Source organism: Microtus pennsylvanicus, chromosome 16, assembly GCF_037038515.1.
Source record: "Microtus pennsylvanicus isolate mMicPen1 chromosome 16, mMicPen1.hap1, whole genome shotgun sequence".
Classification (NCBI taxonomy): Eukaryota; Metazoa; Chordata; class Mammalia; order Rodentia; family Cricetidae; genus Microtus; species Microtus pennsylvanicus.
Window position 1 is genome coordinate 13,285,454 of NC_134594.1, and position 288,358 is coordinate 13,573,811.

At 38.1% G+C, this 288,358-nt stretch overlaps 3 protein-coding genes across 13 annotated transcripts; 2 read left to right on the plus strand and 1 right to left on the minus strand.

The window, feature by feature from the left end:
- The first annotated feature begins 7,316 nt into the window (after window positions 1-7,316).
- Window positions 7,317-181,251, plus strand: Bltp1 (bridge-like lipid transfer protein family member 1). Of its 10 annotated transcripts, XM_075950555.1 has the most exons (88): window positions 7,317-7,490; window positions 8,566-8,643; window positions 14,452-14,578; window positions 17,555-17,671; window positions 18,630-18,708; window positions 19,781-19,845; window positions 28,587-28,773; window positions 30,996-31,077; window positions 31,458-31,651; window positions 32,972-33,051; window positions 34,738-34,888; window positions 40,957-41,113; window positions 41,486-41,564; window positions 45,798-45,889; window positions 48,217-48,334; window positions 54,797-54,952; window positions 55,628-55,725; window positions 56,978-57,156; window positions 57,313-57,419; window positions 58,520-58,728; window positions 62,728-62,955; window positions 64,232-64,369; window positions 67,625-67,804; window positions 68,834-68,962; window positions 70,532-70,651; window positions 71,992-72,272; window positions 72,942-73,192; window positions 73,682-73,940; window positions 75,263-76,100; window positions 78,146-78,216; window positions 78,755-78,928; window positions 80,972-81,092; window positions 82,127-82,273; window positions 84,887-85,014; window positions 85,222-85,421; window positions 87,503-87,700; window positions 88,301-88,512; window positions 91,299-91,450; window positions 91,888-92,038; window positions 92,203-92,355; window positions 94,403-94,643; window positions 95,677-95,819; window positions 98,097-98,316; window positions 98,986-99,144; window positions 100,453-100,628; window positions 104,526-104,701; window positions 106,742-107,448; window positions 107,908-108,153; window positions 110,173-110,266; window positions 112,676-112,726; window positions 115,286-115,492; window positions 116,671-116,909; window positions 119,264-119,508; window positions 121,585-121,690; window positions 126,861-126,958; window positions 128,166-128,351; window positions 129,294-129,462; window positions 131,619-131,830; window positions 133,011-133,209; window positions 139,377-139,436; window positions 141,824-142,050; window positions 142,723-142,923; window positions 143,114-143,244; window positions 144,816-144,939; window positions 146,272-146,381; window positions 147,235-147,325; window positions 147,819-147,881; window positions 150,483-150,736; window positions 153,155-153,370; window positions 154,703-154,883; window positions 155,388-155,589; window positions 157,199-157,360; window positions 157,798-157,937; window positions 159,155-159,356; window positions 160,616-160,816; window positions 161,719-161,898; window positions 162,655-162,792; window positions 163,652-163,909; window positions 164,656-164,806; window positions 165,339-165,496; window positions 165,619-165,811; window positions 166,028-166,245; window positions 169,501-169,752; window positions 172,418-172,621; window positions 173,261-173,455; window positions 173,861-173,995; window positions 176,118-176,283; window positions 180,564-181,251. In XM_075950555.1, exons 3-88 carry the CDS (start codon window positions 14,482-14,484, stop codon window positions 180,778-180,780), a joined length of 15,282 nt encoding a protein of 5,093 aa, XP_075806670.1. In that variant the 5' UTR covers window positions 7,317-7,490; window positions 8,566-8,643; window positions 14,452-14,481; the 3' UTR covers window positions 180,781-181,251. The 10 variants fall into 10 exon arrangements, with proteins under 10 accessions (XP_075806670.1, XP_075806660.1, XP_075806662.1 ...); XM_075950545.1 differs by lacking the exon at window positions 142,723-142,923; XM_075950547.1 differs by lacking the exon at window positions 142,723-142,923 and having other exon boundaries at window positions 157,801-157,937.
- A 5,941-nt stretch (window positions 181,252-187,192) lies between these two features.
- Window positions 187,193-221,774, plus strand: Adad1 (adenosine deaminase domain containing 1). 2 transcript variants are annotated; one of them, XM_075950635.1, is made up of 12 exons: window positions 187,193-187,310; window positions 187,619-187,798; window positions 188,545-188,733; window positions 190,794-190,961; window positions 192,764-192,832; window positions 197,307-197,432; window positions 201,193-201,316; window positions 204,188-204,358; window positions 205,530-205,759; window positions 210,624-210,861; window positions 215,915-216,047; window positions 221,458-221,774. In XM_075950635.1, the coding sequence occupies exons 1-12, from the start codon at window positions 187,193-187,195 to the stop codon at window positions 221,569-221,571; spliced, it is 1,860 nt and encodes a 619-aa protein (XP_075806750.1). In that variant the 3' UTR covers window positions 221,572-221,774. The 2 variants fall into 2 exon arrangements, with proteins under 2 accessions (XP_075806750.1, XP_075806751.1); XM_075950636.1 differs by lacking the exon at window positions 187,193-187,310 and having other exon boundaries at window positions 187,642-187,798; window positions 204,221-204,358.
- A 5,721-nt stretch (window positions 221,775-227,495) lies between these two features.
- Window positions 227,496-231,909, minus strand: Il2 (interleukin 2). Its single transcript, XM_075950987.1, has 4 exons — window positions 231,763-231,909; window positions 231,613-231,672; window positions 229,143-229,289; window positions 227,496-227,620 (listed from the first exon to the last, which is right to left on the minus strand). Exons 1-4 carry the CDS (start codon window positions 231,907-231,909, stop codon window positions 227,507-227,509), a joined length of 468 nt encoding a protein of 155 aa, XP_075807102.1. The 3' UTR covers window positions 227,496-227,506.
- Window positions 231,910-288,358: the final 56,449 nt, after the last annotated feature.

Genomic DNA, 288,358 nt, shown 5'->3' on the forward strand with positions numbered 1-288,358 from the left:
TCTTGTCTGTGTCAGGCACATAGCTTGGTACCTTTTGTCAGTGAGGCATTCTCATATTGCTTCCTCTGAGTCTATGACTGCAAATTGAGTCTTTCCTCTTCCCAGAGTTCTCCTGGTCTTGTAGCCCCCGCCTCTACTTCCTGCCTGGTTGCTCTGCCTATACTTCCTGCCTGGCTACTGGCCAATCAGCATTTTATTAAAACAGTACAAGTGACAGGGCACAAGACAATTGTGCCACAGCACACACCCAAGACCAAAACATTCTGTAGGCAAACCACTCCCTGGGTGGAATCTATAGTTATCTCTCTAAAGGAATAGGAACCTAGTTGAATTCTTAGACTTTTGTTTGAGGTAGAAACAGCTCTGCTTATTAATACCTGAAATGCCAGGTCTGGATGTTAACCTCACCTGTTGACAATAACCTTGAAACAGAGCAGAACTCTCTGATCTGTTATTTGAACTGTTGACAATAACCTTGAAGGAAGAGAAGTAAGTTCCAACTCTCTGACTTTTAGTCAAGACAGAATGGACCCATTCCTATGGACCCTGTCAGACTGACTTCTTCCATCCCTTTATAAATACTAGGGCATGGTAAGCTCCATCTTGAGCTATCTTTAAAATCATGCTTCATTTCCTGACCAGGTAATTCAACCCACTCTTTTATTTTTACTTATCAGTAAAATGTGTGCCCACCAAAATGAAATGGCATCAAATAAGTGAAAAGTATGTTTTAATTTAAATACACAAAAGACTGTGAATAAATTAAATTCAGGGAGAAAAAACCTCATACGCATGAGTGGAACCCTGAATCTTTTCCCACGTGAGAACAATTTGTTACACAGCAGAGGAGCAAACGACACACTGCAGACAAAATTTTTCTGAGATAAGAAGTCATAACCATGTGAGATATAAACCATATCAATTTCTATCCAAAACATACATTTTTAGTATACAAAAAGTGCCATGCAACAATCAGTGTATTCTCATTTTAGAACATATTTGCCTCCTGTAAAAGAAATCCACAGGTCTTCAGTGAATCCCCAGCTGTCTTACTTTTCTACAGCTGTGAATAGACACAGTGACCAAGGCGACTTGTAGAAGAAAGAGTTTAATGGGGCTTGCTGTTTCAGAGGGTGATTCCATGACCATTATGTTAGGAGCTTGGTAGTAGGCATCATGGTACCAGAGCAGTAGAAGAGATCTTATATTCTTGTCCACAAATAGGGGACAGTAGGAGAGGGGGGGGGAAAGAGGGGGGGGGAGAGAGAGAGAGAAATAGCTAACTGGGAGTAGTCTGAGATTTTGAAACCTCAAAGCCTATTCCCAGTGACACACCTCCTCCAACAAGGCCATGCCTCCCAATCCTCTCCTAACAGTTCCACCAACTGGGGACCAAGCATTCAAACCTATGAGTTTATGGAGGTCCTTTTATTCAAACCTCCACACAGACTCCTAAACCCAGCTCTCTTCCCTGAGACCTGGCAATTTGCTAATTTGCTTTCTTTATCACTGGATTTTCTTATTCTAAATATTTCATGTAAGTGGAATTATGAAATATAAAGTCTTAAGATCAGCTCATTTCACTTATAATATTTTCAAGATTCACCCATGCAACAAGTATTGGTTCCATCTTTTGTTTTTCGTGTGTGTGTGTGTGTGTGTGTGTGTGTGTAGACCAGAGGTCAACTTTAGGGGGTCTTATTCAATTGCTCTCCCCCTTATTTTTTGAGACTGAACCCAGAGCTCATGAATTTTTCCAGACTGGCCAGCTAGCAAGCCCTAAAATTGTTTTTAAGATTATTTTCTGTGTGTTGACTGTGTTGGTATGTTCAGGTCTTGCTGTGGTAAAGACAGCTGGACTTTGGTTGTGCCACACTGCTCTGATGTTGTTGATTGTTATCTTACACTGGCATTTAGGCATCTGGGCTTTGGCTGATTAGGACTAGGTCCCAATTTCTGACTTTTTCTTTGTTGGATGTGTGTTTTGTTCCTTGGTTTCTGTTTCCTCTTCTAGTCTTTGTGGCCTGAATTGCTGATGACCAGTGTGGTCTCTGATCTAGTAGGAGTCTCTGTCTGAGATGTGAGCTGGCCTTCTGGTGCTTAGCTTGGCCTTTGGTGCAGCATTGAGAGTAAGGGATGGGCTCTGTTCTTCTGACTGGTGCACCTGGTCAGAGACTAGCTTCAACAAGGATATCACTTACCAGAGTAGGTGTAATGGATTATTAAAAATTGCTTCCGGAATCCCGGCAGCAGCAGGCAGTGGGCAGGGATTCTGGAGAGCAGCCAGTCCTAGGCAGGGACTGCGCATGAGACCACGCCGCAAGTCTCTGAAGGTGGCTGGTCCCTGACAGCGAGCCATGTGGCTGCGGCAGGTGAGAGACAGCCGGATAGGCACACCATGTAGAGTGAGGTTATATATTTATTAGGTGGGTTATGGAGGGGAAGGGAAAGGGGAGAAGAGCAGAGAGAGAGAGAAGAAAGAGAGAGAGAGGAGAGAGGAAGAAGCGGGGGAAGGGAAGAAGTGGAGAAACGCAGAAGCTGCCTCTTCAAGAGAAAGATGGAAAAGAGAAAGAACTCAGGCTGGAAGCTGAAGATCAGCCTGTCTCAGCAGACAGGGAGGGAGTGGGCGTGGCTTGTCTCTTAAAGAGACAGAATAGATAATTACAGTAGGGGCATGGGGATTAGAAAAATAAGTAAAGAGAATGGAGACGAGAGTGAAAATACTAAAACAGAAACATAGGACAGTACTGACGGCCAATGAATACTGAAATGCAATCGCCCATGTTTAATTTTCTGAACACTTTTATATCCCAAAATAAAAAGGGGAAGAAGACAAAAGACTGTTTTCACATGATACAAAGGACAACCAGAACAATTACTTGCTTCAATACTTAAGACATCGAGTCATTAAATCTTGAGAAAAACTTTCTGCTGTTTAGGCAGTGAACCCACTCTAGTCCAAGTACCCTGAAGGCAGCCACTCCCTAGGTCAAACCTCCTAATTCAAAAAAAGAAGCAGAAGTATACTAGAATTCCGACCTTTGGTCAGGGTGGAGCGGATCTACCTGTAAGGGCCATCTTAATGTCCAAAATACCACGTAACCACACCCTAGGTCAGGGCGTATAGCCACACTTGTTAACAACTTTGAGCAAGCTAAAACTCTCTGACCTTCAGACAAGGTGGAAATAGGCTCACACTTTTTGGCCTCCACACATCTAAGCAGTGGAAGTCTGTTGGGATTGGGGAAAGGGCCCAGCAGTGGCTGGGGTGATGAGGTGGGAGGGCAAAGGCTGTGGGATGGGTCTTGGGGAACAGAATCTTGGGAGTGAGGCAGTTCAGTGGCCAGGCAGGTTCTTCACCTCTTCTTCTGACTGTGGAGCTGGGGGGACAGGCTGGCCACAGGGAGGATGATGAGGTTGTTTGACTTCTTAGGCTAGTGTGAGCAAGTAATGCTACAGTGAATATTCCTTTTATGAGAATAGAGTGTTCCTGGTTTTCTTGGACATACACAGAACAGTTGAATTGCTGGGTCACTAGACAGCTCTATGTTCAACATTGTGAAGAAGTGTCAAACTGTTTTCCATGGTGGTTACATGGCTTTGAATTCCTATCAGCAACATAAGAAGGTTCCAGTTTCTCCATATCCTCTCCAATATATGTATTTTTCATAACCTTTTAAACCTATTGATTTGTTGTTTCTGGAAATGGAGTTTTGCCACGTTTCCCAGACCAGACTAAGTAATACCCTTGTTTGCAGGCCTATGCCACTATTCCCAGCTTGTTTTTTTTTTTCCCTTGTGGTCACTAGAGTGGGTATGAAAAGACATTTAATTGACATACTGATTTGTATTTCCCCGTTAATGAAAGATTTTGAACATCTTTTCATTTACTTACTAATTTTTGTAGACTTTTGACTAGTTTATTTAGTTTTCATATGTCATGTCAGACTTATTATTAGGTAGAAATTTCCCACCCCCATTCCCATCCCTTATCTCTTCCTTTTTCTCTCCTTCCTTCCTTTAAACAAATCTATGTAGTTTACAAACTAGCAGGTTACTCTAAAGCATTTTCACCTGTGCATAATTTTGGCTGCTCCTGCTCCTGCACAGCGCCAGTGCTTCTTTGTCTGGGTGGAGTGAAGAGATGGACTCCACCCTCAAGCACAAGCTCCTTTGAAGTTCTCTTTGTAGCCCAGACTCACCTCGATCTCCCCAAAGTCCTCTGACCTCAAGCGTCCTGAGGCAGCCAAATCTATTTCTGGGGGCCTCTTTAGCATCTGTGCTATTTAGTTTCTCCCCGAAGAGTGTGAGAACACGGTGAAACTGATAGGGCACGGAGCTTCACTCATCCTGCCGCCTGCGTTCATCACTTGGCTTTGTCTCCAGAGAGGTCAATTGTAGGCCTTCCCCGCAGTGTTGAAAGCCCTTTGTGGCTGACCAGATGTAGTAAGTGCTGAGCATGCTTGTGATCTTAGTCTTTTCCTTTTTGATCGGCACGATGGTGGTCAGATTCTCCTGCATAGCCACAAGAACCCAGATTGGTGGTTGCCAGGTGTCTTAGTTTGGGTTTCTATTGCTGCAGCCAAACACTGTGAACAAAAGAACTTGGGGAGGAAAGGCTTAATTTCACTCATAGCTCCACATCACAGTTCATCATCAGAAGTAGTGGGGGCAGGAACCTGGAGGCGGAGCTGATGCAGAGGCCATGGAGGAGTGCTGCTTACTGTCTTACTCACCATGGCTTGCTCAGTATGCTTTATCATAGAACCCTGGACCACCAGCCCAGGAATGGCACCACCCACAATGGGCTGGACCCTCCCACGTCAATCATTATTAAGGAAATACCACAGGATTGCCTGCAGCCAGATCATATAGAAGCATTTTCTTAATTGCAGTTTCCCCCCTCTCAGAAGACTGGCTTGTGTCAAGTTCACATAAGCTATCCATGACACCAGGGTTTAGAGATAGGTGCTGGTTTGAATGAAAATGGCTTTTATAGACGTACAGGGAGTGGCGTTATTGGAAGTGTGGCCTTGTTGGAGTAGATGTGGTCTTGTTGGAGGAAGTGTATCACAGTTTTCGGAAGCTCAAGCCAGGTCCAGTGTCACTCTCTCTTCCTGCTTCCTGCAGATCCAGGTGCAGAACTCTCAGCTTCCTCTCCAGCACCACGCTTGCCTGCGTGCTGCTGCCATCCTTCCGGCGTGCTTCCCTCTGTGACGATTACAGACGAAACCTGAAACTGTAAGCCGGCCCCAGTGAAATGCTTTCATTTGTAAGAGTTTCTGGCTCCTGGTGTCTCTTCACAGCAATAAAACCCTAAGACTGGAGTTGAGTGGGGAGTGACCATAAAAAATAGCAGGAAGGTAATCTCTGTGGTGATATGCAGTGATGGGTACATGAGTTTACAGGTGACAAAGTGGCACATAGCTACACACACATCGTACCTGTGTAGAATATGGTTTTCATGTTGTACAGTGCTTATATAGGTTAGAGCAGCCAGAGGGCAGTGTACAAGTGCCCAAGATTATCTTTGCAACTTCTTGTGAACTAGTCATAATTTCTAAGTAAACTGTTATAACATAAACATCATTAGATGGCTTTCGTCATAAAATTCTTTTAGTTGTTGATTTTTAAAAACATGGTCTTTTGATGTAACCCGAACTGGCCCAGAACTTTCTCCTTTGGTCTCAAACCCAAGATTCTCCTGCCTCGGCTTCCAATGATACTGTGCTATGCCCAGCTCACATTATATTTTCTGGAGGCAGTTCTTTTGGTAGCTCCTTCTTGGAGACATGTTGGGGAAAAGTGAAGGTAGGATAAAGGTCAGGGAATCCAAGAGGCATTGCTATGTAAGTGTTGTGAGCCACATGGACTGCCTGTGTGTCTTCTCAGGGTTAGAGGCCTTTCAAATAGGAAGGCTCGAAAATAAATAATCCATCTTGATGTTTTTTCACAAATAGCTGTAGTCACCGTGAGGCTCTTAGTCATAGGGGTGGGAAGAAAGAAGAGGCAGAAGTGTCCAGATTCTCCCAGTTCCTCCCTCACTGTAGAGGAAATCTGCAGTGAATTTTACCCCCCTCTCTCTCCTTGCCATTCTAAAATCTTCCTATTATCTCTGGAGCAATTTGGTTTGTTTAGTTTTGTTTCGGGGGGATGTGGATCATATCTAGGTCGTGTTTTGCTCCAAGAACTTGCGGTGGGATACTTTTCTGTTTGCACCTTGATTTCTTTATATTCAATAACAATTTAGTTGCAGTACCTCGTTTTGTTTTTGTTTTCTTTTTCTTGCAGCCTTATATCTGGCTTCATATCTGTTTAAGAGCAGACACTACCACCCCCTTGTAGAAATGTTGAAATGACCTGAGCACTCAGAACCAGAGCTAGTGTAAAGAAGGAACTGGAGACTGTGGTTCAGATCCTAGCTCTCTAGACTGGAAATGTATTTCTAATCTCTAAGCCTTACGTTTTTAGTTTGTGAAGTGGAGAAAAAGGAGGATAAGAATGTTCTTTGCAGATCTTAGGGAGGACAAACAAGTGTCCACATCCTGCTCAACAGTTTGCTCTTGCTGTTCCCATTTCAAGTTGTACGAGCACTTTCCACTCCGCTCCCAGCATTCTGCAATCTTTCATTATAACGTTTTGCTTTACGCTGTTTGTGCATAAGAAACACACAGGTTAAGTAGCTGCCCTAACAGCAAGTGTTAGCCTTGAAGCACTTGCTAAATCATATCCAGGGTGGCGAGCGCAAACCACTGCCATTATTAGGATAATAATGTATTTGGTTGCCTTACTGTGTCAGCGTTTTACACAATTAAGTACATCTTCTGTGAGCACTCATTTCACACCACACGGCTATCTGACTCCTTTTTTTTTGTCCTCTTTTTCCTATGTTGACTGTACTATCCACGTTATCAGGACGGTGTTTATCTCCCACTTTGAATCTTGAACAAGGTAGTTTTAAATTCTCGGTGACTTGTGCTCCTCAGACCAGGTATCACTCTATGGTCACGGACCGGTGACAAAGCTCAGGCTTCGTCCCTCTTCGAGTCCCTCTTCCAGGTTCCTTTGCTCCAGGACCCGCCCCTAGGTTTCGCCTGGAGTCCTTGCTTAGGTCTCGCATCTCAGGCCCCGCCCCTCGGGCCAGGCCTTACCCAGGAGCCAGGACTCTGCCCCAGACCTAGCTCCGCCCCTCCGCCCAGGCCCCGCCCTTACGCCGGGCCGGGTTTCCCTCGGCTCCTCCCCCGGTCAGCGAGGGGTGGGGCCCACTCGGTTCTTGGGCGGGGCCAGAGTGGCGTGCCCTGAGGCGCCGACGCCCTGACGTGAGACGCCGCCGGTTGACGTCGCCGCAGTGCCTCTGGCCTCCGCTGCTGCCCCGGCTCTGCTCCTCCGCCCCATGGGCATCCGAGGCTGTCGGCGGCGGAGCTGGAGCTGCGCAGGCTGAGGGTGCAGGCATCGACGGAGGTCCCGGCTCGGGCCTGCCGCGCTGTCAGGTGAGAGGAGCTCGCGAGGCTGCGTGCGGCGAGGGCCTGGCGGTCATGAGGTGGGCAGCGCCTTCCCGGTCGAGTCCCTCCGGGGAGGTTGGCGGGGTCGCGGCCGTGGAGCGGGGCTGGAGACGCGGGGTCGGAGGTTGCGGTCGAGGCCTAGCAGGCCCTGACAGCCGGGCGGGCACGCGCGGAGCTGGCGGAGCGAGCAGGGCAGGGCCGAAGCCCCCGGGATGGCCCGCCTGCCCTGATGCGGGAAGGCTCGTCCAGTAGGGCACCCACCTCAGTGGACAGCTCTCCGGCCAGAAGCAGATCCGGAACGGTTGTCTTCCTTCCGGGGTGTCTTAGTTACCGTCCTTCCTCGCCCCATTGGTTCCCTTGTAGACAGCGGGGTGTCTGGTAAAGGGAACGAATTCTTGTAAATTTCCTCTGAGGAAGTCACAGGTTCTGGAACTGAGAGAGTAGGTTTCAGCTGGTCTCGTGGTGCTGTTTTCATCCCATGCATGACAGTGAAGCAGATGTAGTCCGACAGGTGTAAAAATGGGGTGAATTCGTGAGACTATCGGACATATCAGCATTTAACTGGTGTGGTGTCATATAATAGTGCCAGCACTATTAGGAGCCGTCCCCACACTTTGTGGCTGAGAACCTTGAAGCACAACTGTGTCAAACCCGGCATTCTCGCTTCTTTATAGCCCCCTCCGTCAGCATGCAACCCAATCCCCCAAATGTCTTAGAGTTTGCAAGGCAACTGTCATTTGGTAAACAGTGTGCCCGGTGTCCAGAGTAGAAGGGAAGCTAAGTCACGCTTCTTTCCAGGGAAGACTCGGTGTCAACAGGAAAACTCTTTCAAGGACACACTTTCAAATGTGTCCTGACTCCTACCTCAGTGACTCCTAGGTCACATCCTTTTCATATGTAGAGTGGTTTTGAAAAGTTCAGTTTTATTTGAGGTCTAGGAGTTCTTAATGTAGTTATTGGACCAATATCGAAGTTTTCTTGCGTGTTAAATAATTTAATTTGAAAGCGTCACTAACAAAGTTAGGATACCCTTTATATTTGGTTAATATGCTGTGCTTTTCAGACTTAAGATGAAACGCTACAGAAGGGCCTTCAGAAGTGGAAAGATAAACAACATTGAAGATTAAAAAAAATATGTTGTGTAAGTATTTTTGCCTAAGATTAAAGAAAAATCAAATATCTTATTAAAGCCCAGATAGAAAAATGTTGGATTTTTGCTTCTTTTGTGTTCGGTACATCTGTGACCACCAAATCATGTTGTCTGAATTTTGGACTGTTGATACATGATTAATAGTAAGTCAAGTGCTTAGCTTTTGTGTTGGCAGAGGTAAGCCCAGAGAAACCCATGCTTCATTACCAAGTTCCAGTATTCTTGTCTTTTGCTTGTTTTTATTAGCTGCTCATGTTTATAAAAGGTTTAAAAAAGAATATTTATATGTATCTCTGTTTGACATTGTTTGTTTTTTGAGCCCATATCACCAAAGTCAAGGCTTGTCTGGAACTAGAGATCTTCCTGCTTCAGCTTCTCGGTATCAACTTGTAGTATTACTGAACTTAAAGCCTTTTCTTTTTTTTTTCTTTTCTTTCTTTCCTTTAATTTTGGGTTCTATAGAGATAGTAAAAGACATGATTAAACATGATTGCAAGTAGTTTAATTCATTTAATAGATATTTATAGAGTGCTATATATATGTATATATATATATATAGTTAGGATTAGGGTTAAGGGTTAGGGATGTGTGTGTGTGTATATATATATATAATTTGAGCTTCTGGTAAGAGATTAAACTGTTCAGGATGGTAGAAGAAGAGGAAAGAACCCCTTTTGTTTCTCCCCAATCATTTACTGTATGAAGATCATGCAGTAGATTTTTATATTAGAGGAACTTCTTATAGTAGAGGAGCTTCCAGCTCCTCTTCATTAAGCAGTTGTTGTACTATGAGATGTGTCTGCACTGTGTAGCCCTAGTTCCTGTGGATACCCTCTTGCCTTGATCCTTATGCTAGAATACCATACTGTTCTTACTCAAAGGCTGAATTAGTTTCTTTTCTATTGCTGTGATAAGACACCATGACCGAGGCAACTCAATTTGGTTTGTGATTCAGAGGATTCGAGTCTATGGAGGTGGAGCAAAGGCATGGTGCCGGACAGCTGCAGCAGCAGCTAAGAGCTTACGTCTTGATATAAAACAGGCATCATAGGCAGGAGACAGAGAGCACTAAGAATGACACTAGTCTTTGAAATCTTAAAGCCTGTCAGCAGTGACAGTCCTTCCCAAACAGTTTTACCAACTGGGAATAAATATTTAAACATATAGCCAGTGAAGTTCATATTCTCATTCAAACCACTGCATTTCACTCCTGGGCACCCATTGACTCATAGCCATATCATAATTCAAAATTTAGTCGAAATTCAAAAATTTCCTTAGTTTTTCGGTCTCAACACTTTTGAAAAAATCCAAAGTTTAAAGACTCTCCTGAGACTTAAGGCAGTCTTTTTATTGTAAACCCTTATAAAATGAAACAGCAATTTAAATACTTTAAATATACAATGGTTTAGAATATTGATTACCATTCTAAAGGGGAAGAATTTGGTACAGAGTAATGAAATACGGGCCCAAAAGAAAGACAGAAACTCAACAGGAGAAACCCCTGAGCTCCATGTCTGATGTCAAAGGGTTTAGATGACTTCTCTTCCAGTTTTTCTGCCTGCAACATACATCTCCTGGGCTTATTCCACTCCCCATACTCAGCTCTCCCTGCAGATATCCTATGGCTCTGACATCTCTTAACAACTTGGGGTATCCCACACAACTCAGGCTTCATTTTCGCTGCTATCCTTAGGCACTGAGGGAGTTTCTATAACTTCTTTAGTCTTTTATCCTTCATGATTCTAAAGCCAGAACAGTGTGAAAAACCCTGCTAAATTCTGCTGCTCACTTGGGATGGAGCCTGGCCTCACATTTACTGCAGCTTTATTTGTTGTTGCTTTTAAATTCCTTAGGCCTTTTCAAGTTGGAGGCTTAGTTGGCTGGGGTCTTTCCCTTAGTGTGCCCCTCCCTTTATTCCAGTGCAGATCAGGCCTAGCCTTGATCTTACCTCCTTCAGTAGAAGCCTTGCTTCCAACACTAAATTTCCAGCTGTTCTTTTTCTCTTCAAGCTGTACATTTTGTATTTTTATTTACCCTACTTGCTCTTATTCTTTGTAGATGTGCGTACATTAACAACTGTGTGACAGTCAATATTAGGCTAGGCTGTCTTGAGATCTCCACTGCCAAAGAAATTAGTTCATTACTGTTCAATTTAGCCTCAGGCAAAGTTTTAGGACAAGGGTAGAAGGCAGCTTCTTTGCCAAAATATCACAAAAATGGTGTGTAGTACAGCTGAAACTTCTTCAGCTGGGTCTCCATGGTCAACATTGTTCTTAGTAAGTCTGTCTTCCAAGCTCCTACTAGGATGGCCTATTAATCTCAGTTTACAGCACTCAGCTGCTTTTCTAGTCCAAAGTCTCAAAGTCTTCCATATTTTCCCCAAACAACAACAAAAACAGCATGGTCAGGACTGTCACAGCAATAACCCACTTCCTAGTATCAACTTAGTTTCTATTACTATGATAAAGACACGATGACCAAGGCAACTTATAAAAGAAAGTTTTATTTGGCTTATGGTTCTAGATGGTTGTTTATGATGGCAGAGCAAAGACATGGTAGCAGATGGCTGGATGGGTCCACAAGTGGGAGGCAGAGAGGGGAGTCCTGGCAAGGAGAAGTTTTTTTTTTTTTTTTTTTGCTTCTTTTCAAGACAGGGTTTCTCTGTAGCTTTGGAGCCTGTCCTGGAACTCGCTCTTATAGACCAGGCTGGCCTTGAACTCACAGAGATCCACTTGCCGCTGCCTCCCGAGTGCTGGGATTAAAGTGTGCTACCACTACTACATTTTTTAAAACCATAAAGCCTTTCCCCAGTAACATATTTCCTCAACAAAGTCACACCTCCTAATCTTTCCCAAAGAATTCTACCAACCGGGAACCAAATATTTAAACATGTGCGCCTATGGAAGTCATTCTTGTTCAAAGTATCATCATAAAGTAGTTTCTTTATTCTTTATTTGCTTGAGATATGTTTTTAACATTGGGTTTTTGTCTGATGATTTTTCTTAAATGTTTTGCATTCATCTTATACTGGGGAGAATGTTGGTAGATACTTATGGCTTTCCAGCCTCAACACCCTCTTTCTCCATTCCTTTCATAAGAATGATGAGCTGTTATATCACATGGTGGTGATTTTGTTTGAGGATTCTAGGTTTTTTTGTGGATGGGTTGCACTTTTTGGACTTGATTAGAAACATATTTTTGTGTAGAGGCTCAAATGCGGAACATATATACCTCACCTAACCTTGTTTCCTTCAGTAAATACTCATTTTACATCTCTAAATGATAAAAAATAAGCATAAATAGGTACATACAATTTTATCACATGTAATTCATTATAAAATGTGTGGATATTTACTTAATATGCTTTTTGATATAAATTTTACTGGATTTAAATTTGTGATTCTCTAGGTTTAGCCACCTGAGGAACTGAGATTATAGGAGTAATTACATTACTATCAATTATGTTAATATACTAATTACAGAAGTTACTAGATCTGGCTAGGTATGCTCTTGGCCTTCTTTTTTTCCTTTTTTTTCTTTCAGTATTAGGTATCAAATGTGTGTTCTCATATTTGTTTTTATATCTGTGGGTCTTTCAAAGTATTTCACCCATTTAAATAGTGTTGAACAAAAGACAAAAGAGAATTCATGGGTTATAAAGTGATCGCTTCCTTCTAAAGTTTAGGCTGGTGATTGACAAGTCTTTCAGTGCTTTCAAAAATATGAGAATCTGTTTTATTCAGTTTGTAAACAGTGGGAGAAAAATTTAAAAGTAGAAACATTTCTCCATTTTTTCTCTAGCTTTTTTGCTGTTTCATGGTATTGTCACTGTCTACTGTTGCATGTGTCTCCTTTTACTTTTCAGACACGTTTTGTTTTCATCTTTATGCTATACTAAGATTTCAGCTATATATATGTGTGTGTGTGTGTATATGTTTTTATATACATACATATATGAAAATTATATCTATTGTGATCTCCAAAGTGAGAGTCATGGCAAACAAACAAAAAATATGTTTAGAAAGTTGACAAGTCATATTCATTGAATTTCAGTGAAAAACTTGTCCTCATACATTCTTTGTATGTCCTGAAAATTTACCTATTATTATTTTTATTCCCTCAAAACTTACCTGTGCTACTTGGTCTAAAGGAATATTAATGATACAGTTTTCCTTATGATTCCTTATCCCCATTTTCTTTGAGTTTTTTAAATTTGTATTATAATTGGAGACTGTTTGTTGTTAGTGGATTGGGTTAATTGTATTATATTATACTAAAAGGAAAATGCCTCTTGTTTTTTATTATAATGTAAGAACTTTCTTATTTTTAGTTCATTCTTGGTTTTTTTTTTTTTTTTTTGGTTTTTCGAGACAGGGTTTCTCTGTGGTTTTGGAGCCTGTCCTGGAACTAGCTCTGTAGACCAGGCTGGTCTCGAACTCACAGAGATCCGCCTGCCTCTGCCTCCCGAGTGCTGGGATTAAAGGCGTGCGCCACCACCGCCCGGCCTTAGTTCATTCTTTATAAAATAATCATAATTATGCTACTTGCCTGTCTATGTATGTGGACTGTCTTAATCACTGTTCTATTGCTGTGAAGAGACACTGTGAGCAAGGCAGCTCTTATAAAAGAAAGCATTTAACTGGGGGCTTTCTTACAGTTTCAGAGGGTTAGTTCATTATTATGGTGGGGAGCATGGCGGCAGGCGTGGTGCTGGAAAAGTAGTTGAGAACTACATCTTGATCAACAGGCGCAGAGAGGAAGTTATGGAGGGAGGGTGGGTGTGTGCGAGGGAGACCAAGCTTGGCATGGGTTTTTGACACCTTAGAGTCCACTCTCAGTGACTTATTTCTTCAGTAAGGCTACATACACCTTTTAATCTTTCTGATCTTATCAAAGAGTTCCACTCCCTGGTGACTAACCATTTAAATATCTGCACTTAGGGGTTCATCTTACTCAAACTAGGACAAATACATATCTCTATGCATATTTATCTACACAATTGACCATGTCTGTTCATTGCTTGACAATTTATTATAATTTTTCCCGAACATGTGATGGCAAGAGATCATTTAACTTTTCACATGCTATCCAGAGGAAGCATGTGACTAGGAAGATTATTATCCTGTTGAATATTGTGAGTACACAGAGGTGATGGAAATTATGAAGATTTATTTAATATATAATTATAATATTAAGCACTAACTTTGAGGAAAAATCTAGATGAATATTAATAATATATTCATTATCCATTATATTATTTGCAATAACATACCATTAATTACACATTAATACAATTGATTAAAATTTAATTAAAACATAATTATTAGGAATTATATTGTTTATGCAATATATGTGTCTATATAATAATTAATGATTATTATTAATGATGACTAGTAAGTATATAGATGATTAATACTCCTTATTAAAGTAGATTTTTTTTTACTATGATCTTTAATAGCAATCATGCCTCTCTCAGTACTACTCTTTTAATTTGTTTTTGAAAGAGGTTATGTAACCCTGGCCATTCTGTAACTTGCTATGTAGACCATAAGTAGACCTCAAACTCACAGAGATTTGCTTATCTTGATTGTAAAATCAAGGCATTGCTAATGTGAACCATGGTCTTCTATTTAGATAGAAATATGTACAAACATTTCATTTGTTATTTACTTGCAATCCCAGTGAAAGACATAAAAAGTAACTTTAAAACCTTATTAATTCACCTTTTACTGTTTTATGTGATTTCTGTTGGAGTTTTATGAATCTTTGATTCTAAGTTTAACTGTTGATCTCTTTTAGGCCTTTAGATGTTCTGAAAAAATATCAGTAATGGATCAAAGGAAGAATGACAGCATCGTCCCCAGTATCACTCAATTAGAAGATTTTCTTACAGAACACAATTCCAATGTTGTTTGGCTTCTTGTTGGTAAGTAGAATATATTTTAAAAAGTTATTTTGTTGTGTTTTCTTCCAAGTATTAACAACTGTCAGATTTTAGGCAGTGGTGGCTCAACCTGAAATGCTAGAGTAGCATTCATTTATCTTTAGGAAGGGGGATTTTATATATGTCTTTTGATTATTTCCTCTGGAAACTACTCTGTATTGTTTTTGTTTTTCTTAGGCTGCTAAGTTATCTGACTTATGAGAGCTGGGGGAGAGAAAAGGCATTGATTATGCTGAGCTTATTTTTCCTGTTTTAAATGACTTTCCCCACCCCTATTCCAACACATACACAAACATTTTTAATATAAGCTTAATAAACGTTCATTGTAAATAATATTTTGTAGTGAAATAACATATATTTAATACTTTATTTTAATTTCTTTTTTTTCTCCATTCGGAAAAATGGTTGTGGTTTATTCTATTTATTACTTTTTTGTGTAATGGTCTAGAAGTTTTCTCGGTATATGCAGATAGTTCAAAACAGTGCTAATTAAATGGAAGAGAAGGGAGAGAGAGGGAAGAAATGAAGGAATGAATATGAAGGAAAAGGAAGATGTATAAAATAATATTAATGAATAAAGAGATTATTGAAGGCTGTTATTCCTGCACAAGTTGACGTGAAATCGTGCTGTTTGAGTTGGATTTTGGTGTAGAAGGGAAATTAGGAAGGGTAGAAAGGAAAAGGAGACATACTGATATTTTTCAACGTATTTGGTATACTGAATATAATAGGAAGTTTGTATGTGTTGTTTCAGTGCTTAAAGTTTTGTGAAGATAGGTTTTAATTTTCTCATTTTAATAATAGCATGGATTACATGCTATGGCTTACATAGCAGTGTTTACTAAATGCATTTTTTTGCGTCTATATGACTTGATGCCATATGCTATGAGGCAGGAATATGGGCAGAGGTGATGAATATCCTGAAGGAATAATGATGCTTCATAACATGTAGGTAGGACTGAATTACAACTTAGACTTAGAGTTCTAAAGTTTCTATTTGACAAAAGAAAACTACTGTAACAAATCTTTGGGACTTGAAAAGGAGGAGATAGCACCATGAGTGACTGCCTGGAGGAAGACCAGGCATGTAGGAAGCCACATACAGACTTTGTGACCCACCTATTACTCTTTCCTTCTTATTTATATATCGTCTAATTCAATTGAATGGACCAGTTTTGTTCTGCTCTGCTCTCCTTTTCCCTCTTTTTTTTTTTTTTTTTTTTTTTTTTTTTTTGGCTTTTCTTAAAAACATAGATTGGCCAGGATTTCTGGGTCTTCTTGCTTCAGTTTCCCAAATGCTGGGGTGGCTTTAGGTTGTTTGATTACATTTCTTTATATTTTTCTCTTTTCATTTTGCTATCCAATGGAGCTGCTTTATCTCTTCCCCTTATCTTAACTGTTACATCCTTTTATTCATTTTTCCTTCTTTTATTTTCTGTGTGCTGCTCTAATACTAATGACTAGTTTTACTTTCTTTCCATACTGTTCTTAGTCTCTAATACCTTGTTACATACTGTGCTTGTTACATACTGTACTCATCCAAAATTTAGGGTTGGGCAGTTATTTTAATTGAAGATAATTCTGTTTTCATAATAGACTTGTCCTGAAATTAGTGGTTTGCTCTCAGAGATGAATCAAGTCCAGTGGGGGAAAATGACACCTTCACCATATTATAACATAGTTCCACTTGAACACCGCAGATATTTGCACTGAAGAAAATATGGTGGTTAAAAAAATATTCCAGCCAGTGAGTCATTCCAGATGCTTAAATCCCAACACAGAAATGCAAAAACAAAACAACAAAAACATTTAAAAAAAGCAAGGCTATAACTATGCGCTTGAAAATTCCCAATTATGTAGTAGTAGACTTCAATGAGAGCAAATTGGATGAAATCTCATGGAAGTCAAAAGAATATAAGGGCTGGGCTGTGGTGACATATGCCTTTAATCCCAGCATTTGGGAGGCAGAGGCAGGCGGATCTCTGAGAGTTTGACGCCAGCCTGATTTACAGAGAGAGTGCCAGGACAGGCCCAAAGCTACACAGAGAAACTCCTCTGTCTCGAAAGTAATAATGATGATGATGATGATGATGTGCAGTGAAAGAAAAGAAGACATGAGTAAACTGAATGAATTCAAGGAGCACAAACAATTGAACGAAATAAGGAAGGTAATACAGAGAGATAAGATAGAGGAATTCAGTAGAGACATAGGAGTGCTGAAAATGAATCAATTTGAAATTTTGAAAATGAAAATGTCAATAGGTCAAAATAAAAAACTTAGGGAAAACCTCACTAATAAAATAGATCAAATGGAAATGGAATTCCAGGTCTTGAAGACATGATAGACAAATTGGAATATTCAGAGGATAATCAAGGTGAAATAGTAAGAAAAAAAACAACATACACGATTTATGGAATACATTTGGGAATCATGGGCAGAGAAGAGGAGCAGAGCATATACAGAACAAAGAAGAATGTTGACGCTGTAAGAGGCACCAGTTTACATGGAAAGGCAAAAAACTTAGAATAATTGCTAATTTAGTTTTCTTTTTCTTTTTTTTTTTTTTTTGATTTTTCGAGACAGGGTTTCTCTGTGGCTTTGGAGCCTGTCCTGGAACTAGCTCTTGTAGACCAGGCTGGTCTCGAACTCACAGAGATCCGCCTGCCTCTGCCTCCCGAGTACTGGGATTAAAGGCGTGCGCCACCACCGCCCGGCTAATTTAGTTTTCTTAACCAAAACTTAAAGCAGAGGCATGGAACAATACCTTTCAAGTTCTTTAAGCATTGCACTTTAATCTGATTAGAATCTACATTTAAAATATTTATTTAGGCAAATAACTGAAGAAAAAAGGTTATGTAAGAAAGAACCCATGATTTTACAATTCCAAGTATTAAATTGTTAAAATACAGATTACTATATGAAAGTAAATCTTCGCTGATTGTTTTCCCTCTGAACAGCTACCATTTTGTCTTGTGGATGGATTATTTATCTCACCTACTATAATTCTCGGAATGTTGGTCTTATTTTAACACTGGTCCTTAATAGATTGTATAAACATGGCTATATCCATATTGGTAAGTGTGTTTAACACTATATTTTTTCTTTTACATTATAATGAGATAATATGTTATAAATTTATATTTTGTAAACAAATAATAGTTTTAGAACATCATTTGGTTCAGTAGTTTGAAGTAATTCATCTGTTTGGCCTTTCTGGTAACATTCCTTAGATAGTAATAAACTGCCATTTGGTTACTTTTATGTACCATATTGTCTTTGCTTAAAGTGTTTCTATAGTAACTTTTTGGCTTTTTTTTTCCTTGAAAAATATGCTTATAAAAATATTTGAAAAACAAAATATTTAAATTGAGTTTCCTTAAAGTTTGTCTTGAATTTGAATATTAATATAGATTTCCCCCTTTTATAAAGTTGCTATTTTAAAAATTTATAAGTTGAGATAATTTTGTGTATTTCATTTGTGGCTACTTTTAGTCGACTTCTTGTTGTCAGAAGAAATTTTGCATGAGGGTGGGCATTTGCATTACGAAAGCATGTTCCTTGGGAAGAAGCCCAGTAGTTAATTGGGTGGGATGGGACGAGGGTGGCTGGATAGAGCCACTCCAGCATGCCTCATATGAAAAAACTTATTAATGAGCACAAGTAAACCTTCTCTGAAGCATAAATTGTCTTTTGTTAATTAGGAAAAATGACTGATGCAGACAGATTAATGAGAAAAATGATGAGTTAGGTATTGTTTGTTTATGTGTAGTGGCTGTTTTTAATGAAAGGATCTACCTATATGGAACAGTTATAAAAATGTTTATTTAGTAGTTCAGTCCATATTAATTTTAGCCCTTTTTGTTTCAATGGGGAAGGAAAAATGAGAGATTTGTAAGACTTGTGAGTATATGGAGAAGGGAATGGAATAAGATGAATTATTTATTTAAAGGTTTAAGATTAGTCTAAGCTCTAAATGCTCTACTGTGCATTAAAAGAATTACTGTAGTTACCATTGTTTTTTCTCTGTAACAGGTTCCTTCTCTTTCTCTGTTCTCTCTGGCAAAGTCATGGTTCGTGAAATATATTACATTACAGAAGATATGTCTATTAGGTAACAAGAAATGAAAAGAGATCCAAACAAATGTGAACTATTATAAAAATGTTCTTAATATGGTTTTATTTAATATGATTTGTTTATTCAAATAAATCATAAATCAAAAGTTGTTTATTCAGCAATGTTTAAAATTATTTAGACCAACAAAATACTTCCTACCTAGCAGTTCATAGAAATGAATATTTTCATTTGATTTGTAGCTGGAAAATTGAACCATTGTGTTAGTTGACTATTCCAATTGTTGTTACATGGCATGCGCGTTAGGGCTATTGGTATGGCTCATCAGTTTTCTCAAGGTCAGCATGCAAGTATTGAGTACATATTAGCAACTATAATTTTGCTGTGAGAATATAAAACTAATCTAGTATAATAGGAAATAATAACACGATTAAATTGTTTTCTGTAAGCTTTGAAGAAAAGCTTACTCTATTTTTGTGTTTTTTCAAAATTTGTGACTTAAAAAAAAGTTTAGATTGAGAGATACTATGATTGGCATTGCTTATATGTCATTTAAAACTGGTAAGCAACTTTTGTGGTAGCCTATAATATTTCTAAATCAAAGTAAAAGCTCAGAGAGGATCTTTTTAAGGTATGAAATCATAGGTAATTGATAGATAGGAAGGAGTATTTTAGAAATTTTTCCCTGAGTTTATTAACACCTTCTTTAAGATTTGACTTTTTAAATATGTTTTATGCATTAAAATGTTATTTAAAATATATTTTTTTCTACACTTCATTTTCCTGTAAATATATTAGCATTATGTTTTATGTAGTTAGAAGAGCCCAGTAATTTTTATGTGTTATACATGATAAATCTGTACAGTTTTTATCAATTAAATGAACATTCTTTCTTAATTTGGAGTTAGGCAGTTCTTTATTTTTTTTTTTGAAAGATGATGAAACAAGGATGAGCTAAGGAATGCTGGGTGTGGTGGGGAAGGTGGAGACAGAATGACCTGAAAGAAGTTCAAGGTCATCTTTGGCTTCACAGCAATTTTGAGGTCTAAAAAATGAGTTCAGTAAATTGTTTTCTTGCTTTTGTAATCTGGTATAATTTGACTTCCCTCAGGATTCAAGATGGATTCATCATTTTTCGGTGGTGGAAAATGTATAACCCAAAGCAGAAACAACATGGTAAATTCTCTTTTTTATATGTTTCAAAGGTATTTAATCATATAATCATAATTTTCCTTTGTATGTATCAAATACTTTACATAATAGATAATTTTTAATAACTTGGCATTAACAAAGCTCTTACTTTATCTGTTGCTTAAATTAATCATTCATTTTGCTGTATTATCCAGTCATGTCCTCAGTATGCTCTGTCCATGTTTCTAGTATCTGTTGAATATGTGGACTTAACCTATTAGTATCTGAATAAAATGGCCCGCATCACTCTAATGTTTGTAAGACATCCACATTCTTGAGCTTCTCTTCACTAATACGTGCTGTGTCACCCAGTTTGGTCTTGACCTCATGGATACAAGAGATGTGTGAGCTCCTGCTTTTCTATTAGCTGGGTCCTTAAGTGTGTGCCGCCACCTCATGTGATTGGTGGTGCTAACTGCTTGTCTGTTCACACTCATTACGTCTCTTGTTTGTTTTCTAACCAGTTGTTTTCTTCCTGTAGAGTACTTTAAGTTCCTTATATATTTTGTGTACAGTTTTTATCAGAGGACTTCTTTATCATTTAATATGGTTTGAAAATATTTGCTCCCAATGATTAGTTTGTACCTTCTGTTAATTATTCCCTTTATTATGAATATACTTTTATTTGGACATAATACAGTTGGTCTTTTTTACCTTTGTTTTTTGGGGTCAAGTTTAAATATCAGTACCTGGACCAGGGTGGTATGTAGTTTATTACTCTGTTATTGTTATTATTTTTTCCTAGTAGTTTTATGATTTGGGGTTTTAAAGTCTTCAGACCATTTTTGGTTGATTTTTGTGTATGTGGTTTTGAGATGAGGTCCTGTATGTGGATTTATAGTTGTCAGCACCATTTATTAAAGAGATTTGTTTTCCATTGTATGTTTTTGTTGCTTTTGTTGAAAATCAATTTACTGTAGGTTCTTGGGTTCATTGGTAGACTCTTGTGTTTTGTTACTGTTCTAGGTGTCTGTCTTATGCCAGTTTTGTGCTGTTCTAGTGGTAATCACTTTGTATATAGTTAAACATGGAATATGTGAGCTATTGCTAGCATTGTTTTTGTGCTGTGGTTTCCTTGACAGTTTGAATTCTTCTGTAATTCCACATGACCTTTAGGATTATTTTTTTCTTTAGCTGTTATCTTGATCAGTGTTCTTTTGCTGTGAACACACACCATGACCATGACAACTCTTAAAAAGGAAAACATTTAATTGGGGCTGGTTTGCAGTACAGTTTCAAGTTTCACCATTATCATCATGGTGACACGCAGGCAGACATGATGCTAGAGTAGTAGCCAAGAGTCTACATCCAGATATACAGGCATCAGGAAGAGAGGGACCGTGGACTTGGAATGATCTTTTTGAAACCTCAAAGCTAGAGACATACTTTCTCCAACAAGGCCCACCACCTACTAATGCTTTCAAATAGTGCTATTCACATTTATGAGCCTGTGGGGGGCTATTCTCATGTACAACACCACAGCTGTGAAAAGTGATACTGAATTTTGAGGGAATATTATATCGACTCTGTAGATGGCTTTCATTAGTAAAATTTTAACAGTATTGTTTCTTCTAACCCATGAATATGGAATGTGTTTTCTCTTGGGTCTAGGACTTTAACTCCTTTAGTTAATTTAATCTTAAGTAATATATATATATATATATATATATTTTTTTTTTTTTTTTTCTGGTAACTTGTTGAGATTGTTTGCCTGAAAAATTGCTGTTAGTATGGAGAAATGTTAATGATTTCCATATGTTGATTATCTTCAGTCTTGTAACTTTGCTGAATTCTATTTTTTTTTCAGTTTTAAGAGTTTTTGGTGAAATATTGCGGATTTTCTAACAAGACCATGTTGTCAGCAAACAACAATTTAATGACTTTCTTTCCTATTGATACCTAATTTATTTCTTTTGGCTTAATTGCTTAGACAAGGAACTACAACAATTTTGAAAAGACATGAGGGTAGGTAGGTGTTCATTGAGTCTTAGAGGAAAGAGTTCTACTTTTCACTATTAGTTAATGTTAGCTGTGAGCTTCTTATATATTCCATGTACTTTTTAAGGGAATTCTCTATTATGAAAGTTGATGTTCTTAGTAATGTGCTCACAGTCATATCTGTCAAAAGTCAAGTCATATGAAATAGCAAGGTAGAATGCACTGTTGAATCTATATATTTATTATTAGTCTTTCATGATTTGGGAATCAGAGTTTTAGAATAAAGTGCGTAGAATAGTAAATAGGTTAGAATTTAGCACTGACAAAATCCAAGCACTATTAGTAGATTATGTAATTATTTTTAACATATAATAAGAGTGGACTATATTCTCTAGTAAGACTTTATAGCAAATATATGATTTCTTGCTGATTTATGGGCAGATTGATGTATGTACTTTGACAATTATCCAGACAGTATAGGTGGTTGACATTTCTTCATGAAAATCTTAGAAGTCTAGCTAGAGTGTGGGCCTGAAAATAGTAGAAGCTACACAGACTTCCAAGGAGGTGAATTAAAGACTGCAACTTGGAGCTGGGCTGTGGTTGTGTGCGTGCCTTTAATCCTCAGCTCTCAGGGAGGCAGAGGTAGTTGGTTCTCTGTGAGTTCAAGGCCAGCCTGACCTACAGAGTGAGTTCCAAGACAGCCAGAGATACACAGAGAAACCCTGTCTCGAGAGGAAAAAAAAAAAAACAAAGAAAAAAAGAAAGTGCCTCTTGGTAGGGCTAAGATTTCCATTAGAAATTAGAGTTGTTTGATTGGAAGAAAAGAGTGATGTTCACAAATCTTTTTTTTAACTTTCTTTTTATTTATTCTTTGTGTCTTTCACATCATGTGTCTTGATTCCATTCATTTCCCCCATTCCTTTGTATGTGCCCTCTGCTCTTGCAACTCCCACCCCCAAGATAAAATAAAATTTAAGAGAAAAAAAAGGATAATAAAAAAAGGAGAGACCAATCTCATCATGAAAGCTACAGTATGGCACAGTGAGTCATGCAGTAAATCCTTTTATCCATATATTTACTTGGTTTGAGGCCTCTGGTTTCTGCTACACTATTGATGCTGGACCCTTTCTGGGACTTCTCTTGGCTATCCTGTTGTTGCTCTGTGTTGTGGAGATCCTGCATCTTTGGGTCTGCAGGACTGTTCCCTTTACTTGCTCCAGCAGATCATGGATGGGGTACTTGTTGGGGTGGGCCAACTTATAACCCTCCTTCTGGGCCTGGGTAGTTGCAGGGTTAAGCAACTGGCTAGTTAGCTCTCCCCTGTCCTCACCACCAGAGTGCGCTCTCCAGCATTGCCCTAATTAGTTCACTACTGGCAGAAATGAGCAAGGGGCAGGGCCAGTTCTCCAGCTTTCATGCCCTCAGGGTTGGCTCTCCACACCTACACCATTTCAGTCCACTCTACTGTGTTGCCCAGGTGAGGTGCAGGGGCCCCTCTGCTGGGTGCTGCAGCTGGTGAGGGGCAGGAACAGCTCTCCTACTCTTATGACCTCAGGGCCTGTTTTCTCCCTGGCACAGGTGGGGAGGAAGGGGGCATCTCTTCCCCCATCCACACTACCATAGGATCCATAAATCCTTTGTTATAGACGTTGGTTGGAATAATTTTTATCCAGGAATACATTGAAATTTGTTGGTTGTTCAGGATTGTCTTAAAAAAACAAAAGAAAAAAAAAGAGAAAAGAGACATTTAATGAATTTGGTTTAAAATATTCTCTGTTATGAAATGAGTTATTTGCAATAAATAGAGTCTGCAATAAATAAAGTCTCTGCTTTAGGATAATTGATTTTAAGTCATTCTTCTAGAAAATAATTAGCTAGCAGTACCAGTTGCATCTTAATGTGTTATATTGTTTAGATGAATATGGACCTGAATAATTAGTTAGGCATTTTTCTTGCCCAGAAGGGATTCTTATATTAAGAAGTGGACAGGATAATAGAGTATGCCCTTTTCTGTCATTTTGATGATTACATGTTTTAGTGTTATATCATTTAGTACTTTTAAAATTTTTTACAGCTAAATATTTGCTTTCATACATTAATATAACTGGATAGGTAATTTAAGTTTCAATATTTAGAAACTTAGTTTCCAGTCTTCTTGAGGTTTCTATAATGAGCTTCAACTGTTAACTGTTTCAACTTGTATGAGAAGATGTGAGTAAAAGTGCCTAGACTAAAGCCAAAAATATAGTCACTGTTGAACACAGGCATACTGCTTTTATTACTACCGTACTATATTACATTATATCACATCACAGAATAAAACTGCTTCAAAAGCATAACTCAAAAGATAATACTATTCACCCTCAGTGTGAGTAGAAGATTGGCTTCAGGACACCCCTCTTTCTTGTATGGGTAGTGAGGTTAAAGAATATTCAAGTATTTTACATAAAAACATATATGTACTTCATTTCTGGCTTATTCAAAATACTTGATTCAGTTTGCATGCTGTGTAAATAATCATTGTATTGTTCAAGGAATAAAGAGAAAAATCAGTATATGTTTAGTACAGGCACATGTATTAATTTTTAGTATAGGCACATGTACAAATATTTGCAGTCATGGTTGGTTGAATCTACAGATGCATAGTTCATGAATACAGAGGTAATTGTATGTAACTTATATGACTAATAAAATGTTGATTTGCTAAGGAAGCTAATATTTATTGTGTATAACAATCCATAGGTTGGTAGTATAGTTCTCATTTTATATGTGAATCAAACAAGACATGTATAATTAAAATAGTATAATACTTGTCTCTGGTCACCACATTAATAAAAAATATTATGTGGGGATCCATACCTTTATCTTTCTTACTGCTTATCTCCTTGTATAGTTCTTGGAGACTCCACGACAAGTATCCCAGTTTAATTTTTAATTTTATTATTATTAATTTTTATAAAAGAAGCTGTTGTTTGTGAATATGTATATGTTTGTGGAGATTGATGCTTTTGAAGGACTGCCTGTGTTTTGGAGGAGTGCTTGTGCTTTGTCTGTCTTTGAGTGGACATACCCCTCTTGGGAATATTCACCTTCTGATCTGTGTGGACTACTTTTGCAAGTGAGCTCTGTGTAGTTATCTCTGTGAAGGTCATACTGTCATTGTGCTGTTAGTTGTAGGTATGCGTGTATGACTCTGTAAGAGTATGTACATGTGCGTGCTTGTATCGAAATATTTCTAAGTCTCTATGTGAGTGCCCCAATGTGTGGTGTACATCTTTGTATGTATTTGTCTCTTTAATAGGTATATTGTTTCTCTGTCTCTAAGGATATGCTTTTAAATCACTTGCTGTAGCACGATTATTAAAAACCTAGAGACAAATATTGAGGTTCAACCTGAAGGTCAGAAAAGCAAAATAGCCAGCCACACTGGCTCTTACCTCTACCTCAGTCTGAAATGACATTCCTGCCTCCTGGAATCTCAGAATGACACTATGTCTGAGTGCTAGCTCCTCCTGTTTTAAAGTCTTCTCTAGGGCTGGGATTAAAGGTGAGCACCACTACTGCCTGGTTTCTATGGCAAACTAGTGTGGCTACTGGGATTAAAGGTGTGTGTTACACTGCCTGGTCTGTAAAGCTGACCAGTGGGGCTGTTTTACTCTCTGATGTTCAGGCAAACTTGATTGATTAAATACAAATGAAATATCACTACAACTGTGTCCATATGTGTGTCTGAGTAGGGATGAAGGATGGAGTGAGTGACTGTATAGAAGTTATAGAGTTATAGAAGGCTGGTGACATTGATAGAAAGGATCATGGACAGAGACCCTGAAGACCTGCAGGTTGTGTAAGTGTGAATATCAACCAGGAATTTGATTTAGTGTTAGAACGCTGACTGAAATATTGTCAGTGCAGTCAAAATAAGTAGAAACAATAGGACACAGAAAAGTATAGAATGTGAACTCTGATAAATGTTTCTCTTTTCTAAAACTGAGGTCAAAATGTGTTTTTAAAACTAAAAACTTGCTATTTAATACTTTTCAAAAGTGATTTTTAGAAGGAAAAGATGATCTTTAGACTAATAATGGTTTAATGTGGCCTAAATTTTGTCTTATTTAAAATTTAGATCCATTACTATTTTTGATCAGTGATTTAAATATGAATTGAGTTCCTGCCTATATTACAGGCATGTGGTAGATGTTCAGGGATAAAATAAGTGAATGTAATGAGCTAACATTTCTTCTAATAGAGATCACCTTCTAGTAGGAGAAGTAATAAACATTGTAAAAAACCGGGGTATGAAAGAAGGAATCGGGATCTTGCAGTGTCGTATTGTATACTTAGTACTTATGAGGGTTGTCAAATGTATTTAGAAATTAATAATTATCTTTATACCTTGGCATCCTTAATACATTAATGAAGCTGTGTTCTCATCAGTTGTATTGAAAGGAGATGATTTTTGCAGATTCTACAAGGTGGAGATGAAGTGAGAGCAGTTCTGCTTTATTTTATATAGTATTCATTTGTTTATTTATCACTGTTGATCCCATTAGGAATAAATCAGGTTCTGTAACTAATCCATTGGCCTTTGTAGCATAAACCTGATTGATGCTTAGGGCATTTGTGCTAAGGGATCATTACTAAACTGTTGGATAACTAAACCTGAAACCATGTGCTTTAGTGAGTTTAAAGGTGAATTGTTTATGACCTTGAAGAATTGTGTAATAATTTCTACGTGTACAACTCTGTGTGAATGTAAAAATATTCTATATATATTTATTATGTTTTACTTATTAAGTATTCAAACAGAATAAGATCTCACTATTAACGTAGGATTTTTGCTTTTCTAGAAGTACGACTTGTAGGAAGATGCTCTGGTTTTTTGTTTTGTTTTGTTTTGTTTTGTTTTGTACAAATGAACTCTTCTATACATTTAGCATTCTTCTAGATACTAGGAATTTATCAGTGAGTAAAATGGTCCCACTGTTCAATGAACTTCCTATATTCACGTTGGGAAGATTCAGATAATCAGCAAGTAATGTGGAAAATACAGAAATGAAAAAAAATAATATAAAACCAGGGCAAGTTGAATGTGGAGTACTTTTTGGTGAAGTTCCTCCTGGGAAATCAGGAACCTCCATTGGCAGAGGAGAGTTAAAAGAGAACAGTTCAGCAAGTAAGGGAGTATGTAACTTACTGTCTCAGGGAGAGCTTTCTTTACTTGGAGTTGGGGTAGAAAGCAGGATTACCATGTGAGAGTGTAGATTGTTTAGAACTTAGATATTTGAAAGGCCATATTGTTTTTCTGGGTCAGATAGGAAGATTAGAAAGTTTATGAATAGAGGATGAGATGTCTTGAGTTTTAAATAGCCTGGTCAATGTGCTGAGCACAAGCATGAGAAGAGCAGAACAAAAGCACAGACTAGTTGGGAGACTATTATAAGAAGTGCACAGAGATGGTGACTTGAGTCTGAGCATTAAAAAGTGGTTATTCTGGATGTTTAAGAAAAGCTGTCAGGATTGTCTGGTTATCTATGGGACATGAATGAACAGTCAAAACTTTTGACTTTTTCGTAATGGAAAAGACAGATTTGCTATTGATGAGGAATATTGGATTTGGATAGGGAAATCAGGTGTTGGTTAAGTCTTATTTCAGGAAAGTTGGAGACATTGAGGACTGCCCACTTACTCTGTGACCTTGGAGTGTGGGGTGCACCATTGTTGATTACTAAGCAAAGGTTTAAACCTAATGCAAAATAGAGTTTGATTTACTTGTTTATTTAAAATGGGTAATTATGGTTTCTGGTTTCAAGAATTATACTTCATGTATATTAATAAAATTCCTTTTACTGTCAGTTTTAAGGATTTGATATGCAGCAAGGAAAAATGATGGAGTGGTTGATGTAATGAGCACTGTCTTAGCTCTTAGTTATGTGGTAAAACTGAAGAAAGAGCAGAGAATAAATGACAGGAAATATCAGAGAACTACATAAATGACAACTCATAGCTATCAAGTATCTGGAGTTAATATTACTTTATTTTTACTATCATTGATTTTTTTAAAAGACTGAATTTATTCTGCTTTCCCCAGTTGCCCTAGAAAATGATGAGAAAATACCTTAATTGAAGTAACATGATTACTATGTGAAAAATAAATATTAATGATTTGTTTTTCTTAGTTTTCTTTTAAAAATGTGAATGGCACTGTATTTTGTTAGTTACAAATTTATATTTGCTTACACTTTTGAACATTATAATTTTGCAAGAAACATGAAAAAGTAGTTTTGATGAAATTTGGTATCTTCAGAAAGGTTAGACACTTCTTATTTTAATTTGGCATAGCAACTTCATCTACTACTAAGATGAAAGTTAGTAAGTTTTTCACTCATTTTTAAAAATTAAGGGTATTTTTGAACTGACTATCCAATTTTAAAGAATATTCAGTAGAATCTGTTAGATAGAAGTAGAAAATAGACTAAGATTACAAAAGATGTTACAAAAATGTAACATTTTATTTTAGAACAAAAGAAATCCTAGGTAAATTTCTCCTGCTATGGTTAACATGAGATTGATGACTTGAAACTTCCTCTGTAGAAGCAAATGTCCTCTCTCTTATAAGTAAGTTTGTTTTACTTTGTGAGAAAAGATTTGACAAAAATATTTTGATTAAAATTCTTGAAAAGTTGATTGAAACCTTTGTTTTCATTATTTTCTTTCTTGCACTTATTTATCTATCTATCTATCTATTTATTTATTTATTTATTTATTTTGCTGGCATGCGTCTTTAGATCCAAAGGCAGAAACCAGATTATATATCACAGTTAATGACTTTGAATTTCATGTCTACAATCGTTCGGATCTTTATGGACGTCTTCAAGAGCTGTTTGGTTTGGAACCAACTATAATTCCACCCAAGAAGGATGATGATAAGACAAGGGAAAATGGAAGAGCAAGAACTCAATCCAAAATCGAAAGGTTGTAAAATAAAAACTTGTATTTTATTAATTTACACTATTTAAATTCTTTTTAGTAGAATATCATCAACAATGTTCACCTTAACAGAATCTTATCCCTTTGTGTTTTTTTTTTATATTTATTTATTTAACCTGCATGCTTGCGTGCGCGCGTGCACACACACACCAGAAGAGGGCACCAGATCTCATTATAGATGGTTATGAGCTACCATGTGGTTGCTGGGAATTGAACTCAGGACCTCTTTAAAGAGCAGCCAGTGCTCCTAACCTCTGAGCCATCTCTCCAGCCCTTATCCCTTTGTTTTTATAGCTATATAATCTTTTAAAAATTAAACTAATGCAAGATTAGTTTTTATGAAAAGTTCAATCTCTTAACATGTTAGTCCATTTTCATAGACTGTTATATAATTTGCCTTTTATCCTTTTAATATGTGTACATAAACACACACCATATTTATATGTTCAAAGTACACATGTAAGTATTGTGTTCTTTGTGTTTCTTAAAATTACATGTGGCCTCTTGTGTAACTTCTTTCTTCTGTTCTGTTCTGTTTTGTTCTTTCTTCTCGGTGGTGCTAGGGATTGAACCCAGGCCTTGCCCATTCTAAGTGAGCAATCTATCACTGAGCTAATTCCCTGTAATCTGCTCGTTATCTGTAAATATATATTTAAATCTTTCTGTATCTGTATACTTTAAATATATAACAATTTTACAAAGGAAAATAGAATAATCTGTATTTGCCATAAAATATGTATCATTATCACTTATCTTTGTGTATATATATATATATATATATATATATATATATATATATGTTGTTGAAAGGGCAAGAGACAGAACAGGAACACATCAATAAAAGGAAATCTATTAATAGAAAAAGAAATATCTTTAAGAAGGCACTTATAAAATAATAGAGTCAACACAGTGTTCAATGCGTAGTAATTTATTATGAGTCTTGGAAAATAAGCCACAATTAGAAAATGATTGGGAAATGAAATGGCTTGTGTACCCTTTCTAGAGATATTAAAGTTACTTAAATTAAAAGTTTTATTCAGGAGTTCTTTTTAAAATCAAACTATTATTTTCAAATGAAGCTCATTATATTTTTAACTTACTGTTATGTTTTAGACACAGATTCTCCTTTTATTTATTTTTTAATTTGAAAATTGATCCATTGTATGAAATATTAATCCCTTTTTTTAAAAAAGGAAATCTTATTATTTGCAACAAAATAGATATTATGAAATAAGCCAAGCCTAGAAAGGCAATCCAGCATAATCTTGTTTATATGTGGAGTTTAAAATAATTGAGCCCACCTGGGCTTAAGGGACAAAAGTGAATGTGAGATCAGCTACATAGTAAGAATGAAATGAAATCTATGCCCTGGCAATGCTGAAGCAGGCATGGTCAGCCCGTATATGGCGGTTCTGTTGAACTCGTCCTTATTGGGTTTCATGATCTAAGTTGATGAGAATGACTGACCTGGTCTCTTCCTCAAGAGGACACCAGATCTCATTACAGATTGTTTGAACCACCAAGTGGTTGCTGGAAATTGAACTCAGGACCCTTGGAAGAGCAGGCAGCGCTCTTAACCTTAAATCTTTGAGAAGTTCCTTTTTTTTCCCCACCAAAAATACATAGTAAGACCCTTTCTCAAAACAAACAAACAAAAAAACGGAACTTGTCAAAGAATTAATAAAAATACTCTTAAAAACATGTTTGAAAAAAAAAAAGAAAACCAACAACATAGATCTCTTCTCCCCCAATCTTAAACTCAAAGAAATAGAGTAGAATTGTGGTTACCAGGGGCCAGAGGTGATGAGAATTAATACTGACTTTATACCTTGATTACATAAATCACATGGCTGATTAACTTTGTTGTGTTGCAAAGTGGGGTGATAAAATGAGTATCACAGTACAATAATTGTGTCATATTCTACTCTAGAGTGTTATTATAGAAAGATGGTTTTTCATTATAGCTTGTAAAAAAGTATGAAAAACTACATGCCAAAAGATACTTTTAGGCATGTTACTTAATATCCCTAATAAATACCTAATAATATAGCTAATAAACATGTCTCCACATGTTTATTGTTTTGTTTACTTGAATACTCATTAGATAGTTTTGGAAAATGCAGTTGGCATGATGTGTGTATGTTATGAGGAAGTTTAATTTTATACCCTTAAGTTTTTCTTCATGTAAGTTTTATTTTTCTCATCAGAGTTAAAGTAAAAACAGAGTCTCAAGACCCCACATCTTCGTGGAGATCACTTATCCCAGTTATTAAGGTCAATGTGAGCACAGTAAGTAAATTATGTTTAAGTCAATGTTTGACACATTAATCCATAGAACTTAATATTATTTGCAAATACAAAGTCCATATAAGAAAATAAAAGTTTTTTGCATATTTTAGTTCCAGGGTATGAATGAACTGTTTTAACACCAGCTGTGTATTTAGGTGCTTATTAAACCTGAAGGACTGTTTACAAGTGGTTAAGTTGCTCTAACCTTATCTTTATTTTCTTTGAATATTGATTTAAATAAATGATAATTATTTTAAATAATGATTTAAATAGCATATACAGCTAAAATGGAATCAGTTATTGCTTGAGAATGTTGGTTATTAGGTCAGCTAAGGAAAAACAATGACTATGCTGGTATAGTATCTCTTTTATGTTTTTAGGGACGTTTGGCGTTTGGGAACCATTACCAACCTCAGACTCTGTGCATCAACTTTGATGATGCTTTCTTAACTTACACTACAAAACCACCTTCAAGTCATCTTGACCAGTTCATGCACATTGTGAAAGGAAAGCTTGAAAATGTTCGAGTAATGCTTGTTCCTAGTCCAAGATATGTTGGTCTTCAAAACGATGAGTAAGAAAACATCATAAAAATAGTAACTTCTTTGTAGCTAATATAAGGAGCCTGTAGTATTCTTCTCATTTCTGTAGTAGAAGTTGTACAGCAATCACATATATTTTCAGTCTGTTAGAGCTTTTGTGTGAAAAGTAATAGGTATACTTTTCAATGTGTTTCTGTATGATTATAATGATAATTTTTTTACTTTCTTATTTATTTTGGATTAAATTAACCTCTGATATTTATGTTAGGACATGCTCATTAAAGGTGTATTTTTGTATCTAGAAGGCTAGGATAAGTAATAAATTGAAGGGATTAATTACAACTCTCTCTTGGGAAAATTGGTTAAGGTAGAGTGGTCCAATTTTGAGATAGCCACTTGACTTTTCCTATCTAGCTTTTCAACTTCTTCCTGTGCTCAAATAGCTGTTTTATTTAGAAGAACATTACATTATACTCATCAGTATGGTGAGACATTTATGCAGGAATAGACTAGACCCTGAGGAAACGGCCCTTTATTAACTCCTGCCAGACACCAAGTCACCTGTTTTTAGAATAACAGTCCCCAATCTTTCTCAGTCTCTTTTATTTTTATGATAAGAACTCTTGCTGAAGTCATATATTTGAAGTTGTATAATTTTAAGTATATACATAGAAAATTTATATTGTAATATTTCAGCTTTTTCTTATATCAGCAATGTAAGTTTTTTATGAAATTATGAAAGGCAAATTTTAATTCTTGGCTGACATTCAACTAAAATTTCCAGGATTGGCTAGCATGGTAGAAAGGGTTTCCTCTGTATGATTTCCAAGTGGCTATGTGTCCATTTGGTTTTACTCTTAATTATTGTTGTATTTAGCCTCTGTTTTAAATAGATTTATCTCATTCAAAACCCAAAGTGAGGACTATAAGCCAATTTTTCATTTTCCTGAACTAATTTATCAATAGATTTCAGGGTCATTTTTTATCACTTAACCTGATATAGTATACAACTAGACAATAAGAGTAACTTGTTACATTTGTTACGGTGTTTGTGTGAAATTTTTTTTTTTTTTAAATATACAATCTCTTGCACCCTTGCACCCAGGAGAGTTGGAGGCCAGCCTGGCCTACAAGAGCTAGTTCCAGGACAGAGGGACAGACTCCAAAGTTACAGAGAAACCCTGTTTCAAAAAACCAAACCAAACCAAAAAGATACAATCTGTCATGTACTTCGTAGTTTATCCCCCCCCCCTTTTTCTCTTCACTCTTAACTGTTGTTCACTAGAGTGCTGAGCATTTTATAGTCTAAGATGTATTTATTAATTTGTTGTGTGTCACACTTGTTCTCGTAGACCACCGAGACTCATGGGAGAGGGTTTTGTGGTGATGCAGTCAAATGATGTTGACATCTACTATTACATGGATGAGCCAGGTGTGTCCTCTTTGAAAGTGTGTCTCAGAGGACTGCTTCTGCTTCTTCTGGGAAATGCGCTTGTATGCATATTTCAAAATTCTGAAAGTTAGCATCAGTAAATGTTAAACACGACAGAGTGTCAAATTCCAAAAAAAGGTATCATGTCTTAAGAGTTGAGTATTGCATTACTGTTTTGTAGACTAATCTTTCCTACAAATGCATTTCATAGATGTACTCAAAAATTGTAAACAAGTAACCCCAAGAAAAACCTCGGGATATGTGTTAACAGGGTAGTTTGTCTTAACTTAGAGGGAAAAAAATTTACAATTTATTACATTTTAATTTCACAACATAAAAATTGAGACTTAACTACTCTCATTGTTTGATAGATGGCTTCCATTTGAGAAAAGTTCCTAATGTTGGATTGTTTGAGCTCTTTTATCATGCTTCTGTTCTTTTTGCCTCCCAGTGGTTTGTGTGGTCAATGTTTTCAGTACAGGACCAGGATCCTTGTCCCTTTGTCATGACATTGTAGAAGCAATAGTATTCAGAAGTTACTGCCACACATTTGTGGTCCAACAGAAAATGTCAATTCTCAAAAGAATTCCTTGTTGAAACCATAAAAAATATCAATTTTATTACCTTTTTAGCCTTAATAGTCTTTGCACTTGGTATGATGAACTGGGAAGGAAGTGTCATGGAGCACTTGTGCTATAAGAGTTCAGAAAAAGTACCCACTTGATTAAGTCATAAGCCTGCTTGCTTTTCTTCATGGAACACTGATTTTACTTGAAAGAATAATTCAAGACAAACCGTATAGTTTTTCATGTGAAAATAAGAATTTTGGAAACTTTGGTGCTGTATGACAGCATCCCAGTATTCACAGCTTTTCTAATGAAACTGTGAGTGATAATAACATGTGGTTTTAGGAAAAGTTTAAGAATTAATTTGCCAATTTTTATAAAAATGAACATAATGAACCACTGTTTTCCAAATAATCAGTACATAATTTTACAGAAACATGCATGGACAAAAGATTCACTCAGAATACAAGAGAGAGCAGTAGATTTTAACATGAGACAGTTTAAAAATTTTAAAAATGTGTTTCATACTACACTGTAATCTTTTGAAGTGTCATTTGTTGAATTTTGCTCTAGTACACACTCACACACACACACACACACACACACACACACACATATGGGCTGTTGAAATGTTTCTTCCTTTTCTATCTACACTGAAGGCAAGATTGCTTCAGACTCTTTTAACAATATTATCTTGTGTAGAGTGGCTATGAGAATCTGTTTTCTGTTTGTCTGGACACTGATTCTTGCTGATGTGAAGAGCAATACAAAAAGTTCTCACTAAATTGTTTTGGAAGTTACAGTTTTTTTTTCCTTGAGGTGAAAACTTAAGTTTAATTAGTTAGTTTTTATTTATTTATACTTTTAAAAAGTTATTCTTTATGTAAATAAACAGTAAGTTTATTGTTTAAATAAAACCTTAAAATCATGGAATTTTAATTTTGAATATAATAAATTTGATATATAATATACAAAAAACAAAACCTACCAACCTCTCTGGAACTTTTAAATTTTTAGTTGTAAGGTTATGTGAGATTAAAATATTTGAACTGCTAATTAAATGTAAGGAAACTTCTTAAAGGTGGTTTTAACTAATTGCTTTCTATATTTTGGAACGTAGGACTTGTTCCAGAAGAAACAGAAGAGAATCTAGAAGGAGAAATAAGCAGTGAAGATTGCAAATTACAAGACTTACCTCCATGTTGGGGACTAGATATTGTCTGTGGTAAAGGAACAGATTTTAATTATGGACCTTGGGCTGACAGACAGAGGTATTTGAGTAAATTATATTTCTAATATTTTTTTTAAGTATATTGATATTTTATTTTAGTTTTTATTGAATACTAGCTTAATGTTTGAAAACATCTTTATTATTTTTTAATTATGTGTATTCATGTGTGTCTGTATGCTTATGTATCCATATGCATTCAGGTATGTGCACCTGAGCTCAGGTACCCATGGAGGCCAGAGGATCTCCTGGAGCAGGAGTTACAGTCATTTGTAAGATGCTTGGTATAGGTGCCAAGAACCAAACTCAGGTCCTCTGGAAGAGCATCAAGTGCTCTTAACAGCTGAATCATCACTCTAGCTCCCATTACTTAATTTTTGAAAACTATTATGTTGTAGCAAAGTAAGTTTTTACTAAACACTTGATCCAGTTAATAATTTGTTTGTGGAGAAACCACAAACTCTAGTGAGCAAGCCTACTTACTGGTTTCTTTGTTTTATTTTTATATTTAATTTACGATTTATTTACTGACCTTCCGTGAGTCAGGGATTTTGGGAATATAGATTAAGAAATGAAAGACTGCAATAGCTTTAGTGAAGCCATGATAAGTGAGGAAGGCTTATCATGACAGGCTCGAAAAGACAGTAGCAGTTTCTGAGGATTAAATAGCAAAGCATTGCTGGGATATTGCCTCAGCAGCAGAAACTTGTTTAATCAAGTTCTGGAGTTCAAGAGTCACACTTGGAGGTATTAGCAATATTGGTCCTTTTTGAGCATCATGAGAGGTGGATGTGTCCCAGCCCCTTCTTGGAGCTAAGGCAACGTATGTTGGCTCCTTTTTTGACATGCCCTGTCCCAGAGTCTGTTGATCTCTTTTTTTGAGAAGCACACCAGCCATACAGGATTGGGTATTTTCTGATGACCCTTCACAAACTCATCTTTAAAGTCCCTGTCACCAAATACAGCCATGTGTTAAAGGATTTAAACATGAAATTTTAGGGTACAGTTTGGCTTGTAACAAGCTGTTAGCATTAAAGATTAGCACAGTGAATAAAGAAGGCCTTACTAGAGGGAATGTGAGTATGGTTTATGAAAGATAAGCAGAAGTTTGCGAGGTGAAAGAAGGGGGTATGACTAATCAAGGAAAGATGAATAAGGACAGTAAAGAAATTTCCCTGAAGGTCTTGTAGGTAGTTCAGAGTTCTGTACTAAAGAGACATGGCAGGTACAGTGATTCATGCCTGTCATTTCAGCATGCCAGAGGGGTCTGTGTAGGAGAATTGTGAGGTAGAGGCCAACCTGAGTTATGAAGTGAGACCCCTCCCTCAACCTAGAAAGCCAGGGGCTGAGGCTTTAAATAAATGTTAGAATGCTTGCCTACCTAATGTGCAAGGCCTTAGGGAAAGAATAAATGAATAGATAAATGCAGGTATGGGTTTTATAGTAATGAGGAGTACCAGAAAGGCTTTGTTTGCTATGTGTTCGTTTTGAGGTGGGGCTGTTGTTCAACCTGGTCTTAAACTCTGGGTTCAACTGATCCTTTTGCTTTAGTGTCCTAGGTATCTGGAACTATATATACTCTTCACTATCATACTTGCTTACCTGGAAGATTATTTAAACTAAACTAGTCTTCCATTTTAAAATAACTTATTTATAATATATTATGACCAATTTCCTACTGCTGAAGAATTTAGGAGACATTTAGCACTGATTATTAGGGGACATTGAGAAATTAGAATAGACACTGGGTGGTGGTGGCTCACACCTTTAATCTCAGCACTTGGGAGACAGAGGCAGGTGGATCTTAGTGAGTTTGAGGCCAGCCTGGTCTACAGAGCAAATTCCAGGACTGTTAGATAGAGAAACCTTATTTCTGTGGGGGGTGGTGGTGAGTGAGAGAGAGAAATTGGAGTAAACATTACTTAGAATTAGGCTAGTTTTGTACTTATGATCTAGTTTTCTTGAAAAAAGAGAGATAAGCTAAGTCCCTCAGTGAATCAGGTATTTTTAACCTGTTGATGGAGTGCTGAAATTAATTCTTGATACATTGGCTTTTTTTAACTTTTTACTTTAAAATGAGTTCCCTACCTAGTACTGTTGGAAAAATTACACACTGTCAAGTAATATGGTCTTTCTTCTTTTTAAAAAATGGTATTAGAGATAAAACCAGGATCCAACATATTCTAGGCAAGTATTCTCAGCATATTTTTTTGTTATTTTTTTACTTTTATCATTTTCCCATCTGCTCACATCCTTTCTCTGCTCTTGCAGCCTCCCCTCGAAAGAAAACCAAATTTTTTTTTAATTGAGAAAAGGAGAAAAAAAAAAACAAAAACAAGGGGCTGGAGAGATGGCTCAGTGGTTAAGAGCACTGCCTGCTCTTCCAAAGGTCCTGAGTTCAATTCCCGGCAATCACATGGTGGCTCACAACCATCTGTAATAAGGTCTGGTGCCCTCTTCTGGCCTGCAGACATACAGACAGAATATTGTATACATAATGAATAAATAAATAAATATTTAAAAAAAAACAAGTTTCCACCTCCTCCCAGCCTCCCATTTCCCTCCCCCTCCTCCCAGCCTTCTCCCCCTCCCCCCACTCCTTTCCCCCTCCCTCTCCAGTCCAAAGAGCAGTCAGGGAAGAAAACCAAATTTAAAAGAAAACCCAAACCAGACAAAACAAAAAAGCAAAACAAAATAAAAACAACAATAACAAAAAAGTAGAAGAATCTTGTTGTGGAAGCCGTAGTGTGACCTGTTGAGTCACACAGTTTACCCTTTAGTCCATTCAACTTTACTTACGAGTGTTCTTGCCAAGCGCTATCTATCTGGCTTGAGGCCTCTGGCTTCTGCTGTGCCACAGATAATGGGCTCTCGCTGGAGCTCCTCTTGGATGTCCTGTTGTTATCCTGTGTTGTGGAGATCCTGCAGTTTTGGATCAGTAGATTTGTCCCCTTCACATGCTCACACAGTTCACAGACAAGGTGAATGTTGGGGTGGGCCAACTCAACCCTGGTTCTGGGCCTGGGTGGTAGCTCCTCCCTAGCTTTTCCTCATCAACACTGCCTGGGTGAGTGCTCCAGCACTGTCTCAGCTAGCTCACCCAGTGCAGCCTGCAGCAAGAAGCAGGACTAGTTCTGCTCTCAGGTTCCTCATATTTGTCTCACCTACACTCACACCACCAGGGCCAGCTCTATTGTTTTAGCCAGGCTAGGTGCAGGGTCCTTTCTCTCAATTGCTGTAGGGGACGCACAAGGGGCGGGGTCAGTTTTCCTACTCTGGCACCCTTCCCCCAACAACAGGGTTAGCTTTAGTGTGCTACCCTGGCAGGGTTCAGGGCCAGCTCTCCTGTGTGCTACAGCTGGTGAGGGGCAGGGCTAGTTCTCTCACTCATGTACCCTGGAACAACTCTCATCTCCAGGCCTCTTCATGGTTCTCAGTGGCCACAGGAGTCACATCAACACAGGCCCCCTTCATGGCTACTTCAGGGCCTCAGACCCAGAACTGGCCTTTGGCAATAGCCCAGGCTCAATCATCACCTTAGACTTGGGTGACTAACAGGCTATTCACGTCAGCCTGTTCCTTACCATGCTCACCTCTTCAGATCCACCTCTAAACATGGCCCCTTGAACCATTCTGCCTTTTCCATTTTCCCACCATGTACTCATTATAATAGTGCCCATTCACTCTGTGCCAGGGCTCTTGATTGGGTTACAGGTGGCACTTGGTTGAGTCTTGCCTGCTCTAGCCACAAGGCTTGGCTGGCACGGAGCTGTTGCTTTTCTTTTCTCACATGGCTGGGCCTAGGAACCCTCAGGTAGTGCTTGGTGTGATGGTGCCTGACTAAGAAATCTGGGAGGAGCCATTAGCTCAGGCCTGGAATGGGCCGAACACTTCTGCTTGATTGTTCATTATATACTTTTCATGTTAATATTTCAGGTATATTGAAATAACATGCCTCAGTATGTCATTGTTGAACAGTTGTTCAAAATCTGGAATAAATTTTTTGAAAACCTTGGAAATATGTTAGTATATTTACTATGCTAGATTATTAAATTTGAGCATCAATGGAGCCTAAAATTTCAGGTTTGAAAACAAAGACTTTATGTTACTAGATTTTAATCTTCCTCTTGTAGTATTTTTTTAGTTTAATGATGCTGTAGTCACTGTGGCATCAGTTGATAATGAGAGGTTTCTATGAAGTAATAACTGACACTATTTGAACTGTATTCAGAAATCTTAGGAGAAATTAGTCTTTGGGGGGGGGTCCTGGTGAACAGTTAGTTATATTAGGAAAATAACTATGAAATGTTTTTGTATTTTTTAACTTGAATAAACCATGATTCCTCTTAAATTATATTTAATCTTGCTATGCTTAAAAATTTCAGCACATATTTACTCAAAAGCCCGAGTTAAATTTTCATAATAAGTTTTTTTTTTTAAATTTTGTTTTGAGACAGGGTCTCTACATAGCCTTAAATACAAAAAGATTCATCAGCCTCTTCCTAAGTGCTGGAATTAAAGGCATGTGCCTCCATGCCAGACACAAATCTCACGTTAGAGACTAACCAATCATAGTATTATTTAGAGAAATGGTACTGTATTTATATGTACTTTCACAACCCTCTCTAGCATGTTTTCCCCTGCTGAGAGAGAACACCAGTGTTTTTAAAAATTAGACTCAGAACACATTAAATCTCAAGGTTTACTCATGCTCTTTAAATCAAAAGGTTTGTTTTTCAGTGTGCTTTGTTCATATGGTACCTCCCTCATGGAAAGACGGCTGTGTGATGTGGGGAAGGTATTGAAGCAGTAGTAAGGGCCATGGTTCAGATCAGCCCTTCTACCCAGTGTTCTTTCCATTACAGCCTAATGCCTGTAGTTCTGGGTGTGCTGTATTTTTTGGATTAGTGTGTTGTGAGTCTCAGAACATTTGCAGAATTTTTGTGCATTTTTACATAATGATGACAAGTCTAACTCTGTGAATTTCAGTTTTCAGATTTTGTTCTGTTCATCTACTTTTTCCAAGTCTCTTATTTTAAGTAGTCTTTACTGTCACTACTGACTCCTTCAACCCTATTATTGAAAAGACATGCACTGCTACCTTCTGTGAACATATACTAAGCTGATGTTGGCCCACATAGAAGACTCTGAGTTGAACATTTGTTAAGTTCTTTCATCCTTGTCAAATGATATAGGGAGACATATATTAGGCTCAGCGACTAAATACTTGTTTACTTTTTAGAATATATTGCTCTTTGTCCTTTCAATGATATTATGTTGATTAAAAGACATGTTCTCAGCCGGGCGGTGGTGGTGCACACCTTTAATCCCAGCACTCAGGAGGCAGAGGCAGGTGGATCTCTGTGAGTTCGAGGCCAGCCTGGTCTACAAGAGCTAGTTCCAGGACAGGAACCAAAAAAGCTACGGAGAAACCCTGTCTCGAAAGTCCAAAAAAAAAAAAAAAAAAAAGACATGGTCTGGTGGTTCAGAGCACTGGTTAGTCTTGCAGAGGACTTGGGGTTACCGGCACCCACATAGTGACTTACAACTGTTTATAATTGTTGTCTCAGGGGATCTTATGTTTTTCTTTTTTTTATCCTTCACACACTGCATCCATGAAATGCACAATATATGTGCAAGCAAAATACCCATAGACATAAAATAAAAATAAATTTTTTAAATGATTGTGACAGTAATACAAAATTCTTCCGTGTGTCACACACTGTTAAGTATTTTTTAATCCTCAGTGCCACTCTCTGAGATAAGTTATTTTTATACACAAGGAAACTGATCAGGTTTTCTCAGAAAGATTAATTCACTTGCTTAGGGAGAAATGATGAATTAAGCTATCTTTCTTCAGTTCTTGATCATTTACATAACTGATAGGCTTATAGTCTGTTTTTACAACTCATATACACTTAGATTGGGGCCTGCCCATGTTTCACTCAGTAATAGTGTATTAGGTGTTCAAAGTTTATTGTTATCTATATGATATGGAAAAATAGTTTGTCAAATGAGATAGCAATGATAGGTTAAAATAAGATTTTAGTTACTTATCAAAGATGATTGTGTTTGACTAACATGCCATTACTCCTTTTTCTTGATATGTAGAGATTGTTTATGGAAGTTTTTCTTTCCACCTGACTATCAAGTTCTGAAAGTTTCTGAGATCGCACAGCCTGGGAGACCAAGACAGATCCTTGCATTTGAACTACGAATGAATATTATTGCAGATGCTACCATTGACTTGCTGTTTACTAAAAACAGGGTATTTATTATAAGATAATAGAAAATAGTGTTTAAAATTTGAAAATTATTTTTTAGAGTATTTTTTGGGTCATAATTCTATGCTTAGCTTCATTTCTATTTTATGTTTACAATACTTTGTTAAATGCCAAATAATGAAAAGAAATTAATAATGATTAATAGTAATAACAGTGAACTTTTAAGTTATCTTCTAATTTTTCCTTTGTATTTTGTTAAATTGTTTTAGTATAATTTTGGTGTAAATCTGAACCTTTGTTTTTCCAAATTTTTAATACTTCATATTATTAATTATATTTCTTTGATAATTTAGAAGTAAAATGATAGGAATATAAATACAATAAATCTCATGTAATTAATCTTGTTCTTTTGGTAGGAAACAAATGCTGTACATGTAAATGTAGGGGCTGGCTCATATTTAGAAATTAATATTCCAATGACAGTTGAAGAAAATGGTAAGTTATCATTATTTTGCCTGAAATAATCAGTGACATGATTAATATGGTAATGTAGTTTGTTAGTCCTTCCAGATTAATAATAGTAATGTTTTATTTTAATTTTTTTGTCTATTATAAATTTAAGTATAGTTTAGGTTTTTACTGATACATAAAAGTGTATCTATTTATGAGGTGCCATGTGATGTTTGAACCCATGTATATAGACTTACAATGTTCAAGTCAAAGTAAACGTGTTTCTACATTTATAACTTTTGTGTGGTAAAAGAATTTAAAATCCTTTTGTTTCGCACTTATTTTTTTGAGACAGCATTTCGTTATGTAGACCATGCTGAGCAAGGACTTGCTATGTAGCTTAGGCTTGTCCCCAACTTGAGATGCTCCTTCCTCAGACTCTCAAGTGCTGTGATTGCAGATTGGAACTACCATACTGACCAGCTTTCCTTGAGCTTTTTGAAGTGTATAACATTCTCATTATCTGTGGATCAGCCTACAATTTGTGTCTATAACTTAGTAGTCATTTTTACCCACTCCTAACCCTTCCTTTCTCAGTACCAGCCTTGAGTAACTACCATTCTGCTCTCAACTTCTATAAGCTCAGTGTTTATTTTTTTCTTGTTTTAGGTTGCATGCGCTAATGAGATCATTAATAAGATCACATCCTTTTTTGTGTGTCTTATTTCACTTGACATAATGACTTTCATTTGGAGCCATTTTGTCTTATCATTTGATAAGAATTCAACCTTTTTTTTGTGGCTAGATTCCCATTTCACATATGTACCATATTTTATTCTGTTCATTCATCAGTTGATGGATACCGCACCTAGTTTGTTTTCATGTCATGACTTTTGTGCATGGTGCTACCATGAACATGGGCATGCAGATGGCTCTTCAGCCCACTTATTCATTGCCTTTGGAGATAGACTCAATAATGGGGTTGCTGGATCATGTGATAGTCCTATTTGTAAGTTTTTGAAATATCCTTGAGCAGATGAGGGCATAGTTTTACATTTCAATGTACCTGTACTTTAAGTGATTACATAATATTTGAGTATCTAGCAAGAACAATTTTTGACTTGTTAGAAATAGTAATTCTATGTTTTTCTTATATTGTACACATCTCTTGTAGGTCTGATAATTTTTCTAGTTAAGCTTTGGTACTGTGAGAGTGGATACTGTATCAATCACAGGTCTCATACTTACTTCAGATCCTGGAATTTGAACAGTAATTGTTTGATAAATAGGCTTAAATTTTTGCTTTGTTTTTGTTTTTTGAGATAGAGTTTCTCTGTGTAACAGCTCTGACTGTCCTGGAACTCATTCTGTAGACCACGCTGGCCTCGGACTCACAGTGATCAACCTACCTCTGTCTCTCAGGTGCTGGGGATAAAGGTGTGCACCACCCCTGCCTGGCACAAATTTTTTTAGGGTGTGACATTAATAGATATTTTTTTCATAGACTAAGCTGGGTACTTAGAACAGTGTAACTGTGAGAAAGAAAAAAAGCGCATATTAAAATATTAAATAATTCTCTTACAGCTACAATTTCATCTGAGCTACTATAATTCATTGCATATTTGAAATTTGGGCACTTAATCAGTAACATGAATAAATAGTGCTTTAGGTTAAGTTTTGCTTTTTTTTACTCCCACTTTAGTATATTTGTTACTGAGGAGAGTTAAGATGAAATTGTGTACATAGTCACTTTCTTGATGTAAAGAGAATAGTGATAGACTCTATTTTAAGGTCATTAAATGGCAATGATAGTATGGATATCTGTCATTAATTTTTTTAGACATATTTTATTTTATTTAGCTCTCCTATCTTGTTTCTGTCATCTATATCCATGCTCCTATATAAAGCGAGAAAGAGAGGTTGATTCATTTCTTATATTTACATAAAATTTACAGCATTTGGGCTTTTCTGTTTAAATAATCCATTGAAACAGTGACTGAGGATGGCATAATATATACTCCCACCCAACTCCAGGTTCTTTTTCTTGTAAAGAACTAGAGCTCATGTGAGCTCTTGAAGGAGAGATCTGAGATCCTCTAGCGCTGCCTGATTCATAGGAGTTATTTGGTAAGAAAAGTCTGTTAGAAATACTTTAGTTACAGTGTATCACAGGGGAGAAGGAAAATCGGAAGTTGTATAAAATTAATAATGGTTCAAATATGGGAGTGTTCTGACCTTTTAGTTCCTAGCACCAACCACATGGTGGTTTACAACCCACTGTAACATTCTCTCTGGCATGAACACACGTGGTGCACATCCACAAAGGCAGGCAAAATACTTACTTACAAAATAAAATTTTTAAGTTGATCAATCAATCATTTTCTTAGTTATGTGTTTTTATTTTATTTATTTATTTACTTGGTTTTTCAAGACAGGGTTTTTGTGGCTATGGAGCCTGTCCAAACTAGCTCTGGTAGACCAGGCTGGCCTTGAACTCTCAGAGATCCTCCTGCCTCTGCTCCCCCCTCCCCCAGTGCCCTACTAGTTACGGTTTCTGTTGCTGCAATGAAACACCATGACCTGAAAGCAAGTTGGGGAGGAAAGGGTTTTTTGGCTTACCTTTCACATTGTTAAGGAAGTCAGGATAGGAACTCAAACAGAGCAGGAACTTGGAGGCAGGAGCTGATGCAGAGACCATGGAGGGGTGCTGCTTACTGGCTTGCTTCCTGCATCTTGCTCAGTTTGCTTTCTATAAAGAACCCAGGATGACCAGCCCAGGGATGGCGCCACCACAGGCTGAGCCCTCCCACATCAATCACTAATTAAGAGAACACCTTACAGTTGGATCTTATTTCTCTCACTTGTGGTTCTCCTCTTCCAGATAACTCTAGCTTGTGTCAAGTTGACTTAAGGCTAGCCTGCACAATAATGCACATAGTAAATATCCTTGTGTAATTTCACAGTGCATAGCTATTGTACAAATGTTGGCACACTGAGATAAATGTGGGCCAGCTGAGGATTGAGGAATCAGTATTCCAAACACCCATATGCTAGAAAAAAAGGACCAGTTTTCACAGGGTACCCTCTGACCTCCACACAGACATATACCCAAATGCATAAAATGTAACAAAAGTTGTCAAAAGGATTTGGCGGATTTTTAAGATGACTTTGTGGAGCTTAGGAATGACACATGGACTTAGGAATCATGGAAAGGACAACACATGGCTCCAAGCACACAGAAACCTAAAGTATTTTTCAAATTCAAATATTTAGGATGGAAAAGAAAGCCTATAGCGGAGTGTGTTGTAGATATGCTATAAAACTCTTAGTATAATAACATACAGCTAGTTAGAAAAGGAGGCTCATTAGGGAAGGAAATGGCATTTTAAACTTTCCTGCTTGTGCCGAGAATGGCATTTATTGATGTGAAAGTGTCATTATAAGAGAAATAGATGATATTTGGCAACTGTAGTTATATAGGGAGTAGTTGAAAAAAGTGATGAAAAAATAATATACGTGAGTCAGTGAATAAAGTAAAAGTATGGAGCTTGTGTTAATATTTGAAAAGTATTCCTTGGGCCGGAGAGATGGCTCAGTGGTTAAGAGCTCTGCCTGCTCTTCCAAAGGTCCTGAGTTCAATTCCCAGCAACCACATGGTAGCTCACAACCATCTGTAATGAGATTTGGTGCCCTCTTCTGGCCTGCAGGGATACATGGAGGCTGAACACTGTATACATAATAAGTAAATAAAGTTTTTTTTTAAAAAAAGAAAAGTATTCCTTAGAGAGTAAACATGCAGTAAGTCTTCATATCTGTAGGCTTCAATATGAAAATATTTAAGTAAAGTTGAGTTTGTACTGTATACTTTTTCCTTGTCATTCCCTAAACAGTACTGTTTAGTGGTTATTATGTAGTGTTTACATTGCATTAAAGATTAAGTATAAGTAATGTGGGATAATTTGGCATATGTGGAAGATGTATGAAATAATGTGAAATACTTTGACATTTCACATAAAGGTCTTGAACATTATAGATTTTGGTTTAATTATGGGATCCTGGAACCATCCTGAATGGATACTGAGAGAGCATTGTAGGTTCATACTCCAAAGCAAACTAGAGTAGATATCAATGGTGATGATGATTCCTTATTATATTAGCAAGCTCTTTTACTGAAGAATACTTAAGCTGTTTCTCAGGGATTATTTTTTTTGAGTTGGTTTTACTACAAAAATTATAATTTTTATTCTAGTCCTTACGTTTTATATTTCTATTTATTAGGTTACACTCCTGCAATTAAAGGACAACTATTACATGTTGATGCTACTACCAGCATGCAGTATCGAACCCTGTTAGAAGCAGAAATGTTAGCAGTAAGTCTAAATATATGAATGTATTCTTTTAGTAGTTATAATTTGGTTTCAAATTTTCAGTGTAAAATTAAAAATTAACTGTTTTCTTATTTAAGAACTGCCAAGTAGGTACTTTAGTTATACCATACTAGGGAAGAGAAGTTGATTGCAGATACTGTGTACTGCCTTTGCATTCCTTTATTGCCCTGCTTCTTTCCTTGCTTCCTTCCCTCCCTCACTTGCTCCTTCCTTCCTTCCCTCTCTCCCTCTCTGTCTCTCTCTTTCCTTCCCTTGCTCCCTCTTTTCTTCCTTCCTTTTTTCTTTTCTTTTTTCCTCAAATTTTTGGAGACAGGGTTCTTCTGTATTACCCAGGATGTCCTGGAACTTGCTTTGTAGACCAGGCTAGTCTCGAACTCACAAATCTACCTGCCCCTGCCTCCTGAGTGCTGGGATTAAAGGCGTGTGCTACCTCCCCATCCCGCCACCAGGCTTATTGCTCTGCTTCTAATATATAGGAAGTGAGTAGAAGGCCTCAAAAGTTGTTTGAATGCTAATTTTCAACTTCATGTGTTTTTCCTAAATTATAAGTAAAATAATTTTTGAGCATGTATGGCTTGCTTGGATTTTCTCTCAGAGCTTAACATTTTATTCTTCGTCAAGTCAGTGACTAAGTTTAAAGGAAGAAAATTTTGATGGTACTTTGGGTTGTCTGACAGTACATGTAGTTTAAATTTCAGATTAAGATACTCATTAATCTGGGACTTAAAAAGAAAAGTCAGTAACAACAACAACAACAACAACAACAAAAACCCACTGTTTAGAATGGTTGGTATGCACTGAAGATTCATTTATATAAGATGATGTCATAAGGTTCTTAATTACTTGCCTTAAGCTAACATTTTACACATAACCTACAAGTAAATAGAAGAAAATTTCACAATTACTAAGAAAAACCCATATATATTTATATAATTATCTACAGCAGCATTCACAAATAGTCAGGTTTGTTGGCTTAGCCTGAGAGTCAGTATGTAGTCTTTTCTGTTGACGTGAATTAAGTTGATGCCAACATTGTTGAAATAAAACCTTAATTTTTGGAGCATTCATATTTCATAAGTATAAAAACGTGCCTTAGTATATGAATAATATAAAATTACTACAGAAATCTATTATTACGTAAAATCTAGCATTAAAATCTATCAAAATCAGTATTCCTTACAGTTCAGCACTTGTTAGAATTCTCAAGCTATTGCTGATAAAACATTGCTGCTACTCTTAAGCAGGCAGCTTTTTCCTTTGCAGAAATGCCAGGATCAGGTTGTATGATGGTGTGCATGGTATTCCACCTTCCTTCTATTAACAGAGGAGGAATTAGGGGCATGGTTTATTACCTGCTACATTAGTTAGCTGGTTTAAAGTAGAGCATGAGTCCTTGTTCTCAGAAAATTTTGACTACACCAAAGCTTAATATTTCAAAGATGTGAGTATTGACCAGGAATACTGACCTTTTGCTACAGCAAGTTGTTTTTTTAAATTTACTTTTAATTTATTTTTCTCTCATATATTACATTCAAATCGATGTTTCCACTCCCTCCTCTTTTTCCAGTCCCTTCCCCCAATCTACTTTTCTTCATTTCCCTTCAGAAAAGGGCAAGCCTCCCAGGGATATAAGACAAACATGGCATAACAAGTCACAACAAGAGTAGGTGCATCCCCTCATATTAAGGCAATCCAACAGGAGGAAGAGTCCCTAAAGCAGGAAAAAAAAAACAGAAAAGTCAGAGACAGTCCCCATTCTCACTTTTAGGAGTCTCACAAGAACACTGGCTACACAACCATAATGTATACAGAGGACAGTCCCATAGAGGCTCTCTGACTGTCACTTCAGTCTCTGTGAGCCCCTATAAGCCCTGTTTAGTTGATTCTGTGGGATGTTTTGTGTGTGTGTGTGTGTGTGTGTGTGTGTGTGTGTGTGTGTGTGTGTGTGTGTGTGTGTGTATTGAATCCTTTGGCTCCCACAGTCCTTCTTTGCAGCCTTCATCAGAATTCGCCTAATGTTTGGATGTGGGTCTCTGCATCTGTTCCCATCAGTTGCTGGATGAAGCCTCTCTGATGACAATTTTGCTAGGCTGTGGTATAGAAGTATAGCAGAGTATCATTAGAATCATTTCATTTACTTTTTTTCTTGTTTTTATTTTACTGGTTGTGTTACAACAGTTTTAAAAGTCTCAGACACCTTCTGTTCAGCTCAGTGGGAAAATAAATTTTAATTACTCACTAGTGTGTGTGCCTTCATTTCCAATGCTGTTAGCATTGTCACATTTTAAGCTCTAACATTTGTTTTGCAGTTTCACATCAATGCCAGCTACCCCAGGATTTGGAACATGCCACAGACCTGGCAGTGTGAATTAGAGGTTTATAAAGCCACCTACCACTTCATCTTTGCACAGAAGAACTTCTTTACAGGTATTTTTTGGTAAACATAGAGTGATTTATTGTGATGAGCTTATTTCTATTCTGTAGGATTACTTTTATATTCAATATAGGGATTTGGTGATATTATTTATGCTATCTTAATTTGTTTTAGGCTGAGAATACCAAAGGAACTATTTTAATACAAATTTTTTGTTTTCGTCAATTCCAAACAATGGCAGTGAAAATATTAAACCAATTTTGAGCTTAGAAACAAATGGAAGAGCTTAGTTTAGCCTATGGCTTTGGATCAGGTTAGTAAAACATAAAGCACTGATGAGCCAGTTGCTGGCTTTTCCAGCTTTATAGCATGATCTATGACAGTATACTCAAATAGTAAAATATATTATTTTAGCTCAAACTTTTCTGTTAGTGTGGATTATGTCAATGCCATTATAGTTGGAAATAAAAAAAAACAACTTCTTGGTGCATTCATATTTCATAAAAAACAGGTAGTCTGCCGGGCGATGGTGGCGCATTTGATCCTAGCACTCGGGAGGCAGAGGCAGGCAGATCTCTGTGTGTTCGAGACCAGCCTGGTCTACAAGAGCTAGTGCCAGGACAGGCTCCAAAGCCACAGAGAAACCCTGTCTCGAAAAAACAAAAACAACAACAACAACAAAAAAAAAACAAAAAAAAAAAGAGGTAGTCTGGGTCTATGAATGTTATAAATATTACTACATCAAATCTAGTAGCTTTTATGATTGTGGCTCTAGAAGTTCATCCCACAGAGTTGATCTGATTTATTAGGATCAACAGCTGCTTTATGGAGACACAACATTTGCTTCATTGCTTCTTACTATTTAAATCTTTTTAAGACTTTTCCTAGTTTCAGATACTTTCTTTCAGGCATTTCATTTTTGCATCAGCAGTATTAAAAATAGAGTTGAGTTAAAAACCTTCATGATTTAAAAAAATGTACTTTAAAGTTGCTCTTTAAACTAGATGTTTTGTTACTTTTAAATACTTGATTACACATTTCTTTAATTAGAACAGATTTTCTGTACTTTTTTGTCACTCTAATTCTTATGCTTTTCCTGTTTAATTCATTCTTTTTTATAGTGTGTCTGTACCATTTAAGTTCTCATTTCTTAGATAACTGTCACATTTGACCGCTTTATATTGATTCTGAAAGACATGATAGCATAGTAACTTCAGGAGTACCTTTTAAATTTACTAATTTTACTGAAAGGCTACCTCTTAGATATTAATAGTGGTTCATCCCTGAGTGAATATCCTTGGTCACGGTGCTTGAATTGTTTTCTCTGTTGACAGAATCTACAAGAAATAAGTTCTCTAGCTGGTATGAGGGAATGCCCTTTGTTCAACAGCAATTCTCTTTTTCTTTTGGTGTTTCTGTTAATTAATTTCTTTTATTAATTAAAATTTTCTACGTATTTCATATCCTGATCACAGTTTACCCTTTCTCTTCTCCTCCCCTCTGTCCTCCAAAATCCATTACTCCATTTCTGTTTAGAAAAGGGCAGGCCTCCCATGGCTATCAACAAAGCATGGCAAGACAAGATTTCTTGAGTAAATTGGGAGCATGGGGACCTTGAGGGAGGGTTGAAGTGCGGAGTGCAGAGGCAGGGAGGGGAGCAGAGAAAAATGTAAAGCTCAATAAAAATCAATTAAAAAAAAAGCATGGCATATCAAGTTGCTGTAGTACTAAGCACTTCTTGTATTAAGGATGGGCAAGGCACCCAGTACAAGGACTAGATTCCCCAAAGCCAGGCAGTGTTAGGGACAGCCCCTGCTCCCATTGTTGGGAGTCCTGCAAGTAGACCAAGCTATATAACTGTCACATATTATCTAGAGGGCTTAGATTGGTTCCTGTAGGCTCGCTGGTTCAGTTCAGACTCTCTGAGGTCCTATGAGTCCAGCAGTGATTCTTACGCCTTTTATAATAAGGTAAAATAGTTCTTTAGAAATTTGGATGTGGGGCAGAGCTTTATCATAAATACAATGCCCCAGGAGTTGAAGCTGTCAAAGAAAGGTGGAAACTGAAGCCTCTTGTGAAAATAGATTGATTTAAGAATATTATGATGGGGGGGGGGCAATTATGGACCAATACAAAGCTCTAATACCAACTGGTTGACATTTTATGGGGTATTACTTATAACAATTTAGTTCTCTTTTCTTTTTTTTTCCTTTTTCTTTTTTTCTGATATTTTGAGACAAGGTTCTGTGTAACAGCCCTAGCTGTCCTGGACCTAGCTTTTGTGGACCAAGCTGGCCTCAAACTCCCAGAGATCCACCTGCCTCTGCCTCCTGAGTGCTGGGATTATAGACGTGCACTACACCACCCAATTAACAATTTAGTTCTAAAGTAAGTTGTTAGTGTGTTTTTCAGATTAATTTTTAACTTACTGTCTTTATAATTTTTAAATTTCTTGCACAAATGAATTAGGTCATAAAGAAAGTGCTTCATTTTTCTAATCACATTATTTGATAAGACCATCTGGTAATGTGAGCAGCTTTTGATCTGAAGAAAAAAGTGCTATTAAAGTGCAACAAGTGCTTATTACAGATATTAATAAAAATGGTTTTGGCAATCACTTCTTAGACTCTGGTTATTGTACCGTAGTCTTCTGTAAGACAGAGTTACTTCTTGCTGTGTGACTGCTAATATTCGCAGTAGGTTACTTGCTATAGCAGTCTTCCTTGGCTTACTACCACTGTGGTGTTAGGTGGTAGGTGATGTTATAGGGCCTTTGATTAAGTATTTAATTTTCATCTTTCTTGGACCCATTTGGCCTCTCAGTTGAACAGGGATTTCTGTTAAACAGTTTGAAGTTATTGTCTCTTGTAGCAGAAACTTAATAAAGTTTCTGTTATGTGTGTGAAAAATATTTTTCACCCCAATTCTTAATATTTATCAGTAAAAATATAGAAGCTTGTGTGAAGATAATATTGTATGATGATATTATAAACTTTCAAATAAGGTTTTAAAATCTAAGATTTATTAAAGTGGAAATTAGTGATTTATACCATTTCAATTACTACTGAAGAAAAACATTAAGATTTGTTAAAATCGAAGGTGGCGAATAAATTTATTTAGAAACTACATTCATTTCCTGAGCTATTAAATGATTCGAATTTCTGTTTTTTACTAAATTCATGTTGTGCTTTTAACCAATGTAAGTATATGATAGATAGATGCTTCTACTAGACATTCCAAGTCTCATAATAATTTAAAACAATTACTGAATATGATTTCTGCCCACAGAGAACTTATGGGCATATCACTTAGGTTTTTTCTTGTTTTAATTAGTAATCTCAAGTACATCGATAGACATACTAGATATAAAATGAAACAGTGCAAAACATTATGTTGAGCTAGAGTAAACTATGGTCCTTCCACTGCATCTGAGATGGAAGGACATCAGAAATTAATGCCATCTGAAGGCATAAATAAAGAAGGTTTATTAATGATGGAAATGGACTTTATAAAGTGAACCTTGATATAATAGGAATGATTTATGTAACATTTTGGCATTTACAAAGCTCATTAATTTATATTTTTTTCATATAACTCTAAAAAGAAACAATATTATTGTCTCTAAGTTAACAGTTAGAAACTTGAAGAAAAGCTGGGTGGTGATGGTGCACACTTTTAGTCCCAGCACTCGGGAGGCAGAGGCAGGCGGATCTCTGTGAGTTTGAGGCCAGCCTGGTCTACAAGAGCTAGTTCCAGGACAGGTTCCAAAGCTACAGAGAAACCCTGCCTCGAAAAAACAAAACAAAACAACAAAACAAACAAAAAACCAAAATCTTGAAGAAAATAGAATTAATTATTGAAGCAGATATTTGTATAGTACCTGCCATTAGAAATGGTTGTTTTCCTTCCACATAAAGGATATGAATGACAGGGTAGTCATTACTTCATATCCATAGATTATTGGTTCCTTGTATAGACAAAATCTGTAGATGCTCAGTACCTTCTATGAAATGGTATGGTTCTGGAATATAGATTATATATCTTCCTGTATACCTTTAATCTGCAAGTTACTTAAAATACTTATCACAGTGTTGATATTTCATAAAAAATCACTTGTAGTATCTAAGGAATAATGACAGGCAAATGTTTAGTTCATATGCAAAGAAAAACATTTTCAACCCATGGTAGATCGTATCTATGGTTATGGAAAGATGACTATATTAGTTTCAGACAGGTTAAATAGTGTGTGTGTTTGTGTGTATGTGTGTGTGTGTATAGTATATATATATATAGTGCATATGCTGAACTATAAGAGTTTACTAAGGAGAAAAATGAAGAAGTCAGTCTGGAAAATGTTGAATTTTATTATGAAATTGATTATTTCCAGGGATGAATTTTGAAGGAATAAATCTTGAAAGAAAGAAACAGAGTCAGACTTCTTCAAGAGGCTGGGATGTAGAACTGAAGTTTAAGTGTCTCCTTGAATGTTTTCCCTTTTATTTTTCTTTCTGTTTTTGAGGCGAATGTCTACCTTTGTAAAACAGGGAAGAAGATAACTTTGGGAGTGGATGGAAGTGGAGATGTATTGCATGTGTGCCAGTCCCAATGAAGCTTGTATGCAGGATGTTTGCCCCTGTAGTTTTGGTATAAACACTTCCTTTGTTAGAAAATAAAACAATGAGTGTGTGTATATGTTTCCAAGGTAAGCATAGGTGCAATAGGAGTGGCTACCCTCTGTAATTTTTAAATGAAATAAAGATATATTTAAAGTAAATTTGACATACTAAGATTTCCCTTTTCTATTAATAGTAAAGGTTAATAGTTACATACCTTTTATTTGATTTATTTTTAATATTAATGAGATTAATTATAGTTAAGATTGCTATTTATTAAGTCAGGATTAGGCAGCTAATTTTTACATAAAATCATATGATACATTTATGACTTTTATGACTGCTTTCTGTCATGATTCTAACTCATTTTTTCAGTTTAAAGATCCTCTTTAAAAACAAAGTGACATTAAATATTTAGGTTTTATTTGTAAATTCCCTTCAAGTAGTCTCAATGATAAGTGTACTTTATGGAGTGCTTACTTGATGACATTTAGTTGTTCAAATGTCACATAAATCACTTCAATTCTTCCAGTAAGTTAGGGAAATTGTCTTTATTCTTATTGTCTTTATTTAGGAGAAAGTAGTAATACTTAAGTTATATTCTCAAAATTATGTTGCTAATAAAGCCAGAACTTAAAGTTATTATGGTCTGCTATCAGAACCAAAAATGCACACCTAATTTCATGTACATGGCATGAGGCTTCTATGTATTATAAGTGTACAAAGCTGAATTTGACATCTCTAAGAATAGAGCTATTTCTCAAGAAATGTTGATCTTGATGATTATATACAATCCATACAAATGACAGGAAAACAGAAGAAAAAGTTGTGGAAACTACTGTACTTCCAAAGCTAGTATTACCATATACAGAACCTTTACTTCTTTCTTTTTTCCTTTTTTTTTTTTTTTTTTTTTTTTTAGTTTTTTGAAACAGGATTCTTCTGGGTAACAGCTCTGGCTGTCCTGAAACTCATTTTGTAGACCAGGCTGGCCTCAAACTCACAAAGATCCACCTGTCTCCTCAGTGCTGGGATTAAAAGCGTGTACCACCAACAGCCTAATGAGAGCCTTTACTTCCTAAATTTAAAAGAAAATTAATTTAACAAAGAAACAGACTAGATATATAAAGACAAATTTAAAAGACGCAACTAGGAACCGGTACAATAATCCACATGTAAAAATGCTTGCTGCTGCATAAGTCTGGTAATCTAAATTTGACCCCTATAGCCTGTGTAAAGGTGAAAGGAGAAAACTGACCCCACACACTTATTCTCATATGTACACTATGGCATGGTTATGGCCTGACACCTACATCACACTCAATAGTAATAATAAATAAAAATTATAAAACACTTTTAAAAAGCAGCAATTCAAGCTTAACACATAAGCACTAATGGTTGTTTTAAACTTTCAGATGACTGTATCTGTTTATTTCATTGCAGTCCCAGAGTTTAGAACAGAAGTTCCCATATAATAGGTACTCAGTGGATACTTATTTCATGAACAGATATGAAAATTTTATCTGTATTTAAGAAAAGGTCTTACTGTGCACCTCGGCTGGCCTGGAACTCACAGATTATCTGCCTTGGCCTCCTGAGTGGTAGGATTAAAGGGGTTCACTGCCATGCTTAGCTATAGTTGTTATTTAAAAAGTTGATTAAAATAAGATATTTTTCACTCATAGCAAACCCCTTATGCCCCCCAATTAACAGATAGGTAGAAATAAGCACAATAAAAAGAGGATTCAAAGAAGTAAGTGTGCAGGTATATAAAGTTTTTTTTTAATTTACAAAAGAATTCATTTTTGATGAACTAGGGTGTGTATGTGTGTGTGAATGTGTAAACAAACATACATGCGTGTTCATGTTTAATCAGTTTTACTTTTTGTTCTTTGTTTTAAGATCTGATTCAAGATTGGTCTAGTGATAATGCTCCAGATATATTTTCATTTGTTCCATACACATGGAATTTTAAAATCATGTTCCATCAATTTGAAATGATTTGGGCTGCCAATCAACATAACTGGATTGACTGTTCCACTAAACAACAGGAAAATGGTAAGAGTGCTACAAGTTTGTTAATCTACTCATTAAGATGTGCCAACAAAAATGAGGTTAAAATACATAGATTTCCTCCCCCCTTTCTTTTCTGTCTCCTAAAAATCAGGCAGTGTGCTTTTGCAGTCTGTCCCTTAAGACAAAAATTTGATAGGTGCCTATGGTGATCAAGGTTTTGCAGAAAAAGTAAGCTCCTTCTACCTACAAGATAAATTTATCCTGTTAGTGCCTCTCTTCCCAGCACGTAGGTCAGGCCAAATTATATAAATGCTGCAAAGAATTCCTACCCGGTAAAATTTAGGAGTCAGCAATCCCCTTTGTTCTCAGTATTGAAAGCTCTTCTCTTCACCCTGTTATACCCATCCCTATCCTAGTGCTACACATGGTGAATATTTTCTCTAAGGCAGTTCCTTCTTCAGGGCCACAATTCCTATTAAAGTCCTTCTAAAGGCTTATCTCATGACAACCCTTTATCCATGAATCTGCTTCTCTTTTCTTTCACTTACAACAGTTGTGGAGTTGATTTTCCTATATTATCTTCTGAGACTATTTCATAATTGTTTTTAGATTTTTATGCTTTCATACAGTTCATTTTATTTAATTGTACATTTAATGTAGTTTTGCCCTTTAAATTTTGTTGACATTAAACTATATTTACTTTACTTTTTTTTATAGTATATCTGGCAGCCTGTGGGGAAACATTGAACATTGATTTTTCTTTGCCTTTTACGGACTTTGTTCCAGCTACGTGTAATACCAGATTCTCCTTAAGAGTACGTATAATTGGATGCATTGTTTATTCCAGAGGTTTGTTAGTAGACTTGATTTCCCAGAGTTTGTGTGCTCTTGTTCATCCCATTGCTACCGTGAGAGTGTGGCCACCTTCAGTTACTATAGCTTCAGTGTCAGTGTTACTCCTCTGTCCTCTAACAGCCTCTAGACATTGATCTGAGAAAATACAAGTTATTTTCTTAGAAATCATTTGTAATTGTTAGAGCTTCTTCCACCTATACTGTACTATAAACAAATTTTATGTTTCTTTATTATTCTTGATTCCTAGATAAACCACAAATTCAGAGATTAAGTACTTCTCTCTATATCTAAGAGGTAGCAATTATGTACTTCTGAGCTCAAAATTTTATGATGTATCTAATGTTAAGGTACGGGTAATAATTACCAATAATATTATTTGAATCAAAGTAGTAAGAATAAAATAATAAGCAATAATAAAAGGACCAACTAATACCTATTAACCCCTTTTAAATGTACCATTTTCAGAGTGCTATATGCATAGTAACTCATTTGGTTCTCAAAAAACCTTGGCGTAGTTGCTTATATTTGTATCTTAGAAAACTGAGATGTATTTGGGTATGATGCCTGTAATTCTAGTATTCAGGACCCAGAGGCGGGATGATCACAAATTGAGGAGAATCTGAGCTATTTGGGAAGTTAGGAGGGAATATGCATAATAATTGGGAGACAGCTTATGTAAATTTTCATGCAGCTAGTGAGTTGCCATGTTGGATTTTGAACCCTGGCAATGTAGCTTTTAACCACCCTATTCTACTATGTTACCGGCTGAGAAACTAGGCATTGAGATAAACGAAGAATAGAGGGTCCATAAGAAAAACATGAAATCCAACCAAGGTCTAGTGGCTAAGTTATTTTAAAAGTTAAGAAATGATAGAAGATATTCTACCTGATCCCATATTAGAGTTTTGATTCTCTTAAATTGTGTATCTTGTAAAACCCAGTAACAACTATTGAAGATAGTCATTTTATTGTTACTTGGAAACTATGCACTACTTTCTGTAATACCTGTTTTATACTTTTCAATAAGGATTTAATTTTAGTCATTGTATAATCTTATTCCAGATATCTATCTGACTTTTCAGTGTTAAATATGCTATTTAAAATTTATCATTTAATTTTGTTTGTTTTCAAGATTTTAGAAATAGATTTAAGTATAGAGACTGTGCTATCATATTTATGTACTGATTTTTTTTATTATAAATTATTTTTTAGGGAGAAGATGTTGATCTTCATTTATTTCTACCAGATTGCCACCCTAGTAAATATTCATTATTTATGCTGGTAAAGAATTGTCACCCAAATAAAATGGTTCCTGAAACTGGTATTCCTGCTGAGTGTCAGAGTGGCCAGAAAACAGTTAAACCAAAATGGCGCAACGTTACTCAGGAAAAGTAAGGGCATAAAAATAGTGGTCTGAGAATTTTGTAAGCTTATAGGTAGAGAAATTTCTTTCAAATAATAAGCTTTATCTGTAAAAAAAAAAGTGCTTTTATACAACTAAAGATTAAGTGTCTGAATAGATTTTTGTTTTTGTTTATATTTGGAAGGGCTGGTTGGGTTGAATGCTGGACTGTCCCAAGTGTCATGCTTACCATTGATTATACCTGGCATCCAATTTATCCACAAAAAGCAGATGAACAGCTAAAACAGTCATGTAAGTGTTTTGAATATCATTTGTGTTTTGAAACAGCTGCTGTTTTAATAGATACCTAATAAAATATAGAAAAGATAAAATTAATTTACAGGTATGTAGTCTCAAATACATATGATTTTGTATTCTTTTACCTATTTTGAAATAATTAAAAATAATTTTTATTGAGCATTTACTCTGTATCAAAAACTAAATCAGGTAGTTTTTTTACTTAATTTCCCATTTAATCCTTATTAGCACTCTGTGATACAGGTAATATACTTGTGCTTATTTTAGAGATAAAGAGATACATTTTCTCCAAGGCCTACCAAAGTAAAAATAGCAAAGCTGGACTACAAAGTACAGTGTCTTAAATAGTATATTTATAACACTAATTGAAAAGAAAGTTGGTTTTTTTTTTTTTTTTTTTTTTTTTTTTAGTTTTTCGAGACAGGGTTTCTCTGTAGCTTTGGAGCCTGTCCTGGCACTAGCTCTTGTAGACCAGGCTGGCCTCGAACTCACAGAGATCCGCCTGCCTCTGCCTCCCGAGTGCTGGGATTAAAGGCGTGCGCCACCATCGCCTGGCAAGAAAGTTAGTTTTTAATGCAGTTTTACAACTATCATGTATTTCTGGATTATCAAAGCTAACTTTTTACATTTCTGAGTATAGAAAAAGAATTCAAGAGTTAAGTGGTTTTGTTTTTGTATTTTCCAATTAGTTATGATCAAAGAACAGTTTTCATTTTTATTCATACTTATAGTATTTAATAATGTCACACATTTAAATAACTATTTATGTGAAAACTCTAATGCCTATAGATATAATTGATGCCTAATTGTGACCTGAATTTCTATTTTAGGGACTTGTAATATTATATGTAATAGAAGCTTTTCATTTATTCTGTTCATAAATTCTAATTTATGCATATCTCTCCTTATGTTAGTGAAATTTTTTGTTTTCTTTATTATTGGTCTTTCAGTTTTTTTGTTAAATATTACAGATACAATATTTAATTTTTATGTAAGTATAGTGAAATTTCTTATAATTATCTTGAAGAACTTCTAAAAAGCCATTTACTTTTTTCTGACATACTAATCTTTCCACCTCCATCAATTTATTCTAGTGTCAGAAATGGAAGAAACAATGCTATCTGTATTAAGGCCAGCCCAGAAAACATCAGAGAGAGTTGTTTCTTCTCCATCTACTTCACCACGCCCTCCTGTTGATCCCTCAGAACTACCACCTGATAAACTTCATGTGGAAATGGAACTGTCCCCAGATTCTCAGATAACTCTCTATGGACCGCTCTTAAATGCCTTTTTGTGTATAAAGGTATTAAGAATTTTTTTCTTTTGGTTTTTCGAGACAAGGTTTCTCTGTGTAACAACCCTGGCTGTCCTGAAACTCACTTGGTAGCCTCAAACTCACTAACATCCATCTGCCTCTGCCTCCCAAGCGCTGGGATTAAAGGTGAGCACCACCATGGTCCAGCTAAGAAAAAGTTTTAAGCATGTGCTATAAACAGTAATAATAGAAAATTAGGGCCATAAGAAATACTAGTTGGATGATTTAAATTGTTGTTGAGGTATTATGTGTGTTACTGGACTTTTTTTTTTCTCCCTAAAGACCAAGTTTTTTTTTTATTAAATTTTTTTTTCATGTTTTGCCCTCCTTGAGCTCCTCCTAGATCCTCCCTACCTCTCTACAAACCTAACTTTCTTTCTCTCTGTCTCTTTCAAAAAACAAAGAACAAAACTAGAAATGAAAAGAAAAACTAAAAATACAAGAAACACAGGTGAATACTCTTCTGTTGTGTAAATATATCACATTTTATTATCCTTTCAACATTTTCTTATTGAGGTTTATTTTGAGATTAAACCCATTAACTCTTTCAGTCCAGAAAGATTTGCCAGGGCAGATGAAAACTGGCTGGGGAAAGGAATCCTGCATGTTTATTCCTTGGGGGAAGGAAAGGAAGAAGAAGGGGGAAAAGGGACTGTTCTCTTCAAAGCTTTCAGTTTATATAGGCATACAGACAAGTTAGCAATTTCATAGGCTGTAACAATAGTATCAAGCATGCATTTTCAGAGTCACAAACAAACAAACAAAACCTGTGGGGTGGATCAGACAAGGAGGCACCTTATGTCTCAGAGGGGTTATGACTGTAAAGCTCTCAGAAGGCTTGGAACACAGCATTGGTAACCATAGTGACCTAATGGCTTGATTTGCATTAGCCTTTTACTGGTTGAGTTAAAAGGAATCTCTTTTGGGTACTTTGCTTTTGACTCCAGCTGAATGCCCAAATGAGAATTTTTCTCTCTGAACCACAAGTATTAGAGACTCAGTACTTTTTTCTGTATAAACAGTTAATTTCCTGGACTATGTTAACTGAAACTGAAGGATAAACACAGAATATTCATAGTTTGTTAAGAGCTGAAGACCAGTAGATTACACCTTTCTGAGTTTCTGTTAGAGCAGACATACTGCCTCCTGTTTAGGGCTCCTTTCTTATCAGTGAGTGCTGTCAGTAAAGTAAGTTGAGGGGACTAGTTTTATGTAAATTTTGGCTATGAGAACAAGGTTTGACTGAGTGAATGCTTTCACTCCAGGGCTTCATGGTGTGAGGGAAGGCATCCAGTTGTCCTACAGGAAAGTCAGGTTTACACTGCTGGGATAATACAGAAAGGAGAAATGTAGTGATTCCACAAGATTTATATAGAATTAACAGTGACTTATCCAAAATATAGATGTTCCCACAGCTCTGCAAAATGGATTTTTCACTATATTATATTATTTGTGAATTTTTCTAGTGGTCTATCAACTGTACTTTTACTAAGTATAATACTTGTGGGCTCACCACACATTTTTTGTTTTGTTTGTTTTTCTTTTTTTTATTGATTTTTATTGAGCTCTACATTTTTTTCTGCTCCCCTCCCTGCCTCTTCCCTCCCCTTCAACCCTCCCCCAAAGTTCCCATGCTCCCAATTTACTCACACATTTTTATGGATACCTATGCTTTTATTAATAGAGCAGCAGTGGACATTATTGAACAAGTGTCTCTCTAGAAGGATTTTGAGCTCTTTGGGTGTATGCTCAAGAGTAGTATAGCTGAATCTTGAGGTAGATCTATTCTCAGCTTCGTTGATAACCACCATGCTAATTTCCATAGTGGTTGTACAAATTAGCACTCCCACCAATAATGGATTGTTGGTCCCTTATCCCACATCCTCACTAGCATGAACTGTTATTTGTTTTGTTCATTTTGGTCATTCTGACTGCTGTAAGATAAAATCTCAAATAGCTTTAATTTCCATTTCCCTGATGGCTAAAGGATGTTGAACATGTTCAAAGTGTTTCTCAGCCATTTATGTTTCATACATGAGAACTGTTTAGCTTTGTACCCATTTTTAAATTGAGTTGTTTTCTTGATTTTCAGCTTTTATAGTTCTTTATAATACTAAGCCTCTATCATATTTGTAATTGGTAAAGACCTTTTCCCATTCTATAGCTTTCCGGTTGGTCTAACTGATGGTTTCTTTTTCTATACATAAACTTTGCAATTTCATGAGGTTCCATTAATTAATTATTTGTCTTAGTGCTTGTACTACCAGTGTCCTGTTCAGAAAATCTTTTCCTATGCAAATGAGTACCCTACATTCGCTACATTCTCTTCTATTAGATTCAGGGTATCTGACCTTATGTTGAGGTTCTTGAATTATTTGGAGTTGAGTTTTATACAGATTGAAAGATACGGATCTATTTCCATTCTTTTACATGCAGCCATCCAGTTAGTACTAGTTGCTAGTGGGATAGAAACTAAAGGAGTAAGGGAAGGAGAGACAGCTTTAATATATTGTAACTTTAATATATTGTAACTAATAAAACAGAAGTATCACTCAATATTTGAGCATAATTAGCTATGATTTCTTTTGAGCTATATTCTACAAACAGAAACTAATTTATCTCAGAATAAACCAAATTAATAAGTTTTAAGTAAATATTCATTGTATTCTAGAATGAAGATTGAATCTAGAACTGCTTCCTTTTGGTGTAACTTTTCTGCTGATGTTGTTCTTTTGGTTTTTTGAGACAGGGTTTCTCTGTAGCTTTGGAGCCTATCCTGGAACTAACTCTTATAGACCAGGCTGTCCTTGAACTTCTCTTGTAGCCTAAGCTGGATTTGAACTCACAGCAGTCTTCTTGTCTCTATCTCCTAAGTACTTAAGATTACTGGATGAGCCAACATAATTGGCTATCTCTCTCTCTCCAGGATTATAATAAATACACACATGTAGTACACATGCATATATGTGAATTTAATGTTGGAATTAAGATATAACAGTGTTATATAAATATAACTTTTTGCTTCAGTTTGTTTCTATTTCTGATTTATGAGGAAAATTATCAAGATTTTAGTTGCATCTGTATTATTTAGAAGTGGACAGCACTAGATACCAGTAGGATTTTAATTTTAGTGTTTCCGTTTTGTATAAGCTTAAAAAATATCCTTTCTTAGGAAAAGGTGCTGCGGCCTGATGTTTATAACCTAGTCATAAAATAAAGTTGTCAGTAATCGTAGTACATATGCCAAAATGCCGACTCGGTTCTCATATTTAACAATATAACAGTGATAATACTTAACAGCTTTTCTTTCATGCTCACAGATCAAATAAGTAAAATGGAAATTTATTCAGTGGAAAAAAGAACTTCAATCAAAACTGAATTTGTTTCTTAAGACAAAAAATGTTATTTGCAAATTTGAGGAAATCAGAATAATAACACTTGTGTATAAAATAAAAATCAGTGAACTATCTGAAAAGAAATTTGATAATTGCTGGTAAAGCATGTTTGCATTTCATTAACAATACAAGCTGGATGTTCTTAAGAGCTTTTGAATATCTGATAAAAATTTCAACTGGAAAATCTATAATTATATATTTATCTAATTGAACTTAGCCAAATTAATTTTCAGTAAATGGATCTGTTTTGCTCATTGTCTCATGACTCTGAGAAGCAAAGATGGAAAGCAATTGAGCTCTTCCACCTTCAGTTGTCTCTTTGAGGATTTAAGTTTGTGTAAGTTGTCAAAGAGCTTTACTGTATTGCATATTTCTATGCAGGATGTTTATTTACTAAGAGAAATATATTTTTTCATATGATGTAAGTAGATCTAATGTTTTTAATTAAATACAGCAGTTTAGAAAGATGAATATTGTGTAAATGTAGGGCTTATAGTCATATCTCTTATTAATGATTTCTTATTTAATAATAACTGTAGAAAATTTATTATATACCTTTTTTAGTGGCAGCTTACTTTTAAAATATTTACAGGAAAACTACTTTGGAGAAGATGACATGTACATGGATTTTGAAGAGGCTGTCTCAAGCCCTGTCCTGTCACTGTCAACATCCTCCAGTTCTGGCTGGACCGGTGTTGGAGTGGACAGTGACAAAAAGGAAAATGAAAGTTCCACCAGATCGATCCATCCACTTGCCTTGCGTCCCTGGGATATTACGGTGCTTGTTAATTTGTATAAAGTTCATGGGCGTCTTCCTGTGGTAAGTGTTCAAGATAAAAATGATATTGGGGTGTATTATGCTATCTGTCTGCCATAGGACACTGTATATTTGTGCCTTGTTATACCCACATTAAAAAAACTTAAATTCAAAAGCTTCTGAAATTATCTCTTTATGTTTTTCTTCATTATATAATTATTTGATCATCAATGATTTTACTTGTGTTTTTTGTTTGTTTTCAATTAAGCTCCTCTTTCCTTGTGCTGTGTAACTTTAGAACATTTTGCTTTGATGTTGCAGTAACCTAGTGGCTATTCTGGAACTTTATATTTTCTTTTTTTTTTTTGTCATTTTTTTTTTATTGAGAAATGGAAAAAAAACAAGTTTCTGCCTCCTCCCAGCCTCCCATTTCCCTCCCCCTCCTCCCACCCTTCTTCCCCTCCTCCCGCCCTTCTCCCCCTCCCCCCACTCCTCTCCCCCTCCCTCTCCAGTCCAAAGAGCAGTCAGGGTTCCCTGCCCTGTGGTAAGTCCAAGGTCCTCCCCCCTCCGTCCATATCTAGGAAGGTGAACATCCAAACTGGCTAGGCTCCCACAAAGCCAGAACATGAAGTAGGATCAAACCCCCCTGCCATTGTCCTTGGCTTCTCATCAGCCCTCATTGTTCGCCATGTTCAGAGAGTCCGGTTTTATCCCATGCTTTTTCAGTCACAGTCCAGCTGGCCTTGGTGAGCTCCCAATAGATCAGCCCCCTTGTCTCCGTGGGTGGGTGCACCCCTCGTGTCCCGACTTCTTTGCTCATGTTCTCCCTCCTTCTGTTCTTCATTGGGACCTTGGGAGCTCAGTCCAGTGCTCCAGTGTGGGTCTCTGTCTCTATCTCCATCCATCACCAGATGAAGGTTCTTAGATTCTTGTCATGTGACCACAACCAGTTTGGGGCATTCTAGCTGCATAGGAACCCCACTCCCACCCCATCCCCACCCACAAGAAAGGTTCAGGCTTGACTCTGGAGGTTGAATTGTGTTAAGGTTTTGGTTCTGCTCCACAAAGCTTGTTCTTGAACTTGTTGAAGCTGACTGTTCCTGACATATTTCCCTAAGAAGCCAGGGGCTTCAGGCCAGGGCCATTCAAGGAAGAGGGGACTCTGGAGCATCTTCTATACTGCAGGTCGTATAGTTCTTATGTTGTTAAATAGGGGACAGGACAATTAGTTTGGTTAGTATGTACTGTTATTCCTTTTGAGGAATCAAATTCTCTAAATCATGGTAAATTTTATTTTTGAAGTTTATGTTTTGATAGTGATTTTTTTTTTAAACTGTAGCATGGAACTACTGATGGTCCTGAATGCCCAACAGCATTCTTGGAAAGACTGTGTTTTGAAATGAAAAAAGGATTCAGGGAGACCATGCTGCAACTTGTCCTGTCACCCTTGAATGTGTTTGTCAGTGATAACTATCAGGTAATGTCAACATGATATATAATGTAAATACTTCAGCGATTTATTATTAATACTTATGGGGTCAAAACAATTTTAGCTTCCATATGTAGTTCCTTTTAGGTTATGTTTTTATTTTCACTGTAGTAGTTTTGTATGAATGTGGACATAAAAGAATTGTTTGAAGAGTCCATCTTTTTTCTTTTGTGTGATTCCCTATTTATGTGATCCTAATTATGTTTTACTTTTTTTGCCGTTAGAAATGGATTGAAATAGTTCATGACTTTCTGATGTGTTTATAGAAGGGAAATAAATTCTATTAGACAGTACCATACAAATTTAAAACACACATGTATATCCTCCTCTACCCACATTGTTTTATATTATAAGACTTTTATGCAATTATAGTTTAGTCTCACGCATTACATTGATATGTGCTCCAAAGTTTGGCATTATTTTATCATGTGTATATTCATGTGAACACCATCAAAAGGAAAAGACAGAACTGTCATCACAGAGATCTCATTTGCACAAAGCTTTACTTGTTGTAGAATTTGAGAAAAATCTTGCCCCTCTTTTCTGTGATGAGTGAGTGACTATAGCTGGCTTATTTCTGGGTATGCTTGTGGAGAGGAAAGGAAAGCCATCTCAGTTTCTTCTTACCCTTGATGAAATTAATACAGGGGAAAAAATCTCTTATGAGGAATTCTGAGAATCTTAGATGAATTTTTAGTTTTTTCAAATTACAGAATCATGCTTCAGTTTTTAATTTCCCGGTTTGTTGAGTTCATTATGAAGGTTCACAATAACCCATATTATTGAGGTACAACAAGTTTAGAGAGATGAAATTATAAAATGTAATTTGAGAATTAGAAAAATAGTTCATGGGAAGGAGATGTGAAAGCAGTTATATAAATCCTGTTGATGTTTTGTTTTCTACATTATTTGGACTTCATATTTCTTCCCAAAGGCAAGGGAGCTGTGTATATCCTTTTGAGATTTGTTTGCCTTTTACTTTGCTCACATTCTGTTAGAGTAAGAAAGCTCTTCTTTATTTGTCTAGACTGTTTAATGTGCTTTTGTGATAGAAAGCTTCACAACGTGACCCCCAAGGCTCACTGATGAACCACTCAAACTTTGATTATTTACTCCTCGTAGCATTAATCCCAGCACTCGGGAGGCAGAGGCAGGCGGATCTCTGTGAGTTCGAGACCAGCCTGGTCTACAGAGCTAGTTCCAGGACAGGCTCCAAGGCCACAGAGAAACCCTGTCTCGAAAAACCAAAAAAAAAAAAAAAATAAGTTCTGAAGTGAATATTGATTGCTAGTACGATAAATAAAGCAACACACCTTTTTACTTTATGGTCGTTTCTGGTCTGTTTTGGTTGCTAAAGCTATACAATAAAGTTAGTAGGGCTGTTAGCACCGAAGACTGTGGACCACTTCCTGACTTTTCTTCGGTGCTGGGAGTTCTCAGCAGTCCTTGGTATTTCTGAGTTTGCAGATGCGTTGCTCATATTACTGTCTCAGTTTTCAGTGACACCCTCCCTGTGCACTGTGCATCTAGTTGTCCTAATTTTTCTTTTCCTGTACGAACACTGGTCATGTTAGGTTCCATTCATAACCTCATCTTAAAGTTATTGGTACCAGGTGGGACAGAAACCCCAACTAGCAGGACCCCTACATGATTGTACCTGCAAAAATTGTGTTTTCAAAATAATGTCATATTCTCAGGCTTCAGGACTGTGAGCCTATATTTTTAAGAATTATGATTCAACTTGATGGAATATAATGCAAAGCATAACTTTTAAAATATAATACTTACTTTGATGAATCAGAAAAGTCAAAAATCCTGAGGATTTTTCCAGTAGAAACTTTTATTAACTATTCTCTTGCATTCTTTCTGATAAGAGGAGTTAAAGGCATAGAGAATAGATTTAATTTTATATAAAGTCATACAGTTCATATAAAATTAAAATTGTACAAAAAGAGCTAGCTAATTGCAGTCATAATTTGAAATTTCCTTTAGAAAATTTCTTACAAGATTTAGCACTTATCTTTTATAAATGTATTAAAAAATACATTTTCAGAAATGTAGTGTAAGGCAGGAACACTAACTTCATGATAAGACCTCCACACTAACACAAAAGAAAAACCATAGTTGTAATAGTTTTCTAAATATCTGTAAATTATTTTAATGTATTTTCGTTGTTGAAGACCCCAACAAAAGAGCTCTGTCTAGCTATTTAGTAGCTTCTACTTTTCGTGTAACATTGTTAGATAAAGTGAGATTCTTGGTGAGCAAAACAGTAATGGTCATTACTCAAGTGATTTTGGGGGAGAGATAAAATTGAGAAAATTGAAATTAAAATAAATAATTTCAGGTATAAAAAGTACACAAGAAGATGTATGTAGTGCTTTGATGTCATGTTATAGGGTTGGAGGCAAGAATTGATCATATCTGCATTTTTGAAAGATCTGTTTGGTTGTTGGTAGAGTGTGAACAAAAAGATAAAAGGTACATGTTAGAACACTGTGCAAGGTTCTTACAGGAGGTGATACTAAATGAAAAAAGATGATAGATAAGATTGGAAACATATCCAGTATAGACATTTTTCAACGTGTGTGTGTGTCTTGGTAGCAATCAAACTCAGGGTTTGTATGCTAGGCAAAATTCTATCATTGGGCTAGAATACACCCACGCCTGTATATATTCTTAATGTTTTCTGAAGCCAGTGTATCAAAAAACAGTTTTTTTAAAAAAAATATTTTCTTTGTTTCTCTAAGTTTGTCTTAGATAATCTTAGCTAAAAAGCTTAGAGTTCTGAATGTCTTAGATTTCTCTCTGAAATACATGCTTTTTGATTGTAAGTATATAAAGTCCTCAAAATCTGTATGAACCTTGGTCCCCCTTTTAGTTCCCATATTCTTGATTATATAGTCTTTTCTCACTTTTCTTCTTCATTTGAGCATTTTAATATCATGATTCCTAGCCTCACCATAAGATTGACCTTTTATCTTTCCTGTCAGATACTAAATTTTTTTCATTAATGTACAGCTACTTGCCTGAGAGCTGCATACTTTCAGGATTTAGTACTTTTCCTTGTGGTGGGCTCCATAGATACTGTATCAGCTAAACACAAAATGCCTAAGGTTAATTATGAAGTCTTACTTTCCAGACAGCATAATTTTATAAATTTTTATAAAATTAATATCTGGGGGGGGGGGTAAAGCAACTAGAAATTGCAGTGTGTTTTCTTGGACTTCTTATTGTTTTCAGCAACGACCACCTGTGGATGAAGTACTCAGGGAAGGCCACATCAATTTGTCAGGTCTCCAGCTGAGAGCACATGCAATGTTTTCAGCAGAAGGTCTTCCCTTAGGAAGTGATTCTTTAGAATACGCATGGCTGATTGATGTGCAGGCTGGAAACCTTACAGCTAAAGTCACAGCACCACAGGTAGGTTCTCCCACTGCTGTCTCCATAGGTTCATTCTCACAGTACTGTCTCATGCCATCTTCTTTGTTTCCTTACTCACCTTCCTAAGAATTGCTGTATGCCATGTTCATTGCATTCCAGTAGTGCCATGCTAATGGGAGCCATTCTTGACTCTCGGAACGTAGCAATAGGCAAGTCGTTGGCAAGTTTTACTTTTCTGAGCCATATATAATTGACTAATATGTAATTCTACTTAGCACATGAATTTTAGACTTTATGTGAGGTAAAACGATGCTCTACTATTGGAAGCTAAATATGCTGTAATATTAAAGCTAAAGCTAATTTAGCTTTAAAATATATTACTTATAGAACAGTGCTTATCACTTGGGCTTTTCTTATATGGAGCCACATTATTTTAATCCATAGGTAATTTTATGTTTATTGTATTCTTTGTTTTAAATGTAAAGTCCATATTAGCCTAATTTCTGAAATTATGTATTTTAGAATGACATGATGTGTACCCATCGCTCAATGTGTTTATTGTTAACAACTCTAATAAATTATACAATCTGAAGAATTATTCTATTCACTGAAGCTATTAAATAGACAGAAATGCTTTAATCATCAAAGTACCTAGTTTTTTAAAATTGAAAATAAATGTTATCATAGACAATTATATTTTTCAAAATTAAATCTTTATTATTATGAGGTTTTAGGTGCCCTTTTCTGCAATTACTTATGCAGTGGATCGAGTTAGCTTTAGACAATTAGAAGTATAATCCTTGATTTAAAAAGTATTTACTTTAGAAGTCGCTGAAGTGGAAATTTTAGTTGAAATTGATTTTCATTTAACAATGTATTGACATTCACAAATGAAAAACAGCAAGTTTATAAATGGTCTCAACATAGAAAATCATTGGATAGCCAGTATTTATTAAGTAGCAGTTATACAATTTTGAGTTATTTCAGGTCATTTTAGACTTCATAAGCTTTTGATACTGAACACTTGTTTAGGATGCTAATACTATTAACACCTGTTATTATCTGTAGCTGGCATGTCTCTTAGAATGGGGGCAGACGTTTGTTTTTCATGTGGTATGTCGGGAATATGAACTGGAAAGACCAAAGTCAGTAATAATATGTCAGCATGGAATTGATCGTCGGGTCTGTGAATCCAAGGTAAGTTAACAAGCTTGCTGGTGATGTTATAACCATTTATGCGTTTTAGGCTTAGCTTTAAATCAAATGAACATAGCCTTGAAGTTAATAAATAGCTCACTAATTTGAATAAGTGATTTTGTAAATTTATAGCTATTTAGTTGTATCTAGAATGAGGTCACATGAAAACAGAATTTTTTATTACTTTGCATTTTTACTCTTAAGATTTCTATCCCATTGCACTATGATACTATCCATCTGTAGGTTAGCTGTGCATATATATATATATATATATATATATATATATATATATATATATATATATTGAAATTGAAGCAATAAGACCAAGTAAATGCCTTAACTTGATTCACACAGTATCCCAAAACATACTTTTAGTATGGGCATTTGTCAATATCTAACACCCCAGATTGCATGTTCTCTTCAGAATACTGTGTTGCCTTCAGTTAAGGTTATATTAGTATCTCCACAAGGGTTATAGGGTGTAGATAGGAGCCTCTACAGACTGTTTATGGTGACAGTAAAATGCACACTTTTCTTATGTCACTACATGCCCTGTGTGAGTTTGAGAGAGCCATGTGCTCCTGGTTTTGGAAATATAAACACTTCAGAAAACTGAGAAATCATGGCAGTTTCAAACAAGGAAAATAACCATAGTTTTGTGGCAGATAAGATGTTAATAACTAAATATTTCTTTTTCTAATAGTGCTTCTCTTTATGTTCTTTTACCATGTAAATTGTATTTATGAATCACTAAAATTTTATGTTAAAAAAGCAGCAATGCCCCACAAAAATCAAACAGCAAAGTGTTTGTGTTATTAAAGTTTTTATTAACCAGGTTTATTGAGCCATAATTTACGTGTGTTATATTCACTCTTTAAGTTGTACAATGTAAGTTTTACAAATGTTGTATATATGTGTGTAGTTTTTACCACCTGTGCAGATACAGAACATTTTATACCTTAGAAAATTTGTTTTTTATTTCAGTCAGCTCTTGCCCTTATACAACTACTGATATGCCTCTTTTGGCTGTGCTATCAGTATGCCTCACATGCTTTTTGGTTTGTGTGTATTATCTTAAGTATGAAAATATTCAAAGTTTATTTTTTCATGCATGGTAAGAAAATATGGATATGTGACATGTGTGCCTGTGCATGTGATTTTTATATGGAAATCTTATACCAGAAATCTTATACTAGTAAAGTGTTGTGCGGCTTTATATGACCTTGTGATGTGTTTATTTCATCAGTTTACTCTGATACATTTTGAGTTTCAATAGTAAGTACTATATATACAATATAGTATATACTGTGTATAATATATACATACATATAATGTAGTCAGAGAAAAAGCGAGATTGAGAAATTTGCCACTTTTGAAATTTGTACATGGTTACATAAGGCTGGATTTTTACTTGGTTAATTTGATATCTTACCATTTCAGTTATCCTTATAAAAGAATGAAACTTAATTAAGAAATTAACATGTAACAAGAATTTTACTTAAATAATGAGATTTACCTGCTGTCAAAATAATGAATTAATAGTTGGACTACCTTTTTTTAAAATTTTAGTTGAGTTGTATTCCTGGGCCTTGTCCAACATCAGATGATTTAAAATACACCATGACTCGTTTAGCAGTAGATGGAGCTGATATTTATATTGTGGAACATGGTTGTGCTACAAATATAAAGGTAACCATTTTTTTCTTAGCCAGGGTAATTATTTTTCTTTTTCTTTTTACTAAACCAAGTTTCCATCTCTTGAAATATTAGGACTGTGTCATCTCATAGGCTATTCATACTTTTTTCTTTATGTTCTCTTGAAGTATTGTTTCTGTTAGTGTGCTTACCACTTTCTGCCTATGAATTACTGTAACATTGGTTCAAGTAGCGGGTTGTATTTATACCCATGGTATGTATTTTTTAGAAAGACAATACTTTGAATCACTTAAAAAGCTGAATGCTATGGCACACGACTGTGCTCTCAGTACGCCTATGGTAAAGTAGGAGGCAGAGATAGGACTGCCCAGAAGCTTGCAGGCCAGTTAGAATTGCAGAGTAGTAGCAGAAATAAGAGAGATCTTGCCTTAGCATGGTAGGAGGAGAGAACCAACGTCCATGAAGTTGTCTTCAGACTTCCATGTGTATTCCACAACATGCGGTATAGTGTGTCCTCCCTCCTTCCTTCACTCTCACCCTCTCCCTTTCCCACTCACTCAGTAAATAATTATAAAACGTTTTTGTTTTGAATACCTGTTGTTTTTAGCCTTTTATATTTCCTCTTTGGCTTCTAAAAGCATTTGCTTATCCCCTCTTCTTTATGAATTGCTTTTACTTTTTAAAATAAAGTCCTGCTATGTTCCTGGGGTTTCATTATTATTTAATACTCTCAATACTTAGTCTTATTCCTTCGTAGTTATGCTTCTCTATGTGCATCTGCTCTTTAGAAACCATTTACCTATTTAGATGTGTATAGGTAGGTCAGAGGAAAACTCTTAGAGTTAGTTCTCTCCTTTGACCATACGGGTTCTGGGACCCAACTCCAGGCCTGCCAGCCTGTGTTCCTTCCCCACTTTGCCGTTCTTGCCAGCCCTGCTTTAAATAGATTTTTTTTCTTACATTTTAAAAATCTGTTTAGTGTTCGTTCTGGGGTGTATATACCTGCTCAATGCCTAGGTGCTTGTGTTGAAAATTGGAGGACAGTTTATAGGTTTTAGTTCTTTCTATTATTTGGTTGTGGGGTTTCAGCTCAGGTGGTCATAATTGGTGGTAAACTCCCTTACCCACTAAGCCACCTCACCAACCCTTCCTGCTAATTTTTTATTGCATGTCTACTTTTCATATATTATTGAATTGTACCCTTATTTCCTTCATTTCTTTCCTTTGCTAATTTCCCCCTTTCTCCCTTATTCTTTCAGTTTTTCCACCTGCCTTTTACTTTTTTTCAAGTAGTCACCAGTTCTGTAGTTTATGCTAAGATACTTAAAAATACTGAAATTACAGCTTTGTTTCATTTTCTAATTAAACTTTAGATGGGTGCAATTCGGGTTGCAAATTGTAACCTCCACAACCAGTCAGTTGGGGAAGGAATAAGTGCTGCAATTCAGGACTTTCAAGTGAGACAGTATATTGAACAATTAAATAACTGCAGAATTGGACTTCAGCCAGCAGTGCTACGGAGAGCCTACTGGCTGGAAGCTGGGTCAGCCAACTTAGGTCTTATAACAGTTGATATTGCACTAGCTGCTGATCACCATTCTAAACATGAGGCACAAAGACATTTCTTGGAAACTCACGATGCCAGAACTAAAAGGTGGGTGAAAGTCTTTTTAAAGAGTGGTGGTATTAGCTTCCATTGAAAATTACTTGATAATTTTAAAGAAAATCGTACAGTTTGAGTGGATTAAAATATTTTAAATAAACACTTACTGGGATTTTGCTCCTATACCTTGGTTAATGCACAAAGACCTGATAAATAATTTGAGGTTCTGTAGTGATGGTGTGGTTTTGGAAATCTATACTATGTATTTTAACATGGGTACACTTTAAATTATGGTTTCCAGATAATATTTTATGAGACACTCTTCTTTTTTTTTCACTCTTTTTTATCATCTCTAGAAGCCATCACACCATTATGTACTGCAGAAAAATCTTTTGGCAGTTCTTCAAAATTTCAGGGCTGAGTAAGAACACTTACTTTCATTAACTTTTAAGGTTTCATTAGCTTTTAAGGAATGATTATACCTTTTAAAACAATTGCCAGAGCCTCTTGTTATTCTTATTTTCATTTTTCTTGCTGTTATACAGCTGTGTTCTGTTTTGAAAGGTAGATTGATTAAAAAGATATACTGCATTACTAAGTGATTACTTGTATTTACTTTGACTTTCATATATATTAACAGTTAATATGCCATTTTTATTTTATCTTTTTTATTTGTTAATGAGGTTTCTTCTATGTTGTTTTATTTTGGGTTCTGTTTAGGTTGTGGTTTTTGTGGCCAGATGACACCTTAAAGAATAAGAAGTACAGAAACAAGTGTGGCTGTCTTGGTGGTTGCAGATTCTTTGGTGGCACAGTAACTGGCCTAGATTTCTTCAAACTTGAAGAGCTGACACCTTCCAGTAGCTCTGCATTTTCAAACATAACTGCGGAATCTGATATGTATTACGGCCAGTCTTTGCTGCACCCTGGAGAGTGGATCATTACTAAAGAAATCCCTAAAACTGTAGATGGTAATAAAAATGTATTGTTTATCTGGAGCTGACCTTCTCTGTCACTGTGCCATTCTGAGAGAGTGCTGCTACTTTATTCAATATAATTGATTCTTTTGAGTACTGTTACAGATAGGAGTTAAAATAATCTATATTCATTTTGCAAGTAATTCAAAGCCAGAAAAATGTAGTATTTCTTTTATTGAGGGTGTTGACGTAGAGTCAAAGTAGGTGTACTATTCAGACTTCTACAGTTGAAAATGATAATGGGCAGCTTTTCCTGTGAAGATTAAAAAAGAAAAAACTAAAATTTACGTATTATAGACTGTGGATCCAGAATTTTGTAGACAACTTTTTGTAATGTGTAACATGTTGCTATGTGAAGTTAGACACTTGTTCTTTTTAAAAACAGAACAATATTTTAAAATGTAATTATAGTAAATTGCTATATTTTTCATATATTCCTTCAAAAATATTTGCAGTCATTTGGTCCACATTTTATTTGTTTAGGAAATGTGAATGGTACGAAGAGGAAGGAATGGGAAAACAAATCAGTGGGAATAGAAGTCGAGAGGAAAGCTCAGCACCTTAGTCTTCAGGTGCCCTTACGGTCCCACAGTTCATCCTCTTCCTCAGAGGAGAATAGCAGCTCAAGTGCTGTGCAGCCCTTACTGGCTGGTGAGAAGGAAAGCCCCTCTTCTGTTGCTGATGACCACTTGGTTCAGAAAGATTTCTTACATGGTACCAAAAGAGATGATGGCCAAGCAAGGTTAGTATTCAGATAGACTTAGAAATTTGATGATGACTGGATTATAATTACTTAAAAATACTAACACAAGAAACTTCTTTCCTCGCCACGCACTCATTTTATATTTTATTTCATGAACATATATTTATGTCAGTTTGTCTTTCCAAATAAAATTAATATTTTCTTTGCAACTCTTAGAAAATGCAACGATGTATTTATAATGAAAATATTTCTTATTCTACCACTCAGTGAATTTTTGTTATTATTCATATACTGTCCTTCTTATTTGTTGAACATTTTTTGATCTTATCAAATTAATTTATCAAATTTTTGATCTTCTTATCATATTAACAGTTGAACACTCCTTCTTTTGAATTATCCTTGCTTGACATCTTTCAAATGTAAAAACTATAATAAAAATCTTTGTCCCTCCAGCCTAGGTACCTTGATATTTCTGTTTGGAGGCTTCATAGAGACCTTCAGTTCAGAGTCATTAAAATGATTGTTTTAGTACAGCTTTTTAGAGCAGTGGTTCTCAATCTTCTTGATGCTGTGACCCTTTAATATAGTTCCTCATGCTGTGGTGACCCTCAACCATAAAATTATTTTTATTTCTACTTAACTATAATTTTGCTACTGTTATGAATCATAATGTAAATATTTTGGAGATAGAGGCTTTCCAATGGTTTGCAACCCACAGGTTGAGAACCACTACTCTAGAGGACTACAGCTGATAAAGTTGGGTAAGTGTGTGTGTGTGTGTGTGTGTGTGTGTGTGTGTGTGTGTGTGTGTAAATATATGTATGTATATATGTGTATATGTTTGCCTGTGTGAGTCTGTTTGTACCCATCTGTGTAGTAGCCTCTGGAGTTCAGAAAAGGGTACAGAGTCCTCCGAAACTTGAGTCACAGGCAGTTGTTAGCTCTCAAGGGGGTGCCAGTTCTTCTGCAAGAGCAGAAAGCACTCTTAAACCCTGACCCATCTCTCTAGTCCTCAGTCTTTCCCTTGACTTTAACAACACTGTTAAGTGTATATTGCTGGATAAGCTTTTAGAAGATGTGGAAAGAAAAAAAAAACCCTATAAATGTGCTATTTTCCTTGTCTTCTTTAAATTTTTAAGATGCTTTGTTTTGGTTTTATGGTTCTATTTTTTTCTTTTTAGCTTTATGGGGAATATGAACTCACGTATTGTTTTGCTGTTTTAAATCAATATTTTAATGTATAATTCTAGATTTTCTTTTATTTGTAACTTTTTACTAAATTACTAAATTGATTTTATAAATACTTTATGTTTAAATTGTTTGTGGGCTGAAAATCAAAACAGTTTTCCTCTCTGTTTTAGTATTCCTACAGAAATTTCAGGAACCAGTCCTGTATCTCCTAACACCCAAGACAAGTCAGTGGGACAGTCTCCTCTTAGATCCCCTTTGAAGCGGCAAGCCTCTGTGTGTTCCACCCGACTGGGCAGTACCAAGAGCCTCACTGCTGCTTTCTATGGAGACAAACAGCCTGCTGCCGTTGGAGTCCAGTTTAGTAGTGATGTCTCTCGAAGTGATGAGAATGTGCTAGACTCACCAAAACAGAGGAGGAGTTTTGGTTCATTCCCATACACACCATCAGCTGACTCTAATTCATTTCATCAGTATCGGTCAATGGATTCCAGTATGTCAATGGCTGATAGTGAAGCCTACTTCTCTGCAGCTGAAGAGTTTGAGCCCATTAGCAGTGATGAAGGTCCTGGAACTTACCCTGGTAGAAAAAAGAAGAAAAAGCAGATGCAACAGATTGACTACAGTAGGGGTTCTATATATCACAGTGTAGAAGGACCACTTACTGTCCATGGAGAAAGCATTGCAGATCCTCGAACTCTTCCATTCAAAACTCACCCTTCCCAGGCTTCCTTTGTTTCTGCATTAGGGGGTGAAGATGAAGTCATAGAACATCTGTACATTGTGGAAGGTGAGAAAACAGGAGAGACTGAGCAGATCACGTCTCAACAGCCTGTGATGAGTTGCTATCAGACTTACCTTACTCAGTTTCAGGTAATTAACTGGTCTGTTAAACATCCTACCAACAAAAGAACCTCCAAGTCCTCATTGCATCGTCCCCTTGACCTAGATACTCCAACCAGTGAAGAAAGCTCATCATCATTTGAACAACTTTCTGTTCCGACATTTAAGGTACAAATCAAATCATTATTTCCTATTAACATACTTAAATAGTAAAGTTTTCAGAACTACTGAGTCATTTTAGCTATCTTTCTAAAATACAGACTTTCTGTTGCAAATGTTAACTCTGTTTAACAGTTAGGTTACAGGGTTTTTTTATGAGTATTATAAATTTAAACGAATTGAATTGAAGATGGCTTAAGATTTCATATTGTTAATGTAGTAAATTAACATGTAGGCTAATCTACATTTCCAGTACTCCTAAGATTAGGATCAAATCTCCTCTGTGAGTTCATACATTTCCTGTGTTTTAAAAATAAGAATTTGGGCTGGGTGATGGTGACACATACCTTTAATTTCAGCACTCAGGAGATAGAGGCAGGCAGATCTTTGAGTTTGAGGCCAGCCTGGTCTACAAGAGCTAGTTCCAGGATAGGCTCCAAAGCTACAAAGAAACCCTGTCTCAAAAAACCAAAATAACAAAAGATTTTGGAGACTAGAGAGCTGGTTTAGTGGTTAAGAGTGCATAATATTCTTCTAGAGGACTAGATTTCTATTTTCAGCACCCATGGTTGACTCGCAACCACCTGTAACTCCAGCTCTTGGGGATTCAGGTCTCTTTTGTCCTTCACAGTCACCTTACTCATGCATACATACACACAGTCATAGATATACACATAATTAAAAAGATATTTAAAAAATAAGATTTTGAAATTATTTGAATAATGATTTGGAATAATTTTCTATTGGTCCATAGCTTTTTCTGGTATTTCCAGTTCAACTCAGTTAATGATTGAACTATTATAATTTAGTGTGAATGTGGTTTCTTAAATGATTTTAGAAAAGTCAGAAACATTTCAAAATATATTTAGTCATAATAGTCAGTATGAAAATTCTTATCTTTAAACAATGTACTATAAGACAAAGCTTTATGATGTTAAAGGTATATAAAAGTCTGTGGACCTAATGAACAGTGTTTGCTAATCTTTTTTTTGTGTGTATGTGTGTATTGCATTTTTCTCCATTTTATTTTTGAGGGTAGATGTCTCACTGAACTTGGAGATTGCCTTTTTGGATAGACTAGTTGGCCATTGAACTCCCAGGATCTGCCTGTCTTCCACTACACTCATCATTAGGGCTATGTAGGCACAAGCTTCCATGCCCATCTTATTACATGGGTGCTAGGGACACAAACTCAGATCATGCAGCAAGTATTTTTCCATTGAACCATTTTCCCCAGCCCAGGGCGTAGTATTTTAACTGAAAATTGAAGAAGGAGGAATCATTGAGGATGAGAATCAAACTTAGGGCCTCTGGATTACAGGCAAAGACAGTGGCCATCTAGACTTTCATGTTTGTGGTTGATGTTTCATTGTGTCTTGTAGTTATACTAGGAGAAAACTGAAATCAGCTTCAGAAAGAACTAACTCAGTTTAAAAAAGAACTCACGGAGGAAAGACATTTGAAATTCCTGTTTCAGTTATCTGTCATTCTCATTCCACCCTCACAACTCTGTCACTTACTTGAATAAAGTACATAGTTACCTGCTGTTGTACCCTATAAAGATTTGTCACTCCTATTGGTTTAATAAAACATTGATTGGCCAGTAGCCAGGCAGGAAGTATAGGTGGGGCGACCAGACTAGGAGACTTCTGGGAAGAGGAAAAGCTCAGTTTGCAGATGCCACCCAGATGCAGAGGAAGCAAGATGGAAATGCTGCACTGAGAAATGGTACCAAGCCACATGGCTAAACATAAATAAGATTTATGAATTAATTTAAGTTGTAAGAGCTAGTTAATAATAAGCCTAAGCTAAAAGGACAAACAGTTTCTAATTAATATAAGTGTCTTTGTATTTTGTTGGAACTGAACGGCTGTGGTAACAGGCAGGACAGAAACTTCCGTCTACAGTTACCCATTAAATATTTTCTGTAAATATTTATATTGAATATGTTAAGATTACAGTAGCAGGTTACTTTGAATATTCACAAATATTGCTTATCATAAGAAGAAATAATTAAAATTTTAGATTATAAACAATATTTTATTCTATTCTAGGTCATCAAACAGGGACTCACTGCTAATTCCTTGCTAGACAGAGGGATGCAACTTTCAGGATCAACTTCAAAGTAAGATTTTTTTGTCTTATTTTAATTTTTAGACACAGCATCTTACTATGTTATCCAGCATGACCTTGAATTCAGGGACTAAAGGAATCTTCCTGCCTTAGTCTTCAAGCAGCTAGGAGTAGAGGTGCCTTAAAATTGCATTTTTAAAGCTCAGAGTCATAGTCCTTCTTGATTATGAGATTAGTAGAGTTTATTCTGAGTTATAGCCATTTTGTCCTTGATTTTAAGCCTACTTTAAGAATAAATTACCCCAATATTTTTTTTGTGTAGGAGTAGATAAATATGTTTGCACATTTTAGGACAGGACTATCAAGTAAATAAATATATAAAAATATTTTTTGTCATGTGATATAATTGGCATCTTTGGCCATTTTGCATTTTAGTACCTCATTTGGCCTGCTTTTGAGATGTGAAATATTAGTCTGTGAGATTTTTTTCATTGAAATAAATGTATTTTAAATGTTTATGTACTTTAAAGAAGTTCCAACTTGTTGTTTATATTCTTTTAAATATTTGCTTTTCTGGTTAAACTGTATAGCACACCATATACTCCATTAGACAAGAAAATTGTTGATAATACAGATGATGAAACATTAACAGAAGAGTGGACCCTGGACCAGCCTGTTGCTCAGACCAAGACAACAGCCATTGTTGAAGTAAAAGGAACTGTTGATGTTGTTCTGACTCCACTGGTGGCTGAAGCCTTAGACAGGTATTTGTCTAAAAATAGAACTACTGCTTTATAAAGTGACATATTTTACACGATATGTGAAAATGTGGTAGTGTTCATTTAAGAGTTTATTAACTAGTTGTTTTCAGTAAAAATACAAGGTAAATATATTGGCATTGTTATAATAGCTACAATATATTTTGTCTTTTAAATTTGGACTAACAAACATAAAACGATCAAATGCTTGTGAAGTAATCATTTCATATTCTTCCTAGTTAATTGAAGAGCTAAAAGGAAAATAATAATTATTGTGTGCTGCAAGGTGTGTGTAGTCTATTTAAGGAGATAAAATTGACACAAGTAAAAGCCAAAGTGAAACAAAATAGAATGCAAATTGTGTGGAAAATAAAGAAGTTCAGAAGAGACTCAGGACCAGTTCTCATGAAAATACTCCTTTTACTGGAGTACATAGTATTCTCTGATAAATTGTCAAGATTCTTGTAAAGTATCATACTAATGAAGAATATAGGAAATTGTCTAGGAGATTCTAAAAGACTTACTGGTTTAAAAATAACTCAAAGACATGGTGGCACATGTCTTTGTGCACAGCACTTGGGAGGCTGAAGAAGAATCATGAGCTCGATGCCAATATGGGTAACTGCAAACCAAGATCCTGTCTCAGAAAACAAAAGTACTGACTCAGAATGTATTAACAACCTAAGTAGAATACCAGTAATATTAAACTACCCCTCCCCACACACAAAATGGACAGTGGAGAGACTTTAGGACATTAAAATGTACAAGAATTCTTCACTTGTGGGGGTTGTGTGGAGGTGGGGGTGAAATTATAGCAGCAAAATAAATAAATAAAATAGATAAATGGTATTATAACAAATTAAAAGTTTTAGCAGACACGAGACAGTTCACAGAATTGGAGAAGATATTTATAAATCAAACATCTGACAAAGGGTGGATATTTAGAATATATTAGGAATACCAAAAATCTATTAGCAATATTTTAAAAAATTAAATAAAAAATTAAACATAGATAGTAGACCTAAGTAGACATTTCTCAGCATTGATGTATAAATGCCAACAGGTATATGAAAAAATTACTAATCCCTGAGAAAATGCCAATTAAAACTGTAGTGAGATATTGCCTCACCCCAGCAAGAATGACCATTATAAAAAGGAAAAGGGACTGTTGTACATTGTTTATGGAAATGTAGGTTAATACAGCTCTATATTGAGGTTCCTCACAAGTAAAAGACAACACTGCTATGATTCAGCAACCCGATTAGTGGGTATATATGCAAAGAAAACGAAAGTAGTATGTTGAAGAAACATCTTCCCTCCGTGTGCACCAACACTCTTTACGGTAACTAAGAATGGAAATGACCCTTACCCACTAACTGACAGCATTTGTTCCATTTGCATTATGGAATGGTGTTTAGCCATAAGACAACTGAATTCTGTAATTTGTGACAATGTAAATGGAACTGAATGTCAATAGGTTAAATCAAATAAGCCAGGCAGAGACAAATTTTACATGAATTACTTCATATGAATCTGAAACAGTTTAGTCTTTTAATGGTAGAATAGTGATTACGAGATTCCAGTTGGAGAAAGGGCAGAGGAATGTTGATTGACTGGTACTGAGTTACAGTTAGAAGCTCTGATGTGCACAGAAGAAGGGATTTTTTAAAGTTTTCTCCTTTAATAAATGAGACTCATAGTATCTAGACAGTAACTTGTTAGTATGTATAATCCTAATGTTTTTTAAATATCAGGCAAGAATAAATTAAAAAACCAAGTTTCAGATATTAGTGTAAGGTGGAAGTCCGTAGAAAATGTTGAACGTTGTTGTGGTGGGGGCAGATGTTCCTGCCCAATCTCAGGGTTTGGGATTGATGGTAGGTCTAAAAATTTCAGTAACATTTTCCCTGTAAAATTTCTGAAGATATAATTGAGGATTTTGCATTTCTGTATTGAAGAACTGTAAATATTCAGATGGTGGTAAGTTTCACTGCCTGGTATAATAGTAAATGAAATTTTAATTTTTCATTGTTCTTTTTCTTTCATCAGATATATTGAAGCTATGGTTCACTGTGCTAGTACCCGGCACCCAGCTGCAATTGTAGATGATCTTCACACCAAAGTCCTTAGAGAAGCTGTCCAAAATAGTAAGACTACCTTCTCAGAAAATGTAAGAAGTTTTTGATTCAATGGGCATAACAAGTTGAATATTCACCATGTGTCAGAATATGCCAACTTGAAAAACTTGAATGTTTCAAATTTTATCAATAAGTTCAATTGAAATGTACCACAAATAACTACTGTGGATTAAGTAGTACTACTTAAAAATCATAGCTTTATTTTTTTCTTTTATTTTGAAAGAAGCTTAGTTCTGAATATTTTTAAGCAAGCCTCGTCCTTAAGTGGTGAAAACATTTTTAATATTTATTTTGTTTTAAATTTGTGATACTCAGAAAAATCAGTATATGTCCATAAATGCTAAACATTTCCCCATCCCTGTGGTAAACATTCTTTAGCATTAATATTTTAGTGTTTTAAGAACCAAAAGTACACATGTTTCTAACTTCCTTTTATTTTTATGTTGTTTCTTGTTCATCTCAGTGAATTGAGTAACACTCTCTCCTGTGACACTTTTGCTGTTATTCTGGCTCTGACACCAGTTGCTTAGCAGTCACAGTGTGGTGCTCTTTGATGATTCTATATCACATGTGGATTAGTACCAAGTAGATGTGAAAGTGAGCCTGAGTATTTCTGGTGAACTCATTATTACTCATGCTATGTTGGCCTTCATGTGCTACATTTAGTTGGTTAGGGTAGAGCAGTAAGAACAGTATTAAAAAAGGAAATTTGAATTATTCCCTGTCAATAAGGAGCCAGTTGGCAGAAATAAAGTCAGCCTTCAAGACTGTAGAGTTTAGTTTGTCTAAAATTAATAATAATAATAATAATAATAGTAATAACATTACAAATATATACATTGCCATCTTTGTTTCTCCATAGGTGGATTTAATTTATTGTATAGTATTTTTTCAGAACGACAAGCTGGTCTATTTGCCAGCCTTGCTTGAATTTCAAGATTGTGTTTTCGGATAGTTGATGTCATGTAGACTGGGGAAGTGTAACAATATATGAATGCACATGGTGGTGCGGGTGCTGTATAACCTACGAAATGTCTGGAGAGTAATGTCTGCTCAATCCTTTCAGTTGTCCCCTAAGCAAGATGTTCGAGGAACAAAAACTGAGCAACCTGTGATAGGAACAACTAACCAGGGACAAATTCAGACAAATGTTACAACAAAGCAAGATAATGTGACAATTAAAGGTCTGCAGGCTAATGTGAGCATACCAAAGGTAATATTAAGCTTTTCAGAAACATTTCCTTGATATAGGAGAGCATATTTGATGTTTTATCTTTTACTTTCAAAGGGAATATTAGTCAAATACTTTGCAGTATCAAATAATATATTCCTTTTCCTTGATGATCTAATGTAAATTTACTATATTATAAGTAGCTTACTATAGCAGACTCTTAGTAAATATTTCATAAAATGTTTCATATCCATCCAATAAAAATTAAATTGTGGATTTTTTTTGTTTGAGAATTTCATGCATGCATGCATATACTGTGTTTTAATCAAGTCTTCCTCAATTCCTTCTCCTTGAACTCCTCTCCATCCTGCACTACTACTTTCCTTCCAGATTTCATGTGTGTGCCCTTTTTTAAACCCACTGAGCCAACAGTTAGTTCTGTCAGTGTGTTCACAACTATCAGGGGCTGTATTCTTGAAAGCTGACACTTCCATGGCAGCTTGTCATGTTAACTAGAACCTGTCAGATTAGGGCTAGGATTTTGTTGAATCCCTATTTACGCTGGGATTTTGGCTAGTTTGATTTCTTTGTTGTTGTTGTTTTAGTGTTATTTTTTATTGGAAAAATCTTTTTTATTTGTTTATTTCGATCATATTTTTTTGCTTCCCTAATTTATCCCAGATTGCTCCCCACAACCCTATCTACTCAATTCATGTTCTTTTTTCCTTTTTCTTTTTAAGATATATATATATATATATATATATATATATATATATATATATATTAAACATTTAAAAACTAAATGGATGTCAAAATGAACAAGCAAAATACAAAAAGTCAAAAAATGCCTAACCAAATCAAAATGAGACAGAAAGTCCATAAACACACCATTAAGCTCATTTTTTGTTTGGTCAACTACTGGGCATGGAGCCTGACCTAATGTATGGTTAATATACCCAGTAAAGCTTCATTTGAGAAAGCAGGTTTTTGCTTTGCCAATGGATGTCAGTTGTAGACAGCTTTTGGTTATGGGTAGGGGCTCATGTCCCCTTCCTCTTCTTAGTGTTAGTCACATCTGGCTCTTATTTGTATGGGTGGTCTTACGCTTGCTGCCACTGTGAGTTCATATATCCATCAGTCCTGCTGTGTCTGGAAGACCATGTTTCCTCGGAGTCAGTCATCAACTCTGACTCTTGTAATCTTCCCGCTTCCTCTTTTGCATAGATCCTTGAGAGGAAGGGTTTATTGAAGATATCCCATTTAGGACCTTGTGCTCCAAAATCTCTTGACTCTTTACACATTGTCCAGTTGTAGGTTTCTATGTTACTCACCATCAAGAAGAAGCTTCTCTGAGAGGGGTTAAGTGAACCACTGATCTATGGGTATAACAATTTGTCATTAGGAGTCATTTTTCCTTTTGAAGCTCTAATTTATGGACATAGCAGTATGCTATTAAGAGGTATTTTATTGCTATGTTCCTTTAGCAGAAAATAGGGTTTTCTCATAGTTCCGTGACTAGTCTTTATCTAGTAGTCTGTCTGTCTAGTAGTCCTTATCTAGATCAGGTTCTTGGTCTTGTTAACATTATTTGGTATGGGTTCAGTCTCATAGAGTAGGCTTTAAATTCAATGAGAAAGTGATTGGTTACTCCCATAACATTTGTACTACCATTGCAACAATGCATCTTGCAGGCATATCATTGTTGTAAGTTGCCTAGAAATATTGATGATTGCCTTTCTCCAGTAGTGTGCAGAGTACCTGCCAGTATCATAAATGCTAGGGTTAGCTTGTCTTGTGCATAAAGTCATATCCTTTGTTAGTTTTGTGCAATGTCTGCTCATATCTAAAATAAAGTTTCACAGAAGTTATCCACCACTTTTGGCTCTTAACATCTCTCCTCTTTTACTCACTGATTCCTGAGACTTGAGGATGAGGGAGAGACATAAATGTTCTATTTCTGAATGAGTACTCTAACTCCCTACATGTTGACAAATTGTGAGTTTCTTTATTGCCATATACTACAAAAAGAAACGTATCTGTATTTTCCTTTAAAAGCGTAGTCAACCACACTCCAGTGGGAAAATACTCACCCACAAATATTTGGGCAGCATAGACTGGTCTTGAAGGATCTTAAAAAAAAAAAAAGATACAAAATCGGGTTGGTAGAGAAGGAAATAAGAAGAATACAATCAAAACTCGATACTAATAAAAGAGAGAGAAATAGCTTCTTTAATGAGTGTTGAGGGATGCACTAATGTATGTATGAGTATAGACATTCTTGGGAAAAAAGTTATTAATAATGTGTCCATTTAGCAGAACAATATTCGTAGATTTTCCCCAGATTCTATGACCTACTTAGCCACTGGTTCTTGGACCAGTTAATAATTCCAGACATGAATTCTATCAAGATCAGGCCTTAAATTCAATCAGAAAGTGTTGATTACTTGCATAACGTTTTTGCCACTATTGTTTGCACTAGTGAACATATCTTAGCAGGAATTATGGCTGTTTTGAGAACTTAGAAGTTTTTTCTTCATTACCCTCAGATATGTCTATATATTATTATTAGGTTCTTTTTTATTTTTATTTGTAATTTAGGTATAAAGTATGCTTTGTAACTTTTCAATTCTGAAATCTATGACATTTGTGTGTTAGGTTAACTTATGCTTGTTACAAGCCTCAGTGGAAGAATCTCCAGCCTCAGTTCCTAGTAGAAGTGTGACTCATGTTTCCCTGGTGGCTTTGTGTTTTGACAGAATTGCTACACAAGTTCGTATGAACAGGTAAAAAGATTTTAATAATGTAAGCCATGATTGTTTGTTGGATGTTAAAAACATTAATTTTCTTAATTGTTCATAATTATTTTTAAGAAACACTTAGGTTTATTGGTTTAATTTAGACAGTGTTCTTTTTAAACAACTTAGTTAAATGTTTTTATTGGATTATATTATCTAAATGTTAACCATTGTGTTTTTTCTGTTTTCATTAAGAGGTGTGGTTGAAGAGACTTCAAATAATGTAGACCCTAGTAAAACATCAAATTTTGATAGATATGTTCATGCCAGCAAGATGCAGCCACAGTCATCTGGGTCACTTAGATCAAATGCTGGAGCAGAGAAAGGCAAGGAAATTGCTGCCAAGTTGAATATCCATCGAGTCCATGGGCAACTTAGAGGTCTTGATACTACAGGTAGGCTTCAAAATATTTGTGTTTCTTTGGCATTTGTAAATGTGTCATTTTCCAAAATAGAATATTTTCCTATGAATACTGCAACAATTGGATTTTGTAAGGAAGAGAAAGGTGCTTCTACATATGACGTATTTAAATACTTACATTGTGTGCAGAGTGGAAAGCAAAGTAAGTTTTAGGACTTCAATTAGAAATTTTTTCTTTTAATTTCTATTTCTTGCTTATAGAACAGAGAACATCATACATAGGGCTTTTTAAAAATTAAAATTGTGAGGATTATTAAAAGGAACTAATCATAATATTAATCTAGAGTGAGTTTTTTCTTAATATCCCTAGAAAACTGAAAGAGAAAAGTAGAGCTTTTACATACCATTTTGGTGGGTTTTATGTGATTTTTTTTTTTAATTTTAGAAATTTTAAAAAATCTCAGACTATCAGATTGAATTTCAAAAATTTTGTTTGTTAGTCTCCCAAAATTTGTATGTTGGTCATACAACCAATCCCAAATGAACAAATGGTTTTATCAATCTGTTCCCTTTCTTGTGGGTTCTGTAGGTGTCATGATTCCTGGCTGTGTTCTAGGTCAGTGTAACTGTTCTTCCTGTCTCAGGGTTTGTCTTAGTTAGGGTTTCTGTGACCGCAATGAAATACTTTAATGAATCCGGGCAGTGGTGGCGCACACCTTTAATCCCAGCACTCCGGTGGCAGAGGCAGGCGGATCTCTGTGAGTTCGAGGCCAGCCTGGTCTACAAGAGCTAGTTCCAGGACAGGAACCAAAAGCTATGGAGAAACCCTGTCTCGAAAATCCAAAAAAAGAGAAAAGAAAAAAAATACTTTAATGAAAAAGAAGGCATGGGAAGGAAGGGTTTATTTAGTTTACTCTTTGATATCCCTGTCCATCATCATAGGAAGCCAGAACGGGACACTCAACAGGGCTGGAACCTGGAGGCGAGAGCTGATTAGAAGCTGTGGAGGAGTGATGCTTACTGGCTTGTTCTTCATGGCTTGTAGAGACATTTTCTTAATCGAGGTTCCCTCCTCTCAGATAACTTTAGCTTGTATCAAGCTGGCATAAAAGTATTCAGCAAAGAGTTTATTTCATCATTCTGTGTATAAAGTTACAGCATCCGACCTGAGACTTTCAAGAGATTTTTTTTTTTATAACTACCTGCTAACGATAGTTCAAAATTGGGGAAAAATAGTAGTTTGAGTTTTAAAATTTCTGTAGATTGTAGTGGTGATTAATTTGCACTTATGTATTATGCCAGGACATAAGCATTACATTATATAACTTGAAACCCACCATTCGGAATAAAAACTCATTGCAAACAAAACTTGTCATGAATTTCCATAAAAATGCTGAACAAATGTAAATGTTTATACATATGCTAGCAACTCTCAGTTTCATGGCATTTGATAGCCACAGAGAGATGAGGTAGGTTTCTGACTGCAGTGCTTTCTGTTAGGTATGCTTTCATATCTACAGCAGTAGATTACTCAGGAAATTAAATAAGTTTCTCACCTTATACCCACACTTAAAAGTAAGTTCAAGAGATTTAAATAGAAATGCAAGTAATTAAGTAATCATAAAAATTTGGGAAATGAGGGTACATTTTACTTCATTGCATCTGTAAGCAATAGATTCATAGCAATTACAATTAATAAATTACAATTATTTAAAATGTTAGTGTAAAGCAGTCTTTTAGTAAAAGTTACACTTTTCCTAGAAAATAATAGGAAATAATACTTTTCCTCAGGCCACATAATTGAAATAATTTTGTTGTAAATGATGGAGCTTTTTAAAGTACTTTACCACAAAGTTGGATTATGTAGGAATTTGTTACCTTTGTTGACAGGATACTCTGATTTTTTTTTTAAATAAATTGATAAATTAATTGTTAATCTGGAATTTCTTTACATCATTGTAGATGGCATTTTTTAAAAAGTGTTTTCTTTTTCTGTCTTTGTAGAATACTAATACAACTTTTTAGGATAACAATTGTGAGTGATTTATCTTCTCAAATATTAATATCTGTATTTTTTCTTTAAAAAAATAGTTCATTGTGCTCTCTCAATAATAGACATCGGGACCTGTGCCATCACTGCCATTCCCTTTGAGAAGTCCAAAGTTTTATTTACTCTTGAAGAGTTGGATGAATTTACTTTTGTAGATGAGACAGATCAGCATGCTGTCCCAGATGTAACACGGATAGGTCCCAGTCAAGAAAAATGGGGCTGGATAATGTTTGAATGTGGACTTGAAAATTTAACTATAAAAGGTAAGGGTTTTTTTTTGTTTTGTTTTTTTTAAATCCTGAGTTCTGCTGAAGTGGGTGCAGTTCAGTGCCACATTGCTGAAATGTATTTAACGTTGTTACTTTAACAACCTGAATAACATAATACAGCAAAAATTGTGATGCCTGATATTCCTTACAAGAAGTGGATTGCTCCCAGTTATACCAGTGATATTTCCTTACACAGCTAGAGAGACAGTTCCTCTTTTTAAACCTTGGGACCTCACAGAACAGCAGGATTTAGAGCTTTGTCATATAAGAAGTAAATATTTTATGTAAATTCTTCATTTACTGAAAACTACTTATTTATACTTGTTTCTTATGTAAGATAAGAGGGGAGGAAAGGAAGAGAGTAAGTCATGTGGTTATGAATAATGCTTTAAAGTAGGAAAGTTGAGTTGTAATAAGACTTTCAGGTTTAGTCTCACGTTACACAATAACTTGAAATACTGGTGAGGTAGTCATACATAGCCCTCTTAGATAAGAGCAAAGGCTTAGTGAGGAAAAACATAGTCTTGATGAAGTTATAGCAGTAAAACACATATCCACTCTTTTTCTAACAGATAACTCCCTTCATTTTTATAGGAGGAAGACAGTCTGGGGCAGTTTTATATAACAGTTTTGGAATTATGGGTAAGACTAATGTCACAGAAAGGGGTGGAGTGCTGACATCCAATAATTCTTCTGATTCTCCTACGGGCAGCGGCTACAATACTGATGTCTCTGATGATAACCTTCCGTGTGACCGAACCAGTCCTTCCTCTGACATAAATGGAAACTCAGTCTCAGATGAACAAGTTGGTGAATTTCTAATGATACTAGTAGTTTGGAATTAGGGAACTACGCAATCAATTCAGAATCAATTTCTAGAACATATCTCCTCGTCTTTTCCTTTTTGGGAGTTGTTACATTTTGTTGAATATACCATGACTAGAGTACAGTTAGGTATAGGAATATATACCTATGGTGCATATTCCTGACCATTATAGTATTATTTAGCATAATACTCAGTTTATGTTATGCATTTAATAAAATTTTGTTAAATAAATGAATTTATAGAATTTAAGTAAAGTAAGTTTGATTAATTAATTAGGTTTTGATTATTTTAAAAGTCATTTTAATACTTGTTATTGGTGATATTTTATGTGGATAATAAATATTTCTATTATCTGCTTTTTTATATAGCATTTTAAGTAATGCCTTATATTCAATTTATTATTTTTAATGTAGTAGAATTTAATTGTTATGCATATGATAACAAAAAAAGTATTTAAAATTCTGTATTTTGGAGGTTGGATCATTAACTGCTTGATGATCTTGGACAAGCAAGTTTTTTAGCTTTTTTTTTTTTAGTTGTAATAGTATAGTAAGTAATGCCATTGGCTTTATAGAATTTTCAACATTGAAACAGTACCATATATGAAAAACTTTATTCAAGTGTCTAGTTCAAGCAAGACTTTAGTAAATGTATATGCAAATATACATACACTTCTGAGAGTATACAAAAAAAAGCTTAAGAAAACACCCTTTCATTGAGAAATAGGTTGTGGGCATCTAGTAGTCTTGGTTATACTCACCTCTGAACCCCATTTTTTGAGGATTCTTTGTGTTTCTCTGTGTATGAGAAACAGATGTGAGTGTGTGGGTATAGGCATGTCATAGCCTACATGTGGAGATCAGAGACACCTTCTACCAGAGACAGGTTTCTTCAGTGCTGTGGAAACCAGGTTGGCTGGTCTTGGAGCACCCTGAGATTCTCCTGTCACCACCACCTCCATTCCCCTGTAGGAACACTGACATGTGGTACTGCCTGGAGGGTGTGTGTTTTTTGTTTTAATGTTCTGATGATCCGAACTCAGGTTGTCAGGCTTGCTGGGCAAATGCTGTCACTCACCAAGCCATTTACCCAGCTCCTGATTTGTTTGGTCCATAGTTGTAGAGTTTCCAGAACAGCCTGATGGCTCAATGGGTAGAGCCAATTGCTAGGTGGCATGATTGGCAACCAAAATTTGATTTCCTGAATCCTCATAAAATCAGGAGGAGAAAACTGACTCCACAGAGTTGTCCTGTGATCTCCATATTTGCACCATGGTACTCTTATACCCACACTTACACTTCATACTCACACCCCCACACAATAATAATAAATTAAAATTTAAATTAATTAGTTATCTTATTCTTCAGAACTGTGTGGTAGATTGAGTTATAGTTTTAATGAAGGGAATGAGACATATGTGGCTGTGCACTAAACAAGAGTTATTTCAGTGTTCTTTCCCTCTCACCTATTGCAAAACTTCCCATAATATTTTTTTAAAGATTTATCTATTTTTATTTTACGTGGGAGAGTGTTGTGTGCATTTGTATCGGTGCATCACTTGTGTACCTGGTGCCCACTAAGACCAGAAGAGGGTTAGGATCCCTATAAACAGGAGCAAGGACAGCTGTGAACCACCTTGTAGGGACTGGAAACAGAGCCCACCTCCAGCTGGTGCTTTTAACTGCTCTTCAGCCTCCCTTCACAGAATTTTAAGGACCTTTCTCCCAGGTCCTGTACTATGTGGATTCCCCCCCCCCCCCCCCCCCCCCCCGCACAGGGTTTCTCTGTAGCTTTGGAGCCTGTCATGGAACTAGCTCTTGTAGACCAGGCTGACCTCGAACTCACAGAGATCTGCTTGCCGCTGCCTCCCAAGTGCTGGGATTAAAGGCATGTGCCACCACAGCCCCACCTATGTGGATTTTCTAACAATTTATTCAAGTTTTGTGTTTTCTTTTCCTGTTTCTCTTCATATGTGGGTGTTCCCTGGAAGTTGTATTTGTGGCACAAATTTCCTCTTGTGTTTGTTCCCTGACTCATTGCTAGTTCTATTATGTGGTAACACTTTCCCATGTTTCTTTCACTGAACTCCTAAGCCATGTCATGACATTTATGCATGACTCCAGAGACAGTTCAGTCTACTTGACCACGCACTTTGCTGCAGTAATAATGCACAAGTCTCCCTACTTTGTTCAAATGTCAGGTTCTATATTTTTATACACCCAAGTGCCTGGCTCATAGCTCCTTGAGAAAATCAGTGTTTCAAATTTATTTATTATGTTTTGTGATGCTGAGGATTAAGTTCAGGATATTGTAACATGCTTTGTAAGAGTTAACTATACCACTTAGCTGCCTCCCCCAGCCATGGAGGTTTCTTTTTGTTGTTGCTGTTGTGTTTCTGTTTTTCAGTATAGTCTATGTTGCCTAGACTAGTATTAATATCCTGGGCTTTTAAAAGATTCTCTTGTTTCAGCCTCCTGAATATCTAGGACCCTAGGTTTAGATTTCTTTCGCAAAGAAAAGTATATGGGGTCCAGCAAGCAAAGGCATTTGCTATCTTGCTGCAAGCCTGATGGATGACCTGGGCTGAGATCCTAAGCAGAAGGCTACTTTGAGCAGTAGCCACAGATCAAGGGTTTATGTAAAAGTGTAGCCTGTTAAGCCTGATGAATGAAAAAGTTTTGTGTTTAAAGTTCTAGTAAGCCTATATTGTGGTTCCACAGAATCAATACATATTTAAGTTGTTGTCTTTTTTTTTTTTTGATATAGGATGAAGGAGTTGAATCTGATGATTTGAAAAAAGATCTACCTCTAATGCCACCACCTCCAGATTCATGTAGCATGAAATTAACTATTAAAGAAATTTGGTTTAGTTTTGCAGCTCCCACCAATGTGAGATCTCTTACACATGCATTTTCTAGGTAAAAAATTTCAAAATGTAGTTTTGTCCATTGACAGTTTGTCCTTATTTTAGACAGCATGATATTCTGTTTCATGTACTTACTGAAATAATTTCTGACATGTCTGATACTCTGTGGGTGCCAAAATGGCTACTGTTCCTATCTTTCTCCTTGGATACTTTCTTTAGACATTGTATGTTCTCTACTTAGCCCAATTTCTTTCCTAGTATTTTAGCTGTATTTACTTGTCTTGCTGTCTGAAAACTTTTCTTTTATTCTTCATTTCAGACATGTTTGCCCTTTCCAAGTGTCCATTTCTTACTTATAAATTCATAACTTGTTATTGACTAAAAAGAAAAATATTGCCTGAGTAAAATAATAGTAAATGCATAAGATATATATGATTGTTTGAAAATTTGTTAAAGTTTGATCTTATAATTTTTTTTTTATTTTAAAAGGCAGCTGAATCTTTTAAGTACTGCAACCCCAGCTGTTGGTGCATGGCTTGTTCCCATTGATCAACTCAAGTCATCTTTAAACAAATTAGAGACTGAGGGAACCTTGAGAATTTGTGCTGTTATGGGATGCATAATGACAGAAGCATTAGAGGTGTGTCTTTTAGTCATATAAGGTATCAGACATGCTTGATTACTGAAAATGATTCACTTCCATAATAGTGGAAGGTACCAGGTCTACCGGTTATTATTTACTAGATATCTTTGATTTTAGGATCTCTTATAATTCTAAGTCTTTTGTTTTTGTTTGGTTTTCAGAATAAAAGTGTGCATTTCCCTTTAAGAAGTAAATACAATAGACTTACAAAAGTTGCTCGCTTTCTCCAAGAAAATCCTTCATGTTTACTATGTAATATTTTACACCACTACCTCCACCAAGCAAATTACTCCATCATTGATGATGCCACAATGGTTAGTATTTTAAATTTTTTGTTTGTTGACATAGGGTTTCTTTGTGTAGATCCTGAAACTTGCTTTATAGACCAGGCTGGCTGCAAACTCTCAGAGATCCACCTCTCTCTGCCTCCTGAGTGTTGGGATTAAAGGCATGTGCCACCGCACCTGATTGGTAAGTACTAGCTTTAAGGAAACTGTTATTCTGTAGCAATAGTACTGATGGACAGGTTGAGACATTTGGTTAGAAATGCAATCTGTGCTCTGATTGACCCTCTCAGAGTGACCTATATAAAGGTGTTAGTAGAAGCTGTCAAGATGGATAAGATTTCTCAGCTTGATAGATTATGAGAAATGGTCAAAATTGGAATTCTGAAAAACTTTAAGAAGGTTAGAGGGGTTGGATGAGCTAGGCGGAGTATAAGAAGGGATAGAAGATAGAAGAACTGAGACAAGTGTATCTTGAAAGCTGAAAGCATAAGTTTCAAGCCAGGAAATAATCCGTAGAGTCATAATGGTTTAATAAAGTAAAGGGTGCTTAATCATAGAGGGGAGACTATATAATTGAACAACTCATCCTCACCCTTAGAAAAGCAAATGGCAAATTGGGATTGGGATTTTAGAAGTTTGAGAGCATTGCTTGTCTCCTCTAGGCTTCTGGGTAGTAGAGCATGTGCAACAATATTTAGCCAAATTAGACACCTATGTATCAGTACTGTTCATGGCCAGCCATACCTTTCACAAGGCTTGTAAAGAATCTATGGTAAGTGATAGGTTTTAAAAAGATGTTTATATCTAAGCCTGAAATAGCACTTTCTCCTTTCTAGGAATTAAAGACAAAGTTGTACATTGTAAGCCTGGCATGCCTAGCCTAATTGTGGTCAGAGAAACTAGAACTGAGAGTCTTGAGGCATTAACTCGGAAGGGATGCTTTACAAAATGGGAAAGGAAGAGGTGCAGATGGCACTGTACCTGGACAGGAAGGAGAAGGCCTGATGTTCTCAGAAAGTGGGTGTGAGGTTCTTTGGCCATCTATGTCAGTATGAGAAATTGCAGAAAATTAGAGTTGAGAAGAATTTACAGTTTTCTTTTTAGGCTACAGCAAAAATAGGAAAGAAGCTGAAGTTTCTTGTAGCCATCTTTGTTGTTAACTTTCAAGATAGTTACAAATCCATTTAATTTGTAGCAATTCATTTTAACATTTAAATAGTAGAGATACCTGATAGATTGTAATCTTGCAGTGAATAATTTTATTTCTTTTTATCTTAGTGAATCATCTAAATAGTTGAGAATAAATTTTGAGTCTTCATTTGGGCCAAAATAATAAAGTCTATTAAATGGTTCTTTAAACAAAACAACAACTTTGTCTCCAGTGTTTAGTGTCATATTCACCTGAAGCAGTCATAGTGCCTTATATATATGCAATGCTGTGTTTAGAGTTTGGGTTCTGTATCAGTCTATTTTTTATTACTTTAATCAGATACATGAGACTGGTAATTTATGAACAAAGGATCAATGTGGCTCTGGTGAGGATGATAGTCCCTTAACATTGGCTTCATGGTGTGTGTGTGTGTGTGTGTGTGTGTGTGTGTGTGTGTGTATGTATGTGTGAGTGTGAGAGAGAGGGGGAGGAGAGAGAGAGAGAGAGAGAGAGAGAGAGAGAGAGAGAGAGAGAGAGAGAGAGAGATCATCAGGATATCAAGACCGTCTGCCAAGTCAGGAAGCCAGAAGCTGATGAAATGGTGGCCTTGCTCTTTAATAACAGCCTGTGTACAGACTTTCCAGGTCTCACCAAAACTGCTGTAATGAATTCTGATGCCACTGTCATCAGCGATGCCACTAGATACCCTCTTAAAGATTTTGCACCTTTCCAAATACATTGCTACACTGAAACCCAAACTTTTGAACCCCATAAACACTCAAGGGACATTCTCAATGTATGCGTAGCTGTAGAAGGTTTTATTATCAACTTGAAATACTGAGTATTGTTGAACAAATTATCTAAATTCTAAATTTTAGTTTCTTCTCTAAGTGGGTATTTTGAGATTTTTCTTTGTTATTGCAGAGTGATGGGCTTCCTGCATTGGTAACCTTAAAGAAAGGATTAGTTGCTTTGGCACGGCAGTGGATGAAGTTCATTGTGGTGACACCTGCCTTTAAAGTAGTTAACTTACACCGACCAGCTCAGCCACTGAAACCTCCAGCTGCTATGGACCAGGAACATGAAGATGGACTTGGCCTGGATAATGGAGGTGGTCTTCAAAGTGATACCAGTGCTGATGGTGCAGAATTTGAGTTTGATGCAGGTAAATTTAGAAGTCGGTTTTTGGGGGAAGTGGGGCATATTGGGTATGTGCATCTTAGAGGAATAGCTTCATATGGATAATGTGCCTCTTTAAAGATACCAATCAAGACCTTTTTCCTATAGCTATTAGCAAATTATTAATAGAAGCAAATCCTAGCTGTACATAGTTGGTCACATGGTATTAATTTTAATAATTTTTGTCTCAAATTTGAAAATGCTGTGGGTTTAACTAGGCAGTTTTATAAACCCACATTCACAATAACTTTGGAATCTTTTCATTGAACAAGTTTTATGATTTGGGCTTGTGAGATACAGTATACTGATGATCCATACAGTAGAGACAGCTTTTATAGCAAACTCATAAAGACCTGTCTTTTAACATTGTATCTGTCCCCTCTGATTTTAACCAAGTTGTATCTACTACCTGTTACATATAATTGCTCTTTAAGTAAATTTGGAAGCCTGAGCTGAGCATGCAGTTATGTAAATAAAATGTGTTGCATCTGAACAAGGTGGATGCTTTTGAAATGTATGTTTGTATTTTAACTTTTTGCCAAAGGTTAATTTTTTATTATGATGATAGATTGTCTTACACTGTTTTGACAAAGAATTAAAAGTAGGGGAAAGGGTAGTCCCAAAATTAGCGCTTTAATATAGCTTAATTTAGAAAAATTTACTTTTAATAAATCCATTATTAAAAGTAGCCTAAATTTTATTGCTTATTACCCAGAATTTATTAAGCACAGAACTTGAATTAGGCTTTCCCTCTCTAGTTACTCCTGGTACCTATATTCATTTGTGCCGCTCTGGATATTCTTGAGAGTAGTTGAGTTGGGTATTGGTCAACTAAATCAGTGGATAGCGTAAACTCAGATTAAAGTTGGAGAGTAAGGAAACAAGAATAAACAAATTTAAAAATTTATATTTTTCAGCTTATAAATATGGATCGTAATTATACAGATCAGGATGTTGGTTGATTTTTTTTTCAAAAGTGTGTGGTCACATATATATATACTCTTATTTAATCATTTTAGCCACAATTAGTGAACACACAATGCTTCTAGAAGGAACAGCTAACCGGCCACCACCTGGGAGCTCTGGACCTGTCACTGGAGCAGAAATAATGAGGAAACTTTCTAAAACTCATACCCATAGTGACTCTGCATTAAAAATAAAGGTACAGTATTGCTGGTTTTGATATTAGTTTAAAACTTACATCAAAAACTTGATTTTTTGATTTCAATATTAAATATATTAGATGCCTACTCTAAATATTCCATTAGTGTATGTTGGAATTAATTTGGCTAATAACTTTTTTTTAAATGCATATACTGCTTCTCCTGCATGTATACTTCTGTGCCAAAAGAGGGTACCAGATCTCATGACAGATGTTGTGAGCCATTACATGGTTGCTGGGAATTGAACTCAGGACCTCTGGAAGAGCTGCCAGTGTTCTTAGGCTCCGAGCCCTATCTCCAGCCCCGTTGGATAATAACTTTTAATGTATATATTTTTATGAAAATTGTATCATCAATATTTAATACTTAAAGACTACTATACCTTTGTGTTCTTTTATCTTATTGAATATTATATGCAATAAAATTCAATATTAAAAATGTTGATAATCTAGTCATTTCAGTTTTAGTGAGAAGCCTTTTAGGCTGTATATTATTGATTGCAAACCTTACGTTGGGTTTTTACAAATTATGATCTTAATGTACACTCCATTGTTTTAGCAAGTTTAAAGAATGTTTGATAAAAGGAACAATATAACCAGGTGAGTAGACCAGCATATGGAGCAATACCTTTATTTTAATCCTGCTCTGCAATTTGAAAAATTACTGACTGAATTGTGCATCTTTATTTGTAAGGTAGGGATTTTGACAGCGACCTCCTTTGAAGCATTATGGTGAAAAATAACTGAGTTAAGACATGATAAGTGTATCTGATATTTTATATTGTTATGGTTTTTTTGGTTGTTAGTGTGCTTTTCTAAGAACTGAAAATGCTAGTTAATAAGTTTACTTTTACTCAAAGTCTGCACATAGATTTATAATGACAAAATAGTTTTGACATTAAAATATTAAATTTCTAAATAAAAATTATAAAAATACGTATAAAAAGGGCTTTCAAATAAACAACAGCAGAAGTTTTTCCTAATCACTAAGAAAAAGACAAGATACTAAAATGAAAAGTTAAAAAATGGGTAAAGGCATAAAATATGTCACAAATATATATATATATATACATATGAAGATATATTTTCTTATAAAAAGTATAAAACAAAATGACATTTTGTTTATAAGATTATAATACTAAAACTTTTAATTTATATGTGAAAATATAAGAATACAGTCATTCTCATGCAATATTAGAATATTATTTATATGACAAACCTTGTTCTGGGGACAGTATGGCAGTTATATGTGAAAAGTTAACATCTTTCCATGTCAATGACTATTCATTTTAAAAGTGACCATAATTGATCAGACAGATCCTACAGCTTTCTCTTGGCAACACTAAATGGGAATATAATAGATATGACATAAAAGAATTCAACATAAGAGGGCTAATAAAATTTGCCTACCACAAAGCCTTTCCATAAAGGGGGTAGGTCTTTGTGCAGCTGTAGATGTCACTGAAGTTAAATGGATTGATAACAATATAGTTGTGAGTATATGTGTGTGTGTGTGTGTGTGTGTGTGTGTGTGTGTGAGAGAGAGAGAGAGAGAGAGAGAGAGAGAGAGAGAGAGAGAGAGAGACTTTTCTATTGCTGTAGATGTAGAAACATCAAGGTAACTTTTAAAATAAAGCATTTGAATGGGAACTTAACAGTTTCAAAGGATTAGAATTCATGACCATCATTGTGGGATGCATGGGAGCAGGCAGGTAAGCAGGCATGGCAATGGGGCAGTAGCTGAGAGCTTACACGTTAAGACAGCCATGAGGCAGAAAGAAAGAGAGAGCTTACTGGGAAAACCACCCCCAACACACCTTCTCCAACAAGGCCACATCTGCTAGTCCTTCCCAAACAGTCACACAAGCTCTAGAACAAGCATTAAAAAATGTGAGCCTATGGGGGCTATTCTTATTCAAACCACCACAGTGTGTGTTTTTTATAACACATCAATAATATATTATTGGCTTACATATTTACCAGCATTTTATTTCCTGTATTCTGTTTGAGATGCTGTTCTTTGGCTCTTGTTCAGCTGTAGAAACTGATTAATAATTCATTGTTAAAATGCTTAAAGGGATAAACTTGAATATGATTTGTAGTCCTTAATATTGTACTACAGTTATAAAAAATGCGTTTGTACATTTGAGACTCAATAATTGTAGTAAATACAACCACTGTATTAAAGGGTAGGATAGCAGTAGCAACAGTCATAGATGTTGTAATTATCAGGAGTCATTTTACATATGCAAAAAAAATCATGTGTTTATTTTGTAGGGAATTCATCCATATCATTCTCTGAGTTACACCAGTGGAGACACTGCGACGGATTCTCCAGTGCATGTTGGACGTGCTGGGATGCCAGTAAAGGAGAGTCCAAGGAAGGAGAGCCTTCTCAGCTATCTGACTGGAAGCTTCCCAAGCCTGCACAACCTTCTGGAAGGCACTCCTCAGAGAAGTAGTGCAGCTGTGAAAAGTAGCTCCCTAACAAGAACAGGTATCTAGCTCCTGTGGATCCAGGTCATTCCTCTGCACTTTACACACAGGTGTACTCACATGTGTGCACACACACACACAATTAAAAATAAAATAATTCTTTCCAGTTTTTTGGTTGCATCACTAATACTTTTACTATACTTTCTTTTTGAGAAAATATTTTAGAAGAAAATTGTAACTTTATCTTCATACCTTTCATTTTTTTGTTTTCAAATAAGTACTGACTAATGCTAACCTACACATGCTGAGACTACGGAATATAGAATCATCTCCCTATTAGAGTAAAAATGAGTTCTGTACTAATGTCTTAGAATCCACCTCCTGAAGTGAGAATTGAAAAATACTGGGAAGAGATGCTCAGTAGTTAAGAGCACTAGCTGCTCCTGCTAAGACCTGGGTTTAGTTCCCAGCATCCACATGGCTGCTGACAACTGTCTTAACTCCAGCTCCAGTGAATCCTGATGCCCTCCCTCTTCTGGTTCCCACAGGCACTGCATACACTTTGTATACAGAAACAAGCAAAGCACCTATATACATAAATAAAAGTAAAGGAAATCTTTAAAAAAAAATTGGTAAAGGCATTTTCATCTGACTTTCGGAAAGTATATAAGTAACATTTTTCTGTGTTACAGTATATAGTAATTTTATTCCCAGTAAACTTTGTTTTTAGGAAATACAGTGGCCACTGACATGTTGTCTGAACATCCTTTGTTATCTGAGCCATCATCTGTGAGTTTTTATAATTGGATGTCAAATGCTGTGGGTAATCGTGGAAGCGTGGTACAAGAATCTCCCATTACAAAGTCAGGACATAACAGTCTTCCAACAGGTATTAAAATTGTCTTTTTAAAAAAATCTTAACTGTCTTAAGTAGCACAAACAGTTATAGCAAATTCTTGTTTCCCAGAGTATAATTAAGTTGTCAGATGTTTAAGTAATATTTGTTTGAAATTGTACTCATTAAGAAAATGATCAATCAAACTATCACTTATTGATCTTGCTGTATCTAATACAAGATTTAAAGAGTTTAAAACTTACATTTAGTGTGGTTGGTTAAACATTCATAACACCAAAGGAGGCAGGATAAAAAACATAAAGTGTAGTTACAACATGATGTACCTACAGTAGAAAATACTTTGAATTTGTTTAGCTCTCTCTGAGATATCGTGACTATTAATTTATGTACTCTTTATAGTTACTTAACAAATATGTAATCAGATCTATGGGAACAGTAAAGTAAGATTTCTTTGCCCAACGAGAGAGATAAATGAAGGCCATTTTTTAATTTTAAAATAATATGCATGTATAGGAAGAAAACAGGCAGGATGTTCCCCCAAGTAAGTGGTGGCTATATCCAGTGTAAGAATATTAGCCTTCCTTTTTCAATATTCAAAGGTTTTCCAAGTTAGTAAATACTGAAGAATATTGGTATTGATTACTCAAGGCTGCTAAAATGAATTTTTCAAACAGCTATCTGAACCATGTGAATTCTTTCCATATAGAAATTACTAAAATGTGAGTGCCTACTCAGCTCTTTCTTGTTGGTGTGGCTCACCTCCATCTTGAAGTGATATGATAGCCACATCCTAGGTCTCTGCATTGACTCTTGGCTGAAGAAGATAGAAAGATGGCACCCTGCAGTTCTTGGCATTTCTTTTGGTTCTCATTTCACCATTGTTCTAAGTGGCTATAGTTTAAATTACAGGAGAACTAGGATGGAACAGATTCTCTTTCTTAAGGGTCCTTTGTCTTAGAAATGATACAGAAAGTGCCCAGAGAAGCCATAGCTTATTTGTTTTTTTACATCCCCCGGAAAACTGGATGTGAGACTATTAACAATGCTTTTTGCCTGCTGCATCAGCTTTTCAGAGATTTTTCCAGTTGTAAAATCCTACATTTTGGACTGACTGGCTTGAGTACCTGTATAAAGATCACTAGTATTTTCTGAATATTTGTTTTAAATTTTTAAGATAAATTACATCTATAAGATTTTACTATTACATATTATCATTTTTTCTTTATCAAGTAGTCTGATAAGGGCACTACAACATAGGTTGTCTTTAAATTTGACTTGTTATGCCCTTTTATGGTTTACAAATGAGTTGCATTTTACTTACTCTTGAAATATTACTGTTAGGAGTTGCACCCAATCTTCCTACGATACCATCAGCCTCAGATTTCAACACCGTCCTGTCTAGTGATCAGAATACTCTGGATGGGACACATTCTCAGCACAGTACTAGTCAAGATGATGTGGCAGGCGTGGAAGAAGCAAACCAAGGCTTTCCTGCTGTTCAACTTGCTGATGCACAGGTGAGCTTGCTTGCTTGTTGTACTTGATACTGATATCTCCTTCAGCAGGGCTTACAGGAGGAACCATTAAGTAGTAGGTACTTGAAGTTCAAATGAACTCTATTCTGTTCCTGTAGTAAAAGCGTTCTTGCAGGGGAGGAACAGCCTTTAAAAAGTACATTGATTAGTTATGAATGCAAATTAACCAATAGTTTATCAAATTGAAAGTCTGATTATAATGTTTTATTATGTGTAAAAATTTTACAGTAACATGACTAGAAAGTTAAATTTTATCATATCCCACAGTTTTTCATATAAATCTCAGACTTTATTAAGTGAGCAATTTTGAGACAGTGGATTTAGAATAGAGAAATAAAGTAATTAAACACATGGAGATATATGAGTAACAAGTAGTATAAATCAATAAGGGTCAAAAGTAGAGGTGAAAGGTAAACTGTTAAAGTCATTCATACCAGTGATGATGAAACACTAGAAAATTTGTGGCTTTGCAAAAGTATAGACTGAATTAAAAATACACAAAGTGAACAGACAAAAAGGAAAGGACATGACTGCTAAGCATGGTGGAGGAACAAGTTTATAAAATGGAGAGCAGAGACAGTCAGGAATGTCTGGTTGTGTTCAAAGTGGACATGACCAAGCTGAGCTGGTCTATGTGGGGAGAAGAGCAGGGGGAGGAAGAGGAGAGAGAAGGGAGCCAGGTGCAGAGTCAAGAGGGCAAAAGAATAAAAAGCCAGTAACCAAAATGGCTGGTTATATAGGGAGGAGCCTCTGGAGGAAGGGAAGACCAGTCCCCTGAGCTGGAGAGTTGGGATGGGCATAGAGAAAGGGGTATGCCCATCTCCCCTTACCCCCATCCCACCCCACCCCCCAGTTCCCAATTTTTTGCCCAGCAATCTTGTCTACTTCCCATACCGGAGATAGAGACAGAGACCCACACTGGAGCATCGGACTGAGCTCCCAAGGTCCCAATGAAGAGCAGAAGGAGGGAGAACATGAGCAAGGAAGTCGGGACCACGAGGGGTGCACCCACCCACTGAGACAGTGGGGCTGATCTATTGGGAGCTGGACTGTGACTGAAAAAGCATGGGATAAAACCGGACTCTTTGAACATGGCGGACAATGATGGCTGATGAGAAGCCAAAGACAATGGCACTGGGTTTTGATCCTACTTCATGTTCTGGCTTTGTGGGAGCCTAGCCAGTATGGATGTTCACCTTCCTAGACCTGGATGGAGGGGGAAGACCTTGGACTTTCCACAGGGCAGGGAACCCTGACTGCTCTTTGGACTGGAGAGGGAGGGGAAGAGGAGTTGGGGGAGGAGGAGAAGAGAGGGAGGAGGGGGAGGGAAATGGGAGGCTGGGAGGAGGCGGGAATTTCTTTTTTTTTTCTTTCAAAAAAAATAATATTGAAATTTAAAAAAAAAGCAGAGAAAGGGGTATGCCAATTCTACCCTGTAACAGTTGGGGTGCTGGGAGATATTGGGAGAAACTGGCTGCCATATACACTTTGATATATTAAAGAGGCATCTCAGCCATTTGTCACATGGCTGACACTTAACATAGATAAATAGTGTGAACTTGTTTGGAATATCTTTAAGTTTGAGTAGAAGGCAGATTGGAGAGTGGGACATAACGTTTAAGAACTGTCCAACTGAAAGAGGCTTGAATATAAATATGTACTTAAAAGAAGTTCAGGACACACACAAAAGAAAGAAGGGCTGGGGCATAATGACATTTGTACAGAATTGAGAAATAGTTGATGTTTAAAGCCAATTGCAGAGATCTTTTAAACATACGGATTTTTATTCTAAAATTTTTGGGAAAGCTGGAAGTTTGTAAATTATTAGCTTCCCCCTTTTTTCTATGTCACATATACCAGATTTACTTATTTTATGTGTTGGAGTAGTTTTTAGGACTTCTCTTTCTTGCTCTCTTTTTAATGAGAGTGTAGGAAAATCTTTTTGGCTTCTGTTTCAAGTTCGTTGTGCTTATTAGTATTTGAATCCACTGAGAAACACAAAGACGTATACTCAGTTCAAATTTAGATTCAGTGAATTTATTCTTACTGCTAACAGAAAGACTGTAGCCTTAAAGACAAAGGGCGTGATTAAGGTGGTTTTAGAGGCAAACATCAGAAAGGCATGTATGACAAGTATTCATGGAATTGAATCCACCGATGGGCAGTTAATATAGAGTATTATGGTACTCTACTATTAGAGAAATGTATTTGCTTCTGTGACATTACGTTAGCTGGAGATTGGACCAGAGTAGTACACTTCTGTACGCATTTAGAGAAGGAATCTTTAAAATATAAAATACTGTATTTGATAAAATACATTAAGTGTCTTACTTTCCATCCATTATTTCTTTCTTTCCTGGTATATAGTAATAAAAGACCATTTCATCCCTTTCCCATAGCAATCAGCAGATTTTACAGAAGTAAAAGCAGCTGTAAAATCTCACAGTTCCATTCCTCTCTCACCTGCAGGCCCCTAGGATTTCCCAGGTATTCTAGAGTCGAAGGTCAAAGGCCCTTAAGGAATTTCTGGCTCCCTATTAAGCTTCTTTGGCCATTACAGGGAACCTATATAAATTATTATTCAGGTCTAAGCACTCTAATAAATGGGATAGAGCAGTTCATTTCTGAGCAAGCAAAAAAAAAAAACCATTACCATTAGATTAGGACAAGTTGTCAGACTCAACAAGAGATCAATAGGTTATAGATGAGGTTAAGAAATCAGGATATAACAAATAGTGTGAAGTTAATTAGTACGGCCTTGTGGAAACAATGGTGGATCCTCAAACAACCCCAAAATGCTGTATGCTTCAGCACTCCCACTGCTGACATACATTAAAAATTTCTCCCCATGTGCCAGACTAAAGTAAAATTGTTTGAATATTTTTCATACTAGGCTTTCACATCTTCACAAGAATGGCATGTAGTCTTAAGTACAAAGAACCTAGGACATCTGGAGATCTCAACTTGAGTCTCACAGCATAAACTTGCCTTCTTTAGTTTGTTTTGATAGAACATTTTAAGCTTCGAGACAAAAATCACTAAAGGATAAGGTGCCATGAATTACAAGGAGCTGGGAAACCACTGTATAGCATTCAGACATAGGATATGGAGAAGGAAAAAGAAATAAACACCAGAGAGTTGATAATTAAAGTATTATGGTACTCTTGTTAGACACATTTGCTTCTGTGACATTAAGTTAGCTGGAAATTTCATGTGAGTTATGCACTTCTGTAAGCATTTAGAGAAGGAATCTTTAAAATATGTGTTCTAAAACATGCTAAGTGGCTGATATAGCCAAGTGATAGCATTTAAAAATGGGATAAGTGTTCATAATACAACATGTAAACTGTTTTTATATTATTGCAAGAAGTGGTGAACTATTAGTGAACCGTATATATTGGTTTTTAGTTGTTTTGGTTTTGTTTCCACTCCTGGAACTTGAACTCATCTAGGCAAGTGCTCTATTACTGAGCTGTAGCCCCATCCCCTTTTAAAATGTTATTTTGAGATAAGGTCTCATTAAGTTGCCCAGGCTGGCCTTGAACTCACTCCATAGCCCAGCAGGCTTTGAATTCACATTCCTTTTGACTGTCTTCTCTATTAGCTGTGCTAATGGACTCGAGCCACAAGGCCTGGTACTAGTTTTGTTTTGTTTTAATAGAAGTACACTGGGTATTCATAGACTTTTTAAAAAGCGTGAATGACTGTAAATTATTTAAATCTTAGGGAAGATATAGCTAATCTTTGCTTTCATCAAAGCAATTATGATGTCTTTGGTTTCATTTCATTCTGTGGTAATAGATACTATGTGCTGGACTAAGAACAGAAGTAAACAATGAACAATTAATTATGTTAATATGGTTGTTTGATTTCTTCTAGGTTGTTTTTAAACCTCTTCTGAGTCATATTGGGATCCAGTCACAGGACACAATGCCACTCTGTTACCGGATGTACTTTGGAGAACATCTTTCATTTTCAGGAACTTTGGACTGCCTCAGAGCAGATATTGTAGATTCAGACACAGCTAAAGACAGGAAAGGCAAAAGAACAAGAAGGTGACATGATAGTGTATAAAAATTTAACCAAGAGTTATAATTAATTTTAATAACAATGATAAGATAATTTCTAATTAATAAATGTAATAACCATATTTTGTTATAATTTGTTGATTTTATTAATGGATCAAGCAGCCTATTTTAGGCATATTTTGAAGCATATACATGAGGTATTCTAAGGTATATCTATTGATAAATGCACTCAGCGTTTATATGCTTAGCTTCAATAGTGGAGTTCTTATGGCTCTTTGGTTTTAATCTTTGCACTTAACAGTTTATTTCTAACTTACCTTTTGAGTCAACTTTTAGCAGATTTGTGTAGTCATGGATATATTTATGTATGTATGCATGTGTCTGTATGATTGTGTGCACATGTGTATGTATGAAGGTGGAGTATACACATGCAGAGAGACCAGAAGAAGTGTCAGGTAGTCTCTAACATTTTCTACCTGTTCATTTGAGACAGAGTCTCTCCCTCACCTGAGATTAATATTTGTTAGTTAGACTGGAAGTTAGCAAGTGTGAGAAATTGTCCTACTTCCTTAACCCTTAGATCTGGGCTTACAGGTTTTCATGGGATACTTGGCTTGTTGAATGAGTGCTGAGGCCAATGCCAGTCCTCATGATTGCAGAGCAGACACTCTTAGTCACTGAGCCACCTCTCCAGCCCCTCAGACAGTATTAGGGCTAGAGTAAAATTCATATTGATAGCATGGCCATCGGAAACAAATGCACATATGTGCACTGAAGATAGGAGCTGTTACTGCCGTTCTGTGTTTTCATGAGTAGTTCTTCCGGTTCCTTACTGCTTGAGTAGGCAGTTTTGTATCTATTAATAGGTTTGATTGTTCTTTTCAGAAGTTGGAATTTTACTTTAGGTATATTCTTATACCTTGTTAAACTACAAAGAGCACCTTAATATGTTACAAAAACATTATCAGAAATGCCACCTTTGACCATATTTCTATTCCTTATCTCACCTTACTGCTTTTGTTCTAAATGACTGCTTCAGCATGTACCCAGAATTCTTTTCTCCTTTTCTCAACTCTTCTTCCTTTTTGTTATCATTATTTTTCAGGTTTTATTGGTTTGTTTATTTTTTCTCAGAGATTTGTTATTGTCCCCACTCCAGTCTTGGATTATTTCATATCTTTTTAGTCTTCTGTTTGTTCTAGTTCTCAATATAATGTTTCCTTCTATAGCCACATGTAGAACATTGATAGTCAGCAACTTGTGAGTGCCTGTATTTGTACATATTATACTATAGTGTGCCATACATTTTATTAATAAATGCTATTACTCAGTAAGGAATTACATGTTCTAGTTATAAACTTAAATTAGTTTCTGATTTTTTAAAATATGAATATAGTCTCTCTTTAATTTGCTCTGTGTGGCAGTATACTCACAGTGCATATGAAAAAGAGAGGAAATGATGCTTTACTTGAGACTTGTTATTGTTGATAGAAGTTGAGTAGTTTTTAAAAATAAAATGTTTAAAGTGATCACAATTCTTTCATAGAAGTTTTTAGTTAAGTGAAGGGTTTAAAATAATTTTTGTGTCAGATTTTAGGAATTTTTAGTGTGGTTTTGTTTTTAATTTTCATTTCCATTTGAAACTTGTCAGACCAAGCTATGAGGACCTTCTAATAGCAAATAAAATTATAATGAGTTGAAAATTTAGTTAATCATTTAATATGAGGGCCTGCTTCTGATCTCTTATTAACTCTAAGTTTCTATAGTGTTGGGTATACTGTTGGATTATTATTTTATTGAAACTTTTTAAATTGAAAATGAATGATATTGACTTCTTAGTCAATATCATTTTCTTGTTACTTTTAATGTAAAAGTAACAAGAAAAACTAAAGTTCGTCTGCTAATTCCTGAAAAGACTAGACTAGCGCAAACACAAATGTATTGAATCTCTTACTTAATGGTACGTTTCGCCTTCTAGGTTATTATGTTTATAAAATCATAAGAATATGCTTTACTGTTCTTGAAAAAAGGAAGCAACAGCTTTTTTTTTTCTTTTGAACATTTTAGGCAAGGCCATGTGAATCTTCCTCCGCTTGAGTTCAAACCAGCATTAATGTTGGAAACCTTCAGCATCAGTGCTGTTGTGATGGAAAAGTCAGTGTGTACTCCTCAGAACCCTACCAGTGCTCTTTCCTTTCATGATCTCAATAAGCGCTATTACAACACCTTCCACTGCAACTTTACTATTTCCTGCCAGTCAATAAGTCAACATGTGGATATGGCTCTGGTTCGTCTTATCCATCAGTTCAGTACAATGATAGATGACATCAAAGCAACTCAGACCGACATTAAACTTAGTAGATACACAGCTGGATCAGCTTCTCCTACACCTACCTTCAAAACCAGAAAACACCGGGATTTCCGTTCATCTGACTTCAGCCGTAGTTCTAGAGGAAGTCTCAATGGTGGGAACAGAGTAAATAATGCTAAGAACAAACGGGTTAACAATGAGAACAACAAAAAAGAATCCCGAAACAAAAATTCACTAGGAAGGTCTGAAAGAAGAACTTCAAAAGTATCTAGGAAAGGTTCGAAAGATGTAGTGGATCACATGACCATCCATATGGATGACTCAGATTCTATTACAGTGTCAGAACAAAGTGAGCCTTCAGCTGAGTGCTGGCAGAATATGTATAAATTGCTTAACTTCTACTCACTTATCTCAGATCCAACAGGAATATTGGAAAAATCATCAGAAACATTTGGACCAGCAGGTAATAGGCATTTTTATGATTTTTAAAATTTCTGTTTAGGAATGCTAAAGAGATGGTAGGTTGCTCACCATATTAATGGTAATAAATTATTGAAATATAGAGAAATTGGTAGTTACCAAGGAGAGATAATAGTGCTAATATTTAGATATTCTATCACCAAAGTCCCCATCTTCCCTGAACTTTTTTTTATGTTTTATAAATAAAGTTTGCCTGAAGACCAGAAGGTAAAACTAAGCCACTAGATTGTCACACACCCTTAGACTACTCTTTACAGATTTAATTTCAAATATCTACTAGTAGATACTAGGGAAGATGTTGGGAAAATAGTTATATTGTTTAGAAAAGGAAAAGGTCTAATTTGGAATTTGAAACCAAGAAAGTTAATGCAGTATTTAGATCATTCTTTATGTTGGCTGCATTTTTCAAATCTCAAGCCATATACTTCTGTTTGCTAAAAAGGTGTTCGGAGTCCTACAGAGCCAACATGTAGAGTTGTGTTTGAGAATGAACAAGACAACAACAGTTTGACTAAAACACAGAGAAAACGTAGTCTGGTAACCTCTGAGCCTCAGCATGTTACTTTAATTGTGTTTGGGATTGGCATGGTGAACCGCACACACCTAGAGGCAGATATTGGTGGACTGACAATGGAGTCAGAGCTGAAAAGGATCCATGGCAGTTTCACTCTTAAGGAAAAAATGAAAGGTATGATGCTTTTCTGGTACTGCGATGTTGCTTTTGTGAAAGAAGTGAATGCCAGTTGTTGCAGAAATTCCTACCTAGCAGGCTTCTTCAGAAAATGAGACTTGACAAAATTCTGCAAGTTAGTCAAGATCTGTGAATAGAGAGAGCTTTGATACCTAGCAGAAGTCCTTGGGCATGGACTCATTAATGTGTGATGCTGAGTACCTATTCACTAGCTTGTCTTTGAATGCCAGTAACAGGTTTCTGATGTCTAAAAATTGAATAAAAAGTAAAATTTGTAAAATATTTGCTTTTCCTTACTACTTCTATAGAAATCTTATAACCTAATACTCATTTTAATATTTAGAAAAGCTAAGAGCTTTATAAAAATTTTATTAGTGGATGGAAACGTTCACTTCTATTAATGAAAATGTGCCATTCATCTAAAAAATCATAATAGTATAATAATTAAATCTAGGAGAACATCTGCTTGAATATAGTCCATAACTTTGTGGTGCAGGAGAATTGTCTGTATTGTGTCAGTCATGTTTTAAAAAAACACTGATTGGCCAGTAGCCAGGCAGGAAGTATAGGGACAACCAGACAAGAAGTAGAGGCAGGGCAATGAGAACAGGAGTATTCTGGGAAGAAGGAAGCTCTTCCACAGTCCTGCCCAGACACCAAAGAAGCAGGATGTGACCTGCCCCGCTGAAAAAGGTACCAAGCCATGTGACTAACATATTTAAGAATAATGGGTTATTATAAGTTATAAGAGCTAATACGAAGCCTGAGCTAATGGGCCAATCAGTTTATAACTTATGGAGACCTCTGTGTGATTTTCTTTGGGGCTTACCGGCTGTGGGAACTGGGAAGGACAGAAACCCCAACAAGCAGGCCCCTCCTGTTACAGCTTTGTGTATCACAAAAAAATAATTCCACCAGATATAGTCAGTTTTAAAATATCCCCCCCAGTTTCAGAAATTTTTGTATTGCAGAAGAAAAGAAAATTATGAATGACTATGTGTTTTTGTTAATTTTATGGTTACCCAACAAATAAATCTAAACTTTTCATTAAATACCCATCTTTGACTGTTTTATTTCATGCCCTGACTATGAAACAAAAGTCAATCAAACACCGATTTTGCATGAAAATTTATGTGAGATTAAAGAAAATTGTTGCAGAAATGAAAGATTATAAATTGCTGAGAGACATACAAACATATTAATTCTCAAATACAAGGCAATGGATGTGTGGTGCACATACTTCAGATGGCTACATTGAAGTAAAATTTTCTTTAACTTAAGTGGTTTTAAAATTAACCAGTTTTTTTGTTATGTTTTAATAAAATATAAGAGTTATATTGGTTCTTTTGGTTAGAATCTGGGAAATGGACAGTCTCTTCTAAATCAATTGGTTTAACATTCCCCAAGTTTTATCAATAGTCTTTACACTGAATTTAATCTTTGGCCTAGCAATTCTAGTTCTTACAAACATAGGGAAAAAAAAACATAATTTTGTGAAAATGACTGATGTTAAAGAGCTAATTGTTATTTTTATAGCCCCAAGACAGTTTAAAATTTATTCATTTCAAATTGTATCATAGGATTTAAATGAAAAAAAATGGTAAAAGAGAGAATCAGGCAAAATGACATGTTTATTTTATTTAGTTTTGTAAGTAATAAGTATATTAAAATCATAGCAACTATATGGACCAAGAGTAATAGTTTATTTGATTTCTTTTTTTATGTTCACAGTATATCTGTGGTATAGACCATTTAACGCCAGTAAATTACTTAATTCATGAAAGCTTGTTAAAGTGCATTTTTGTCTAATTCCAGTTTTCGTATAGACTCTGTATGCGTATATGAACACAAAAAAGTAAGCTGAGGAAGTTTTCTTAAGGCAGTTTAACATTGAGTGCATTTCCTCATGACTTACAGTCATCATGTGTCGCCAAATATATTGTGAATAAAGTAATTTTACTATAAGATACAATGATATTATTTCGACAACTCAGATTATTTTTTCTCATATTTAAGATGTTTTACATCAAAAGATGACTGAGACATGTGCTACTGCTCACATTGGTGGGGTTAATATTGTGCTACTTGAAGGGATCACACCAAATATACAGTAAGTGTGTTTACTTTTACTATTTTCTTATACTTCTTTGTTACAGCATATAGAACACTTGGAATTCCTTGAATGAACTGGTACTTGTTAATTTTGAGATTTACACAGTGTTTCTAGATACTGTCACTTAGAATATCACCTAATAGGATATGAGGGTGATCTGGCTGCAACATCTGTCACCCAATTGATCTCCAGGGTTGATTTGGTTGATCTGGCTGGCTAGGCAGGTATCTCCTTCCTTCTTCACTGCCAATAGAGGATAACCGGTTTTTGGTCAAGGGTATAAAACAAGCTGCGTTCCTCTGCTAGAACCGCCAAACAAGCTCCCAAGAATATCACCTAGTAAAATATTTTTTGGAAAAAATAACTGATTTTGCTCTCTCTTCTTACCCTAAATTCACCTCTGTTTAAAATAAGAAAGAAAGAAAGAAAGAAAGAAAGAAAGAAAGAAAGAAAGAAAGAAAGAGAAAAGCCCAAATTTTAGGACTTTGTGAGGCTGTCTTATAGGAAAAAGATCACAGTACAAATTTCTGTTTAGCATGTAGGTTGTAAGTTTTCCTATCATTTAAATCGTTAATTAAAACTACAAACTCTTAACTTTATATTAAGGATTAAGTAACTCACTTAATTTAATAAATTACTTATTTTATTAGATAAGTAATCATTACTCATATTCACCTAGACTTCAAATTTGTCATTTTGCACTTAACAAACTTAACAGTAAAGCCTTTGAAATCTGTGTTACAGTATAAATTAAGCCTTTTTAAAAGAGCATATCAAGCCGGTGTGGCAGCTCACAACTGTAATTCCAGTACTTGGGAGGTTGAGGCAGGACAGTACCACAAATTAGAGGCCAACTTTGGCTATATATTGTGTGCCAGGCTACCCTGGATTATTCTTTTTCTTAAAGAAAAAAAAATCAATGGCAACAAAAATCCAAGTAAACAAAAACCCATATATTATATTTCAACTCTTCTTTGTTTTCTTCTTTTTTAAATATAAGTTCTATTCTTGGATCTGTTCAGAATTATTTTGATATTGATAACATTTGCTCCTGGTATTCCAACACTGTCTATCAAGATTGCATTTAACCATATGGCATTGTTTATATCTTTGGCAGTATTTGCCTTAATTTCTACTTTGTTTTTAGTGAATCAGTTTTGCATTATAACTAAAATTGTTTAAATAGTTAAGGTCATATTTTGAGAATTTGTTCCTCTTTGATGGGATAACTAATATTATGCTAATGTTGTCCTGCAATATAGCCCTCAAACTAGCTAATCACTAAAATAGAAGATTTGGCTACTACTGTAAAACTTACTAATAGATCAGCTAGTAAACATGATTAGTTACAGTTCTAGTCACAGTGTTCTGGAAATCTGGGTAATGCATATCTACCTTGGGCAACATTTTAAGTAGGTATCTACAAACAGGCCAGAGCCTGGTAGAGGAGGTCTCTTGCCCAAGTAGCTTAAACCTGGAATCATTGCCAGTTTATTTTTAGGAGCTTTCCAGGACCCAGATTCCATTTACTAAGCAGTCGTTGTCGTCTTCATTCTTTTCTTCCTCCTCCTCCTCTTCATCTTCTTCCTCATCTTCCTCTTCTTTCCTCCCCCCCTCCTTCTCCTTCTTTTTTTAAAAAGGGATTAGGAGACCAGGAAATCCCCATGGTTAAAACATTATAGAATAATATTTAGTTGTATTATGAAGCCCCTACTGTGGGTTAGGAACTGATTATCGGTTCCTTTACTTAATCTCAATGCAGTTCTGTGAGCTGAGGTGATTTTAGCTCCACTTTATAGCATAACAAGAAGTTGAGATTTAGAAAGATCAAAGTATCAGCATAAACTGTTTAAAGTAGTCCAGTCAGAAGAGCCCAGAGCTGCACTGCTTCCATCTTCCTCCCTCATCTGCAGAAAGTCATCACAGAAAGCACACTTCATGATTGTTCCATTGACTCTAGGCCTCTTCCCAAAGCAAGCCAGATTAGGTGTCCCCAGTGCTAGCTTTATCTTGTGTCTCATTGTCTGTACTCTCTCAAGAGAATGCCTTCAGTCTCTTCAGCTTGTAAAAGTTAACATGCATTTAATGAGATTTTAAAAATGTAAAATTGATATTTCTTATCAGTTTTACTTGAAATGTAAAAGTTACTCATTTGTTACTGCCAACCTCTTAGAATTAAGACTTTTTGTTAACATTTTTTGAATTTATTCTTCAGCATTTTATTTCTAACTGCAGTTGAAAGGAAATAGAATGGGGAAAGATAGTTTCAAAAGTAATTTGAAAAAATTTTAAGAACTGGACATTAGTAAAGTTTCCTGATGTGCAGTCCTGTTGTAATTAACTTACATATGAACGCTGATTGCTTCCTTTTTGTTTTCCTGCTTTCTCTTGAATCTGCATCTGTAGATTGGAGGATTTTCCTACATCTCCTACAAGTACAGCCAAACAAGAGTTTCTGTATGTCATACTATTTTTCATGACTTGCGATTAATATCATATTGTATAATGTTTATATTGTCTTCATGGTATGTGTATAGCTAGCTACCATTTCAAAGCTTTACCATAAACACAAGTAGTTTAATACATATTAGTAGTCAATCACAGCCTAAGTGAGGCTGTCTCTTAGGTAAGACAGACTTTTAGTGTGTTTAGTGTGTGTTACTTGTGTTTCTGTAGACATGTTACTGTTTGGTACTATAACAAAACCAAAAAAATTCACTTGGTGAGTTTTTGTTAGTTACGAAGTAATTTTTAAAAACTAACAATGCAACTGCATGTTTCAGCTTTCTGATTTTTTTAATGGGAATATTTTAATTTCTGGTTGTCAAGTTTTATCTATGGCTTTTGCTACATGAGCATTTATGTTTTGAGTATCTTAATTTAAGCCATTGTGCATATGATATTTAGTTTGCAGTCGGCTGCACTTGAGGTGTAGTGTAAATGTTGACCACATGAGTCTATCCCATGTCACATCAACATTTTACTTAGCACATTTACGTCTTTGTACATTTTTTATAAAATTTAAATATGTTGACTAGGTAGGTGACCTATGTTTCCTGTTGGTATGATTATCATATCTTATGAAATTTGTTTCATTATTGATAATAAGCCATAGACAAAACATCATTTGTTAAAAGTCTATTGTTGATATTAGCATGTTCTGTTTCATTTTATGAGCTAACTAAAAGTATTAAAAATTGAATTTTATTTCTGGAAAATATCTTGTGTAATATTAGTGGGTTTTTTTATGCCTTTTGCTTTTATAGAAAAACATAAACAGAACCACATTTAGTTCCACTCAGACAGTACCTAGATTTTTTCTTTTTATTCATTTTCTCTGGATATATCAATATTGACTTTATAGAGAATGCTTTTAGAGGCCAAAGGTCACGTCTATTTCACACAAAGAAAATATTTATGGACGTAGATATTATGTACTAGAAAGGCTCCAGGAAGGCAGTAATGGAAAAGTAAAAGATGGTCTTTGTTGTCATACCATCATGTTAGGCTACCCTAGTCTATTCTCAGGCTTTCTGCTGAGAGAGACAGTTACCTAGAATACAGTTGCTAAGTAGGAAAGATTTCCTGGCTTTAAGCATTGATCATGTCACACATTCCATGTCGCTATTGTAGAAAAAAGCAAACTGATTTGAGGTAGTCAGCACAGGCCAAGTTATGTAAATTAATATCCTCCACCTTCTTTCCTTTTTTATGTTGGAAGCCAATTCAAAGAGGCAAGGCCTGGAGGGAGTGTAGAGATTGATACAGAGCTACTAGATTGGTGTAAAGCTGATAAAATTATAGTGTAAGTTAGGCTCTCTACTGCTGAACGGGACAATTCTTCAATCTTTGAAATCAGAATTTCTACTGAACCACCTTGGTAGAGGCCTGTGAGCTTTCTATTTTAAATTTTGGTTTAAATTGAGAATTAAATTTTGCACGTTTTCTTTTAAAACCTTAAGTGATTTTTAGACAGGCTAACAGGTTATAAAAGTAGATGTGAAAAATAATGAAGATATATTGATTTTTTTCAACTTACACTTTTACTATATGTAAAGAACTAATAAAAGTTCAATGCACATTGAGCAAAACTATTGCTATTGAACAAACAACAGCAAGATTTGTGATGCAGATAACGGCTTTCCAGAGCTAAACAGCATGGTGATTCTGCACTGATGAAATTCAACTAGAAGTTGTAAAGGATGCTCTTGTCAGCCTTGAAAGAGATGTGGAGAGACCTGGGATATAAATTAGTTTGTAGGTTGTTAGTATGAGTCCTCTGTTTGCAGTTTCGTTATTTTTGAAGAGAGTTAACCACTTAGTTTAAGGTACACATGTATATTTTATTCAAGGAAGAAATAGTCATGATCTCACTTTAAAAAATGATTAAAAGTTTGAACCATGCTTGTTATTCCCACTGTATATACAAAAAGTTCATGACAGATGTCCACAGAGACTGACTAAAGATTCATGGAAAGTGCAGTTTACAGAGTTCTGCCAGATCTACTGTTAAGTCTTGGCCTCATCACACCAGGGTCTATTCTCACTTCCTTTTCCTGAGTTCAAGCAACAGGCTGCCTGGCTTCTATTTCTTTTAACAGAGTAGATGATTGTTAGAATGCGTGTGCTTTGATTATATTTTAGAAGTATAATAAGTGTATTTTTCTTTTTGTATTGTGTCTGTTGCTTTAGATCCCAAAAATAAATTGGAGGAAAAAAGAGGATTTTGAGTGGGAAAAAAAAAAACAAAATGGGATTTTTTTTGTGTGTGTACACATATAACGATGTGTTAATGATTGTGCTTTTACTCACATTAGTATTTACTAAAGATATAATAGACTTTTCTCTGCAGTGTAAATTTAGTATCTTTTTAAGATCTTTTAAACTAGCTTTTCATACTCTTGACATATGGATGATTTCATTCTAACTCATTGAGTAAGAATATATTATATTCTTGATATTCTTCCAAAATTTTCATTTGGCTATGTTTTAATAGTCTTCCTCCTCTGTTGCTAGAACTGTGGTGAAATGTAGTATTGCCAAGTCCCAAGCCCTCTACAGTGCCCAGAGAGGGCTGAAGACAAACAATGCTGCAGTATTCAAAGTAGGAGCGATCAGTATCAACATCCCTCAGCATCCTGCCACCTTACACAGCATGATGGTTCGAAGCTCTCACCAATTATCCAAGCAAATCTCAGACCTTATTAGACAGCCTTCCACAGCGTGAGTTATTTCATGTTTTATATATTCTGTGACTATACAATAAAATATACCTTTTATTTTTGCTGTGATAGCAGAGGTTTGCAGGAAAATGAGCAGTTACTATAAGCATCGACTCTCACAGTAATGGGACTGGTAGAGAGTATCCCAATGACATCATGGGAGAATCACAGTGCATATCATTAAAGTATTACATCATCATGGCCCTGTCATTGTCTCATGCTAAATAGGGAGCATAAACATAAAGTTTGAGAGATCCCTGATTTTTATTGGCATCATAAGAAATACCAATTAGCTGGACGGTGGTGGTGCACACTTTTAATCCCAACACTTGGAAGGCAGAAGCAAGCAGATCTCTGTGAGTTCGAGGCCAGCCTGGTCTACAGAGCAAGTTTCAGGACATGTTCCAAAACTTCACAGAGAAACCCTCTCCTAAAATAGAAAAAAAAGCTGGGCAATAGTGGCACACGCCTTTAATCTCAGCATTCAGAAGGGAAAGGCAGGCAGATCTCTGTGAGTTCAAATCCAGCCTGGTCTGCAAGAGCTAGTTTTTTAAGGACAGGCTCCAAAGCTACAGAGAAACCCTGTTCTGAAAAAATAATAAATAAATAAACAAACAAACAAGCAAACCAATTTTTAAAAAAGAAAATTAATGAATTCTAGAACTGTCAGTCCTTGTTTAATTTTAAGAAATTGCAGTGGTCATTTATAGCATGCATGGTTTTGTATGTTCTTTTATTGTGAAATTACTGTTTATGATTGAAGATGAACTACAGTGCCATGTAGCATTTTAAAAGGCAGTTAAATCAGACCTTTTCACTGTAACTTTCTCTCTCTCTGTGTGTGTGTGTGTGTGTGTACATGCATGCTTACCTTTCCCCATCCTATAGCTTCTCCATGTGTATGTGTGTGCACACATATGAGTGTCTGCACATGCATGATTGCTTTTTCCTATCCTATAAAGTGACGAAATAGCATGCATTTTGATAGTCTTGATGGTTTTTTTGCTACAATTTTTTAATCTAGGTTCTCATGTTAATAAGTTATGACATAAGATATTACTCTGTCCGTTTTTCTAGATCATCATTATTTATTAGCTGTTTTTCCACTGAGAAATTCAGTAATTTTATTCAATAAAGTAGTATTTGCAAATAGTTTTAATGTTATATTTTGGTTTATAGCCCTCAGCCTATGAAAGAAGATATTGCAACCCCACTGCCTTCTGAAAAAACTCCAACAAGTGTTAATCAAACTCCTATTGAAACAAATGAATTTCCTCAACTACCAGAAGGTTTAGAGAAGAAGCCTATTGTTCTCAAATTTAGCGCCATGTTAGATGGCATAGCCATTGGAGCAGCACTCTTACCATCACTGAAAGCAGAGTACAAGATGGGGAGAATGAGGAGCCATGGAATGACAGGTAACATTGAATTATGAGTCTAACCACATAAAACTGAAGGTAATTTTGAAAAGAAAGTATTTTGATGAGAAGGTAAAGCTCTTAAAAATATATTAAAGAATATCTAAATAGCTAGGCATGGTGGTAACACTTTCATCTCAGTACTAAAGAATCAGAGACAAGTGGATCTCTGTGAACTTGAGACTAGCCTGGTTTATGTTGTAAGTTCAGTGCAACATAATGAGACCCTCTCAAAAAGTAACAAATAAATAAATAATTTGATTATTCAAATTTCAACAATGATATTCTTTTATAAATTTTATTCATGGAGCCTTTTATAATTTCATTTATGATTACAATGTATTTTGATCTTATCCACTCCCCTCATCCCCAACTTCTCCCAGACACCTCTAAATCATCCTTAAATATCTTACCTTCTTTTTTCCCCATTTTATAAAATGTTTTTAATCTTCTTTGTCATTTTTGCCTTGTCTCAACTTTAGTTTTTAAGGTATAACACTTTACTAATGAGTCTGTTTGCTGTGTTTTTCATAGGTTTCAAAACCTTTGTCATTTTAACAAAAGTGATTTCTTTTCCTACTGTGTTACGAAATTTCTATAAAGAATAATTGGTTACTGTATACAGATACTTTCTTTTATACCTGTTGAAATAAAAATGTCTTTTCCTTTTTGTTGCTTTAACATGATAAATTAGTGCATTTAAAGCACTAATAGATCTATTTTAACACAGATATGTTACGTTAAGGATCTCTATAATATTACTCCTTACATTTTGGAGTTTGTCGAATAAGAGAGTTTTCAGAACATTTCATTCAACCTTTATATTACCAGAAATAGAAACACTCTAAAGTGAGCTTTTGGATTTGGCCAAGTTAGCATGGGCTTTCACTATCAGAGGCGGTCCTATGTGTGCATTGGCTAATTTGTTCATATATTCATATCATCTGGAATCCATAGATTAATGGGAAAAGCAAGCCCGATAGGCAGTTTAGAACTGTTTAAGAACAGAGTGAACAGCTTGTTGAATATGCATACAAGTAAGAACCCAGAATTCTATAAATGAGGAAAAAGGACACAATCAGTAAAAGAATAGCACTGTACCATCAGGGCTGGCTTGTAGGGGTTTCCGTCCTGCCCAGTTCCCAAAGTCGTTAGGTCCCAATAAGAATCACACAGAGAGTCTGCATTAGATATAAAGTGATTGGCCCATTAGCTCCGTCTTTGTATTAGCTCTTATAATGTATATTAACCCATTATCATTATCTATGTTAGCCACAGGGCTCAGTACCTTTTTCAGCAGGGCAGGTCACATCCTGCTTCTTCAGTGGTCTGGGCAAGACTGGCGAGTGAGCTTCCTTCTTCCCAGAATTCTCCTGTTCTCATTGCTACACCTCTACTTCCTGTTGGGTTGTCCCACCTATATTTCCTGCCTGGCTTTGGCCAATCAGCGTTTATTTAAAACGTAATTGACAGAATACAGAATTGTTCACCACCATGACACATTCTTGATTACAGATATGTGATAACTGAGGCCTAGGGTTGCTTTGATCTGGATGAATTTTATTTAGTGATGCTCACAGTAGAGATAGTAGGAGACAGACCCTATCTCTTGAAGCTTGCAGTAGCTAGTCAAAGGTATACTTTGTTGTAGCAGTTGTATAAGAGGGAACTGAGAGAGTGGCAGTCTGCTGTTTATGAAAGGAACATGGGTGTATATACATTACCTTTATCAATGTGTAGTCATAGGTATATACGTTGAGCAGTGATAGAGTTGATGGCAATACAACTTCTACCAATTCCTCATGCCTACAGAGATAACTAAACAGTATTGGCAAAATAATGGAATTGACTATTCATTAATATTTGCTTGACCAACTCTGCCAGTTAGAGGACTTAAAAAATTTAACACAATATTGAGCTAAAATTTGTAGCTTATTTTTTAGCCTCTTAATATTTGTTAAGGCTAAAGGAATGTATGCTTAATATTTCAGAATTTGGGAGTTGTTTTTAGCATGAGTTGTTGTAGTATAACTCCTCTACATGAAGGGCAATGTCTTTCTGTTCTCCCTTCTGTGATATACTAAATCTGTGTTTTTCTGCATATGATACAATCCTAGGTACCCAGTAAGCTTCATAAATACTGCTGTATTGCTTAATGGTACTTGCTAATTCTTAAAGTGAGTGAATGTACTTGTTTAAAGATAAGGAATCTCTCATATATAAATTTTAAATATTGCTTTTATGTATAGCAAACTGAGGGATGACAAAACATTTTTCTTAAGACACCATTTTTGGAAAAGTGAAAATATTAATGCATGCTTGTATGGCTATATAATGTTCCTTACTTCTTACAGGTGCACAGACAAGGTTTACATTTGAGTTACCAAATCATAGATTGCGTTTTACTTCAAAAGTTTCTGCAACAGATATGTCAACTATCCCTCCTTCTGCAAGTCTTAATCTTCCACCTGTTACCATGTCAGGGAAATATATCATGGAAGAACATGATAGTTACTCAGATCAAGTGTGGAGCATAGATGAGCTGCCTTCTAAACAGGGCTACTATTTACAAGGGAATTATCTACGTTGTGTAGCAGAAGTAAGTTTACTTTTAAAGTTACTTTTAGCAGTTTTTATGTTTTCAGTATTTAGATACCAATATGTGTAGTGATCTAAACTTTGAAGGTTAAATGTTAAATTGTTTGTTCATACAGAAGAAGAAATCCTACTGAATTTGAATAGGAATAAGCATGTATCTGTCACTGACTCTTCCCCCTTGCTTTATTGAAACATGCTTTTTGGAACAATATACTAATAATCTCTTACTTTGCATTTTATATATTAAATTTCAAGCCCATCATGGCAATGTTTTTATGGCTTATTTGATTATAAAAAGGAAATTGACAACTAACAGCAAGAGTTTTATATGTTTACTTCTATGGTCCTTTAATTAACTTTGAGCTAAACATACTGTTCTCTTTTTTAAGTGGGGGATAAACTGATTTTTAATATGTTTATATGATTTAAAACATAATTATTAGTCATGTTCTGAAGGCCATATGGAAAAATGAAACAAATTAACAGATTCATTTATTATTTAAGATAGAGTTAAAAATGACTGCCTCATTATTTTTATACCTCTATGTATAACTGTCAAAAACTTCAAAAACATGACATACCTTTTTCATTTGGTTTGAAAATCTATAAGAAAGCTCTTTGAATTCAATAGAAATACTATAACTGGAAGAGACACATTTAGTTATGATATACCTTTTCTAAACTGGCCTTCACACCTAAGAGTTTGGATTTCTTTTAGTTTTTAATTTCATTTGTGTGTGTGCATGTGTGTGAGTGTGCATATGTGTCTGTCCATCCATGTCCATGATATGTGATTGGAAGTGGATGCCACAGCACACATATGGTGATCAGATGACACTTTTGTGGAGTTTGTTCTACTTTACCTTGGTTTTGGGGATAAAACTCAGGTCTCCAGGTTTTTATCATAAGCTCCTTTGCCCAGTAATCTACCTAGCCAGGCCAAGAGTTGAAATTTCTGTATTTGAAAAACAAGTATATCCAAATGTACACAGGATTCTAAGAAGCCAAAGGTTGATTGAAGTAAGAAATTTTATATGGCAGTTATGCTTTCCACATAGAAAAATGAGTGGCAAAAATAGTTGAGCAGCACTAATAATGATGCCTCATTTCAAAGAAAGTAAATTTAAAGCATTCTGTTGTATAATTCCATGTTAATGTTATATACTAAAAAGAAAGAATTTATACTCTAGGAAAAACACAATCTCAGATTTACCAAAAAGGAAAAAAAATAACAAATTACTTTCAAAGCATATAAAGTTGAACCTTATTTCAAATTGCCTATTTTATTGTGTCCTAATATAAATATACTGTAACTCATCTTTGTCCTGTCTGTACGATTTTGGGCAAGATAAAGTGCCTGGTGCAGAGTTGGAGGGACAGCTAGTGGTTAAGAACATGTACTGCTCTCCCAGAGTACCTGAGTTCAGCTCCCAACAACATCAGACAACTCCATAGGAATATCATCTCTTTGGCCTGTGTGGGCACTTGCATTCATATGCACATTCCCCCACACAAACAAGACACATAATTAAAAATAACAAAAACAAATTTTTAAAAATGTGCCTCCTGGTCTAATTAAGCGTTTTGTGATTTCTTTTCTAAGATGACAAATATATTTTCCTCTTTTAATTTTTGATCAAAATATGAACCATGTCACAATGATAAAGTGCTTTAATCAAAAGAGTGCTTGAATCTATGTTTTTTTGTAATGGTCACTAAATAATTAGAAGCTGCTTTCTGCTTCATCTGTTTATTGACTAATTCTGTCAGTAATTAATGCTTTGTACTAATCACAAGACACATGTTTCATACTATTAGATTAGGTATCTGATTAATAATTCACTCTCATAAAATCCTGAGGTCTGTAGTGTGCTGTTTTAGGGATTTTGTTTTTAATCACGATAGCTTTAGCATTTAATCCAAATAGAATTGATCATTGGAACTGAATAAGCCCCTTTCAATGCATTGTTCTCATATACTATGTAGATAATTATCTCCTTTTCCTAGAGTTTTTTGGCTTTGTGGAAATGCAGTACAGTGCTAACATATAATCTCACACTCTGATTTTGTTTGGCAGGTTGGTTCCTTTGAACACAATCTCACAACAGATCTTTTAAACCACTTGGTGTTTGTACAGAAAGTATTCATGAAGGAAGTGAATGAAGTAATACAAAAGGTGTCTGGTAAGGCTGTCTGTGACCTAGCAATGCAAATGTCTGTTCTTATTTGCCCGTGAGTTTTCATGATCTGAACTAAGACCTAAGTGACACAAAAGTAAGAAAAATTATATTGGTAACGTGTGTGTGTGTGTGTGTGTGTGTGTGTGTGTGTGTGTGTGTGTGTGTGTGTGTGAAAGAGAGAGAGAGAGAGAGAGAGACAGACAGACAGACAGACAGACAGAGGAAGGTAAGAGAGAAGATGCACATCCAGAGAAGAAGAGAACATCAGCTAGCTTTTTTAAATTGTCTTCATCTTATTCCCTTAAGCTGGGATCTTTCATTGAATCTGGAGCTTGTTTTTGTTATTTGAGACTATAGAGAGCCATATTTCAAGAAAGAAAACCTGTAGGCTGATGAGGAGAGTCTCTGTAAGAATCAATGCCCACCATTCACTTACAAGCTGGGGTAATTATAGGGTAGACATGGCAGGAAGCAGAAAGTAGGATGAAAAGTTTCCTTTTTTGATCAGAGATGGACTTTTTCTAGGAGTGGCTAAAGAAATGATGAGTAGTGAGTCAAAGAATGTCAGATGATAGGTAGCCATCTCTTATGTACAGCTGTTAAGGTCTGCAGAAGTGTGTATGAAAGAAATATAGGTGATTATCAGGGGTAGTGGTTGGGGTTCAAAATGCCATGGCCATGATTCACATTGGTGACTTTTGTATGTATGGATAGATGGAGAAGAAGGCACATTTGTTGTTCATGTAGTTCTTATCTACTTTCAAAACCAGCATCCTCATCATGGTTTAAGGACAGTTTCTAGTGTTGGGAACTTTGGAAGAGGATGCCATAAGGGTAGAATCCTTTAATGGCATCCAAGCCTGTTAGTACCTGTCTGTCTAGCTAACATTCGCAGCTCACGAGTTGAGACCCTTATTGATGTTGAATAAGTCTGGCCTCTTTCAACTAAAATTAGAAGAATAAAGGGGTTTTAGAGTCTTCATTCTTGCTGACTTTTAAGCATTGGAGAACAGTCAAAGGGACCCAGAGTTAGATCATTTTAGGATGATTTGAATATGGATCAACTGTAAATAAATATAGACAAAATTAAGACAGTGGTTAAATTTAAAAGTCTAGCGAATTGTCTTACCACTAAGATTATACTAGAGTTAACTCATTTTTACTTCAGAGATTCAGGTGTAAAGCTGTTCACCAATGAGAAAGTAATCTTTGGCATGGTTTTTTTTTTTTTTTTTTTTTTTTTGGTTTTTTCGAGACAGGGTTTCTCTGTGGTTTTGGAGCCTGTCCTGGAACTAGCTCTTGTAGACCAGGCTGGTCTCGAACTCACAGACATCCGCCTGCCTCTGCCTCCCGAGTGCTGGGATTAAAGGCGTGCGCCACCACCGCCCGGCTTTGGCATGGTTTTAATCTTATTTTGTAGATCTTGCAAAGCAAAGGAGGCATAATCAAAATTTTCAGAAATACGTAAATAAGAATATGTCGATGGTTAGAAAAAATATTTGAGTCTTTTAACTTAAGAGCTTTAATTTGATTAAAAGCCTATGTTTTGTATTATTATCAATTATTTCAACTTCAGTTGTATTTTCCTGCTGTGTGCTTAAGAATTTTCAGATGGCCAAAATTAATTACTTTCTTTTTACTGTCATGGACATTTAGACTCTGGTTCTCAAGAATTACTTGCACTTGGGAGGAGTCTTCCTTCTGCCCTTATAGCAGCATTCCATTGCCCTTTCCCGTACTTAAGAGCTCTTCCTTCCCCACCACAATAACCTGCTACTTTATTCATTTTCCATTACAGAGAAGTTACTACTTATTCTTTATTTAACTAAGAACTGCAAAGACTTTGAAAAAGAACCTTATAGTTCTTACTTGGTCGCACATGCACTATGTTGGTTGTGCCATAAGATTATTCTAGAGCAATGTTTCTAATCTTCCTAATGCTGAGACCCTTTAAAACAGTTCTTCATGTTGTGTTGTCCCCATCCATAAAGTTATTTTCATTGCTATTTCATAACTAATTTTGCTACTATTGTGAATTGTACTATAAGTATTTATATGAAGGATATTTGATATACGACCCCTGTAAAAGGGATGCTTGACCCACCAAGGGGTTATGATCCACAGGTTAGAACCTCTGCTCTAGAGTCATCTGGAACCTAATTTTTACTATAGAACCATGTTGGAGGCCTATACTGACTTAAACATTTTTATTAACAGTATTTTAAAAATAATTCTCAAAGTGCAAGTAACTATGCTGTGAGATTTTTTTCTCTTTAGTATGTGATATACTTTTGTAATTTTAAGTAGAAGTTGTCTTTATATAATTATCTTTATAAATTGTATTTCTATATAAAAAAACTGATAATAAATCAATTTAAGTAGAATTTATGAGAGAAAATATGTGACTCTAAGTTAAATCATGAAGAAGTTACAAAGATGTAGAAATAAGAGTTATTGGACTTAGCAGACTTATACCTCCATTAGGATGGTCTCTCTCTCTCACACACACACAAAATGAATGAATGAAAAAAATGTAATATTAAAAGTCTTAAGGAGAAAGGATACTTCATGCATACATTATCACTGAGGACTTCCTAATATCAGGATGACTTGAACTAGGGCTTGAATACATTCTACAATTTGATTATAGAACCATTCCAAAAGACAGGGAGAGTCTCAGGAAAGAAAACAGCAAAAGTCATGTTCATTTGCTGTGATTGAATAAGACTTAGAGGAGTCTAAAGAAAGTTAGGAAGACTTTTCATAACTGTTGTGAGAAGGGTATCACGGATATGACTGAAGATGACAAGTTGGTCATGAAACAGAACAGGTACACTTGACAGAGTTGAGGAAAACACAGAGAACTCAATAAAATAATGCTTTCCCCAAGAAACTCGGTCTAATTTGGGAGATAACTATGGGAATAAGTAAAAATTATGACAGAAATGGATATTTTTGACACATCACATGAGAAAGAAAGACCAAGTACTCGTAATGATATATCAGGGAAGAACTGATAAATGAGAATTATTAGAATAAGAGTGGCTATAACAATGTATGGTGGGGGCCGGGCGGTGGTGGCGTATGCCTTTAATCCCAGCACTCAGGAAGCAGAGGCAGGCGGATCTCTGTGAGATCGAGGCCAGCCTGGTCTACAAGAGCTAGTTCCAGGACAGGCACCAAAGCTACAGAGAAATCCTGTCTCGAAAAACCAAAAATAAATAAATAAATAAATAAATATTAAAAAAAAAACAATATATGGTGGGCTGAGGTGAGCACATGGCACATTGCATGTACTTCATAACTCACTCTCCTTGGTACCAGGGCCCACATGGATCTCTGCATGGTTGAGAATGCAGCAAGTAAATAAGAACATAATATGCTTTAGAAAAGGGAGTTAAGAGAATGGTAAAATCAGAGAGTTAAGGCTTAAATTCAAATGCTGAAAAACAGTAATAGTGATTTAACATTTAAAAGTTTTTCATTGAAAAGTAATATAAAGACTTCTTTTGGAATGAGTTAGCATGAGACTTCCAAATGTGGCATCAGATAAAGCCTTATTTAAGGAAATTAAGACATTTAGGAAATGGTGACTTTTGTCACCTGAAATTTTGGTGGTAGCTGACGATTGAGACAAGAAGAAAGATAAAATAGTTGATAGCTGGCTGCAGATAAGGTAATCACTGATTTCACTAATTAAGTTTCGTTAAGAAAGGTTTTTGTAGATTTCTGATAGGAGGTAGAAATTAGGGCCTGATGATAAGCAGAAGAGGAGAAAAGAGTAGGTTTTAAGTTATAGAGCAGAGTTGTTGAAAGAGGGAGAGTGTAAGCATGCAAGTAGGCACTTAGCTTACAAAGACCATAAATCACAGATTTATGTAAAATAATAGGTTCTGGTATTCTGAATATTTGTGTTCTTGTCCCAGTATACATGCCATTCTTTTTACTCTCCTGCCTGTACACATACACAATGTGTGTGTGTGTGTGTGTGTAAAAACACAGATATATATCTCCTCTGAATCAGTCACTCTTTCTCTGTCTTACCTTGTACCTCTTGTACCTTCTGTAAATTGCGGCTTCTTTCTATACCTTTCTTATTTTTCTTTTTATATTGCAGTAGAAATCACAAAATATGGGAGGGTTTTTTTGGTGGTTTTTTTTTTTTTTTTTTTTTTTGATTTTTCGAGATAGGGTTTCTCCGTAGCTTTTGGTTCCTGTCCTGTAACTAGCTCTTGTAGACCTGGCTCGCGACAAACTCACAGAGAACTGCCTGCCTCTGCCTCCCAAGTGCTAGGATTAAAGGCGTGCGTCACCACTGCCCGGCCACAAAATATGTTTCTATCATAGTATTTATTGAATAGATTTTAGATCACTAGTCTAAATTTTAAGAGCCAATATGAAATCAGTATCTTTTTCAAAGCAATACCTAGTCTTTCCAGTCTGATTCTTTGTTAATTTGTTATGGCTGTAGTAGAAGTAGTTTCTTCCTCACCTCTAGAGACTCTCTGGGGTGATGCTAGACTCAAAGCTTATCATATATATGAAAAGTAATTATTTTGAAGTAGATCATTTGGAAAGAAAAACATGTAGAAAAATATTCAAATTGAGGGAAACAAGTAGAAATACATGTTATACCTTAAATAAAAATGTATCACTTCCTATTCCACGTTGTCTGTGTTCACAATGCTTTGTTCATAGGAACTTCACCACCAGGTTTCCTGCCACCAGTGTTTTTAGTTTCTGGAGTAAATGTTTGCTGTCACATTCTTTATTATTAGCACATACTTACCTATGTTGGTTTGCAGCATTTCTGAGTGTGAACACGTTCACATTGCTGATTAAAGAAATCAGTTTACATTTTGGCTTCAAATACATTTTCCAAGATGTATGATCATGTGTTTGGCACGATTACATATTTAATGTTTTGCACTCAATTGTAGCCAAAAGTCTGAGAAGTACTAATGTTGTAATTCCTTATGAGATTCTATGAATAGTGTATGTTATATAACCTGCTTCGCTGAAATGTGACTTGGCTAAAGATTGCAATTGAAGATTGCGTTAACTTGTCATTATTTTTTTTTACTGGAGTTTTCTTTTTAATGTACAAAATACAGTCTGATTTTTATCTGATAAGGACGCTTCTCTAGTTCTTCAGTATTTAACCTCTTTCTAGGTGGAGAGCAGCCTATTCCTCTTTGGAATGAACATGATGGAACAACAGATGGAGATAAACCAAAAATTCTCCTGTATTCCCTGAATTTACAGTTTAAGGTAAAATTTACATAACAGTGATAACATTTAGGACTTTCTAATTAATTAGTGTACATATGTTGTGGAATATTTGTATAATTTATAAATTGAAAAATAGGAAGTAAAATTAAACTATAATCTAGTTTACTCGGGGGAAAACTTTAACAGTTGAATACTCTATCAGTGCTTTTTTGGCTCCTTTTTACTTTTTCATTTTAACACAGCTGTGCTTTCAGCCCATGGCCTTGCAAATATACAGCAAGCCTCTCTCACTGAGCTACATCCTCAATCCTTTTAAGGGCAGGCACCAAGCTTCCTGAAACTAGCTTCTTCCTTTTTTTCTTTTGTTTCCTTCCTTCCTTCCTTCCTTCCTTCCTTCCTTCCTTCCTTCCTTCCTTCCTTCCTTCCTTCTTTCCTTCCTTTTTTTTTTTTCAGAGTCTCAATTAAGCAGCCCTGACTAGCCTGCTAGCCTGCTGGAACTCACTATATAGACTAGACTAGCCTTCTCAGAAAGCCACCTCTGCCTTCTCAGTACTGAGATTAAAGGTGTGTGCTATCATGCCTGGACCTTCTATTATTATGTGTACATGTTTTTTATGGATTTTTAAAAAACTTTTAAATCTTTCTACATCAGATTTTTGAGGTCAACTTTATCTTCTTGAAAGCTGTATTATATAGTTGAGACAGTTTAATTTGCTACATTCCAGTGAACATTTGATATTTCTTAATTACTTTTTTTTATAATTTACTTAGCAAGGATATATTAGATATTTGCTTCATTAATAATAATATTTTAGGGACTGTGATAGAATAGTTACCTATATGTGCAATTATCTGAATGAAATAAGGCTCTGGGTTCTATCCTCAGCACCAAAGGTGGGAGAACAGGGCATGGCTAAAAGCAAAACAGAAAACTATAATACTACTGTAAACCTTCATTTTCTCCTATAAAAATATTATTTTTTTAAAGAGTAAATGTTTACTTAATGACTTTTTAATTATAATTAATATACTTAACCCCAAAACACTTTGAATTTTAAGTAAAAATATTAAAACGAAATTTATTAACTATAAAGTCCTAGAAATCTAGCTTAATTAAAGACTATTTTCCTTATGTATAACCTACACATTTTAAACATGACTTTTTACCATATTTCAAAAGATTGCATTTGAATAAGTCTATAATTGGTTTATTTTCTTATTTTCCTTGTAACCTGTAACCTGCTAGGGTATTCAGGTAACAGCCACCACTCCTTCAATGAGAGCTGTGAGATTTGAAACTGGACTGATTGAACTGGAACTTTCAAACCGACTTCAAACCAAAGCTTCACCAGGAAGTAGCAGCTATCTGAAACTCTTTGGTAAATGCCAAGTAGACTTAAATCTGGCATTAGGGCAAATTGTCAAACATCAGGTTTGTACATACTCTATTGTTATTTTCACTATTGTCTTTATATTAATTTATGTGTTTCAATTTTAGAACTAAGTTCTTAAAATTTGTATTTTAAATTCTGTTGAAAACTTAGACTTCTACAATTTTAATTTGCCATTTCATTACAGTTTTTTATTGTATTCTACCTATTTACAGGTTAGTACAATGGCAATCTCATGAGACTTTATCCAGAACCTGCATAAACATTTGTTTATAATTTTTCAGTTTGTTAAACATTATTTTTATTTCACTGTCTCATGGTTTCATTAGTTAATATCTAAAGTGTTAAGTTTACCTCTTCCCTATAGAACATTTGAAAATTTAACATATAATGAATGTTAAGTATTTAACGTTTTAAGAAAAAGACAATAGTAGCTAGTATAGTTCCCCAATACACAAAGTTTTACTGTTTATCAGAGTTATTTTCTGTTTCAATTTGACTAAGTATGTATTTTAATGCCCCACCTAATTTTCACCCAAAGTCATTTTTTAAATGCAGTTACAATTTAAAAATTGATGGCTATATTAACTATGTTAAATTAACTATATTAACTGTGGAAAAGCTAACTTTTTCAAATATTTCTCTCAAATATTTTGAGAGAAAAATAAATCTTATTTATTTTGATATATTTTGATATATTTAATACATCACTATGTTTACTTCTGTCTTGGGTTAACTCTGCTTGCTAGCTCTCTACCACAGAGTCACAGCCCAGCTCCATGTTTGCCTTTTATATAGTTCTTAATATTTTATCTTAATTTTAAGCATTTGTAGTACAGAATGTAAGGTGTGTACCATTTAATGGTTGAATTAGAACAGTATACTGTAGGTCTTTTGTAGAACAATGCTATTAATAATGTTTGAATTGTTTTGGTAAAATTTTTTCATTATTTGATTTTGTTAAGCTTTGAATTTCATTTTAGGTTTATGAGGAAGCTGGTTCTGATTTTCATCAAGTTGCCTATTTTAAAACTAGAATTGGATTAAGGAATGCCCTTCGAGAAGAAATTAGTGGCTCTTCAGATAGGGAAGCTGTGCTTATTACCTTAAATAGACCAATAGTTTATGCACAACCTGTGGCCTTTGATAGAGGTAAGATTATGTCCACCATTATTGACTGCCGGGTGGGCATGCTCTGGGTACATCAACTGTAGCGTTCTAGTACAGAGACTTGACAGCTAAATACCTCCTGAGTGTGAAATGTGAGCACTTAAAACAAGTCTTGCAAACCCTAGTTTTTAAAAAAAAATTCATATTTTACATTTATTTTGCTTTTGACATAACTATAATTATTTTATTACAAGTTTCAATCTTAAATGCTAAATTTTTTGTTTGGATTATCTACTCATTTCTGCTTTTGCCATGGGTTGTTTCATTCATTTTGAAAATGTTTGCTGTGTGATGGCTAAATGTGGGATACAAAAATGGATAACAGAATCAGGATCCCTGCCCTCAAAGAATGTAGTCTGCTGAAAAAGAGTTCAGGTAAACTTCTAAATGGAGTCAGAAATATTTGTTTTAGATCTGAAAGAGTCTGTGACTTCCTATGCTTTTTAGAAGAGAATCAAATTCTTCAGTTTCAACTTTGAATGTAAAGTTCAACAAAGCGATAAGCACATGAAATCTGTGTTATTTACTTTCTTATCCTAGGTTCTAGAACATTACTACATACACTAACTAAATGTTTGTCAAGTGAGAGAAGCAAGTGAGTGTTCATAAGCACAGTGGTCTAAGAGAAGACAGCAGCTTTCAGGAAAGAAAAGAGTGGGAAAGAAGACTGACTAGATGGACAAACTAATGTTTAAATTGTTTTTCAGAGTCAGTGAGGAGATAATTCTGAATTCCTGTAAAATTTCCATTCGCAGTGGTCTTAGATCTGCCATTAAAAACCTTCCCTCCTGACAGTGCTGTGATAGCATTTTGTTTGCTGAGCGTTTTGCTCCTGCTATGCATCTTTCATCACACTAACCTTCCTTTGTCCTTCACCAAGTCCTTAAAACACTCCCCAACTGCTGAGTGACACATCTTGGTTTTCTTCTTCTGTTGTCTCTCCATTTTTATCTTCTTAAACTTCCATAGTCTGTTGTGAGATGAAGATTTTCCTTGGAGGTGGGGATTACTGTTACTAACAAACTCAAAATCATATCCTTCTAAAATATATGCCTACCTTGTGTTTGTATCCTTAGAAATGTTTGAAAGAAGTAAGGGTGTATTAGTTGACTTTCTGCTGGTATGATAAAATACTGTGAACAAAGGCAACTTGTAGATGAAGTATGTATTTGGGCTTAGGGTTCCGGAGTGATAGTCCATAATGGCTGCAGAGGCATGACAGCAAATAGCCAAGCATGAAGTTAAGAAATCATATCTCAGCTACACAAGGAAGTCCATAGTGAACTATAATGGGACAGTGCTATAAACTTTCATCCACCTCCACTGCCTATTTCCTCCAGTAAAGTTCTGATCCTAAAATTCCCATAGCCTCTCAAATAGCGCTATCAACTGGGAACCAGTATTAAAGTACATGGGCATATGGGAGACATTTCTTAGTCAAACCAACACAAAAGGTAAACCGTATAGTTAAAGTCAAGGACCATGTTTGTTTGCATTTATTATTCCACCCAAATGTAGCATGAATAATAAAAACCCAGAGACAGATATTGAGGTTCAACCGGAAAAATCAGAAAAGCAAAGCAGTCAAGCCACTAGAGAGCTCTTACCTCTTCGAAATCTTAGGACTGAAAGAGAGCGAGTTCCTGTTTCATCCTGCCTTCTAGTCCTCTCTAGTGCTGGCATTAAAGGTGTACACCACCACCGCCCAGCCTCTATGGCTAAGTGTGACTGCTGGGATTAAAGGTGTGTGCCACCACTGCCTGGCCTATATGGCTAACTAGTGTAGCTGTTTTGTATTCTGGTGTTCAGGCAACCTTTATTTATTAAAATGCAAATGAAATATCACTATACCCAGGACTAAATGTGTAATAGGCATTCTACAGTATTGAATGGCTAAATGGATCTGTGTTTTCTTTCTGTTGCCATTAGGCAGTTGCTTACTTTCTGCATCATTTTTTATTTGTCTATGAAAAGTTTCATTACAATCCTAGTTCTACAATTTTCTGGAGTAAGTTAATAAAACTTACTAAAGTATTATTAATCATCAGTTTTTGTAGTAGTTGAAATTTACTAACTGTAATAAACCACTTGCATTATTGACTTTAATTTTCTTTCTGCCTGTTCTTTATTTGCAAAAGCTGTGCTGTTTTGGTTGAATTATAAGGCTGCCTATGACAACTGGAATGAACAACGAATGGCTTTACATAAGGATATTCATATGGCGACAAAGGAAGTGGTAGACATGCTCCCTGGTATCCAGCAAACATCAGCCCAGGCCTTTGGGACTCTCTTCCTCCAGCTGACTGTGAATGATCTAGGAATTTGCCTCCCTATAACAAATACTGCACAGGTACATAAAAATCAAGACATAGGAGGCTTTATTCCAGGATTGACAGCCAGATAGATAATTCTACTCATCATTTCTGTGAGTTTAGCGTATAAAAAAAATTAAGTAGAGCACTTTATAACTTGAACAAAACTTTTATTTCTTGCTTTTGCAAATAAGCTTCAGAATCTTCTTAATTAGTTTTTTAAGCAAAGAAATCTTTTATTAATCTTTGTATAAAGTAGAAACAAAAGGACATTTGAGAATGCATTTTAATACTGTCATATGTAATATGGCAGGGAATTTCAATTTGCTTACAAACCTTATGTATTAAGTATGAATGTTAAATGATGATAAGGTAACTTGAAGGTTATATATGTAATTGGATAGGCAAGGATACTGTCTTCATAGTTTAGGGCTAGTTTTCAGGAAGGTATATGTACTTGAACATGTGCTTAAGCAAGAAAATGCTGTGGGCACCTGTCACACCCAGAAGAAATAGCCCTAAGAATCACATGCAGAGATTTGTCTTATTCTTACAGTTTTCCTTAAATGCCATGGCAGAGATAAGCCTGTGAGTGGAATAAATTTATATTTAGGGTTCTGTTTGGCAGAACAATGCTAAGAGAAACTTGGAGTTTAAGATGGGCGGTGTTTTGTATCTAAAGAGTTGAAGCATGGCAGCTTTTTGATGACATGATGAGAGCGTTCAGGAAAGCTGCACACACAAGAACTGGTTGTCTAGTGAGAATGTTCCCCATTATTTAAACAGAGAAACACAGGTAGTTAGCTCTTGGTATATTAAAAAGGGAAAGGCACAAGGAAAATACATTTTGTTTGAATAATGTTTAAAATTTATTTTTTTCTAAGTTGCTTTATATTGAGGATTTCTAGACTTGACTCTTTCTAAATTTTTATTCTTATGAAATGTGAAGATTTCTGAATTTTAAAAGTCATCTGGTCTAAAGAAATTGCTCTTGTTGCTCTTGCAGAGAACCTGGTTTTAATTCTCAGCACCCATATGATGGCTCACAACCATTTGTAAATCTAGTTCAGTGGATCTAAAGCCCTCTTCTGACTTCTGTGGGCACCACACACTCATGCACATAATCAATGGGCAGGCAAAATATTCATACACATAAAATACATTTTTACAAGAAATTAATTCCTCTTTTGCCTCATTTTTCCTGTGGTATTTCTGTAGTCTAATCACACTGGGGACCTTGACACCGGCTCTGCTCTAGTGCTAACCATTGAAAGTACCCTCATCACTGCATGTTCCTCAGAGTCTCTGGTTAGCAAAGGCCATTTCAAGAACTTCTGTATCCGTTTTGCTGATGGCTTTGAGACATCGTGGGATGACTGGAAACCAGAGATCCGTGGAGATCTAGTCATGAATGCTTGTGAGTCTGTTTTTTGCATGAGGCTGATAATTGTAAAGAATTAAAATGTCTCTGTGTTGGTAACTAAAGAATGTTCAGATATAGGAATGCTTTTAGAAATGAAATAGAATTTTAGGCCTTATTATTAAAGGTAGCAAAATATATCTACAAAAACTTGTAACTTCAATCTTCTAGTAACACAGAGAGACTTCTATACATTTGAGGCTTTGATTTCTTCCTGTTTTTTCCTATAATAGAACCATGAATAACTGGATAAAACCTTATTCCATAGATCCTGAAAGTAATAACTGCAAGACCCAACTCATTAAACATAGAGTAGCGTAAATCCCCTGAACTAGAATTTCAGCTTTAATTATTGCTGACACAAGAAATAACCCAATAACAGTATTAACAGTACACGACAGAGAGTATTGTGAATTCTACTTCCACTATTTGTGCACATGCTAATCTGAAAGTAGAAAGGTTTGTTTGTCTCACTTTTAATATCTTTAAGTATTACAGCAGAGATAGTGCAGTATCACCATTCTTAATCATGAAGAAGTCCACATATAGAAGCTGAAAGATGCTGAAACTGAAATCTTCAGCCAATCCTAGGATCCAGATACATTGTAGAAGGTGGTTTGACATCATTTATGCAACTTCTCCATTCTAAAACGTCACGATAACTTAGTATTTTCCCAAAGTAAAGACAAAAACTAATTTAAACCTGATTTGTGTTGAATTAAAATAAATACACAATGGATGGAAAGGAAATAAACCATTTTCCTAATAATTAAGAAAATTATCTCATAGAGATTATAAAAAATAGGCCTTGGGCTCAGAATTAAAAGCATATTATTAAAATGAATAGATAATTATTTAGTACCTCAGTATTTATTGTTTTGGAAATAAAGAACTTTGCCATTCTGATCCCTGTGATATTCAGTTAACTGGATTTATACTTTGAAGAGCATTACTTTTGTAGCTCAGTTGTTTTGGGGGAAGAAAATTGGAGCGACAGTGAATAGAGCAATTGTTTTATTGCTATTTGAATTCAAAATGATAAAATGAACAAATTGATTTAATAGTTTGTAGTTTCTAGTGGGAGGAATACTGTTATATAATTTTCATATTTGGTAGAGAAAAGAGATGATGTTCAAGTTTTAAAGTTTTTTATTTTTAAAGTTTTTATTATGTAGTCTTTCTTAAATTTGAAAGGCCAGTAATTTAGGCTTTGTTCTGACTTGTGACAATGACTGAAGTGCATATCTTTACCTGAAGCCGTATCTTGCCTTGTTTGTTGTAATTCAGAATTGACAAGGTAGGTATCCATTCTTTATAGTTGAAAAGTATAATTTTTTAACTTTTTTCTTTTTTATTGATATTAATTGAGTTCTACATTTTTTTCTGCTCCCCTACCTGCCTCTCACCTCCCCCCTTCAATCCTCCCCCAAGGTCTCCATGCTCCCAGTTTACTCAGGAGATCTTGTCTTTTTCTACTACTTTCTACTTCCCATGTAGATTACATCTATGTAAGTCTCTCTTTGTGTCCTCATTGTTGTCTAAGTTCTGTGGGATTGTGGTTTGTAGGCTGATTTTCTTTGCTTTATGTTTAAAAACCATCTATGAGTGAGTACATGTGATAATTGTCTTTCTGGGTCTGGGTTACCTCACTCAAAATGATGTTTTCTAGCTCCATCCATTTTCCTGCAATATTCAAGCTGTCTTTATTTTTTTCTGCTGTGTAGTACTCCATTGTGTAAATGTACCACATTTTCCTTATCCATTCTTTGGTCAAGAGGCATTTAAGTTGTTTCTAGGTTCTGGCTATGACAAAGATGCTATGAATATGAACATAGTTGAGCACATGTCCTTCTGGCACGATTGAGCATCCTTTGGATATATACCCAAAAGTGGTATTACTAGGTCTTCAGGAAGGTTGTTTTCTAATTTTCTGAGAAATCGCCACACTGACATCCAAAGGGGTTGTACCAGCTTGCATTCTCACCAGCAATGCAGAAGTGTTCCCTTTACCCCACAACTGCTGGGTTATATTTAGGAAGTGGTTCCCTATGCCAATGTGTTCAAGTGTACTTCCCACTTTCTCTTCTATGAGGTTCAATGTGGCTGACTTTATGTTGAGGTCTTTGATCCATTTGAACTTGAGTTTTGTGCATGGTGATAGATATGGGTATATTTTCATTCTTCTACATGTTGATATCCAGTTTTGCCAGCATCACTTATTAAATATGCTTTCTTTTTTCCATTTGATATTTTTTGCTTCTTTCTCAAAAGTCAGTTGTTCGAAGATGTGTGGATTGATATCCGGGTCTTCTATTAGGTTCCATTGGTCTTCCTGTCTGTTCTTATGCCAATACCAGGCTGTTTTCAGTACTGTAGCTTTGTATTAGAGTTTGAAATTAGGGATTGTGATGCCCCTAGAAGTTCTTTTATTGTTCAGGATTTTTTTTGGCTATCCTGGTTTTTTGCTTTTCCATATTAAGTTAAGTACCATTCTTTCGAGGTTTTTGACGAATTTACTGGGATTTTGATGGACATTGTGTTGAATCTGTGAAAAGTATAATTTTTTAAGTTACTGCAATATCTTTTTTTTTATTGAAAAAAAAAATTTCCGTCTCCTTCCAGCCTCCCATTTCCCTCCCCCTCCTCCTACTCCTCTCCCCCTCCCCCCACTCCTCTCCCCCTCCCTCTCCAGTCTGAAGAGCAGTCAGGGTTCCCTGCCCTGTGGAAAGTCCAAAGTCCTCCTCCCTCCATCCTGGTAGGAAGGTGAACATCCAAACTGGCTTGGCTCCCACAAAGCCAGAACATGAAGTAGGATCAAGACCCAGTGCCATTGTCCTTGGCTTCTCAGCAGCCCTCGTTGTCCGCCATATTCAGAGAGTCTGGTTTTATCCCATGCTTTTTCAGTCACAGTCCAGCTGGCCTTGGTGAGCTCCCAATAGATCAGCCCCACTGTCTCCGTGGGTGGGTGCCCCCCTTGTGGTCCTGACTTCTTTGCTCATGTTCTCCCTCCTTCTGCTCCTCATTGGGACATTGGGAGCTCAGTCCGGTACTCCAGTGTGGGTCTCTGTCTCTATCTCCATCCATTGCCAGATGAAGGTTCTATGGTGATATGCAAGATATTCATCAGTATGGCTATAGGATAGGGTAATTCCAGGTTCCCTATCCTCAGCTGCCCCAGGAACTAACTGGGGACATCGCCCTGGGCACCTGGGAGCCCCTCTAGGTCCAAGTCTCTTGCCAACCCTAAGATGGCTCCCTTAATTAAGATATGTGCTTCCCTGCTCCCCTATCCAACCTTCCTTTAGCCCAATCATCCCGTTTCCCGAAGTTCCCCCTATCCTCCCCTTCTCACTTTCTCTCCCCATCTCCCCTTACTCCCCTTCCACTCCACCCCCAAGATCCCAATTTTTTGCCCGGCAATCTTGTCTACTTCCCATAACCAGGAGGATAGCTATATGTTTTTCTTTGGGTTCACCTTCTTATTTAGCTTCTTTAGGATATCAAATTATAGACTCACTGACCTTTATTTATGGCTAGAACCCAATTATGAGTGAGTACATCCCATGTTCATCTTTTTGGGTCTGGGTTACCTCACTCAGAATAGTGTTTTCTATCTCCATCCATTTGCATGCAAAATTCGAGAAGTCATTGTTTTTTACCGCTGAGTAGTACTCTAATGTGTATATATTCCACACTTTCTTCATCCATTCTTCCATTGAAGGACATCTAGGTTGTTTCCAGGTTCTGGCTATTACAAATAATGCTGCTATGAACATAGTTGAACAAATGCCCTTGTCATATGATAGGGCATCTCTTGGGTATATTCCCAAGAGTGGTATTGCTGGGTCCAGGGGTAGGTTGGTCCCGAATTTCCTGAGAAACCGCCACACTGCTTTCCAAAGTGGTTGCACAAGTTTGCATTCCCACCAGCAATGGATGAGTGTACCCCTTCCTCCACAACCTCTCCAGCAAAGGCTATCTTTGGTGTTTTTGATTTTAGCCATTCTGACTAATGTAAGATGATATCTCAAAGTTGTTTTGATTTGCATTTTCCTGATCGCTAAGGAGGTTGAGCATGACCTTAAGTGTCTTTTGGCCATTTGAACTTCTTCTTTTGAGAATTCTCTGTTCAGATCAGTGTCCCATTTTTTAATTGGGTTAATTAACATTTTAAAGTCTAGTTTCTTGAGTTCTTTATATATTTTGGAGATCAGACCTTTGTCTGTTGCGGGGTTGGTGAAGATCTTCTCCCAGTCAGTGGGTGGCCTTTTTGTCTTAGTGACAGTGTCCTTTGCTTTACAGAAGCTTCTCAGTTTCAGTAGGTTCCATTTATTCAATGTTGCCCTTAATGTCTGTGCTGCTGGGGTTATACCTAGGAAGTGATCGCCTATGCCCATATGTTGTAGGGTACTTCCCACTTTCTCTTCTATCATGTTTAGTGTGTTCAGATTGATATTGAGGTCTTTGATCCATTTGGACTTGAGTTTTGTGCATGGTGATAGATATGGGTCAATTTTCATTCTTCTACAGGTTGACATCCAGTTGTGCCAGCACCATTTGTTGAAGATACTTTCTTTCTTCCATTGTATACTATTAGCTCCTTTATCGAAAATGGGGTGTTCATAGGTTTGTGGGTTAAAATCCTGGTCTTCTATACGATTCCATTGAGGTCTGGAGATGTAGCTCAGTGGGTAGAGTACTTGCCTAGCATCAGGAAACTCTGGATTAGATCTCTAGCACCGCATAAAACTGGCCTTGATAGGCATGCCTGTAATCACAGACTTCCACAAAAAGAGGCCAAAAGATCTTGAGTTCAAGGTCAGCCTATTAATCCTCAGTTATATAACAATAGTTTGAAGCCCATATGTACTACAGCCCTGAGGAGCTGTTTCAAAAGAAAGAAAAGAGGTGTGGGGTGGGAGAGGAGAAGGAAGAAGAAAGAAGAATTGATCCTTTCTCACAAATGGTAGGTAGTATGCCTAAATTGGGAATATTTTGCTTTTTAGAAAATGTTCAAGGAAAGACAAACGATATCAGAGTACCTAGAAAAGGGATGTGACTCCAACTTTAAGTGACACTGAATACCAAATTAGGATTCACAGTTATAAAAGAACATTTCACTTAGTAGTGTGATCGAATTTAGATTGTTTTACTTTCATTAAGGCTTACTAAAAGTGACCTTAATTCTTTCCTTACAACTTATTTTGTGCCGGGCAATGGTGGCTCATGCCTTTAATCCCAGCACTCAGAAGCAGAGGCAGGTGGATCACTGTGAATTCGAGAACAGCCTGGTCTACAAGAGTTAGTTCCAGGACAGTCTCTAAAGCCACAGAGAAACCCTGTCTTGGGGGAAAAAAAACAAAACTTATTTTGTTTAGAGATATTTCAAAGATAGCATATTCTTCACTGATTAAGTTTAAGGTATTAAACTTAATACTCCTTGACAAAGAGATGACAAAAGTGACAGATTATCTCAGATCTCATATGGTAGTTCTAAATTGTTAGTTCTTTCTCAGTGATTTCCATTCTTAAAAAATTTATATATGGGGCAGCACCTGTGACTTAGGCAGTAAAGGCCCTTGCCTCTAAGATGGATTCAATCCTCGGGACCCACAGGGTAGAAATTTACTCCTACTCTTTACTCTTGTCATGGCACCTGCACACATGTATGCACATAATAAATAAGTATAAAAATTTTGTCATTAAAAAAAAAATCTGCTCACCAGGATTTAGTGCCTCATCTGTAATCCTAGTACTTGGAAGCCTGAGAGTGGATTGTGAATTCAAGTCCAAGACAAGCTGCATAGCAAGAGCATGTCATCAAAAAACCAGCAACAACGTGTGTGTGTGTGTGTTGTGTTTTTATGATGTCACAAATAATCAGAGAGCCATCTAGAGGTGTCCAGGTATATGAGTCTAATAACTATATGTTACAAATAAAGCCAAAGCTATAGGTAAGTTGCTAAAATCATAAAATAAAATGCTATACTTTGTAGAACAGGGCTGAGTCCAAAGGTTCTCCTTTCGTGGGGAAGAAATGAAGCATAGCAGAGCTACAAATCCTGTTTACATTTAGGTAATTGTGTTTGGGAGGCAATATGTGGTACAGTGTTTAATACAAGCATGTTTTTATTGCTAATTGCATTGGGGTCATTCTTGTGCAGGTGTAGTTCCAGATGGCACCTATGAAGTTTGTTCAAGGACTACAGGACAAGCTGCAGCTGGTAGGTTCACTCTTCGCTTTAAAACAGAGTTAGGTGAAAATAAAATGGTAAGTCTCAAGTGCCAAATTCAGGAGTTGATTTGTTGATGAATAGGGAGGCTATTAAATATTTTTGAGTAAGAAATCAAATGGTGATGCCATCAAAGAAAGGCCTCAAGGTACTAAGGCATAGGAACACAGCTGGTCAGTAAGTGTGAGTGTGGAGTGTTGCAGCTAAAATAATAAAGTGTCAGCTATTAATTTCTCATGTAATAAAAGTGATCTGTGCTAAAGGCAGACATTTACTGAAAAACCCTTGGGATACTGACAAGCATAGACTAATCAAAGCCAGTAATATTTGTAGTGATCCTTTCTTTTTTTTTACTGTTCCTTGACACTCTTCCAACTGTAGCTTTAGTGTTCAACCTGAATAAGCTATCTCAAGAAGTGCTTGTTATTCCCAGCAACAAAGGACTAAAATGTTATGACAGTTTTCAGCATTACTGCTAGGAAGCTAGAGACTGAGCAAACACTCCCTTTGGGAGAGAGGACACGTTTTCTTTATCAGAACTGTCTGTTTGTAAGTAAAAGCAACTTATTCAAACTAGCTTAACAAAAAGCAAAATCTTATCCCAGGATATTTGCAGATGATTTTAAATTTAAGAATGCTGTGTCAGGTAAGGGAGGGGACAACTGGACCCAGTATCTGTTACCAGGGCCTGTTCAGCTCTGGGTTTTGTTCCTCTTTCACTGCCTCTTTTATTTCGGATCCTTTTTTGTTTGTTTGCTTTGCTTTAATTGATGACATTGCATGAATAGATAGAGCTCATGGCCTCATTTACACCCTCTCATTTAAAATAAACCAACCTTTGCTGGAGCCCAGCCTCAGCTTGGGTTCAGGTCCTGAGGTGGGGAAGGGTGTCTGCTCAAGGAAAGCTTCTGATTACCAAGTGATTGCATTCAAGTGGCTCCAAATAGCTCAGGCCGTTTTTATTTATTCTTTAAACAGAGTTTTTCTTACTAGGTTACATAAATAGCTTTATTATTGGTTTCTATTTTTTACTTTAAGAAATACATGACAAATTAAAGAATACATTGTGATCATGAAATCCCCATTGTTCCTCCTTTATGCTTCTCCAAATACACCTTTCCACCCTGCATAACTTTATTCTAGACATAGAGTTCAGCATTTTTGCCAGATTAACTAAATATAAAGCCAGACATCCTGTTCTTGCAGCACTTACATCAGCTGGCAGCTTTGCAGTTACAAAGTTAAAGGTAATAGACATGGGCACAATGCTTTAAGGACAATATTTAAACGCAGACAGTGATTTCATGTCTGTAAGATATATTTTTATACAGTTCCCTTTTCTACAAGAGGGTCCGATGTCTCAGTCTCTCTGTAAAAGGCAGACTTTGATAAGTTGCTCTTTTCCCATCTCACTCTATCATACTTTTCCAACCAGTATAAGCTCCTGTGTATGGTAAAGATGGATTTACCTCTCCCATATTTTACATTGTGTTATTCCCATCAGAATATACTAGATCGTATCATTGATTCTGTATGATTGGTGCCCAGAGAACTTGCTCTTAACAGTTGGCACTGTGTATTCCTGAGGCTTTTCTCTGTTCTGTGTACTTATGTGTTAATCTTCTGTCCAGAACTGTGAGACATGGTTAATGTTCCAAGTGTTGTTTTCTCATATGTACCTGTCTCTATTGAGTCAGAAAAGCTCCCAGGATTAGGAGTTGTAGTTAGTAATTACAGATTAGAGATTTTGGAAACATTAGGTCCCTGTTGAATTTTAGGGAAAAATATCTCAAAATAGAATTTTCATGGAAAATTACAACTGTTGCATGTATGACTGACAGAGTAAAACTAAAAACCACCCAAAGAATCACCAATATAATGAAAGAGAAAAGAATCTGCACGAGTTTTGCAAATTCCTATGCTGTCCCATGGACTACTGGCCCTTACAAAGTAAGAGTCCATTTCCACAGGTTCCTTGCTCCATGGAAACACATTGGAAAGGTAGTCATATGCTTATCTGAGACTAGGTTGCACAGCTCCCAACAAATCTTTTCTTAAGTACAGAGAAAGATTTTTGTTTTTACAGCTTTGATGTTTACTTTGACCAGTTATTTAGTTACTTGTAGCTGATGGATAAATTGATGATGGTTTTTCTCATGCACGGGGATATCTGTTGTGCTCAGAAGAAAAAAACGTGTAGTCCTTGAGATAAAGAGTCATGCTATTATACAAAAGAGGTAGATTCACACCCTATACATGGAAACCAATTCACTGTATGGTGTTTCGGACAGTCCTTGCTGTAAAAGTCCATCATTTTAGAACTGCTTATACTCTTATTCCTAGGATTTTTTTTAAATGCCACTTCTTTATTTAAACAGAAAGTAGTAGTGCTGGAACATGGACTCTCAATGTGTTGTGGAAAATGTGTGGGATTGATGTCCACATGGACCCTAACATTGGCAAAAGGCTTAATGCTCTGGGAAACACCCTTACAACACTGACAGGAGAGGAAGATATAGATGACATTGCTGACCTCAATTCAGTGAACATAGCTGACCTGTCAGATGAAGACGAAGTCGATACTATGTCTCCCACAATCCATACTGTAAGTGTAGGAGTTTCAAGACTGGCTTTTCTTGAGACAGATACCTGGTAAACTCAGTGTTATTTTGTGTGTTGTGATTACTGTGTATGGAGAAAGGGAAGAAGGTAGAGGTTTCTGGGTCTGCATTTTACAGTGCTGTTGTATATTTCATAATAATGACATTTGAAATGTGCCTTAACCAATATAACATTGGAAGTCAGGTAAGATAAATCTAAACATTGAAAGTAGATCAGTGGGTCCTCAGTCTGGGTGGGTGATAAGGTTTGAGAACTGGGATGGAAAGACCTGCTACAAAGAAAGGAGCTTTTCTGGGTGATGCTCAGAGTGTGGTGTGACTGTAGAGTTCTAAATATCCTGAAACCATGGAGTTGTACATGCTAAATGGATGTCTTATGGTCCGTAAACCATATCCTAGGAAAGATTTTTACGAATAAGTCTTTTAAAAAGAAAAGTGCTTACACCATGACATATACATTTAAAAATGTGTTTTGCCAGCTATACTGCTTATTCTGTACTATCAAGTTACTTAGTAGTCAAAAAGAAAGTGACTTTCAGATTTCATTCTGGTTTTGATTTGTAAAGATATTTTAAATACATTTATCTATTATTGTATCATGAAATAGTTTTGTCTTTGAAATTAATTTTAAATTAATAATACTGTTTATTATTTAGAGTTCAGATGGAAGTACAGTAAATGGAGATGGCCACAAACTCACCTTTGGGCAACGACTTGTAAATCACCTACTAGGCCTGGCACCCCAAAATCAGCGCTATTCTGTTCCTGCAGAGTATCTGTGTGATTCAGAAATGTGGGGCTCCCCTCAGTCTAGCCAGTCCCATTTGAGAGCATGCAGAGCACACTCATGGGGAAACGTAGGTAGCATTCAGTGAGCTTCTTATGAAATGAGGGGATCTGAATCAGTGGAGAACTGCAATCATCTTATCTGCCATAGATGGCTTCGATTCTTGCATGCTTTCTTTGATCTGAGGCATTAATTTCGTAGTATAGATTGTCTATATGAACTGAAAGTGGTATTAACATATATACATTCAATTTTTTTAGGAAACTATAGATTATCGAAGACAAGGAACATCATCTAGCCAGCCAGGAGAACCCAGAGGAAGAAAGATTATGAAACGTTTAGTGGACATCAGAGAACTGAATGAACAGGCGAAAGTCATAGATGATCTTAAGTATGTCATTGGTTTTTTAACTTAATATAGCATTGCCTAGTAATAAATAAGATGCTAAAGATGAAAGAAACCTTTTAGTTTATCAGTGATGTCATCAGTGCTCCAAGAAGTACAGTAAATTTTCTGAACTCATTAGCAATAAAGTCAAGCTTGGAATCCTAGTTTTATGTCTTCAAAACTCCTTATTTCTGTGAAGTGAATGACTGACTTTATATCACGTATATACAACTCATGTGCATGTCCATACTTGCTTATATTTACATGCATAGTTGAGTGTGGTTTTTTTGAGGAATTAATAATCAGCATTTATGGGTACCTGTTCTGGTGTGACATGTTGTCTCACAGTGAACCTCACAGTGTAGTTGTAAGGTTAAATAGCTTTTTCTGAATGTAATGATGAGAAAACTATCTCAGAGTAAAAAACTGAGATTTGTGCTTTTATAAATACGAATTCAAAGTCAGTGAGGTTTTTTTAATCTTGCCTGTTGATATTAACAGTTCTTTAGAACAATAGTAGAGGTAAGGCAGTAAGCATCAGTAACCTTTTTTGTTTTTTTTTACATGTGTTGTATTGTAATTTTACTAAGTACCTTTTGTGCAAGAATAAATATTCTTGCTAAGCTTTGAAGCTTACATTTTCTCAAAGGTGGTAGCCATGCCTCCTCTTTCATAATCTTCAAATACTTATACCTGTGGGGATTTTGTTGTTATTATTCAATCATGACTTCTCACAAATACAGGAGTTTTGAAAAATGAAAGGTGTGACCTTAGAATTTGTCTGTAAATTATCATGTAATGTTTTATATTTTCCATCATTTTGAGTTTTACTCTCAGGTATAAAAAAAACTTGAGGCAGAATGTATTAGTCTTCCAAAATCGTATATACATTTTTCTACAGAGTTAGTGTTTGATTTGCATGAGATTGCTATCACCTTTTGCTACATCAATGGGTAGAGAGTATAAGAACCTTTTCTCAGATGTTAGTGGGTGTAGATGGATTTTTCTTTGGGCCACTAACTCACAAATAACAACATGGAGACGACTTGTTAATTATGAAAGCTTGGCCTTAGTTCAGACTTTTCCCAACTATCTCTTATAATTTAATTACTCCATACTTTTATAATCTATATTCTGTCTATTGGCTTGGTTACCTCTGATTTGTACCATATATCCAGCTTCTTTAGAGTCCCACTGGTGTCTCTTGCTGGTCTCAATTCTTCCTCCTCATTCTCCCCCTGGAAATCCCACCTGTAACTCTTGCATAGCTATTGACTATTCAGCTTTTTATTATACCAATCACAACAAATACATCTTCACAGGTGTGCAAATATCCCACAACAAGTGGGCCTTTTTAATTTTCCAGATACGAGTGTTAAAGCTGCAGGTGTTTTGACCCATCCAGACATAGTCCTTTGCTTCTCTGACAAGTGGAAGAACTAGAAGGGAGCAGTTGAAAATCAGTTTTACTTTCTTGCTTCTTTATAATAACTTCTCTCCATTTTGGTGGGGGTTTTTGTTTTGCTTTGATTTTCTTTTTCTTTTTGATTTTGTTATGTTTTGTTTTCCTTTAGAAAATTGGGTGCAAGTGAAGGAACTATAAACCAGGAAATTCAGCGTTACCAACAGCTGGAGTCTGTGGCTGTGAATGACATCCGAAGAGATGTTCGTAAAAAGTTACGGAGATCCAGTATGCGAGTGAGTACATACTTAAAAGTTTTAGAAGACTATTTTCAAATGCTTGCTTTTTGAAACCTAACAATGATAAAATGTTTTCGTTCATGCTGGTAATAATACCACCTGATTTCTGAATAGCAGACCTGTGTACCAGACACTATTTAAAACACTTTACATTATAAAGCTCCACAATAGTTCTATGAAGTCACCTTTTCCTGTATTTTAAAAATGAGAAAACAAGGCACAGAGAAGTCAATAAAGATTCTCCACTCCATTCCCTTAGATTTCCCGGCAGGGCACTGTCCTTATGACATTCTCTACTTGTGAATTCTGTTCTTATCAGCTGAAACTCCCATTTATGTATTTACTGCTTTTCCAAATCCTTGGTGCAGCATTTTGCCCTTCTCTTATAGCTCAGGAAGGATTATTACTTTCTGTATGGTCATATTTTCATGGGGCTAGAAACTGGAAATAAAAATAGCTCCAAAAGAAGGGTAGGGATGGGGGAGATTGTAGGTGATCTCTCAATCACTTTTAACTGCCAGAGAACCTTTCTCAAGTTCTACTCTGAATTATTTAAAGATTAAATGCATTTTAATTTATCCATTGCTATTCTCTGAAAGTAATAGACTTTGATAATAACAGTACATAGTTATATATTTAAAATTATACTGAAAGTCATACACTAAGTAAAATAATACATCTGTGCTGTTTCTAAGGTAGTTTATCTGGTAGGTTGCTAAAAATGAAACTTGATAGAGATTATTAAAGATATCATTGAAATTTCATCTACTGTCTTACTACTTATCTCACTCAACATTTCCCCTTTGATCTCTACGATTTCATGAATATTCAACTGTGTCAGAATCCTTCTAGTATGCAGTACCTTAGCACATTTGAGTATCCCAGTCTCTTTCATCTGTTACAGTGAAGTAGAGATCTGCAGCAGGGGTGCAGTTTGAATGGTCCTGGAAATAATAAAGTGGTCTCTTTTCAACACATACCTAGCTTTTCCCTGGGATCTTTGCTCATTTTCTTTTTCCCTTCTTTTCCTCTAATTAATTATTTTCTTTATTCTCACTTTGCTTCTGTCCTCTGCTTCCCTTCCCCAATCTTTTCCTTTGCTGTTGAGTTAGTCAGTAGCTCTTCTTTCCATTGTCTCCTCCTCCTGAGGGATATCATGACAGCAGAATAGCTGATTGTTGTGGTACTTGATTCATTTACGCCAGATGTCATTTAAAGTCACCTGGAGGTGAAAGAACTAACACAGTTTTTGTTTTAGCTGAAGTGAAATGCCACATTATTATATAATTGCCTTGAGTCACTTTTTTTTTTCCTCTATCATTTTATTAGGCTGCTTCTCTCAAGGATAAGTGGGGTTTAGGTTACAAACCAAGTTACAGCCGATCAAAGAGCATTTCAGCTTCTGGAAGACCACCTCTTAAGAGAATGGAAAGAGCAAGGTAATACATATTTCCACCAGTAAGACAAATTATAAAATTGCTGGCTTCTAACCAACTAAGATTCAGTACTTTTTTGTTTTTACTGTGTTCCAGCTATATAGTAATAATTTTTAAAAAATCACCTTTATTAGTAATTACCATCATACATCATTAGTTTGAAGAAAGCTCCACTGTGTTTATTCTGCAATACAGTAACAAAATTTTGGTAAAGCAAACTTGTCTAGATATGATTTATGTATAAGCTTATAAATAATCCAAAGAAAATAAAATTTACATACTGGTAGTTGCTTTTTAAATAGTCAATTTAGGAAGGATGATTGTGCACATTAAAAACTCGTTTAGTATTAAGTCAGCACTATAAAAATAAGATGTAGAAATTTCTAAGGTGGGTTGTAGCTGAATTGGTAGAGTACTTGCCAGGCATATATGAAACCCTGGGTTCAATTCCTAGTACCACATAAATTGAGTGGTTCATGCCTGTAATGGTAACTCTTCAGACAGGCAAGGGGATCAAAAGTTCAAGAGCATTTTCTCTCAGCTACACAGTGGTTTCGAGGCTAGCCTGGGACATAGGAGACCCTATCTCCAAAAAATAAAAATAAAAAGCATAAATCCTTTTTATATGGTTTAGTTTTAGACAATGTAAAGTTAATTGAAAGAAACATCGAGGCTTTTTCACTTGTTGAAGCCTAATGTATGGGATTCCAAAAATTAAATCATCTGATAAGGTCAATATTTAGACATAGAATGTTAATGTCATTAATAAGACTTCTGTAAAGTCATGAGTTTTTAAATGAGACTATTGGTGTTTTATATTTGTGTTATATATTTATGCTTATTTTATTACTTATAGTTCTCGAATAGGAGAAACTGATGAGCTTCCAGAAATCCGTGTGGATGCGGCATCTCCTGGACCCAGAGTAACTTTTAACATCCAGGATACAGTAAGAGAGACAGTACTTGTTAGAGATTTGTGTTGCTTAGTAGTTTAAAAAATGAAATGAAATTTAAGAATAAATTTTAAAATATGAATTGTTGCCTATGGTGAAAGTGAAAGTTGTCATAGGTGAAGTATCTGCACCACCAGCAAGCAGACGCTGCCTACAACAGCAACACTGCAGATGACCAAGTGTGTGTAGAGTAAAAATCCCATAGCTGCTTGCTTTTACATGGAGTTGTTTTGTTGAGCAGTTTTCTTAGTGAGGATCTACATTAAATAATTTGTGTCTTTTACACTGTTATTAATGTGAAATACATGCTCATTTATGTATTAAGTTCATAATTTATAAATAGTAGACACTAGAAGAAATGCCAACTTCAGAGCTATACACTATAGCACTTCAAAATTCATGTGAAAATGTTTATTTGGGGAATATTTGTTTATGTTGTCTTTATTTTTCATGAGTTTTATTTTCTTTTCTTATTATTTTAATTAAGTTGAAAAATACAGTGTGGGGAAGTTCACCACAGCCCAGCTCTCCAGGGGAAGGGTACTTTCAGGTACTTATGAAAACAACATAAAATTTTACTTTAAAACTAATTAATGCCCTGAATTTCTTTTAAAATGTCTTTTCAAGCTAAGCTGAAGCTTCAGAAATACTTTATGTAAAGGGTTAAGATTGTTGGAATTCTTTTTGTTATGTTTATTTCATAATACCCCGTTTTGGTTTTACATTTACTTATAGTTTAATTTTACCTGACCTTCAAATTAATAAACTTTAATCAGATTATTATATCAATTGAACCAGGTTTTAAGCTCTAAAGCTGAAGTTTACTAAATCAATTACTATCAGTTTGTTAATCCTGAAATCAATCTTTTTTCCTTGCATTTAACTACAAAGTGAGTCATTTTAAAATCAGCAATCTTTGTTAAGTGCTTCAAATTCAAGTCAAATCTAACTCCAAATAGAAAATTGATTGATCATTGACTACCAGTTCTTTTAAGACACTGTGATGCACTAGTATTTATTAAATGTTATATTTAGAGCCGAGTGTGACAACACATGCCTGTAATTTCAGCTCCTTGACAAAACAGGAAGTGCAAACCCAACATGAATGACTTACTTTTGTTTCAGTTTTTGAGGCAGGGTTTCATCTAAGCCTACACTGACTTTAAGCTCACTGTGTCACTGAAGATGGCCTTTGCTTCCAAATGCTCAGAATACAGTCATGTGTTGTTGCTTCTGTTCTCAGCCTGGGCAATTTAGTCATTAAACAAAAACAGGACAAGAGATATTATTCACTAGTAGAATAGTTGCCATCATGTATAAAACCCTGGTTTTGATCCCTAGAACCAAAATATTAAAAAAATGAAAAGAATCATTTAAAAAATTGTCACTGTATTCAGAACAGTGTGAAAATGTGCTACATAATACTTAACATTTTAAGTCAATTTTTTTCTGAATGCATCATTAAACTAATTACTAATGTTATATACATCTGTACAACACACACACATTATCCCATGTGCAACACCAGACATTTAATCTTGCCTAGAATTTTTCTTTCAAATTTCAGTTTTACAAAAGAAAATTGGCAATCACTCCAAATATGTTTCCTTGTCTTTACTTTTTCAGACTTGAGTCTCAACATGCATCCCATAATTTTTGATCTCAAAGCAATTAGAATGTAATACAAGGTCTGAGCACATGGCTTAGCAGGTAAGAGCACTTGCTGCTCTTTTAGAAGACCTGGGTTCAGTTCCAAGCACCCACATGGTGTCTTACAACCACATATAACCCCAGTTCCAGAAAATCTGATGTCCTCTTCTGACCTCTTTATTCTTTGTGCACATGTGGTGCACATCCATGTGCTTAGACACATACATATATCCATAAAAGAAAATACTTTTCACACTGTTTTGTTTTGTTTTTCAAGATAGGGTTTCTTATGTATTCCTGGTTATCCTGAAGCTGGCCTCAAACTCACAGATTCACCTGCCTCTGGCTCCCACGTGCTGCGATTAAACGTGTGCGCCCCCACCATCCTGCTTAATATTTTTTTTTTTAAAAAAATGAATGATATATAAGTTTGACAAAAACTTTACAATGGCACACGTGTGCTGCCACCCACCCTACCCCACCTCCGGCACACACAATTAAATGTAAAAATAACTGAAGGTAATTTATGTCCTATTTTTAAATAATAATATACCCCATTTATATATAAAAAATCTTAAATTAGATAACATGAGATTAGATATTAGATAATAGATTATGAAGGTATGATTTTATATAAAATAAATATCAAGCAAATAGGTAATTGCCTAGAGAAATTTATCAACTTTAAAAATTGAAAGATGTCCTAAAATTATCTGTTTATTTACTCAATAACACCTTTATATTTTAAGTGAAGAACACCTGATTTCTACAAATGTTTAATGTTTTTATTTTACTATGAATCTTACAGTAGCATCTACTTTTTAATAATAAATTACATTACCTTGCTAGTTGCACTTTATTGGGACTAATCATTTTTAGATGGCACTAGAGCAGTATTAGCTGGGAAACTGAAATCAGCTCAGAGCAAGTTTTGCTGGTGTTTTGGACACTTTAAAACTGTGGCCTCCAGGAAAATCCCAAACAGTATTTAAACAAGTTATTTGCTTTTAAAATACAGCATTGCTAGGTTTGAGTAGTTGATACATGTTTTATTATTCAGATGTTTACATATCTTCCATCAATTCATGAAGGTTTCATTTTAGAGATTTGTCCACAGCAACTTCTCTAGGAGATATCTGCACTCACAGTCACTGCTCATCATGGGCTCTTTCTTCCATTCTGATTTATGGTCGACTTCTTTTTCTTTCCTCATAATCTGCTTCTGCTCAGTGTGAACTGATTAAAGTGTGATCTTTTATGTTCCTGTAAAGTAAAATGACGCTGTGACTTTCAGGTGTCAGTGGTGGCTCTGTGGTTTCCTTTCTCCCATTTCATATATGTCCCTGAGCCTGCCCTTCCTTTCAGTTCACAATGAGGAAATTCAACTCAGAGAGTTTAAATGTTTACACTTAGATCTTTCATATTTTTAGTTTTTCTCTTTTTAATTGAGAGAGAATTTGAAAAAAAAAATCTAATTTGTATTTACCATTTTTATACTCAGTTTCCAGAGGAGACAGAACTGGATCTTTTGTCAGTAACTATTGAAGGTCCATCGCATTACTCATCAAACAGTGAAGGATCATGCTCGGTGTTCAGCTCTCCCAAAACCACAGGAAGCTTTTCACCAAATGTCCCTTTCCAATCCGAAGATGGCCGACGGGATGACAGTCTGTCTTCTACCAGTGAAGACTCTGAAAAGGATGAAAAAGATGAAGACCGTGAGAGGGAAAGATTCTATATTTATAGGAAGCCCTCGTGAGTAGCCTTTTATTTTAAGATCTTTAGGCGGTATCAGAATCTAGACATAAACCTAAGGCATTTTATCTAGCCTAATATTTAATGAGCCAAGCATGATGTCACATGCCTATAATCCCAGCAGTGGAATCAGGAGTTAAGATCCTCCTAGACTACATAACAAGCCCTACTCCAACCTGGGCTATATTTGACTTTGTCTCAAAAATATAAAGTCTGAACAACAACAAATTTAAAAAGTATTAATTTTTGAGTAATTATAAAATTCATATCCATAATTTTCTAATGTTACTTAATTTTATATGGCACTATTTTCTTCAAAATTTAAATGGATTTATTTAAATTATTTCTCCATGATAATACCTGTCAGTAAAATGGAGATAGAGATATGGTTATAGGTTTAATAAAGAAAAAAGCAATATTCCTCCTGGGTTTAATAAAAATAAAAAGAAACATATAGTTGAGAAAAATAATAAATAGTAAAGGGAAATATGTAGCAGTGGATAAGGATTTCCAGTCATTCTTGAAAGAAATGAGATGAAATAGTGTCGATGAAATAAAAGGCATATATGTGTGAAGTCTTAACTGAGAATGTGCCCTCCTGAAGAACTAGAAGGGCCTTAAAATCTACCCACCTCTAAAGCCTTCTTGGAAGTGTCTGGAAGTGTCTATTTAAACTGTAAGCTCTTTTTCTTTTCTTTCTCTTTTTTGGTTTTTTTTTAAACTTGTGATGATGTTGTTGTTGTTGTTGTTGTTATTATTACTGGCTTTGTGGGGACCTAGTCTGTTTGGATCCTCACCTTCCTAGACCTGGACAGAGCAGGGAGGACCTTGGACTTCCTACAGGGCAGGGAACCCAGACTGCTCTTTTTTGGTTTTTGGGACAGGGTTGGTGTGGAATAATATTTTAACTGGGCAAATATGTGTTGCATTTGTTTATGCTGCAGAATACTACTTTTAACTGTGTAAAGGTGTGTAACTTTTGTTTATGCTGCATTTGTTTTGTTTAATTATGTAATAATGTGTTGTATTTGTTTCACCTTTCTTACCTAGGGCACCTGATTGCTCTAATACAGAGCTGAATGGCCCTTAGCCAGACAGCAAAAAGGATAGGTGGGACTGGCAGGCAGAGAGAATAAGGGGGAGGAGAAATTTGTGGAAGAGAGTAAGGAGTGAGAAAAGGAGAAGGAACAAGTGAGGGACACACCCTGGGCAAGAAGCCAGGCCGATGCCAGCCAGCCAGCCGCAGAGAAGCAGTGAAAGTAAGATGTACAGAAGAAAGGGAATAAGCCCTGAGGCAAAGGCTAGATAAAGAGAAACAGGTTATTTTAACTTAAAAGACCTAGCCAGAAATGTGCCTTAGCTGGGCTGAGCATTCAAAACTAAAGAAAATCCTCTGTGTCATTTGAAAGCTGGTTGGTGGCCCAAAAGAAAAAGATTTCTCTGTCAGCCCTGGCTGTCCTGGAACTCACTCACACAAGACCAGGCTGGCCTTGAACTCCACCTGCCTCTGCCTCCCAAGTGCTGGGCTTAGTCTGGCTATAAGTTCTTTTTATAATTGGGTTTTGGGTTTTTTCTTTTTTTCTGTTTATCTCTATGAGTTTCTTATGTATTTTAGAAATTAACCTCTTGTCTTAGTTCATATGCTGCCTTTTACTCTGCTGATTATTTCCTTTGCTCTGGAGACACAGAACTTATTTGGTTTGATCCAATTTTGTCTGCTTTTTCTTTTATTTTCTTGTCCTTTCAAAATTGTGGTATCTATGAAATCATTGTCAAGATCAGTGTCATAGAAATTTTTCCTTTGTTTCCTCCAGGGAGTTTTACCATAATAGGTCTTATATTTAAGTCTTTAATCTAGTTGGAGGGTTTTGGGGGTTGTTTTGTTTTACTTTTTCTTCTTAGGGATAAGTTCCTGCTGTGTAGTCAGTCTGGCAGCCTCCTGAGTGCTGTGCTAACAGCATGAATGAATTTGTGGAGCAACATCAGGATCAGTGTCATCACCCTTGTGTGTGGTGTTCAGCTCCATCACATGTCGAAGACCTTTGCATTTTTCTTCTCTTCCTTTCCCTATCCTTCTGTCTTTAAATAAAAACAGGAAGCCAGCATTTAGATTTTGCAATTTGTGGAAATGAGACCTCTTTCAGAGAGTATAGTTCGTACACTGGTGTTCACACTCATTAATGGTTGTGTTATGCCTGTGTCTTCATCTCCTAGCATCTACTAGCAGATAATGGTCAGTTCATAATTGCGACTCCATTAAACCTGGAAAAAACTTGTTAAGATTAACTAGTTGAATAATTTCTATTATTTTATAAAATAATAAAATTTCTTTGCATACTATTACTCACATTACATTGGAAAATACCTCATTAGGAAGACTTCAGTTTGCTATAAGGAACAATTCCTTGTTTTCTGCAGACATACCTCTCGGAAGAAAGCCACAGGCTTTGCTGCTGTTCATCAACTTCTTACTGAACGCTGGCCTACAACACCAGTCAACCGAAGTCTTAGTGGCACAGCTACTGAGAGAAATATTGACTTTGAACTTGATATACGGGTAGAAATTGACAGTGGGAAATGTGTCCTCCACCCGACCACTCTTTTGCAGGAGCATGATGATATAAGTTTAAGAAGGTAAGAGACTAGCTGGAAAAGCTACATGGAATTCATTAGCTAGAAACACTGTTCCTATACCATGAATTATCACAGACTTTTCCCTATCCAAAACTGCACATTTAATTTAAAAGAAACTGGTCATAGTTATAGTGGTCATTTGTATAACATACAATTCTTTAGAACAAATGCATATCTTCTGGCAATTAAAAGTGACTATCTGATTTAGAAATAGGTAAATTTTTAATTAAAATAGATCTTTAGACTGAGGATTTTAACTCAGTGGTAGAGTGTACCTATTGTCTGAGTACAGGATTTAATTCCCAATAGCACTTACCGCACACATACACACATATATAATTAAAGAATTCTTTGGAAGTCTTTCAACAAGCCTGAATTTTTTTTGCCTTTGTATTGAATACATTTTTGTTTTAAAGAATAATTAATGCAGGACTCTTGACTAGGAATTTTGATATGTTTACAAACAAATAAGAAAAGACTGAAATAGGGCCTCACTAAATAGAAATATTCAGGGTATAACTGCAAGATTACCACTTGTTTTTATCATTAACTAAATAATGATATAAACAGATTTAGCATTGGATTGTGGTTTTTTTTTTGGCTGTGTATATTCATGTGTGGATGTATGTATGTACTTTTGTGTGTGGAGGTTGGAAGCAGGCTGAGGTATTGATCCTCAGATACCTTCCACTCTGTGTTTTAAGCAGGGTCTTTAACCTACCTGGCAACAGCTCACCAACTAGGCTACAGTGACTGAGCAGAGAGCCCAAAGGATCTTCCTATCTGTAACTACACAGTACTGGAATTATGAGTGTGTGTCACCATTATTTTTTTTTTCTGGGCTATGAGGCTTAAACTCAGGTCCTCATGGATGCTGTTGGAAATGCTTTCCTGGCTGAGCCATTTCATCAGCTTTTTCCTGGTCAAATAATTAGTTATGAAAATAAGGTAATAGTTACTAGAAAGTGAGAAGATAGAAATGTAGGAATGGAAGAATGCTAACAGCTGCTGAAATTGGCAATAAAGATTCTCCACTTCATTCCCTTTATTTTTTATATGTCTGAAATAAAAGATTCTAACGGTCTATCAAATGAAATTTTTACAAAATTTCATATTATATATACATACATACATACAGCTAGCATTAAAACATAAAACATTATCACTTCTCTAAAACATTAATCTAACTAAAAGTTCTGATCTTTCCTTTTTCAAATTTTTTAATTACTACTTTTCATTTACTATATAAATATGTTTGTTTTGAAAAAAAGAAAAGAAAGAAAGTTTTTTAAAAAAAAATAATACCCTGTCCCTTTTTTTTTTTAACTGTAGGAGTTATGATCGAAGTTCTAGGAGTTTAGATCAAGATTCTCCTTCAAAAAAGAAAAAATTTCAAACTAATTATGCTTCTACGACTCATTTAATGACGGGCAAGAAAGTGCCATCCTCTCTGCAGACCAAGCCCAGTGACTTAGAAACAACAGTGTTTTATATTCCTGGAGTGGACGTAAAGGTAAAAACCTGATTTTCTGGAATAAGAGACTAGACCCTTAGTAGCAGTGTTTATTTTCTATAATATATTTGTCTTTTCCTTGTTTTATTAAAAAAAAACTTTCTGGCTTACCTAAATGTAGCCATAGTCTGAATATGAGAGTATCTAAATTGTGGCTTACCATTTTGCTCATATATCTTTTCCTATGAAAGTTTGGCAGAAAGAAGTGATACTGATATTAATAGTAGGCTTGCCTACTGTAATTTCATTAAATAATAATGTTTTTAATTTCAAAAATTATTGACTTTAGACTTTAAGCTCAAAAGAACTTTAAACATGATCTAGATTGATCTCTTTAATTTAAATAATGAAAAAGGCAAGAAGTCTCCAGAACCTGAAAGCTAACTCACAGAGCTGGAGCTAAGACTTCAGGCTCTTGAACCAATGTTTCTTTGATCTACATCTTCTATATTTCATGCTGTTTCCTCATCTACCAAATTTTTATTTTGAATTTTTCTAATACAGTTGCATTACAATTCTAAGACATTAAAGACCGAATCACCTAATGCCTCCAGAGGATCTTCCTTGCCTAGAACACTCTCCAAAGAGTCCAAGTTGTATGGTATGAAAGATAACGCAGCATCTCCTTCTTCTCCTCCTTTACCTTGTACTGTCCAGAGCAAGACTAACACCTTACTTCCTCCCCAACCCCCACCTATTCCCTCAGGTATTTGAGACTGTACTGTCATGCTTTTCTTAATTTTTAGTTCTTTTACTTGCTCTGTTTAGACTTTTTAATTCTTTTGTTTAAGAAAGGACATAGACTTGTCAGTAATAGCTATATAAAATCCATCTTTGGAAACTGCTGTATAAAATAACTACTTTAGACTCTTTCTTGAATTTTTATTACATTAGAATAAGCTTAATAAATAAACCACACTTTTAGAACAATGTATATTTACCAAAGGGGTTGTTCATGTGGTTTAAGTTTGAGAGCTATGGTCAGCTAGGGATCAAATTTACACATATATGAGTATACTGCAATACTTGCAATTATTAATTATCTGTTGATTACAGAAAAAAAAAGAGGAATTTGCCTTGATAAATCTCAACTTAAAAAAGTCTTTGATGACCTTGAAGTCAAGATGCTGGCTAGGAGACCCGAATACTTGAGTAAACTAGGAAGATTTTCCATCCTGTCCTAATCATGTGACTGACTGACTGACTGGCTGACTGACTGACTGACTGACTGGGACATCACATGTGGGCATCTCAACTGGGATGGGAGTATTTTTTATGACATTGCAGTTCACAAACTTTGAGTGGAATGATTAAAAGAAGAGCTGACTGAACCTAAAATTCTTAATAGCTTTAAATATCACAGAGTACTATATTTAGTTTCTTACTGGTTGTGCAGATCATTGAGGATGGGAACTAGAGCTTGAAAGCCAGCAAGGATCCTTGGCAGCCATCTTGGAAATGGCTATCATAGCACATAAATGATACTTTACACATGCATATATACATGTATATACAATGTATATATGCATGTGTATATGTATATGTGGTATAATTTCTAACATAGGGAAAAATCATAAAAGAAGTTTCATTTGAGAATTTCACATATCAACCCTTTAAAATACTCAGTAAAGAATCATGATGGTAATGCCTAGTGCTAACCACTTTTCAATTGACAAAGCATAGCTAGATCCATTTACAATGAGGCACATACTGGAATTCCATTTTATAAAATGGAGAAAGTTAGGGCTTACAGATTTGGGGCATTTTTCGATATTTATACAGCTAATGTTTAAATTGGGTATTAAAGACAAAGTTAACTAAGACTTTGTTAGATATTTTTATGTATTTTATGAAGCAGAAATACTAGATTTTGTAGAATGAGACATGGCATCCAATGTATAGAAGTATTCTCAGTGTGTGTATATATTAAGTATAAAAAATCCAAAAGCTGTGATAGTTTACCTCCACTTTCCACTAAATCATATTAGTCAAGCTTTGCTATCTTTTTAAGTGAACAGATGGACTAACATCAGCCAAAAACTTAGCAAAAGTATAAAATTGAAAATTTGGAACATAATGTATAGCCTGGCATAACTAAGAATAAACATAGTATTATAAATCATTAATGATACTTGTAGACTAACAATGTATCATTTCTATCATCAGCCTATTTTTGTTTTCTTATGTAGTCTTAGGTAAAGTACTTCACTTAATTAAGCTTTCATACAGTTCTAATTTCTCATTAACTTGCCATGTTTTGTTGGGACATTTTATTGAATTTCATTCAATGTGCATCATATTTATTGACTTTCTAGCCAAAGGAAAAAGCAGTGGAGGAGTAAAAACAGCCAAGCTCTATGCCTGGGTAGCACTTCAGTCATTACCAGAAGAAATGGTTATTAGCCCTTGTCTATTGGACTTTCTGGAGAAGGCTCTGGAAACTATCCCAATTACACCAATTGAAAGGAATTATACAGGTAAGTATTCTCATATACATTCAGATTTTAGATATTATTAGAATTTCTCAGTGCTATTAAACGTTGTTGTATATTCCATTATAAAACAAGTTACAGAACTGGAGAAGAACCAGAGAGGTCATCTCACTCTCCTTTGCAAGTCAAAAACCAAGCTTTTGGATTTCAAGGGTACTGCTAAATAGTGACAACATTAATGATTAATGTGTTTCTTGCACTGAACTTTCTTTGTAGGCAAGTAGTAGGTGCGGTTTTCTGTATATAGTTTGTGATGTGGAAGAATTTAATTTGGGAGATGAAATTGAGATTTGAGTAGGCAAGAATATGTAAACTGACAGACTTAAAAGCAACTTTCTGATGTTGATGCTAGTTAGAGATAGGGATCTTCTAATGGTTTGCCCTTGATATGTTATAAAACTTGAAACTAAATATTTTAACAGCAGTCAGCTCACAAGATGAAGATATGGGGCATTTTGAAATCCCAGATCCTATGGAAGAATCAACAACATCCCTAGTGTCATCTTCAACGTCTGCTTACTCTTCCTTCCCTGTAGATGTTGTGGTTTATGTTCGAGTTCAGGTGATGTGTGTTATTTCTTCATAAAGACAATATTGTATTTGAAATTTCTACAGTATTTCCCTTCAAATTTTTTCTGAGTCATAGCTTTACACATGTTTGATACAATGACTACAATGGCTTAGAAGTTTGATAATTCCTGAGAAGTATATTTAAAACTGTATGTATGTATTTACTATTCAGAACAGTTTCATAGATTAAGAGTTTTCCATTTCTTAATCTCAATCTTCTATTAAATAAAATTAAGTTTTAAACCTTTTGAAAGCATTTCATTTCTTTATTAGTGTTGTATTCTTAGCTCTCACCATTATGTTTCTTTCTGGGCAGATTTGTAATGTAATTAAGGCACAATAATGCCTTTTATGGAGTTTTTGGAACTGTTATGTAGTTTTAAAATATTTTATTCTTTAATGCAACCTTATCAATACACCTTTAGGAATACATATCATCCTTTGATTTTATCTACTTGTTAAAGAGGATTAGAAAGATGCTTGTATCAACTCTTCAAGTTCAGTTTACCATTCAGTTAAATTTTTAAACTCAATCTATAAGAATAGGAAAACTGCTAGTGTCATCAGTTGCAGGGATTTTCTACAGTAACTGTTTGCCAAAAGATCTCTAGTCTGATACTCTGGAGTTTTGTTAATTCTGATGAAATATGCTAAGTACTTGAAGGTGTGTAAAAACCTTTGTTACTAACACAACAGTGTTTTTTTAATTTTAAAATTTAATTACTTTAATTTTAAAGATTACTTCCTTTAAAAGATTGGATTATTAGCAAAATTACTATGGGCATAAATATATTTAAGATGCTGAATTATCCAAATGTCAGTGAATCTTCTTAGTTTGTTTAAGACAAGATCTCAACTCAGTAGCCCAGGCTGGCATGTACTAGGTTGGCCTTAAACTTGCAGTAATCCTCCTTCCCCAGAGCCCCAAGAGCCAGGCATTAGAATAAACCTGTATGTCTAGAATGTTTAGCTTCATAAAGATTGTACCATTTTGTTAATGAATTTTGGCTTATGTGCCATCCTTCTGTTTTTTGTAAGTTGTGACATTAGATTAAATTGCTTTTAAATGTCAGATGATTAAACATAATACATTTGGTGTATATGAATGTTTAAATGGAAATTACATATAACTTTTAGAATCTAATATGAAATTGTTTTGACCATGCAGTTCCTAGAAATCTTTTTTTTCTCTTGCTTTCTATTCTTTAGCCTTCACAGATCAAATTTAGTTGTTTGCCAGTATCAAGAGTAGAATGCATGCTAAAGCTGCCATCCCTGGACTTGGTTTTTTCTTCAAACCGAGGAGAGCTGGACACTTTGGGGACTACGTACCCTGCAGAGATCTTGTCCCCTGGTGGTAATGCTCCTCAGAGTGGGACAAAGACTTCTGCCAGCAAAGCTGGAATACCAGGTATAGAAACATTAAGTTACCTGATACAAATCCAACTATTATTTTTACATAAATTTTAACAGTTATTCATCTATATTCTATATAGATTTAGGAAAGCATACTACTAGAGAATTGTGACATTTGAAGGAAAAAAATACCAAAGTTCTAGGTATATTTCATGTGTTAATGGAATATGAGTCCCCTCTAATATATTTTTTTAACTCAACGGTGATTAGATAGCATTATAGTTTGAGCTTGAGTGATACTAAAAGCACTGTTACAAGAATACTCTTCACACATCCATGTGCATTTGAATGTTTTGTGTTGTGTTGGATTTCACATTTTAGGAACAATGGGTTTGCAAATGAAAGTAAAAGATACGTTTTTATAAAAATATGTTCTTATTAAACATTTACCAAATAGCACTTATAATTTTTTTCTGTTTTTTTTCTTTTTTGGGTTTTTTAGTTTGTTTTTTGTTTTGGTTTGGTTTGGTTTTTCAAGACAGGGTTTCTTTGTATAACAGCCCTGACTGTCCTGGAACTTGCTTTGTAGACCAGGCTGGCCTCGAACTCACTGAGATCCACGTGCCTCGCCTCTGCCTCCTGAGTGCTGGGATTAAAGGCATATGCCACCACTGCCTGGCTAGCACTTGTATTTTTAAATGATAAATATTGCTGTCTACCTCGTTTGTTTCGTGAAAGGTTTTGTTGTAAAATACACTTGAGGATTTCTTGATGAGGTAACACTCCTTCCTCACTAAAAGTTCTGTGCTCAAAAGTCAAATAGAAATACAAATATAAATAATAACAATATTGACTAGTTTGAATGGAAATTGACAATAGAATTGAAATGTAATTAAAATGGTGATTCTTAAGGGCAGCAGGTGCCTTACAGTTTGGGATTTCACAACTGAAAGACTTTAACAGGAAACTTGTGAGGAAACAAGGAACACTGTGCGAACAACCTGCCAATCTGAAAACCTTTCTTTCTGAAAAGAATTGTTTGGTTTAAAATGCTAGAAGGGCCAAGGTTGAATTTACTAAAGCAAAAGTGTGGGAATGAAATCCTAAACTCCAGTTTCAAAAGAAACATGAAAGCTGTTGAATAAAAATCAGCCTTCAGATTTGGAAATGATCACTCAGGTCCCGTTTTTTTGTACAAATATTTTGAATTCAAAATTTTACCCCAAATTTTAGCCTCATGTTTGCCTTTTGAGAGCATGTTAGTGCTTATAGACTTGCTTGTGGCTGATAATGTTGGATGTCTTCTATTTACAGGCTCATCAGGATTAGGGAGCCCACTTGGCCGAAGTCGACACAGTAGCAGTCAGTCAGATCTCACTGGCTCCAGCAGCAGCTCATCTGGCCTGAGCTTCACTGCATGCATGTCTGACTTTTCCTTGTATGTGTTTCACCCCTATGGTGCAGGGAAGCAGAAGTCCACGGTTTCTGGTCTTACATCTGGATCAGGAGGACTAGGTAGATTTGCTTGTTTGTGTCTTTGTTACTTTTTAAAAATAGTTTTCTGTTCTTAGACCACATTGCCTTAAGTAATAGGTATGAACTATTTTACACCTCCCTCTCTCTCTCTCTCTCTCTCTCTCTCTCTCTCTCTCTCTCTCTCTCTCTCTCTCTCTCTCTCTCACACACACACACACACACACACACACACACACACACACACACACACACACACAGGGTTTCTCTGTAGCTTTGGAACCTGTCCTGGAACTATCTCTTGTAGATCAGGCTGACCTCGAATTCACAGAGATCCACCTGCCTCTGCCTCCCTAGTGCTGGGATTAAAGGCGTTTGCCACCATCGCCCTGCTGATAATACCTATTTTATAAGTAAAAATATGAAACGAAATTCAGATAAACTGATTTTACAAGGATTTAAAACTTAAGAATACTTGTTAAATGATATATATAGCATAATACCTAAAGATACAATTTTTATGTTACATTTTTAAGTATATTATCAAATTACTTTGCAAAAAATTTTAGTCAATGAAAAGTAAAATTTTAAAGTATCTAGGTTATGCTTGGTAATTTTAAATGAGATCATTAAGCTAGCATTTAGTAAAATAAAGTCTACATTTTAAAGTTCAGGCTTTATTAGTGAATATTTCTTTATGTGGTTGGAGTGAGCTTATTAAATTGCTACTCTTGTATACAAGCTTCAATCTATCAAATCTACTGTGAAGAATGCAAATGCTCATTAGGTTATTCTGTCTAAATTTTCCCTAATTTAACTGCATTTAATTGGCGACACGTTACAGTATACTGGATAATTTTCATTAACTAGTTGTCTGCATATACACACATCTCTTTGCATATGCATACTTGTGGATATTTTTCTTATTTTGGTTTTTTTCTTAGGGAATGTAGATGAAGAACCTACTTCAGTCACTGGTCGAAAAGACTCGTTAAGTATAAACCTTGAGTTTGTAAAAGTGAGCTTGTCTCGGATAAGGCGCTCAGGAGGTGCCTCATTTTTTGAAAGTCAGTCTATAAGCAAGTCTGCAAGCAAAATGGACACTACATTAATCAATATATCTGGTATTCTATTTTATAGTTCTTAATTAAAATATTATTATAAAGAATTAAACAATGGCCTTTGTTTTTAAGGTGGCTTTGAGCTTAGATGATTTGGAGGGGAAGGTTAAACCCTTAATTAACTTAGATAACTATAAACTAAAGTGAGAGTGGCTATAGACCTGTCAGTGGGTCAGCTGACCACCAAGTCTGGACGTAAGGCTCAGGCACTGTGCACTGGAAGTTATCGATAGGTCAGTCTAAAGAAGCCATGGAAGAGGAACACAGAGAAGAAAGGCAGAAGGGGAATGATGCCAAACAGAAGCTCTGAAGGTGGCCATAAGGGAGTTTTTCATGTGAAAGTTTCTGCCCTGGAACAAAAAGGGAAACAAGTACTCCCTTGCATACAGTTGTTTGGTTTGCAGTTCTCTTTGTGCAAGTTCATATCGTAGCTCATACAGTTGACTTATTTTCCATATTTGAGAGGAGCCCTGTGTCAAACTGAAAGCTGCCATGTAGTTAATGTCTAGAACCTCTCCATAACTCTGGCAGAACCGTAACTTGCCATCTCCCCCAGGAAAAGGACACAAAGCTAATGATCTTACAATACACTGTTTCTGTAATTTGAAGAAAGAAATAAAATCATTGTTAAATACAATGGAGTCTAGATTTTATGAATTAGAACAGTAGGTATAATACCATGTTTGATAACTAATATGTAAAGTGTTAAAAGATCTGGAAGCCTGTTCTAAGCTCTAACAAACTTTATTTCTGCATCAGCTGTTTGTGATATAGGGTCCGCTTCGTTTAAGTATGATATGCGCCGACTCAGTGAAATTTTGGCGTTTCCAAGAGCCTGGTACAGGAGAAGTATTGCAAGACGCCTGTTCCTTGGAGACCAAACTGTAAATTTGCCAAGTAAGCTTGTTATTGTAATTAGGTTTCTTAGTTTGGGCTAAAATAAACAAGATCCATGATTGATAATACAAATTTTGATTTACTTTGTAAACTTTACCATGTAATTTGTTTGAAAGAATATCTATGGAGTCCCTCTAATAGTAAGCACTGGGCATTCCAAACAAATAAATGCATGACCCTCTTCAAGATTACCTCCTAATTAACATTTTATTTTGTAATAATTTACTCTGTAATCCTTGTAAATTTGGAAGTGCAAGTATATACTTAACTATTACTAATCATAGTTACGTACGGAAAAATGAAAATATTGGAGACTTACTACCATTTTGCCTCCATCTCTTTCATGATCTTAGATGTTATGTTCTACTGAAGAGGTTATGGAAGTGAAGAGTACAGTTGGTCTGAAACAGTAAAAAAATGTAACATAATGTCATGAGTGGGTCTATTTTCTTACCTGTAATAGGACCAAAATATTTGTTTTGACCTTCTCACTCAGTTTCTGTCAGAATTAAATAAATACTGGATTGTTCTTTCCAAATTATTTACTGCCATACAGTTGCAAAATATGGAAGTTGAAAATATATGCAGTATACTGAGTAATGGTGTCTGGGTGAAAGGACTTTTATCACTTAATGGGTTTTATTTTGTTTCTTTGTTTGTTTGTTTTTGAGATAGGGTTTCACTGTGTAGCCTTGGCTGTCCTGGAAGTCACCTTGTAGACCAGGCTGGCCTCAAACACACAAAGATCCGCCTGCCTCTTGCCTCCTGAATGCTGGGATTAAAGGCGTCTGCCACCATTGCCCAGCATTACTTAATGCTCTTACGTGTGACTTTATTTTGTTTTCTACTGTTGTACCAGCATCTGGTCCAGGGACTCCTGATTCCATTGAAGGGGTTAGCCAGCACCTTTCTCCTGAGTCATCAAGGAAAGCATACTGCAGGACCTGGGATCAGCCAAGTCAGTCAGCCTCTTTCACTCATATGCCTCAGTCACCCAACGTGTTCAATGAGCACATGACCAATAGTACCATGTCACCAGGGTCAGCAGCACAGAACCTCAAGTCCCCAGCTTCCATAAGATCAAGGAGTGTGTCAGACTCTTCAGTTCCTCGAAGAGGTAACACTGCTTTTTGTTATCAGTGGCCTTCCCAGGTGCTTAAATTAAAGATCTTAATCACTGGGAAAAGAAAACAATAACAAAAAAACTCTTAAGTACCAAACACTTCAGAGCACTGCCTGTGGATATCTATTAGATTCACAGAGTTACAGGAAATGTGGAGTTGTCATATTGTCAATATACTCCCTAAGGACAGATGCTTTTACAAACATTCCAATAATGCAGTGAATGTACCAAAAGAAGGTTTGCTATTGAAGAAATAAATCTTTATATTGATTCAGTTTGTTTATTTAGTGTTTTTCCAACTCATGTGTGCTGGTGTTGTCTTGTGGTTATACCTGAATGTATCAAGATGATATGGTTCTCCGTACAACAGAGAATAAAATATAATGAGCAAAGTCAGTACTTGGTTTTCACACTGAGTTCATTAGATAAATGCCAGGTACTTAGCCAATGCCTGCATTTTAGAATGGTCCCTGCCTTTGAGTCTTCTATTTGACCGAAACACTGTTTTCTCTTTTATAAAGAAAATCTTAGGTGATGAAATATATGTGCATCTATATTTCATGAACACCTAAATTCCCTCATCTCACCTGTTTTAGAAGCAATATGGCAACTGTTAAAACATTTGACTGGTGCAAGAAGCTCATGTTTACCTTTTGGATTATGGAATCTAGTAGGTTTTGCTTTGTATTAAGCTTTGATTTGTGTGAATAAGTGCATATTTGATTTTTTTCTGTCTTTAGATTCAATTTCCAAAACATCAACACCTGTTAACAAATCAAACAAAGCAGCAAGCCAGCAAGGAACTCCATGGGAGACACTTGTTGTATTCGCTATCAACTTGAAACAACTAAACGTTCAAATGAATATGAGTAATGTCATGGGAAATACAACGTAAGCTATTTAGATACAAAGAAAATAGATTTAATAAAATTTTTAATTTTCTTATAATGTTTTAAAGCAATCCCAACCCTCTTATATGCAGAGATCTTTGAGACAGTGAATATAGTGGGTAAAATGTTAACTTTTTATTTTGACTTAATTGTAAGGATACTGTAATACAAACACCATAAAATACATTCCCAAAGGAAAAAAAAAATAAGGAAATAGGATAATTTTCTAGCTAGAAAGCTTCGTTAGTTTATATTCAAACATCTATCATGTAGTTCTTGTTTAAATTCTGTGTTAAATGATCTGGTGGGTGTATACCACTCATCCCAGCATTCAGGAGGCTTAACTAAGAGGATGAGCTGAGTTCCAGTACTCAAAACCAGTTTGAACAACACTGTGTGATCCAGACTCAGAAAAAGGAAGAAATAGTTCAGTGTCAAATTGGATCTTCTATTAAATAATCTGATTTAGCTACCTACTATTTTTAATTTATGACAGACAGCCACTTATCTAACAACTTTTTCCTTCTTTTTAGTTGGACAACTAGTGGTTTGAAAAGCCAAGGCCGGCTTTCTGTAGGAAGTAACCGTGATCGAGAGATTAGCATGTCTGTCGGTCTGGGAAGGTCACAGTTAGATTCCAAAGGAGGAGTAGTTGGTGGGACCATCGATGTCAATGCTTTGGAGATGGTTGGTATGTTGAAATTTTACACTAGTATATTCCCAAACCTATTGGGAGAAAAAAAGTTTTAAAAAGTCAGATTTGCTAAGTTTTCCCATGAATTACAATGGAAAGTAATTACTGTTTTTATTTAGCTCATATTTCTGAACATCCAAATCAGCAACCCAGCCACAAAATACAGATTACCATGGGTTCTACTGAATCTCGGGTTGATTACATGGGCTCAAGTATCCTCATGGGTATCTTCAGCAATGCTGATCTTAAGCTTCAGGATGAGTGGAAAGTGAACTTATATAACACCCTGGATTCAAGCATGACTGATAAAAGGTATTTATTAGGATGGCCCCTTCTGGAAACTTTATGTGACTGCCCTTAACATTTTTTTACATTCAGGGATGGGAGAAATAGTTAATTTTTTTCTACAGATTGATTTTATATTATACAGTTAATACAAATGTAAACACTGGGCAGGGAAGATAATTATTCTTGTATTGTTTATGTCTTCTGTGAAATTTATGATACAGATTCTGTTTCATACTCTAGTGAGATTTTTGTGCATGGAGACTTGAAGTGGGATATTTTCCAAGTAATGATATCAAGATCAACCACACCAGACTTGATAAAAATAGGAATGAAGCTCCAAGAATTTTTCACACAACAGTTTGACACCAGCAAAAGAGCTCTGTCGACCTGGGGACCTGTTCCTTATCTTCCACCCAAGACCATGACTAACAACCTGGAGAAAAATTCACAAGAACAATGTAAGAGTTAGAATTCAACATTGATATATTCCCTATCTTCTCTAATGTATATTATTAAGCAACACATTTATATGCCATACTTAGAAGGTATCCTGTGGGTTCTTCATTTACCCACTCAGCACTGACTATGGTCCTGATAATGGCATCGACTGTCCCTTGGAGGTTATAACTTTTTCCATTACAGCTCACCTGGAGCATACCTGCTGTGTGACAGTATTATATTCTGGTTTGTAGCATGGGCTGAGGAGTCAGAATAACTGCATCTATCTATTAACTTTTTATACTAGGCAGATTATTATCTTTCACTTAGTAATTCATAAATTAGCTTATATTTATTAAGTGACAGCTGTATGCTCTGGTACTTCTCTAAACACAAGAGTTGAAGATAATGACCATTTCTACCTCATGAACCTTACAATCAAATATTAGAGACTATAATTAAATGCATAAATGATAGGATTGATTATTTAAAAATAAAGCAAAGGGATAATATAAAGAAGACTAAGGTGGAAGAATAGCTATTTTGGAAGAGATAATTGGGAAGCGACATCTTGGTAGAAATGAGTCACTGGTTGAAACAACTGAGATAAGATGTGGGGAAAAGTTCTGGGCAGAGGGTCATGAAGATGTGAGGCTCCTTTTGTTCTTCACAAAATTAACTTATTTGAGAATCACTGTTGGACCTAGTGACACAGTTCTCTAATAACAACTAGTTGGTAAATTGAGACAGGAGGATCACAAGTTCAAGGCCTGCCTGGGCTACAGAGCAAGTTCAATGCCATTTTGGACAACTTAATATAAGACCCTGTCTCAAAATGAAATGATCATAATGGTCTGGGGGTGTGATTCCATGGTAGGACCCTTGCCCAGCATGTTTTCAATGAGTAGGGTTTGGGGGAATTGAGGGGCATTAAAATAACTGGTGAAAGCAGTTATCAGTAAGAAAAAACTTAGACATTAATTCGGGTGCAGGCCACAAATAAGGTTTTTAATAAGATGAGTAAGTATTGTAAAGTTTTTAAGAGATTCGCTACTGGGGCTGGAGAGATGGCTCACTGGTTAAAAACACTGTCTGCTTTTCCAGAGGTCCCTAATTCAATTCTCATATCCACATGGTGGCTCTCAACTATCTGTAATGAGATCTGGTGCCCTCTTCTGGCTGGAAGGCATACATGCAGGCAGGACACTTATTTATAATAAATAAATCTTTTAAAAAAGAGAGAGAGAGGTTTGGTATCATTTGAGTTGCCTTGTCATAATATATTCCTTTTTTTTAAATAAAATTTATTTTTTTAAAGCAGTCTTTTCTCATTTTACATACCTATCCCAGTTTCCACTACCTCCCCTCCTCCCACTCCCCTGACCTTCTTCCCACCGCAGGCCCCAACCACTGCTTAGAAAGGGTCAGACTTCCCAAGTGGAGTCAACAAAGTCTGACACATCACTTTGAAGCAGGATCTAATCCCTCCCCCATATCAATTCTCTCCTCCCCCCAACCCCATATCAATTCTGAGCAAGGTATCACTCTGAAAAGAATCGATTCCAGAATGCCAGTTCAAGCACTAGGAATAAATCCTGGTTCCACTGCCAAAATATCACCATGGTTACTGTGTAGAGAACAGACTATATAATTAGTTAGGAATGGACACAAGGACATTGTGAGAATCCGGGCTCGAGATGATGTTACCCTTAGCTAGGGTGACAGTGAGAAGTGGTGATAAATAGTAGGCAGTGCCTGGCGGTGGTGGCACACGCCTTTAATCCCAGCACTTGGGAGACAGAGGCAGGCAGATCTCTGTGAGTTCGAGGCCAGCCTGGTCTACAAGAGCTAGTTCCAGGACAGGCTCCAAAACCACAGAGAAACCCTCTCTCAAAAAACAAAAACAACAACAAAATAGTATACAGTATGATGAAAAGTCTTAATTAGCTTATTTATGGTTTGGGGTTTTTTGTTTTTTTGAGACAGGGTCTCTACATAGCCATAACTTACTTGGAACTAAGTATGTAGTCCAAGCTGATTTCAAACTCAAAGAAACTCACTTGCATCAGCTTCCCACATGCTGTGATTAAAGACATGCACTACTGCGCCCAACCTAACTCCTTAATTAATTTTTTATTATAGAAATAATGTGTGTACATTGAAAGCAAACTAGTAAATATAAACAAAAATCATCACTGTGAAACAACTTAGAGCTTATATATGGATTTTTCTACATATTTGTACACTTTTTTTAGCCAAAGTGTCACCTACCCTTTTCTACAGTTCAGCTTTCTATTTTGCCAATTAGTTATCTCCTCTGGCTTCCAGGCATATTCAAACTTCATGACTGACCCACAAGTATCAAGTAGTTTGTACAGCCATGTTCAAAGCTTAAATCTGGTTGTTACCTATCTTTACTCTCTTTAGTCTGGCATATTCCCTTTTTTTAATGACTGCACTCATTAAACAGATTTGGCCAGTTATCTGCAGGGCGCCCTACTCTTTTCAGTGACTTTGTGGTGTTATCATCTTATTTCTCTAGGCCTTTATATTCTCTAGAAACAGTATTGTTAGCAAGCATGTGTAAATTGCAGTGCTGTGCAAGGTATATGGTTTACTTTCTTTTGACAAGTCCTTGTCAAGAGAAATAGCACCAGGTTTAGAGATTTGCTTTAAAGAAAATATGCCAGTTAAACACAAAGCATGATTCTTGGTAGTGCTGAGATAAGCATGGTAAACAGCCACAAAGGACATTATTGGAATGAGTGGGGAAAATATCTGAATTCTCTGAATAATTAGTACTTCTCAAATATTAATGTGCATCTGTAACACATGGAAATCTTTATTTTGACAGTGCTAAGGAATGAACTCAGGACCTTGTACATGGCAAGCAAAGTCTTTGAAAAAGCAAATGTGATAGAGTAGACAGTGGGGTGCAAGAATGCTGAGTTTTAACAAGCTCCTAGAGTGCTGATGGCGCTGGTCCTCTGACCTCACTGTACTAGAGAGCACATAGGAGAGAAAAACAGAAAACCTCTCATTCCTGTTTTCACCAATGAAGAGTTGTTAGACCTGATTGACAGCTGCTTTAATTATTGTTGTGTAGAAACTGTGTACAATGCCATTCTTTGGGAATCAGCTAGCATTACAGACGGTGTATCATTTCCACTTATTTTCTGAGTCACTTTTAGCTGTAGAATGTACCTGCCTCTGCCTTTTCCCTGCTCAGGTTGCTTGAGATCATTTATGACAAATGTTTTTTGGCTCTCTTGTAGTGCTCGATGCTGCGCACCACCGACATTGGCCTGGGGTGTTGAAGGTGGTATCTGGATGCCATATATCCTTATTTCAGATTCCATTACCAGAAGATGGGATGCAGTTTGGAGGATCCATGAGCTTACATGGAAATCACATGACCCTGGCTTGTTTTCATGGCCCAAATTTCCGTTCAAAATCCTGGGCCCTTTTTCATTTAGAAGAACCAAATATTGCCTTTTGGACTGAAGCTCAGAAAATCTGGGAAGATGGTAAACTGACACATTTCTAGCTTTTATTCTTTGCTGTCATCTGGCTTGATCATAAATGACTTACGTAATTTTTCTTTCTTAGGTCTTTTGTGTGTTAATTTTTGAGGGTGTGTGTGTATGTATGGTGTATGTGTGTTTTTATATGATGTCTTTGAATGAAGGCATGTTCATGGCACAGTGTGCTTGTGGAAGTAATAGAACAACCTCACCCTCCACCCTGTTTGAGACCAGGCTAACTGACTCATGTGCTTTCAGGGATTCTCCTGTAACCAACTCCCATCCCAGTATAAGAGCCCTTGAGATTAGAGGCACACTTTACTATATCCAGCTTTACATTGGTTCTGGTGATTGAAGCTCAGGACCTCATACTTGAATAGCAAATGCTTTACATACTGAGCCGTCTCTCTGACTCCTTTGTGCTTTTGTTTGCTTACAATTATTTATTTTGAGAGAGACACATTTGTGCTATAACACACATGTGAAAGTCAGAAGCCAGCTTGAGGAGCTGTTCTTAGGGGTCTTGGGTTGTCAGGCTTGGTAGCAAGTGTCTTTATCCCCCGAACCATCTCCCCAACCCCTTTTGAGTGTTTTTATTGGAGATATCGTCTCTATTTGTAACAGATAAGTGACAAATTCATTGCTAGTGAAATTAGCATCTGTAAAGTCTGGACTTGTTAAAGAAATATCTGAACTTGCTGTCTTGTTCCATTACTTAAATTTAGTGCCTCTGTGACTGGTCTTAGCATGATATGTAGAAATATTCCTTGTAAAAACATGCAGACAATGGCAGTGTGAAGAGATTCTGTATAGACAAGACTGCATTATAAAACTTGAGGGCAACAATAATACCCTGGAAGGCCATACCTCCAGGGATATCTGGTCAGACAAATTGGTCACAATGGGTTATTTATTTATTTACTTTAATTTTTTTATTGATTTTTATTGAGTTCTACATTTTTCTCTCCTTCCCTTCCTACCTCTCCCCTCCCCTTTAACCCTCTCCCAAGGTCCCTATGCTCCCAATTTACTCAGGAGATCTTGTCTTTTTATACTTCCCATGTAGATTAGATTCATGTATGTCTCTCTTAGGGTGCTCATTGTTGTCTAGGTTCTCTGGGATTGTGATTTGTGGGCTGGTTTTATTTGCTTTATGTTTAAAAACCACCTATGGGTGAGTACATGTGATAATTGTCTTTCTGGGTCTGGGTTACCTCACTCATTTCTAGCTCCATCCATTTTCCTGCAGTATTCAAGCTGACATTTTCCTTATCCATTCTTTGGTCGAAGGTCATTTAGGTTTTTCCAGGTTCTGGCTATGACAAGCAAAGCTGCTATGAACATAGCTGAGCACATGTCCTTCTGGCACGATTGAGCATCCTTTGGATACATACCCAAAAGTGGTATTACTGGGTCTTGAGGAAAGTTGTTTCCTAATTTTCTGAGAAATCACCACACTGACATCCAAAGGGGTTATACCAGCTTGCACTCCCACCAGCTGCAGGAGTGTTCCCTTTTCCCCACAACCTCTCCAGCATAAGTTGTCTTCAGTGTTTTTGATCTTGGCCATTCTTTCAGGTGTAAGATGGAATCTCAGAGTTGTTTTCATTTGCATTTCTCTGATGACTAAGGATGTTGAACATTTCCTTAAGTGTCTTTCAGCCATTTTAGATTCCTCTGTTGAGAGTTCTCTGTTTAGGTCTGCACTCCATTTTTTTTATTGGATTATTTATTCTTTTGATGACCAATTTCGTGAGTTCTTTGTCTGATGTGGGGTTAGTGAAGATCTTTTCCCATTCTGTAGGCTGTTGTTTTGTCTTGTTGGCCATGTCCTTTGCTTTACAGAAGCTTTCCTGTTTCAGGAGGTCCCATTTATTGTTTCTCTCAGTGTCTGCTGCTGGGGTTATATTTAGGAAGTAGTCTCCTGTGCCAATGTGTTCAAAGTGTACTTCCCACTTTCTCTTCTATGAGGTTCAGTGTGGCTGGCTTTATGTTGAGGTCTTTGATCCATTTGGACTTGAGTTTTGGTGAAAGATAGGGGTCTATTTTCATTCTTCTACATGTTGATATCCAGTTATGCCAGCACCACTTCTTAAATATGCTTTCTTTTTTCCATTTGATATTTTTTGCTTCTTTGTCAAAAATCAGGTGTTCGAAGGTGTGTGGATTAATATTCGGGAAGAGCAGGCAGTGTTCTTAACCTCTGAGCCATCTCTCTAGCCCCACAATGGGTTTTTTTAAAAAGGACACCAAAACATGTACAAAATTCTCATAAAGAACTAATAAAATTATTTTAAAAGAGCAATTCCTTTGAGCAGTTTCCTATTCCGTGTTTTCTTCTGTTTACCTTTTGATATTGCCTTACTCTTTAGCCCGGGTTGTCCTGTAACTCGGGATCCTCCTGTCTCTGCTTCCTGAGAGCCAGTATTGCAGGTGTGTCCCATTGCCTGACCCACTCAGTGGTTCTTAACAAAATGGTTGATGTTCTTCATCTCACTAGGATAAATCCAGTTAACTAAAATAACTATTTGTGTACTTTCTCATTTATTCCCCTTCCTATCCTATGTGTGTACAGCTTAGCTAAATCTATTACTCTGAAGCCACAGTTATTTTCTTAGTTATAAATATAGTCTATCACTTTTACAAACATATCTTTCTTGTGCTCTAGGCACTAGTGATCATTCTACATATATTGTTCAAACACTGGATTTTCATCTGGGTCATAATACCATGGTTACCAAACCATGTGGTGCTCTGGAAAGTCCCATGGCAACAATAACCAAGATAACGAGACGTCGCCACGAAAACCCACCTCATGGAGTAGCAAGTGTGAAAGAATGGTTCAACTATGTCACTGCCACAAGAAACGAAGGTTGGCTCTTAGCTTTTGTTGGGCTTCTTTTGTTTGTTTTTCTATTTTGAGCTCTGTCAGCTGTTTAAAATATAAGTAGAGGTCAAGTTTTCATGTCTTGATACAGCTTTCATTTTATTTCTGTTGATACATAAGGTGATTTTTTAATACAAGAATCACCAGCCTGATGATACAACATTTTGTAGACTTAAATTAGCTATAACTGAAACTATGCTAAATAAATTGGTTTTAAATGAATAAAATTAAATTTGTTATATTTTATAGCATTTGAGAAATATCTTAGAAATTATTCGAAAAATGTTTTATAATTATTCTGTGCTTTTGATAACAATAATATATATATGCACATTTCTTTTTAAGAATATGAACATTTACAACTTCTTAAGTGAAGAGTTTAATGTATTACAGTGTCTTTAAAGTCACACTTCATTCAGCTTAGATAAATCTGTTACTTTACTCTGAGGTCACAATTATTTTCCTGGATTTAAATACAGCTTATCACATTCAGAAATATATGTTTTGATTTTGTTTTTTGTTGTTTTTGTTAATAGGGACAAGGTATCATTCTGCTTTATTTAAGTGTGGTGTGTTGATAGTGCCCTTTGGTTTAGCTTAACCCTTACTGTTTTATGTGTGTAGAGCTAAACTTACTTCGTAATGTTGATGCTAATAACATGGAGAACAGTACTACTATGAAGAATTCTAGTTTGTTGAGTGGATTCAGGGGAGGTTCTAGCTACAACCATGAAACAGAGACTATCTTTGCATTGCCAAGGATGCAGCTTGAATTTAAATCAATTCATGTTCAAGAACCACAGGAGCCTTCATTACAAGGTATGTAGAGAAAGAATCTCTAGTCTTAACAGCACTAAGGAAATTCTAAAGAAACTTCTCACTACTGCTCTCTTACGACAGGTTATTTTGGTACATTAATTTAATAAGACAGATGATATAAGTCAAATTGATGTTTGTACCAGATACTTATGGCCTCTGGTTAATTATTTAGCCTGTTTGTGCCTTTTTTCCCAAGTACTAGGAATAACAATTGGACTTTATTAAAATAAACAATGGCACATTCTAAGAATTTTTAATAATCATTAGTCTATAAATCATGTGCATATAGCAGTTGCTCATTTCTTTACAGTTACATTTCAAATGGATGCATTATATTGATCTATGTAAATATTAATGGGAAGAGGCCTTGAAATTTTTTACTATAAAAGAACTTTATCATTACAGATGCCAACTTGAAACCCAAGGTGGAATGCAGTGTGGTGACAGAGTTCACTGACCACATTTGTGTGACTATGGATGCTGAGCTCATCATGTTTCTCCATGACCTAGTGTCAGCCTATCTGAAAGAAAAAGAAAAGGGTGTGTTGCATATTTTTAATTTCTCCTTTTATTTTCTTCCCTGTAAACTTTACAGGGAAGGCAGGGATCAGTGGATTAACATGGGGAATGTTTTCATGGTCTAATATAGAATAATGGAGCATGTCTTTTCCTCTGCAGGCTGCAGATGTCAAGAAATAATATTGCTAAGACTAAATGACATTTCCTGAGTATCTGCTAGATACATGGCACTCTTTTTTTATTTCCATTTATTTATTTTGGTTTTGTGGGGGATGAGGTACATTATGCCATACATGTAGAGATCTGGATAGCTTATAGGAGTCAGTTTTCTCCTTCCACTATGGTATTTGTGAAAATCAAATTCAGGTCATCAGCCTTGGTAGCATCTGACTGCACTTCAATGGCACTCTTTCTATAAGAGTTTGGGATTTGGGTTTTTTTTTTTGTTGTTCATTTGTTTGCTTTATTTAACAATGTTTTCATTTGTTTGCTTTATATAACAAGTGATAAATATAACAAACAATATTGAAAACAAAAGTTTTGCTAGAGAGTAACTACAATTAAATAATCTTCAACTCCATCAAAGATCTGAGAAGGGAATAAATATTACTTAACAAATGAGAGATATCCAAAATGTGCAACAAATGACAGAGACAACTGACTGCCTGGGCAATCACCCAAAATCTCGTTTGCAATGTTGAGTCAACCAACTTTGGCTAAGGCCTAACATAACTGACATACCATTCTCAAATGCAAGGAACTTTCTTAGGATTATCCTACCCTGTTTGGTAAGATAAGACAATCCTGTTTTATATCTTAGTCAGTAGTTGAGGTATGGGTTTTTCTTAACCCAAAGGCCAGTTCTGCCAAGAAGACAAGCTCCCAGTGGAGTGTCCCCAAGTACTGCATAGACAGTTTAAGATCTCTGAATGGGAAAAGACAAAGTGTTGTATGTGAGGATTTAGTTATAAAAATAGTATAATAGCTACTTAAGTAACTCATTATTACAAATTTGGGCCACAATAAGCATAAACATTCTCTGAGAAAGTTTTTTACCATCATTTAAGAGTAGAGTAAAATCAGTAATTTCTAGAACATAGAGATATGGCAGTGTAACTATCACCAATAATAAAAGCCCAGCAAATACACTAGAACTTGCAGGAATCTGTGTTTTGACAGTGTGGTATTGCCTGGTTCATTACCAATCAATTTGCAATAAGGGCTGCACAGTGAACATCATCTTCAGTTGTTTTATGATCACGTTGTGTCTTGAAGCCTGTACTTCAAGAGAACTGCTGTATTTATTCAATAAGATCACATAAAAAGCAATGTGTGTCACAGATGTGATCTGTGTGTTTATGGTAGCCAACTTTAATAAAGACTTATCTTTTGTAAAGCACACTTGAGCATGAAGAAAAGATTTTACACAAAAAGCTGCTTATTGACACTGTTTTTACAACTCTACAATCATTACAGGAAGCACTACTTACAAGCTTTAAGTGAATTTTATGTTATGTAAATAACAGTCCAACTAAGTCACCAAGTCACAACCTTTTTTTTTTCATGCTGAAGTTTAGAATCAAATGCTAACAAAGTATTTTACCATGGAATTAGTAACCCCTGGTCCTTCTTTGAATTATTTTGAGACGAAGTCTCAAATTTTAGGCTGACTTGAAACTGGCAGTCTCCTTGGTCTTCTAGTCAGCTGTGGTTACAGATGTGACCAGCATAGCATACTCAACTGCTAGTTCTTGTTTAGGAAACCCTACACCTGCTGTCACACATGTGAGCTCTACGGTCTGTACAGTGGCAACCTTGCTTTTCTCAGAAATATTAAAAATTGGTATTTTCTCTTTTTTTATTTTATTTTATTTTTTAATTTATTTATTTATTAAAGATTTCTGTCTCTTCCCCGCCACCGCCTCCCATTTTCCTCCCCCTCCCTCAACTAAGTCCCCCCCCCCCTCAGCCTGCACCGGACATAAATCTCAAGGTCCAAATCAGGTATTTTCTCTTAAGATACTTTTTAATAATTAACTAAATGAGGCTTGGCATGGTAATAGATAAAATGATAGAGCCAATAGTGGTTCTTAAAATGGTTTAAAATTTATAAGATCTGATTTTATAAATTTTTTTATTGTAGCCATTTTTCCACCTCGGATTCTATCTACTCGACCAGGACAAAAAAGTTCAATTATTATGCATGATGATAATTCCTCTGACCGAGATAGAGAAGACAGCATCACTTACACCACTGTGGACTGGAGAGACTTTATGTGCAACACATGGCATTTGGAGCCTACCCTTAGGTAAGAAGTGGGTGTGCATACCTCAGCATGTCCAAAGTTACTGCACTGGTGGTTGTTCCCAGTGCTGTGAACAAATGCTTGACAAGAAGCTGGAGGGAGGGTTTGTTTTGGTTTATAGTTTAAGAGGGATACAGTCCATCCTGGTGACCCAACATGAGGCAGCTGGTCACAGTGTATCCACAATCAGAACTAGAAAAATGACAGTTAAGTAGTTAAGTGGGGCCAGGCTATAACACCTCAAAGCCTGTCTCTAGTAACCCACACTTCCTAAAGTTTCCACAACCTTCAACAGTGCCACCAACTAGGGACCAAGCCCATGAAGCATAGTTTATGTTCAAACCACAATACCTACTCCATCCCCACCAGGTTCATAGCCATCCCATAATGCAAAATGCATTCATTCACCTTCAAAAGTTTTCATAGCCCAAAGTTTCTCTTGAGATTTAGGGCAGTCTTTGAACTGTGAACCACTGTACAATCAAATATCAAGCTAATACTTCCAATATAAAGTGACATGGAGGAATAGAGGCATACCAAGGAAAAAATGGGCCAAAGCAGTACTGAAACCCGGCAGGGCAGAAACCAGGCCTCCAAGGATCTTCAGTGGCTCCACTCATCCAGTTCTGCCTCCTGAAACACATATACCCTCTCTCTTGGGCCAGTTCTCCATACCTGTAGCTTTTCTCAGGAGACATCCTGTGGTCCTGGCATCTCCATCACCCAGGGCTTTCCTCTCCTACTTGCACTTCACTTTCACAGTGAGTTCTTGGTGCTTCTTTGCAGAGACTCTGATATTGCTGTACGTTGTCTGGCTTCAGTGGCCTCAGGAACCTTGGCACAAACCTCTCTGATACCCCATCCTTGTGTCATTCTTGCCTGTAAGATCAGTTCCATATAGACAGTGCTGCCAGGTTCTGCTGCTAGCTGAAAATGTAGCCTGCCTCCTCAGACAGGAGTAGCCTCCATGTGGTGGTCCTTGAAGAAACATCCTACTCAGCTGCTCTCCCACAAGGGAGCCCTTTTGGTAACATTCTCAGCTGAAGCTCTCTCCTTACAAATGAGTTTTCATCTTCTCAAAATGGAACTTCTGATGGGTGAGGTGCCAGGGCACATTTCCAATTGCTCCAGTGCAGACCACAAAAGTGACTCTTTAATAGTGTTTTTCTCTTTTAACAGCCACTTTCTTAGCACTAGTCCTATGTACAATTTTAAACTTACTTCTTTATCAAACTCCACATTTCTCGTCTTCTCCATTTATTTCTTAATCTTACTATTGACCTGGCTAGAGTAGCCTGAATGCTATTACGCCACAATATTTCCTCCATCAAACAGATTAGTCCATTATTTTTTAATTCAGCCCCATTCAAATTGTCAGAGCATAGACAGAATGTAGCCAAATTCTTGGAAAGGATGTAGGAAGAATAGCCTCTAGCCCAGTAATCAACAGTCCTTATCCCAATCATGAACTAGACCTTCATTATCCACATTTGGTTTTTGGCATCCTTGACTTCTACACTTCCACCCATTAAACTCTGCTTTGTAATATTGAAGGGCTTTTTTAGCCCAAAGTTCCAGACTATTTTAATTCCTCTAGTAAACCAGTCAAAAGTCCAATAATCACATGGTCAAGATTATCACAGCAGCAGCTGCACTTTCAGAACTAATTGATGTAAGAGTCATGTTTTTCCATTGCTGTGACCATACCCAACAAGCAGCAACTTAAGTGGGAAAGGGAAGGCCTAAGAGGGGCATGAGACATCTGTAATCAGGAAGTAAAGAACAAACAGGAAATACAGCAGAACTGTAAAACTCAGGCGTGCTTATAGCCCCCACATCCCAGTTCCGCTATTAAAGGTTTCATAGTCTCCCTAAACAGTGCCACCATCTGGGGACTGAATGTTGAAACACATGATCCTATGAGCAACATTTCACATTCAAATCACCAAAGGTTGTTTCCAGGTTCTGGGTATTATGAATAATAACCCTAAACCGAAGAATGGATAAAGAAAATGTGCTGCATTTACACAGTAGAATTCTACTCAGCTGTAAAAATAATGACATCTTGAAATATTTAGGTAAATGGATGGATCTAGGAAGAAAAAAAACATATTGAGTGAAATAAACCAGACCCAGAAAGACAAATATAAGTGGCTTTTAGACATCAAGAAAAACCAACCTACAGTCTACAATCCCAGAGAACTTATACAACAAAGAGGACCCTAAGAGAGACGTGCATGGGTCTAGATAGGAAGGAGAAAAAGAGAAGATCTCCTGAGTAATCTGGGAGCATGGGGATCTACCTGGGGTAGAAGGGGAGAAGGGAGGAAGAGAAGGGAACAGAGAAAAATGCATAGCTCAATAAAAACAATAAAAAAAATCACAGCGGGTGCTGTGAAGAAAGTTATGCGTGTCTTCCATAGATTAACTCGTTAAATTTACAGTTGGTCACAGGTTATTTTTCATCTTTGGCAGCTATTTCTTCACTTCTTTTTGCTTTTGTAAGGTTCTCTGGGTGAAGCAAAACCAGTATAGACACTGAGAGCAGCTCAGTTGCCATGATCAGCTAGGGTTGTCCTTTAACTCCTCATGCTGTTGGCCTTTCGTCACCTTCTGACGAGGACCTTAACTTTAAATTTTAGGCACCCACAGTATCAAGACCCATTAGTTGTCTTACTTGGGGTTTCTATTGCTTCTACAAAATAAAATAACCAAAAAGCAAGTTGGGGAGGAAAGGGTTTATCTGGCTTACACTCCCACATTGCTGTTCATCACTGAAGGAAGTCAGGATAGGAACTCAAGCATTACTGGAACCTGGTGGCAGGAGCTGATGCAGAAGCCATGGAGGGGTGCTGCTTGTTGGTTTGCTTCCCATGGCTTGCTCAACTCACCTTCTTATAGAACCCAGGACTAGCAAGCAGCCCAGGGATGGCACCACCCACCATGGACTGAGGCCTCTCCCAGTGATCACTAATTGAGAAAATGCCTTACAGCTAGATCTAATGGAGGTTGTTACAGTGGTGCTGCTTTGTATGTTGTTTATGATTAACATTCTTTCTATTTTTCTCATCTACTTTTTATTCAAATTGTAATGTTCCAAATCCTTGGATGGTAACCAAAAATTGACTCCAGTCCAGTGCTTAAATAAAGTTATTAAGCAGATGTATTTGTATCACAAAATAACTCCAAAACAACAAAATTTTATCATGTACAGCTATGACTTGTTAGTGTGTATATTCAATAAAATTTGCCTTAACCAAATCAACAGAACACTTTTTTTTTTAATGAGAAATCTTAGCATTGCTATTACTAAGGCCAACATAGGGATTTTTTTTTAGAGGTACAAATGCAGTAAAATATTTGGAAGATATATTTTAGATTTGTAAATCTAAATTACAATGGAACTAATTGTGTATTTAAATTGACTATAAATGAAGATTCAAGTGAATATAAAAAGTTACTATATTCCATTTTTAGCAAGCTCATGACTAAAAATGATGAATGGTATAGAGTGCTAAAGAATACTGTTAACCAGCTCTGGCTTCAACTTGACTTTACCAATAGTCAAGCTCAAAAGGCCTGTCTTCTCTTCCTTCTTTAGCTTCCTCATGAAATTTTTGAAAAGAAATGGTAATACTTACCTGTGTGCTTACCTAGCCATCAGCAGCACTTAGCACCTAGAGGTAATCTTTTTCAAGCCCTGAAATGAGGTAGGAACACACCAATATGCGTACCCCCTCAAAAAAAAAAGTCAGGAAATACTTAACACACCACTCAGTTCCCCTATTAACTTTACCAGTCAGATAAATCCTCAGTATAGACTGAAAGTCCAAGAAGTGAGTTACCAGTAACCTATACTCCACAAGAAATGAAATGTCAAAATCAAGGAGAAAATGCTTCTCCTCTCAAACATGTTTAGTATATAGCACTCAGTAAATTTTAGCTTTTCCCTTATTACAACTACATTCTTATGAAGTCTTTTAACCAGTTGTCCTTTTAAATATTTAAGATGACCATGTCACAGGCCTGAAATAAATTAAGCACACTGGAATTCCATTAATATCATTGCTGTATGTAGTATGTCAGACATATCATCACCCATAAATAGTTTTCATAAAGCTATTACAATGAATCTAAGACTTTTAGACTCAAGTATTCAAATATATCTGCTGACGTGTTTTACACAGACAATATTAAGGGTGTTAATGTTCATGGACCTACCCTCAGGGGTATGCAAATGGATCTTATGCCTTGACAATGACCTTTTCTGGTTACTGTTTTAGATTAATTTCTTGGACTGGAAGAAAGATTGATCCAGTAGGTGTTGATTATATTCTTCAAAAACTGGGCTTTCACCATGCCAGGACTACTATTCCCAAATGGCTGCAGAGAGGAGTGATGGACCCACTGGACAAGGTGCTGTCTGTTCTCATCAAAAAACTTGGTACTGCACTGCAGGATGAAAAAGAAAAGAAAGGAAAAGACAAAGAAGAACACTAGAGTAGTAGCTTCATCTGTGAAAAACCTGATTGTGTCCGTTAAGTTTTATTACACTGGATTTATTTTTCAGCATAACTTTAAATATTACTTTAAATAATTCTAATTTTGTGGCCATTATTGTAACAGTTTTAAATTAATGTGTTTATTCTAGTTCTACCATTCTGTATACAGTAAAGTAGTGCATGAAAATATAAATTTTATGAAAAACTATATAAAATATACACATAAAATTTATGATTGTTTTATGTGCAATATAATTCTGCATTTAAAATATTTGCAGAGTAACTGTGAATTTTTTTGTTATTGGCCATAACTTTTAGAAAAACTCTTGTTGATAATGTGATTGGGGGGGTCTTTTTTATGTAGACTTGTATAAATATCTATTTGTATATAATTTGAGTAATTGTGATGATTGTATACAACAAAAATGTTGTTTGTAATTATTGTAATAAAGTCACAATAATGGCTTCAGCCCATGGTTAGTTGTTTCAAATTTTTTTCTCACTAGTGTGTGTGTGTATACATATATATATATATATAGTATATAATATATATATATATGCTCATCACAGTTACTATATGTTTTTTATAGATAGTACATGTAAAAAAATTTAAATGCGTAAAAATACTGAATAAAAATAGGAGAAGGGTTTCAGAGATTCCCAGAGGTTTCAGAGCCATTAGGCATTGTTCTTTTCAGGTGGTGAGTACAAAGATGCTCATTTTTATTACACTTTATTTAATCTTTATGTATATAACCTTTTATGCTTATGAATTCATAAGCTGTGTTATATAATACACGTATATGCATAGTGGACATTTGTGAAAAACACTGGTACATGTGTAGGCGTGCTAAAAAGAATTTAAGAGAATTATAGTATCTAAAATAATATTCCATTCCTCAGTGCACCTGAATAAACAAATATTCAAAAGTAGGTGTATTATTGATAACTCAGGTTGGAAATTTGGCCAAGTCAGGACAGTCCAAAGGTTAGGCATACAACAGAACTGAAGAAGTCTCAAACTTCTGGTAGATCTTTGCATGTAGATGAGTTTTACTAAAAGAACAAGCCTCCAGAAAAGCCACTTGCTCAGTCACAGGGCTATGTCCAGTAAACAGTGGTAAAAGGGGAGCTAACTGCAGGTATCAACTCTCTGTGTAACTGGCTTGGCAGACATGAAGACAGGCAGAAGTGGCCCTTGTGCTCCCCATTTTTGCTATCTCACTCTTGAATAGATATGCCTCGGGGAATTGCAAGTTCTTCAGAAAAATCTCATGTTGGGAGAAAGCCTAAAGTCTGAGTTGGCCAAAAAGGAAACTTTTCTTCTAGAAAGAGATTTTTCTTGTTGAAAAAATAGAGCCAAATGATGGGTCCAGGACTATTTAACCTCACTTCAGGACGCAGAAGATGCACTTAGGGGTGTCATTGGATCTTTGTCCCTCTTCCCTCTGTGGCTACATTGAATAAAAATCTCCTTTTACTGTTGATTTGGAACTTTTAATTGAATTATTAAGGACAGGTAGTCAAACATGGCTTGTTGGGGCACAGGTTGTGACACTAAGTCCAATAATAGTCATATTTCAACCTCTGAATCCTCTCTAGTGCCCACAACAAATGGTCCCCAAAGGTATCTATGAAATATCATTTCATTAATCAATCTTACCATAGAAACAAGTGTACTACCAGAAAGTTATTTACTAAACAAAACAAAAATCAAGTCATTAGTTGACCTATCTGAATTCCTTTTTAGATACTGACTTATAGTTAAGTTCAAATAGAGAGCAAGAGTCTATCCAAGCAGTTGTGGTCAAAGTATAGTCCCACTTTTCATTGAGCCATCATTGCAGTTCAAGACTTTCCTGTAAGATACATGGTGTGCTATCTTGGCACTGACTGAAATCCCAGTCCCTTTCCACTCCTAGCATGATGCCTAGGGGAAATTCCAGTTCCCTGGGTGCATTGTTTTACAGTCTGATGGGAGGTTCACAAATATACTTTTGGAATAAGAAATTCCTCACAGAACTCCTAGATGTTGGGAGATGTTTCTGTTTTTAGTAAAATGTTATTATTGAAAATCACTCAGAAGAACAACTACCGTCAACAGTGACAACACCTGTATCTGTGGGAGCAATTCTAGAAAGTGGCAGTTACAATGTTTGGACTCAGAATGAATGCAAGTTCAGAGTAGAATGTTGGTTTTTCTGTCCAGTGCTGCTGGTTAAGAGTGTTCTGTGTTGTGCCAAACAACTTTCATTTCTGTTGTTTTGCTAGCATATATTTTTCTCTTTTTTCTATAGTTCATATAGCTTTTTCATTATTATTGGTATCAAGGTCATAGGTTATGAAATTCACACACACACACACACACACACACACACACACACACACACACACAGTCAGTGGTGACAGAGGAAGAAGCCTAGCTCCATGCTGTCACTTGCAGCCTAAGGTGTTCCCTTGCCTTTTAGGGACCTAAACTCAGACAAAAAACAAGATTCTTGGCCACACTGTTACAGTAGTCTTAGAAAGCATTCACATATGAAATCCTCAGAAAATATTTTTTAAAGTTACTTCAGCTGTGCCTGTCATCTCTCCAGGAGACCACCCTTGAATCCTGATTCACTGAATTCATGGGAAGGAAATAGGAATTATCTAAATATTTTCTATTATAAATTATCTATTTATTATCTAATGATATATATTTGACCTTCCCCAGGAACTCCTGCCATACAGTTGCTTCCAGAGCTGCTTCTATATAGCTCTGCTAATCCTACCTGCTTTCAGAATTTTTTTTTTTTACTCGGGAAGTATTGTTTTCTTTTTCTTTTCCTTTTCAATTTGTTCAGCATGCTTTCTTGGACAGTGGGCTTTCTCATTCTTTTTTGGAGTTAACAATGCTTTTTCCTTTCTGCCATGCCACACGGCTGCTGTTTATCATGAATCTACTTGCTGACCTCCACTCCCTGTTGTTTTTTCCTAGACTAAAATTGTCCCCAAACTTCCTTCTGAGTCCATTTTTTAAATTCTTTTATTAACAAACTAAGAACCTATGACAGGGAACACTGGTTTCCCTGATAACATCTAGCATCCAACATGGGGCTTTCCTAAAGTTTTCTGTAACGTAGCAACCCAGATGGAATCTTAAAAGTTCTGAGGACAGAACATGTGAGCATATTCCAAGATTCTGGATTCCCACTTCTTTCATTAAACTACTATTCTCTCAGTTCTGGGGAGACCTTGGATCATAATGTTTAGGGGAAGAAAGGAGAGCAAAGCATCTTGGCATTGTTAGGCCTCAAGGTCCCTGGGCAAAAAAGAGGGTACCAGTGAGACAGGACAAGACAGTGCAGAGGCCATTTTAGGCTAACTAAAATTTGATCTTGATGGAAATTCTCGTGAGAATTACCCAACTCTATTCTAGGAGGTCAAGATGCCACACTTAACTTAGCTTCTGTTGTGCAAACCATCCCCTCCTGCTCGCTGCTTATCTTAGCTTCTGTTAAACTGCTTCCTTGCCCAAAACTTCCCCTTGCAGCTGTCAAGCAAGATAACCAGGATGTGGTTTTTGCCTTCTAAAACCCCATAACCTAAACACTTAGGTACTGAGTACCTGAGTATAGTCCTAGTCAGCTGGAATAATGACTTTCAAATGGCTACAAACTGTGTCTTAAGTGGTCATCTCTGGTGAGCTCCCTGTAACACCAGCACTTGGCCTGTGGGTCTCAATCTTTCTAATGCTGTGACCCTTTAATACAGTTCTTCATGTTGTACTAACCCCCAACCAGAAAATTATTTCATTGCTACTTCATAACTCAAATTTTGCTAGTTTTGAATCATAATGTAAATATCTGATATACAGAGTATCTGATATGCAACCCCCAAAGGGATCATGACCCATAGGTTGAGAACCACTGACTTAGCCCTTAAATCATGTGGTCCCTAGTCAGTTGATCATCTAAGTGGGTAGATGTACACATAAGACTGCTGTAACATTAAGTCAGGTTTAACTGTTTCTAACAGTGGGTTTCTAAGGGACAGAAATGTCTGATAATACAAAGTGAAAGCTACTGTCTCAGCCCACATTATCCTTGTGTAATAATCCACATGAGATAGTTACTGATGGCCATGCTGATTACGCCAACTAAAAGTCAACATCACTGCTCTTTCCTTGCTTGTATCTGTATCTTTAACTGGTTTTTCATGTTGAAATTAACTTTTTTTTTTATTAATGGCCAGACCAAAAGTGGGCTCATCATTCTGAAAAGTCTCCTGGTGCCCAAGTTCAGGGGTACAGTGTTATAAAAGAAAAAATACATAATTACATCAGTGCTGGGTGGCGTGTATTATATTAGTGAGGGATTTAGAGCAGCTTTTTTACATCTGCTGTCCTTGCAGGGCTCAGAGGGATCTTCTAGACAAGCTTTTGAACTGTGGTCAGGGTCATAGACAATCCCTGAAGCATTCCCAAAGCAGAAGTATCTGTTAGGGGGTAGAAGACTGAGATATGACCAGGCAGGCATAAAGTTGGGACAGGATGGTTAAACATATCTAAGCATGAGAAACAAGACTTAAAAACTAGCACAGACCACAGGAGACAAAGGAAATAATTTGTAAATGTATGCGGCAACCTGAGTCCTGAAAGAAAAACTGAACATTTGGGAAACTAAAATCCAAATGAATGTTTTATGTCAGTGTTAATTTCTTAGTTTTGATAGATTTGCCATGGTCATACAAGGTAACACAAGGGGAAACAGAGGAGTTCTACGGTCATAATTTTTCTGTAAATTGTGTATTTTAAGATTTCCCTTGTTGTTGTTGTTGTTGTATGTGTGTGTGTGTGCACATATGAAGGTTAGAGAGAATCTACAGGAGTCAATTCTCTCCTTCTGAGGTTCAAACTTATTTGCAGCAGTGCCTTTACCCACTGACTCTCTCTCCCCTTTCGTTCCTTCAACTTGTTTCACATCTCCCTTTATATTTGACCCTAATATAATTGAATGTTGTTATTAAATATTTTACTCTTGTCTTTATTCTTATCAGTAAAATTCCTGGATTATTAGTGGACTTTTGCTCAAGCAAACTAATCAAGACATCTTTTTTATTTTTTTATTTTATTTTATTTTTTTTGGATTTTTCTAGACAGGGTTTCTCTGTAGCTTTTGGTTCCTGTCCAGGAACTAGCTCTTGTAGACCAGGCTGGCCTCAAACTCACAGAGATGCACCTGTCTCTGCCTCCCGAGTGCTGGGATTAAAGGCGTGCGCCACCACCGCCCAGCTTTATTTTTTTATTTTTTTTTAAGACATCTTGATAATAACTAAAGAAAAATACTCACTGTAAGTGTTACTTACAAGGTTGGGATTGTTTTACCTTCAATTTCACTCCATACTTGTGAACGAGTATTACTTCTTGCTACACTTAGGCAAGTGGCCATCAATTCTATTGTCCTTTTCTCTTTCCTTACTTTTAAAAATAGCTCTAATTCGTGAGAAAACCTGCCCACAGACATAAACTAGTAGATGTCATCAAAAATGTGAGTTTTGTGCTAACAAAACTCAAAAATACTTTGAATTCCTTCTCGATTGCAAGTCAACACTTGGAAATTTACTGCTTAAAATATTTTCAAACCACTATCAGCTAGGTGGTTAGGTTCTCTTTCAACTTTTATGAGGAAAAAAAAAACCAACTAGAAAGTGTGTGTCGGAGGGAATCGGCCATCCAGCCTCACATCTGACTTCCAGATTGTTTTTTGGGGCCGCACTAGTGGAGCTTCTGCTTGTCAAAGGTCTAAGCCTTGGGCCCTTCTCAGTTCCTACCCGGAGATAAAGTGAAGGTGTCTTTGAAACAAGTCTCGAGTATCCTGGCTGCCTGGAAGGACGTAGGAGGGAAAGTCCTCCTAGATACAGGAAGTCCTAGATACATGAGGTTAAGGAGCATCTGGGGGTTTGGGAGGGCTGGCACCAGTTGTCTACTAAGTGGGTTGGGGTCACCCTACGTGAGGCGGGGATAAGCAGTCATGTGATGCTCTTGAAGGTTGGGGTCACGCTAAGTGAAGTGGGGTGAGGACAAGTTGCCACATGAGGAGGTGAGTGGGGCAGGGTAGGAGGAGCGGCGGAGCCTCGGGACCTTGTCTTCCACAGAGACAGGAAGCTGCAGACGCGACCGTGGCCAGGAGAACGGCGGCGTGAGGCCTGGAACCTGGGCAGCATTCGCGGGCACTCGGACCAGGCTACGTGCTCTGGGGGCGCAGGGGCGGGGCCGAGGGCGGGAGGTCCTTGCTGATTGGACGACGGGCGCCGCGGGGGCGCCAGCCCCACCCCTCAGGGTCAGCACGAGGGGCCTTTTGAAAGACGCGCCTGGCCTCGTGCTCCACAGAAGCCTGAGGCGAGAGGTCGACGGTGGCAGCTCAGCGATGGCGACCGCGGGCGGCAGTCGCCGAGCCCCGGTCCCGGGCCCTCGGCTCGGCCTGCCTCTGGCCGCTCACCTGCCGGCGAGCCTGGGCGGGGAGGCGGCGAAGGACAGCCTCGGGGGTGCGCAGGCCGGGAGGCCGCCGGTTTGGTTCTGTCCTCTCCTCTTCTCACGTCTCTGGTCCTTGCTAATGAGGCCCCTCCATCCTGAGGGGACGGATGGTTTCTTCCCGCCTCCACTAAGCCATTCCGCCATTCCCTCAACACAACAGAGCTTTGCGGTTGATTAAGGAGGGATTTGGCGGTAGCATGGCTATGCCTATGGCGAAGAAAAAGCTATGGCCTTTAAAAGTTTTCGTGGGTTTTTCTTCCTCCTTCTGGGAACTTGTTTACCTAGGGTTTTCATTTTCTGCCAATTTCATCCTCAACAGGTGAGAAAACTTCTGGAAACAATGACTGGTTTCAGAGTTCCAGGGTTCCTAGCTTTGCTCAGATGCTGAAAAAGAACTTACCAGTTCAATCATCAGCCCAGACGGTCACTTTGCCCACGGGTTATTCCTCCGAAAGTTGTAGCCTGTCGAATATGGCATCCAAGGTTACACAAGTGACAGGTACATCTCTTTTTATTTTATCTTATTTTTATTTATTTATTTATTTTAGAAGTGTCTTGGTTCGTTAAGACCCTGGGATGGCAGGTAACTGTGGTGTTTGGGGTGTATGTATGTATGTGTGGTCTGTGTGTATCTCTGTGGCCCTGTCGCATTTGTATAACTGTTGATCTACAATACAGTGGGTGGCCTATAGAGCTCTTTAGCCTTGCAGATCAGTTATTAGTCCCCACTTTCACTGTTAAAGTATGATTTCCTCCACCTCCACCCCCATGAGGTGTCAGGGAAAGAACTAGGCTAATAAGTTCTTTGTGTCCTACATATCACTTATGGAAATACAAAGCGAGGCAAACACACTATAAAACTGAGGTGACACTGTAAATCTGTCTCATTCCAGTGGCTCAGTGGGATAGGCATTATAACAGCAGACTAGAGCTCAAAACTAGATTGTGGTCCCAACAAAGCCAGATTTGTATTGTCTCCATCTAGGCCTTAGTGAGCCAGCTGTAAAAATGGCTTATCTCTGAAAACAGCACTGAAATTATGGTATCTTTTCTAACATTAATATTTTGGTACAGTGTGCCCTCGGTATGCCAAAAGTTGCCTTTCCGATAGCAGGTTGTGCCTGTGTGTGTGCCCAGACTGTCTAGTAGGGACTTGGGGGAAACGTAAGCTTATTTAAGAAGGATTTAGTAGTTTTGTTCGTTTTCTTTAAACCAGATTGACCAGTATAAACATCTGTTCCATAGGTAATTTTCCAGAGCCATTGCTTTCCAAAGGTCTTTCGTCCATTTCAAATCCTGTCCTTCCTCCAAAAAAAATACCTAAAGAATTTATAATGAAATACAAACGCGGAGAGATAAATCCTGTGTCAGCCTTGCACCAGTTTGCACAAATGCAGCGTGTTCAGCTTGACCTTAAGGAGACCGTAACCACAGGCAAGTCTGAAGTTGTGTCTAATCGTCCCAGTACTAGCGTTTTCCTACAGTAAAAGTAGGGCCTGTTAGTGGTTCTGTGGCCGCTTATGGTGTGTGCTGTCAGGGTTAACGGGTATTTTGTGATGCACATGGTAGCAATGTTAGGTATTTGTCCTGGTCATGAGAAAGACTCTGTGACTATGGTGCCTAAGATGTGCTCAGATTTAGCCCCAGAAACTGAAGGATTTGATCTGAAAGGAGCGCTTCCATGTTGGTGCTGTATGAGCAGACTTGTCTGAACATTTATTTCTTCCACTCTCTTAATCTTGAAAAAAAGTCTCTTACCATGTTGTACTTGTGGGTAACTACAGGAGTATAACCAGTCAGAACCAGAAAGAGGCTTCTAATTTCTTTATGTTGTGGACAATAAGAAAGAATTTTAGGAACTTGCAAAAAGAATAGGTGCTTTTAAGAAGCACTGTCCAGCTGGGCAGTGGTGGTGCACATCTTTAATACCAGTACTTGGGAGGCAGAGGCAGGTTCTAGGCCAGCCTGGGCTACAGTGAGAATTCCAAGACAGCCAGGGCTACACAAAGAAATCCTGTCTCAAAAAAAAGCATTGACTAAAAATATGATACTAAAAACACAACTTTGAAATATTTGTGTGTATGCATAGAGTTTTGTTTATTTTTCCAACTTTTGCCCGTATGTTCCTATATGTTTATCAGAGATTTGCAACATAATTTAAAGCTCTGGAAATTTTGCTAAAGATTTTTAATACGTTTATTTTGGTGAAATACCAGTAAACTTAGAGTGACAAAAATGTACACTGTAATCTCAATCTTTGTTTAACTCTTAGCTTTCCTACATTATTCTCAAATAGAGCAGACTTGGAAAATGTAAGCTATTAGTAAAACGATAAAAATGCCCAGTGAAAGTGCTTCACTGGTCTGAGGATTGCCAGTGGTGTTCGTTTTTGTTACAAATATGATTCAGTAAGTTTGGGAAGCTGTAATATAAACAACTTGAGGTTCAAAGTTCAGTATTCTAATACAGAACACTTTCTAACACATTTACTGTGAAACACATAGAAGAATCATAGGAGCAACTTGTTAAGAATGTAAAATGTACTCTGGCTTAGCAGTTTAGGTTGAAATATAGGTAAACATGAAAAAAATGGTAAATTGGGGTGTTTAGGTAAGGGAGAAAAAGCAAGGTTAGCCATATATAGGTTTAAGTTCCTAGTAAAATCTTGAGTGTGCCTTTTAAAAACAATTAATGTAGCATGGTTGTAAATATGTGAGAAAATAAGACAGTGGTGTGTGTAGTGATCTCTCCCTAGTCATCCCTAACCAAAAAGTAGCAGTTTAGAGATTTAGTAGATAATTCCTAACACTAAAATGTTCCACCTGTAAATTTAGAAGACGATTAAATTTCATTTTGCATGAGACAAATACAGAATCCAAGTAAAGGTAATAGTATAAAGATGATCCTGCTAGGGAATTTGTGGAAGAATGGGCATTCAGTTTAATTCAAGAAGATGCTTTTCTCGTTTGCTTTGGCTCTTGCCGTATGTTTTCTGACCTTCCCTTTCCTGAGTGGTAATGGATTCAGTTACGTACTATGATGCTTTAATGGGCATATAAAGTTTCTTCAAAGGTATCCCTTATAATTTGGAGCTCATAAAATTAATAGGACAATCCAGAGATGAGAGAAATGAATTTTATTTGAATTGAAGTTTTGACTATTGATAGAAGTCTTCAAATATTTTACCACCTCTCAAGTAGTTCAGTAAATATTTGAAGGCTAACCATTACTACCATTATACTGTAACCTGAATCTGTCTTTATTGCTTGTATTATATCTGCAGCCAGTACAACCGCTTGAAACCACAGAATTAGTTTAGAGACTGATATAATTGTAATTTTAATCCCTAATTTGAGTTTATACTAAAAGGAGATAATTTAATACTAAATGGATCTCCAGAAATTTATACTGGAATCTTTTTCTAACATTCAGACATTAATTGCAAAGACTATTTTGTGAATTATTGTAGCATTTATGTTGGGTTCTTTTTCAAGGTAATGTTATGGGACCGTATTTTGCTTTTTGTGCTGTGGTGGACGGTGTTCAATACAAGACTGGACTGGGACAAAATAAAAAGGAATCTAGATCCAATGCAGCAAAATTAGCTCTTGATGAGCTTCTACAATTGGATGAGCCTGAGCCAAGAGTTATAGAACCAGCAGGTAAATTCCACTGACTACCATGTGTTTGAACGTGTCATTTTCCAGAAGGGGTCAGCTAAAAGACTTAATGAAGGATTACTTAACAACTACAAAATTACAGAATTTGAATAATTTCTTTCAGTTGCTATTTGCTGCAATGTTTTATCATTGCACTGATCTTGTATTTTCATCACCAAAATGTATAACCACATTTTGCCAGTCAGTAGTTACACTAAAGAATATAAAGTAGTATCATTTGTGGTTTGTGTGATGATGAAAACCTTTTCATGTGTTTATTTGATATTGTCTTTTTAAGAAGGAGACAAATACTGTTCAAGTCATTTCTTCCATTTTAAATTAATTTTATTGTTATTGACTTTTAAACTCTACCCTGGGCACTTAAAAGATACATGATGTACAAATAACATTCCATCCTGTGGGTTACCTTTTAACTTTATTGTTAGTATCCTTTGGTTTATAAAACATTTTACTTTAGATAAATGCAGTTTTCTTTTGCTGTCTTACATAATCTTTGGTGTCATACCCAAGAAGTTATTGCCAAATCCAATGTCGTGAAGTTACGCCCTGTGGTTTCTTTTTATAGCCTTATAGTTTTAGCTATTATGTTTAAATTTTTTTGATAAATTTTTATTTTTGTATACAATGCTAGTGTACAACTTCATTCTGTTGCTTGTGAATGTTTTTTTTCCCAGGAGAATTTGTCAAAAAATTTCCTGTGACACCCCTGTCAAAAACAACTAGATGTTCTGGGCTTCTTCTGGGCTCTCTGGTCTCTGTATCTGTCCTTATGCCAGTAATACACTGTTTTAATTACTGGCATTGTTTTGATTACACAGCTTTGGAATATTTTTTTTAATCTGGGTATGTGAATTCTCTAATTTTATTCTTTTTCAACTTTGTTTGGCTATTTGTACCTGGTATTTTACAATGAAGTTTTCCTTGTACAGTTTTGTTTTATTTATTGACATTATTTGTTCAAGTAAGCAGAATTTAATATCTCTAGTTTTCCTTCTTCTTGAGCCATATTCTCTTGAGTAAATGAACCCTTCCTGAGTTTTCGACTTGCTTTTCTCAAGTCCAGGGAGTATGTGTCAACTCTAGTCAGCACTCTGTCTAGTATGAGATGGCAGCTGACATCACCGTTCTTTCCTTGCTTGTATCTGTATCTTTAACTGGGTTTTCACCTTGAAGTAAGCTTGAGGAATTCTTTTTGTTTTCTTTTAACTAAGTTAAAAACCTTAACTTCCAAAGCTTCTTCACACCTTCCTGATTTTTTTCCTTATGTGTCCCTCTGGTCCAGTTTTTTATGTGCTCTTTAGTTTTTAGGACTGAGCTGGAAAACATTTGGCAAAGATTAGAACTAATATCATTAGAAAATTTGTAGCATTGGCCTGTTAAAAGCCTAATAAGAACATTTTAAATAATTTTACTCATTTTAATAAAATGTTAACTTTAAATGTTTTACATAGTACTACTGTAAACAGAAAATTGTTCCTAAGTTTATGAAGTAAGCTGAATTTCAGAATGTTGCAGCTTTTACAATGGAAGCTAGGTTGTGCTGGTAAGATCCGGAAACTCAGAAATTCATTTGCACAGCTGATGTCAGAATAGGAAGATCAGCTGAGCCAGTGAGCTTAATGATGACAGAGTTGACAGAAGTATAAAGAAAGTCAAACCATTGTGTATTGCTATTATTGGAGTGCATTTCTGGATTACTGTCACTGCAGAATAGAAAAGCTCTGGCTCCCAGTTCGTTAGAAGGCTGCCATTTCATTGTCTGCTTGTTTTTGTTTTATTTACAGGACCTCCTCCTATCCCTGCAGAGCCTGTTGCTACACCTGAAGCTGCATATGTTTCAAAAGTACAATATGGTAGGAAATGTTCTTTTTAGAAGATTAACCCAGTGATAAATTAAAATGCACAGATATGAAAATGTACCTTAACATTTTATTCAGACCTTTCATGCTTCTATTAAAGGGGAAATTTTGCCTAACAAATTGCTTGTGGTGAGAGAAATGAGATTGGAGAGGAAAGATTTTAAAAGGGATTTTATCTAGTTCTGATGGTACAGCATATATAAATCCTAACTGCTCTGGGGGCTGAGACAGGAGGATAGCAAGTTCAAGATTTGTCAGTCCACCAAGTAGCCTGTCAATGTAATGAGGCTTGTCTAGAGATGGGAAAGGGGTTTGGGCATAGCTTGGTGGTAGACTGTTTGCCTAGATGGTGTGGGAACTTTGAGTCATTTGTCAGAACCACATGAAATACTGGTGGACAGGACCCTTTTAATAAGGAGATAGATTAATAAGGCATGTACATGATACATACATATATATATATACACACACACATGTAGATAAAACTCATAAAATAAAATCTTTAAAACTCTCATATGCATATATACATATATATATACATTACCATGTGTGATATATAATTAAATAGATAAATATACATATATGTGTATATATATAAAACTTCAGTTGAAATTACTATTTATATGACCACGAACTAATTAATTCTCATTGCACTTTGATTTCTTCACTTTTTTTTCTGAGACAGGGTTTCTCTGTAGCTTTGGAGCCTGTCCTGGAAATAGCTCTTGTAGACCAGGCTGGTCTCGAACTCACAGAGATCAGCCTGCCTCTGCTTCCCAAGTGCTGGGATTAAAGGTGTGCGCCACTACCACACAGCTTGATCTCTTCACTTTTAAAATTACCATTCAAACACTTACCTCGTGTAATTATTGTGAGGACTGAGTTGATAGGTACATGATATATTAGTGTCTGCAATACAGAAAGTATTCATTAAATCAAAACTTTCATTGTTTTATCATGACATTATCACATTCAGTATTGTAAAGCAGCTGTGTCCTTGACGTAGACTGTTGTCTCCTGGAAGGCAGGACGTTCTTAGTTTCTATACTGACGATATTTGAGACACTTCAGACTTTAAGGCATTTGTAAAATGAAAAGAGCTTTCCTTTCATTTCTAGGCCTGGAGGTTAGGCTTTGGTTCCAGTTAGCCTTGCTGTTCTAGTTCTCTTTCTAAGACAAAGAAAAGGGGTCTCAATTATTTCTGTGCTTGCATGAACAGACCAGGGAAAATAAGCATATTCAAAAGACAAAATCCATCAAGAGATAGGTATGGTAACTTGACCTCAGGGGTGTAATAGTTCATGAGCATCCTTGATGGCTCTGTCTATAAGAGTGATTGCTTAATCACTCTTAGGAAAAGGTTTTGTCATTCCCTATCAACCTCTAGATTCTATAATGATAAAAGGGGATAGATTTCAAAGAATTGACAAATGATCTAGATCACATTACCCTAATAAAACGGACCATAATATCTGAGTCAGAAAGGAGAGTTTTAAAATAATGTAAAAGTAGAGTCCAGTTTGGGGAATTAAGTTTTGGAGTCAATTGTCAGAAAAAGGTGAGCAAAAAAATATATGGGGCTAAAATAGGAATTGACTATTAAAACTTTTGAAGAAAAAATATGAGACCCACAAAAAATTTACTGAATACTTCATGTAGGGCCAGTTATCAAGGTTGATAGCTCCAACCTGTCTACTTTGCAGTTCATTTCTAGTGGACTATACCTTTATGAAAACAGTAGTATACCAGCTCTGAAAATGGATTCACATTATTCATGATAATGGGTATCACTTGAAGTTAGCAACTCATAATCAAAGGTGCATAAGAAGGCTGGAGAGATGGTTCAGTAGTTACGATCTCCTACTTACTGCTCTGCTTACCGTAGAGGACACTAATTCAGTTCCCAGCACTCACAGCATGTCACTCACAACTCCTTTAATTCCAGCTTCAGGAGGTTTCAAGATCTCTGATTCCTACCAGTACCTGCACTCACATATACAACCCCCACCACACACACATGATAAATATCTTTTGAAAAATAGTGTGAACAGATTTTTTTGTGTGTCACGGTTTCATCTTATTATTCCAGATCCCTTGTGATGATTCCCTTGTAGCACACGTGTACAGGGAAAACAGTATTGTTCTTGCTCATCTTTTCATTCATATGCTGAGAGGTATATTTAATAACTATTTGATTTGGCTATATTCAAAATCTCATTTCTTTCAACATTAAGAGAAGGGGGCTGAAGAGATGGCTCAGCAGTTAAAGCATGTTGTGCTTTGCAGAGGGCTGGAGTGGAGTTTGTTTCCCATCACCCACATTGGGTGGCTCCCATCTGCCTGTAATCCCAGCTCCAGGGGATCTCACATCTTTTGATCTCCAGGAGTCCCCACACACATACACATTCACACAGAAAATAGACATACATACTCATGAATAAAAACAGATCTTTAGATTAAGAGAAGGGCTATTTTAGCACATTGTTTGGTTTTCTGTAGAGTTGAGGATTGAACCAGGGAGTACATTTCAAGTGCTTTACTCCTGAGCTATATGCTCATCTTACATTGGCACAGCTATGAGTCTCAAATGTTCTTTATGTTGTTTTTAATAGGCAGCAAAACATTTTCTTGCCATAGCCATGATTTGTATCCTCTTGGTACTGATTGCAGTATACTTTTCTGCATCATAAAATAATTGCAAACCATATAGTAATTCATTCTTGGAAAGATTAGAGAGAATGAAATCCATTAACAATCACCTTCATTGCCATGACTTAAGTAAATATAAAGAGTGGGTTTTAGCATGGTCTTGGTTTGATTTTTATAAATGAAGTATGTTTTTTTTATTTTTTTTATTTGTTTTTTTTTTTTTTTTTTTTTGAGACAGAGTTTCTCTGTGGTTTTGGAGCCTGTCCTGGAACTAGCTCTGTAGACCAGGCTGGTCTCGAACTCACAGAGATCTGCCTGCCTCTGCCTCCCGAGTGCTGGGATTAAAGGCGTGCGCCACCATCGCCCGGCATGAAGTATGTTTATACTTACTAATTGTGTCTCAAAATACCTGTAGAGAATTGGTGGCAGTGGTTCTGCATCCGGAGAGGGGAACTTATGAATCTATATCTCATTTTTATAAAAAGAATAATTTAAAATTTTTATGGAAACTTCTTTTTCTGTACTGTGAATTCCAGGTGATAAACAGAACCACTAGTTCACTTAGTTTTAACTCAAAGTTGAATTTTCTAATTTCGTGACTATCCTTTTACTCTTTACCTTTTTTGTTGTTTCAAGTATAGTGTTAATAATATGAACAAATGAAAATGCAAGTTCAATGAAAAAAAGAACAGATAAATGGACTTGAAATAAGTTATATCCACTTACCAGGGTACTGAGACTGAACGCATTTGTGTGCCTTTTAGAAAATTATGATTATTAAGACAACTTATTAAAAAATTTAAATAGTCATACATTTCATATACATGCATTGCACAGATGCAAAACCACTTCAGTTTGCTTTGAAAATATTAAATGAATTATGAACTGCCTGACCAACCATTAACATTTAGTGTGGAGCATCAAGAACCTTTTTCAGTGGTCTGGGCATGTTGGCAAATGCATGTAACCCCAGAGCTCTGGAGGCAAAGGCAACAGGATCATGAGTTTAAGTAAGACCAGCCTGGCCTGTAGAGTGAGATACTGTCTTAAAAACAAAATAGACAAATAAAAGGCGTGCTGTACAACCAGCTCTCAGAAATAATGAACTAGTGACTTTTGCCGTTTCTTAACCACTAGAACACATGAACTTTCATTAGCAATGCACGGTTGTAAATGAACAAAATATTAGATCTCCAGGACTGTGCCTTGCAATTTCAGGCTCCATCATGTTAAAAAATAAAAATAAGTAAAGCTTTCTGGGTAACTAATTTATATTCTTGGCTATATACACTGTTCTGTGTTGATTTTGGTTAATTACTTAGAATCATTCAAACCATTTTTCAAGGTCAGGAAGTTTTTTAGTGGGAATATGGAATTATATCCAAGTCCAAATGCTTTTTGGTTTGCAGTGGTCCTCACTGGGCAAACTCTAAGCATTTTGTGTCTTGATGACTATGATGAATATATTTTGATTGCTATAAGTTGAGGAAGATTCAGGGCATTAAGTAGTATATTGAAATATGTAGGATGGAGAGTACTGTACACAGAAACAATTCCCTGTGTATCATAAGTTTGAATGTCATGTCTAGACTGAAGTGTGCAAACATAAGCAATAGTGTGCACATATTGGGGCTGATAACATCTTTCATAGGAGCAAAGTTCTGTATTTTTATTCTTTTACTATTGAATATAACCATAACAAAAGTTGGAAATTTGTCTATGTGTCTATAAATTAATAATTAATGTAACTGTAAAATAAAGCACTTCTTGGAAAAATCACAGTGCTCTTCAAATTCATACTGCTTTTTATTTTTTCTAGAAGGAAGACAAGTCCAGTATGCCAAGATTTCACAGCTTGTTAAAGAAACATTTAGTCAACTAATTTCTGCTCACTCGCAATATCTGAAATGTAGCAGCTCCTTGGCTGCTTTTATAATTGAAAGAGGTAAGTCCATATATTTGGTATATGTTACTTTGCAGAAGAATTTATACCTCAGTGATTTGAACTACACTTCAGTAAAAGAGTAACTGTCTTTGCTTCTGTACACAGTAGTGTTGCATTGATTTGAAGTGATCATTTCTGGTAGGCAAGCCATTAAATGCAAAGCTTCTCAATGGTAGAGAGTAAACAGACTGACCAGGAACCAGTAGAGAACTGCAGAATGCAGAATAATGAATGACCAGAAGCTCTGCCATCTCCAAATCTAGGTCTCAGCATAGCAAACACTGAAAAGAGAGCTCTAGGGAAGAGTATGTGCCTGGGGGCATTTTGACATTGCAGCTCTGTTTTAACTTTATCCAGCCTTTTAACATTTAGAGTTTTACTTTCATGCCAATCCCTGAACTTTGTATTAGAGATATTGATAAAACATTTTTTGATATTTGATATATGCTTAAGGAATTCTTATGGCATACAGCATATATATCTTCTCTTCCCACCTAGATTATAAACATATATAAGATACAGCATATATACCTTACATATACATATATCTTCTGTATATGTTTATAGAACTTAATACATAATATTTATTTATATATGTACATAATATTTATTTATATATATGTAAGTTGAAAATCTAAGATGATGAAAAACTACTTTTAATAATGCAAACATGTATGAAAAGCTGGACATGTTAGGAGACCCCTGAATCCCAAAACTTGGGAATCGAGTGGAGGATCAAGACTTCATAGTTAGCCTGGAATTACATAGTGAAGCCTTATCTCAACAAACAATTTATGAGAATTCATAGATAGGAAAGAAGTAACTGAATGAAAATCTTCCGCAATAGGCAAGAGTTAAGCTGGGACTTTAAATGCTAATGAGGCTTCCCTGAGAAGAGAGAAGGAAATATTTTTAGGCAGAGGGAGGCATGAGGAAAAGGAAAAAATATTTATAGGACCACAAGGAGATGAATAATATTATTATATATAAGGGAGTAAAATAAATTTAGATTGATAAGATACGGTTGGTACTAAGAGATGGCTTAAAAGTCAGCTAAAAATTTGATTAATAAGATTAACATGCAAAAGATATTTACATCAGGAATACTTAATATATATAATTATTGGGAACATTGGCATCAGACAGATCTACAGTTAAAAATTACTTTGGGTAAATTACATACTTAGCATCTCTGTGCTTTAATTTTCTTCTCATTTTTTAAAAATAAAGATAATGGAAATAATCACCTGTGTATATTATTGAGTTGTTTGAATTAAATATTATAATGTAAATAATTTAGCCCAATATTTGAAATTTAGTAATTGGCTAAATTTACTAATTTACACTATTAAAAGCTGAGGTAAATTTATGTTTAGTGGTTGAAAACATTTAAAGATGATGGAAGTAAAACCTGAATTAGGTGGTCACAGATGAAGCTATTATACTGGAGTTCCTGTGTAAGAACTAAGAACGTGAACAGAAAGAAAATCCACATTTAAATTTTAATATTTAAATTCATATTAAACATTAAATTGATAATATGAACATGATAATAATAAACTAGAATGGATAAACATCACTTCAAGTTCACATGGTAGAATACTGTCTTTGTGATCCCAGAAATTCTGGAAGGTGACATGAAGTTGTATGAAGAATATAAGCGAGAATAAGAACATTCTAGGAAATGCAAGTGTGTATGTGGGCTAGTAAAATCCGAGGGAAATCAAGTGAGCATTCCTGCAGTAACCTGTGTTTCTAGACTTACCTTCCTTACCTTATTGTTTCAGCTGGGTTGTCAGAGGCTAACAGGAAAATAGATGGGTCTGGAAAGTAGTTAAATGGTCTGACAAAAGCCCAGGAAGAAAAATCACATTCTCTCTCATGTGCAGATTTTAACTTTTAGTGTTTGCATGTGCGTAAATAGGTGGGTGTGGGTATAGATTGTGAAACTAGATAGGAGACCACAGGTGGAAACTAGAGTGAGTGCTAGGAAGGGGGTAAGGACAGAGGTACGTGTAACACAGAAGCAGGAGCCTGCTCAGGTGGAGAAGGGGACTGAAGGAGAAAAAAACAGGAAACAAAAACAAATTTTGTTTGAAAAATATCATGATAAAAATGAGAAAGAGTATATTCTGGCTTTGGTATGCTGATCATGTAGATAAATCCTTGTCAGTCAGGTACCACAGGGATTATTATCATTGATGTGAATTCTGTACACATTTCACAATAAAAAGTTTTAAAAAGAAGCAGGCTAGGGAGATGTCTCAGCAGCTAAGAGCACTTGGTCTGCAATTGTGAGGACTAGAGTTTTAACCCCAGGACCCATGTAATAAGCTGAGGAACCCCTTTAATTGCCTGTAACCCCTGCTCCAAGCAGAGTGGAAACAGGAGGATTGCTGGGGTCTGTTGGCTTCCAGCATAATCAAGAAATGATCACCAGGTTCAGGAAGAGACCCTACCTCAGGATCAGGCAGAGAGTAATGGAGGGACAGACTTGACATCCTCTTTTGGCTTCTGAACATGAGCACATGCACAGGCATGCACATACCCCCAAACACGTGAGCATGCACTCACAATTCCTAGGGCAGTTGTTCTGGCTGCCTCTGTTTCCTCAGGGTGATACCCTGCATGGTTCCATCTAAAGTGGATGCTCTATACCCCTTAGGTTGCACCTTTAATTCCAACTTATTCGGAAAAGATTTAGCAACTACCTTGCATGACAACCTCTTATTCTTCAAATCAGTTTTTGTTTCCTTCAAAGCACATATTATAATGTGGGATTTGTTTGGCTTTCCCCCCTTGTCTCCTGCATGCTTAGTGAACGTATGTTTTTTCAGCATTTCACCCTAGCATCTATTCAGGCCTGGTATAGGCCAGGACATTTCTAATGTCTGTCGCATGAGTAAGTCCCTCAGATTGCAGGCATAAATTGAACTTTGTTTGAAGGGTGAAGATTAGTTTATCTGAAATCATCAGCACAGAAGTAAAAGATAGAAAGAGGAAGACAGAGGTGAATTGTGTTGTTTTGAAGGAAAAGCAGTGAGCTACTCACTAGACTATTGACAGGACCCATAACTAAGATTTGGAAAAGAAAAGACTGCCAATTGAATTGTCCATTTTCAAAGCATGGAATTTCAAATATGAACACAGCAAAATGTGGGTGGGAAAAAAGACTACTGAGAAATACATAGAGATCTTCTTTATTTAAAAACAAGTCAGCTTCAATCCAACAAAAAAAACCTAATTCAGTTTATAGAGATTGAGTGGACTGAAAAAAAATTGGAAGCACTATATAGAGTATTCAGGACAGAAGTAGAGTAGTAAATGGAGTCTTGTTAACTGTGGTACGTATTGAAGGTTAAGGTTGTTTGGTAATTCTGTTTAATTAAAAGTTTAGATAATGTAATGTGCATAAGATAGTTGCCACTTAAATTGAGTTAACTACTAAGATAACAGTCTTAAGACTATTGGAACTGTATTTGCTGTTTTATCTGACTGAAGATTGAGGATAGGGACTGAGAGATGGCTCAGCAGTTAACAGCTCTACTGCCTTTGTGGAGGACCTGAGTTTGATTCCCAGGGCCCACTTTGGGTGACTCTCCGCTTCCAAGGGCTCCAACACCTTCTGGCCTCTTGGGGCACTGGCGTATATGTAGCACACACACACACAAATATATGTATAAAATCTTTTAAAAATATATGATAAAGGTAGAATTTGGGCAACTGAAGAGGGAGATTAACCGCTTGCTGCTGTTTTCAGCTGGACATCATGAAGTTGTGGCTATAGGCACAGGTGAATACAACTACAGCCAGTGCATCAAGCCGAATGGGAGAGTGCTGCATGATACTCATGCAGTTGTTACAGCAAGAAGGTCTCTCCTTAGGTAAGTTAAAGAATGCATTAAAGGCCTTCAAATATTAATGTTCTCAGACCAAAGTAACTACATAAACATTTCTGTTACAAGTAGAGCAATACTTATAATAGAGCAAAGGATATTATAACCTCTAATCCAAGTCATCTGACATTTTTGTGTTGCTATAGTAAACTCACCATGGTAATTACACTGTCTTGTGTAGATTTTGGTGACTTCCTTGTGAACTAAATTTTAAGACCCCTACAAGATTTTTTAAAGTTAGAAATACCGTCTTTAAATGGTAACTGGAAGTGTAACTTAGGTTTGCACAAAGTAAACTTAATCTTACTTCACTTCTAAATTAGATGTACATATCTGTCTTAGGGTTTCTATTGCTGTGAAGAGACACCATGACCACAGCAACTCTTATAAAGAAAACATTTAATTGGAGTGGCTCACTTACAGTTTCAGAAATTCAGTCCATTATCATCTTGACAGGGAGCATGGTGGCATGCAGACAGATGTACCGGACCTGAGAGTCCTACATCTTGCAGGCAGCAGGAAGTCGACTGAGACACTGGGTGATATCCTGAGTGTAGGAAACCTCAAAACCTGCCCCTACAGTGACACACTTCTTCCAGTAAGCTCATACTCCAACAAAGCCACACCTTCTAATGCTACTCCCTCTGAGATTATAGGAGCCAATTACATTCAAACTAACACATTACCCAAAGGCGGCAGCAGAAGAGCACAGGTTTTCAGTTACAAATTCCAAGCATGGTCTACTGATAAGCAGAATATAAACAATATATCCTCTAGACAAATGGTTCTCAACATGTGGGTCATGGGGTCACATATCAGATATGTTAGAATTAATAACAGTAGCAAAATTACAGTTATGAAATAGCAATGAAATAATTTTATGGTTGGGGTTACCACAACCTTGAAGAGCTGTATTAAACGGCTGAGAACCACTGCCTTAGACTGATAGATCAAAAGAGAAGGAAAGGGGCTGAAGTCAGATTTCCCTCTCCTTTTTTTTCCAGACTGATCATTCTGCTCTTCACAAGAAGTAGTAGCATGTGGTTCAAAATGGCCAAGAATGTTTGTTCTCTTTAGAAGCTAATGTTTATAAAAACATTAACAGTGAGAACTTAGTGTTACATCCCATGATGTACACCAATGTTTTATTCTCTTGAGCCATTAAACTTTGTTGTCAGTTGTTTTACTTTTTTGATCTTTCCTCTTTTGACATTTTGGGGGCCCACCACCCAGCTCCCAAATAAATCACACACGGAGTCTTATTCTTACTTATTAATGCCCAGCCTTATCTTTTTTCTCCAGCTTTTCTTAAATTATCCCCACTACCTTTTACCTCTGGGCTTTCTCCTTTTCTTACTTCTGTGTATCTTACTTTCACTCTTAGTCCGTGGATGGCCCCTGACATCCTCCTCCCTTTGTTCTTTCCTTGTTCTTCCTTCCCTTTCTCGTTTCTCCTTTTATTTATTCTCTCTGCCCTGCAGCCCCACCTATCCTTGCTCCTGCCTCACTATTGGCCGTTTTTAAGACCATCAGGTGTTTTAGACAGACAAAGAATCACAGCTTCACAGAGTTAAATAAATGCAGCATAAATAAAAGTAGCACACCTTAAAATAATATTCCCCAACAAAACTTCTTACAAACTTTTCATTATAGCAAATATCTAATCCAAATCTAAGTAAGTGTTCTCATCCAACTTTTTAGTTATTAGTATTCTTCTACTCTTGTTTAATTTCTGTATTCTCACGGTTGCTTTTTTCTTTGCTGGAATATTGAAAAGCAAATTTAGATCTGTTTTACCTGAAAAAAAAATGCAATAGCTAACTCTAATAAAGAATTGTATAATCTTAAAATTTGTTAGAGAAAAGTGCTGGGGAGATAGATGGATCAGTATGTTTGCTCTGCAAGCATGACAACCTGCTTGCAAATCTCTGGAACTCAAATATAAAGCTGGTCATGGCTGCATGTTCCTGTGACCCCAGCTTTAGGGAGTGGAGAGTCTCAGAGATCAATTGCCACCTAACCTAGCCTAAACTGTAAGCCAAACTGTCTTTCTCAAGGAAATAAGAGGGAGAGCAGTTGAGGAAGATGCCCATCGCTCTGTTCTAGCCTTTGCATGTGCACTGTCTTGCACACATATATACATAAAACAGACACAGCATTACTGTGGAAGCCCTTTAGAACATTGCAACTCACGGTTGTCCATCCTTCCTTGATACTGAAAGAATTATCTGACCTTCTTAACGCTACTTCTTACGTGTGGAGTGGTTTTCTGTGCTTGACATTGTTACACACTGGTGTTTTATTATGTATTTCTGGTAGTGAGAATAGAGTGTAGCTTAAGGTCATGATGTTTTTGTAAAATAATATCAGTCCCTTACAGATTAGTTGCCATCTTTCAGGCTATCTACTTCATTTCTAGTACAATGTAATGTTCCCTGTGTTATATCTGTGCTCTTGGATTTTTCTTCAACACTAAGAAACTTGAGCCACTGGTGATGGTGGTAGTAATAAAACAGTAGGAGTAATTGTTTTGATAGGGAAAAAGCATCAAGTTGGTTTTTCAGAGCTATCTCAGGAAGAAAGGAGGAACCTGGAGTCAGGGGTTCTTTACAAATATAAAGTGTAGGATAGTAATCAAGCAATGACGCTTTAATATAAGTTACAGGGCAGTCCAAGCTGAGGACTTCTTGAGGTGCTTAATTTTTCAATAGATAAAGCTAAAGTTATGATAAGACTTTTGTCAATATCAAAACTTTTGACATACAGAGATATTGCTCATGTTACATTTGGTTATGATATTCATTAAGATAATATCTGCATTAAATTTTATTACTTAACAAATCACAACATTTATTTTAGGTACTTTTATAGACAGCTTCTACTCTTCTATAGCAAAAATCCTGCTATGATGGAAAAGTCAATCTTTTGTACAGAACCAGCTTCTAATCTGCTTACTCTGAAACAGAACATCAACATTTACCTCTACATGAACCAGCTGCCTAAAGGATCAGCCCAGATTAAGTCACAGTTGTAAGTATTATGAAAGTTGTTTTTAAGACAGTAGGATGATAACTGTATATATGTTCTGAATGTCTGTCTCAAACAGAGTAAACTCAGTCCGTATTGGTACAAATTTGTATCCATATTGTAGCCTTGAGTTATTTGTGGGTTTCAGAGTACCGCAAACCTCCCCCTCTCCATTCACTCTGACCGAGGCCAGTTCTAAAGGTACCCACTCTTGTTTCACCACTGCTTCCACTCTACTTCACGAGCTTTAGGAGACTGTGGGTCTGTGCAGTACTCATATTCACATACAGGAGATTAAAAACTGCTCTGTGGCCAAAATGTCATTACTGTGATGAATATATAGTATCAGGTAAGGCGAATGCTGAACAGTACAGGCACAGTGAAGAAAGAAAAACATACCCAAGTCTGACCATCTAGAAATAACCACAGGCAATATTTTTTTTATAAAAGATTCTATAAATCACTTTGAAAATAAGAACTATGGATAGATACAATTCAAGAAAAAATGACTTTAGATTTTATTAACATTTTATTATAGGTGAATCTTGAATAAAAGTTTTTCCATTTCATCATTTTGTAGTTCTAAATCTTTTTCTATATAGAAGAAACTAGCTCACAAGTTACAAGAACAAAGTATTTTTTTTAATTATTACTGGTTTTTAAAGGTAGGGCTTCATGTGTTCCAGACAATCCTTGAATAATATATCCTCATTATATAGGCAAAGCTGGTCTTAAACTTCTTTGCAGGAGTCATGGGTTTATACAGCAGCTCACTATATACCCCTGGCTGGCCTTAAGTTGTTGGCTAGACAAGACTGGCTTTGAACTCATGGAAATCTGCTTGCCTCTCCCACCCATGTGCTGGAGTTAAAGGCGTACACCACCATACTAGGCCTTAGCATCCTATGTTAAAGGACATAAACAATGTTAAAAATAGGAAAATTGTGCTGCGACTCTGTGTGTCGGTAATTTGTTGTTCGTTGTTATTTGCGGGGAGATGATGAATCCATTCCTATTTTCTTTGTGTTTGCTTCTGTTCATGTTATTGGAATGAAGTGTGTCCTGGTAAATTAAACCTGTTAGAGACAAATCTTGAGAACATGCACATTTTACTTTTAACAAATTTGTATTTCTTAAAAAAATAAATAAACAAAACTTTCTTTCCTCTCTCTAGACGCCTTAATCCACATTCTATTTCTGCGTTTGAAGCCAATGAAGAACTGAGTCTCCATGTGGCTGTTGAAGGCAAAATTTATCTTACTGTTTACTGTTCTGCTGATGGAATTAATAGAGTAAACAGTATGTCCTCAAGTGACAAGTTAACAAGATGGGAGGTGCTGGGTGTACAGGGAGCATTGCTGAGTCACTTTATCCAGCCCGTTTATATCAGCAGTATACTTGTCGGTAAGTTGTAGCACAGTTTAGATATGGCTTACCAGTATATAGCCAACTTTTGCATACATTTAAAGTAAAAACAGACATATTATCTGCTTTGTTGAGCTGTTGTTTTATAATGATTGGAAATTACACTTACTATATGACTTCTATAATCTTATTGGAGGCAAAGAATTAACATGCTAGTCACTTAGATTTATTCCATCTGGAATTTACAGCATCACTTACCTCATAATGAACCCCATTTCCTTATGGAAAAGATGCTGTTTTGAACCTCCTAAATTTAAAAGCTCATGCTACATTTTATCTTCTCTGATATAAGAAATTGAATGTCCATTTTGGATCCTTCTTATCTTTATATCATCTTAAGCATTTGATCATTATGAAGATCATTTTAATTGGTCAGATAAATCTGATTAACTAGAATATAATTGACAGATTATTCATTTCCTAGCTAGAGGATGCTCTGAACTTTGGGTTTATATTTGAATGGCTTTTCAGATACTATCTCATTAAAAAAGAGTTTGGGGCTCTTCTTCTTTTAAGTTGGCATACAAAGTAATGGGATTCAAAATGACATTTTCATTTTCATATATGCATGTCATTATACATATTTCTGTTCTATGTGTTATCATTTAGCACACACAATAATGGGAATCATAATATTTATATGCATGTGTATGTCATCGTACTGTGCTCGTATCCATGTCTATTATTCACTAACTACATCCTTCCCTCCCTCCTTTTGATGGTCCTCTTTGAATTGCATGGTGTGTGTGTACACATATATGCATGTACATGCATGCACACATATGTCTATATATATATATATATAAATTCTTCATATGAGAGAAAACATGACTAAATACGTATTGTGTTTATATACTGAATTCCCTTTTCCCATTCACCTGTTGAAGGGTACCTAGGCAGGTTTCATGTCTTATGTACTGTGCTTCCTGCTGTGTGTGTGTGTGTGTGTGCATGCCAGTATTGTGCTATTTTGGATCTGTAGGTCAATCATCATGGATCTATAGGTCAATTTGATATCAGGTATTGTGATGATTTTAGCATTGATCTTTCTGCTTAGGATTAGGTTATTTAGATCTTTAGTGTGTCCATGGGAATTTTCTAATTGTTTTCTGATTCTGTGAAGAATGCTGTTTTTAATTTTGATGGAGATTGTGTCAAATTTGTAGTTTGTTTTTTGTTAGCTATTTTCACAATGTAAATTTTGCATACCGATGGATTTGAGAGGTCTTTGCATACTCTGTCTCTCTCAATTTCTTTGTTTAGTGTTTTAAAGTTTTGATTGTAAAGGTATCTCATCTGCTTGGAAAGATTTATCTCCAAATATATTTAAGCTATTGAGAATGGGATTCTTTCCTTGGTTTCTTTTCCTGCAAGTTTGTCACTGATGTATAGAAATACTAGTAATTTTTAAATGTTGATTTTGTAACCTACTTTGAAAAAAGTGTTTATAAGATCTTTGTGTGTAGAAGGACAGCCTTGTTTTCTTGTTATGTTAGAGGAAACACTGTAAGGTTTTCCCCACTTAGTATAATGTTAGCTGTAAATTTGTTGTATGTTTCCTTTATCTTAATTTCTCAGGGCTTTCCTTATAAAGAAATACTGAACTTTGTACGTGGTTTGTCCTGCTTCTATTTGAGATTATGATAAGATTTCTAACCCTAAGTCTATTCAAGTTCTGTGTCACAAAGCATTCATTTGTATATGCCAAAACATCCACCCTTAGATGCCTAGGATGGAACCAGCTGAACATAGTTCATGTTCTTCATGTGTCATTGGATTTGGTTTGGAAGTGTTTCATTGAGAACATTCACATCTGTGTTCTTTGAGGCAATCAGTATATAATTGTTATGTCTTTGTCTGGTCTTTAACATCACAGAATGAGCTTGGTAATGTTTCATACCTTTCTATTTTATAGACCAGGTCAAAGATGTGAGACTTTTAAAAATATTACCAAATAGCCCCAGTCAACTCTCCAGTAACCGTGGGTGAGAATACATACTCATTTCCTATGCTTCATGGGGATCTATTATTTGATACTTTTTAAGATCATATGGTTGAGACCTGCCTGATCTACAGAGCTAGTTCCAGGACAGGCTCCAAAGCCACGGAGAAACCCTGTCTCGAAAAACAAAAAAACAAACAAACAAAAAAAAAGATCATATGGTTGACTAAAATTCTTACTATGTTTACAGTTTTAGTCAATTCAAATACTTTCTCAAGGCATTTTAAATTTTTCTAAATCTTCTGTAGAAGTCCCTCTTTGTTTTTGATAAATATGAGTTTGAGATATAAGAAATTTATGTGCATTTTCTGCAATCACAGACTTGATGAAGAGAACTTTTGTTAAGTTTTATGATGATGTTTTTAAAAATTTGTCATTTGTATGATGTAACTTTACCCTGTAGTTATAATGTTGTTTAAGAGAACAGACATTGATTCCTTTATGTAGTTGGTTAGTGGTTTGGAGCAGGAGTATAAGAATTAGATATCTGGTCATTTGACTGCCATCTTGCACCTGGCAGTTTAGGGTGGTAGTATACAGACAATAAAAAGAAAATGGTGCTGGAAAGTTGCTTCAGGTTTTTCATCTCACAATCTCTGTGGGTCCCACATGAAAATAATTGGCTGTCTGGTTTAATCTAAAAAAAGTCTTATGCGTATGAATAAGAAAATGAAGATTTCCAGAACTCTTGTAATCTGCCTATAAACCCAGAAGCATACATTTTAGAGACTCTTCGGGGGTTCTGACACAGGTAATTGAATGGCTCACATTTTTAGCAATTCTCACTTAAAAGAGAGTGATTTGATACCTAGGACATCTTGAGAGTTAATTGAACTTTATTTATTCTATCATACAGTTTATTACCTAATACATATAGCACTTACTAAATACCATTTTAAATAGGTATTCATCTAAGCCTGTTGTTAAAACACTCAGTAAAGTGGAATATAGGCGTGAGTACAGCCAGTTATGTTAATCAGGCAGCTCCAGTTCTTTACAGACTTCTTCCTTTTATATAATTGAACTTTGCTTCCCTTTTAATTCCGTAGAAGGGAGCAATTACAGATTAAATTTAATTCTTTGAAGATGACTTTATCTTCTTTTCTCTTAAGTCCTTTTTATAATTCGTGTTTTTGTGCTCACATGTCACAGTATATATGTGCATTTGGAGGTCAGAAGGGATCTTACAAGAGTAGGTTATCTCCTTCCACTGTGTGGGTTCTGAGACCAAACTCATTAGGAATTATGTCAGGGACTGTACAATTCTTTATATTTATTCTTCCAAGCCTATGTTAACTTAAAAGAATATGAATGCAAAGAACAGTGTGTTTAAATTTTCATTTTAATTTCTGAGAGGTTTTCAGGGTCTTCAATAGGACTTAAATAAAGGGCAAGAAGCATGCATAACCAGTCCCTTGTTAGGATCTATCCCATGCATCATTGTCTCAATTCCAGTTTCTCTGCAGATTGTCTGACAAGTTGCCAAACTCCCACCCTTTCCCTGGCTGCCACTAGGATCCCAGACTTTTCAAGTTTCTTGGGGTGCATCTAAATTTTAGTAGTTTGATAGCCAAAGTGAGCTATGATAGAGACACATTTGGGTCTCTTGAGAATGCCTTCACTCCTTTCAACAATATTGTGTGAATACAAAGAAAGCTTTTATTACTGTTCATGTTAACCAAAAATGGTCATTCTATAATTACTTTGTGTCCTTAAATTGGAACATTGTGGTTCCATAACAGCTATAATTTGTGCTCATTAAGTATAAAAAATTATTTGACTTTCACCAACAATCAGATGCTGATTTCATGCAAAAGCCTAAAAATCAAGACAGAGTGAACAGGTTCTTTCTGGCAGAACTCTGTAAAAAGTACCATTTCTTTGTGGTTTAGTACCGGTTCTTTGCAATTTTTTTAATTTGTTTTTTATTTTTTGTATGTGAGTGTTTTGCCTGCTTGTGTGTCTCTGTACCATGGGCCTGCAGTGCTTGGAGAAGCCAGAAGAAGTCATCAGATCTTATTGTACTGAAGTTACAGAAAGTTGTGAGCTGCTGTGTGGATGCTGGGAATCAAACTCTGGTCCTCTCGAAGAACAGCCAGTGCTCTTAACCCCTGGGCATTCTCCAGTCCCTGGTTCTTAACCCTGGGGCACGCTCCAGTCCCTGGTTCTTAACACCCCCCCCCCCCGCCCCATGCTCCAGTCCCTGGTTCTTAACACCCCCCCCCCCCGCCCCATGCTCCAGTCCCTGGTTCTTAACACCCCCCCCCGCCCCATGCTCCAGTCCCTAGTTCTGTACTTTTAGTCACTATTGCTTTTTTCCTTTTTGATCGTTCCTCGATGGAAATTCTGTCATTACCTTGTCCTGATTCTGGTCAAATACATGGAAATAAGTGCTAAGAGGATAGATGCGGGGTAGAGAACATTAAGAGAAGAGAGCTTCAGGGTATTTGCAGTTAACCTGAGCCACTGGCTCTTACCTCAGTCTCAGTCCAAAATGACAATCCTGCCTCCAGGAATCTCAGTATAAGACTGAGCCCGAGAGCTGTTTCCTTCCATTTTATAATCCTTTCTCCGGCTGGGATTAAAGGCGTGCCCTGCCCAGTTTCTATGGCAAACTAGTGTGGCTACTGGGATTAAAGGTGTATGGCAGTGGTCTGTATGGCTGATCTTCAGGCAAGGTTAATGGTTAAAAAACAAATGAAATGTGGGATAGAGAAAATTAGAAGAGAAGAAAGCTTTGGAGTATTTATAGTTAACCTATTCCCATTATATACCTTTTTTTTAGCACAATCTTTTCTTTTGACCTTAAATTTCTGAGTATGTTTTGTTTTTGCTTTTTAGGTGATGGGAATTGCAGTGACACTAGAGGCTTAGAAATCGCAATAAACCAACGTGTTGATGATGCGCTCACTTCAAAACTTCCCATGTTTTACTTGGTCAACAGACCTCACATTAGCTTAGTGCCCACTGCATATCCTCTGCAAATAAACTTGGACCACAAATCACTCAGTCTGAACTGGGCACAAGGGGACAATTCTTTGGAGATTGTGGATGGCCTAAGTGGGAAGATCACTGAAAGGTTAGAATTGCTACTTTCTCTAAAATCATATATTAAGCACAAGAAGGCTTTTTATTGAAATTTTATTCTTAACAATTATGTACATTATTTATTGGATTCTGAACAATTGTATTGAGTGTGGCCAGGTTTCCAACATCATATTCATTATAACTTTCTTTTTGAATAATATAAGCTTACAAAGTTATATAGTAAATGGTGAAGCCAGCATTCAAACCCAAGGAATCTGGCTTTAGGCCTGTGTTTGTTAAAATATTAGAATCATAGAATTGATTCTACTAAATCTAAATTTCTGGATCTGGGGTTAGGAAGCTGCATTTTTCACATTCTGTTCCAAATATTACGAACACACAAGTGTAAGAACTATTCTATTATACCATGTGGTCACTCCTGTCCTAAGGATTTCAAACTGGAACCCTAATATAGACATTTTATTTCCAAAGGCTTTATTGTTAATCATAATATTCTGTGCCTTTTGGATATTTCTTTGTGATATTCATGTAATTCATTATTGAATAAAATGAAAACCTTCTAGTAATGGCTATATATTTTTTAAATGAGCAGTGAGTAATGCTGCTAATAGCTTACTGCCCAGGGAGGCATTTTTCCCTTTGTTACTATAGCCATGGAAAGTTATCTAGGATCTAGTAAATAACCCTTACTCATGCTCATACAAGCAGACCTGAGTAAACACAGGATTCCTTTAGGGTGGCTTTTTTTCAAATTTACAGACTTTAAATATCTTCCTCTTCAAAGGACATTTAATCAAGACCAATGCAACTCTTTTTTGGCATGAACATCATCAAGTCTTGGGGTAATATGCAGGATAGTGTCAAGAATAATACAGAGTGTAGTACAACAAATATATTGTCTGGCTTTGGATTATAAATATATTCAGCCTTGCCTTACACATACAAAAATATAAGATATTTTAAAACTCAGAAAATAATGGCGTGACAAAATAGAGTAAACAATGTGAAACTAGTTTAATTTCTTACTGTGATCTAGTATTTGCAAATAATTACAAATAAGGCAGTGGATATGTCCAACTCTAGACTGTGAGTTTTAGCCCCAAAGAATCAGTGAAGCAAATAAAGTCTGCTGTTGCTAGCCCTGTAACTCTGGCCCCAGGAGAAAGAAGCAGGGAGGCTCCTGAGTTAGACTAGCCCAGGCTTCTAGCAAATTAGGTGTTTGAGCTGTATCTCAAAGACCCTATCATAAAATAAAATAAAAAGATTTTTAAAGTCATGGTCTCATTATCTAACCCTGGCCTGGAACTTAGCAATCCATTGGCCTCTGCCTCCAGAGTGCTGAGGTTAAAGGGTGTGTGCCACCATACCCAGATTCCCAAAAAGGTCTTAAATTTTTTTTAGTTGAGTTATGTACTTATCACATTTTCATTACGCATTCTTCTCTTGAGGGGAGTTTAGGTTTAAGTTGTTTCCTGGATGTTGAGAATAGAGCAGCAATGAACATGACTGTATCTGTGGAGAAGGAGGGTGCCAAGCCCTTTAGATATAAACCCAGGAGTGATACAGTGGGTCATATGGTAGGTTGGTTGAGTCTGATGATTTCATTACTGATGTCCACAGTGAGTTCATCAATTTGCTCTCCCATCCAAAGTTATTAAGGGTTCTGCTTTCTCCACAGCTTTCTCAGCCTTTGTTGTAAGTTGTTTTGTTTAAATTAGCCATTCTGCCTGGAGTGGGATGAAATCCCAGAGTTCCTATCTGTTAAGGATAATGAACATTTTTTGAGGTATTTCTTAACCACTTTTTTTTCTTACTGAAAACTCTCTAGCCCATTTTTTAAAATTGGGTCATTAGTTTCCTTGATTCTTGTTTTGTTTTGTTCTTGCTTGTTTGAGTTTTGTATATTCTGGGTATTAATCTTTTGCTGATGTATAGCTGGAAAAGACTCTCTCCCATTTTATAGGTTTCTTCTTTAGTCGCTTGGTTGTTTCCTTATCTGTGCAGGTGCCTTTTAGTTTTATGAGGTCCCACTTGTCAGTCATTCACGTTGATAGCTCAGCAAATGAAGTCTTATCCAAAAGTTATTTTCTATACCTGTACCTTATAGTATATTCCCTACATATTCCATTGGCAGTTTTAGTGTTTCAGGTTTCAGATTGAGATCTTTGGCTCACCTGAATCTAATTTTTGTGCTGCATGGTAGATAAAGGTCTAATTTCATTTTTCTGCATGTGGACATTCAGTTTTCCCAGTACCATTTGTTGAAGATTCTGTCTTCAGTGGATGTGTTTTACCTCTTTGTCAAATATCACATGGCTGTAGTTAGAGCATGCACATACACACACAATAATAATGATGATGATAATAATAATAATAATAATAAGCTATCAGCTTGAGATGGTTTCATAGGAGGGCCTTAGGGAAGGAAAAGGAAGAGGGAGGACATTCTACACAGAGAAACCCTATTCTGGAAAAGAAAAAAAATGAGGTGAAGGAAGGAAAGAAGGAAAGGGAAGAAAGAACATCTGAGTGCTGGGAAAATGGCTTAATGACCAAGAGCAATTGCTGATTTTACAAAGGATGGGAGTTTGAATCCCAGCACCCACATGGGGTGTCTCACCACCACCTGTAACTCCAACTCCAGATGATTTGACTCCCATGTCTGAATTCCAAGGCTCCTTAACATGCACATGTACATATGTACATATATTAATATACACATGCAGACATACACATATAAATAAAATTTTTAAGAGTATCCAACTGTGTGTGTGTGTGTGTGTGTGTGTGTGTGTGTGTGTGTGTGTGAAAACAGAGTCTCAGGTTTTCAGTTACCTTGTCTCAGCGGGCTAAGTGTTAGGGATACAGGCATGGATCACCATATCTATTAGGAATCCACCAATCCTTGCATGAAGCAGATGTATCTTGCATCATGAAACATGTTGAAAGATTATTTCTTTCCCAACATACACACAAAACTTACAAAGAACACTTGCTGATAATCAAAACTGCAACAAAAAAATTGACAGCATATTAAAACACATAGATATTGCATACAACAGTACTAATTGAAATTTTTCCACAAGTGTAAATGTTATTTGCTTTTTTCCCCCTCTTTTGGGTCTTGCAGGGGCTGCCACCCAGGTACTAAATAAATCATACATGGAGACTTATTATTACTTATGAATGCCTGGCCTTAGCTTAGCCTGTTTCTAACCAGTTTTTCTTAAATTATCCCAACTATCTTCTGCCTCTGGGCCTTTCCCTTTCTCTATTTCTGCATATCTTTCTTTACTTCTTACTCCACGGCTTCCTGTGTAACTGGTGGTCTGGTCCCTTGAGTCCTCCTCTCCTCCTTCTCTCATTTCTTGATCTCTCTACTCTCCTTTTTTCCTTCTATTTATTCTCTCTGTCTGCCAGCCCAACCTCTCCTTTCTCCTGCCTCACTATTGGCCCTTCAGCTCTTTATTAGACCATCAGGTGTTTTAGACAGGCAAAGAATCACAGCTTCACAGAGTTAAACAAATGCAACATAAAAGAATGCAACACATCTTTGTATCATTAAACAGGTATTCAACAGCATAAACAAATTAACACATCTTAAAATAATATTCTACAACATGTAAATGTGGTAGTAGAGATGACACCAAATTAGAAATTTATATTTATCACAATTATTCCTATGATCGCTCTGCTAGAGCACATAACAAGGACCTACTAAGGAGTAACCGTAAAAAGGAGAGTAGTAGGTGGTTTGTTGAAGAGTACAATACAGCTTTATTGACTCAGAACACTATCATGATTGGTGAGGAAATGTCAGGGTGATGCTTGCTGTTACTGCTGTACATAACATCAATATGTTGAATAAAAAAAAGTAGACGTAAAATACGGGGGAATGGAGGTAAAACAACCACTGTTAAGGGGATTTTATAGATTGAAGCCAGTACCTCACAAACACTAGGCACATGTTGTTCTGTGTTCCTCAGTTCTGCTGAAAAGCCCAAGGAATTTACGGAAAATCTACCAATACTATCATGGTAGGAAATTAATATACAGAGATTAATAGATTTTGTATACATGGGTGCATGCTAACATTTGCTACATATAAACTACCTCAAATTCAGTGATTTAAAGCAACACTATATTATTGTTTCTCAATAAATGTTTGGATCAGCTGAGCGGTTCTTCTGGATCTAGTTAGAACTCTTGCAGGCATCTGGAATCAGGTGTGGGTCAAATAAAATGTCACTTTGGTTGATCTCTTAGAGGAATAACTGTTCTTTACCCATTAGGCTAGTCACAGCACTCTTACCTGAACATGAAGGGGTCTCAAAAGAATGCAGGGTTCCCCTGAAACATAGACTGTGAACTTGCACATTTTCTCTTTGTGGCACCATAACAAATCACAAGGCTAGCACATGTTCTAGGGGGCATCTGCCTCTGAAAAGCTACATGGAAACCAGAAGAATCGAGGATTTTTACAGTTTTAATCATCTGTCACCAAGAACAGCTAATATGAGGGGGAAGTTGCTTAGCGCAAAGGTTTGTGATCTGTTACAACAGACGAATAATGTATTCATGTGCGTGCACACACATATGCATGGATGGATGGTTTCAAAGTAGTGTTTTCTAAATTACAGTTTGCTTGCAGAGAATGCATTGTACAATTTCAGGAGATTTGATACGTGTATCCATCCAGGTCACCTATTACTCTAGTCAAAATTCAATGGCTGTCCCCACTCCAGAAGGTATTTCTACACTCCCTTTCTTCAATCATAGGAGAATAACTCTTTTAATTTGTATTACCATAGATTAATTTTCTTTAAATAATAGGAATATTCAAATACAAACATTGTTTTAACTTTTGATGCAGTACAGTAATAAGTTAAACTAATTTAAGTTATATTAGCTTCTGACAGCAGTTAAGTAACTCAAGTTGCTTCTTATCTAAAATAGAGCTTCAGTACATGCATTCTTCTTCCTAATCAGGATCATAAATGTCTATGAACTGCCTTTAATCCCTACAATTGCCAGCATAAATCATTAACTATGATTATTGCATGTTTCATTTCTTTCAACTTTAGTTCCCCATTTAAAAGTGGTTTATCAATGGCAAGTCGGCTTTGTAAGGCTGCAATGTTAAGTCGATTTAATCTGCTTGCCAAGGAAGCTAAAACAGATGGTTTACTTGAAGCTCGTACGTACCACGCAGCTAAGGTAAGGTGACCATAGAAATGTAGCTAAAGACAGTAATGTGGCGAATCTATAGAGACAACAAAAATTGTTTAAGTAGTTCTGAATATAACATATTATCAAACTTATTCTGACAATATTGCTTAGCACCTTTTTGTTATACCCATAGATACAAAGGTTATAAAACTTTTTACTGTGCATGGCATTATTAACTAGAGAATGTTAAGTCTTACAATAATACATTGCTCAAAGTAAGTTTAATTCCAGACTCTAATTTAAACGTGACTTAGTAGATAATACAGATTATTTTCTTCCTAAACAAATTTTTGGGGGTGGGAGGGATAGATTAATAGTTATGATTGCTTGTATGGCAGAGTGGTATTAGCGCATACCTTTAATCCCAGAAGCTAGTTCTAGGACAGGCTCCAAAGCTACACAGAGAAACTCTGTATTGAAAAAACAAAAAAGATTGCTTGCACATGCAAGGCAAGCACTAAGCTAAAGTCACAGCACATGCTGGATTTTATTTTTCTACTTTCATCTGATATGACATGTCAACTACAAGCCTGTGTGCATGTTCCCACCTACAGTCATATCAACTACAAACCTGTGCACACATTCACACCTACAGTCATATCAACTACAAACCTGTGCACACATTCCCACCTACAGTCATATCAACTACAAACCTGTGCACACATTCACACCTACAGTCATATCAACTACAAGCCTGTGTGCACGTTCCCACCTATAACTAAGTATAAGCTTTTTTAAATAATATTGTTTTCAGTGATGTCTAGAAGCTATACGTATTTGTGTAAGAACAAATATAAAAACCTTGATAATGTCAAAAACAGTCTTTTGTAGAAATGAATTCAAGATAGTAAAATTTAAATATCAAAACTATATGTTCTTGAAAAAGTGCTAGGATTTTAAGAATAACAAGTTCGTGTTCTTGCTTGGAGCTCTTTTCATTCTCTTGTCTTCATGTCTCTAGTCGGAATGGTGGGGAGTGTAGTTCACACCTCTAAAGTCATGGAGTTACTGTCAGAAGAAAAGGCCTCGGCGTGTCAGAGGATAACAATTTGTGGATTTTTTTTCAGTTTAAGAGGTCCAACTTGGTAGGAAATAAATAGGAAAAGTTGTTGAATTCACTGGCTCAAGTTGCAGTTCTTGTTGGAGACAAGTGCTAACTCTGGTTACCAGAATGATACGGGGAAATTGAAAGACTGGGATAAATTTGAAATTCTCTGTGTTCTATGATTGATGTGGAACTACAGAGTCATATACAGGACAGGTTCAAAAAATCAGGCAATGAACAAAAACCAAAGGATGCTTAAGATATATATCAAATATTCTTGATGTAAGTTTGCCAGAAGATGGCAGAAGCCTTACAGGTCTAATGTGTTTGAGTACAGTGTCTGCTGTTACTGAATAATTTATCTCTAAACTATAGAAACACGGTAACCACTGGAATGCTGGGCCTAGTGTAAAAATTAAAAATAAGATAGAATAAAAAGCTAGGATGAGACTATCAAAGCTATATACCTAATGAAGACAGACCTCACAGTAAAAGCAGGAGAACTTAAAAGTAAAACTTAAACATCACAGAAAATAGGTTCTGGCCACTATGGCATTAAAATATCAATTAACAGTGTAATGAAATCTGAGAAATTGCCATATATTTGGAAATTAATTTATGGATTAATTTCCCAAAATTCTTGATACCCAAAATAATAAAAGCATCACAGAAAAAAATTATAATACAAACATAAATGTGAAAGAAGTTAGCAAGGTACTGAAAAAACATCCAGTAGCATATAGAAATTCTGCTCTATGTTCAGGATTTGTTATGTCAGGTTTACAAGGTTGATTTAACATCAGTAAATTATTTTTATGTAATACACTGTATTAATAAGTCCAAGTTTAAAATTTTCATAATTAAATATGTTTAAAATGCATTTGACAGTCTACCTTTTTACAATAAAACACTAAGGAAGGAAAAAAATAGAAGTGAACTTCCCACAACTTCATAAAGGATATCAACAGTAAACTTAACAGTGGTATTATTCCTAGTAGTGAAATCTGAAAATTTTATTGAAATTGATATTGGGGAAAATGCTGAGAGATCAGAGAGACGAAGGACTCCTCATCTCTCAGCTTCCCAGCCAAAAAGAGAATGAGTGCCTGTTTCTTCCTGCCTTATCACTTTCTCTCTCTGCCCAACTGAAAGCTGAAATCTCCCTTCCCCACCTGTGACTGGAAAGAAAACAAGAATGTTGACAATTACCCCTCTTCCATTATTCTGTTTATCTGTTCTGATTTCCTGAAGAGTGATCTGAAGTAACCATGGTTCAGTTTAGAATGAGTAATTATATTAAGTATATAGCAAGCCAAAGTAAAAGGATATACAGCAGGAGATAAAGAAAGATGGCAAAATGATAATTAATATAATAATAATAATAATAAATGTGTAATTAGGTGCTTAAAACATTTAGCAGAAATCTCCTGGAGAAGCCCTGTAAGACCTGGAGGACCTAACAGATTCCTAGGCAGAGTAGTGTCCTCTTGGGTGAGGTTTCCAAATAAATGAACAAACAGCAACATGGAGCATGTCTTCTTCCTCTGTGGGCTGCAAATGTCAGGAAATAACATTGCTAAGACTATAGGATAGATTTCCTGAGTATTTACTGGATAACTTACCATGTGCAATGTGTTAGATCATCATATGTGAATTTAGGAATGTCACAGAAAAGAAAAGTTTATTTGTATGTATGTATGAATTTTGTTGTATGTGGGTAACTGTGGAGACTAGAAGAGGGTGTCAGATCCCTTGAAGCTGGAGTTACAGGTGGTTGTGAGCCACTGATGTGAGAGCTGGAACAAATATGAGTCTTCTGGAAAAGCAGCAAGCACTCTTAACTCCGAACCATCTCTCCAGCCCCTGTATCAGAACAATATTGTTGCACAAGTTCTAATACATCTTAGTAATAAAAGCCTGGAGTCAGATATTGGGGAAAATGCTGAGAGATCAGAGAGACAAAGGACTCTTTATCTCTCAACTTCACAGTCAAAAAGAAAATGAGTTCCTGTTTCCCCCTGCCTTATCACTTCCTGTCTGTACAGATCTCCAGACCTCTAAGGTTAGCTAGTGATTAGCTCCGCCCTCTGATCTTCAGGCAAGCTTTATTTGTACAAACAAGATATCACCACAACATAAAAAATAAATAATTACTTTCTAAGAATAAATACTCCAAAAATTTATTTTAGAAAACTATTTCACACAACAGCAAATACACAGGCACACACACAGTAATAAACAAAAGACTTGTACACTAGAGATGATAAAACATTGCTGAGAAAAAGTAAAGAAGATGTAAACAAATGAGAGGATGTAACAAATTCATGAATTGGGAATCTCAGTGTTGTTAGGATGGCGCATGTCTCCAAATTTAATCTACTGCTCAGTGAATAATCAGTGTTGCTGCAGACACTTGTGTTGAAAATATCTGGTTGTGAGGTTGACAACATCTAAAGGTCATAGAAAATCAAAGCAGTTTTGGGTGATAACAAAGTTGGAAACTTGCCTGGTTCACAATTTAGTCACAATTTAAACTAGACATACCTTGGAAACTGCAGGTTTGTTTCAGACCACTCAACACAGGGAGTCAAACAGCTTTATATGGTCATGTGTGTAACAGTTAACTTTGTACAATACTGTACCCTAGTTACGTAGGTAACATCATTTCTTTAAAACATGATTTTTAAATGTTTCTAAAAACAACAACAGAAAAAACTTAGTTGCTTTGGCACTGGAGGAACTTGCTTTCGTATAGATGGCTGCTGTTTAGAAACAGGGCCTCAGTAGATAGCCCAGGCTAGCCTAACTCTCGGCAGTCATCTTTCCTCCACTTCCCACCTGCTGGAATGGCTACAGTTTCTCAAGATAGCGGTGAGGTTTGTCACAGTCTTTCTTTCATGCAAGATTCAGTGTAGCAAACCTTGACGTTGTTCATCGAGTAAATTTAAGTTAGATTCTAAATTTTTTGTTGTCATTTCAACACGTTCACAGCCTCTACCAGGAATAGATCCCACCTTAAGCGCTTGAGAGACTGAGGCAGGAAGATGTGAATTTGAGACTAGCCCCAGTTACCCAGAAGGACCTTGTCTCCAAACAACAGACATGCTTGAGTACACGTCCAGTAAGCCATGCTGTCAGCAGACGTGCGTTCATCCAGACTTTATAGTCTTCATATAAATCAGAAGACAAATATGTTTAGTGCGCTTCTTTTGATGACTGAAGGCTTTCAGGATAGTAAATGAACATTGGCTTTCACTTATAGCCAGTATCCCCATTAGCCCTTAACAAAGCAGTTAGGTTATTTTTCAAAACTTTAAGCAGGCACAGGCTTCTCTTTAAGTCACAGGTGACATACTCTTCAAGATAAAGCTGATTACACTGAACACTGTAATTCAGTCACATTGGCCAGGTCTTCTAGACAGGGCAGGTAATTTCTTCAGCTTCTTCATCAGCACTTGCTGTTAGACCTTGCTCTTTGGTGGAGTCAGCTTCTCTCCCAAACCCTCACGAACAATTGTAGTTCAGAAGATGGTGCCACACCAAGTGCTATTGATCATCTGGAGAAAAGAGGCCTCATGCGTTACAATAAGAATAAAAAATGGTACAGCCACTTTGAAGAACAATTTGGCTTCTCCCACCAACAAAGGTAAACATACTTGCTGTGTGACTCAGCAGTGCTGCTGTATTTGTGAGAAACAGAATTCACACGAATGTTTATGACAGCAATTTCCTAATAGTAAAAACTGAGAATAGTGCAAGTTCATGAGGCGGTGAATGGACTGCTGTAATAGACACGGACAATGTCTAACCCTGACACATGGATTAGCATGAATTGGGAAATGTGCTAGCCTGGCATTATAGAATGCTTACTGTATAAGTCAACTTATGTGAAACTTCCAGAAAAATAAATCTAGAGACAGAAAAATGTGTAGTTGCCTGGGGCTAGGGCCAGAGGTATATTATAGATTGACTGCAGGCAGGCACAATGGGCGATTTAGAGGTGGTGGAGTTTACCACTGGATTTTGCTGACATTTGCACATCTCAATAACTTTAACAAAGACCAAATTATACACTTGTAGTGGATATAGTGATGGTAGTTATCTATAGTTTGGATGTTATAGGTCATAGGTCATACTTTTTATGCTCTTTCAGTTTTTCTGCTGTGAATTTTGCTCTTAATTAAAATATTAAATAACAAGTAAAATTGCCTTCTTAGGCATGTTGGGAAATAATTGTTTTAAATTAGCACAGGCATTTAGAGTTTTTCATTTTTTTAAAACATAAAGTTAAACATTCTGAGGTTATTTACTTTGTAGGCCAATTTGATTCAGTTCAACTTTTTCTCTCCCTAGCGTATGTCTGGGCCCTATCAAGAAGCTAAAGCACTATTGAAGTCCTACTTACAGCAGCATGGCTATGGCTCCTGGATTGTGAAGTCTCCCTGTATAGAGCAATTTAGTATGTGAATTAGACAACACATTGTCGTATTAAAATTCTTCTATTTTTGATGTGTTTGACTGGTAAAAATGTTTTAAAATATGGGGTTTCAGCCTTCACAGTAGAAGTCTTGCAACAGCACTGCCCAGATATTGTTAAACATGTATGAATACTCATGTCATCTTGCATTGAAACATTATGCTCCTTTGTCTTTTTTATAAAAATAATTACCAGACTAAACTCAAATAGATCCTCCTGCCTCTGCCTCTTCACTGCTGGGATTAAAGATGTGCACCACCACCATCCAGCTAGGAAATTGCATTTTTTTGTCTGTTTATTTTTTATTGTTGTTTTTTATTGTTGTTGTTGTTTTGAGACAGGGTTTCTCTGTGTAACAGTCCCGGCCTGGAACTAGCTCTTGTAGACCAGATTGGCCTCAGACTCACAGGGCTCTATCTGCCTCTGCCTCCCCAGTCTGGGATTGTAGGTATGCACCACCACACTTGGGTTATGTAGTGCTGAGAACTGAACCCAGAATTCCATGCACTCTTGGCAAGCACTGTACCAACTGAGTATACCCCCCGTCCTTCCTCATCTCAGAAATTGTGAGGATTCATAAACTAGAGAATAGCAAATGAGTCTCCAAGTACCCATCATCTTGCTTTAGCAGCTTTTAAATATAGGTAATATTAGATCACATAAACTTCCTCAATTGTTTCATGTTGGAGCAACATGTTACTTCATGAAAGGTAAAAGTATGTTTGGGTGCATATCTATGAGTCAGTTAGTACACCATAACAGTAGTATCCATTGTATTTGCAGACTGCTGGCACCAGAATTGACATGATGTATATAGTGGGATTTAGCTGCTATGTATCAGTCTATAGGTTTCCTATTACTCTTTTTTTTTAACTGAATATGCCCAAAATACTGGCTCTTCTGTAGAGTTTTCCACGGTATTAGTTTTGTCTCTTTCATCTCCACAATAACGTTTACCAGTCTGTCTCATTTTCTAAAACCAATATTGAATCTAGAGTCCTCAAATTCAGTGTCAGGTTGTTAAACAAGAGGACTTGTGGACAGTGTCATGTACTGTATTGTGTGTGTGTATGTGGAGGTCAGGCGACAACTTGGGAGTAAGTTCCCCTCCACCCCCAAATGGATCTAGTCCCCTTCCATCACGGGTTCCTCGGGTAGAATCCAAATAGTCAGGCTTTCAGGACAAGAGCCCTTACCCACGGAACCATGCTGCTGGCCCGGTGTTGTTTCAAGAGGAGGTACCAGCCACGTGGTGCTTGCATGAATCCTTTGTTCTTTTTCAAAAATACATTGACTATTTTAAGTTTGTATATGTCTATATAATTTTAAGGCTTAGGTTGTTGATTTTCTAATGTTTTCCTCATATGCATATCTTTATTGGCCTTACAGGCATAAATATTCTTATTACCACCATATACTCTATGTACATAATTATTGCAGCTCAATGAGGCAAACTAATTTTTTTAATTATATTAACTCCAAATTCATTATAGAACACACCTTCTGTAAATATGGTTTACAAAAAACATTAGACTGTGAATATAGTAACAGAAGTTGTCAGCTTCTTATTTATCAATAAACTATGTAAGAACTGCTAATCCCTGCTTCCATATATAAACATATGACTTTTTTGCTTTTATAGGATAGTTTCTATAGGAGTCAAAAACTTGGTGCAACATCAAATAAAACTAATAAATATGACCTCATCTTCCATCTTCTTAGTGTTCCAATTTTTATATCTGTAGCTGGCATTATTAAATCAATTCATTTTCCCTTACATATAACTTCATCTATCAAATATGCTTTCTTCCTAGCCTATCAACCCTAATATTCTAGTACTCTAACACTCCTAATTACTGACACTGAATTTCTATTAATTCTACCAAACTATTTGTTCAAAAGTTGATTATTTCTTCTTCTCTTTTTACCTTTGACTTTTTTATTTGTAACCTGATCAAGAATAGAGTTTTCTCATGGTATATTTATTCCGAGGCCCACCTAAACTGTCTGATCAAATATCTCCTATTTTAATCACCATAATTATCCTTACTTCAGCCAACAACTATTTATTGGTTAGGAAGGCATAGGTACTGTATTATTTCTTCTTATTAGCTGATGATTTGGTTGAGCCAACACAAACATCATAACCCTCTAAGCAATCTTATTAATCACATTAGAGGCATTGGGTTCATGATTCTGCCAGACACCAACTCCTGAGAACTTCAACAGATTTTTCTTTGAAAAAACAACATCAATTTAATTCCTCTCCTAGGCCTTCTAATAACGGCCTCCCCCCCCCCCGACTCCCATCAGCCGTAGATGGCCCTAACCCCATCTCAGCACTCCTTCACTCAAGTACTAAGTACTACAGCTGTTGCAGGGATCTGCTTAATAATCTGATTTTACCCACTTATTTCAAATAATAGTACTATTCTGACACCTACATTATGCTTTGGCTCACTAACCACACTGGTCACTACCATCTGTGCATTTACTAAAAATGACATTTTAAAAATGTAGCCTTTCCTACATCTAGCTGACTAGGCCTTATTATAGTAAACTTAGGTGTAAATCAACCCTGTCTAACTTTCCTTCACATCTTCACATGACGTTCTTCAAAGCTCTGCTTTTCATATGCTCAGGATCACGTTATCCACATTCTAAATGATGAACAAGACAACCTAAAATTAGGTAGTCTGCTAAAACGAAAAACCACCCCTTCCATTTACATCATCTCGTCTAACCACTGGCAGCCTTGCTTTAACTGGCATACCTTTCCTTATAGAACTGTAGCGAAGAGACCTAAGCTTTAAAGCCATTAACACATCTAATACCAACACCTGAGCCCTTCTTTTCCTTTGTCGTATACATCCATATAAAATTGACTGAATATTTAAGTGTAATTTCATTAATTTTATAGACTTAGGGAGAATTAACATCTTAAGATACAAGGCCTTATAATCTATTAGCTCACTCAATTTATTTAGCTCTTATAATGTTGCTTAATATCTTCTTATTTTAACAGCCATATATTTATTACAATTATTCCCAAATCTCTGATGTTTGGGGTTCTAGAGTACATGGTATTATTTTCAGATACATTTCTTGTGATGTTAACATATATAAATACAATCGACTGCACATGTATTTTGGCCATATTATTAGTAATCCTATAAACTCACCCATTAATCCTACTATTTTTCACTTCATATCTTCCCTTTACCATCTGTGAGTGATAAACTTTTTTGTTTTTGTTTTTTGAGACAGGATTTCTCTGTGTAACAGCCCTGGCTGACCACGCTGGCCTCAAACTCAGAGATCTGCCTGTCTCTTCCTCCCAGAATGCTAAGATTAAAGGGGTCTCTATGGTAATATTTTAACATATTCCTTTCAACCCTTTCCCTTTCCCTTTCACCACACTTGTTTAAACGCGTATTAGACAACTGAACAAAAATGGTGCTAAAACCAGCATGGTGATATTATATATGTAACCCAGCCACTCACAAACAAGAGGCAAGAGGAACATGAGTATAAAGCCAAGCTGATCTACATAGTGACACACAGTGCTATGTATGGTACCCTTATGGAGATCATAGGACAACGCGCAGAAGGCAGCTCTCTCCTCTACTTGAGTTGCCAGGCTTTTCCGCAAGTGCCTTCACTGTGGAGCTTTCCTGCTGGTCTGTACCCAGAGGTTAGACTACTCCTACTCTAGGTTAGGGAGCCTGCATGGCTCTCGACTTCTGAGGTCCAGCCCTCTGGTTTGCGGCACATCCCCAGGGTGGTCCAAGGCTTTCTCCACTCTGATTTATTGAACCTAGATCTTTCCAGTTTCAGCATCATTAGCTTTTGTGGTTATGGTATTCCAGTGTACATTCTTTCCCTGATTATTATTCTTGGTTTGGAGTTGTAGATTCTGGTGCTTCTTAGTTTGTTGCCCAGAAAACAAAAATTAGATATTTTATTTATATTTCTGTAGCCACTGTTATAGTTGCCTCTTTTCTGTTACTATAATAACACATTCTTCAAGATTGTGTTAGTGAACCTGAACTCTAAACTGTTTCAAGTCAGTAAAATTGTAGTGGTTTTGTGTGTGTGTGTGTGTATGTGTGTGTGTGTGTGTGCTCAACTGTGCCTACTTCAGTAGTATCACATGTCCTGCCTGTGGTTCAGAGTCCCTTTTCATGGATAGTCACAAGAGGGCTGCTTTGGTAACATGCTCTAACTAGGGTGGATGCAGAAGCTTTGGTCTGTGTACTTGGAAGCTGTGCTACAGTTAGATGGATCACATTTAGAAATGGTATATGCTTTGTTGAATGAACTCAGTGATCATTATAAAATCATGCCCTTATCTCTGCTCTTCTTGCTAAAGTATGCTCTGGCTACCTATAGTTTTTGTTCTGCTTTTCTGTTGTTTTTGCTGTTGTTGTTCAGGATTAGTATTTGTGTAGCATATTCTATTCCCTATTCAAGAGTTCATTTTAAGTAAACAAGAGATTATGCACAGTTACATAAATGGTATTGGCACACCATGAGATCAGAACATTCCATGTAGTGCTTGTCTTTCAGATTCACTTCATTGGCGTAGCATGAAGTCGGGACGTACCCATGTGATACAATTGCTGTGTTCCTTCCGTAGCTGAGCAGTACAACTCCAGAGTCCAATTTGGGGATGTATTTCCCGGTGCTATTTCTGATACAATTAGTACATGTGAGCCTCGGCCGGAAGCAGGTGGCAATCCCCAGAAGGGAGATTGGAGAGGGGTGATTTATGAAGTGTTGGTCTGTAAAAGACAGCACAGGTACCCTATACCTGGAACAACTAACGAGCACCCACAGCTTTAAAGGAGACATGGAAGGAAAGGTAAGATCCAGTAAGAAAACATATCCATAAAACCATCTCAGAAGAAGGTGGACTCTGGCCAAGATGCACAGCCAAAGTAGGAAGATCTTCCTTTGACTCTTACGATACTGGCATTGTCAGAACCCAGAGAAAAACCAGAGAACAGAAGCCTTTTGATTTAGCCAGGTGAGAGCAGTGTTAAACTGTAGAGGGCAGCACATTATTCTGTGAGATGTGCTGATTTGTCCTTCAAAGGTTCATGTGGTGGAAAGTGTGGCAGTGTGAACGTGGTAGGAAATGATCGGGTTGGTGCAGGGTAATTATGCTATGGCCCAGGGCTGACCTTATGAACAATGCTGCTTCAGTTCGTATGGGAGGGGACTGTTTCCTGCAAGAATGGGTTCTTATAAGTCACATACAAATGCACACCCGCACACAGCATTTGTCTTCTTCACATACTCCCACTACGGTGATGCCATGTTGCTATGAGATCCTCACATACTCCTGAACATCCAAAACTGTGAGCTAAACTTCTCTGTATAAAGTATCAAGACTTTGTTTTGTTATGGCTCAAAGCAGATTATGACAAAAGGTTTCAAGAATTTTTGTTTAGTGTCCTGTTAAAATTTAAAGGAAAGGAACTAAAGAGCCAATCAATGCTTAAAGGAGAGTGCACGTTCCTGTCTCATTTTATATCCTTTTCTGGGGTAGAGTGATTTCTTGTAAGCATACTATGACCATCATAGAATTCAGGGAGCTGAGAAGCGTTCTAGAGCTTACATCACGTTGTCTTCAAAATGACAGACGTCTGAGCTTATTTATATTCACCAACTCTTCTAAATGCTTTTATTAATGAATCTACACAGACATACTATTTAACAATTCAATATAATAAATAATTTCAGATAAATAATTTAAAACATTTTAGAGCCCTTGGGGCTTACAAACAGAATCTTTAAAGATCCATATTTATCATCTGAAGATTAATAGTTACAAAGATAGTAAACAATACATCCAAAATAAATATAACTTTAAATACTTAAATAAATAGAAGCCTTGTGTTGTAGGTAGGAGGCACATAGTTATTGAGTCATTGTTGCGATGATACTTTGACAGAAGGCAATCCATCTGCTCAGAAATTCCACCACAGTTACGGTCTCATCATCGAATTCACACGAGGATGTGTTCTCAGAGCCCTGAAAAAGAACAGTGAGCTTTAGGCTATGGAGTTTACTTTACACGCAGCTGTTCCTCACCAACGTTCTATATGCATCCATTTAATACTTGTATTAGTCATTCACACTTCTTGAGTGATTACAATTGTCAGATTGTGTTTTATTGTGATGCCAGATGATAAACCATCTGAGACAAAATTTCCCTGAGTACAACTGAACGTTTGAATGAAAACACTGAACACTCTAGAATGCAGTGGTTTGACCTCTTTTTCTCTGGTGAGTGTACACAGCTATGTACTGATTTAGGTTACATATATGTTATATGTTCTTCTCTAAACCTTAAGATTCTATTATTCTCTTATTTTCCCAAATCAGGATAGGAGCAACCCAGAGTAGGTTAGGACAGAAGTCTAGCGGGGGAAATTTGGAGACGAACATTTCATAAATATGGATATGTGCCTTGATACCAATGCAGATGATTCTCCAGTTTGTACACGTAGAAATATTCTAAATTTGTTGTGTAGATGGACTTTCTGGAAGCTAACCTCCTTTGCTAGAGGAGATATTTCAACTCTGTTTCTAGATAAAAAGCTAAGAAGAAAATATTTTGACAGGTTTTGGGAACAGTTTTTCCAAATCTGAGCAATCCCTTGTAAGTCAGTGAGGCAGAGCATTTCTTTTGAATAAATGTTCCTTTTAAAGCAACTTACCGTGATCTTATTTTGCATAGTTACTTGAATGCTCTAATATCTTGGGTTTTTTTTTTTAAGTATGTGACTCTTGAAACATGCCTTCCTATTTTTATGCACCTCAAAAATTTATATCACTCATTTAGGGTGACTTCTGGTGTGGCCCAGAGCTCTTAGAGCAGACTTCTTTACATAGATAAGGGCCCAAGCCTTTCAACACCTAGATGTAGTTCTCAGCCTATTTTACAAGTCTCAGGTGAAAGCAGTGCAGAGAAAAAGGACTAGCCTGACACCCTCTTGCAGGCTTGCTACTACTGCAGAAATGAAAATGATGCTGCTTGCTCAGGATACCTGTCAACTCGGCAATTCTGTGTAGCAGATGGATTGAGAAAAGAGAACTGCAATTCTCCCTTGCCTCACCAAAGTCCGTGTTTCCTGTGCATTTAAAAACAAATCCCTAAAATGGGCGCTCACTGTCGTCCTCTCACCATTGTAATGGCTACTATTTTTGGAGAGAAATCTCTGCGTTCTTCCACCAGTATAGCACACCTCTCTGGAAAAGCCTTTCAGATCGTTGGTCCTGGTCTGATAAACATGAAGGCAACTAAAACTGCCTGTTTTTTGTGGAATTGTACTCAGTACTTTCTCTCGCTTCCAATATTAGTGTGAGAGGAAGTAGGGTGGGACTCTAGCATCATCCTGCAGTGGAAGGATTCACGCTCTCAGCAGACTTTAAATTTTGTCTGACCAAATGCGTGGAACCTGACAAAGACCAGAAATGTTGTACCACTTCAGAATGCAATTCTTCTCTCCTTTATTTTATTTCTAGCTCAGCAAATCAAGCAACATCTTACCTTCAGTTTCCCAACTGTTACTCTGATGTTGCTGATGAAGTTCTCAGCATCTTTCAAGTGAAAGCTTTTGCTCTGAGCCAAATCCAGCACACTCTGCAGAGCCCCGAGCTCTTCTTCTAGGCAGTGAAGATGTTTTAGTTCTGTGGCCTGGAGGGTAATAAGCATAACTCTTAGCTCAGCTCACCATATAAGAGCAGCCAGAAGGCAATCTGTAGCTTATCTAACCAAGAGTAGACAGTACATAGCTTTTACCCAGTCCCTGTTCTCAGTGTAAAAGAGAAACTGAAATAGTGGATATCCTACATCTAGTGGAGCAAGAGTGCAAAGCCCTGTGGTTAACACTGGCTGTTAGGTCACTCTAGTGAGTACTTCGATCTAGCTTCATTAGACTTTGTAAAAAGTCTGTATTTCCCTGTCACAGTGCACATCATAGGTATACACTACATTTCCTATCAGCAGAGCAATCAAAGAATGTCAAAGTGCAAGATTCCCAGTCTACACTAACGTCATAGTCCCAGAGTTGAGAACACAGAACGGTGAGGAGCAGGAGTCCTTGGATGCCTGCTGTCACAGACCCAAATCGCACAGACCTTATCATGACCCAGAATGATGACTGTCAAGATATCCAGGAAGACATGTTTAATATTTCTTAAATTTTTATTTCTCTGTAATTACTAAAGATGAATTTTTAAAAAACCATTTGTCAGGGCTAGAAAGATAGCTCTACAAGTAAAGTAAAGACCTGAATTCAACCTCAGTGACCCACATCGGAGAAGGAGTGACCCAGCTCTCACAGGTACACTTTGGTACACATACAAACACAAATACGTAATTTAAAAGCTCTATTTATCCCAATGAAATAATAAGTCACAGTATTTGGACAGACTTTGGAAAAGATTCCTGTATATTTCTGAAAGAATATATAGATACATATATGTCCTGGATATTTATGCATACAGGCAATGAGAAAGAATACTGTCTAGTACTATAGTGCACTATGATTTCCATAAAAGCCACTTTAAGTCTTCAGGTCCTCTAGAAGCAAGCTGTGACCTGGGTCAAGTCCATTTTACTAAGTCTCGGTACCACAGTCACAAGAATAGGTGGCTCAAGGGTGGCATGAGCACTCATTTTCATTAACTGCACCCTCTGAATTAAATGCTTCTAACATTTTTAAAATCTTACATTTATACAAAATGGAGGTTAAATTAAAAAACACAACAGACTTTATCACATTACTCTTGTTTCCAATAGTTGTTTAAAAAGTTAGATTTCTAGGAATTTCACCACTCTCTGACATGACCTCATGTCTCTCTAGGGATCCCTAGAGAGGGAGGTCTGATCAGACAGTATGTATTTCCGGATTTGTCCACCTGTTTTCTTCACACTTGTTAGGAGGAGTTCCGCATGCTCGGTGTGGAGCTCTTTCCCTCACAGAACTATCTAGTTGTTATTGTTGGACTTGAAAGTTATGTGACTCTGGTTAAGAAGATTAGCTCTTAGGGGCCATTTCCTTTCTATCTCCAGTAGAACAGCCAGAGAGAGTTCCCGACTTCATAGAGGTGGGTCAACAGCATTGCCCCTTTGGTCCCTCGGATCCCATTTTGCTCTAGGCTTGGATTTATCCTGGGACAAGCTTTTTCTAGCACCAGAGTTATTCGTTTTCTTTTGGCTGTTGGGACTCTAGCAAACTTCTACCCTGATGGAGCTATAGGAGCCTGGGGAAGCTGTTTCTTATCATAGAAATTTTCAATATTGAGAGATGGTGTTGTATAGAAATATTACAGCTCTCTGGTTCTCCTGGTTAGAAAGACTACATAAATCCAAAATTGTTTATATGCCTCAGTCCTTTTCTTCACTAGTCCTCACAGCATGGTTATGTGGTGCTGGACAGACACTCTTCTGAAGCCTGTTGAACTATGAGCATACAATTATCATTATGTTAATAGGTGAATGAACATAGACAACTTCCTGAAGCCATGAGAGTTAGGGTCTAGCAGAGCTGGGCCTTCCTTTCAGATCCTCTGCCCTACCGTCTGTGAATTCTGGATACACTTTCCTCAAACATAGAGTCTTAGGAATCTTCCTTAAAACAGTAAAGTATTTATAAAATGAGTACCTCTGAAGTCAGTTTTGACATTTCACAACATAAAATAATAAATCCTATTCAAACATCACTAAGATGAGCATAAAACAGAAATCAGCACAGTCTTTAAATTATTCCAGCATCAAAATGCAATTATCCTGTGCTTTCTTCTCCTTTCCTCTTCCCCAACACACAAATAAATACGTAAGAAAAATTTAGACATAATCATTTAAAATCAATGCCATTATCAAACAAGAATTTTTACACACAGATTTCAAAGTAACTTTTTTTCTTCAGATGAGGGTCTATTCATCTGATCAGTGTGCAAAAAGCATATAACTTTGAGTTCATTAAAGCACCAGTTGAACACAGAAAGCTGCTTACCTTCTTGGGCATGTAAAATTTAAACGTGAGCATCATGGGGAGTTTCGGATTCCTGTCATTCTGAGAAAGCATAACACATTGTTATTAAAGCACAACCTTTGGCGAGAAAACTAGAGGTAATGCCTACAGATAGGAAAGACAGGCACTTACATTGATCCCTCTCAGAAGCATCTGTAAGTCCAGCAATAACTGCGTGAGGTGCTGCTGTGTTTCCTTTGTAGAGCTTGGAGTGGGTGCGCTGTTGACGAGGAGTGCGAGCGTCAGTACAACACAGGATGCAAGCTGCATGTTGTACATGTCTGCAGTACTTGAGGTCACTGCGAGTAGTGATTAGCAAGGGTGATAGCAGCACTTCAGCATGGGAGGCAATTTATACTGTTAATGCTGGAAAAATAATCCGGGGGTGTCAGAATGTTTTACATATTACACATATTTTCAAAGACTACCTGAGTGGCAGAAAGCATCACCTTTGTTTTTCCTCTTCTGATGACTCTCTGGAATTTCTTTAAACCCCCATAAACTGACTGAATGGATGGAGGTGAAATCCCTCTTGGTTGAGTTAGCCCACACTTAGGTGGCAGTTTTCATTCATACAATGAACGCCTTCTGTATGAAACAGATTTTCCTCTTTTCTTTAAGAGGGGGTGGAGATACAAAAGTAACTCGTGAAAATGCTCTTTGTAAAAACCATCCTGAGCCTGTAAGCAGCCTGTTGTGGACAAGAGCAAGAGAAGGTAGATGAAAAGAATAAATCTTTTAGATTTGTTGATTAGACAGGAAGAATATTGGTTTCCTGTTTCAGGATGGTTTTACCTTCTTATCTACACAATAAGCTAATTGCACACAAGGTGATAGATAGGTGGCTTCCTACAGTTAGCCAGAGAAATAGTAAGATCAGGACCCTTAAAACACTTTTGAGTTTGAGGTACTATTTTGTTTTAAATTTAACATGCTTAAAAAACATGTTCAAAAGTCTTAATGTTTATTATGCTTTTTAAAAAGAGTGTGATGTGTAACAAACTCTCACTAGGGTTAGCACCTAAGGATGTTGATGCTATTTTTATGTTTCTGGTTGCACTTTCATTCTTTTAGAATATTTTCGTGTGTGTGCGTGCGCCATGCGTGCAGGCCACAGTTAACTTGTGGGAGTCGGAGAACTCTTGCTAGCCAGATCTCTCCTGTCACCGTGTGTGACCCAGGAACCTGAACTCGAGTCATCGGGTCTGTGTGCAAATGCCTCTGTCCCCTAAGCCATCTCAACAACTCTGTTTTCTCTTCTTTAATAGTCTTGGATTTCTCCTCAAAAGTACCTGGGGCACTGTGAGAGTAACAGCAAGGGAATATTACTGTGTGTTCTCAGTGGGTGGATTGAGAAGGATATATCAGATTCCTCATCCTCAGTGGCTGTGTGATGGAAGAGGAGCACAGTTCCAATTAATTGATAAAGATGAGATCCTTCTCAAAGGGGTTGCCTTTAATATCTCCATTTTTAGTGCCTTGTACTGGTCTAGTCTTTATGCAGACATTTATCTAGTATCTAAACCACCCCTGGGTACATAGAGAAAAAATATGTGCCTTACCACATACCTATGACATGATCCCATTTTGTAGGTCAAAAAACTGAGTGTCAAGGCTGATGAGATGGCTCACAGGGGAAAGGTTTTTACTGTGGGAACCTTGCATCCTGATCCCAGAACTCACGTAAAGATGGCAAGTGAGAGCAGACTCCACAAAGTTGCCTTCTGACTGCTCTGTGCACACTGTGGATGCATGTATCCACATACACTTCACGTTTACATGTAAAAAACAACAATGGATACAATTCATTTTTTAAAAAGAAAAATAAAACAGAATCAGAGAAGTTATTGTTTGAGGTTACTCAGTCATTACTGCCAGTAAAGGGGTAGGATGAAGATTTGAAACTAGAATGCTCTGACTCCAAAACCCACTCTCTTGTCATCTGTGTTCCTGTTGACCTAATGCTTGGATGTAGACACGTGAGATTCTGAGGAAATGGTGCATGTTGAGTGTTGTAAAGAATTTTGAAAATCAAGCAATTACTTTCAACTGAATTTTGACACTGGGGATAGTGGAGCCTGGAAGGTTAATCACTGTAAGGAATAGTGGCTTGTAATCTCTCACAAAGAACAAAGAGAATGGTTCTGGGACAATTCTCCATGCATTGGGCAATATTCTGAAAAACAAAACAAAACTTTGCATGTATCTTGCAGTAAGCGCTACAGCTCCTTAGGTGGCATGATTAAAGGAAGACAGGTCAGAGGCAGGTCTCCTGATCTTGATTTGTCACCTAAGAATTCAGAAGTTTCTTCTGTGCCTTTCAGACTACAGCACGCCATTGTGTGAGCGGGCTACCTGCCGACCCGCCGGCGTCAGTGCTCTTGTCTTCTCAGATCTTCATCCAAGCCCAAGAAACTCAGGTCTCCCCCTTCCAGAATGGAAGAAATCAGGCCCACATATTTTCCTGTGTGGGGGCTTTCCCCCACAACGAGGGCTTTGATGTCCTCATGGGCTTGATATCTATATTTCTCCAGCTGTTTCCATTAGAGAAATTTACATGGCTCCATTTCTAAAAAGCCTGTAGAAAACTGAGTTCCTGGGGCCATAGTTCACCCCTTTCTACCATTGCATAATAGACACCATTACAAAAGCCGGCCTCACAGTTTCTTGAAGTACTTGGGGAGAAAGCTACCAGCAAGTGGGGTGCACTTTCCATTTTTATCAGACTTGACACAGCAGCTGGGCTTTCTGGCTGAGGTGGTGATATAATCAGTAGCAGCCTGACTACCACGTGTGTCATAACCCGCAGAGCTCTGCTGCTCGGCATTGGCTACTTTAGCTGCTCCTAGAGACCTCTGTGAAGGCAGCCTCGGTCCCTAGAGCTGCTGGCCAGGAAGCCAATTCGCCATTGCACACATTGTCCATCCATGTGAACTACTTCTGAGGGCTCTGTCTTCCACGAGAATTTCTTTTCCCTGATCTTTCATGTTTCAGTTTGGTCTGTGAGAACAGGCCACCTGACAACCTGCCAGCTTCAGTGTTCTTGCTCACTGTGTGAGGCCAGTGTTAATTCATCTCATTGGATTCTCTAAAGTCCCTTTGCCTTTCAGTTCAGATCCTGTCCTTTACCTTTAAAAGTAGGACAGAACGTTTGTGAAATCTGCATTTCCTCCGGGTGGTGCTTGGACTTGGTCTTCCAGGCAATTTTTAATGATGTTTATGACCTAAAAAAAAATGGAAACTTTTTAAAATTTCTATTGTACTTTCAATTTTTAGAAGTTTTCCAGTTCATTCTCACTGAGTCACATTTTAATGGATAAGAAACCTGATGTTTGAGGAGGTTGATTGGTTCCATGATTCTTTTCTTAGTTGGTGGTAGGGTTGTAGTAAAAACCCAAATCTCCCTGACCCCACACCATTCCATCTATCGTCAGTGAAAATAGTGACGCTGAGGTCCCTTTGAGACAGGCCAAATTCGACTGTACCTGCTGCTCATTCCAGCCTACGAGAGATAGCCAGGGAATTCAGGCAAGGTTCTGTTCACCTACAGCACCTCATCTGAGCGCTTTCGGGGTCTTCCGAACTTAGAATAGCTAGAGTCACTCAGTAGCTACAGATCCTCGTGTAGAGAGCTGACGAAGTCCTGAGTGAATGTGTATCGCAGCACTATGTCAATGACCCTAATGCCTCAGACCCTCAAGTGTTGTCCAAACTTTCCTGGGCCAAGCTCGATGGGAACTGGGAAAGTCTGCCTCTGGTCCAGATAACAGTGCTTATAGATGATGGGCCAGTGTGCACAAAAACTAGCGACCATAGCTTCCTCCTCCCAGATGATTGCTCTCTTAGGACCCCCACACTGAGACTAGCTAACCTGCCTCCTGATGCTGTCCTGGGTTGTTGCAGTGTAGGTGTCCTCTACGAGAGCAGGTACAAGCACCCATCCCGGCGTTTCCATACATGTATCTGTGTGGCTGGCCTTTCTTCATTCCCTTATTGCCCATGCAGATCAAGTCCAGAGTGCTAGAGCCCTTGCTGATCCTTACATTTTCTCCTGTACCTAAAGTATGGTAATGATTGTATTCCCAGTGCATCCAAGTCTCACGGTGCTCTTAGGAGTGTGAAGCTCTAAAGCTGACATGAAGATGTAACAAATGATTGCTTTAACATAGCCAGGAGAACCCTGCTACTACCCCAAGGAATCTCCAGGAAATAGAGACCTGTGCATTAGGTCCCAGGCCGTGCCTGGAGGCTGAATGTGCTCCTCTACTGGCGGTTGTAATCAAGGTTTGCAAAACACAGCAAGTGCATAAAAGCACTTCCCATCCAATAGCTCATCCTTTATCTTTAATCTCATTTCACTACAAGTGGTTGAGGAAACAGTTTCATACAGTCAGGAACTTTCTATAATGTTAAGAAACACAGATAAATATTAGCATTTCCCTCCTTCAGGGTAAGTGAATTCATCAAAATCTTGTGGAAATAAAGTTATTAGAGGTTGTGATGCTTTCTGTCAAAACTTGCTGCATACTCCTTTGACATTTCCTTCTTTTTTCTACAATGGTTTGAATAGACTAATGATAGAGTCCATTGAAGTGTCACTCTAAAGAATATGTTCTTAGAGGAATCTAGCCCATTCATTTAATATTTCATAAAACCTTTTTTTCTAAATAAAATAATACACATTTATTATAGAGAATTTCAGAAATGCAAAGCCTTCTGAAATTTAAATCAAAAATCTCTGGTAATCTCTTGCCCACTCGAGCTAGCAATTGTTAACTTATTTTGCTTCATAATTTTGAAGATTAGGGGAAATTATTACTATGATATAATTACTACTCTGGGCCTGACTGAGGTAACCCAGACCCAGAAGCATCATAAGTGGATACCAGACTTAACACAAATAATAACCAGCCTACAGTCCACAACCCCAGAGAAGCTAGAACCCTCTTCCAGAAACAGAGGGGAGCAGATGCAGAGATCCACAACTAAGCACTGGGCCATGCCCCAGTCAGAGAGAGGGAGGAGAGATAATATGGACAAAGGGGTCAAGACCATGATGGGGAAACCCGCAGAATTAGCTGACCTGAACTAGTGGGAGATCACTGACTCAATAGGACAACTGGGGAACCTGCATAGGACCTAACTAGGCCTCCTGAATACAGGTGACAATGTTGTGGCTTGGACCATGTATGGGGCCACTGGCAGTAGTACCAGGATCTAACTCTAATGCATGAGCTGACTTAGAGGAGTCCATTTTCTATGGAGTGATACCTTGTTCAGCCTAGGCAAGGAGTGTGGGGTGCTTGGTCCTTTCTCAAGTGATGGGAAGACCTTAACCTTGCTGAGGAGCAGATGGGGGTGGGGTGAGGGAAAGGGGGACCCAGGTTGGATTCCCAGTTCCCACAGTTGTGAAGTAAGGGTTGGTTATATGAAATTTTAGAAGAAAGAAGCAAAACCTTAAAAGAATAATCTTTTGGTATGGTAGGAGTAAGTTGGAAGGCATGTTAGACATTTTGTTATTCTAAGTTTGAGCATGACTTTCAGGAGACAGCGTTCAGCACAGAGCCTAGGCAAAGAAGCTGTAACATGGTTTCTTCCTGAGCCTCAGAATTGTTTGAAAGAACCTTGGAAATTCTGAGTCTCAGTCTTGCTTAGTTTCTGTGCTTTGATGTTCTAATTTATCCCCTTATTTCTGTGGTATTATGAACATTAGCAGGAGGAAAGATAATAATTCTTAAGAATTGTATTTTCTTTTCAAGTAAGGAATTACTGTTCTTTGATTTAGTAAACCTTAGCCGGGCAGAGTGGCATCTGCCTGTAATCCCAGCTACTTAGGAGGCTGAGACAAGGTGAGTGTGGGTTCAAAGCCAGCCTGAACAACATAGTACATCTTGTCTCTAAACAAAATCAAGCCCTATGGGGAGATTAGTGGTGGTATCAAAATGCAAAACCTTCTTGAGAAGTGCAATTATAGGTAAGGGGGAGAATATGAATACACAGAAGAGAAAGAATTTTTGTTACTTTATACTGAGAGGAGGCTCTGTAATCCAACATAACATTGTTTGCTCCTAAATTCATCTTTCATGGGTAGCTATGTTGACTGTAGTAGCTAAATTTTCAATTACTAGAAGCATTTTGGGGACTGAACATCACTGCAAGTTCTGTTGACATAAGTATATACTACCTCTAGTAATATAATAAACTTTTAGAATCTTGTGTATCAAGAGTTTTTAATTAAATATTTTCTATCCCAGAGTAATTTGTGGGAGAATGGAACATCAAGAACCTATTTCAAAAGTTGATTTTTAGTTATATGTGTGAGTGCTGGTATCCATGAATGTGGGGGTCTTCAATGTCAGATCCCTCTGGAACTGAAGTTACAGGTGGTCATGAGCCACCTGATGTGAGTACTGGGGAGTCACCCAGGTCCTCTGTGAAAGTAGTACTCACTCTTAGCTGCTGAGCCGTCTCTCCAGCCCTAGCAACCTATTTTGTGGAGTAGGCATTTAGGGAAGATTTAGATTGACATAAAATGATGCTGCTTCTTAAGGAATATAAATTGTCAGACCCCACCAGGAGGAGACACACAGGCTCCTCTAGAGCCCCCAGAGCCCAGAGAAAGAAAAAAACAGGCTCCACACCCATCCAGACTCACTCACATCAAACTTCACGTCCGTTGCTCCTGGGCAACTAGAAATCCCTAGATTCCCCACTTTCATTAAACCCAATGGAATGTTAAAGGTGAACTTCTCATTTCTGTTGTGGAGAGTGCCCATTTCCCCTAGTAGCATTCAATTTCCTTACTAGTTAGAAACAGAATCCTGGTGTTTAACTGGATGGATCTGCTGCTCCTCATTAAATATCATGCTCTCCAATGACCTTTGCAATGAGTTATGGAGTGCTAATGATTCTAATCGAGCATGAGGACAGGGTTTCTACCACTCTCTAGGGACAACACAGACAACTGCATGGAGCTGCCAATAAACTCTGGTTCTGGCTCCTAAATTCTCTCATGTGAGTGGCGAACAAACGTCTATTTAAGCCACTTTTATTTTGGGTTCCTCGTTGAACTGGCCTTTATTTCGCTGTAGCCACATACCTTAGACGGTTTAATTATTTAAAAAAATGTCTATTTAGACTCATTGTTTTAGAAGTTACAATCCATTTGGGGGCCCCTAGGGAGGATGACACATCTTGATGCGAGCATGTAGTGGAGCGACCATTTGCTTTAGGAGCCTGGAAATGGAAGGAAAAGGAAATGGAGGCCGTGCAGTCATCTTTGGAAACACGGGAAACACGACTCCCGATGACTCAAGGACCTCCCACAAGATTTCAGCTCTCGAGATTCCATTTTTTCTCAACACTGCTACCCTGGACAAGCCTTCTGGTCATCTCTCTTGGGAAAACAAGCTGGCCGATCGCAGCTCTGTATGCGATGGTATTTTGCCAAGCCCCAAGCAGTGTCTTATTAACTCTTAATGATCAAAGTGCTAGTAGGCCCAAGAAAAAAAATGCCCAGGCCAAACCTGCTGAAGTTACTATTCAATTTAGGGCACAATATAATGTTTACATTATATATAGAAAGAATTTACTTGTATGTCTAATCCTGGCATTCTTTGCTCCTTGGTCATATAACGTCATAATGACTAATAACTTTTCTAAGAAAGGGAGGTCCAGGTTCCTCATTCTTTTATCATTCTTCACACTGTTTTTTGTCCCTCAATATAACCCCTGTGCAGGGCAGAGGAAACTCCAGTTCCATGTACGGAATATGCCACAATTGCCTGAGGAGATAGTAGGAAGAGACTCGTACTTTGTTCTGTTTACTTGTTCTTGAGTAAGTACAGGGGCAAATGTTTCAAGAATATCTCAGAGCCTCATAAAGAGATCTCTGCCTTCTCTATTTATTTCCAGGGCATAAGGAAGACCTTCAAGTAGATAAGGATATCTCCCTAAAATATGTTCAGGATTTTCCCCGGGAAGCTTAGAAGCAGAATTCCTGGGAGAAGGCATAAATGATTCATAAGAAAGTTCCCATCAATCCAATATCCCCAACTGCACAAATATTGAAAGCTCCCCAAGCATGCAACACACGGAGATCAAAACCAAAAGTGGCATGGTGGCCATCACGGGGCTCAGCACATTTGTGCTGGCTTTATGATGTCTGCCATTCACATCAGATGCGGCTGTGGCTCCTCCCCTTCTTTATATTCGTTAACTTGAGGGTCTGTAGACCTTATGTGGAACGTAGGGCCTTTCTCAGTCCTTGGAAGAAGACTGGAAGGACAAGAATCCAAATAAGCACAACTCCCAGGATCTCTCCCAAATTGATGACAATAGACCAGAAGCCCTGTCCCGACACAAAAGAAGTGAAGAATGGTAGGAATCTACTTAGAATCTATTTGCAACCTCAGATGCTGAGGTGGACTCCAGTTGAGCTGAACCAATGGCTGTAATTTCCTGATGTGACGATTGAATGTTTATAGCTCAGAATTGTTCCACAGGCCATGGCGGTGGGGCCTAACCTGTGTCCGGGTCATCTTAGAAGCCTTGTGTGGAAGTGAGGTGACACAAATCCACTTAAATTGTGAATGACAGGAAACAAATTGATCTAATTTTAATGTTTTGAATTTGATTACCCATATATAAGATGGCTTCTTCCAAAGCATTTACCCTATCCTCTAGATTTTTATCAGTCTTTCTTGAGTGGTAAGTGCCAGGAACATACTTTTTGAGAGTCGATTAGCATGCTCTGCAGTATGAACCTGTTGTACTAAGGCAAGTGGAGATGCACCAATAGCTCCCATAATACTAATGAGTGTAGAATGCCTAAAATTAAGGCAGCAATAAATGGTTCAATAAATAAAGGCCATATGATATATATACAAATATATGGTTTATTTCAATATGTACAACTTGCTTATATGTATACATTATGCCATTGTCATCAAAAGAAAGCTAACATATCAATCTTTTCATGTAACTGTTTTCTTCATGCGTGTGGTATGAATACTTACACTCTCATTGCAAATTTAAAGAGTACAGTGGGGCATCCCTAACAAAAGTCACTCCACTGCCCTTACAGCTCCACGACTAATTCATCTTGCACAACTAAGTCCTTAGACCTGTGAAAAGCAGCCTTCTACTCCACCTGCCTCTCTAGTCCCTGGCAAGGACCATTCTCCAAGTGCGGCTGTTTTAAATTCCACATTCAAGTGAGGTCTTGTGGGGTTTACCTTCCAGCATTTTCTTTATCTCATTCGGCAGTGTGAACTCCACGATCATGCATCTAGCTCTAAGGGACAGTATTTGCTTCTTTTTAAGGACTGGACTAGACTAGCTAATATCCCCCCACACACATATTCTTTACCATTGGTGGACACTCAGGTTATTCCCTTCCTCAGCTGCTGTGAACAGTGTAACGTACTTGACCCCTTGATGGTCTTTCTTTTGGATACTATCTGCTGAAGACAGTTATCATTTGATAGTCCTAGATTTAATCTTTAGAGAACAGTCTACAGTTTTCCCTCGTAGTTCTACCGAAGGCGTACATAGCTTTCAACACATCCCATGCGACCATCAGTGAATCTACTTGTCCTTTTATGATTACCATTCTGTCAGGTGTGGGAGGATACCTCACTGAGATTTGATCTGTATTTCTTTGATACTGTATCTTTTCATGTGCCTGGTGTCTACTTCTGTGCCTTCATGCCTGGTTCTCATCTTTTTTTTAAAAATAGTAACTTTCTCTTATATTTCCTGTATATTACCGCTTTTGTTTCTTGAATTGTTCCTAACCCTTGTGTTTTGTTGTTGAACAGTGGCTGTTCAAGAGTGTGTTGGTCCATTTCCATTCATCTGAGAATTTTCCCATTCCCCTTCTTTTATCTCTCCAACTTTTCTCTGTATGATCAGAAAAGATATTTGAAATGATTCGAGTATGAATCACTTGTTAATATTTGTTTTGTGACCCAGCATTTGATTGCCGCAGCAAAGGTTCTATGTACACTTTAGGAAGTCAATTTTGGGTTGCTGTCTACGAATAAAAAAGGTTCATTTACTCACGAGTCCAGGAGCTGCAAGGTCCAAAGTATACGGTGCCAGGGTCCTTTTGTGGCCCAGGAAGCTACATAAGTGCATGGCAGGGACGTGGGAAGGGAAGTAGCTCTGGACATCCGATGAGCATGCGTAAGCAGCCAGGCAAGGTGGGTCAGCTTGACGTTTCATAGGAGCTAATCCACTCCCACCAAGCCTGACTCACTCTTGCAACACAGCACTATCTCACTCACGAGTGAGTTCCCCCAACCCAGCTCCCACCAGTACACACACGCCAAGGAGAAGATTGCGTGCTTGGCTTTTGTTTTCTTCTTTATCCCTCTTTTTACCACTCTGCCTGTGCAATTCTGACTTCACTGGACCTTTCTGCTGCTGGATGAAGGCTGTGGTCAAAGTTCTATGTTCATTTTTCATTTAGATAATAGATCACTAATTTTTAGCCCAGAACTTCTGCCTGGCTCTTTTTGTGGCTTTTATCTGTGTTGAAGCTATGTTTTGTTCTATTGCCATCCTGACTTGGTTAGTTGTTTGTCTGACCTCGTGTCTCCCTGAGGTTCTTTCAGACCTGAATGCATCAGGCAGTTCCCAGGTCTCCCTTTCTCTAGGCTCGGGAATTGCAGTTTCATTTTGTTCCTTGAAGGTGCCTTGCTTCCCTGATTCCTTCTGATTATTGATTGGAACCTTGCCTCGATGCCTGCGTATCTAAAGATGCAGTGAATTTTTTTTTGGGGGGGGACTAGATTTCCCAGGACAGTCCCTGACCAGTCAGCTAACCAGCTGTCCTTGGCAACCAAGCTTCATTCAGGTGGCAGTTAGCTCATCTCCACAGTCCACAGGTGGGCTGGCAGCAGGGTCTTCAGGTTGGTAGACTCGGTGGCAGGGTCTGTGAGTTTGCTACGGCCTCATTCCTCAGGAGAGGGAGTCTGCAGATATATTCTACAAAGTACAAGTTCTGGAGTCTGCAAGGGCACAGTTTATAATCGGAAATAAAATACTGCTTTGCACTTAGTCTCCTTTAATGTCTTAAGTTTTGCAAGTAGGGTTTTGTCCCTTGTTGGCTACTGTTGATGAGCGCCTACTACAATTCTTGTTGAAATATAAATTAAGTTGAGATTAGCTTTTTTTTTTTGTCAACACACATTTTTGCCAAGAGTTGGTGATTACCCAAGTGACTGGGAACTTTTCCTGAAAGATTCTCCAAAGAAGAATATCTAATAAGCAGCGTCATAAGGTCATACCCCAACTCACTACTGATAGACTTAAGTTAGAAGAAAAAATGAGCTTTAAGAATATTTTAAGATAATCCATTTTATAATAAAGAAATACAAGAGAAATAATTACATTACCTAAGGACTAATATTCTTAATAATGTCATGTTAAATTAGCTTGAGATTTATTTTTGTTTTAAGTAAAAATAGGGTTATATCACTTCCCCTCTTCTTCCAGCCTCTCTCAACTACCCTTCCTCGACCCCTCATGACCCCTCACCCAGGTTGACAGCTTCGTTTTCTTTACTAATATTACATATGTGTGTATGTGTGTGTGCACATGTGCAAATCTACAAGTACAACCTGCTGAGTCAATTTGTGTTGTTTGTGTGTACGTGGTTTCAGGGCTGTACTGTATATTCAGTTAGAAGGATCATCCCTGGAAAGTCTAATCCTCCTTAGGTGCCGATTGTTCTCTATCTAGGGGTAGGACCCTGCAGAGTTTGGCCCCTTTCATGTTATCGTGTCTGTTGGTGTCACCATTGTTCCGGTCTTGTTTATGCATCCATTTCTAGGAGAGACTGTTTCAGAGCAGACCCTGGTCCTCTGGCTCTTACAGTCTTCCTGCCCCCTCTCTTATAATGTTTCCTGAGCCTTAGAGGTTGGAGCAGTGGTGTAGATTCATTCGCTGTGATCGGGCTCCCCACAATCTGTTGATCTCTGCATTGCACCCATTGTGATGTGATTCCCAGTGCCCACGGAACAGCCAACAAGCATGGTGGTACCCTTGTCATTGTAGTGCAGCCAGATGGAGGCAGGCAGATCCCTAGGGCTCACTGCCCGTCAGCTTAGTCTCCTTGACACATCCCAAGCCAGGGCAAGACATTATCTCAAAAATGAAATTACCCAAAATTGTCCTCAGGACTCCATACACACGTGACTGCATAGACAGGCATTGAAAACACACGGGCGCACACCCATACACACACACAATCTTGTCTGTTCTCTTTTGAGAACTGATCCTTAAACCACCATGTCTAAGCTTCACAGCTTTCACGGCTCAGGTCTCAGCACGGTCATCGTTTGTTTAATGTGCCAGTAACTCGTGTCCACCTTCCGGTCATGCTCTACCTCAGCAAGCCTGTTTCCACACAGAAGACAGAGCCATCCTCCTAGAACCCCCGTCAAAGTGCGATTCTGCAAAGAACCCTTGAGTGGCTTCCCAAAAATAAAAGCCAAAGTCTTTAATTGGCCATCAAAGATGTTCTCGTGGGTCCCCAGTAACATCTCTCCCCTTGGCTTGTTCTGTTTAAACAAAAGGGAAGGCTTTCAATTTAACAGATGGCTAATTCGCTGATGGGTCCCCTGTAACATCCCTCCCTTGGCTAATCCCTCACCTCCTGTAATGTCTTCCTCCCGGTGAGAACTTTTATGATGTTAGTAGCATTGATTTTCCCGGCAAATAACAATTTGTCTTCTTTGCTTTTCCTCTCCTGTATGGCTCATTACCACCTTCCAACACAACCTAATTTTCTTGTTTCTCCGTTCTCCTCTGTGTTCTTTTACTGTAATCCCAACTCAGTGAAGGCAGTGGCTTTCTTTGTTTCCAACTCCAGGACTGGTAACAGTTTCTGGTCATGGTGGCCACTCCACAGATTCTTTCCGGGTGTCCTTCTAAAGCAGTGAGCTTTTCCTGAGTGCCGTGGAGAACGTCTGCGCACTTTATAGAGATTCCTACGGAAGCAACACGGAGAGGGTCACCAGTGGGGGAGCCCCTACAGAGTGCTGAGAAACACTCTGCTTGGTTAAGTTTGCTGGCCACCTGTCGCTTCAGCATGGAAGTAGCAGTTTGTTGGGTTGTATGGTCTTTGGGCCTGGTTAATTTAACTGTGACTTTTTTGTAAGACTTTTTAAAAAATAAAGTTTAAAATAAATTTAATTTTTTTTTTGAAACGTAAGGTCAACCTATATAGCTCCTGGTGGGTATCGCCGCTCTCTGAGGAGAACTAGTGAGGGACAATGGTCTCCTGATTTGGGGACTGACGGCAGAAGAACATATCCGCCAAGCAGGTTGGAGACAAATCACACTCTTAGAAAAGCAAAAACCCCTTTGTACTTTTTAGCTATTTCTGTCTGGAGTGAAGTAGAAATTCCATGTTTCCCTTTTCCTTTTGATGGCTATCTTTAACCTGGAATGGTGGTTTATGCTTCCCTGGAAGTCTTCCACCTTGAAGTCCCTTTTCTCAACTAAAGGACATGCATCTATGGCTTTTTTCTATATGATTATGCTAAGCATTTTCAGGAAAAACTGTGGTGTATATTGATACTGGGACAGATATGGTTTATATTTCAGTATTGCTATTAAATAACTTCATACTTTATATTAATTTAACAATTACTAATTTTCTGGCAAAAAAAAAAATGCCCACTCTGAGTGTTGCCTTACATTAAATCACATTCTTCTAGTGGGAGGGAGAGAGAACTAAGTTGACAAAGAGCCTGCTGCAGAAGAGAGAACAAGTTCAAATCCTTGGCGCTCACACAAAAGGCTGGCAGGGCGGCACCCCACTGCAATCCCAGCTGGGGCGGGCACAGTTCTAGAGTTCAGTGGCCAGTCACTCTGGCTAACCCCCAGTTCTAAATGAATGGCTGATCCTGTCTCAAAACTTAAGGTGGTCAGAGACTGAGGAAGACACCCTATGTCAGAGTCTGGCCTCCACCGCTCGTACACACGGGCATCTGCACACACATGTGAACACACACACACACACACACCAGTCTACAGTCAGGGGAAACTGTGTAAAGAGTCACATATGTGAGTGGCGCAAAGCGGCCTTTGACGCTCACTTTGGCCCGTGAGCGCCTGTGGTCAGCCTGCTAACAAGAGGGAGTCTTCTCCAGATACCACCCTTCGCTGTTTATTCTAGTGGATTTTTATCTTGGTTGACCAAACAAATTGGGTTCAAAATTTCTGTCTAAGTCAGCAGTTCTCAACATGTGGGGTCCAACGACCCTTTTATGGGAGTCAACTGAGACCATCAGAAAACACGGATATTTACACTCTGATTTATGAAGTAACAATAAAATGATTTTATGGTTGGGGGTCACCAGACCACGAGGAACTGTATTAAAGGGTCACTGCACAAGCAAGGTGGAGAACCACTGCTTTAAATCCTAAGTCAGTAACTAGAAGCAGAAGAGGGAAAACAATACATTTATCAAATCAGTTCCATGGAAAATGGTTAATAGACCACCATTTTAAAATTCACTTTCTATTCAGTCTGATTTATTTTTTTCATCCTGATTTTTCCTCTACATTTTCCAGGTAGACAATAAGAGCCTTTGAGGATATGAAGAAATTGGCACAAAGAGCTTGTGAAAACCTGAATCTCTTTTCTTGGTGTTTTTCCTCAGAGAGATTCACTCTCTGAGAAACAACCACCTTCTTCCCAACTTTAAGTCAGGCTGAGATCAAGAAAAAAAAAATAGATGATATCACAAATTAGATGACGTCACAGACCCACAGCACAATGGAAGGATTTAGGAATTCCACAGGGAGACATTCTTTTTAAGTTCTGTCCACAGGATTGTGTAAGTCAGTCTTCAGATAACTTGTTGGATCAGGTTTGTGTAGCTTTCTGGTTCTCAAGTATGCTGGAGACAGGAACTGAGAGAGAAAGCAAGTCTATCCAAAGCTAGCACTGTCCTCCTCAAACCTCATCTCAGGGGACCTCAGGGTCCAAAGAGCTTCAGTGGGAGAGAGAAAAGATGAGTTCTAGAAAGACATGAAGTCTAGAAACACCCTATACTGGTGAGGTCTCCCTCCATCAACGGTGAGTCTCCTTCTCTGGCCAGAAGCTCACAGTTGACCCTCCTGGACTCCAGACAGTGGAAGGAACTTCTCTTCCACACAAAGCCAGGGATCTCAGGAGGCAGGGAAGACAGGCGGGCAGGAGATGACTCCAGATGAACCCCTACCGGCATGACTGGAGGCATTGTTTCATGGGACGACAACAAGCATTTTGCTTTTTAATTAAAAATGTCGTTTTCATTTGATGGTTAGATACCTTACAAAGCCCGTTTGATTGTGTCAGGACCTAATTTCTAAGATACAGGGGCTTTCAGGAAATGCTGGCTGACGGCGCAGGTGAGACCGCTGGGGACAGGTGATAGACGTGGCTGTGCCATCTGCTGTCTTGAGGTACAACGCTGTGGCATACTGCTTCTGTAGAGATGAAAGCAAACTGACCAGAATCAGCGAGCAGAAACCAGTCTCTGTCTTCCTCCTTTCCTAACTTTGTAGACATCCTGCTGCCCGGAATGGCAGCTATTAATCTTTAGAGACAATTTTAGGCCTCCCCCTCCCCCCTCCCCCATAGCTAGACACGTACACAGAAACTTGCAAGGAAAACCATGATTACTGTCCATTCTGCCCAATATTTTCACCTTGCCACACTTGGCGATCCCTAGAAGTTGTTTCCCTGTAAAGTTAGCATTCTGTCAGGTTCTGTCCCCCGTCCTTCTGACCCGGTGCAGAGCCAGGGAGTGCGTGCGTCCGTGAGCACTGCACTTGGTAATTGGCTTGTTTCTTTTTTTTTTCTGCTAGTTTAATATACAGATTCTAGCCAGCTGATGCAATAGAATGGGTAGACAAACAAGAGCTTTGTTCCTCCCCTGTAAAGACAAGAAGCATACTTTTCTTTCTTATGAGATTGTGTCTTTTGCTTCAGGAGAAATCAAGATGGGTGAGGCAGTGAAGGTGTCCGCCACCGCCCCCAGTGACGTCCAGAGATGGCTGCATGTCGGTCCCCTGCCTCTCCTGCTCCTTTTGTCTTTAGTTTTCAAAAAGGAGTCCTGACAACACTGGCTTCTCAGCCGTGGATTACAGGCAGCCCACAGGATTGGAAGAGAGAAGCTCCCTGCCTTCACTGCTTTCGGCTGGGCCAGCCTGGCCCCAGTGCTCTGCCCGTCAAGGGACTTACTCTGTTCGCAGGAAGCTGCAAAGCAGCTCCCACACCTGTTTCAAATCATTTTCCCCGCATCCCAGCTCCAGTGGGTACTTGCTTACCCACTAGGGTCCGTGTTTCTACCAACTACTTCCCCGCTGAATTTCAAGCTCTCAGCCATGGACGCTCACTGCTATCCCACTCAAGAAACTGCATTCTCACATTCAGCTCTAAGACTTAACATTACTTCAGTTTCCTGTCCAAATTTAGCATCAATTTCGATGCTCCTCGGAGGTTACAGAAGCCTTGCTTTGAATTGTTTACGCCTAGGCTTTTCCATTAGATACTCTCAGTGCAGAGTTAGCTGTGGGTAACTGGAACAACAGAAAGTGAAACCTCCATACCTAACTACCACACCCAGTTAGCTGCACTCCCTAAACCAGTTATGGGGGTGTTAAAGACTGAAAGTAATAAAACCTCAATATCATGGCTTAAACAAACCTTATCCGTGTCGCATAAGGAATCTGACCGTGTGGATTTGCTGTGTTGGCCCCATGGCTCCACACCGTGACTGGCATCTGTGATTCTCGGCCTTTTGTACATTCACACATAAACTACGCACAAATCGTGTGACCTCGTGATCACAAAATGAATGCTGCCACCCAAGATGTCAAGCTTAGATTCTAGGTACAAACCAGGAGGGCTAGCGATTCTATTTACATATTGTGAGCCAGAGAGTAATGTCCCGTGACTCTCTCTTGTTGGCAGGCAGCTACGAGACAAGGTCTGGGTAAACCAAACGTGGTATCTGCTCTACAAATCACACTGGTGAAGTCCGTGAATATTTAGTTTAGTGTAAAGTAATTTCAGGATCTGGAAATGAACTTGGGAGTGGCAGTAAACACGAGAATATAAACACAGCCTGGTTGGAATTCACTGTGTTGCCTGCTGGTGGTATTCCCCCAGGACCATAGGCCATGGGCTTGGGTCTCTGCTGCCCTGGGGTTTGCTTTCAAACTTCCTGGGTTTCTGTCCAGAAAAAGTCCAATCGGTTTGAAGTAAGTTGCAATAGAGGTGCAGGAAGCCGTGGTTAGTTTGGTTTCCTGTTACCCCACAAACAGCCTACAGGTCTGCTACCATGGCTTCTTCACACTGTCCAGTGTGGGGATGAGTGTTTCCCTCCTCGCTCCCATGACTCAGTGGCTCTGCCGTGTTAGCTTTGGTAGCTCAGGCAGTGGCCTGCGGAAAGGGCTTTGCCTTCCTGTAAAGAGCTGTCCCCTTCTTGCTCTGGCTCCTTTTTCTGCCTCCCTCCCTCTGGATCCCCCCTCCCCACCTCTACATCTCTGTTCTCACTGGCAGAGATGCTGAAGCAACTGCAGCTCAGGGAGGAAGGATCAGAGCAGAGGGCTTCAGCTTAGCCTTCTGTCCTGATTGGTTCTCGCAGCACCTAGGGTACGATCACAGGATAGGGCAAGACAAAAGACCTGCTTGCCAGGCTGCCGCGATTCCTAGGCTAGTATCATACAGGCAGAGTAAGGATTAAGACTCTTACAATGTCAAAGTTGCCCAGGATCTCTGGAATCCCAGAGGCAGCCAAGAGGAAGGAGTTCTCTTTTTAGCCTTTTTTTTTTTTCAATCCTCTTTTGCCCTGTTGGAACAGAACACCAGCCCGCACAGGAACAGACTTTCCAAGCTGGCTTCTAGCATGCTGCCATGAAACCCATTTCAGCCTCCAGAGGATCCGAGAACAGAAATGGGAATTTATTGGATATCTCTAAATCTAGAGAACTAGCTAGTTGTGTTCCAGAATGGATCTTGAGAGGGACAATGACCTGTGTTCTCGGGTTTTTGCTTTGTTTTGTTTTGTTTTAAATGAAATGTGATTTGTAAATAGAAATCAACAACCCAGGCCTCAGGAAATCCACATGTGCCCTCGGCAGTTCACCACTTAGTGGAGCAAGGATCAGGCTGCAAAAAGCACCAGGTCTGGGGGAGATGTGGGGAACAGAATCCAGACATCCTAGAAGCTGGAAAACATTTCAGGTTTTGGCCAGGGTACTGAGTACAAAACAGACATGGATTTCTTGGAAGAACTGATTTCTTTCAAAGTAGAAGGAGAAGGAGGAAGAAGAGGAGGAGGAGGAGGAGGAAGAGGAGGAGGAGGAGGAGGAGGAGGAGGAGGAGGAGGAGAAGGGAGGGAGGAAGAGGGGAGAGGAAAAAGAGGAGGAGAAAGAGGAAAGAGGAGGAGGAGAGGAGAGGAGGAAGAGGAAGGAGGAGAGGAGAGGAGGAAGAGGAGGAGGAAGAAGAAAAAGAGAAAGAAGGAGGAGGAACTAAATCTATTCTTTCTGAGGATCTCATTCAATGTATTTTGGTCATATTCAGACCCACAGATCAACCCATCAACTAACTGTCCATAGCTCCTCAGTTAGGGGTGGGACCTGTGACCATCTTTCCACTCCGTGCTAGAAATGTTGACTGGCTTGATCTTGTGACATCCCAGATGGACTGAATTCATACAAGGCATTTTTCTCCAGCCCCATGTTTTCCAGGCTCTTCAATAGCTGTAGGCCCAGCCTCCTCGGTACTGTCTGTTATTGGGAAGATGTGGTATGTCCTTGCTTCTAAGACAGTTCTGATGCCCCTGAATAGGTGATCTGCTGCCCAGGAGTGAACCTTAGGGCACCACAGCGGGCAGAGTGGGGAACTTTGGAGCCATTTGGCTGATCCCCATCTCTAGTAAGAGCCTGGCCAAGATCACGGTTGTATCAAGGAAGAGAGCAGAGCTTTATCGTTAGAGAGAACTTCACATTCATTGTAAGGCAAGGGATAGTGCCAAGAAGATGACATCACCTGTAGTAGCTCCTGACTGGCTCCTTCCAGTTAGCACCCACCTCCCACATGTGTGTTCACAGCCTTCGCACAACTGGGAAGATAACAATCTAGCATTTTAGTCCAACATAATAACCTTTTCATATCATGCTGTGAGAACATGATTTTGCCTCTGCCTTTTCCCACCATCATTATCAAAAGGAGTCATTTTTCTTCAGTATTTTGCTGCTGCCTGATCCTCCTTATCTGTGTTCAATGCTACCCTACAGTTGTCTCATGCTATCTGAGGCTACATCAGTGAAGCCCTGGGCTTCACCCTGCTTTAATTGCTGCCTGTATCTACAAGGCCTGAGGCTAGTGATGAGCACTGACGAGCTCCAGCATGGCCCTGACATTCCATCCAGCTGGAGTCTTCGGTTGTCTGGAGGAGGCTCCACTGGTCTATTGACTTCTCCTCTGGTCTCTGCTGTGATGCTTAGTTGGCCGGGGAGGAGGGTGAAACCCCGTGGTTCCCCTCTCTATGTTAACTTCTCATCTCCTCGAATCACAGTGAACAAGGTTGACCATGGCTTTAGGACTGTGTCCCCTTCTTGTCGATTTCATAGCTGAGAGTAGTGCTGGCACCTCAAGGGCCACCTCTTTCATGTGTGCCAATGAAAAGGAATGATTCCGTCTTCAAAGAGGAAAGCAGACGGCATCAGCATGTGCTCAGTCACCCTCTTTGTCCCAGTGCAACAGAACCAAAATAGTCATGGGCTCAAATAAATGTCCCTTCCTTGAAGTCGTTCATTTCAGACACTTTATCATGAAGATGGGGAATTGACCAGCACAGCCAGTAGCCGCGGTTGCTTTTCTCTTTTCTTCTTTTCAGGACAGGTTTCTCTGTCCTGGAACTAGCTCTTGTAGACCAGGCTGGCCTCGAACTCATTGAGATCTGCCTGCAAGGCGTGCGCCTCCACCGCCTGGCGGGTTTTTTTTTTTAATCCCTCACATATGCATGGGAGGCCACTTACACCCACACAGGCACCTACACAAAGAAATAGCAGTCTTACAGAAAAGCATATGAGGAGCCGAGGGCTTTCAGGCAGAGTGTCTCATGAAGACTAACAATGACAGTTATCCATCAGAGCCCCATTCCTGCCCCTCTCTGAATGCTAGCACTGCTCCATTCAAATTTGCCAAGAGAGTCGGGTCATCTTTGCCCTGTTGAAGACGAAGGGAGCTCAGAACAGAGCTCTTGAGCAGGGACAATCTACCTACGGCAGTCTTTGAGTTTGGTGGCTCTCCTGTTGTGATTAACCTTACCAAAGGTGGTAGATATGGGCTAGTGGACATGGTAGGCCAGATCTCTGAGGCAGTCCCCAAACTCTGAGGTTTTCCCAAAGGACTCAACATTACCAGCAGGCCCCAGCCTTGTCTGTCTTCCCCCTACAAGAGTCTTCCTGTCGGCAACCATACGCAGTCTTGAAGGATGGGGTTTACTGAGGAGGAAGGCGGGACAGGCAGAGGTCACAGTCTGAATAGCAGACAGATGCACAAAACCACACTGGCTCAGAGTCAGAGTCCCAGGGTCGGGGCTTGCAGCATCCTACCCGGTTAGGACTATATCAGAAGAGCCTCATAGTCACCGAGTTCCAGGGTCGGGCTTGCAGCATCCTACCTGGTTAGGACTATATCAGAAGAGCCTCATAGTCACCGAGTTTCAGGGTCGGGCTTGCAGCATCCTACCCGGTTAGGACTATGTCAGAAGAGCCTTACAGACAGTGAAGGAAGAGGGAACAGAAGTGGAGATCAACAGAAAACTGACTTTAAACGTAATAATAACTGCAATTGTTATAGTGAGTTTAAAGAGGCCAGGGCCCTCTCATGGGCAGTCAATGGGTAGCAAGTGCCCCAGTAACTGAGGGTTAAGAACACAGAGCAAAGGTCAGCACGGGCCTGGTATGTACACCTATAAATCCACCACTCAGAGCCCGACACAGGAGGATTGGTAGTTCAAGGCCAGCCTGCGCAAAACTCTTAAGTCAAAACTCAAACAAAACAAGGGTTGGGGGAGCAGATTTAGAGGAGATAGGGTACGGACATTATAGGGACATCAAGGACACACATTTGGGTACATTATGGTTCTAGTGTCATGTTTTCAAAGGAAGATTTGTGTTCTTATCTATTGAAGTAGAATTGACAAATAAAAATTGAATTTATGCTGCGTAGCGTCTTGCTGGATGCAAGCATACATGGTGGAATAGCCACCACCAAAAAGCTGTCTGTCATAGAAGGGCGTCACAGAGGCTCTGGCTAACACAGCTAAGAGAGAGGAAGTGTTTGGCAGTCATCTTTGGGGGATGGCTGCTGTTTACTGAGTGACCACAGACACCTTCCTAATGAATGCAGACTGTTTCTCGGTAACCGTGCCGCTGGTTGTTGGATCAGACAGGTTCGGAGCTGAAGATTCTAGAAAGTGCCTGTGTAACACCCAGAGCGGGGGGAGGGGTTACCAGACCCAATAACCAGAAGCACCGGACGTACCTGAACCTCTGGTTGGGCACACTGCCAACCTGAGCCTCAGCCCCGGTTAGTAAACAGTTTTATTTTGTATGTCTACGTTGACATACAAACAGACGTTCCCAAAAGCTATTTTCTTGCTCTGGAACAGGGGGGTAGAGAGAGCAGCAGTTAGAACCCTGAGTGCGCTGTGACTCTGGCACCCAAGGTGGAAACAAGAGGACGGTCGTTCTAGGCAGCCTGGGCTACATAATGAAACCTTTTGCTCAAACACAGAACAGCATCAACAACAAAAGGCAGAAAACAATGAGCAGGGTCCTTGAGCCAGCTGCTGCAAGATTCCAAAAGTTCTGGGTGGGGTTTCCTAGGACATCTCCCTCCCTGGGTAAAGGCGAAGCAACGCTGTTGAAGCAGGCTTTCTCCTGCGTGCGCGTCCCATGCAGGGGGATGCTGCAGAGATTCTCCCCCACCCACTGCTGTGGCATTTGGGGCCACTCGGAGGGAGCCGGGCTCCATCAGATGCTTGTGTACGTCAGCCGGCTTCACAGCTCACCAGTTTCCTTAGAGGGGCTCTGAATTGTTCTGGAAACAAGATAACAGTGTGGTTCTAGCAATTTTCCTGAGTGATCTTTAGGGCTGTCCTGTGGTTAATTTGATCTGCAGAGCTACTACGCTGTGGGTAATTTTGAAACACGGAGTGCACTTATCTATCTACCCTAGGTGACAGCATTCAAGCTCCAAATCGAGGGACAGTACCAGGTTTGGTTTGAGGACTTAGAGAAAGACAGGATCTCTCTCTCCTCAACCAAATTAATGTCCATATAAAGAGACACAATTGTGATGTACCTTTAACATTAATGATGATTACCTTCTAAATGTTATAATCTGGGGAGTGTTTCTCTTTTTCTTTTCCTTTATACCGCTGTATTTATTTTAATTTAAATCCTGGGGCGTAAGTCATTCTTTTAAACAAGTATTACCTTTTTCAAAGCAACAGCCAAACTATTTTCGTTTGGAAGAACAGTTCCGGCCTTCTCTTTCATGACTGTGGCTTGTCTTCATATGTGAGCCGCTGCGGCTGCTTTCTGTTCTTCCCTTACAAGAGAAAGATTGAAAGAAGACAGAACAGAGTGTTCAAAGAGATCAGTCGGTAAAAATGCAAATAATCCGAACAGAAAGCCATCGAGAGTGGTGTGGCAGCCGCTGGCTGCGCTGACTAGTTATGCTCCCTAGGAAGCCCTGAAGAGTCAAGGCCACCTGTAGCCCCAGAACTTGAGGGGTGACGGCATTATGAACTTGGAGTCTGAGACAGCCTGAGCTGTGGTTGTAGGACCCTGAATCACAAACCAAAATAAACAAGACAGTAGAACAATCAAGGCTGGGGATGTTGCTCAGTGGAGTAGCGCGTGCCTAGCTTACATCAGGCTGTAGGTTCAAGGCTCGGCACTATTTTGAAAATGGATAGGCAAGTGTTTGGATTAAATCATAAGCCATAAACACAAGCAATAAGACTGTGTAAGCTTGGGGCTTATGAAAACTCTTTTCAGGATTCACGGTGTATGCAGACATGCTCAGAAGTTTATGTTCCAGCCTTTTCAGTTGGCAGGAACCTCGAGGGTGAGTCTTAGGCTGAGGCCATTTTCACCCAATAATGTGCACCTACTTGCTGGGTAATTTTTCTGCCTGCAATCCCAAGGAGCTTCTGCAAGATGTAAGGATCCCTGTGAAATAGTCCTGAAAGATTTGTATTTGTAGGAAACAAATGAAATACAGAAGGCCTGGCGGAGTTCCCGAGAGCATCATTCAGTATTCTGTATTTAGGGCTTTGTGTTGCCCTGTCTGTCCAGAGGCGCTGTGGGAATAGAACATAGGCGTGATTTTTCTCTGTGCCTCCCTGCCCCCTCCCCAGTGCTTTATAGAGGCCTGGTAGAGGAGGTGGGGTGGGGAGGGGGAGAACACCTGAGTGGAGGAGGTGGGGAGGGGGTGGGCACCTGGTGGAGGAGGTGGGGAGGGGGCTAGACTTCCACTTAGCACTTCCTGTCCTTGTCTCTTCTCTGGCTCAGGGTGCTGGGTCCTGATGTGTGGACATTAAAGGCCTATTGCTTTCACTGAGGCTGCTGACAGCAGAAAACAGAAAGTTCTGAGGAAGCCAATTGTATGGGTTTTATGAGCAGAGAGAATGGGTTCCCTCCTTAGATAATAAGATTACCCTCTATAAGCTAATGTTCTAAGGGGGGGGGGGTGTTCATAGTTAAACTGCAATTCCTCCAAATTACATAATTCTGACTCTTAGAAGTACAGCTGAATGTGATTCTTCTCCCAGCCTGATATCTTCAGGGAACTAGACCCATGTGGTGCCTGGGTTCCTTAGGGAACTGGACTCGGAGTCAGGATGTCAGAGTTGACGCCTGTCATTGTCTGGTTTTAGTCACCTGCTCTGCTGGGGTCTTCCAGTTCTTTGGTCTGAGGCCACCTTCAACTCTGCTGTCTCCCCGCTCGCCTAGATTCTCACCCACCTGTTCTAAATCATCTCATCACAGAGAAAGCTTTCCAGCCAGGCCATTAGGCCACACCCACTTTCCCTGCCCCTTAGTCTCCACAGGTGAAGTGAATCCCAGGGTGTCCCCTGGAGCCAGGACGAGGGCCGCTGTGCTCTGCAGGGCTGTCTCACCTGTGCATACGAGGATCCAACTGCATTGTCCCGCAACACATTATGTATTAAGAAACAAACAATATTGTTGGTATGGAGGCTGTTTGTAACAATTTTGAGATACACATGTTAATTTATTTCTTTCCAGGTGAATTTAGCCTTAGAGCATTCGTAACTCATAGTTGTGTTTTTAGAAAGTTGGAAAGAAAAATGGAAAACTTGAGTTGTACAACTTGTGTCGAAGGGTGCTGCGTGTTCCCCCTTCAAAGTGGGGGAGCCAGAGGTGGACAAGGGCCTTGAGACAATGGAAAGATGCGGATGGCCTGACGCACGGAGCAGTCAGTACGGTGGAGAGATGAGCTTGAGATCTGGCCTTCCCACCTTCATTTAAATTAGCATCTGCCATTTTCCACGTCTTCAAGGGGGGAAAACTGAAAGTAAAGGAGGGGAGGGCTCGCCGTGTCGTGATCATACCTTCCGCCGCTGGAATGAGAATGATCGAGCAGTTTGGTTTTTCCACGTTCAGAAGTCATTTGTAAAAAGGTTCTGTTTTCAATGGCATTAAGATCGAAAGCCATCAACAAAGGCAGGAAACTTGGCGCAGGGGGACTGAGATTCCCTCCCAACTCAAAACCCTGAGACCAGCCTAGTGGTTTGCTCATATAGGGATCCCCTGCCCATACTCGAAAACCATCTTTTCCCTGTGACATATCTATTTTAGTCATGCAGAAAATTGCCTCGTGTGCATGCTTGTGGCGAGGTTTTATGATAAAATTCTCAAAGGGCTTGCTAAGTCAGGGCAGCTTGTGTCTTTCTTAGACGACAAAGCTGCCAAACTGAAAAGAAAAAAGAAAAGAAAAGAAGAAAAAAAAGAAAGAAAAGCAAAGTTTTCTGAGATTTCAAACCTCGAGGTTTGTTTTTGCTGTTTGTCTTTGTGGGGGGAGGGGCAGCTAGCCTGTGAAGAGAGATCTAGCAGAGATGGCCTCTTGGGAACATGTCTGCTGACTACCAACACGTGACCAACATATGAGGGCCCCCCAACTCAGACAAGATTGGATTTTGTTCATGACGGAGGAAAACGTTTTCCTGTTATTCTGATTTTAATTCTTTCACCCATCAGTGAGTCGAAACCTCTCTTGTGTGTCTATTTGCACTGTTGCTTTTTTTTAAATCTATGGATTCCTAATTCTATCAGGAGTGTGTGCCATGGGGATTAAACACTAGGCTTTGTGTACGAGGAGCTACATCCTGGCCCTGAACAGTCTCAGTAGTCAGCGAGAGCACTGGGATAAAGTAGGCGAGGGTCTTGCTCAGGAAGAAAGGAATGGCATTAAAGGGGTTACCACGGTGACCTCGTTAGGTTAGGGCAGAGCTGCTGTTCTGGATCATATTTCTTATGTTATGAATCATATTTCAGGGCAAAGAGGACAGGCTTTCCCTTTCGGACATGCTTAGAACATGGTTTAACAGGCATCATCTCACCGAGTGATGGTTCTAATGGCCTCTTATGGGACTAAAACGTACAAAGCAGAAACAAGTTTCTTTGGGTAGAGAATTATTCACTTGGTTCCCTCAGCTTATTGAGTCACGATTGCTCAATGCTGCCAGGGTTTCACTAATTCCCTCTTTCTTTTTTTGGCTTCTAGGTACTTTCTCTCACTTTTCATTTTCATTTTCAGGGGTTTTTCAGATATTAATTTGCCACCAAGCAATAGGAAGGGAAAGTTAGCCACTTCTTTCTCTTAGTTCTTTAACCCTTTGGTAAATCAAGTCACAGGATAAGACTCCTCTCTGGGAACAAAGTAAATGTCTGCTAGCAGGTAGAGCTAGCATATCTCGGCATTATAATAAATAAATATTAAGTATTAAAATGATGAAATATTAAAATAATAAATATTCAAAATAATAATAAATAAAATCTTTGGATATTTATTATAAGAAATGAATCAACTTTTAGGATGCCCTGCTACTTTTCTTCTTGGGAGCAGATAGAAGCAGCTTTTAAATTTCTTTATATTTCCTCCCTCCTTCCCTCCTTTTCCCTCTCTTTCTCTTTTTTATTTTGAAACAGAGTCTCAATGTGAAGCCTAGGCTGACCTCAAACTGACATTATATCCTCCTGCCTCAGCCTACTGAGTACTAGAATTCCAGAACACCACTGTGCCCAGCTTAGAACTTTCTTTAAAAGGGAGAATCATAAATTGATCTTCAAAGTATGAAGAAGTGATGTAGCATTTTAGAGACCAGCCATGAAGTTCACGATATAAAAGCACAGCACGATATGAGACTCTTAAGTGTCCAGAGTGGTGTGAACCCCGGGAGCGGGGACTACTGAAGCAGCAGGCACCCCAATTACAGTACGGAGTTCGAGAGAATCTGAAAGTACTGGAAACCATCAAGCGAGGTGTGGGGGGGGGGCGCCCGGGTGTGCGCCAGTCATGGGGAGCCGTTCTCAAAGTGGGTGCCCACTCCTCAGTCTCACCTAGAGCGCTTCCTGATCATAAAACTGACGCGAGGATTTTGAGAAAGAGCTAATTTTGCTTATAAAGGATGCCATCAATTTATGTCAAATAAATATAATATGTATGACTTTGGGAAAATGACATCGGCTCTCTTCAGGAGGCCGGCCCACACCCTTGGGGGCTCTCTGGACATCTATCTACAGATCAGGAAGTGTAAGGAGCCTCTGAAAAAGGCAGAGAAGCTACTAAAGAAGTACAAGATGGGGGTGCAGAGAGAAAGGCGTGTTGCCCCGGAGGTGAGATAACGTGCGGCCAGGAGCACAGAGATAAAGGTAACACCGCACAGATGTGGAGGAGAGAGGGGCGTGAGAACACAACTCCAAAACATTTTGCAAGCAGTCAAAGGACAAGAGCCAGACCCTGGTAAAGCGAGAAGAAGCAATTGAGGCTATGTAGTGGCAGTTGGCGCAATAAAGGAGAGGAAGAAAGGGCCCTGGTGCCCTGGGAAGCCTAGAGCGGCGGCTGGGGCTAGAGATGGAGGAGGCCTGTGATCAGGAGCCCCGAGTGACAAGAACATACCCGAGGGAGGGAAACAAGCAGGAAAGACAGGGGCACCCACACAGAATGCTCTGAGCACCCACACTGTCTGCTTGCTCTTGGAACCCGGGTACTTACACAAGCTTCTCTTCCTCAGCGGCTCTAAACCCAAGCTCACATGCTTTCCACAGTGGAACCTGCCCTGCCTACTAAGAACAGAGCCAGAGAAAAATCTCAGCTTTTTATGTTGTTTTCGAATTATTTTTATGTTTGAGATTTTTAGTTCTATTACTTCATCTCGCTGCCCTTCCCCTGGTAGCATTCCTTTCCAAGAGGAGAAACTAAATTTACTAAAAATTATATTGAGACTAAAGGAGAGACCCTGAATATTTGTCCTGTGGACATTTAGGAAAAAATGTGTGGTAGGACCCTTAAAGGGAGGTAATGTTTGCCTTCGGAGCCAAATGTGAGTGGCCTTGGACAAGCCCCTCCTTCTCTGGACTTCGGCTTCAGGAACATCTGATATAAGGCAGAAATTCTGTCTGCTGTTGATCTCACAGGGAGGGCTTTCTTATGTGGTCTTGAATTTGAGCGATGACCGCATCTCAGATGGGGTTTGGTGACACTCCTGTGTGGACCAGGACATGCTTGGGACTCTCGGAGAAGTTTGTGTTTACTCTACCACTGTCCCAAATATGCTGCAGCTGAGGTCTATGTAAACTTCCTAATTGATAGCTCTTGAACAAAAAAAAAGTGTACCCCAAATTAGTGTGAAGGTGGGCTTGCAGCAATCCTCAGGAACGGGGTGCTCCTCGGCCTCGGCTTCTACATACCCAACTTGGTGGAGTTAGTTGCTTCATTCGGATTTTATTTCACTTACACATATGCAGTTCAGCGTTTTTGAAAGATTACAGTAACTGAACAACTTGCCAGATTAGAAAGCTTTTTCTAGTTAAATTGTATTGTATTTAATTAAGTTCTTATTAATTTCACCAGGTAATTGGCAAATGTCCTATTGATCAGCATCCTACAATCTTCAGAGAAGTAGAAGCCATAGGATGGTATATTATGCACACATGTATATATATTTATATTACTATATATTAATGAAGATTAATTCATGCATTTCCCACAACTGCACTCAGAGACTCAAGAGAGCTAATTACAGGTTTCCACCGAAACCCAGAAGTCTTGAGACGGAGGATATCACAGCATCTCAGTTTGAGTCCCAAGTCCAGAAAAGATCATGTTCCTTCCTAATACTGGGAAGAGTTTCTTCCTATGCAGAAATTTTGTGCTTAGGTGTGGTGGTTTGAATAAAAACGGGTCTCATGTGCTCCCGTCTTTGAATGTTTAGGGAGTGGTGTAGGAGAAACGGCCTTGAAGGAGTAGGTGTGGCCTTGTTGGAGTGGGTGTGGCCTTGTTGGAGGAAGTGTGTCACTGGAGGTGGGCTTTGGGGTTTCAAATGCTGAAGCCAGGCCCAATGCCTCTGTCTCTCTTCTTAGGGCTTGCCAGTCCTGATATAGAACTCTCAGCTACCTCTCCAGCTCCATGTCTGCCCGTGTGCTGCCGTGTTTCTTGTCATGACAATAATGGACTAAACCTCTGAACTGTAAACAAACCCCAAGGAAATATTTTCATTTATAAGAGTTACTATGGTCATGGTGTCTCTTCACAGAAATAGAAACCCCTAACTAAGATATTAGGGTTTCAAATGACTGAAGAGACCCCCACCTCCTAATGCCGCCAGTAATTTAAAAAGTTCACTCCTGTCCATAAAGTCTCATAGACACTCTGGAAATAACCTCTGACCATAAAGAAACTACCTAAACCATCTCGTTGTTTCTTTCTAAAATACCTGGAGAATAGGTTGAGTCTCCATGGGTACACTGTCGGTGTTCCACAGATAGTTCTCAGATAGAGCATTTGCCTCACAACCATAAAGCCTGGGCTCAGGCTCCTGAGTGAGGGCCTTCGAGCTGATCTCACGGCTGCCTCCTTTCCTTCCGTTCATGTATTTCCCCAGCTGTCTTCATCACGCGGAGAGTAGTGTTTGGCCACCTCTGGCCTTCCATCACAGTGTCTGACATTCTCATAGGCTGCCCAGGGTAGCTCCTCCCCCACCGTCTCTCAGGCACTCTTCTCCTCAGCAGTGATAGTTGGAAGGACATCCGTATGGAGTCCACACTCTCAGGACTTTGTGCCACAGGGAACCGCCCTATTTGTAAATCAAAGAGATAAACTGGTAAAATATATTTGGTTTAACCCAATAATATAAAAATGAACTACACTTGAAACATCTTGAGAGCAGAGCCATGGCCTTATGCGTCTTAGTTCAGTCGGTGGCTGGCATGAATCTTGGCACATGGCAGGCCCTAAGGAAGTATTTGCTGAGCTAACAAACCATTTATGGATTACAAGGTAATAAGTAAGAGCATGTAGTATTTTGGTGTGGGAGGTCCTTCTTTCTATGTGTTGCTTTTATTGGTTAATGAATAAAGAAACTGCTTTGGCCTGTTGATAGGGCAAAACTTAGGTAGGCAGGGAAGACAGAACTGAATGCTGGGAGGGAGGGGGCAAAGTCAGGAGGACACTGTGGATCCGCTGCTGGAGACAGACGTGCTGAGACTTTGCTAGTAGGCCAGGTGATACACAGATTAATAGAAATGGATTAAACTAATATGGACAAGTTATCCAATAAGAAGCAAGAGCTAATGGGCCAAGCAGTGATTTAATTAATATAGTTTCTGTGTGATTATTTCGGTTCTGGGCAGCCGGGACAAACAAGCGGCCTTCCTGTTACAGTATTTTGTCATGTTTTGTTGTATTAGATTTTGCTTTTTTATAAGTATTCAAATATTCTATTTTAGAATTACTTTTAAAGATTCAAATTAGGCCAGATATACTGCCTGTAATCCAAACACAACAGGCTTTGGCAGGAAAATCATAGACTCAAGGTCAGTTTAGGTTATGGTGAGTCCCTATTTCAAAAATTAAAATACATGCATATATAAAAAGATCAAAAAAACTCAACTATTCTTAGTAGTTAAGAGATATCTCTAGCTTATCTAGGTGTTTTCATTATCCTTAATTTGAATAGAAAAACAGTAGACAAGTGTAATTGTTCCAAATAGTTATTTGGAAAATAGTCCACTACTTGTGGGCAAATCTCCCTTTTGAAACCAGCACTTTGGTACTACTGGGATTTTGGAGTGACCTTCTGACTTCAGAAAACTGCTAAAAATACAACCTACTGAACTCATGGGAAAAGTGAGCCACTGCAATCAGAGTGTTCAATCCATGAATGTACCGGAAGCATGTCTGAATATGACAGGAAACAGAAGGGATGACAGCAGATGAACTCTCTGAACTCATCCCCACACACTCGCCCCCTTGCAGGGCCGGCAGGCTCGAATGGCCCGCAGGGACTTGCGGAGATCAGTTCACCCGGTCTCTAATGCTGAGCCACCCTCAGCGCGTAAGAATCTGCCCTCTATTAAAGGCCTATGAAACAGTGGAGAGTTTTAGAACCAGGATTGTGTGCATGTCTTTGTATGTCCCTGCCAAGATCTCATGAAGGCGTGAAAATTCAGCGTTATAGTGAAGACGTGTGGATGTAGATCACTCCGCCATTTGTGGTGGGCCGGGAAACCACAACGTTTCTTGGGTAGAGCTGCGTGCACACCATCATACAGAACACAGCGGGTGGCTTCCCTGTGGTTTCTCACGGCGTTTTCTCAGCCGAGTACTTTCAGGCATTCTGAGTGACTGTTCTCTGTTGCATAATGTCTCTTTCTGCAGCTCAATGCTAACTCACTGGTAACTCCTCTTGGTTATTAGGACCACCCAAGCGGTGCCCCCACCCATCCCAAATACCCCCAGGCAGCAATGTTACCCCAGCACCAGAAACCCGCTCCCTTAGCCCAGTGAACCTGGTATGAGTGGCCAATACAATGTATGAACCCGAGTGTATTTGTACACGCGAGCTTATAAAGTTCGGCATATGGGATTGCCTTCATGGTGGATGCAAAGACTTATCACGGTTTTTATTTTTCGGAGATTTACTCAGTTGTATGGTCGTAGCCGTTGAAGTAGACTGTGACCCAGCTTGAAGCATGATTCTTGTCTGTTGTTCTGTGGTCCACCACCAGCCTTCCCAGGCTTTCTCTGCTTAATCCATCACTATTTCCAGGGAAGCAAAGAGTGCCGTCTGAGATCCTGTAGCCACTGTTACCAGAGGGCAGCCAGAGAGAAAGGAAGGAGGACAAGTAACCCAACCTGACCATTGCTAACAGGAAGAGAGCTCACCTGTTGGGCAGCTTCAGCGGCATTCCTGGCTTGATCTGTACCAAGTGAAAAGGGAATCTATGCCTGTACAAAGCCTGGCCTAACTTGAAGCCCAGGTCAGGAGAGGAAACCAATGTCCAGCGCTGCTTAGATGGGCAACTTCCGAGCCCATCTGGATGGCTCAGACACCTAGGGTAGAGCCTAACACAACTCACAAAAATAAGTAAATAAGTAAAATAAAAAGAAAAGTCAATGAAACGATACCTAACATTAGTCTGCTATACTCATAGATGGGTTCCTCCGGGCAGCTGATGGGAGCAGATGGAGATCCACACCCGAACATTAGGTGGAGCTTGGGGAACCCCACAGAAGGAGGGGGAAGGAGGACTGTAGGAGGCAGAGGGGTCAACGACACCATAACAAGGCCCACAGAAACAAGTAGGGCTCACAGGGGCTCACAGAGACTAAAGCAGCAATCACGAGCCTGTGTAAGTCTCCACTAGGTCCTCTTCATACACTCTGTGATTCTTTAGGTCGGGGTGTTTGTGGGGCTCCTAACAGTGGGAGTTGGGATATCTCTTGACTCTTTTGCCGGCTGCTGAGACCCTTTCCTCCTACGGGCCAGCCCTGATATGAGGGTTTGTGCCTCTTATACTGCATCTCGTCATGCCGTGTTCAGCTAACATCACTGGGAGGCCTGCTCTTTTCTGAAGGTAAGTGGAGGAGCAGTGAGACTGGGGGATGAATCCGTAGAAGTGGAGGTCAGGGAGGTTGTAATTGGAGGAAAATGAGAATCTATGCACATACAGAGCCTGGATCCCCGGGAAATGTGATTTGAGGTGTTAAATGAAGATACTTTATGACTTGATGTGCCTCCTCCGATGTGAAAGAAGCCTTTGAAATCTCCTTTAGAGATCTTCGATCTTATTCTGGACCTGAAAATGCCTTCTGGCAGGGAAAATGGGACCTAGGGAGTCATCATCAGTGTCTTGGATCTCCTTCGGTTTCAGATAAGCACATGAAAGCCTGCCTCTCTGAGTTACTGGGAAATGTTGGTATCAGGTAAGGGCTCAAATTTAGATGGCTCCAGCATGGCCGGCTGATCGGCAGACCTCTTCTGTTCCTGGTGTGAGAGTTCAGGGGAATATTCCTGCAGTAGCCACAAGACTGTGCCTGCCATGCTGGGCCCGGGAGCCTCTGTGGCCACTACCCAAACCCAATCACCACCCAAGACTTTGATCATTCAGGGTAAATCCAAAGATCACATTTCCATGACCATGTCCTAGATTTATCTGAAATGCTTTAAAACTTGGATAATTGAGGAGGAAAAAGTACTGCGTGGGTGTAGTTTAGATTTGTAGGGGACACTTTTTTTCAACAAAAGGAGTTACAATATATTCAATGAACTGAAATCTACCAATATGTTAGTATATTTTATTATCATTTATATCAGTCATTATATTAGTGTCTATGTTAATATTTATATTAGTGAAATGTATTACATTACGCTATATCACAAAATGAGCTGAAGTACACTAAGAATTATTCTAAATAATCCCTGGGCATGAGACAGTGTCATCTTTACTAGTATTCTCTTTTGAAAATGAGATACGCTAAGTATGTTTTAAGTTGGCTTCTCCAAAGGCAGGAGAATGCATTTCATTCTGATCTGGGCATAAATAAAATAGTGACTATTCCAACAAGTGAACAAGGTCCCTCTCTTCTCTGGCCGCTATATCCGAGGATGTGGAGTGGACGCCACTGTACAAACAGCGATGCCGTTAATTCATCCATAGTAACCAATACCACATCGCTTGCTTGTTGACATAGCAGGGCAGCGAGTGACAACAGATGCTCACGCGCTCCCCTGTGGTGCAGCGCAACAGCCAGAGACAAAGCTTTCCAATTTAAAGACTGTTTGGGTTCAAACCGGAGCCGAGATGGGGCAGGTTGTTTGGCTTTTCTAAGCCTTATCTATTTTTTTTATCTGCAAATTGGGAATGATGGTAGAATCTAATGCAGAGTTTGTTTGGAAACTAAACTTAAATGAATTAATATGAGTAAATATTATACGATAATCCCCAAGGGCAGAGGACTTATTTACCATGCCCATGGTCTTGGGTTTGATCTCCAACACCACAAAATAAAAAAAAATAAGAAAAGAGCTTATGGCATTGGAACCTGTAAATATACTGCACTGGCTAATTTTATAATTTGCTACCATTGGACAAGTTAGTGCACACTTATAATCCCAGCTTTTGAGAGACTAGGGTGGAAGAATTGTGAATTCAAGGTCAGCCTGGTATATATATATATATATATATATATATATATATATATATATATATATATATATATACACATTTGGGCATTCCCACCCCCTGAGCGTGTGTGTGTGTGTGTGAATCCTCCATTAGATTGAGCTCTCTAAATGCAGGGTGTCAGCAGAAGAAAGTATCTTGGAGGTTTTTTATTTTTTTATTTTAAACTAGCTTTTCTTAATTAATGAGTTACAGAACCAGTCACTGAGCTGCTACACACTGCCATGTGACTTGATGGAAAACTGAGCCACAGCGCCCCCAGGAGATGTGGGTCTAACTCCCGACACTGCCGGCCACCTGCGATGCCTTGTGAGGCTGTTGTGCAAACAGCCTATTGTAAACTACATTCTACATGGTCAGACCGCTCCTGGGGACACTTGCCAGCTGTTCACACGAGGACTGGCTCTCTACACAGACACCCGCAGGCGTGTGTAGGGTAAATAACCCATGTAAGGTACGGTCAGCTCGTAGGGAAATGCACTGAGCCCACAGAGAGTCTTTGCTCCCCACACCCTACGCCAGCCAGATGCTTGTAAAACCCAGAATGTTCCAGCAGACATTCCTCCCTCTGAAGGTGAGCAGGCCAGTGGGTCACACACCGAGCTTGTCTGAATCACTAGGGAACCTTCTAAAAATACAGTCTGGAGTCCAGTCAAACCCAGAAAAGTCTCTGGGGGTGGGGAAAGGAGAAAGGGAATCGTGTGTTTAAAAAAAAAAAAAAAAGAGAAGCAGCCTTGGTGACTCCCATGTTAAGTCACGGATGTGACCTCTCTGTTCCCTTCAAGACTGAAATTCTGTGATTCTAATCGTTCCCTCTACGTGAGTCAGAGCCCAGAATTACCGTGCAAAATGAGGTAATTTGTGGTTTCCTGTCTTAAGATTATGGTAGAAGGAGAATCACACAACAAGCATTGCCTAAGATACGAACATTGACTACACCGGGGTGACGGGGTGTGTGGGGGGGACACCTGCATAAGTCCTTAGGCTAAAATCCTGACTGTAAAAGTGAACCGAAAAAAGAACAGACCAACGTCGTAGACACAGCCTGTGCTCTGAGAGCTCTGATGAGAGCAGGAATACTCCGAGAATCAAGCCAAGATAACAACCGATGCCACTCGTGTTACCTCAGAGCCGAACAGCGCAGTCTGAGGTGTGACGAAATAGAAAGAATCGGCCACAGGAGCCTAGAGCCACACTTTCCACGGGATTATGGGCACGATTACTGCCTGAGACCCATATGGTCAAGAGAAATGTAACTAAATCAGAGTTCACAAGCACACTTAATCGACCAAAGCAAAAACTCCAGTGACGATTTCGCAATTGTCTGACACCAGACAGAAAGTCCTCTGGACAGAGTAGACGTGTGTTTCCAATGCTGGGATTGTCTCCGGCGACTTCCAGGTTCTCGAAAGCACATGGGTCCTCAGTGAAGTTTGTCTGAGAAGGAAGCAAGGAGAGGCACCTGCCTGTCACTCCCGACTGCTTCGCACAGCGCTAAGTGACAGATGACGGCTAACTCCACCCCTCGGAATTAACTGCCCTATGCATCTATAAGCAGTCAGCTTCTTGTACCTGGGTTGCATTGGTTAGACTGTGAACTCGTACTGGGAATGAACATTTACCTTGAAGATTTCAGGTTTTGGAAAAACGCATGGACAACACAGGCTTCCCACTGCATATATGATTCTCTTAAAGCCCCTATGAGTTGTGGTATGGCTCAGAAACGGGGCTACGGGAGTAGATCAGTGTTAGGAGCAAGAGCCTAAGCTGGATGCTCAGTGCCACCCCAAGCCTGCTGATTTACACAGTCCTGGGCTCTCGGCAACAGTGGGGAGATTTGCGGGAGACTAAACCCTCGTGTAGCGCTGTCTCTATGACTTCGATTGGAAAAAAGCCAAGCAGTCGGTGGACAGCAGTTGGAGCTGTGTCCTCCTCAGCTAAGGGTCCCTGGCCTTTGCAGCCACCACTGTCTCCCCCTTATGAACTTGCTGGTCTGCACTGTGGTAGAGCCGACAGAGCTGAGACTGGAGACGGGTGCTGGCTTCACAAGCCGTTCTCAGGGGCTCCATGCCCCATCCTGTTTTCAACGCTAAAGCGTAAGTACTCCGTCGCCTCTTGAGAACGTGGCACGCAGAAGGAAATGAGCAGTTTTACGACTTCAGTATTTATAACCTCGTGATTCATTCCTGGCTACAGATATCCGTGGGAGATTACTATAACTTATTGACTTTCTTTGGTAAGGAATGCCCAAAAAACCCCTTCCGGACTTCAGCCAGGTGCCAATGGTCTCGCCGTTTCTATTTTGGCTTTATTAATCTGATTGCTTTCTAAGACTGTAAAGACCAGACAGAGGGTTTTCCTTCTAGGTGCTAACCACCAATAAACAGGGCTACTCACTGCTAGGCACTCTCTCCAGGGACCAATCCAAGGCTGTATTGGAACCCCACTCAATGGGAGATGTTTAAGACTAGTTGCAATGTGATCTGAGGGGAAGATTGGTTCTGCTAAGAGTGATATCTATGACAACCAACAGAGAGAGAGGCCCTTGCTTCCTTGAGCCGCATCATTGCAGTGGCTTCTAAGCGGTCCTGGGTGTTCGAATCAGCACCATGGGGACAGTTGTCTCACATTCTCTTCCTCACACTGTGCCTGTTCCGCACTGTGCCCGTTCCGCACTGCGTTCTTACTCTGCCGTGTATCGTCAGACTCTCTATATCCCCATGACTCCTTTAGGAAGCCAGTCAGGTTCCAGTATTCTCTTCTCTTAAGGCCTCCTCTCCACCCTGGCTCCTCCTATCTAGCTTCCTGGCCTCTATAGGTACTTCTAAACACGAAAATCTGAAAATCCAAAGTCTGGGCTCATGTATGAGAGAGAGCCTTTATAATTTGTCTTTTGCTTTCAGGGTGACTTCACTCAGGATAATATCTTCCAGTTCCAGACATTTTTCTGCAGATTTCATAATTACACTTTCCTTTACAGATGAATCGAATCCCTCTGTGCATTTGACCGCTTTTTCATTACTCGTTAGTCGGTGGATGGACATCTATGTTGGTCCATTTCCAGCTATTGCCAATAGCTCAGGAATGGCTATGGATGTGAAGTATCGCTCCGCTAGGATACAGAGTCCTTCGAGTACATGGCCGAAAGAAGCACATCTGAGCTGTAAAGGAGGGTAGATAAGGGATATATGCAATTGACAGGTCAGGGAGGGGACACTGGGAGCGGATTGGGGACGGGGTGAGAGGAGGAGAGGAATAACCAAATTAAGGATTATGAAAAAGCCAGATGGAAACCAAATATTTTTCAATCTAATTTTAAAATTTAATTTTTGTGAAAGGAGTTTGAACAGAGGTTTGAAGCACGATTAATAAAAACTCAGAGAGAGAAATCGGGGTTCAACCTGAAGATCTGAAAAGCAAAGCAGCCAGCCACTGGCTCTTACCACAACCTCAATCTGAAATGGCAATCCTACCTCCAGGAATCTCAGAATGAGAATGAGATTGTGTCTGAGATCTGTCTCCTCCCGTTTTATATTCCTCTCTAGGGTTGGGATTAAAGGCGTGCAACACTGGGATTAAAGGTCTGTGTCATTGTGGCTACTGGGGTTAAAGGTGTGTGTTAAAGGGAAGGAGAGAGACAGAGGGGGGAGAGAGGGGGTAGCCAAATAAAGGGCTCCCCTAGGAAGATCTCTCTCCTCAACAGTCATTGGCTGCCTGTATTTTTCTGTTTATGGGGTGGAGCCCCATGAGATTTCCTTTGCCACGTTAGTGTGTCTGTTGTGATATGATTGCTCAGGTCTTGTTTAGGCAGCCATGTTGTTGAACTATCAAGGGTATAGTTTCTTCGTTGTTTCTAGAGACATAACCTCTCTGCAAATCCTGCTCCTCTGGCTCTTAAAATCTTTCTGTTTCATCTTCTGTGATGTTTCCTGAGTCTTGGGTGTGGATTTATGTCGTAGATAGATTTTCTTGGAGTTTACTGTGCTGGGCACCCCACTATCAGTGTGCTCTGAATTTTGACAAGTTGTGTTTTCTGGAATGGTCTCTGCCTGCTGCAAAGAGAAGCTTCTTAGATGATAGGGTGTTACGGGAGGTCCTCCCACTCCTCCAGCCTATCGCCGCTGAGATACCGGCCAGCTGGGGCGTGGTCTCTCTCCCTTTAAAAAAGCGGCCACTTCCCTCTCCTCTCTCTCTTCACTTCCTGCTCCACCGGTGACTTGACTTCCTTCCTGGTTACGCAGAGGGCTGACAGTGATCTGTAAGTTTTTTCCCCTTTAAATAAATACCACCCTATTAATCATAATTCCAAACTGGTGTGGCATTGTTTATGACTTACGTCTTCAATTGGCGCCCAACGTTTGGTTTTAGAACCTCTCCTTTCCCCGCTTGGCTGCCAGCCGCGGCTTGGCGGGAGCCCTCCCTTCCTCAGCCGCCGCAAGTTGTGTTTTCTGGAATGGTCTCTGCCTGCTGCAAAGAGAAGCTTCTTAGATGATAGGGACACAGGGTTAGCATGTGGACTATTCGTACAGCAGCAACAGTAGGCACTCCTCTGAGATCCTCTAAGATCTATGACCTCACTCTCCCTGGGGAGCTGGCTAGAGTTTTGATACCAGGCAAGATTTCCTTTCTGTTGAGCTGGCCGTGAGTCCACTTTGACAGCAGCTGGCTTCCCCTTCTGCAGCGTTAGGGATATCTTGCCATGCTGGTCCTTGGCGCTGTTCATTGCCTCTTTCCCTGTGGTGGTTTGAATGAGAATGGTCCCTTTAGGGTCAGATGTTTGAATGTTTGGTCTCCAGTTAGGGGAACTGGTTTGAAAGGATTAGGAGGTGTGGCCTTGTTAGAGGAAGTGTGTCACTGAGGGGAGTGGGTTTTGAGGTTTCCAAGACCCATGCCAGGCCCAGTCCCCACCCTCCTCTCTCTCTCTCTCTCTCTCTCTCTCTCTCTCTCTCTCTCTCCTCTCCTCTTTCTCTCTCTTTCTTCTCTCTCTCTCTCTCTCCTCTCCTCTTTCTCTCTCTTTCTTCTCTCTCTCTCTCTCTCTCTCTCTCTCTCTCTCTCTCTCTCCTCTCCTCTTTCTCTCTCTTTCTTCTCTCTCTCTCTCTCTCTCTCTCTCTCTCTCTCTCTCTCTCTGCCTGCAGACTACAGGTCGGGTGTGAGCTCTAAGCTACCTGTGCCACATACCCACCCCATGTCCGCCATGGGCTAACCCCTGAAGCTGTAAACAAGCCCCCAATTAAATGCTTTCTTTATAAGGTTCCTTGGCCATGGTGTCTCATTGCAGCAACATTTTAAACAAATGGCCAACACCAGATATGGGATATTGCCCTATGACTTGTAGGCTGAGAAGACCCCAGAGGTCCTGAAATGATTCAGATACTGCCATTTCTCTTATTTTCCCCATGAGTTGTATGATAAGACTCTATTGCTGAAGACACACACACACACACACACACACACACACACACACTTTGACTGCAGGCGTAGGGAACACAAGCTAGAACTGAGATGGAGACTTCTTTCCTACTGCATGGCTTCCACGGAACTGGAAGGCCGGGGGTAGGCTAAGGGAGCCCAAACCATCAGCAGCCTTACTTAGCCAGGTAGGAGCTACAATACTGACCTACCAGACAAAATATGCCCACTGGTATAATAATGGCACTGATGTTAAGAAGATAACCAATCACTTTCTGCATGGATTTGGGGTCTGTTTCACAGGAGGGAGTTTATCCCCCCATATTGTAAACCTTGTCAAAAGCCCAAGGCTGTGGGGGATATAAGCCATAGCGAGGAACTGCCTTCTATATATTTGTGTCTATTGCTATAGTGATTGGTGGGGCACTCAGGTGTGGTCAGAGAAACCTCTGCTTTCAGTGAGTTATTGGTAATGCAAAGACTCATAACTGGTCCAAGTGCTGAGAATAAGTGACCATTGAGCACTCGGTCCTAGACAGGATATCTGTACCCATGCCCCTACTCCAACCCCCGACTCAAGGAACAACATGGAAGAGAGGGCAGAAAGATTGTAAGAGCCTCAGAGGACCGGGAGGGCTGAGAGACACAGATGTCGCCGTCACAAGCTCACAGCAGCTGTGATTATCTGGACAAGGTAGAACCTGTCTACACTCCATCATAAATAGTATAGGATATTCATGAGGCGCTTGGTAGTTAATTGTCGCTAGAGGAGCCATTTTTTTTCCCAGTGGTGTAACCACTGGTAAGTGGCTCAGCTCCTTACTGAAGATCAGCTTGAGAGAAAGTTCAGCAGTAGCCAGATAGTGGAGGTGCCATTCCTCGGGCAGAGACCTGAGGGTGAGTTGTGTGGGAAAGAAGTGGACCCAGTGATGTGCATATGTAAACCCAGCACTAGGGAAGCTGAAGGAAGAGTGTAAGTTTAAAGCCACACCGGGGAACGCAGTGTGGTTTGTATCAAAAATAAAAAAATAAATAATAAATAAAATAAAAAAAGGTCTGGTAGGTGACAAATCCCTTTGGTGGTTTTGCATGGTCTTATGAAAACCCAGCCTTTGATACAAACAGACACAGTTGGAAACAATGTGTCGCATCTCCCCAGCTTGCTGAGAGGACACTTGGAAAGAGGCCGGGGTCTCAGAACCAGATTCAGGGACTGAGGAGAAAACTAGACCCCCAGCACTGCAACCCGTACGGCATCCTCTCCACTCAATCTCTGGGGCTGGTTCTTGCAGTCTCAGAAATGCAAGAGAACTTTGGAGATGGGAGGATAGAACATTCTGGGATCTGAGCACAGCAGAAGGAATTGGAGGCAGCTGTGCCTCCTGGCTCTTCCTGCTAGGTGTGAGCCTAGAACATAGAGTGCAGATAGAAACTGATCTCAACAGCCTGCGTCAGAGGAGCTGTGTTTGGGGCAGGCTGACTGACCATGTATGCCAAGTCACAGAGAAGACTGTTGTCCGGCACAGCTCAGCACGGCCTTGGTGATCCGAGAGCGCTCAGTATGGCAAACACCAGAGAGGTACCCTCACTCACCATTGACCTTGGCATTCTCACCGTTAAGTACGCTCCTGCCATTGGACCTCTGGGCTGCAGACACAACCACGCCACCGCAGAAGTATGAAGGACAGCTTCGCATAGCTACCCAAAGCTACCTGTGAGGATCTGTGACAGGGAAATTCGCTACTCTGACTGGGAATAGTCACATGACCGGATCTGAAAGTGCATATCTCTAACCCTAGCACTCAGAGGGCTGGGCCAGAGAATGGCAAGTTCAAGGCCATCCTAGGCTACCTCGCTAAACCCTATCTCAAAAGGGGAAACAAAATAAGATAAGATGGGGTGCTCTTTTGAGAGGCTGTGGAACCTTCAGGAAGAGCTGCCTTGCTGAGGGGAGTATGTCAGAAGGGGTGGGACGGCTAGACCGGGCCCTGGTTCCTGTCATCTTCTGCAGCATAGGACCTGAACTGCTCTGCCATGCCTGTGCTGCCGTGACAGACGGAAACCTCCTGAAAGAAACTGTGAGGTTGCTTTCCTCCTTTCTGTTGTCTCTGTCACCATGATAGAAACACAGCTAGTATTATTGTTCGACTGGAATCGACAGCTCAGCCCCATTTCTCTCTCTCCAAACCCTGCCCTCCCTGAAAAACCACGTAGACGGTTGTGGTGGCTCCTCCCCTGGAGTTGCTAGCAGCCTAGTCCCTGCCTAAAGCGTTATAATCGGGCACAAATCCAGCCTGTGGAGGACCTGTCATCACCCCATGCCTACAAAGTATTTAAGCCCTCTGCTTTAGATTGGCCGTGTGATTTTTTTCTGCCCCTTCCCCCACTACCACCTCAATCTCTGGAGGCTGAAGGAGTCACCGGGGAGTTGCTTTGCTCAGAATAAACCCGGTCTTTTACTTTTTAATTTGGCTTGATCTGACTTACCGTGTCGGCAGAGAAACCTGTTTTGGGGGTACAGAAAAACCTATTAATAATGTCACAGCAACTTTAAGATTCCAAGGAAGCCTGATGATGCCTGTTAGGAAAAGCAGATGTACCCTGGCCCTCTGTGTGCCTGTGTGCTGAGGGTGGTCAGGGCTTCAGACCCTACGTGATTGCGTGCAGCGGAAGGCTTATTTACTTTCCATTTGGATTGTTTGTTTCTAGTCTTTCTGAAGATAATTGCCTGAACCTCTGGATATAAAGTGGGTAGAGACCAGATGTAAAAAATAAGATTATAAACTGGTGGGCTGTCAGGAGTGCTCCAGTAAAACCTATTCTAGGAAAAACTTGTTAAACTGAACGATATTTCTGTTCTACTGACACCACCCATATAGTTTGTGCATAACGGACTCTTGTTTTCCTCTCTGGCAAAGTGCAAACTGTGGAGTTAAAATGTTTGAAAACATGGACATTTCTCACACCTTTAATCCCAGCACTCAGGAGGCAGAGGCAGGAGGATCTCTGTGAGTTCGAGGCCAGCCTGGTCTACAGAGCGAGTTCCAGGACAGGCTCCAAGCTACAGAGAAATTCTGCCAAAAAAAGAGAAAGAAACGAAGAAGAAGAAGAAGAAGAAGAAGAAGAAGAAGAAGAAGAAGAAGAAGAAGAAGAAGAAGAAGAAGAAGAAGGCGGCAAATATCAAGATCATACCTTGTTCTTGAATGAAAAAATGAACTAGAAAGAGGACATGGCTGCTCCTGTCATATGGAGGTTTTTGTTGTTGACATAAAGGAGAAAGCAGGCAGAGGGAAGAGTCCAGGCTGAACATGGCGGGCAGACTAAGCCCCACCGTGAGAGCAAGAGAGGCGGCCTGGGCCACGAGACCAGCCTAGCTCAAATGACTGAGCTATAAAGGGAAGGGCAGCCCTGCCCAGTTCCCGGGCTATAGAAGTTTAGAGGAGGTTGTTGAGTGTGCCAGCCAGGAGGACCCAGTAACAGCTAGGGACCGGGGTGCCGAGAGGACCTGGTGGCCAGAATCCACTGTGAGGTGTTAATAGGCACCTCAATGAGCCTTTTGTCCAGGGCTTGAGACCTCCCCATTCTGGGCCCATTCTGAAAAGCATAACCTAGAATTAGAAGGCCAGAGAAGTCAAGGCTGAGAACATCCAGAAACTACAGAACATTCTCCTCTCAGATGGCTACCATCAGAAGCAGGGTGACGAGAGCATGGTGTGAGTCCTAGCTGGTCGTAATGATGACCTTCTGCAGACGGTGCCTCTGCTCTTCTCCACAGGTCAAGGAGAGCACCTGACCTTTAACACGAACACGTGCTGAGAAGTCCCTGGCCCTGCAGAGGGTGGGCAGCCTGCCACCCTGCCTTGGCAACGTCCAATCATGACTCCGCCGAGAAAGGGTGATGTTTCTTTTCTTCTTCTATCAGAAGAATTATTATTCTCAATGAGTTACCTCTTCCAGGTAAAGTTTCAAGTTTTAAAAAGACATAAATCAAAGTAATTAATTTCTAATTGGGAGGTTCCAGAATCCACGCATCTCTCCCTGTCTCCCAAGCAGTAAGTACTAGGAGAGTGCTCCCTGTGCTGGGTACAGAGCCGTTATCAGATGTTTTTCTTCTTGTTGTTGTTTTGGTTTTGTTTTTTGAGACAGGGTTACTCTGTATTACTCTGTAGCTTTGGAGCCTGTCCTGGAATTCACTCTGTAGAGCAGGTGCCTTGAACTCACAGAGATCCATCTGTCTCTGCCTCCCGAGTGCTGGGATTAAAGGTGTGCATCCCCACTGCCTGGCGTTGTCAAACATTTTAAACCCTGACTCAAGAGGGTTTAAACTCTACCCAAGCTGACTTCAAAGAACTCTACAGAGGGTTTGTTTGTTTTTGTTTGGGTTTATTTATTTATTTATTATTCATTCATTTTCAGAGACCCAGAAAAGGCCTAGTACTAACTTAGGTCTAAATGTGTGCTCAAACAGGGCACAGCCATTGAGCAATACTATAGGTAAGACCATGTTAGATTCTGGGAAAGAGATGGAGAAATTTTTTTATTTCTGTCTGCTAAAGGATGTAAGTCCTGCATATATTTAAAAAAAACAACTATTTTTAAACTTTTGAGACAGGTTTCATCTAACCCAGGATGATCTTGAACTTGTTGCGAATCCAAGGTTGATCTTGAACTTCTGATTCTTCTGCTTCCATCTCCAAGAGCTAGAATTAAGGGGTACACATCACATATAGCCAGAGACAGACACTCAGCATAGATGAACATTAGCTGGAATTAAGGGAGACACGCCACGCTTAGACCAAGATAAACACCCAGCACAGATGAGCGTGAGCTAATCATAAATGGCCATTTTCCTCTGACTGGAGCATGCAAGAACACACTGAGGATATAAGAGAGTATGTGGGTGGGCTCTAAAGACTCAAGAGAAAACAGTGTTTGAGAAGATAATGTCGCTAGAATGAGATTCACGGCTAGCCTGGCAGAGAGCTGTGGGATGAAGCTGGTTCCCTGGGTTCTTCCTGACAGGGAGGAGTCAAGAGCAGCCAGGGTGGTGAATTCTGAGGAAAATGCAATGAGCCAGTCTCCTGGAGGGGACAGGAGAGGATGGGAACACTCTAGGACACAGCCCCAGGCAGCACCAGTCGAAAGACTTTAGACAGGGCACCCATTGCCCACATTTCACAGGAACTGTCCGCTGGTGCATATTCAGCAGGAAAGGTCTAGAAGAAGGGTCCTGAAGGCATTGCATCTGTTAGGGAAAGGTTTGCCACGTCATGTCAGGGTCCAGCCGGGTGTCCACTGTGAGGCTTCGTTGTGAATCTACCCAGCACCGGGGTGTGAATGTATCCCATGGCTGACTGCAATTGCTAAAAGAATGAATGTCAGGACACAGTTGGGTGAGATGGGCTAAGACAGCACAGTGGGGGGCAGCAGGAGAAGGTCCCTCCCGGGGTTGAAGGTCCCTCCCGGGATTGAAGGTCCCTCCCGGGGGTCGCTCATAGCCTTCCCACCTGGCTGCTGTCCTCTGAAGGCTGAACATCCTCCAAGGCGCCTTGATGCTGTCAGAAGATGGGAGAAACTTTAAGAGGCCAGTCAAGGGGGAGATTTTAGGTGGTTTTACGAAGGGGGCTGCTGAAGCCGATGTCCCTGCTCAGGACTGAGCTGCCCGGGTTGTGAGCACCTCCGTTGTGCTCTCCACGAAACAATAACCTTCTCTCCTCATGAGCTGGTTTCCTCCCGAGTTTTGATGGAATCTAACGCACGAGCCATTCCTCCCTTTGTCCTGAGGGGGACAAAGTCAGGAGGGGATTGGTGGCTGAGTGTGGCCACGGCTCCAGCAGCAAATCTTGATGCAGAGCTGACTTTCACACAGTCCGACTTTCTACAGGAATGAATCATTGCAAGCACAGTGTTTACACCATTTAAAATTCGTGATGTGAATGAGCAACCCAAAGCAAAAAGAATTCTCTATATGAGTCATGGGGTTAAAAACATATAAGTTGATCGAACAAATAAAATCACATGTGAAAAATGAGGCACTTCACAAACTCTTGATTGTGGTTAATCATTATTTATCATTATTTAATCTTAGCACTTTTCCCTCTGGTCTCTGTAGACTTTTCTTGCTTTTTCTTTTATCTGGAATCTTTACACTCGAAAATTAAAAAAAAAAAATTCCAAACTTGCGAAACCTGTACCGAGAGCCAGTTGCTGCCTTTTCTTTCGGGTTTATGCCCATGGACCAACTTTCCCTGAAGGGGGATTTTTTTTTCCCTTCTCTCGTTTGGTTCTTTCTTTGTGTCATGAGAACAGGAAGACACCACTTTCCCCCCTTTTCACTCCTGAAAGAGAACAGGTTAATTCCCTAAGGAAAACCCTGTCTTCCTTTTGTTAGTCTAGCTGTTTCTATTTTGTTTGAGATAAGGTTGGGTGTATCCCTCCCTGGCTACGCTCAAATCCCATGGAGTTGAAGACAGCCTGGAGCCTGAGCTCATACAGCCTCGTTCCCCAAGTGCTAGGATGGCAGGTTTGGGCTATCACAGCCTCGTTCCCCAAGTGCTAGGATGACAGGTCTGGGCTATCACAGGCTCATTCCCCGAGTGCTAGGATGACAGGTTTGGGCTATCACAGGCTCGTTCCCCAAGTGCTAGGATGACAGGTTTGGGCTATCACAGGCTCATTCCCCGAGTGCTAGGATGACAGGTTTGGGCTATCACAGGCTCGTTCCCCATGCTAGGATGGCAGGTTTGGGCTATCACAGGCTCATTCCCCGAGTGCTAGGATGACAGGTCTGGGCTATCACAGGCTCGTTCCCCAAGTGCTAGGATGACAGGTTTGGGCTATCACAGGCTCGTTTCCCGAGTGCTAGGATGGCAGGTTTGGGCTATCACAGGCTCGTTCCCCAAGTGCTAGGATGGCAGGTTTGGGCTATCACAGGCCCCTAATGCCTTTGTCGTGCTGGAGATTGAGTCTTGGGACCTAGTGCATGTTAAGTTAGCAATCTACCAACTGTGCTAGAAAACCAGAAAAACTAGCCAGAAAACCATGGCTTCCCCACGGTGAGAAGCTTTCAGCCTCCTCTTCTTTTGGAAAATGAACTCTAGAGGCGTGCTACAGCCTGCACCTTCGACGGTGTTTTCCTTGTCCCCACCGTCTCTCCACAGCAATGGCCTGCTGGGTGAGCGCCATCATAGACGCCTTTATAAAGTCAGACCTATCCTGATGTGATTTTTAAGGTAAGATCGTGTTTAAAGGTAAAATCATTTTTATTTTGTTTTTGTTTGTTTGTTTGTTTTGCTTTGTTTTTGAGACAGGGTTTCCCTGTAGCCTTGGAGCCCATCCTGAACTAGCTCTGTAGACCAGGCTGGCCTCGACCTCACAGAGATCTGCCCACCTCTGCCTCCGGAGTGCTGGGATTAAAGGCGTGCGCTGCCGCCACCACCCGGTGGTGGTGGAACAGTTCATTTAAATCCTCAGGAGATCAGGACCGAAATAATGAGCTGAGCAGATGTAGGGAGCTACCCCCTCACTCATAGGAGACCCTGGGTTCCAGGTGCATGGGAAGCCCCCAGTCCATCAGTTGTGCGTCCCTTGGGAGGGACACCAGACAGGAGCACTAAGAAGCCAGTTGCGTGTTCCAGCCCCAGCCCCTGTTGGTCTGAAAGGACTACGGCTGTGGTAGACACTCCTCTGGGAAGCGCAGAGGCCCGGGGCTGAGAGTGAAGACAGCTGGGGACACTCCACTAAAGCTGTTTCCAGTCAGCTCCAGGACGAGTGTTGAACAATAACGCCAGGAGCTTCCAGGGTGTCGGGGGCCCTTTCTTAGCATGGCTGCTCCCTGGAATCTAATCAGGAGCGTTGGAAAGAAGCCTAGTGGCCAGGCCATCCCAGGCCAGCTTTCCTAAGTCACCTGGGTGCTTCAAAGACTGAGGTAAGTGACGACCTTTGACGTAGACCTTGAAATTGATCTCCTCCCTCTCTTTGAAACTTCAGCTGACTGGCCCCTCTCTCCTATGAGGCCTCAGTTGCTTGCGTCTGACGAGGCCGGGATGCTGGAAACATTCTTGATCCTGACGCGTTTCGGAGCAAGCCTCACTCTGTCCCCATTAGAGTCATTTGATTTGTGTTCAGTTCTCACAAAACCCTCTACTTTCCTTTAAGGGGGGTGGGGGGAATAGTGGTTAAGAGCACAGGCTCTTAAGAGCTCCCCCACCTGACCCCTGCCCAACCCCAATCCAACTCCAGTCCTGAGACTAGCAGGAAAATCAGTTAACCTCGTGGTGCTTAAGTGACTAAAAAAATCAGATGATAATAATATCAGAAAGGGAGGGAGGGAGGAAGAGAGGGAGGGCAGCCAGAGAAACAGGCCACTTGGAATAATGAGAGCACAATAAATGTTATCTTTTGCAAAAATTATTGCTCGCTTCCGTGCCAGACTCCCTGACGAGAACGAGTCTCATCTATCGTCAACCCCATGAACCTAAGAACTCTCTGAGGTCAGCATTGTGACTTAGATCCGCTGTGCTCAGCTTTTCCTCAGTCACGCATGGCACACCATTATCTTACATAGATCTGTTTTTACAACCAAAGTCCACGTGTAGCCAATATAATATGTTTATCTAATTCCTAAGATGGTTTCCAAGGCAACTGAAATAGGACAAGATACCTTGACACAAGGGAACGTCCAGGTTGAGGAGATTCACTGTGGATGAGTGCAGGGTTTCGGACGCCTACAGCCCAGTGGTGTAGAGTCCATTGTACCCCCAGGCCTCCCCAAAACACACACTAGAGACCTAACCTCACATGGCGATCATGCCTGGAAACAGGGTTTCCACACGTGTAATTACTTGAGATCACACTGAGAAGCGGCACACTGACCCAGAACGACTGGCATCTGTACAAGAAGGGCTACGGAAAGTGGAGATGGCAAATCCCGTGTGAGAATGGACGGGATTGTGGGAGTGGGCAGATACAGCCAATGGGTCCCGAAGAGCCGCGGCAAACTGAAAGCTAAGACTTCAGGGTGGGCATGACCCTTGACCTAGACTCTAGAAGTGAAAGATGACATATTTGTTTTACTCCGTCTGCTTCTCCGTGGCTTATTATGAAAGCCCTAAGGAAAATACATGAAGGAAGCAGACGCTAACCAGGCTGTATGTGGACGACGCAGGAGAGGGGGAGGGTGTGAACAGCATCTGGGCAGATACTACCTCCCGGCGTATACCGGGTGTGTGAGCTGGCGAGGAATAACCGCAAAACTAGCTGCCATGACCCCTCACGCTGCCTTTCGATGGAGGAATGGCTATCTGAAAGTTGCTAGATGTCTGGACCACTTTCATTAGTGGATCCCGAATGCACTAATGCAGGCTTCAAAATTCCCATTTTGTAGACAAGAAGACTGTGGCACCGTGTGGTTAAGTTGAGCTGCAAGGCCTGCAGTTTCTGCTCTTCAGCCGTGCTGAATCAGCGTTAACTAGAAGCAGCTTGTGGGGGGGTGTCACTGAGCTGAGCAGGGCCCTGAGTGGGAACTGAGGAAACCACACCCAGGGAAGACAATATCTGTACACATTCAATTCCCCACCAGCTGAGACTAAGCCAGAAGACGGTCTAAGTAAAAGCAGTTCCCAGGGTCAACCACTGTGGGGCTTCCGACATTTCACTCCATGGAGGAAATGAAAGATAGCAGATTCTGTTTGTTAGAACGGACTGACTTTGGTTTCTTTCTTACTGGTAGTTAAGTACACACCCTGGAACTCTTGGTGTTCTTGCGGTCATCCTTGTTGGTTTTAATACTGCTGCTGGTGGGATCTCACACACACACACACACACACACACACACACACACACACAACTGCTGTTACATCTTCTGGGGCAGAGTGTTTCAACAGATACAGAATTGTGATACAACCTCTAGCTCTGTCTCTTTTGGTCATAATACGTTCTATTATGTGACCTTAAATGTCCCTCCAAGGTCCATGTGTTAAAGATTTGGCCCCCCCAGTGTTGCGCTGTTGAGAGGTGGGGAGTCTCTAAGAGATGGAGCCTAGCGGGAAGTCTTGGGTCATTGGAGACATGCCCTAAAGGAGACTGTGCAGCCCCAGTTCTTCCCTGGGACTGGACTCTCTAAAGCTCTGAACCAAAATGTATCTCTTCCTCATGGCGGGTTGCTTTCCCCTGGTGTTTGTCACGGAGGAGGTAGACAGAATGAGCAAACAGCCAGCAGACAGGGTGCCAGGAGCATTTCTGGAATATAACTTAGGTAAAAGATGGCAAACAGCATTGGTGTGGGCTACTCCTGAACTCAGTATATTTCCAGCTTAATTTCCACTGAGTCTCGGCCCATTCCACTTATCAACCTTCTCCAAAGAACCCCCTTCACGTTTTCGTTCTCACCCCATCAGAGCGCCGCAGATTGTTCAGTGTGTGTATCTGTGCTTTGTGTGTAGGAAGAATGCCTTTTGCTGTTGCGATATCACCCCCTGTGAGAAAGCATGTCCTCCTAAATGTTCGCACCATTCCAGTGTCGCTCTCTCCGTGGGGAAACGTGACAGGGTGAGCTGGGGAGGACGAAGCCCTCGGTACCTCATAAGGGCTGGTGCCAACTTGACAGGAAAGGAGATCGCAGGGCAGGGTCCGCATGGATCCTCTGCAGCACAGGGGGCAAAGGTGATAGATACGATGGCATTCTTCTCCATCACAGCAGGTCCCAAGGAGAGACTGATGAAAGACACACGCGTCTCTCCTGACACTTCAAGAGTGTGGGCTTCTCATGCGTGATAGTTCATTTTTTAAATAAATTATATTTTTCGAGATAGAGTCTTTTGTGAAGTGTTGATTGTATTGTTGCAATAATGTCGGAAAACACTTCAAGTAATTGAAAATAACCTCAGTAAGTCATCAATTTATAATCCTAACTCTTTATTACAAAAAACCTTTATAAAATTCATTTTACAAACATCTTGACAGAAAATAAAAGTGTGTTTAAGCTGCTCCCAGTGTGCAGAAATAGTGACCATTTGATGGTGACACTATACATAGAATTGATGGGTTTTCATTTATCTCTCTGCCTTAAATGAAAATTGAGTTTAGTAATGATGTTAGATGATGGTACTATAATTACAAATGTGTTTTGAGAATCAACAGGGCCTCACATAACTGTGTTGGTCTCCTGGCAAGGAAGCCCGGCTGATACGGCTGTATCACGACTCACGAGCCTGGGACTGTTTCCTACAATATAAAAGATCAGTGAACATGTGTTTTTCAGACTTAAAATAGAAAGGCAGGTTTTATTTTTTTTTCCCATGTAGGAGAGAGCGGAACATTTTAAAATTGGAAACTTAAAAAGAATTCCAAGATAAAAGAAAGTGAGACCTGAAATTTCTAAGTAGCCCCGCCTGGCTCTTACTCAGTGCCCAAGTCATTTCTCATAAGATACTTCTGTCTTTGGTAAGTTGTGTTCCTGTTTATATAAGAATTCTTATTTACAGTATTCGTGAACAGAAGAACTAACTTAGAAAATGACAGCGATTAGGAAGTCATAGGACGCGCTGTGTCCCCGGGGAGCATGGTGTGTGTGCATCCTGTCATTTCCACCAAGTAACACAGCTTCCCCCGGCCATGTCCCCTTCGGAAAGGCCTGTGGTTGTGCTGCCCAGAAGGGTCATGATCTAGAATAAATGATTTGATGCCTGTTCCAGTGGTTTTGAACTTTCCCTGCGATTCTTAAACACAAACACCTCCTGACATTATGATGGTTGTGTGGACAAAACTCCGGAGTCCGTATCCATCTCTCCCAAGTACTGTGTGGCAGTCTGCTTCTGCATCTCCCCCTCGCCCTCTCAAGTTCAAGGATTCTCAGACTATCTTTTAACATGCTATAGACACAGTATTTTTATTAACTTCATTATAATTACACTTTTGTTAACTTTTATAATCACGCTTATCCATGTTTCTGGCTGTGTCCACTGTAAGCTGAAAAAAACAGCTAGCTGTTCACCTTACTCTTCCTGTCCCAGTGTCCAGCGCCTGTCATCTGGCACCCAGTGGGTGCTTCGCTGTGACTTCAGTAGCTGGACAGTGATGTCATTATGGATACTTCTGTGCTCAGTTTCCTTGGTAAAGTGTTTTCCCATGTGGTTTTGGAACCTGCTTCAGTTGTGACCTGAGGTCCCCATGACTCATTCAGCCTCCCAACCAAAAACACCAGGAGTGTTCATTACTGTAAAAGGCAATGTCTTCAAAAGAGAAGCTGTCTACCTACAGTAACTAGACAGAAACCACCTACCATAGAATGGCTTGTTGGCCCAAAAACTGCAAAAGAACAGGAATTTTCCATTTCCATCTGAAGATTGTCATTTAGCAAGTGGCATCGTTCGCCTTGGAAGACGCTCAAACCAGAACAAAATGATGATCCACAGACCCACTCAGTAAGGTCTTGCTTAGCTCCTAAATATGACCTGATTTTGTACAAGATGCCTTGTGAGTGACAAATGATTGGAATTTCCTTGCCTGGGCCCTCAAAGAATTGCTCCTATATGAAAGGGGAAAGCCCATACCAGGAACGGGAGAATTAGTTCCAAGGTGGCCCATGGAGATTCAGGCAAGTTTTGTCTCTTAGCTTGTGACTTATGGGGCTTCTCCTTAGAGGAGAATCAACTCTTGATTTTAAAAAACATCGTTAAATTTAATAATTTAATTATTAATTTTATCACATGGACTGAATACAAAAAGGTAGGGTCATTTCAAAAGAACAAGCCTAGTAAATTCCTTATGCCTGGCCGTGTAAAGACTTTTGCTTCTGCATACCCTATAGCTCTGAGTTCTGGGGTTCTTCAGACTCTACCGTGGGTAGGATGTGCTGCCATTAACACATGTGCCTCTGGGAAACCCAAGAAAGGTTGATTTTGATCAGAATTTGAGAAGGGATGCTGGACTGAGGTTCTCATCTCTCTGGAACGCTTCTTCCCCCATTTTGTATTGTCGCCATGCAGACAGGGTGACCTGTGGGAACAGGGTGACCAGGCTAGGGCCAACAGAGTGGCTGAGTGGGGAATTCATCAGACAGTAAATTCAGGAACAGTGAACTGGTAAGCGGAGAGAATATAGTGAAAGATTCAGGCCCAAGACTAGATATATAAGGTGTTTCTGGTTGATGGCTCTGTGGCAAGGGATGGAGTTTGGCATCTCGGGCATCTTCTCTGAGCTAGCCACTGTTTCATAGCAGGAGTGACCCAGCGTGGCCAGGCAGCCTTAAACTGAGCAGATAGAGGGCTCTTGGCTCCCAATTAGCACAGATGCTGCAACCCTGAATTCTGTGAGATAACGCGTTTGTACCCTGTAAAGATTTGTCACTTGCCGGGCGGTGGTGGCGCACGCCTTTAATCCCAGCACTCGGGAGGCAGAGGCAGGCGGATCTCTGTGAGTTCGAGACCAGCCTGGTCTACAAGAGCTAGTTCCAGGACAGGCTCCAAAACCACAGAGAAACCCTGTCTCGAAAAACCAAAAAAAAAAAAAAAAAAGATTTGTCACTTGTATTGGTTTAATAAAATGCTGATTGGCCAGTAGCCAGGCAGGAAATATAGGAGGGGCAACCAGACTAAGGAGAATTCTGGGAAGAGGAAGGGCTCAGTCTGCAATCACAAGCCAGATGTAGAGGAGGCAAGATGAGAATTCCTCAGTGAAAAAAAGGTATCAAGCCATGTGGCTAACATAGACAAGAATTATGGGTTAATTTAAGTTGTAAGAGCTAGTTAATAATAAGTCTGAGCTAATAGGTCAAACATTTTATAATTAATATAAGCCTCTGTGTGCTTGGGACTGAACAGCTGTGGGACCGGGTGGGACAGAAACCTCCACCCACACCTGAACATCATCTTCACCATTATCCACACAACAGGAGAGGGAAGGGCAGCCGAACTGCTTCAACTGATTTTCTCTCGTTTTTGTCAGCAGAATAACATCATCCGGAAGGGCCTAATAAGGAATATTTTCCCGCATGCTAAGCAAGATTTCACCAGTGGAGCCATAGTCCCAGTCCCTGTGCTGTGCTTTTAATCCAACCCAAAGAACACATCAGCCCTTGAGGAACAACTTTCCAGAAGTACAAGGATATTCATGTTCCTTGAGATGGCTCTCCTCAGGGACATGTAGAAGTCAGTAGACCATGCCCAAACAGTCTTCAGTTCCGTGGAGACCCTAGAGGGTGTTCTGCAGACTTCCACAGGGCACCATGGAGAGGTGGAATCAGCTGATGAACCCATTTCCTGGTTTCCTCTCTGTGATTCACTTTCTCTCACACTCCTGCTTCCTGGGATCCACACACAAATGTGGATCATGCCTCACTGCCTCACTGGGGCTTCTGCCTCAGGAGAAAGAAAAGCAGTCTTCACTGGAATTCTTTGGCAAGCTTTACACTGTAGCGTTTGCATGGAAACTTTCTCTTTGCACTCTCTTTGAAAAGCAAAGGAGGTTTGACTTCCTCACACAAACTAAATGCTGTTCAGGTGAGCTCGAACCCACAGTGCAGGTTAGATCAAGCAGGTAGAGCAGAGACCTGGAGTTCACTCTGGAATTCACCCAGCAGAATCCTCAGGTCTTTGTTGATCATTGAGCTGTACGCATGCGCGGGGGACCAACACAGTGCAAAAGTGGCTGCCCTGCAGGGTTCACGGGAATTGAAGAAGCAAAGGAGTTGATGTGGGAGTGATTTTTTTTAATCTGTTGCTTTTATTGGTTAACTAATAAAAAAAACTGCTTGGCCCTCTGATAGGGTAGAATTTAGATAGGCGGAGTAAACAGAACAAAATGCTGGGAGAAAGAAGCTGAGTCAGTGAGTCACCATGATTCTCCCACTCCAGACAGACGCAGGTTAAGATCTTTCCTGGTAAGCCAGCTCGTGGGCTACACAGATTATTAGAACGGGTTAGATCAATATGTAAGAGCTAGCCAATAAGAGGCTGAAACTAATGGGCCAAGTGGTGTTTAAAAGAATACAGTTTCCGTGTAATTATTTCGGGTAAAGCTAGCCGGGTGGTGGGACACAGCCCGCTGCTCCTATTACAACAAGGAGTAAATATTTTCCTTTTCTTTCTCCATTTTCTGCCCTGAACACACTGAGGGGCCTCTCTCCCTCCTGTGGAAATCTGAGCTAGATTATAGATTTCAACATCATTCATGCCTAAAGTCACAACTTTAGGCAGGGATGGGAACTGGGGATATCACATTTAATCAGTAAATAAAAGGGGGGCAGAAAACCATGTGGAAAATAAACTCCTGAAAACAGACTAAAAGACGGGGAAGAAACAAATACAAGCCATGGCTCTGACAACAGGGAGGTAGGAGAAGACTCTGATAGAAGCATCTTTCTTAGTTCTCAGAGATCCAGAGTGAGTCTCACAGACTGGGATTCATAGACTTGATGCCACCAAGAGGGCAGGAGGGGTGGGGAAGTCTCAGCCTTCAACACAGATAATGTCACAGTTGGCAGCTTTGATAGAAGGGCAGACAGCATATGGAGACATTACGTGACCTCTCCCCATCAGCTGTTTTGACAAGCAGGAGTATTTTCTCCTTTTTCCTTTTCTTTCTCCATTCTCTGCCCTGAACACACCGAGAGACCTCTCCCCCTGCTGTGGAAACCGCCTGCTCTCATCTCCTCATCTCTGTTTGCCGTCCACGGCTTCCCTGGCTTCTAAGCATCATGCTGTGGTAAAAGGAACAGCTCTCATCTGAAGACGTGTTGGCACTTTGTAAACAGCTTTGCGAAGGGCACACCCGTCAAGTCCTTGGTCCACCCACAAGGCCACAAAGCAGGTGACAGTTCTCAAAGAAATTATAGACAAAGACAAATCGGTAAAAACTGGGAACAGGTACAAAGCTGTACGTCCACTTGATCCTTCTGGACAGAGACTTCTAAAGGCGCACAGTGAACCAAATCTTACCTGTTGGGAGCTGTAGAAGAATTACCAAGAAATACAGGGGGGAAAAAATCTTTTTAGAAAATGCCGAAGGAATCTCAGCCGAGAAACCTGTTTAAATAGGAAGCCTGGTTCAGGTTCTGGCCTCTGCCGATCAGGCTGAGAGCAGGAAACACTGGCAGGGTTTGGGAGGCCTGGGAGATGCTGCAGGCTCAAGCTTCAGAGGACTCTGTGGGGTGTGGCTTTAGTCACAACTGTGAAGGTGAGATTCTGACTTTCAGTAGGAACCGTACAGGCATGCATGGCTGAGGAAGCTCTGTTTTTACGGGTATGCTCTTCCGGAGGCTGAAGAGATACTGCACTGGAGATCTGGGAACTGAGTGACAATTCTTGATCCTTCCATGTGAGGTTGGTCAAGGTGACCACTGCACAATCCGTGGTGACAGACAGGCCTGCAGAGACTGCTGTCTGTCTACGAACACCCATTCTCCCTTCTCCTCAGTAATGACTGTGAACTTTTCAGCCAGGCCCGAGCTGAAGTGAATGACTGTTCTTCTCTGTGTTGTTTGGTTGTTGTCCGTGGACAAAGTCTAGCCAGTTAACTATTCTACAAATGCTGTAGGGGACAGTTGGTAAAGTAGGGGGCCTTCTCCATTGTCCTGCCTCCCGATTGCCCTGGACACATAACGGACAGCCCAGACTGTCTGTTGGCTGTGAGGAAGCCATACTAGGTGAACTGGACAGGGGATGTGAAGTCCATTGACTTTGCGAAGTGGGATGTTCAGGTCTCTGTTACTAGAGAGACTAAACTCTTGTGTGTAGAAGGTAGTGTGGGTGGGTTTTACTTTCAGCTGGACGTAATCTAAATAATACAAACTCAAGGTTGGTAAGAGAGGCACCAACAACCAAAGCCAAACACACAAACAAAGAAGGCAGAACCATAAAGGTTCTGCCAGAGAGGGATAAGTCAACATCAGGGAACCCACAGAGAGGGAACCAGAGGGGACCACAGCATTAACCAATGAGATGGCGGTTATGTCTCTGCCAAAGCACAGACATTTCACAGCGTACAAAACAAACCTGTTCCGTGGTCCTCATGGATTTCACTCATTTACTTAATAGTTTGGAAAATCTGGGGCTTTCATTTTCTAGTACTCTTTGATCTGAGAATAATCCAAGCCACAGAACTTCATGAATTGTTGTGTACTGAGTTTTGACAAGGTAATAGCACAAAAAAATATATATTGGTATTGTATGCATGTAAATATCTCTCCTAGTTCCCAAGACTTTGTCTCATGTACAATACAAAACTTTGCATCCAGGGAAATGCCCCTAATGTATCTTTAAAGTTATCATGCCTGCTGGCTGTTGTTGAGGGTCACAGCTGAGTAGGACCGTTGATGGCTTCTCAACCTTGAAAGTTTGTACAGAGCTTTCTGGTCCCCTGAAAGCCAGTCCTGGGACCTCTGGGGCCTGTGTCTGAAGTACATGGCATCCTCAGCAATAGAAACTTATGTTCACCTCTAGGGGGCGACCAAGAGCAATAGCAATAGCCTATAATGCTTTGGGACTACCTCGGACAACCCTGACCAACTCAAAAGGAGGCTTCT

Coding starts and splice junctions, on each gene's coding strand:
- Bltp1 (XM_075950555.1), top strand. CDS start 14,482: ATGGATCAAAGGAAGAATGACAGCATCGTCCCCAGTATCACTCAATTA. Junction 31,078..31,457: donor TTAAGGTCAATGTGAGCACA/GTAAGTAAATTA, acceptor TTATGTTTTTAG/GGACGTTTGGCGTTTGGGAA. Junction 92,039..92,202: donor TAATGACAGAAGCATTAGAG/GTGTGTCTTTTA, acceptor TTTGGTTTTCAG/AATAAAAGTGTGCATTTCCC.
- Adad1 (XM_075950635.1), top strand. CDS start 187,193: ATGGCGACCGCGGGCGGCAGTCGCCGAGCCCCGGTCCCGGGCCCTCGG. Junction 187,311..187,618: donor GGCGAAGGACAGCCTCGGGG/GTGCGCAGGCCG, acceptor CATCCTCAACAG/GTGAGAAAACTTCTGGAAAC. Junction 188,734..190,793: donor TAAGGAGACCGTAACCACAG/GCAAGTCTGAAG, acceptor TTCTTTTTCAAG/GTAATGTTATGGGACCGTAT.
- Il2 (XM_075950987.1), bottom strand. CDS start 231,909: ATGTACAACATGCAGCTTGCATCCTGTGTTGTACTGACGCTCGCACTC. Junction 229,290..231,612: donor AATTTTACATGCCCAAGAAG/GTAAGCAGCTTT, acceptor ATTACCCTCCAG/GCCACAGAACTAAAACATCT. Junction 227,621..229,142: donor TAACAGTTGGGAAACTGAAG/GTAAGATGTTGC, acceptor GTTCTTTTTCAG/GGCTCTGAGAACACATCCTC.